This window comes from Melanerpes formicivorus, unplaced genomic scaffold, assembly GCF_026170545.1.
Source record: "Melanerpes formicivorus ecotype bairdi unplaced genomic scaffold, bMelFor1.0.p_v2 SCAF_5, whole genome shotgun sequence".
Classification (NCBI taxonomy): Eukaryota; Metazoa; Chordata; class Aves; order Piciformes; family Picidae; genus Melanerpes; species Melanerpes formicivorus.
Window position 1 is genome coordinate 6,442,233 of NW_027142357.1, and position 288,358 is coordinate 6,730,590.

General features: G+C 46.5%; 1 protein-coding gene across 1 annotated transcript; it reads right to left on the reverse strand.

Annotated features, from left to right (window-relative positions):
- Window positions 1-1,707: 1,707 nt before the first annotated feature.
- Window positions 1,708-163,851, reverse strand: TMEFF2 (transmembrane protein with EGF like and two follistatin like domains 2). The gene is made up of 11 exons (XM_068137974.1): window positions 163,487-163,851; window positions 161,973-162,082; window positions 155,790-155,919; window positions 150,676-150,702; window positions 67,147-67,243; window positions 44,921-45,069; window positions 42,519-42,578; window positions 12,140-12,263; window positions 10,838-10,996; window positions 3,625-3,711; window positions 1,708-3,141 (listed from the first exon to the last, which is right to left on the reverse strand). Exons 1-11 carry the CDS (start codon window positions 163,659-163,661, stop codon window positions 3,045-3,047), a joined length of 1,215 nt encoding a protein of 404 aa, XP_067994075.1. The 5' UTR covers window positions 163,662-163,851; the 3' UTR covers window positions 1,708-3,044.
- Window positions 163,852-288,358: the final 124,507 nt, after the last annotated feature.

The following is a 288,358-nucleotide window of genomic DNA, read 5'->3' on the forward strand; positions in this document are numbered from 1 at the left end:
TGCATGGTCAGAGCAAGGCAGGTAACTTTGGAAGGTGTGGAGACAGCACGCCCCAGCCGTTTTCTCTCCTGAGCTGTCCTTTGCCTTGTTTTAATTGGGCTGATTGCAGTAGTCACACAGCCCTGCCTGAGTGTTAACATTTGAGTTTGTAGCTAATGCAAGGAACTGAAGGAAACAATCCAGACCCGAGAGTCCCAGCAGGGGGAATGACATTTGAATTAGGCTCAAAGCTGCGTTTTTGATGCTTGTTAAGACTCCAACACCTCGCTCAGAGCGCCCAAAGCGTGGAGATGGGGGAGGGAGGCTGCAGGGTACAGCATTTGCCACCTCCAACTTAATCACTGAATGGTAAGGGTTGGAAGGGACTTTTAAGATTCACAGATTGCATTGAGTTGGAAGGGACCCTCAAAGGTCATCTTGTCCACCCCTCTGCAGTCAGCAGGGTCACCTCCACCTAGAGCAGGATGCACAGTGCCACAATGAGGCTCATCTTGAATGTCTTCAGGGATGTGGCCTCAACCATATCCCAGAGCAGCCTGTTCCAGTATCTCACCACTCATTGTGAAGAACTTCCTCCTAATGATCAACCTAAATCTACCCTGCTCTATTTTCAAACCATTGCCCATTGTCCTATCACCACAAGCTCTTCTAAACAGTCCCTCCCCAGCCTTCCTGCAGGTCCTCTTCAGATACTGAAATCAAATGCAGCTCTCAGGTCTCTCCAGAGCCTTCTCTTCTCCAGGCTGAATAGCCACAACTCTTTCAGCCTGTCTTCACAGCAGAGGTGCTCCAGCCCTCTGATCATCTTTGTGGGCCTCCTCTGGACCCACTCAAGCAGGTCCAGGGCTCTTTTGTGCTGAAGGCCCCAGAACTGGACACAGTAGTGCAGATGAGATCTCACCAGGGTAGAGTGGCAGAATCACCTCTCTCCATCTGCTGGCCACGCTTCTTTTGATGCTGCCCAGGATGCCACTGGCCTTCTGGGCTAAAAGTGCCAATTGTTGGTTCATGTCCAGCTCCTTATCTACCAGCACCCCCAAGATCATCTAGTCCAACCCTCCTGCGAGGGCAGGATCACCTAGATTAAGTAAATCACATTGGAATGTGTCTAGGCAGGTTTTGAATGCCTCCAGAGATGGAGACTTAAATCTTTAAACCTTGCACTGAAGTGCTCCTCAGAGGCGCTCACTGCTGTTGGTTCAGCTGACAGAGGGATGTGAAGAGGGCTGTTATGCCACAGAAGAATCGTTTTAATTAACAGAACTTGCAAGGTCTCCTTAGAAAGGTTCCAGTGCCACCAAACCTGTACAGCCCAACACCATGGTGCCTTTGCTCCCCTCCATGTTGCACCACCCCTGCTGAGCCTGTTCATGGGAGACAAAACCAGCAGGGACTGGGCCAGAGAGGAGCATTTTACAGTGGTTTTGAGTATGGAAATGTCCTGCTAGTCCAGTGCTCCAGATCATGTCTGCTCTGCTGCATGCTCCTACCCCACACTGGCAGTCTTCAGATCTAGTTGGAGAGCTGGGAGTGAGGGTGGAGGAGCAGGGAGCAGCCCTACAGCCCCTCTCTCCCTCCCTCTTGTCCCAGCCCCAGCTCTGGGAAGGAGAACTGGCAGCCCAGTGCTGCCATCTGCGCCGCTGCCTGCGCAAGCACCGCGCTCCCGCTCCCACCAATCAGCACAGACCAGGGGCCTGGAAGCATCTCTTGCCAATCACCTTTTTATTACCTTTAAAAAGCCAAGAAACCCCGAACAAGACAAAAACTGAGACCGTGTGAACATCATGCAATGGATTCACTTTAAAGCAGGCTGGGGCAGGGAGGGGGCAGGCCAGAAGCCATGTTAGAGTAGAAGTACTGCTTCATCCACATCTGAAGGCCAGATTGGGTGGACCGTCACCACTACGGGTGGTGGTGACTGCTGTGAGTGATCAGATCAATTCTGAAGCAGGAAATGGAAACGCACTCAGGAGACATCATCCTGCCTAACCCCAGCTCTGATTCTGACCCAAATGCAATTTCTTATGTGGTGATAATAGAACCCCAGACTGGCTTGGGTTGGAATGGACCTTTGAAGGTCATCCAGTCCAACCCCTCTGCAGTCACCAGGGACATCTGCAACTAGAGCAGGTTGCTGAGAGCCCCATCAAGCCTCACCTTGAGTGAGAAACGCTCCTAAACCGCTTGTCATGAGTACTTTCTGCCCAGGCAGTGTCTCTTTGGCAAGGAGCAGCACCATGAGCACTGTTCCAAGGGAGCTGTGTGTATGTTAGTTCAATGATGTTATTTAGCGTGACTGGGACTCTGGTCGTCAATTAGCGGAGTGGAGATTATGCAGCAGGAGTGAAGCTACCACCCTCTGCCCTTCAGTCTCACTTTGTCATCTTCAAAATTCAGAGCACTACCTGGAGCAGTATTAACTTTTTGAAAGAAGCGTCTATTACATTTGGAGAGGTTCAGCTACCATGAAAATAACTTTGCCTCTTGTCCATCATGTGGATGTGACAAAACACATGCCCTTATTTTCCTCAGGTATAGCCAACATTGGAGTTCATTACATTTAATAGAACTGGGTCACCCACAAAGTTATTCATCTGGGATTTTCTGAGTGGTTTTCACCTTCTCTCGGACCACACAAAAAAATAATCTCTATCAGCATGTTCATGAGGTACAAACGGTGCTGGCATTTCGGCTGTTATTATGTTATTAACTTTTTTAACCTAATAATTTTCAATCAGCAGTAAGAAGCAATTTTCTCTCACTCCAGTGACCAGAGTTGGAGACTCTGCTAAGTGTTCTTGTAGGGTTCACCTTGCCAGCCACCTGATTCCCTCCCAGACTGAAACGTTACCCCCGGATGCTCTGGCTGCAGTTACCGAGAATTTCCATTTCCCCTTCGGTTAGGGTTTTAATTTAGAAAGCAAAGGACTTCCTAAGCTATGGGGGGGAGGGGAGTAAAGAGAGATGGCACGGGAGGAGGCGGCTGATGGTATGTAGTTGACTCCGGATCTGAAATATTTTATCCCTTCTCAATGTAGGTTAAATTATTCTTCACCTTTCCCACATCCATAATTGTCGCTGATCTTGGACCAACTCAAAACCCTACTACTGAGCTCAGTAGACTCAAAATTGCCACTAGAACTGGAAAAAAAAGAAGAAAAAAAAGAAGGAAAAAAAAAAAGAAAAAGAAAAGAGTTGTTAGTGTCCATACACAACATCCCAGGACTATACACAGCAACATTTTTTTGTCTTTTTTTTTTCTTCTCATCACTGAGTATTTATTATCTATAACAAATACATGAAAAAGAAAAAAAAAAAACTATATAGTGTGATATAAATAGTTTATTTACATTACAGAAAAAAAACCATCAAGACAATGTATACTATTTCAAATATATCCATACATAATCAAATATAGCTGTAGTAGTAGTAGTAGTACATGTTCTCATTGGTGTAGATTACCACAAATGCAAGGCAACATGTGTAGGTCTTGTCTTAAATCTTTTGTTGTTTTTTTGTTTGTGTGTGTGTGTTTGTTTGTTTGTCTATGATACTGAACTGTGGAGTCCGAGCTCTCTGCGGTTAGTTTTGCCCTTGTGGAAACATGCGCTCGTTTAAATTAACCTTGTCGATGCTCTCGTCGTGTTGTCTGAACTGTAGTGCCCTGTGTTCTGCTTCTGTCTGTGGATTCTGTTGCTTCTGGGACATTTCCTGGAAAAGAGAGTGATGAGAGAGACAGGGCTTGTAACAGCGGGAGGTGGCACAGGCAGAAGGTGCGAGGGTGGTGCCCGCGGCGCTTTTCCTCTTCCCTTGTGAAATGGGCTTGCTGAGGGCAACAATGCCACGAGAAACCCCGCCCCACAAAACACTGTGAACAGGAGTATGGCATGTGAAATCATGGAATGGTAGGTGTTGGAGGGGACCTCTGGAGATCTTTGAGTCCATCATCCCTGATAAAAATAGTTTGTCTAGAGCAGGTTGCACAGGGACACACCCGGGTGGGTTTGGAATCTCACCAGAGAAGGAGGCTTTATAACCTCTCTGGGCAGCCTGCTCCAGAGCTCCAGCACTGTCAAGGTAAATAAGTTTTTCTTTAAGTTCAAGTGAAACCTTCTGGGTTCCATTTTGTGCCTGTTGCCCCTTGTCCAGTTTGTGCTTGTCAATGGGCAACACTTAAGAGTCTGGCCCCGTCCTCTTGCCCCCTCCCCCCCCCCCCCCAGCCTTTAGATGTTGCTGTGCATTGAGCAGATCCCCTCTGAGGCTGCTCTTCTCCAGGCTCAGCCTTGTTATAGAATGGTAGGTCTGGATGAACTGAAAGCTCTTTTCCAAACCCAGATGATTCTATGAAGCATTCTGCACTCTGCATGGGCAGTGAGACAAAAACAGACTGAAACAACCTCTTGGAGCAGCATGATAGAAAGCCCCATGGTACTGTAGACTGTACAGACATTGGGGGAAAAATCCCTTTTCCATTGGGATACTTTTTTCCCCCCCCTGCTATAGGAAGGCTTTCAGCAGCACCTTGTGAAAAACTGTGGGTCATGCACTGAGGGCAGGCCACCCTGTGAAATCAATTTTTCCTGCCTCCTTAAAAAAAAAATCCAAACAGGTTGTTTCCCTCCACCTCTGCTGAATGGAAGTGATGCTGTGTTTTTTTGGGATGCCAACTGAAAGGCCAAACAAGAGCAGAAGGAATTGGGCAGCATTTCAAAATGCTGGAATACAATTATGTAAGTGTCTAAGAAAATATGGGTCAGATTGTCCTGATTTGCCTCACTTTTAAGCCAAGAGGACCACCCCCTCATGAGAAGCTGTACGGCTGTGTGCTATATTTCACCTCCTTCCTTTCTTGGAAGCGGTGAAGCAGGCTCGTACCATTACTCCAGGAAAACCAAGCCTGTGTCTGTGGCGCTCTCTAAGGTCACAGCAGAGCTTTCACTATGAAACCAATGCAGGCTGGAGCTGGTTCACGATTGCATGACAAGCTCCTTATTCACTGTGTGCTCCTCAAAAGGCAGGCAAACCTTCAGAGTGAGTCAGGGAGATGCTGTTAGGAAACACAGGGTTGATTCACCCAGCCATGTGTCATCACAGAATGGCTGTGGTGGGAAGGGACCTCTAGAGATCACCCAGTCCAGCCCTCCTGTTAAAGCAGGGTCACCCACAGCAGCTTGCCTAAGATCACAACGTTCAGGAGGGTTTGGAATCTCTCCAGAGACAGAGGCTCCACAACCTCTCTGGGCAGCATACTCCACTGCTTCAGCACCCTCCCAGCAAAGTTGTTACTCCTTAAATTCGAGTGAAACCTCCTGGGTTCTGTTTTGTAGCTGTTGTCCCCTGTTGTGTCACTGAACACTGCTGAAAAGAGCTCAGCCCCATCATTATGACCCCCACCCTTCAGCTATTGATCAGCATTGATAAATCCCCTCTCAGGCACTCTCTTCTCCCGGCTAAACAGCCACAGGTCTCTCAGCCTCTCCTCCTCACAGAGATGCTCCAAGTCCCTCAGCACCTTTGTAGCCTCCATTGTGCACTCTCCAGTAGTTTCCTGTCTTGAACTAGTGAGTGAGCCTGGAACTGGACCCAGTACTCCATGAGGCTTCACTAGGGCAGAGTAGGGGTGGAGATGGACGCCAGATTGCCATTGGCCTTTCTGGCCACAAGAGCACATTGCTGACTCATGGGGAACGCGTGATGAGTCTCATGTTAATGTGCACACTGACAGCCTCTTGGCCCCAGCTCAGTGGCTTCTCTTGCCCATTAAGTAAGAGGTTGCACAGCAGGAGCTCACAGTGCTCCCCAGGAGTCACCAAGGATGCCTAGACATGCTGAGAGACAGCACTGCTAAATGCTGCCTGATTGGGATGGTGGAGAAACCAGGGCTTCCTCCTGAGCCCCAGGGCATGAGGGTTTGCACCTAGCCCTGAGAAGCAGGGGTGAAGAACCAGGCATAGGAAGCCACAGTGGGCACAACCAGCCTGATTTTGTAAGAACTGTGGAGGAAGCAGGTGGCTGGGGGATGACCAGGATGGTTGGCAATCCTAGGGAGTGCTGCCAGGCACTGCTGGAGAACAGTGGATACTAACTACTCCCACTGGAAGTGACAAGATGAGTGTCTCATGGGTGTTTTCCTAAACCCTACACTGACATAATCCACACAGTCACTTAGCCCAAGGTCAAGAGATATTGATTCAGAAGTAGAGACTACTCCAATTTAGATCATGAAAAGCATCTTTTAACCAAAAATTCCCACGTTTTAATTGCATGGAAGCCTGGGAAAGCTCCAGGGCCAAATCCTGACAGCAGGCTTGCTTAAATGCAATAGTACTATACAGGTAGGTTGTGTCTGAAGTCCACCTGAGTTTCTTAAGAGGGGTGTTGGCATTTAACTGGCTTTTTAGACTTAATCATCTGCTCAAACTAAGTGACAGCTTTTCCTTAGTCCTTAAGTCTTTAATCAGAAGCTCTTTGTAGTGCTCTGTGTGTGGGATGCATTCATTTCTGAACGCAGCAGTTCCATCAATGTAAGCTTGGTACTGGAGCACAGGCTGCCTGCCCTCCTTCCATTGAAGCCTCCTCAGAAGCCCGAGTTCCTCACACTGTGATTCATAGCAGGTAAAACACGTTCTGCATTCATTTTTAATCAAGTGATTTCTGCACATAAATAGTCTGCTGTGACTAGACGTTAGGAAAGTACTAAAAATGCAAAGCTGTAAAGAAAACTGCTGAGGATCATTATGACACAAACCCATACCTCTATTATCTACCTAAGCTGCAAGTCCTTAGGTGTAGGACCTGTGCTTCGCTGCTCCACCTCCTTCCCTCTGTACTTTTTGGCTTCTGGTCCCCAACTTCTCTACCCTAGCTACTAACTCCCATCGCTGGTGCGAGCCATGAGTAGCCAGGAGGTACAACCTCATCAAAGAATCATCAGTTTTGGTGGTTGAGTTTTCAGCTGAATACATGCCTTGAGTGGTTTGTTGTGTAGCTATAGAAATGCCAATGGTGGCACAAAAGCGTGGCCCAGCAACCAGGGGAAGGGGCAGGACAGCCTCAGTAAGCAGCACAGCTTGTTTATTCAAGTCAAAGTGTCTGTGAAGTGATGACCCTAAAAGTGCTCAGAGCCTTGTGGCAATGGAAGACACCCAATAGATTTGCATTGCTCTGCAGGCACCATTGTAAGAACACCAAAAGCAATCACAAGACCGTTAAGGTCCAGCTGTCAACACAATACCACCATGCTCACTAAACTGTGCTCCCAAGTGCCATGTCCACACATTTTCTGAACACCTCCAGGGATGGTGACTCCACTACCTCATTCCGTCCTAATGTCCAGTCTAAACCTCCCCAGTCACAGCTTGAGGCTGTTCCCTCTTGTTGTATCACTAATTACCTGGGAGAAGAGACCAGCACCAGCCTCTCCACAATCTCCTTTCAGGTAGTTGTAGACAACAATGAGGTCTCCCCTCAGCTTCTACTTTTTCAAACCAAACAGCCCCAGCTCCTTCAGTGTCTCTTCATAAGATTTATTCTCCATCACTCCCCTGGGCAGCCTGTTCCAATGTCTGACCACTCCTGAAGGAAAGAAGTTTTTCCTGATCTCCAACCTAAACCTCTCCTGGCACAATTTGAGGCCTTTTTCTGCTGTCCTATTGCTTGTTACCTGGGAGAAGAGACCAACACCCCGCCCCGCTCTAGCCTCCTTTCTGGGTCTTGTAGAGTGAGATCTTCCCTCAGACTCCTTTTCTCCAGACTAAACAACCCCAGTTCCCTCAGTTTCTCCTCATCAGACGCATGCTCTGGACCCCTTCACCAGCTGATATGCTAATGATAGCTAAAATATTTACTGTGGTAGTCTTCAGTTGCTCAAAGGCAGGGTTTGGGCACAGTGCACCAAACCCATTTAATAGATGTAAAGCTGCAATGAAATGAGCAGCAAAGAATTTGACTCTGAGTGAAGGAAGTTTTCTTCCTTTTTCTTAGGAAACTGGTAGGGTGGTTTTGGCACTTTGAAGGGTTCAGGGTGTGGAGTTCAAACGAGTGCAGGCAGGTTCTCCAAAGCAGCTGACTTCAAAACCTCAATTACTTATGCACACGCCGCCGCAACGCTCTCCTGTCATGTGGAGTTCTCTTAGGCCGCTTAAGAGCACACTTTGGCAAATGCACCTCGAATCATTATGCTGGGCTGGAGGATGCTTGGCAGTAATTACATGCATTACAGGAAAAAAAGTGAAAAGATCATAAATTAACTTTGGCTGCAGAGTGTGTGGGGGAAAGGTGCCATGTAGGTATGAAAGCAGGCTGACGGGTGACCCACGTTACAGCGCGGAGCACATGGGATTCAGGCTTCACTCTGCAGTCCAGGTGACAAAACCAGAGTCACTTGGCAAATAATACAGGGAATTTGCTTCCTCGTCAGGCACCACACCATCTACTCCTTCACACCACATACTGTGATACTACTGCCTCAGTCAGCGGGTATTATGGAGCTGATGGGCTTACCTTGGCCAAAAAAGCAGCTACCTTGTTTTATGTCTTTAGGCTACAGAAGGATTTACCTTTTTTTTTTTTTTTTTGTTTCTTTTGTCTTTTCCAGGAATAAATGTCACAGCTGTCTGCCAGCCAGGTACTGCCACAGAGGAGCTGAAAGATGGCAGGAGGTACAAACCACACAGAATCACAGCATCCCAACATGGTAGTGGTTGGAAAGGACCTCTGGAGATCATCCAGTCAAACCCCGCTGCTGAAGCAGGTCACCCACAGCAGGTTGCCCAGGATCACAATGTCCAGGTGGGTTTGGAATCTCTCCAGAGAAGGAGACTCCACAGCCTCTCTGGCAGCCTGCTCCAGGGCTCCAGCACCCTCACACCAAGGACATTTCTCTTCCTGTGCTCCAGTTTGTGCGTGTTGCCCCTTGTCCTGTCACTGGCCACCACCCAGAATATTCTGGCCCCATGCTCTTGTCCCCCTCTGCCCCCCTTTAGCTCTTGCTGAGTACTGATCAGATCCCCTCTTGGGCAGCTCTTCTCCAGGTTCAACAGCCTCAGGTCTTTCAGCCTTTCTTCCTCATAGAGATGCTCCAGGTCCTTCAGCATCTTTGTAGTCTCCATTGGACTACAGTCTCCAGTAGTTTCCTGTCTCTCTTGAACTGGGAAGCTTTACTGGACTCAGTACTCCAGATGTGGCCTCACCAGGGTAGAGTGGAGGGGGAGAAGAATCTCCTTCAACCTATTGGTTGCACTCTTTGACTGTACCCCAGGAGACCATTTGCCTTCTTGGCCACAAGGTAACACTGCTGGCTCATGGTGAACTTGCTGTCCGCCAGCACTCTGTGGTTCCTCCCCTCACTTGTACTGGTGCATGGTGGTGTTCCTCCCCAGGTCCAGGATTTTACACTTATCCTGGTTGAACTTCTCCTCTGCCCTACTCTCCAGCCTCTCCAGATCTCACTGAATGGCAGCAGTCTGACAGGCTTTCAGCCACTCTTCCCAATTTTTATCACCAGCTGGCTGAGAGGGCACTCCAGCCCTTCATCCAGGTCATTGATCAAGATGCTGGACAAGACTGGACCCACCACTATGGAACACCATGAACTACAGGCCTCCGCCTAGAGTCTGCCCCGCTGCTAGCACCAGTGTCGCGTCACATGAAATCCATGCAAGTGCAGATCGAATCCTAGGGCTTAGAATTGCAAAAAGAAATTTCTTTCTAAAAGAATGATTCGTCTGTGTGGCTAGCTTGATTAATCCAGCCTCATGATTGCTGAGAGCCTGGAGACATCTGAGACAGGCTGAGGGTGCTGGGGTTGTTCAGCATAAAGAAAATGCTCTATAGAGAACTTAGAGCAGCATTCCACTACCTGAATGTGGCCCACAAGAAAGCTAGGGGAGGGAGTGTTTAGAAGGGCTTGGAGTAATGGGACAAGTGCCAACAGTTTGAAACCAGAGCAGGGTAGATTTAGGTTGGACATTAGGAAGAAGTTCTTTACTATGAGGGTGGTAGAACACTGTAACAGGTTGCTCAGGGAGGTGGTGGAGGCCCCATCCCTGGAGGTCAGGGTGGATGGGGCTGTGAACAGCCTCATCTACTTGGGGATGTTCCTGTTTACTGCAGGGGGTTGCACTAGACAACATTTGGAGGTCACTTCCAACCCAAACCACTCTATGATCTGCAGTTCAGAACTTACCCCAAGCCCTTGCAGAGACAGTAATACAGTTCAGTGGGGAGGCAGAGCTTGGTATGTGGAGGGGATGGATTGCTTTTACCCCTCTCATCCTGGGCTACCCTGGGGTTTCCAGTCACATAACCCTTTCCTCCTCATCAGAGTGCAAAACAACATGGCTTGGTGTGCCACCATTTAGTGAAGAACCTGAAACATGTGTGGTACCTCTGAACACATACACAGCCTAATGAAATCATTTAATCAAGGGGATTGCAAACAGGCTTAAAAGTTTGCGTGCTTTGCCTGATTAGGTCTAAGGGAATGGGCCTCTGAGGAAACCAGATGGAGATATGATTAGTTTTATTAAGTGTTGATCCAGCTGCTGTATTTATATCCCCCCTTATTTATATGAACAATATTTGTCCAAGCATCTGAATGCAAAACAGGCACCTTCACTTGCTAGAGGCACTGTTGCTACCCAAGTTTGATTAAGATGGAGGTAAAAATTCTGTCATCACAATGAAGCAACACTGGCTGGCTGATCCAGCCAATATCTTCTGCTTGTTGGTGAACTAAACGACATTTGTTATTGGCTGTGTCACTGCAGGAATCTGAATAAGCAGGAAAAGCAGAAGCCTTTTCTTTGTTCTATTGCAAAATAGCAGAGGTGCTGACCTTGTAATGCAGAGGACTACGACGCAGATGATGGCAATCTGGATGGTTCCAATCACAGCTGCTATTAAGACATACTGAAATCGCACTGGGCCTGGAACCACGTACAGAACGCTGTAGTCCTTTTTTTCACAGTGTTGTCCAGTGTAGCCAGCATCACATCTGAAACAGAAGATTGTTTTTTTTTCCAGTTAGATCCTGCTCCTTTCAAAGAATGCCCCCAAACTGTATCTGCAGAAAAGCCCCAGTGGCCTAAGCATAAGCTGCTCTGTTTTAATGAAGGATGAGCCTCCCCAGAGAGGGCACCACTGCCTCCTTGACCTCTCAGAGGAAAGGTTGTAGGTTCTCAGCATTGCCATGGTCTGTGAGACTGAATTACACTGTGACAGTGCCAGGAGGTGCCCAGAGGACTGGGACTTATCTAGCACCAAATGGAACTACTTGCATGTTGTGATGAGAATCCATTTAGCTCCTTGCACAACGTATTTTAGACTTCTCCCTTCCTTTGGGGAGGTGGGGGAGGGTGAAAAGCCATCTTGTGGTGGCTCCTTATGCAGATTAGCCCTAAGGAGGTGATAAGCAATCATCCAAGCTCCATATAAAATGTGATTAGATGTTCCTGCAAGTGGATACATCATTTACATTTCGTCTGGTTGCTATAAAAAACCCTCTGTTGATGCTGCAGCCACCCACCCCGATACTGCCTGCTGCGCTGCTCACCGCTTCCTACCCACCCCACAGCCTGACATCTGCCCTCTGTGGTTTTGGGGGACAAACAGTGCTTTTCTAATTTTAGCCCAAGCAAGAAGATATGAAAATCCAGGCAAATGGTGACAGCAACCATAGATGGATTGCTTGGACCCCTCTCAGGAGTGTTAGTGATGTAGTAACCCTGATGGGTTAAGCCTGGAGCTTCCATCCTTTTCCTCTTCTGCATTCCCACAGCAGCCAGCAGCTTGAGCAAAGGACATTTTCCAGCTGAATGGAGAACCTAAACGCCAGCTGCTGCAAAGAGCAAAATGTGACCTAGCTGTTTGCAGGAGCTGGGAGAACCTGGCTTGAGGATCTGCCCTGGGCGGATGTCTTCTCCATGTATTTGCTCTCCCAGCCCTATGTGCCAGGACAATGGTGCTTCATGTGTAGTAGTCTTTCCTTTGCCACCAGGCAAAATGGTCTGATGAGTTTGCAGCACCAAGGGCCATGATTACCATTATTTTTAATAAGTTTTATCTAGATTCATTGCTTTAGAGGTCAGTATTTTCCTGTGTGCAGCCTTTCCTCATTGGTAGCAGAAGGTTTGGTTACCTGCAAGATGGTTCCAGCATGTTAGTGGAGTGCTCACACTTGCCGTGCATGCAGAAGCCATTGTAATGCTCTGGACAAGGGATGTAGATCCCTCTTGCACTTTCTTCCAGTTTATTTGCATTCTCTGTGAACACAGGTGAAGGGAACATTACCTTATCCTTCATTGTCAGGTTAACATCATGGCAAGAGCTCAAGGTATGAAAGAAAGGGAAATCATGAACAAGGTGTGGAAGGTGGGAAGCAAGAGCCAGGCTTTGCGCCTTGAAACAGGTAGGCTGATGTAGACACAAACCTTAGCAAGGCTTTCTGTCCTTCTTTTGCATATCTAATGCCTGCCAAGTTACAGCAGTCTCAATGTTTGAAAACTGGTTAGAGTGAAAATTGCCTGACCATTGCTGTTATTTTTATGACCTTTCTCCTCACACCCAAGCAGGGATGGGAGGAAGACTTTGGACACTTACAGCTAATACATCAGTACAGTACGTTTGGTCATTCAATACAACATATTCAGAAAGACCATTTCATGGCTGAAGAAGAGGAGCAGGAAGCCAGAGATGAAGTTTATTATCAGTGCTGCATGCCCATGACCCAGAGCCCCACGCCTTCTCCTCACCCCATAGCATGGGTGAGTACCTTTAAACTAATTTGACTTTTTTGTGCCTGCTTCTGCAGCTCTTAAATAGTCCCCAGGACTCCGAACCCTGGAAAAGATTTCCCTCCATGTAGCCAGGAAAGTGGAGGCTTCATGGTGGTTTCAAACAGGTTATGTGCTCAATATTTACATCATGGGCTGAAATACAGAGTATTGCATGTCACTGAGGGGTTCATTAAAAAGGGCAGTTTGGGCATATTCTGCCATTTAACCAATATTTCTGGTATCTCAAATGGTAAAAATTCTGTCTCTGTGATGGTATCATCTTGCCACAACTAATCAAAACCAGAAGGAAAAAAAACACAAGTCACCAAATCCTATCATGGTGAGGGTTGGAAGATACCTCTGCATATCAACCACCCCTGCTAAAATGGCCACCCAGAGAAGGTTGCCCAGGATTGTATCCAGGAAGGTTTTGAAAGTCCTCAGAGAAGGAGACTCCACAACCTTTCTAGGCAGCCTGCTTCAGCACTCCAGCATCCTCACACCAAAGAAGTGTTTTTCTCCCGTTCAGGTGGAACCTCCTGGGTTCCAGTTTGTACCCACGGCCTCTTGTCCTATCACTGGGCACCACTGAAAATAGTCCAGCACCATCCTCTTTACCCCCACCCTTTAGCTCTTGCTGAGCATTGATCAGATCCCCTCTCAGGCTGCTCTTCTCCAGGCTAAACAGTTCTCAGTCTTTCCTCCTCACAGAGATGTTCCAGGTCCTTCAGCACTTTTGTAGCCCTCTGTTAAGACTCTCTAGTAGATCCCTGTTCCTCTTGAACTGGGGAGCCCAAAACTGCATACAGTACTCCAGATGTGGCCTCACCAGGGCAGAGTAGAGGGGGAGGAGAAACTCCCTTGGCCTTCAGGACACACTCTTCTTAATGCACCCCAGAATACTGGTGACCTTTGTAGACACAAGATCACACTGCTGGCTTATGGTGAACTTGTTGCCCAGCACCACTCCCATGTTCTTTTCTCACCTCTAGTGGTGCGGGGGGGGGGAACCTCATGGTAGATGCCTGAGGAAATGTAGTTTACACAAAGAGAAGCTGAAGCATCTTCCAAAGGAAGTGCCCAAGTGTTATGAAACGATTGCAGCTTGTGTTCTGCCTCCAAGCCAGCCGTGCTGGCAACAGGCACCATCCCACCTTTGGGAAAACTGCTTGCAGCAGATCCAAGATCCAGATTTTCGTAATGAATTTTTTCCTGCTGCTGCTGTCCAAGGAGAGTTTTGAGAATCCCTAACAACTTGCACTAACCAAGTTGGTTATGTTGTTATCCTTAGGTTAAACCAAGCTCCCAGCAAACAGCAATGGCAGGGCACCCTCTAACATCCCTGCAGACAGCATGGACTTCTCTTTCATTCTCAAGACTTTCAGAACCCCTGCACTCTGGATCATTAATGCATGGTTTGAAATGCACACGTACTGAATACAACCCTGTCTCCTTCTCCTGCTTCCCTCCTTCTACTTGGACACCTGAGCCAGGCTGCTGTATTAATGACAAAGTACTGGAGGAAGGGGGATCCTGAGCCCTGTGACTATCCTGGTCTCAGGGCTCATCATGGTCTCTGGGATGGCATAGACAGGGCAGGCTGATAGGAGATACCTTAGTGTCACATTCTTTGGCAGCTCGCCCAGGAATTTCTGCTGCTGGAAGAGGTGTGAATACTAGCTCCGTTTGGTCTGATGCTAAACATTTCTGGCTGCCCAGCACTCTCCAGGTGGGACAGTGGCTACCATCATATGAAACACACACACACACAGGGTCACCATCCCACCAGCACTCTGAATGCTTTTTTCCCACCTGGAAATCTTCCCAGAACAGATTTGTGACATATGTTAGCTATCAATGGACCTTCCCAGTGCACACACATAGATCTTGATGTGCTTGGGACTTGCTGGAGTTCATACTCCATAGTGATCATTTATGCACCATGGCTTCTGGGTGTGGGACTTCTGCGACAGCGATGTGCTCTTGTGGTCAAGAGAACCTACGACATCCTGGGGTGCATCAAGAAGATAGTGTGCAGCAGGTCTAGGGAGGTTCTCCTCCCCCTCTACTCTGCCCTGGTGAGACCTCACCTGGAATACTGTGTCCAGTTTTGGGCTCCCCCGTTCAAGAGAAACAGAGATCTGCTGGAGAGAGTACAATGGAGAGCAATGAGGATGATTGTGGGACTTGAACATCTCTGCTGTGAAGAAAGACTGTGAGAGCTGGGGTTATTTAGCCTGGAGAAGAGAAGGAGAGGGGATCTTATTAATGTCTATAAATATCTGAGGGGTGGGTGGGTGTCAAGAAGAAGGAGCTAGGCTCTTGTAAGCGGTGCCCAGAGACAGGACAAGGAACAACAGATACAGGAGGTTCCACCTCAACATGAGGAGACACTTCTTTATGGTGAGGGTGATGGAGCACAGGAGCAGGCTGCCCAGAGAGGCTGTGGACCGCTTGTCCAAACCTTCTCTGGACACTTTCAAAACCCACCTGGATGCCTTCCTTTGTGACCTGCCCTAGGTCATCCTGCTCTGGCAGGGGGATTTGGTTTGATGATCTCTGGAGATCTCTTCCAGCATGTGATTCTGTGATGGTTCTGCCCAGACCACCGCTCTGCATGTGTGCCTGTGCATCTCTGATCCTTCCTTCTCATGCACTAATCTATCTCTGTGATGTCCATGCACCACCACCCCACAGTGTGAGAATCCTCCCCCCCTGAGAGGAGCCATCACTTGCTGCAAAAATGGTAGGAGGCCATTTGGTTTAGTTTATTTTTTAAAAAGCCACACTTCAAGATGGTGAGGGAAATTGTTACTTTCAGGATGGACTCATCTGCTAGGGGAACTAGGACTTCTCCTAGATGTGTAGGCTGTGTGTAGGCTGTAGGGCTGGTAAAAAGAGGAATGATTTTTCCTCCTCCTGCAATTTTGTGGGTAGAAACAGTGTTTTCTTTAGAAAGGTCTCTAGCAGACTTCCAAGTAAATCTAGGATCCTGCAGAACTTGTAATTACACCTCTAAGTGTAATGTTATGATGGAAAGCACTTCACTGAATCAAAAATGAGATGCCCCAAGCTTTGCTAGCACTTCATAGGTTAAACACTTCATATGGGAACACCTGGCATCTGGCTGGAGAGAAACCACAACAAATTGTCCACAGGCCCTCATTTTGACCGATGACTCCTCTAAAAGAGTAGGGATTGAACATAAAGATGAGAAGAAATGGTCTCAAATTGTGCCAAGGGAGGTTTGGGTTGGACATCAGGAAAAATGTCTTCACTAAAAGGGTCAGCACAGCCTGCCCAGGGAAGTGGTTGAATCATCATCCCTGGAGGGATTGAAAAGATGTGTAGATGTGGTGCTGAGGGACATGGTTTAGCAGTGGAGTTGGTTGTGCTGGCTTAATGGTTGGAGTTGGTGATCTTAGGGGTCTTTTCCAGCCTAAGCTATCCTATGATTCTGTGAAGGAAGTGTGTGTGGGGAAATACCCTCTGTATTTAGTTTGATATGTCATTTTGAGCACTGAAAAGACTGACCACAATGAAGGAACCATTTACTTCAGATGATGAAGTTCCCCTGCTCTTCTGGAATATTTTTAATTCAATCAAAATAATGCCTTCAAAACCTCATTACACAAAACATCTTTTGAGATATAAAAGCACCAAGACAGGCTTTAAAAGTCACCCCCATCATGGTGAATCTGAGCACTTTTCAGACACTGACGAGGTTTAGATTGGATTAGAAAGAATTTCTTCACTGAAAAGGTTCTCAAAGACTGGAACAGGTTCCCAGGGAGGTTGTTGAATCTCCATCCCTGGAGGTGTTTCAAAGAGGGAGACATGGTGCTGCGGGACATGGTTTAGCAGCAGCCTTGGCAGAGTTAGAGAATGGTTGGACTGGATGCTCTGAAAGGTCTTTCCCAACCAAAGTGATTCTCTTGATTCTGTAACTGCCATGAATGCACCACAGGGTTTACAACACTATGAAACAAGAACCATAAATCAGCTCTAAAAAGAGAGGGTATCAATAAAAAAGTATTTAAATTATGGATCAAATTAGAACTGTACAAAGTTCAAAAGAATAAAACTAAATGAAATAGATCAAGACTTGCCCCCTTATTACTATCTGAGATAATTTATACATTCAGTACTAGAGGCAATCCTCATGAGTCTCACCATAGCATCACTAAACTAAGGAGCTCCTCTACCACACCAACCTTATCCCTACAGAGTGCCAGGCTGCCCACTTGTTTGCAAGCACAGCAGATGCAGATCAGTATTCATGAAGCAGTGACAGGGACCAAAGTCAAGGTCAGTCAGGTTTCAGTAATGTCAACCTCATTTGTTCCTCTTTGACATCAGACCTACTGCAGTGTTATTGGCAACTCTGTGTGAAATTTTCACCTGGACCTTTTTGTCATGTCTAGAATGTGAGGCAGAAGCCTGAAGATAAGAACTGGGGTTGGACTTGATGATCTCCTGATGTCCCTTCCAATCCCTAACATCCTGTGATCCTGTGACTGCCTGGGTCAGCCTTTCCTATCTTTGGGCAAATGGAATTCCTGCCACGTTTCTCAGTCATACAGAAACACATCCTCACCCTCCAGACCTATTCTGTGGTTGTGTGATTCCAAAGCCAGAACAGAATGCCCAGCTGCAGGACCTGACTCTGCAAGTAATTCAAACAACACAGCCAGATTCTCCTGCAGACAGCCCTCTGTTGAAATCACCCCCAAAATAAAATGGCCGGCGTTAGCCGAGTTGGAAAGCAAATGAAGCTGCATTTACAAGCAAAACTACAAGCTAGAAATACAGGATGCCACAAATATCTGCAAAATAGGTAATATTTACTTATACTTACAATTTACAAACAACACAAACCCCCCTGGACAAAATGAGGGGGTTACCAACACCTTCCCTTCTTGACTCCCTCCCTCCCACCCTGCCTTGGGGAAGGGAAAAGAGAGATAAAAGCAGAGAGTAGCCTGTTAGTACTTATAGCCACAACAAGAACGCAGCCAAGGTCAGCAACAGCCACGCAATGCTACCACATAGTATCTGCTGCAGCCAAGAAGCCAGAAAGAGCATTAGTTTATACAACTAACTTTATGATATTATCAGACCAAAGGGATTATTTAGACCTTATCATTATTTTCCCTTTTACATCCAATGGTAATGTATTTACATTCTATCACTTTTCTACTCAATCTGTGAAAATTTTCCTAGGCACAGCCTAAAACTGCCACACCCTCACCAGTCCCCAGCTCCCAATTAGCCAAGTGACTGTGAGGAGTAGCACTGCTGCCAATCCAATAAATCCATTAGTGCCCTTGATGAGAATTATATGAAGTACTGCCTGGAGTGCCCAGAAAATTCTTTTCAGGCAGAAGATCCTGCAAGCCACTTACTTTGGAGAAACTAGATTTTAAAACCAGGCAAAAATAGGATTCTTATGTCCAAAAACTTAACAATCACTCCTGAAGGGCTGATAATTCTGCCAATCTTTAGAGCTGGCGATTTTAGGCAAGCAAAGTAGAGGACCACAGTCTGTAAACTGTCATTTTGGCATCAATGCGGTACAGAGTAGAATATTGGAGCCTATGGAGATACCAGCTGATGAGCTATGCCCATATGAGAAAACATTGGCTGTCAGTCAGTGTCAAACTTGGTACAGAGTCATCACTGGGCCAAGGGAGGTCCTGAAAATATACACACACATGGATATCATCAAATGAAGGATGAGATGGTGACACCTCTCTCATTGGAGACAGTGGTTAAGGAGAATTGACTTACACAATAATTTAATCTTTTAATACTGCTGAGGTCAGTCAAGTTTGCAGCTGAAAGCTCTCTCTGATATTGAGGTAGTGACTCCCTGCATATCACATTATCAGAAGATTTATGAAGGGGGAAAGGGATTTTTAGGTCAAATATATGTCCTTAACCTTCTCAATCCCTTCTGGAAGTGTGCCCCTCCTTACTCCTTTTAAGCTTCTTGGCAGCTCTCCCAAAGATGTGCTGCAGAGCATTGGGAACTCAGCATTTCTCTTCTGCTCTGCAGGATAGAGACTTGGTACACAGTTCCTGTTTGAAATCAAAATTTGAAATCAAAATAAAGGTCCAGAGACTACCAGCCTATGGAGCAGAAGCAGAGGAAGTCTTGTGGTTTGTGGTAGAGCCTGAGTGATTGACTACGAGTGGGAATCTGAATTCTGTGGATGAGTCTAGGAACAGTTTATGCTACTCATCTGCAGTGCTCAGAGAGTCTTTTGGGGTACAAGGCAGCTTCCTTAGCCCAGGAGTGTTTGGAGGAACAGTTCAAAGGTCCATCTGCAATCTCAGGAGGAATGGGGTGGTAATGGTGTTGCTCCCTCTGGAAGTGCAGAATTTAATAGGTGTTTTGGTACTTTTTTTCCTCCCTAATAGTATCTAACAGGAACTAAGGCCCCAGAGCAAGTCCTTAAGCAGGCTTCCTGCTTACTTGTAATGAAGTATCATGAAGATAGATCCCAGCTCTGACCCAGCTGAGAGAAAAGCGATTTCTCCCGAGTCTTTTTCTCAACAGCTGTGGATATCCTGTCCTTGACAAAGCTGCCAGCAACCATGTTGGTGCCCAGAGTTGATCTATCAGTGATCTTGACACTATGTTCCCTTCTCTTAAAACCTTACTCTTGATCTTACACATGGAGATTGTCTCCGTACAATGAAGAAAACGTGTGGAAGGAACTTGCCTGAAAATCAGTCATAGAATGGTTTGGGTTGGAAGAGACCTCCAGAGGTCACCCAATCCACCCCCCCTGCAGTCAGCAGGGACAACTTCAACTAGAGCAGGTTACTCAGAGCCTCAAACAAGATCACCTGAATGGATCCATGGATGAGACACATACCACCTCGCTGGGTAACCTGGGCCAGAGTCTCACCACTTCAGCGTAAAAAAAAAAAAATCTTCCTTGTATGTAGTCTAAAGCTCTCTCTTTCAGTTAAAAAAAAACATCACCCCTTGTCCTGTCACAACAGACCCTGCTAGGAAATATGTCCCTTTCTGAAAGGCCATCAGAAGGTCACCCTGGAGCTTTCTCTTGTCCAGGCCTGGCCTCACAGCAGAGGTGCTCCAGCCCTTGGATCATTTTTATGACCTCCTCTGGAACTGCTCCAACAGGTCCATGTCCTACTTGTGCTGAAAGCTCCAGAGCTTCACACAGCACTGCAGGTGGAGTCTCACTAGAGTAGAATAGAGCAGCAGAAATCCCTGTTTGGGTGGGTGTTGGATTCAGCAGGAAGTGCTTGCAGGCACTCAGGAGGGAGCTCCTCAGCCCACTCTCCCTGAGAGCTACTGGAAAGTGAGACACCAAATGTCAGCTGAAAATGTCTGGCACCACTATGCAGCAGCTCTACCCTAGATTCATCCTGCAGCCACTCCAAGCACAAGCTCTGATTTAGGCTTTCTGCATAAGGAACATGAAGAGAGGACATGAAGGACACTCACAGAGTCACAGAATAGTAGGAGTTGGAAGGGACCTCTGGAGATCATCTAAGTCCAAGCCCCCCACTAACACAAGTACACCTAGAGCAGCTTGCCCTGGACCACAATGTCCAGGTGGGTTTGGAATCTGTCCAGAGAATGAGACTCCACAGCTTCTCTGGGCAGCCTGCTTCACGGCACCATCACACCAAAGAAGTTGTCCCTCATCTTGAGATGGAACCGCCTGGGTTCCAGTTTGTGCCTGTTGCACCTTGTCCTGTCACTTGACACCACTGAACAGAATCTATCCCAAACCTCTTTCCTCCTGCCCTTATTCTCTTGCTGAGCATTGATCAGATTCCCTCTCAGGCTGCTCTTCTCCAGCATCTCTGTAGAGGGGGAGGAGAAACTCCCTTGACCTGCTGGTCACACTGTTCTTAATGCACCCCAGGAGACCATTGCCTTTTTTGGCCACACTGCGTTGGGTTAGGAACTGGCTGGAGGGCCGAGCCTAGAGAGTGGTGGTGAATGGTGCCACATCCAGCTGGCGGCAAGACACCAGTGGTGTCCCCCAGGGATCAGTGCTGGGCCCTGTGCTCTTCAACATCTTCATTGATGATCTGGATGAGGGCATTGAGTCAATCATCAGTAAATTTGCGGACGACACCAAGCTGGGGGCAGGAGTTGATCTGCTGGAGGGTGGAGAGGCTCTGCAGAGGGACCTTGGCAGGCTGGACAGATGGGCAGAGTCCAACAGCATGAGATTGAACACATCCAAGTGCCGGGTTCTGCACATTGGCCACAACAACCCCATGCAGAGCTACAGGCTGGGGTCAGAGTGACTGGATAGCAGCCACGTAGAGAGGGACCTGGGGGTGCTGGTTGATGGTAGGCTGAACATGAGCCTGCAGTGTGCCCAGGCAGCCAAGAAGGCCAATGGCATCCTGGCCTGCATCAGGAACAGTGTGGCCAGCAGGAGCAGGGAGGTCATTCTGCCCCTGTACACTGCACTGGTTAGGCCACACCTCGAGTACTGTGTCCAGTTCTGGGCCCCTCAGTTTAGGAAGGATGTTGACTTGCTGGCGCGTGTCCAGAGAAGGGCAACAAAGTTGGTGAAGGGATTGGCGCACAAGCCCTGTGAGGAGAGACTGAGGGAGCTGGGGTTGCTTAGCCTGGAGAAGAGGCTCAGAGGAGACCTTATTGCTCTCTACAACTACCTGAAGGGAGGTTGTAGACAGGCAGCTGTTGGTCTCTTCTCCTAGGCAGCCAGTACCAGAACAAGAGGACACAGTCTCAGGCTGCGCCAGGGGAGGTTCAGGTTGGATATTAGGAAGAAGTTCTATACAGAGAGAGTGACTGACCATTGGAATGGGCTGCCCAAGGAGGTGGTGGAGTCGCCGTCATTGAAGGTGTTCAGAAGGAGACTTGATGGGGTGCTTGGTGCCATGGGTTAGCTGTTTGGGTGGGTTGGATTGGTCAATGGGTTGGACGCGATGATCTTGAAGGTCTCTTCCAGCCTGGTTTATTCTATACTATTCTATCACACTGCTGACTCCTGGTGAACCTGTTGTCCACCAGCACTTCCAGGTCCTTCTCTATGAAGCTGTTTCCCAGCTGGTCAGCCTCTCAACATGTACAGGGGTTTGTTCCTCCCCAGATGCAGGACCCTACATTTGGCCTTGTTGTGCTTCATGAGGTTCCCTTTTGCCCAGCTCTCCAGCCTGACCAGGTCTGGCTGAATGGCAGCACAGCCCTGCCCATATTAGCTACTTTACCAAGAGGGAAAAAGAAAGAAATGGAAGTTTGTGAATGGAATTACATCCTCTTATTTTCTTAGGCACAGAATAGGCTTCCTCAATGCAGTATTTTATTAATTTTAACTGTCTCTATGCAACTGAGCTCTCTGGAATAAGATAATATCCACTTTCCTTTTTAGAAATAATCTAGTGGGTTTTATACTGGAGATGATGGCAAGATGTCCCAGCATCCTGGGAAAAAAAATACTACAGCAATGTGTCAGAATTACTCAGCCTGCTGCCACCATTAATAATAGAAACCAATGAATGAAGATGCTAATAACCTCCAGATGGTCAAATGGGAAACAAAATGCTTCCAGCGTGTCAGCAGACAGATCTGGGCTATGCTATATGTGTTAAAACTGGTGAGACACTGGAACAGGTTGCCCAGGGAGGTGGTGGATGTCCTCTCCCTTGAGGTGTTCAAGGCTAGGTTGGATGAGGCCTTGAACAAGCTGGGCTAGTGGAAGGTGTCCCTGGCCTTGGCAGGGGTGTTGGAACTAGATGCTTTAAGGTCTCTATGAATCTTCTGTGTTTGTGAAGACATCTTGAAATCTGGCAACTTGCTCATCACTTTCCTGCACATGCTAAGATCCTTTGTTTTCCCTATGCCAAACACAACCTTTCCTCCGTTCTTTCAGTGGTCATAGTCCAGCCATACTCAGTGGTGAGGAGTAGACACCTTACCCTAGAGACTGTATAGCAGCTGAGGCTCCTACACACAGATAGGTACTACCATGGAGATACTGCAATACAAGGTGCAATAGAAGCTGAAAATAGCTCAGGAATACAAACAGACACTAGCAGCCATTGCCTGCATGTCTGAAGAGCCAAGCTGAAAGACAAAACCAGGCCATGCGGGCAAATTTGTTGCTTCAAACCAGCATTTTCTCAGTGCTCAGGTGCTCACATTAGACACAACTCCTCCCTGGAGTGATCATTTCATTCAGGGAGCTGATGCAGGCTGTTGTCTCACCTTGTCTGACCTCCTCTGCTTCCTCACCGACACATTTCATCCACTTAGCCCTATGGAGGCTGTCGCCAACAGCAGTGGTCACTGCTGTGTCAAACATGCTGCATGAGCAACTCCACATTTGATCTGAGGTCATCAAGAGATGATGCACGGACCTCTTCCTTCAGCACCTTCATGGAGCAGCTGATCACTGCACAGGAAGGACACCTGCCTCCTTCCCATCCTTGTAGATTGGATATGAACATCCAGTCTCTCCATTAGCTGTCAGCAACACCTCCACACAAGGAGACACTTCTTTACAGTGAGGGTGACAGAGCCTGGGAACAGGCTGCCCAGAGACTTTGTGGAGTCTCCCTCTATGAAGACTTTCAAGACCTGCCTGGACGCATCCCTGCGTGACCTGCCCTGGGTGATCCTGCTTTGGCAGGGTATCTCCAGAGGTCCCTTCCAACCCCTACCATTCTGTGATTCTGTGAAGTTCTTTCAATACCTGGTGAATAAACTGTACAGACAGAGCTCTTTACGATCACCACTGAAGCCCTTGCATGACTGTGATCTAATGATGTGGGGCTGTGTTCTGGGTTTATCAAAGCCGCAGGCAAAGGAGCCCTCCCTTCCTTCATACCAGGATTGAATTAATCTGCCTTAACCCCATTCCCAGAACAGACTCAACCCCTCTTTATGCTAACCCAGCTACTCTTTGTTTTCAGCATGCTGCTGACATTCCCTTCACTCAGATTCCCCTGTCTCAGAGAGATGCCACCAGCCCTGTGGGACCAGCTTCCTACTCCTTCAGAAACCAGCCATTACAAACTCCCAGAATCACTAAGGTTGGAAATGTCCAACACTCAACACAACCCCACCATGCCCACCAAACCATGTCCCATGTCACGTGTCGGGTCGGATGGAGGAACCTGGAAACTACAGGCCGGTCAGCCTGACCTCAGTGCCAGGGAAAGTGATGGAACAGATTATCCTGGCGGCAATAACTGCGCACCTGAAGGATGGCCAAGGGCTCAGGTCCAGCCAACATGGATTTAGGAAGGGCAGATCCTGCCTCTCCAACCTGATCTCTTTCTATGATCAGGTGACCCGTCTGGTGGATGTGGGGAGGCCTGTGGATGTGGTCTACCTGGACTTCAGCAAGGCCTTTGACACCGTCCCCCACAGCAAACTGCTGGCTAAGCTGTCAGCCTGTGGATTGGACCTTTACACTCTGTGCTGGGTTAGGAACTGGCTGGAGGGCCGGGCCCAGAGAGTGGTGGTGAACGGTGCCACATCCAGCTGGTGGCCAGTCAGTAGTGGTGTCCCCCAGGGATCAGTGCTGGGCCCTGTCCTCTTCAACATATTCATCGATGATCTGGATGAAGGGGTAGAGTCAGTCATCAGCAAGTTTGCAGATGACACCAAGTTAGGGGCAGATGTTAGTCAGTTAGAGGGTAGAAAGGCTCTGCAGAGGGACCTCGACCGACTGGTCAGATGGGCAGAGTCCAATGGGATGGCATTCAACAAGTCCAAGTGCTGGGTGCTGCACTTTGGCTCCGGCAATCCCATGCAGAGCTACAGGCTGGGGTCGGAGTGGCTGGAGAGCTCCCAAACAGAGAGGGACCTGGGTGTGCTGATCGACAGCCACCTGAATATGAGCCAGCAGTGTGCCCAGGTGGCCAGGAGGGCCAATAGCATCCTGGCCTGCATTAGGAATAGTGTGGCCAGCAGGAGCAGGGAGGTCATAGTGCCCCTGTACTCTGCATTGGTTAGGCCACACCTTGAGTACTGTGTCCAGTTCTGGGCCCCTCAGTTTAAGAAGGACATCGAAACACTTGAGCGTGTCCAGAGAAGGGCAACAAGGCTGGTGAGAGGCCTTGAACACAAGCCCTATGAGGAGAGGCTGAGGGAGCTGGGATTGTTTAGCCTGGAGAAGAGGAGGCTCAAGGGTGACCTCATTGCCCTCTACAACTACCTGAAAGGTGGATGTAGCCAGGAAGGGGTTGGCCTCTTCTCCCAGGCAACCAGCACCAGAACAAGGGGACACAGTCTCAAGCTGCGCCAGGGGAGGTTTAGACTCGAGGTGAGGAGGAAGTTCTTCACCGAGCGAGTCGTTCGTCATTGGAATGTGCTGCCCAGGGAGGTGGTGGAGTCATTGACCCTGGAGGCATTCAAGGGGAGATTGGACGTGGCACTTGGTGCCATGGTCTAGTCATGGGGTCTGTGTTGATAGGTTGGACTCGATGATCCTCGAGGTCCTTTCCAACCTAAGTGATACTGTGTTGCATATCTGAACACCTCCAGGGATGATGACTCCCCTTTGAGTGTTCTCAAATCCAGCTCCTGAATCTGGTTTCTGTCTGCTGCTGAATGTACTCTGGGACTTCCCCAGTGCCTACCCACAGCATCAGTGGTGACAGTGACATCATTGCTGTCAGGGGTTTGGTTTTAGGCTGGTTTGTGTCTCTTTGTTTCATAGGATTGTTCTTCTTTCCATCCCATCTGATGTAGTCTCTTTCCCACCCCATCAGTCTCTCTCCCTTATTCCCTTTCCCTTACCTTTGGGAAGTCAGAGGGGTTCATATAGAGCCTCTGGCACTCATCTGGCAGCCAGCCCTGACCCTTGACAACCAGTATTCCCAGTTTAATATGCAGCTGCCCAGCAATGCTGCTCAGCTTCTTTAAGTAGTGATTAAGGGACAACATTCCCTGAGCCTGACCCAGTGTGGTGTCCTGCAGTTCCTGCTCTGTGTATTACTGTGCAATTCCTCTATCAAAGCAGCCTTGCTAGTGCAGCCCTGGGAGAGAGAGGCTCATTTCTATGTGGATGCAGCCAGATGACATTTCCAAATGCCATACATTTGCATATGAAGGTTCCACTTTTTTTTCCCCTGCTTCGAGTAAACAGAATCTGCTGCGATTCCAAAGCAGTGCTTTCCCTCAGTTGGTGCTTTCTGAGAACCATCCTCTTTAAGAAGCTTAAAATACCCTGAAACACCTCATTTTCCTAACATGGCAACCTCAGCTATCAACAGTGTCTATGCGCAGGGCTTTTAAATTGGAGCTGTGCCTTTGATATCAAACTGAGGGCAAGGAGCAGCACCGCAAGACCTTAAGATTGGATATGAAATGGCTAAAGATAATCTGCAACACAAATCAATATTTGCAAATAGGCCTCCAGACGTATGATGGAAGCTTGTGGTCATCCTATAAAAGGCTGCAGGTCACATTCATTATAGCTATGAAGATGGTATTGATTTTTGTCACTGATCTTTCACTAGAAAACAAGAGCAGGAGCTTGTTGCAGGAGCTGCTGGGGAGCTCTAAAAGTGCAAACCCAACACAAACCCACAACCTTCTGCAACGCCAGGAAAGCCAAATGGACATGATAGATTCAGCTCTTTCGTCAAAGGAAGAAAAGGCTGAAGCAGATGGTATGTGGGCAAAGTTTCAACCTGCATGCATTGCTTTCTAAAGCCCAACAGTGCCAGGAAAACAGACCAGTTCTGTGGCATGAGGCGGATGAACACGTTACCTGCACACTAAAGAGCCACGCAACGAGGAGCCTTGAGCTGTGTACCACAGAGGAGCTGGAAGAGCTTCCTGTTGGCAACATGTGTATGGAAAAATAAGAACCTCAGCACCTTTTCTGTACCTCCTAGCAAGAGTAGGGTGAGTGATCAATCACACAGAGATTGAACCCTGTCCTTGTACACATTTGGGCCAGGCTGACCAGCTAAGGGTATGTACTGAAGGAAGGGATCTTTTGGCATCACCTGGCAATGTGGGAGCACAGATGGCATGTAGAGTGGATGGTGGAGTCACCAGACATCATCTGTCTTCCCCTCCCATAGCTCAGCCCTGCTCCATGGCCAAGCAGATCTTCTCCACATCACCACTACCCTGTGAGTGGGTGAACGATGAGGTGAGCATGAGCTGCTCCCTTGAGCCCCTGCTCCATCTGCTGCCTGGGGACTGTGGCAGGTGCTTCCTGACTGTAACAACAGCCACAACAACCCCTGGGAGTCACCAGCACACTGTGGCCTTAGCTTATGGAGTTTCACCCATCTGCTACTGCATTTCCAAAGGACTCTATTCTTCTTCCCTGCCAAGTGGCAGATAGCATCAAATATGACAAATGGGATGAGGTGCCAGAAAGCTGATAAATACTTTTGATAGGGCCCTAAAAATAGTAAAGGATATTTGTACCCTTCTGACACTTCTTGAAGAGCAGATGGATATGCATGACCTAAGTTTTAGGATGGGTGTCAGGAATATTGATGTGTGGAGGGAGCAAAATCGTTTTGCTGGCACTGCCCCAGGGGACAGTCACATGAGTAACGATGTCTCCTGTCTTCCAGCCACAGCTGGGTGGGAAGAGGGCTTGGGGAGGGCTGAGCCTTCAATGCCCACACAGAACAAAAGGATTTGGCTTGCGAGAGCAGCTCTACCCACCTAGGATGTACCTCTTCCTCAATGAGGATGATGGAATAGGAGAAATAGGAGGAATCTCTGTGCCTGGTGGGACTCTGTGTGGCTGGCAGGAAACATGGCTCACACCAGGGCTGCAACTGCCATAAACACAATGGATAAAGTATGCATCCTTTTTGATGGAGGAAAATACCAGACTAAGAGCTATGAATAACCATTTGGGTGCAGATTTGTTCTATCAGACTGGTAAAACAGGGTGTTGTAGTGCCCTGAACTGTGGATTTGCAGTTGCTACCAGGCTAACTCATGGTCCATGCATGACTGAGCCCAGTGTGTCACAGGGAGCACATCTGAGCATTTAATTTACTATTTCCAACCTATCTCTGGGAATACCAATGTCAAATACAGGTTCTTCCTCTCCCATCCCACCTGCACACTTGAGTTCCTGTGCAGCCTGCTTTGCATGACCCTGCTTCAGCAGGGAGCTTGGACTAGATGCTCCTCAGATCAGATCCTCTCCCAGCCCCCACCGTTCTGTGATTCTGTACATTTCTAAGGTCTCCAATTCACATAGGCAGTCCTCGTGTCCTGCAGTTACTCCCTCTCTGGCACCAGTGCAGGTGTCTGTCAGGAATTTAAACTAGTGTATCTTCCAGTTTTTAATCAAACAGAATGGTAGGAGTTCCAAAGGTCCTCTGGGGATCGTCTAGTCTAACAACCCTGCTAAGGCAGTTTACCCAGGATCACAATGTCCAGGTGGGTTTGGAATCTCTCTAGAGAAGGAGACTCTACAACCTCTCTGGGCAGCCTGTTCCAGGGCTCCAGCACCCTCACAGCAAAGAATTTTCTCCTTAAGTTCAAGTGTACCCCCCTGTGTTCTCATGTGTATCTGTTGCCTCTTGTCCTATCACCTGGAACCACTGAAAGTGTCCAACCCTATCCTTATGACCTCCACCCTATAGATACTCATCAGCATTGATAATTTCTCCTCAGTCTGCTCTTTTCCAGGCTAAAGGATTCCACTGATGAAATTTCCTTTTAATTACTTTATCTATAGATTAACAAAGCCTGTCTCCATGTTTGCATGGAGAGGCAAGCGCTTATCACCTGTGTCTGCCTGATCATTTGGATGAGCACACACACACCTCATGCAACACGAAGCTGCACTTCCCATCAATCCTGGCTCTGTCTCTCCAGCTATGTGAGTGGCTTTAATTGGCAGAAAGATCAAGCATATGATCAATGAAACAAACCAGGAGCTTCACTTGGAGCAACTGCTGTGAAGAAAAGCATACCCTAATTGCCAATATGAACTCCAAGGCTGAATGGATTGCCTTCCGTGGAGATCAATGGATGGCAAGAAGCAGTAGCTGAAAAGCTCTCCAACTTGTCTTTAAGCCTTCCAGAATGACATTACGAGGATTTACTTTTGTGTTGCACACTACAAGCTCCAAAAGTAACAACTGAAAGCAAGGCTGAATGGCAGGATGGCCAGAGAAGTTTGATGGAAGGTATGGAGATGGAAAGGTCACCCAGGCACATGACAGAGTGGCAGACAAGTATGTCAGGGATGTAATTTTGGCCCCAAGTAATTTCTTCAGTCCTTTTCACAGAATGACAGAATCACAGAGTGATAGGCCTTGGAAGGGACCTCTGGAGATCATTGAGTCCAACCCCCCTGCCAGAGCAGATTCAAATAGAACAGGTTGCACAGGGCAGCACCCAGGTGGGTTTTGAATGACACCCAAGATTGAGAGACTCCACAACCTCTCTGGGCAGGCTGGTTCAGTGCTCCTTGTGTTTAGATGGAACTTCCTATGTTCCAATTTGTGCCCTTTTCCTCTTGCCCTGTCACTGGGCACCACTGACAAAAGACTGGCCCCATCCTCCTGACATCCACCCTTTAAGTATTTCATAAGCATTGAGAAGATACCTCCCTCAGTCTTCCCCTGGCTAAAAAGTTCCAAGTCCCTCATCCCTCAGCCTTTCTTCATAGGAGACAATTTCATTTTGACAACCTGACGGCTTTACAGCTCTAGTTTTGCACTGATTTGATATTCAGATCTGATTACTAAACCCAGCCCTTCTGTCCTTCCTTTTGTTTGGGGTGTGTGGGGTGTGTGTGTTGGTGCAGTGCTGCCAAGCTGGAATGTGACACCTGTGAGGCTCTTTCCTCCTTTTTCTTTCCATTTAGTCCAAGGTAGCATCTGTGCCTGTAAAAACATGCTGCCTGCGAGAATTCATCCAGGAAACTGGAGAGATTGCTGCAGGATTTGGGGGAAGTGTGTGGAAGAAAATAGGAGACTGAAACAAAAATACTTCTCTCCTCTACATGGTATTTCTGAGTGCTTCCTGAATCATGTGCCTGGCAAACCCCTTGTGGATATCTTGGTTATTTTAGTAGCCAGAACATGACCCTGTACGGCCTGTGACTACTCAAGAGATCTATCTGTTGTTGGCTAAAAGCATGGTTTCAGCTGTGCTTTTCACTGCCTTTTTTAGGGGCTATTCAGAAAAGTAAATACATTTTATTGGTGTGTTGGAAAACTGTGATCACTTCTCCATGCAGAGCAAAGCTGAGCGATGAATCCTGCCCTTTTTGCCTCTGTTTTTGCTCACCTGTCTCCCCTGAGTCCTGCACTGTAAAGCTGTGCTGCTTATGGCTCTGCACCATCTACGACTTTGCTTTCTGGATCTGCCCAGTTCTAATGTTAGAATCTTCCGTAGCTGCTCCAAGGATCATTTTTTAGCAGACTGTATATCAGAAATTCCTGCTTGATAACCAGAGTTCTTTGTTTCTTGTCCCATGCCTGAAGCTGGGACAATTTCCTTTACTATTCCAAATTTTAAGTGGAGAACATGGTGAAACAATACAAAATGCCACTGCATCTAGCCCTTGCTAGACTCTCTTCCTTAATTCACCAAAGACAGACTTTCTTTGCCATCTGTCATGAAACTGCAATGGCAGGACAAAGCCAGAACCTTTTCATGCTCTTGGGTTTGCAACAAAAGGGTCCAATCCTACCCTACAATTAACCTTTTGTCTAATGCTCCAATGCCAAAGGTCTATCAGCAGTAGCTTGTCTGTGAGACGTGGAGAGGAGACTATCCAGTGGTCCAGACCATGCTTTGTGCCTATCAGTAGCCTCAGGAGCTGAAAGAGAGCCCTCCAGAGCACATGTCCCTCTAAAGACATCATTACAGACCCAGAGAGTCACAGAATCACAGAATTATAGGGGATGGAAGGGACCTCTGGAGATCATCGAGTCCAAACCCCCTGCTAACACAGGGTCAGCCAGAGCAGGTTGCACAGGATGGTGTCCGGGTTGTTTCTGAACCACTTCAGAGATGGAGACTCCACCACCTCTTTGGGCAGCCCATTATGGAGCTATAACCTCTCCTTGTCTGATGACTTGAAGCCCCATCCATGGAAACGTTCTTGGTCAGATTAAGTGGGTCTCTAAGCAGCCTCATCTGGTTCAAGTCTCTGCTCACTGCAGGGAGTTTGGACCAGATGGCCTTTAAAGGTGCCTTCCAATCTAAAGATACTATAACTGCAAACCCTTCCAGTAGCACATTGTCCTTGAAGTGACTTCTTTGTGATACAGCTCCAACTCTGCCTGCTGAAATATGCTGAATGCAGATGGGCTCTGGTTGCTTGCCATGTCCATCTCCTATCAAACTCTTCTCATCAGAGCCCCTAGCTCCCCCTGCCTCTACTTGTTGATGTTCTTTGGTGTGATGGGGCAGAAAGAGAGTGCAGAGCTCGCTCTGCTATTTCTTTCCATCAAGAGCAGGATAGCTTCTCTACAACACAGAGGTCCTGAGATTCATCACTGGTCACTGAGCCCATTTTGAAGCACAGACAGAAAAGTCCATTAGGAACTTTTTTTTTTAATAGCTGAATACCTGCATTTACTGTTTTCCTACGCCCACACCCTTCATTATGGCCTCACAGAAGTGAGCTGTATGGATGGCATTTATGCAAGGAAAGGCTGTGGTATTTTATCTCAGCTCTCCCTCCTAGAGCTAATATTCAAAGTGGGAGAAGCTGAATGGAAATGGGAAATGGGAAATTTACTAAGAATAAAAATGGATGAAAAAGCTGTGGAGAGAAATCACCAAGCCATTACACTCAGTGGCTGTTCTCCCACTAGCTTCAGCGAGGGCCAGAATTTTACCTCCTGCCTCTTTAAATCTTAGTCACTCTTACAACCGTGTTTTAAACCAAACAGCTGACAGCCTTCTGCCCAGCCAAGGCCCTTTAAATCACTGAAATGCAGGATGGAAAAAAAAATCATCAGTGCCAGATGTGTCTAAAACCAGTCCTGGTTCTTGTTGAGGCAATCTGCAGAGGGAAATGTTTAGCACACATCATGCCTGCCCAAACACTAAGAGTTTATCAGGTTTGATATTATAGACTAATAACGAGCCCTTCCATGGCTACTTCATTTGTAGAGCAGAGAGACAGGCCAGACTTCTGCCACTTGAGTTTAGAACAGCCTGTTTGCTTTAATCCTCTCCCATCCTAGCTAGATTGAGGGACACTTCCATTATTAAATGAAATTGTAAATGAAATACCCTAGAGAGGGAGGTGTTTGTGATGGACAGCTGACACAGCTTTAAACCTCAGACACAATAAAAGAGGGAGATTAAAAACCACTGGGAGGGATTTGAAATCCCCCCCCTTTCTTTTTTTTTCTCTGCTGAAAAATATTTTGCCATTATGTAAGGCTGCCTAAAATGGGTAAGGCTGGGGATAGCAGCAGTGCATTTCAACTGGGGGCTGAGCACATTCGGAAACATGCTGCCACTGCTTCTGGAAGAGCACATTTGGTTTACAGCTGCTCTATTTCCAGGAAGGAAAGCACTAGCTTAGTGCTCGTGGGTATGTGGTAAAATGACAGCCCAAGTGTGTCAAAAGCCACCTTGCTAAGCAGGTAAAAGCTGCTTTTCAAACCTGAGAGATTAAAAGCGTTCCTTCATGCTGGGTGGTACAGATGTAAGCCTCAAATGGCATCTCCTCCAGCATTTCCTACTTCCTATAAACCATTTCCCTCTTTCCTAAGGAACAAACTCCTGCCACTAGTGGTTTAAGGGTCTCATACACTGGGTGTTAAGAAATACAAAAAGCACCAATGATCAGCACAAGATGAGGGTTTTCAGCAGCTGTATGCCATGAAAAGAAGTGGATTCATCAGCAAAACCAGACTGATGTTGCAAGATATTTGTCTGCCTTTACTCACATCTATTAAACCAGGCAAAAATTGCTGCATGTCTCCACACAGCCTAATTCTGAAGGTCCATCACAATAAAGACACCAGCTCCTTCTTTTCTTCCCCCAGCATATTTCTTTTCAGTTTGCCACAGGCACTGCCTGAGACTCCCTGAGTCTAGGTGAAAAATGTTTGTTCTCTTTGGGCTGAAGTTGCCATTTCAGGTGTCTAAATGATCAAATTATCTTGTGCTTGTACTCTAATTTGACATGAGGATGCTCCTTCTGGAACAGATGACGTTTCAGGAACTTCTAAGGAGCAACTTCCCTTAACATACAACTTATTTATCACAACTCTCATGCTTTCATCTCATGCTATTTTTGATATCTCACAGTTCAGAAAGAATACCAAAACATCCCAAGGAACAAAATTCTGAAGGAATTCAGTTTCATGAATATTTCAGGATTTTTTATTATTATTTTTTTAATACTTATTTCAGACTAGATCAAACACAAAGATTTAAATGTTGATGTTTTCTGAAAACAGATATTCTTGCATCTCATTAGAACTTTTAACTCTCCAGTCCTTAGGAAGGCTCTGCAATTCCTAACGGCAGATTTACAGGAAGTAACCCAAAGCTGCCTGGCACTGGTACTGTGGTACTCCTTAACATCCATTAGCTCATTCAAACTGGTGTCATGGATGGCAAGCAGCTGCTGTGCACCATGTTCAACAGCATCTATCAAGGATGAGCAGTTCTGGGGAATAGGACCTGGGGTCCTGATGGATAGAAAGATGACTATGAGCCAGCAGTGTGCCCTTGTGGCCAAGAAGGTCAATGGCATCCTGGGGTCAATTAGAAGGAGTGTGGTTAGTAGGTCCAGAGTGGTTTTCCTCCCCCTCTACTCTGCCCTGGTGAGGCCACACCTGGAATATTGTGTCCAGGTCTGGGCCCTTCAGTTCAATCAGGGAACTGCTTGAAAGAGTTCAGTGCAGAGCCACAAAGATGCTGAAGGCAGTGGGACATCTCCCTTGTGAGGAAAGGCTGTGGGAGCTGGGGCTCTTTAGCTTGGAGAAGAGGAGCCTGAGGAGTGACCTCATTCATGTTTGTAAAGATGTGAAGGGCAGTGTCAGGAGGACAGAGCCAGGCTCTGCTCAGGGATGTCCAATGACAGGACAAGGGGCAATGGGTGCAAGCTGGAGCAGAGGAGGTTCCAAGTGAACATGAGGAAAAACTTCTTCCCTGTGAGGGTAACAGAGCCCTGGAGCAGGCTGCACAGACAGGCTGTGGAGTCTCTTTTTCTGGAGACATGTAAAACTCACCTGGACATGTTCCTGTGTGGCCTGCCCTAGGTGATCCTGTTCTGGCAGGGCAGTTGGACTCCATGATCTCTGCAGGTCCCTTCCAACCCCTACCATCCTGTGGTTCTGTGATTCTGTGACTCTTGAGCTAATCAAGGGTGGAACTCAGAGCGAGTGAAATTTCTCCCCAAATCCAGACAACAGGATTAATTTCCCCAGCTTACTCCTTGGGGAAGACTTGGGGAAGAGAAAACTCAAGGTGGAAAGATAAACTTGCATTACAAAGTCCACCCTGACCCCAAATCTTAACAGAGCTTTACACTTCAGCTCATTGCCAGGATGCTTCAGGGATGCTGGCAACAGTAAACCAGCCTGCTCTGGTTTTGTGTTTTTTGAGGTTGTTGGTCCTTTTCTCATTTATCTACAACAGGTCACATTCTTATCATGGACAAACTGCATTTTTAGGCTGCTGAGCTTCTAGGCAAATCAAATAACTGAGTATTACTGGACTTGTTTATTACAGGAAGAAAGCACAAATGAATTCTGCAACTTGTGATGCACACTCACTAATGACTAAACAAGGAGCTAAGGTTTAAAGACAAAAATGGAAAAGCCTTTTTCTTTTTTTCTTTTGAGCTCCATCAGTTAGGTAAAGAGATGTCTGGCAGTTCACCTGAGACCTAATTTAAGTTTTAATGCTAACAGTTACAGACTCCATAAGCATAACACCTGGAAATCATAAGTAACAAGCAGGCACAATTTCTCTCATTATAAAACCACACACACAAAAGACCAGAAATCCTAAAAACCCCCAAAGCACCTTCTCCCAAGCTTAGCATACATGATTCAAAGTTAAAGGAGGACTCCCAGAAAAAGTGAGGTGTCCTCTTGGGACTGGCAGATGAAATGGCCAATATTTCCCTTTCCCCATTGCTTGTTCTTTGAAATCTCCCTAAGCCTTTCTTCATTTTGCTCCTCAGGAGAAGACTGTTAGGAGGAACTGCTGATAGATCACATGAATCTTAGAATCATAGAATCATTCAGGTTGGAAAAGGCCCTTGAGATCATCAGGTCCAACTGTTAACCCTACTTTACCAAGTTTACCACTAAACCACGTTGCTAAGCATCACATCCAAATGACCTTTGAACACCTCCAGGGATGATGACTCCACCACCTCCCTGGGCAGCTCGTTCCAATGCCTGACCACTCCTGAAGTGAATTATTTTTCCTAATCTCTAGCCTAAACCTCCCCTTGGTGCAGCTTGAGGCTGTTTTCTCCTGTTCTATCACTACTTCCCTGTGAAAAAGAGACCAGCACCTACCTCTATTGTCCTTTCAGGTAGTCGTAGAGGGTGATTAGGTCTCCCCTCAGCCTCCTCTTCCCCAAACTAAACATGGCTGCAGGTTCCTTCCAGGCACTGGACTTCTTTGTGAAGGCTATTATGTGACCTTTACAACAGCATGCCTGTCTCCTGCTCCACCAAAATGATGAAGGATTCAGTAAGATGGAGCCAAGATACATTGGGGGATGTTTTGTAGAAGAGAAACACAGAATGGTGGGAGTAGGATGGCACCTCTTGGGATCATCTAGTCCAACCTCCCCTGCTAAAGCAGGGTCACCTATAGCACGTTGCCCAGGATCACACTGTCCAGCTGTGTTTTGAAAGTCTGCAGAGAAGGAGGTTTTGGTAGCCTATTCTGCAGTGCCCACCACTGGTTTGAAATTAGAGGAAATTCAGATTGGATGTTAAGAGTAAGTTCTGCACCAGAAGGGTGGTGGAATACTGCAACAGATTGCTCAGGGAGGTAGTTGAGGCCCCAATCCCTGGAGAGGCTCAATATGGCTCTGAGCAAACTGATCTAGTGGAGGATGTCCCTGCTGATGGCAGAGGGGTTGGACTAGATGTCCTTTGGATGTCCAGCCCAAACCACTCTATGAAAAGCAGGAGTGCTTCCTAAAAAAAATGTATTTGTGACAGCCTCTGGCCTGGAGGAAGCCAGGCCCATCTGTATATGCAGGACTGCAACTTCCCAGTGGCTTTACAAAGCTGCAGATGAGAAATGGCTTCTCTGGAGCTGTGATGGTTGTGTGGTGCTCAGCTCTGTATCTCACTGGCTAATTACATTCAGAAGAAAGGAGTGGCTGGTTCACAAAGGCAGAGCAAAACTGCAGGGTAGTTTATATTCCATAGCTGACCTCTGGGGCTTTATTATCCTGCACCTGTTTAGGAAATGGCTAATGTAGTAGACACAAAATTTAACTCTAAAGGACAACATCAAGTGGTTTACATTCAAAACTTAATCTGCTTTGAAAATGTTATAATTGGGTAAAGGAATCATCACTAAGGTTGGAAATGACCTCTAAGATCAGCAAGTCCAGCCATCAACCCAACACCACTGTGCCTGCTGTATCATGCCCAAAGTGCCTCTCTGGCCAGCCTGTTCCAGTGCTTAACCACTCTTCAGTATCTTTCCCTAATACTCAACCTAAACCTCCCCTGGTGCAACTTCAGGCCATCTCCTTTCATCCAATCTAGCCCAAAGTTATTCTGTTTGACTCCTGAGAGGTTAACAAATAAAGAAGTCCCTCCCTATAGAAACCCAGTGCTGCTGTTCTGATTCCTGGCTGCTCTCTGGGCATGGTACAGACAATGAAGATGGCTGTGACTGAGTTTGGCAGGCTCTGTGTGGAGCCTCTGAAGAAATCCAGTGCTTCTCACGTGCTGGTGTGCTCCTGCCAGTTCTCCCCAGGACAGGCATGGCTTGTTCTCTGTTCAAAGGCATCAGGGGCTCATGATACAGTCATAGGTTTTTGTCAACTTCTAGGATAGTTTTCTCAGACACAAATATTACCACCTTTATTTTGGAGTTCAAGTGTCTTGGGACTTTTGAAGAGACTCTTTCAAGAGGAGAGGATGTTATCAATGCTGATCAATATCTAAAAAGCAGAGAGGCAAGAGAAGGGGCCAGGCTCTATGCAGTGGTGCCCAGTGATAGGCAATGGACATGAACTGGAGCACTGGAGTTCTGCATGAAGGTAAGGAAGCACTTCTTTGCTGTGCAGGTGCTGGAGGTCTGGAGCAGGCTGCCCAGAGCGGTTATGGAGTCTCCTTCCCTGGAGATACTCCAAACTCACCTGGAAATTGTGATCCTGGGCAACCTGCTGTGGGTGACCCTACTTTAGCATGGTTGGTGGACTAGATATCTCCAGAGATCCCTTCCAACCCCCACCACACTGGGATTCTGTGAACAGTCCAAGACTCTCCTTCATCCTTGGAGTGGGAACCTGTGATGGCTCTCAGGACCTTCATCCCACAGCCCTGGCCCAGCCAAGGGAAAAGGATGGATTTTGCCATTTTTGGTGAACCACTCAGTTTTCTTGGGCAACACAGCCATCTGCGTGATGCCCAAGCACCTCCTGTAATGCCCTGAAGGCTCTGATGACAGGAAGCAGCCTGATAGAGATCCAAGACTGTCACCTAGATTTGAAATTGCATGGGAAACCAGCAGGAAGAGCAAGGAACAGAGCATGAGCAGTTACACAGCATTTTGCACTTGGCATTTTCCAGGCACAGGAACAGCAACAGCAAGAGTGGTCCTGGACTAGCCAAGACTTCAGTTTACCACTATCAAGGAATCAGAGTCATAGAATGGCTTTGGTTAGAAGGGACCTCCAAAGATAACCTAGTCCAACCCCCCTACAGTCACCACATCCTCCACTAAATCAGGCTGCTCAGAGCCCTGTAGAGCCTGACCTTGAGTATCTCCAGGGATAGGGCCTCAATTATCTCCATGGGCAACCTGTTCCAGTGTACCACTACCCTCATGGCACAGAACTTGTTCCTAACATCTAATCTAAACATGCTTTTGTCTAATTTCAAACCATTGCCCCTCATCCTGTCCCTGCAGGCCTTTGTAAACAGTCCTTCTGCAGCCTTCTTGCAGCCCCCTTCAGGTACTGAAAGGCTGCAATTAGATCTCCCCAGCACCTTCTGTTCTGCAGGCTGAACAACCTCAGTTACCTCAGCCGGTCCTCATAGCACAGGTGCTCCAGGCTCCTCGATCATTTTTGTGTCCTTCTCTGAATCCAACAGTATGGCCCAAACTAACCATTTGCAGATGTATATTTTTCACCAAAGCAGATTATTTGGGCTGAAAATGCCTTTTTCCCCTTTCCATCAGCTTCATGGCACTGCTGGTGTTTGGCTGCTGAGGTTTGATCTAATCAATGCTCATATAGGGAGCTCTGTCTGATCTGAAAGATTGTATTATTGAATAGGTCTATCAGATTTGTCAGTGTCTTTGCTGACAATTTTCATGAATTTATAACACTGAAATATGGCTCATCCACACCGACTTACTCTTGATAGTGCTCCAAATGGCTTGAGAAAAAAAACCTCTGTAATTTGATAATGAGAAAGGAGAGAATCAGTTAGGGGGATAATTGCTAATATCCAGATCTTAAGAAGGGAATATAAATATTGGAGAATAAAAATAAACAGGCTAATGAATAAACAAGATGAAAACTCCTTGATTGCCTACACTCTGAGTGCTAAAATGGCATAGAAACAGCCAACTTCTTCACACATATGAGGGGGAAATTCAAGAAAGCATCAATCACAGGACTTTCAGCTCAGGCACTACATTCCAGACCACACAGGCCACTGAAAATGTTGAAAGATGCTTTTCCATGGAAACTGGGAGATAGTGTTTATTTCTATGGGATTTGATGGAAATCTATTGACGATGAAAGACTTATGAGAAAGACAGAGAGAGAAGAGAAGGCTGAGAGGGGACCTTATCAATGTCTATAAATAACTGAGGGGTGGGTGTCAAGAGGATGGCACTAGGCTCCTTTCAGTGATGCCCAGTGATAGGACTAAGGGCAAGGCAGATAAACTCAACCACAGGAATTTCCACCTCAATATGAAGAGAAACATTTTTACTGTGAGGGGGCTGGAGCCCTGGAGCAGGCTGCCCAGAGAGGTTGTGGAGTCTCCTTCTCTAAAGACCTGCAAAACCTGCCTGAATGTGTTCCTGTGTGGCCTGCCCTGGGTGATCCTGCTTTGCAGGGGGTTGGACTCCATGATCTCTGGAGGTCCCTTCCAACCCCTAGCATTCTATGATTCTATGACTAATTTCCTCACTAAACCATAATTTTACTTGACAAACTTGCCCAACACCAGTCATCCATTTGTTGAAAAGACAGAAAATTCTCCCAAGTCTAATAAATGCTTTGAGGTTTCAGAAAATCAAGAAGCCAGAACTGCACAGAGACACCAACAGCTGTTTGTAGAGATGTTGTGGTGACACATGCTGTACACATAGCCATGGCAAGAGTGGGCTGGTGAACCCAGGGAGCTGGACACCCTCAGAGAAGGATCACCAAAGGGTCATTCTCCCCATGTTTGCTTTGCTAACAAAGGGGACACCGTGTCCTGGGTGTCTCTGACATTAGTCTTAGTGTTTACAGTACCAGAGTAAATCTTTGCCTGTGTGTAAGAGCCCTTAAAAAGCCAAGGCAGTACAAACTTACTGCAAAGATTTATGCTTCAAAGGAACCAAGGCTCTTGGGTTTGCAAACAGAAAGATTTGTGTGCTATTTGCAAGTATCAGGGGGCTTGAGAGAACAAGAGGGAGCGAAACATGCCGATTGAACAGAGGGTTTGTGCAATTCAATCTGAAAAACATCTACTGGTTGTTGGGCCTTGTAGCTGCTCACAAAGCTGCTGCCTTCCTGGGCCCCCCAGGTTGAGCACATGGGGGTGTTTGAAGTAGAACCCCCACCCCTTGGCACTGCAAAGAGTGCTCGGCACTGCTGCATTAACAGAATTGACACCACCAGTTATGGCCACTGCTGGTTTCTCCCCTGGCAGAGTCAGTCTGCATGAACCAATGTCTAAAAGCATGCAGCAGGTGATTTTTGTTGCTGTGCAATGGTACAGAACAAAGGTGTTCTCTGGAAAGGCACAGGGATCTGAGAATATATGAAGGTGGGGAGTAAAGGAGCACATACCACATTCCTCTAATAGCTATCACCACGTTTCTGCACTTGAAAGAACACAAGGACAGCCTGGAGCTTCCTGCCTAACAAATACTGATGCCCAAATGCTCACCAAGTCTCAATTTTATACTGCTGGCTCCCTTTTCATCAGCTACTTCTGAAAGGCTGGAGCTGTTAGAGCTTTTTGAGACAGCAGACCCTTTCCCCTAAGGTGTCCTGGCAGGGTTATATCACAAACTTTTGGGGACACTGGAAGCACATGGCTGGCTCTGTGTGAACTTGCAGCTTTCACCCTAAGCGCTGTCATCACACATGAAAATGGAAAGTTTAAGCAAGAACAAAAAGGTTCACAAAAAGAAGGCATCAGCTGCTGCAAGTGACTGTGATTCAGGTTACATCATTAGATGGTACCTGATGAGGCTCACCCAAAGGATACAGTTGCTGCCCTCCAGAAGCTCACTGGGGTCTGAACCACAGCAGAGGCCTCAAGAAGCTGCTTGCTAAGGTGACGTGATGGTGCCTTTCTCCACCCAATAGATACCTGCTGGACCTTGCTGCTGATTCAGGATGTATCCATCCCTCCCACAGCTTTAGGGGAATGAGGTGCCCTGTCTCCTCCCACAGGTAACCCATCACCTCTCAACTGACCACCTATTCCTATACTCCTTCTGACCTCTAGGCACTTGAAAACCATCTCCACCACAGACCCACTCTGCTGCAGCTCTGCCCTCCTCCCCACCAGGCAACCCAGCTTCCTCTTCTGTTCCCTGCTTGACTCCCAACCCCTGAAAATGTTTTGCTGCAATCAATTTTCTTCTACCCACCATCTCTCCTCTCAAGCGTGGGCTGAAATATCATCTCTCTCCTATGCAAGAGCTGTTCTCTTCCCCCTGCCTACTTGAGCTGAAGGTGCCTTCTGTGTGCCTAGTGCTCCATGACCCATGACTTGCCTTTCTCTTGTCATCGCCGTAATCTTATCCTCCTCCCTAAACCTCCACCTGCCTTTCCTCTCTTCTTGTTATGATTCAATTGCTTCTCTTGTAAATGTGCTATCTCCCCCTCTAGGTGACATGGGTCACTGCCACCCTAAACCTAGACCATCAGACAGAATAGGACAGGCTGCACAACATTCAAGAGGGTTGCAGGCCAGCATCTTCACTTGGGGATACCAGTGCTCTCCTTGGTTCTGCAGCAAGGAAGATAAAGGATTTAACACAACAATAATATCTGCCCTTATTTCTAACTTAAATCATTTTGGTCCACTTGGCCATATCTCCTGCCTGTTACAAATATAACCCCAGCCCTTCCAAGACTCGTAAGAAAACTGACTGCTGCCTCCGAGAAAAAAGCTGGGTGGAATCAAAGGTTTAGAAGAAAGAAACTGAAGACTTTTCTCTCTTTGTATGACTCTCCCTTCAGCCATGGAAGGGCTGCTTGCTGGTAAGAACCACCTGGACCACGGCCGATCTTTGATCTTTGGGAAAGTAATGCCAGCACTGAGTTTCCATAGAAATTTCTGCCCTCTCTGTGCTGAGTTTCCATAGAAATTTCTGCCCTCTCTGCATCGTGCTGCAGCCATCCCCAACACCTAGCACTCCTCCGTCTCACCAAGACATCATTTATTCATAGCTCTGTTTTAATCATCCAGCACTATTTTTAAGTGGGAACAGAGCAATCATTTCCAGGGCTGGGTACCCTACTGACAAAGGCACATCATGCCCAAAGGGTCACCAGATGAGATGGCCAGCTGAAGGAACTACTGTTAAAGGACTTTCCTTGTAAGAAACGTTAAGACCTGTAAAACTATCAGCTGGATTTCACCTAAGCCATGAAGCACGCTCAGGTAAAGCCATCAGTCTGCACCTCCTCTCCCTTCCAAACCAAACCACAGACACATCACCAACTTCAGCAAGGAATGTAGCACCTGATCTATTTTCACAATACCTTTGCAAGGGCTTAAATTCTCAGTAGGAGCTGTGAACATTCTCCTGCACTTACACACATTCCATTCCTAAACCAATCCTCCCAAGCAAAAGGGGATAAAAAACACCTCCCGAGCCTCACTCATGTTTACATGGCCCCTCAAGGCCATATTCAGCCACTCTGTATTATTGTAGCTTCTAAATAAATTAAACCCATTTATCATTTAAAAAAATTATGTAAGAACCTTATTAACTTCATAGTTAAACACCAACAGGCAATATTATCTCTTATGGCAACATTTTCAAGATAGCACAGCTGGGTTTTCACTTTCTTTGTCCTGCATATTGTGACAAAACCTGGCATCATTCAGTCATTTTTCAATACTGCCTGCTACTTCTGGCCAACAGGGTTCAACACTGACTGCCACTGTCAGGGCAGGTGTTGTATGGCCAGGATACACTGACAAAAAAGGGGAAGAAACCCATCTATTAAGAAGTTTGTAGCAAAGGAAAGGGTAACACAAAGACAGAGTTTTCTTAAGGTAACTCAAGAATACCATGCTAGAAGATGAGGACACCTCACTCAGGAAAAGGAGGAGCAAAGAGAGCAGCAGCTCCTGCAAACTGTGATTCTGACACAAGAGGAACCATACCTGCATAATCTGTTCTTGCGTAATGCCCATCTTCAGATTTTGTAGTTGTTGTGGTATTATCTGTGTGGAAAGAAATGATGGTGAGTTGCATGGGGAACCTGTACTTGATCTTTGACAGACTGAGAGAGTTGGGGCTAGCCAGTCTGGAGAGGAGAAAGCTTTGAGGAGACCTTATTGTGGCCTTCCAGTATCTTAAGGGGGCCTACAGGAAAGCTGGTGAGGGACATTTTAGGGTGTCAGGTAGTGACAGGACTAAGGGGGAATGAGGCAAAATTAGAAGTGGGTAGATTCAGATTGGATGTCAGGAAGAAGTTCTTCATCATGAGGGTGCTGAGACATTGGAACAGGTTGCCTATGGAGGTGGTAGAAATCCCATCCCTGGAAGTTTTTAAGGCCAGGCTGGATGTGGCTCTGAACAACCTGATCTAGTTGAGGGTGTCCCTGCCCATGACAGAGGGGGTTGGAATAAGATGATCCTTGAGGTCCCTTCCAACCCTGACTATTCTATGGTTCTATGATCCAGACCATGCCCAGGCAGCCAGAGCTTTGCTGGCATGACCAGCATTGCTGCAGGCTGCAAGGCTCCCTGAAGCCTGCCAGGTGTAAACAGCAGGATCCAGCTTTTTTTCCCCTTTTCTTTGTTTTTTGGAATGAAACATGAAATATCTTCCATTAAGGAAACACTTTTTTTTCTTCCCCCCCCCCCAACAATATGTGCTAACAGATTGCAGTTGGGATAAATATATCAGTATGAAGCAGGAGTTGTCATTTCTGCTCTATTTGAAGTAATTGGGGAGGTTTAATATGTACTCTGAAATGAACTGCTGGGGGGGGGAACGGGGTGGGGGGGGGTGTTTGACTTTAAAGAGAGGGGACTAAACCAGAGAGTGTTGAATACATCTGTACAGGATGGCCTTGTAAGCAGAGGGGCTGAGGATTTATAGGCCAGAAGCTAGAGGGGAAAATGCTATTAAGGGCCTGAGTCTCAGCAGACACTTTATTTACAGGAGCTATTTAAAGGCAAATTGTCTTCATTTTTATTTTGGAAGAAAGTAGAGTTTTAAAAGTCAGCTCAAGGGTTATAGGTGATTAAGCATCATAGAATGGTTAGGGTTGGAAGGGACCTCTGGAGATCTTTCAGTCCAACCCCTCTCCAGAGAAGGACCATAGAATCTAGTGCAGATTGCACAGGAATGCATCCAGATGGGTCTTGAAAGTGGAAAGGAGACTCCACAACCTCTCTGGGGAGTCTGTTCCAGTGCTCTGTGACCCTTACAGTAAAGCTCTTCCTCATGTTGAGGTGGAACTTCTTGTGCTGTAGTTTACATCCATTAACCCCCTGCAGTGAACAGGGACATAGAATCATAGAATGGCTTGAGTTAGAAGGGACCTTAAAGTTCCAACTCCTCTGCCATGGGCAGGGACATCTTCTACCAGACCAGGTTGCTCAAAGCCTCATCCAGCCTGGTCTTAAACACTTCAGTGGATAAGATCTTCAACTAGAGCAGGCTGCTCAGAGCCCCAAACAAGCTCACCTGAAATGGTTTCAGGGATGGGGCATCTACAATCTCCCTGGGCAACATGGGCCAGTGTCTCACCACCCTCACTGTAAAAGGAATTCTTCCTTCTACTTAGCCTAAATCTCCCTCTTAGAGTTTCAATCAATCATCCCTTGTCCCACCACAACAGGCCCTACTCAAAACTCTGGCCTGAGTTTTCTTATCGACCCCTTTAAGCACTTAGAGGCCACAATAAGGTCTTCCTGGAGCCTCCTATTCTCCAGGATGAACAACCCCAACTCCCTCAGCCTGGCCTCAGAGCAGAGGTCTTTAGTAGGCCATGGGCTGGGCACAGAGAATATGGCACTCATGGAGTGGAGAAACACAGAGTCTGGAGCTGGGAGCTGCTCATGGCAAAATTTCAGTCACCTTTGGCATCTCATGGACCCAGAACAGGTCCAGGAGAAGCCAGAGAAGCCAGCTCCAGGACTGTATTTGGGAGCATGTTTTTGGCCAACATGTTTCAAGCTGCCACAGTTAAGGGAACAAAAAGCATCCATCCTGGGTGGCAAAATGTATCTGAGGGAGTCTTCTGCTGCCTGCTCTGAACCTGGAGGGCAGAGCTGTGGGTGAGATCCTCTGGACAAAACACAGATGCCTGATTTTGGAAGCAGTGCAGGGCTGATCAGTGCCATGCTGGTGTGGGCAGGGTTACACAGACTATTCCTCACACCTCTCCTGGCATCTACACCACAGCCTGTGCTCTATAGTAGCAACTGCAAGAGCCTAATGGAAGTGTGAAAAGTGCCAAGTAAGAAGCCAGCCCCAGATCTTTCTTTTTTTATTTCCCCCTGAACAAAAATTGAAAACACTCTTTGAAATGAGTTTTGCTATGAGAGTTACCTTGACATCGACCCAAAGACATGACTTCAATTTTCTCCTGTTTCTGGCATGATGCCTCTTTGATTTGACATGCATTATCATAAGATTTCCCATCGGAAGCACAGAGAGGATTGAAGTTGGTTTGAGAACAGTCAATGTTGCACACGCACCTGGAAAGATAAGGGAAAGAGGGAAAAAGAAGAGGCTAACATGAGGAACTGGTTTGGTGACATCATACGTTCATCTCACAAATAGAAGTGGTTCTGTTTTCCTGACTGCACAATGCAAATCAACAGAGTGGAAGTTCTGTCAAGAGGTCATTTGTACTTCTGGATGGAAATGAACTATGGGGAGAGAAAAGAGACACAGGGAAGAAAAACAAGCAAAATGAAAGATAAGTATTAAACATGGAAAACTCTGCCACACCATCACCACTTCTGACCTCTGGTGAGCCCAGGCAGCCACTGGCCTTCTGGGCTGCAAGTGCCCATTGCTGGCTCGTGTCCAGCTTCTCATCCACCAACACCCTCAAGTGTTCTCTGCAGGGCTACTCTCAGCCTCATCACCCCTAGCCTGGGCTGATACTGAGGACTGTTTCCTGTTCAACAAACAGACCCAAACTGTGACATCCCTGCTTGTACCCCAGCCCATACATTGGGAGGAGAATCCTGCAGAACATAGGAATCCTTTACCCCAAACAAAGCCTCACCCCAACACTTGTCATGCTTGGAAATCCGATCCTGTTCCCAGCTAGCTCCCAGTGCTGGTGCTTCCCTCTCACACCCAGCCTGCAACCTGGCCATGTCCAAGCTCTGCCTGGTCATCTTCTTGCTCTTTCACAAACTTGGAAGGGGCCTCATCTCCTTTGGCTGCTAGCTGTACTGGCCCTGGGGCTGCCCCTCAGCTTCCCCTTACCCACACAGTACTGGCAGCATGCATCCTGCAGCTTCTTGGTCTCTGAGGCATTTCAGTAGGCTTCTAATTTTAAGTGCTTTGATCATCTGACCATTTCATCATCCTGGCTACGACTTCTGATTATCATTATATCAATAAATCTATTTCCATGTTCCTAAGCATAGTGTTGAAGAAATCTTGGCAATATAAAGGCTGACCAAGCTTTCCTCAGGCTCCCAAAGCTGTGAGAAGGTCAATGAGGTCTCCTAGGAGGTCACAGGATGAAACTGTACCCAAGAGGATACATAAAATACACGTGTAAGGCTTAACTATGCCTTCTGCAGTCAGAAAAGCAGCTTTGAAAGCATCTGTGAGGAAGGAGCACTTCCAAGACATCAACTGATAGGCTGCAGCTCCCCTGAGAAAGGACAAACTCCTGAATGCTGACCCACAGGCCCATCTCAGCTTTCAAGTAATGGGCCCATGTGTTAATTGATTACAATTTGGGTTCTTACCGTAAACAATCATTAAGCAAGGCTCCCTTTCTAATGTCTGTTCTTCCAGGTCATTATGATCATCTCTGATGATTTCCACTTTTTTTATAAGCTTTATTTCATTCCCTTTAATTTCACACAATGAAAATCTTAGATGAGCTGAACATCCAGCAATCCACTCTATTATTTTGGTGGTCACAAAGGTTAAAAAAATCAAACAAACAAAAAAGACTGTCCTGGGTCCTTCTCAGGGCACCTTGGGCTGACTCCCCATGGTGCAGCCTGCAGCACTGCTTGGTGGTAGTGGCGGATTTAATCCCCCCCCCCCCCCCCCCCCCCCAAATCCACGAGGAATTAGTTCAGGACCTGCTGAGCTACTTGGATACTCACAAGTCCATGGGATCAGATAGGATCCATCCTAGGGTGCTGAGAGAGCTGGGTTGGATGGATGAATCTGCAAACTCCAGGCCTGTCAGCCTGACCTCAGTGCCAGGGAAAATTATGGAGCAGATCATCTTGGGGGCAATCACAACACATCTGAAGGATGGCCAAGGTATCAGGCCCAGCCAATATGTATTTAGGAAGGGCAGGTTCTGCCTGACCAACCTGATCTCCTTCTATGATCAGGTGACCGGTCTGGTGGTGGATGTGGGGAAGGTAGTGGATGTGGTCTACCTGGACTTCAGCAAGGCCTTTGACACTGTCCCCCACAGCAAACTGCTGGCCAAGCTGTCAGCCTGTGGCTTGGACAGCAGTACTCTCTGCTGGGTTAGGAACTGGCTGGAGGGCTGAGCCCAGAGAGTGGTGGTGAATGGTGCCACATCCAGCTGACAGCCAGTCACTAGTGGTGTCCCCCAGGGATCAGTGCTGGGCCCCATCCTGTTCAATATCTTTATTGATGATCTGGATGAGGGGACTGAGTCAGTCATCAGTAAATTTGCAGATGACACCAAGTTGGGAGCAGATGTTGATCTATTAGAGGGCAGAAGGGCTCTCCGGAGGGACCTTGACAGGCTGGACAGATGGGCAGAGTCCAACAATGATGACATTCAACAAGTCCAAGTCTGGAGTGGAGGAGGCTAGGGGAGACCTCACTGCTCCCTACAACTCCTTGAAAGGAGGTTGGAGGCAAGTGGGGGTCAGTCTCTTCTCCCTAGTAACAACTGATAAAGTGAGAACAAATGGCCTTAAGATGCACCAGGGAAGGTTTAAGTTGGATATTGGGAAAAATTTCTCTGCTTCAAGAGTGGTGATGCATTGGAATAGGCTGCCCAGGGGGATGGTGGAGTCACCATCCCTGGAGGTGTTCAACAAACATGCAGACATGGCACTTGTGGACATAGTTTAATGGCCATGGCGGTGTTAGGCTGATCGTTGGACTTGATGATCTTGGAGGTCTTTTCCAGCTGCACACAATTTTGTGATTCTACAGAATTAATGGGGTCAATAGGCAAGGCCTGGGCAAGCACACCAGTGAGTGCACAGGCTCCGAACTCCCCACTCCTCTACAAATCACACAGTTTTATTTTCTGGGCACAGGGAGTCCCTTTGCTTGCCACTGACAAGAGGATTCATGGCTATAAAAGACTGTCCCTGGAGGATGGAACTTTGTTTTAAGGAGGTGTCTCAGTAAACGAGAGAACAGTTCTTTGCCTGTGAAGTGTAAGGGAGTGTTCTATTTCCTTAGTTCATGAATAAAGTATAATCATCAGTGGCACAGCAATGATAAAAAGAACCCCACTCTGTGCTTCATCTTTACTCCTAAGACAACCACACAGCCTTTGTTTTCAACAACGAGTGACTGAAAAAGAATTAAGAATAAAATTGCTCTGCACGTGGTGTGAGGAAGGCTTCGTGCGTAGCTCTGATGGGGAGGGAGGAGGAACACCGGTTATACGAGAGTGGTTTTACTGGAAACAGAGGCAGGCACGTTTCTGTCAGAGAGAGATGGCAGTGGCAGCTCTTCCCTATCCAAAATCTTTTAATTAGCCCTCTGCAGTTTGGAAATCTGAGAGCATTGTTGGTACCACCTCTGTTTAGTAAAGATTCATGTGCAGGCTTTGCTGGCCATGGGTCATTTGGCTTTTGGAACCAGAGCGACAGAAAATTGCGTCTGAGAGATGCGCAAAAAAAGTACTTAATGAAATGAATAACGTCCTCAGCCAAGTGTCTGCTTGATTACAGGGTCAAAACAGCAGAGCAGCAATAAATCTGCCACAAAGAGAATTGTCAGTCGAGGGAAAAAAGGAAAGAAAAAGGTATAAAACGAAATAGACAAAGCAGTGAGAGCTGGAAATGTGAAAATGCAAATCTAGTGTTATTTTTACTAGTCAGAGCTGGGATATTGGAGCACATATGCTAATTTGGTCAAGTGTGAGATCCCACCACGTCTCAGCCAGCACTGTTTTACAGGGAAAGTGATGTTCCCCTCCACAATCATTTCCAATGTTGGATATTTTCTCCAGGCAAAAAACAACCAAAAAGGGGGGGATAGGGGGAGGGGGAAGGAAAAAACCGAACAACATTTTGCAGCATCAAAAAACTCAAAGCTTTGCCTTTGCTACAAACCGGTGTATAAATAAACCCAGGGTGGTTGTACATTTATGGTATTTCCACCAGAGACATGTCTTATCCTCTGCTCTGACTAGCAAACAGCGATCAGAAACTCAAATTTCAGGTTGGATGTTGGTATGGTCCTCTCCAAGCCCCTTGCCTCCTTGGTGTAGGACATCAAATGGGCATTTAAAGCAAACCTGGCAGCACAGGCCTGCATAACGAGCCTGGCAATCAGTCCCCAATGCCTGCTCCTTATTTGGATTCCTGCAAGGTTTTTCTTTCTGGTACACAGGGCATCTTTGTTGACATTACCAGTAGGCAAGTGGAAATGAAGCCTGGCTTAACATTACGCCTTCAACACTGGAACATGAATTGTACTGTGGTTCAGCTGCATGTCAGGAGCCGGTGGGAGCCTTCACTTAGCCGGGCAGCCCTGGGGATGCTTAATGCATCTCAACACAACACCATGCAGAGATACTTGAACTGCCTCTGAGCAGGGCCTGGCAAGGTTAACAAGGCTGAGCAGAGACAGCCCCTAGGAGCTCAGCTGGCCCCTTCAGACCCTCTGTGGGCTGCAGCATCACAGCTCCTTAAAGCACACAGTCTGTGATACCCCTTTTCTGGGGAGCAGTTACCTCTGCTACCCACCTAAGCACCACCTTGGTCTCAAAGCTGTCCACACATTCAGGCAGCTCAGCTGTATTTCTCCAGGGCGCTTGTATGTACATACTTCTGGTTTTGGGCATCAGTCTCAAAAGGACCACTTTGATCCTCAGCCCATTTACAACAACAGCATTAAGGTTCACTGAATGGCGAGGGTTAGAATGGACCTCTGAGGATCATCTAATCCATGCCTCCTGCTAAAGTGGGGTCACCTATAGCATGCTGCCCAGGATCACAATGTCCAGGTGGGTTTGGAAGTTTCTCCAGAGACTCCACAGCCTCTCTGGGCAGCCTACTCCAGGGCTCTGTCACCAGTCAGTTTTTCCCTATGTGTAAGTAGAACTTCCCACATTCTAGCTTGTGCCTGCTGCCCCTTGTCCTGTCACTGGGCACCACTGAAAAGAGCCTGGCTGCACCCTGTTGCTCCTCACCTTTATTGATAAGCATCAGTAAGATCCCTAAACAGACCTAGAAACCTGAAGCAGCAATGAGTGGGTACTGTTATACCCATTTTACAGAGAGGTAAATTTTAGTATAAATCCTGGCACTCTCAATTCAGAGTCAGCAGAGACTTCTGCTAGCATGGCCAAGCTCAGGTGCCCTACAGTTGCCTCTGCAGTGTATGGAGCACAGCCAATAATGCCTCTATCCAGGAGACAATGCTGCCTGCCATCATCTCCTGGTTCCGCCTGTAGCTGAACAGCAGGCACATCCCCATACCTATAGATAAAATACATTCCTAATGCCCACTGGCAGGCAAGATTCACACTTTCTATGAATCACACCCTCCATCCTGTCTGTGCTTGTCAGGAGACTGAAATCCTGTCGCTGCACTCCTAAGAACATCATAAGGAGGCTTAAAGAACAGAGGCACTGCGCATCTCCTTCACAACCAACTGTGCTAGGTGTAGGAGGGGGATGCCAAACTCCGGCTGCAGCGCAGAACAATAAACAATACATATTTTATCATGGCAGCACAAAAATAGCACACAGCAATTCTTCCCCAGGCCTACTAGTGCTTCTCTTCGGCTTTCAGATCACAAGTGCAGAAGCAGCAGGGCTCATTTTGAGTGCCTTCCACTTATTTATCTAATTTATTTTTCCCTTTTGTCCTTTACAGCCCAGCTTCTGCACTAAGGGCTTCCAGCATGGCTGCTTTTCACAGAGGGTTCTCTGGGATCTTTTACCTATTTCAACTGTTCAAATGTTTATCTTCAGCAGGAGCTAAAGAAGAAAAGCCTGATTCCCTCCGGGTGATGCAAGGTTTCTGCCTGGCACTTCAATGGCATCCCGTTATCCAAACAATTAGGACGCACAGCGGCCGTGCGTGGCATTATCAGGATGCTGTGCACAGATACTGATTACAATGGAGTGCAGAAGAAGCAGGATTTGAAGGACCCCAAAGCATCGTAACACAAGGAAGAGCTGAATAATCAGGTGATTATTCTGGCATCCTGGGGTGCAGCAAGAGGAGTGTGGTCAGTAGGTTAAGAGAGGTTCTTCTCCCTGTCTACTCTGCCCTGGTGAGGCCTCATCTGGAGTACTGCATCCAGTTTTGAGCTCCCTGGGTCAAGAGGGACAGGGAACTGCTGCAGAGGGTACAGCAAAGGGCTATGAAGATGATGAGGACATTAAAGCATCTTTCTTTTGAAGAAAGGCTGATGGATATGGGGCTTTTTAGCCTAGAGAAGGACACTCAGGTGCTGGAGCAGGTCCAAAGGGCAAGGAGGGTAGTGAAGGGCCTGAAGGACATGGCCTATGAGGAGCATCTGAAGGAGCTGGGGTTGTTCAGTCTGGGGAAGAGGAGGCTGAGAGGAGACCTCATTGCTCTCTACAACTACCTGAAGAGAGGTGGCAATAAGGAGGGGGCAGCCTCTTCTTGGTGACAATCAACAGGTCCAGAGGAAATGGCTAGAAGCTGCACCAGGGAAGCTGGATATTAGGAAATATATCTTCATTGAAAGGGTTCTCAAACAGTGGTCTGCCCAGAGCAGTGGTGGAGTCACTGATGCTGAAGATGTTCCAGCAGCATGCGGACCAGGCACTTAGGGACATGGTTTAGTGTTGACCCTTCAGTACTGCACCTCATGAAAACCGCTTCTAGCTTCAGTGTAAGATGCTGCAACTCAAGTCCTAATTCTCCTTTTTTTTTTTTCTCCTTAAATTTCTAAGTTTTCCACAAAGAACATCACAAACTTCAGCTTTGCTTCCTTCTTACAATTCAAAGCACCAATTAGATGATGACCTTTAGCTGGTTTCCCCATGCCTTTAGTGCCCTCAACAGTACATTGAATTGGCTGTTGTTAGGGCAAAATAAATGTCTCTCTCTCTCTCTTTTTTAGCAGTATTATTCCTATTTAAAAGCAATCACATCATGAAAAGCAGGTGTTGCCAGACTGGATGCCTTAAACTCAAACACTAAAATGAAAGCATTACAAGGCTGATGATTGGCTTTGCATCCCAGAATCATGGAATTGTTTTGGTTGGAAGAGATCTTTAAGATCATCACATCCAACCATTAACCAAGCACTGCCAGGTCACCACTAAACCACACCCCTGAGCACCATACCTACACAGCTTTTCACAGAATCACACAAAGTTAGCGGTTGGAAGGGACATCAAAAGCTCATCCAGTCCAAACCCACTCCCGGGGCAGGCCACACAGGAATGTGTCCAGATGAGTTTTACATCTCTCCAGAGAAGGAGGCTCCACAGCCTCTTGGGACAGCCTGCTCCAGGGCTCTGTTACCCTCAAAGGGAAGAAGTTTTTCCTTATGTTCACATGGAACCTCCTCTGCTCCAGCTTGCACCCATTGCCCCTTGTCCTGTCACCAGACACCACTGAGCAGAGCCTGGCTCTGTCCTCCCAACACTGCCCTTCACATCTTTATAAATATGAATGAAGTCACCCCTTGGGATCCTCTTCTCCAAGCTAAAGAGCCCCAGCTCCCTCAGTCTTTCCTCACAAGGGAGATATTCCACCCCCTTCAGCATCTTTGTGACTCTGTGCTGCACTCTCTAGAGCAGTTCCTTAAGGTCCTTCTTGAGCAGAGAGGTCCAGAACTGGACACAACATTCCAGGTGTGGTCTTACCAGGGCAGAGCAGAGGGAGACCAGAACATCTCTTGAAGTATTCACCACAGCCCTTCTAATCCACCCCAGAATGCCATCAGCCTTCTCGGTCACAAGGGCACATTGCTGGCTTATGGTCATCCGTCCACCAGCACTCCCAGTTGCTTTTCCCCAGAGATGCTCTCTCTTTTAAACCCCTCCAGGAATGGAGACTTCACCACTGCACTGGGCAGCCTGGTCCAGAGTTTGACAGCCCTTTCACAGAAGAAATTCTCCCTTATGTCCAACCTAAATCTCACCTATTACAACTTGAGACCATCTCCTCTCATCCTATTGCTTGTAATTTGGGAGAAGAGGAGATTCCTCCCGCCCCCTCTACACCCCCCCCCCCCCCACCCCCCCCCCCCTTGCCCCAACCTCCTTTCAGGCAGCTGTAGAGAGTGAGAAGCTTTCCCCTTGAAGAGTGATGGAAAAATCCTTGTGCTGGCTATGTGAGCAGAGCAGAAAACTCCCATTCTGTTCACACCCCCATTCCAGCATCTGCAGGTATCTAATGGGTGAAGTTTATTTAAAGCACATGGAATAAAGTGAATGCCTTTTCATGGCCTGCATACATGTGGTGTCCTTCACATCTCTATGGTCTGTGCTAAAACAAAGCTTGGCCGACTGGTCCCCTCCCTCTGTAAACATCTGAAGCTGTCCTTCACGAAGGTCTCATCTCTCTGTGCCTCAGACTGCTGATACTGTTTGCTCCTACCCTAAAGCCAGCAGAATAGTAAGACTTGTTCCACCCCAGCCTCCAGCAGCTAGTGAGAATATCACAACATCTGGTGGGAAGCAGGGGACACCATGCAGCTGCAGGTCCTGGAGTGGACCTTGTCAGGCAGGAAAGCTTGTTCTGCTCATGAAAAACTCAGGGAATTACTGGTACCACCTTTGCTAACAACACTAGAAGTTGCTTCTGGAAGCAGAATGTGGACTCTGATTTAACAGTAAAAGGGATGATGGCCTTCATGGAGGATGAGACCAGGGTGCTGTAAGCCCCATTCTGTGCAGCATGTGAGCCATCCACTGCCAGTGGGGAAGGCAGGGCTTGGGGTGACTTTTTTAAAACTAGTGAGAACAGAACCACAGGAAAATAATTGCTCCTTGTACAGACTCCTGCAATACTTGCAAAATGAGACCACCTCTCCCCATCGACTGCTCTGCCCCCTCAGGCATGTGTGCCTCCTACCTTGTGCCTCCCAGCTCCAAGGAGACCCTGCCTGAGGGCAGCACCATCTGAACTGGCTGTGTGCTCCAGGCTACCCTGCCTGGTGAGATGACTTAAATTGCAGAACAAAATCCAGTTTAGCTGTTTAATGGGATTCTAGGAGGGTACTTCCAGGCTTTCCCTTCAAGCTCTGTTTGCACCTCCTGCACAGAGAGAAATAAGGCAATAGGGATGGGCCTGGGACACGAGCAAATCACTGCACGTGCCAGGAGAGCAGCAGTAACCTTCTTTTCCCTCAGAGCATGCAGGTCTGTAGATGAAAGTTGCTGAGCAAAACTAGAGATCATCACTGCCTCTTCTCTCACTGCCTCACAATGACCGTGGTGCCTGGCTGCTTTTGAGAGCAAGCCCTGAGGGAAAGTACCACTGGCAGGGAAAGGAAGATGAAGGAATGAAACAAGTGTGCCATCTCAAGGACATGTCCTTGCCAGCAAACTAATGAGACGAGAGTAACCTTCTTCCAGTGCTGGAGCCCCCAACACAAGAAGCAACTGTAAGAGTGGGCTCAGAGGAGGGTCACTAAGAGCACCAGAAACCTGAACAATCTCTCCTGTGAAGATAGGCTGAGAGAATTTGGGCTTTTCAGCCTGGAGAAGAGAAGGCTCCAGGGAGACCTTATTGTGGCCTTTCAATGTTTGAAGGGGGCTAGAGGAGAGCTAGAGAGGGACTTCTCACAAAGACAGGCAGTGACCAGGTGAGGGGTAATGGTTTCAAACTGGAAGAAGATGGATTGAGATTAGACATTAGAAGAATTTCTTCCCCATGAGGCTGGTGAGGCACTGGATCAGGATGCCCAGAGAAGCTGTGGATGCTTCAAGACTGAGTGTTGAAAGCCAGGTTGGATGGGGCCTTGAGTAAGCTGGTCTGGTTGGGGGTGTCCATGCTCATGACAATGGGCTTGGAACTAGATGATCTTGAAGGTTCCTTCCAACCCAACCCATATTCTGATTCTATGATTCTTCAGGTCTGGGACACAGATCACTGGAATCCACCTGCAGCTCCTCAAAGGGGTGTGCCACAAGCATTGTGCCTTGGCCAGGACGGGTGTCCCTGAGGCATCTGAAGCATGGGAGAGCTTTGTTACAAAATGGATAGGCTGAGAGACAGCAATTAAACTGTATGTCTGGGCACATCTCACATGAGCTTTCAGCTGTGACTGGGACATGGGAACAGAGGAGGGCAGGAGATGGATGCCATGGGGAAGGGACACCTGCCACCCTGCAGGGATTGAGAGAGCTGAGGCCAGCCCTGAACGTCAGCTCCTATTGAGTTTCCCTTGGGCTCATATTTAATGCATGGGATGTATTTTTAATGGCTCAGATGTGTGAACAAATCATGGCCTCGATGTTCCAACATGGGTGTCTGAAGGAGCCTCCGACCTTCTGCAATGGATGCCGTTTCAATTTAATAGTGAACATAAAGTGGGGAGGAAGAGATGAAGCATTCTATTAAGACATTTGATAATAAATTGGAAAATGCTTTCCCAGCGCTTTACATAGCTACATCTCTCTGCAAATCTGCTTAAGCCAACACATGTAACTCTGAGCTACAAAGTTGTATCCCTGCTTTCCTGAACTTGCTTACATAAAACTCAATAACAACACAGCCTATTTATTGCTAAAATGCTGGTAGGAAATCGGAAAAGGTATAAATACAATTCATTGCTCGTGATCTCCTGCCCCCTGAAGGCACAGGAAGGCTCCAAATCTTGCTCACTTCACAGCATCATAAAACCTGAGCCATAAATGTCACCCCTTTCTGGATGGCGCATTAGGCCAATCGGCTTTTTATTGTGACTAAAAGGGCCATCAGGAAGGCACTGCTCGGTCTGCTAGAGGGGTTTGACTTTGGCTAGAAATGGGGGACTAGGGAGGGATGAAAGCTTATTTTAAATTACAAAGGGAGGGGGAAAAACTGATGCCAAAGCAGGCTGCTCTGGGAGGTCCCTGCACTCGCACTTTCAGGCTGCGGTGCCCTGATGCCAGCAGATGATCCGGTGTCAACGCACATTAACATCTGCTATGTGTTACCATTTGATCTCTTCTGTGCTCTTTTAACAGCCTGGTGACCCAGGTTTGCCCAGACACCCAACCCAACAACCAAGCAGTGGCTTCCCCACCACCTAGTGGCTTCACCGCAGAGCACCCAGGCACAGCTCTATCATGGCAGAGTCAAAAAAGAAACTTTAGGGTACATCCCACAGAACCAGGCACCATCGTCACAATAACCTTGTAGTACAGCAGGAGCACAAAAGGGACTGTCAAAACCATTCACAGAATCAGAGGATGATAGGGGTTGGAAGGGACCTCAGGAGATCATCAAATCCAACCTCCCTGCCAGAGCAGCTTCAACTGGAGCGGGTTGCACAGGACAGCATCCAGGTGGGCTTTGAATGATTCCAGATATGGAAACTCCACTACCTCTCTGGGCAGCCTGTTCCAGTGCTCCACCACCCTCAAAGAAATTCCTCCTCATGTATAGATGGAACTTCTACGGTCAAGTTTGTGTCTGTTATCTCTTGCCCTGTCACTGGGCACCACTGACAAAAGACTGGCCCCATCCTCCTGACACCCACCCTGTTGAAGTATTGGTAAGCATTGAGAAGATCCCTCCTCAGTCTGCCCTTCATATGCAAGTAAAGGTCTGTGATCAGAAGGCTGCTGTGGTTTCCTACCTAGAACTGCAAACCACAGTCAGCACCCTGGTGGAGAAGTGAAAAAACCCACTCTAGATTTATTTTCTTCCCTCTTAAAGTGGGCACCTAAACTGGCTGCTCTTTGCCATGCTGTTGTCTTTCTGTGTTGTACATGGACCTTTCCTAGCAACAAAAGTGGGATGCCATTGCCACCCATATGGACCCTTGTGACATGCACAGTCCTGCTGTAACACAGTCCATGGGCACCACTCCTTGACACCAGATAGAGAAATGCTTAAGTCATTTGCTCCATGATGGATGTGCCATTTCAGCCTCCAAGCAAGGCAGAGGAAAAGCAAATTAAGAGGACCCTTCTGCAACCTTCAGGTAGCATTCTCAAACCCTCCCCTGAGCCCCTGCACATGGGCAGCTGCTGTGGCTCCTCCTCACTCTCTAGCAAACAGCCAAAACAGACTAGTTGAAAACCAGCTTTTGAGTTCTCTCCCTGCTTCCAGAGTCTTCTGTCCTTTACTACTCCATCCCTCCAGCCTTCTCTGCAGTGACCACCCATCTCTCTCTGACTCTCACCCACATCACACATGCTGAATGCAGGGGGAGGTCTCTTGGCCATGGAAAGGTGGCTATTTTGAGCCACATGTGTGAAATTATTGCAGGTTGTTGGGGTTTTATTGTTTTGTTTTGTGGGTGGTTTGTTTGTTTGGGTTTTTTTGTGTGTGTTTGTTTTATTTTTTCCCCTTCAACTTTAATGCTGACAGACTTATAACTGTGAAGACAAATGACAACTCTACATGTCTCTCAAGCCTCCCCCCCCTTCCACTTTGGAAGGATTTGTGTCTTGCTCCTACAGAAGCACGGCACCATGATAAGACAAGAAAAACTCCCCAAACCTCAGGAGTTATTTTTGGCTATTCACAAATCAATACTTTCTCTGAAGACACTGAAGCAGCCATTAAGCCAAGTTCTGCTTTTGTCATCATGATTGCCAAGTCACTCCCTTGCACTCTGTGCATTTACACCCTTCTGCCAGCGAAAGACTCCACTGGCTACTGAGATGCTACTCCATGGTTCTGATACTGGGGGAGAACTTTTCTTTCACTGAAGTCAATGGAATAATTTTCATTGAGTTCCATAAGTTCAGCAGCTGTAACTGAAAATAAAGTCTGGATCAGTATCTGAAAAGAGGAGTGCATGGGAAAAGCTCTGTGTGTAGGACATTGCCCCCTGGACATACAGCCAACTTTGCTGTAATTGCAAAAGACAGTACATGTCCTTTTTGTTTTAAACAATTACAAACCCAAACATTAGGGATTCTAGTTGTGGGCTAAGAGATGGCTATGTCATACAGGGTCCCTAGAAGACCTGTTTGGTGAGTAGTACAGATGGAACCCGGTGTGGGTTTGCATTTATCTGAGAACATTTAGAGCTGTGAGATAGAGACTACATAACAGACTTCCTCGATGTACAGAGAAAATAGAGCCAATTTCTTTGTGTAGGCTGAATTATTTACCAGAGTGTTCCAAAGTGTACTGGTAATAAAATAGTATGAAGCATAAGTAACTCCAGACAACCTTGGCTTATGTTAAAAGCAGAGAGTTGGGTTTTTTTTAAGAATGTTATTAAGAAAATAAATCCTCAGGATCTGGAAAGGCAGAACATTGTCAAATGAACAGAAGCCTCTGAAGGATTGTGTTGACTCAGTGGATAGAAAGGTCAAACTTTCCAAATCATCACCCTAAGGGAGCTGGGAAATCAGTCTCACTTCAAAGTTCAATAGGCTAGTTTGGCACAAGATGAAGGATGCAAAGACGGTTAAGGCGATTCTGGGAAGCTCACTTGACTGGGAAAAAATGGCTGCTTTTAACTAGAATGTATGTAGAGTAAATCCATTTTACCTGATGGCCAATAAAGCCATCCCTTTTCTAAGCATTAAGTTTCTAGCCAAGGTAGTATCTTCAGTTTAGAAAGACAATGTGCTCATCCCTGCCTCCTACCCCTTAAATAGACTGCTCAGAGAGAAAAATCCTCTGAAAAAAAAATCCCACTTCTTGCTCATCCTGTAGACTCATTGCTAAAAAAGAGGAAGACTGTGTGTTTTGGGCTTGATTTAATACAGAATCACAGAACATAAGGGGTTGGAAGGGACCCCCCCAAGATCATCCAGTCCAACTCCCCTGCAAGAACAGCATCACCTAGAGCAGGTCACACAGGAGCACGTCCAGATGGGTTTTCAATGTTTCCAGAGAAGGAGACTCCACAATCTCTCTGGGCAGCCTGTTCCAGGGCTCTGTCAAATCACAGTGAAAAAAGTTTTTCTTTATGTTCACGTGGAGCGTCCTCTGCTCCAGCTTGTACCCATTGCCCTTTGTCCTATCATTGGACATCACTGAGCAGAGCCTGGCTCTGTCCTCCTGACACTGCCCTTCACGTCTTTATAAATGCGAACGAGGTCACCCCTCAGGCTCCTCTTCTCCAATCTAATGAGCCCCAGATCCTCAGCCTTTCCTCACAAGGGAGATGTTCCACTGCCTTCAGCATCTTTGTGGCTCTGCCCTGGACTCTTTCAAGCAGTTCCTTGCCTTTTAAGGTCTTTTAGAAACCAGTGGGGATCCTTCTCTAGCTATGGTTAGGCACAAAGTAACTTTTTCACCTGGGCTAGTTCAAGTTGTAACTACCTACTGAAAGGGTCACACAGAAGCTTCAATAGCTTGCCAGTGAGAAACTCAGCTGGACCTGTGGTGTTCATGCAGCACTCACCTGAGGACCTTATTTTCTGATTCTTGCATGGTGTCTGGACACTGCCAATAAACCTGAAGCTTTCACCTGAGCTAGAGGGGCTGCAATGTCCTTGTTTGTGCTGCACACATCAATTCAAGCTTCCATTCTGTCTTTTGCTGGGTCTCCCACTTTGGTGCCAGTTTACGTGACATTTCTTTCCATGGCCCATGTGAAAGACCATAGCTGGGTTCCCTATTCAGCTCTCATACCTCAAGCAGCTGATCTGGCTGACCAGACTCCTACTGAAGCCCTTTCTGGACCTTTTTAGAGCTAAAATACAATGTACAGACAGCTAGGTGTCATCTTGCTTTTTCCAGTGGTCTTTATGGTTTGTGTTTTATTGCAAATCCTTCATTGACCAATTTCCAGTTGTTTAAGCTACATTTTTTACAGCACTGCTGACTCTTAGTCCACTGCACAGCACCTCTACAGTTATCTCAACACAGCATTTCAACACTTAGGCTGGAAGTCAGATGCTTTCATAGAATCACAGAATTCTTTCAATTGGAAAATACCTTCAAGATCAAGTCCAACTGTCACCCCTGCCCACCCCTCCACCCTCCCCCCCCCCCCCTTTCCCATGCCCATTAAACCATGTCCCCAGGTGCCATGTCCACATGTTTCTTGAACACCTCCAGGGATGGTGACTCCACCAACTCCCTGGGCAGCCTGCTCCAATCCCTGACCACTCTTGCAGCGAAGAATTTTTCCTAATGCCCAACCCTAAAGCTCTCCTGGCACAATTTCAGGCCATTTGCTCTCCTATCACTTTCCTTTTATTTCAAAATCTTTTAACTGCAGAACATGCACCAAATGAAACATGAAGAGTTAAAGCCAGAATTGGGCTAGTTTCTGGGCAGGCACTGGAAGCAGCTTTGTTTCTAGGCTGGAGCTAAGGTAAGTGACACAGGTGTAAGCTCTCCTGCTGTGCAGTGCAGAGACTGCTTGCTGCAGAGCCTTTACTTTCCTCTTTCCTGGACTGTTATTAGATGTGACCACTAATCTCCATGTGAAGATTTATGCAGCAGCAGCAGCTTCACTTTGTGCCTTAGGTACACTCTCAAGTTTAGTAGAAATTTAAGTCTGCAGGATTGTGAGGGGTTTTTTAATGATTTGATTCAATGTCTGTGTTTATTTGCAGCACAAGTGTGATGAGTATGTTTAAGTGTTAGATGTAGCCATGAACAAAAATGTACTTGTTCTAAAAGAGGAAGGCAAGCAGCAGTGAACAGCAACGTGTCCACTACATGCTGCATAGGATGGTGCAGGTGTTGAAGGAGCTTGCTCTTTCTGCATCTGGAACAAGCAGGTCACACACAGTTATTATGCACACTGCTGAACACGGAGCAGCCAATATCCCTGTAATGCACGGGGGCTTTCCAGCCACCTTTTAGTACTCATAGTAGTAGAGCATCTTGTTTGCAGATGCTTGAGAGCAGCTGATGGAAGGCAGGGAAAGGACCCAAAACTGACTGACCTAATTGCTGTGTGGATTGAGAAGCTGGTGAAATCATTAGTTACTTTTATATGTTTTCTTTCTATGCTATAATAAAGATAAATATTGATTGCTGGAGCAATATTGATTGGAGGAGGTCACTGCAGATGGCAGCTGCATGATTTGCACACATCTCTCCGTGTACAGGGCTGCCGATTTGCATGAGAATGCAGCTGCTCCATCCTCATGCCTTGCAGACCAGAGGAGCATTTACCCAAAATATCTCCAGCAGTGATTAGCAGTAAAACATGAAACAAAAGGACTAAAATACCTTCTCTTCTTAATACGTTCTGTGTATCTCTGTCTGCTGTGGGTTAAGTGGAGTTTATTGTCCCAGCCCTACAAAGAGAAGCGCAGGGCAAAAGGGACGTGGTGTAATTATGGTGGAAAGTCACCACCTTTACCCTGCTCCATGCCTGAGACCAGTGCTCCTTCTTTCACCCACTGACCTAGACTCTCAACATTCAGGCTTGAATGTCTTCCTCTAAGCTTTGGGTGGTTAGGGACACAGTGTCCTTGAAGAGTGAGGGACCAAGCTGTAGGAAGCAGCAGGGGTATTTATGCTCCTTTTATCATTGGTGCAAACCCCTAAGTGGTCCATTCAAGCTCAGGCATCTCCTGCTAGGAATGCTACTGCCTCTTTTCTCCACCTGCAACCTCCAAGAGGGAAGGAGGGGAAAGCAGAGGAGCCACCTTGCAGAGATGGCCTCCTCTCTTCCTTGGACATGGAAAGTACTCTCTTCTGAACACATCTCTGCAGATCTGTCTTGCAGCTAGCAAACTGCATCTCATTGTGGGCAATGCTGTACTTGGAGACTGCTGATATTGAAAGGCAAGGGAAAAGCAGGCATATTTAACCTCAGCTCATCACTGTGGTTTTAATTAACTCCACATGTCACAGCTTGGCAGACTTTATCTTGTTTTAAGAAAATACCTCTGTCTTCCCTTCTTGAAGAGTTTTCCAACAGGAAATTCAACAGAAAGGTTTTTCCTATTTATCTCCTTCCACTGTGGACCTCTATTTGCAGAAGAGGAGGCTGAGGAGACACCTTCTTGCCCTCTACAACTCCCTGAAAGGAGGTTGGAGTGAAGTGGGGGTCAGTCTCTTCTCCCTAGTATCAGGTGATACGAGAGGAAATGACTTGAAATTGTGTCAGGGGAGGTTTAGGTTGGACACTGGGAACGATTTCTTTCCTAAAGAGTGATCAGGCATTGGAAAAGGCTGCCCAGGGAGGTGGTGGAGTCTCTGTCCCTGGAGGTGTTCACAAAACATGTAGACATGGCAGTTTGAGACATGGTTTAATGGCACTGGTTGGACTTGAGATCTCAGAGGTCTTTTGTAACCAAAACAATTCTATGATTCTATGATTCTATACTGGCTGATCCCATGCAGAGTATTCTTATTTCCTCAGTGGTCCTTGAGGAGGAAGGTTAATACTGGAATGCAGGTTTCTGCCATGGTTATGCATGGACACTGAGCCACTTCAGCAGAGGAGCAGGCACTCCATTTGGTGAGCACTCTTTATACACAGTGCTTCATAGATGCTTTGTGGAAGATCTTAGGAATACTCCACGGTTCAGAGCGTTACGCTTCATTCTGCATTTCCTTTGAAGTGTATCTCTTGGGGTGTGACATGGAATAGCCCTGCCTTACAAAATCAATTATTCCTTAGCCAGCTCAGAAATAAAACCCAAAGTAAGCAACACCAAATGTCTGATTTACCAACAGATTGCAATCCAGCGCAAAAGAGCACAGCCACTGCCCTGCTTTAAATATTCATGAAGCCTGTTGGTGCAAAATGCATTAAAGGTGGGAATAATGCCACTAATACTTGATCCTCTTAGTGACAAGAGGCTTTCACATATTAAGGTAGCAAGATGTTAAAGACTTTCACTGAACACTCTTTGTTTTTCACCTACAGAAAGAGATTCACTAATGGAATGCCAGACTGCATTCACTGCCATGATATTAAGGCTGCAGAACAGGATAATTATACATGTGTGCTTCACCACACTGCAGAAAACCTGTCATTACTCTGGGTTCTTTGCTGCCTTCTCTTCCTGCCTTCCAGAAAATGTTCACACACACATCTCTTACCCCTCCAAGTGGCCTTCTATGTGACAAACCCTCTCAGAAGCTGATGAGCCTAGCCATTCACAGAATGGTTTTATGCAAACAAGATTTAAAAATACTGGTGGTGTGGTACAACACAGTTTAGCTGAGTGACAACTAGCACTGAATAACCAAGGAAAAAAACAACAAACAACCAAAACCAAGAGAAAGTTAAACCAGAGACAAGGGACCGCAAAATAACAGACTGTGGCAGTGCAGAACAACGTTAACTGTCACTTGAAATCACTGGCAGCCCAGCCACATCTGCCATCACACCTGTGCTCTCTTCTCTGATCCACTCTGGCACCCCAGAAAGATCAGGCAAACAGCCAGCCTCCTTCTATCTCCAGCTCTCTGTGGGCTGGCTTTGCTACCAGCTTGCATCCCTCCTACCTGGAATGAGTCAGGTGCTGACCCTGCACCCTCAAACTGCTTCTGATTGATGGGAGAGGCTGGCAGTGCTGGACTCACCACCCTGTGACAACAGGTCCCAGGGCTGCTGGGACCCACTGACCCTATTTGGGTTTTATAGCCCTCATCAGTCAAGTGAGGCAGATAAAGGAGCCCTCCTTTTATCTGGAATGTATTCCATGTAAAACCAGCAACCAAATAATAAACTGAGGTAGATCACAAAGCCCTCCTTATATCTGGAATGTGATCCATGTACAACCAGCAATCAAACAATACACTGAGGTAGATAAAAGGGCCCTCTTTACATCTGGAATGTAATCCATGTAAAACAAGCAACCAAATAATAAACTGACATTGCTTTTGCCACTTCATTTAAGGACATTTCCTGCACACCAGATCCTGGCAGGGGGAGTGGGGGAATATGTCTGGCTGGTGCCAAACTTGGAGATTCAATTAATGTACATTTGAAAGAGGGTAGGTCCCCCCTACACAATCTGCTTTTATTCCAGCAATAAGAACAACAAAGCGCTGACACCCAGAAGGCTCATTTTTCAGAAAGATGTTTATCCAAGACTAATCAGGGGGCAGGGACAGCAAAACAAGGCTCTATTCCGGCACATGAAGTTGTTTACTTCAAAGCAGACCTTTAACAGGCTTTCCATGGTCTTTGTGCTTCTGGTTGGAAATCTGCTTTCCTGCCTTTTAGCAGCTTGTCTGCTAGCATCTTCCCAATAAACGCCCTTCCCTGTTTCCCTCCCTGAGAAGCATCTTCCCCTGCAGCAAGACCGCCTGTCAATAAAGCTTGAAGACTTCAGACCCTGCAGTCATGAGGCTGCTACCTAAGAGCCAAGTTGTTTCAAAGGGGAGGGAGGAGAGAGTGAAAGGCTGCAGTGGGAGCATTGCTGGGCTAAGTGGGAGCAGGCAATTTTACCAGGCTGTTTCTGGGGGAAAAAAAACCACAACACCCAAGCAAACAGTGCTGCTCAGTGCTTATGATTAATAATGTTATCTTGCAGCTAATTTTATTCCTTGCCCCTCTCTTCTCCTGCTTTCCAATTTGGAAGTGCACTTAATTATAAAAACATGAGCACTAGACTGTGAATTTTGATATATTAATTTTACCAGGGGTTTGCTTCTACACTGCACCAGCAAAACTCTCAAGGACAACCGGTCAGGGAGACAGTGGAAATCCTGACACCTGGGGTAATTTTCCTCAGCAAAGTCCAAATGAAGCAACTTCTTCCACACAAATCTGGATACATTACTGCAAGCCTATGCCCATGATGCATCTTGCTCCTGTTTTCAACACCTCCATTTCTCGTGATGACTGGAGCCAGAGCAAGGCCTCTGTGGTTGGTCTAGATCATGTTTTTCAAAGATGAGGACCACAGGCCTGGCAACACAAAACCAAACTGACCACAAATGGATAACCATGACCATATTCCTAAGCTTCTTCACTGAAGAGCAGAGAAGTTCATCATTTCATGCCTGACCAACAGTGCATGGATGCCTAGCTTTCCTCTCCCAAGTAACTAGTGATAGAAGAAAAAGGAACGGCCTCAAGCTGCAGCAGAGCAGATTTAGGCGGGACATTAGGAAAAACATTTTCACTGACAGGATTGTCAGGTACTGGAACAGGCTGCCCAGGGCAGTGGTACAGACACTGTGCCTGGAGGTGTTTAATAGCCATGTAGATTTGGTGCTTGGGGATATGGCTTAGTGGTGGGCTTGGTAGAGTAGGGTTAATGGTTGAATTTGATGATCCTGAAGGTCTTTTCCAACCTAAATGATTCTATGATGAGGTCAGCTGCCCAACACTGGTACAAATTATCATGTTGACCACTCATTCATTTACTGCAAGAGTGGTCAGGAACAGCCTGTCTAGGGAAGTGGCAGAGTCACTGTCCCTGGAGATGTTCAAGAAATGTGTGGACATGGTACTTGGGGACATGGTGTAGTGGCCACGGTGGTGCTGGGTTGATGGCTGGACTTGATGATCTCAGAGGCCTTTTCCCACCTTGAATCTATGATTCATTGCCTCCCTCTGTTCCATTCCACCTGTCCAATGCCCCTCAAGACTTGGGGCAATACTGCTTCATTGACACTTCACTGCTGAGTCTTTATATCCACACTTTAGCCACCACCAGCCCTCATCTTCAGAAGACACCAGACACCAGCTCTGTCATTTGCATAATTACTTTGTTGTCTTTCTACACTTGTATTAATTAGACAGAAAGATGAGGCTTGGCATTCACAGCGCTGTGAGTAGTGGCTTTTTTATCTATCAGCTGTTCCAAAATCACAATTAAGTGATTAGTTCTATGCTTACTCAAGATACATTTGCACAGTTTTGAGGCAAAATGAAAAATAACTTAAAAAATATATAATTCTGAGTAGATGGAATCATAGAATCATTTCAGCTGGAAAAGACCAAGAATGACTTCCCTTAGGCTTATGTGGTTAACACTCAAAACAATTAAAAAAGAAGCCCAACCTAAAAAACCTGAATATTTTTGTAACCCCCTTTAAAGAATAAAAATCAAAGACAACTTCCATTGAGAAAATGTTTCAAATTCTCATTATTTCAAACATTCTGAGGGTTGGATCTTCAACTCCAGCAGCTAGGAATAAACAAGGCGGCTTCCCAGCGTTTCTAATGCCACACACAAATTGATGGGATGAGAATATTAATGAGGTTTTTTAAAACAACAAAAGCTTTAGGCCAGGTCTTTTCCCCAAGTTCTATTTTTACCCAACTATAAAGCTGCAAACCCCCAAACGCAATAACAGAAGTTGTAACAGCAATGAAGCAGGTAACTCTGCTTCCAGACTTTGCCTAAACCATACCTGTTCCAAAGTCACAGATTCACAGACAAATGGAATTGTTTGGGTTCGAAGGGACCTTAAAGATCATCTAGTTCCAACCCCATCATGGGCTGGGACACCTTCCACTAGATCAGCTTGTTCAAGGCCTCATCCAGCCTGGCCTTGAACACCTCAAGGGAGGGGGGCATCCACAGCCTTCCTGGGCAACCTGTTCCAGTGTCTCACCACTCTCACTATCAAGAGTTTCTTCCTAATCTCCAGTCTAAATCTACCCTCTTCCAGCTCAAAGTTACTGCCCCTCATCCTATTACTACAAGCCTATGTAAAAAGTCCCTTCCTGGCTTTCTTGTAGCATCCTTCAGGTACTGGAAGGCTGCTTTGTGTTCCCTGAACCTTCTTTTCTCCAGGCTGAACAGCCTCAACTCTATCAGCCTGTTCCCAGACAGAAGGTTCTTCAGCCCTCTGACCATCCTGACCCTCTCTTGACCCACTCCAGCAGCAGCATGTCCCTCTTATGCTGGGGGCACCAAAACTGGATGCAGTACTCCAGGTGGGGGTCTCAGCAGAGCAGAGCAGAAGGGCAGAATCCCCTCCCTGTCCTGCTGTTCACACTGCTTCAGACGCAGCCCAGCACACAGCTGCTTTGTGGGCTGTCAGTGACCATTGATGGCTCATGGTGAGTTTTGCATCAACTGACACCCCCAAGTACTCCTCCAGACTGCTATCAAGCCACTCCCTGCCCAGCCTGGATTTGTGCTTGGGATTGCCCTGACCCAGGTGCAGGACCTTGCACTTGGCCTTGAGGTTGGCATGGGCCCACCTCTCAAGCCTGTCCAAGTCCCTCATAAGCCAAACTGGTTCATACTTTTTTTTTTTTTCAGAGCAACAATCACCTCAATCACTCTGCAATGAACCCCTGGGCACAGAAAATGGATTAACTCATCTTTGTGATGCTTTCTAAAGCACAGGACCTTTAAATAATACAACATTCACTGACAGAGGAGAGCAAATTACCGTACCAAACATCCTCTGCGTCTTCGTCACACTCCGCCCCAAACTGGCAAATGTCACAGGTCGATGTCTCTTTTTGACTGGTTTCACCTGAGCCTTCATTGACTGTTTGATGGAAAGGAGAAGAATACACATTAGTATGGACAGGCAAGCACTTTTCTCTCCAGAAAAATCCATTCATTGTCTCAGCTTCATGCGCCACTCACAGAGGCATTGCTTGACCAACTGACAGCATCCTGCATGAGGCCAATAGGGAGATTTCTGTGTTGGTCTGTGGTAAATTCCCTGCCTTATAGAATTAAAAGAGAAAATGGGTAAAGACCTTTGGTCTTCCTTGTCCACTTTAACAATGACCCCTTCAAGCTGCAGCCTGGGAACACTGTGTTATCACCAAGCCTCACTGCTTTGTTCACTTGGAAAACAAGCACAAAATCGAAGTGGAGGGGGTTGGAAGGGACCTCAGGAGATCATCCAGGCTAGCCCTTCTGCTAAAGCAGGTTCACCTAGATCAGGCTGCACAGGATCCTTCCAGAGAAGGAGATTCCACAGCCTCTCTGGACAGCCTGCTTCAGGGCTCCACCACCCTCACACCAAAGAATTTTCTCTTTAGATTCAAGTGAAACCTCCTTGGTTCCAGTTTGTGTCCACTGTCTGTTGCCCTGTCACTGACCACCATTGAAAACAGCCCAGCACCATCCTCATGACCTCCACCCTTTAGATGTCGATCAGCATGGTAAGATCCACTCTCAAGTCCTCCCCAGGCTAAGCAGATCCAAGTCTCAGCCTCCCTTCCTCACAGAGATGCTCCAGGCTCCTCAGTATCTTCAGGGCTTTCTGTTGGACTGTCTTCAGTAGTTCCCTATCTCTCTAGAACTGGGGAGTCCAGAACTGAATGCACTACTCCAGATGTGCCCAGACTAGGGCAGAGTAGAGGGGGCAAAGAACCTCCCTCACCTTGCTAGTTAGACTCTTCTTAATGCAGCCCTTAATGGCAGAATGTTAACAGCATCACATGCTGCCTTGTGTCCTTCACCAGTGAAGGCCTTTGGATGGATCTTTGGGTGGGGTGTTTTCCTGGAAAATGTTTGGAATTAGCTGCCTTGAGGTGCAATCTTGCCTGTTCCAACGGCAAAACATTCTTCTCTTCAGAGGTACAGCCATAAGCCCCAAGGACTAGTTATCTCCAGCAGGAAGGATTTAGTGTTGTCCAGAGGAGGGGACAATCTCCAGCATAGGTTACATTTGAAATCCAGGAACCTCAACACCAGTGCTTGCAGCTGTGTGAGGTTTGCACCTGGCTTTCAAGTAAAAAACATGAAGGGACTGAGGGAAAAGTAAAAATACATGTGGAAGAGGACTGGGAGAAAAAAATTACTTTTGAGCAGGGCCTGTTGTAACAGGACAAGGGGTGAGAATTTGAAACTGAAAGAGGGAGATTTAGTCTAGACAGAAGGAAGAAATTTTTACAGTGAGGGTGGTGACACCCTGGCCCAGGTTGCCCAGAAAGGTGGTAGAAGCCCTATCCCTGGAGACATTCCAGGTCAGGTTGTTTGTGGCTCTGAGCCACCTGCTCTAGTTGCAGATGTCCCTGTTGACTGGGGGGGGGGGGGGTTGGACTGGATGATCTTTGAAGGTCCCTTCCAAACTAAACCATTCTATGATCTATGGGCAGAAGCCTTCTCAGGCCAGCCAGGCACTCCTCACCTCTCAGGAATATGACAATTGCTCTAGTTCAGAAGGGTGAGAAGCTCCTTTGTGGAAAAGAGCTGTAATTTATTTGTTATTCTGCAAATCACTTCCCTTACATTTCCTGTTAATTAAAAACATATGCCTTTTTTTTTCCCCTCCATGTAATGTTTCTATTTATAACTGCCCACTTAAGTGTGCTCTGACCAAGGACTTCATATGGCTCCACATCATAAGCTGAGTAAAACAGCTTCTTCAGTCATTAAAGGAAGGCATTTGAAAGCTTGAGCATGCTAAAGAGAAGCAACTGAGCATCCAGGCTCAGCCACAAAGCAGTTCCTTATTCCTACTGGAAAATAATAGTTAATGCCTTCATCTTTCCCTGAAGAAGCTCTGCTCCAGCATTGCTCCAGCATTCAGCGTGCGTGCTGTCATTAAATGTCCAAGCATGCAGCAGCCTGGATTCACAAAGACAGCTGTTTACTCCCCTCTCTCTCTCTCTTTCTGTTGTCAGTAACCAGAGATAATATTATTCTTCACACATCCTTAAGGTGCCTTTTCTCTCCCTCCACAAACAAACACACTGGGCCCTGCACCCAGGCCCCAGACTGACACACACAGGGGCTTGTTTTCCCCATGCTGTGCTCTGATAAATCTGGACATTGAGATTCGGTCAGGCTGGAGAGCTGGGCAAAGGGAAACCTCATTAAGTTCAAGAAGGACAGGTCCTACATCTAGGGAGGAGTAACAGCAGACACCAGTACAGAGTAGGGGTCACCCTGCTGGAAAGCAGGCCCTTGGAGAAAGACCTTGGAGACCTAGTGGACAGCAAGTTCTCCATGGGACAGCAATGTGCCCCTGTGGTCAAGAGGGCAAATGGTATCTTGGGGTGTATTAGTAAAAGTGTGTCCAGCAGGGCTAGGGAGCTTCTCCTCCCCCTCTACTCTGCCCTGGTGAGACCACACCTGGAATACTGTGTCTAGTTTTGGGCTCCCCAGTTCAAGAGAGACAGGGATATGCTGGAGAGAGTCCAAAGGAGAGCTATGAGGATGATTAGGGGACTTGAACATCTCTGCTATGAAGAGAGACTTCAAAACTGGCCTGGATGCATTCCTGTGCAGCCTGCCCTAGGTGACCCTGATTTGGCAGTGGGGGGAAGGACTCAATGGTCTCTGGAGGTTCCTTTCAGCCCCTAACATTCTGTGATTCTGTGATCTTAGGAAGAGTTATTATCCTAATATTTCCTGCTGTTTTTCAGCTCAAGGACTAGTAGATGCTCATTGTCTAAGGGGACTCTCTTTTCTCTTTTTTCCCCTGTTGCTGCACTTGCTGATTTGCAGTTACATTCGTGTCTCAACCGAAAAAAAATGGTTATCAAGAATAACCTAGTTTATAGAGTTCTCTTTCAATTATACAGAGAGGGTGTTTCTCTTTTTCTCGTGCACATTACATAGTTCTGATGGTAGCAATGGCATTTAGGTTTAATACCAAGACCCGGTAGGAATGAAGCAGGGCTCCGGGGATGCTAACGGCTGAAGCCCACTCCTTGCTCACACAACTGGGAAACGTTAAGGTGCAAGTTCCTGTTCATATTAGCACAATTAGCAACTTCCAGAGGTCAAGGAAATGCGCTAGAATAGGTCAGAAGGTCACACAGATTATCCGAAAGTCACCTCAGAGACTCTCTCTATCTCCTAAGCAATGTAAATTGTTTAGCTGGGAAGGCACTGCACACAATTTACAGAGTCAAGGGACTGTGGAAACCACAACAGCTCCTGTTTTAACCATTTGGTCCTTTCCCAGTGTTCTCACTACATTCAGATCAGATGGTCAAGATTTCAGGAATATCTCAAGCCCCATAAGAAAGAAACCATTGTGGAGACATTGTACTTTACTTCCATAGCTGAAGAACCAGACTAAAAGTGTCATCAGTAGATAGGTTTGACTCCATGCTTATGTCCTGTAATATCAGGAGAAAAATAAAAGGCCCAAACTGTCCCCCTGACACAGATATCTCTCTCTTTACAATTCAGTGTCTTGGAGTCCAGAGCCTTCTGTAGGTGCTACAACCCCAACAATTCAAGCTATGGATTTATCCACACAGGTTCTCAGACTTGTACTCTATTAGGAGTTGATAGCTGGCAGGTTAGCTGGCATAACAAACGCAAACCGACGTCTCTGGATGTTGACCTACCACCACCACGCCCACTAAGCCATGTCCCAACGTGCCATGTTCACGTGGCTCTTCAACACATCCAGGGATGGTGACTCCACCGCCTCCCTGGGCAGCCTCTTCTTTTATCTGACCACTCTTGCAGCAAAGAAAGTTTTCCTAGTGTTCAACCTAAACCTGGTGCTGCTTGAGGCCATTTCCTCTCATTCTGTCACCTGACATTAGGGAGAAAAGACTGACACCTACTTCACTCCAACCTCCTTCCAGAGAGAGAAATGTAGAAAGCAATGAGGTCTCCCCTCAACCTGCTTTTCTGCAGGCTTAACAACCCCAGCTCCCTCAGCTGCTCCTCACCAGACACAGGTCTCCAGACCCTTCACCAGCTTTGTTGCCCTTCTCTGGACATGCTCCAGCCTCTCAATGTTACAGGTTAAGGAGATGAGCTCAGCATGATGCAAACACCTAACAGGGTTTTGGGGGAGAAAGCCAGCTTGGACTTCAGATAAAAGGAGCTCTTATCTTCATGCCAAAGACCATGCAGATATAGCCTGGCATTGCTTTGATGCCAGTCAGACACAACTTATGCTTGTTCCCAGCTCTTATATTTATACTCTGACTTGCAGGTTGTATTTTTCCCCTTAAAATCACAGCTGGGGGATTATCTGAAGGTGTAAAGATCTCAGTTTCTATGTATATTTGTTCTGATAGGGATGTCTAAGCTTTAAGGCTGTGCAGAACAAGCTTGTGAATAAAATAAATACCAGAAGGTATCAAATTGGATATTGTTGTTTTTAACTGATCATCTCGGAAGGGCTAACACATGGATTGTCATCCCTGGGGAATAATGAGCTTATGTCAAACAGGGAAAAAACCCAAACTTCTGAAATAGCTTACTCCTGTGCAGGGCTGAACTCACCCCCACCTGGTGATGAAGGCTCCAATTCTGCCCTGGATACAGTTTATTTTGTGCAAGAAAACTGCCTGAGAAGAGTGCTGCCACTCTCTGTACTTCCATCTTTATTTGTCCTTTCCTCTACAACCCAACACTAGCAAGTCTGCTGCTAAACCATGCTCCTCAGCACCATGTCTGCAGGTGTTTAAAATACCAACAGGGATGATGATTCAACCACTTTCCTGAGCAGCCAGTTCCAGGGCTTGACAGCCCTTTTTCCAACAACTGGAGCATCTCTCCAAGAGAGGCTGAGAGACCTGGGGCTGTTTAACCTGGAGAAGAGCAGCTTGAGAGGGAATCTGATCAGCACTGATCAGTATCCAAAGAGTAGAGAACACGAGGATGGGGCTGGGCTCTTTTCAGTTTTGCCCAGTGACAGAACAAGGGGTAAGAAGTATAAACTAGAACAGAGGAGGTTTCACTTGAGCTTAAGGAGAAACTTCTTTGGTGTGAAGGTGCCTGAACCCTGGAGCAGGCTGCCCAGAGAAGTTGTGGAGTCTCCTTCCCTGGAGAGATCCCAAATCTCTCTGTGTATGTTCCTGTGCAATCTGATCTAGGTGTATCTGCTTTAGCACTGGGGGTAGAGTAGATGATCTCCCAAAGTTCCTTCCAACCCCTACTATGCTGGGATTCTGTGATTCTGTAACTGGACTTGTGCAGGTGCACCCAGCTCTGAAGTTAGTACATGACCTCCTTGGGGACTTGCCTGTGTTTGTACAGGAGGGACCGGATTCAATCCTTACTCAAAGTTTATTTAATCCGAATAACCAGCATGTGCTTGTTTCTGTCTTGTGCACATCCCTGCTGTTCCCACAGTGTCTTTGATAAAAAATTAAATGCCATTAGTTGAGGACAGTTTCTCCCAGAAAATATCTCTGAAGGCATTTCCAGAGGAATGGTTCATTGAATAAAACCCTATTGTATGCTTCCTGAATGCTGACACCAAACAGCTGTGATCATTGCACATGTCTATGGTCCCCCTCCAAAATCTAATGTTTTCCTGGGGCCTGTGGGATGCCAACACCACAGACTGATGGAGGTGTACAATGACCAGCATCAACAGCCTTTGCAAGCTTGAGGAAGGGGAGGATCACTTAATTTTGCCAAGAGCTTACCCTCATAAACAGCTTTGAGTAAAAAAAGCCCAGTCGCACATGGGGACTATTCATCTCTGCCTTGCATTAATTTAATTTTAAACAGAAATCACTTCCTTGCAGGAGGATTTTCAAGGAATAGACACAGCCTGTTGTACAAACATGTCTGACATGCTGCCAAAGCTTTTGTGGCAGCAGCCCTTGCTCTCCTGTAGCTCAATACACCCAACAGGCACAAACAAAACAACCAAGTGGATGTGCCCACAGCTGGATGGATGCAATGTGATGGGTCACCAACCAAGGGTGGTATTAAAGGGGTTGCAAGGAGATGACTGTAGTCTTAATTGAAAGGACCAAAAAATTTTTCAGGTTCAAGGAGAAATAGAAATAGATGCTGTGCCATTCCTCTCTCAGGCTGGTTTGCCTGGCCACATGGATTACTAAACTCTGGTACTGTTATCAAGGAAAATGGGAAGCTGCAGGGCAGGGAAGAACCTGAGATGGAGCGCTGTGTCCAGCTCTGGAGTGCTCAACACAGGAAGAACATGGACCTGCTGGGTCCAGAGGAAGGCCATGAAGATGATCAGAGGTCTGGAGCATCTTCCCTTTGGGGACAGGCTGAGATTTGAGAAGAGAAGGCTCCAGGGAGAACTTAGAGCAGCCTTCCAGTACATGAAAGAGGCTACAAGAAAGCTGGGGAGGGACTTTTTACAATGGCTCGTAGTGGCAGGATGAGGAGCAATGGTTTGAAACTGGAACAGGGCAGATTTTGGCTTCGGATTTAGGAGGAAGTTCTTTACTGTGAGGGTGTTAAGACACTGGAGCAGGGTGTCCTGAAATGTGGCTGAGTACCCATCCCTGAAGATATTTGTGGTCAGGCTTTTTAGGGCCCTGAGCAACCTATCTAGTTGGAGGTGTACCTGCTCAGTGCAGGAAGCTGGGCAAGATGACCTTTGAGGATCCCTTCCAACCCAATGGTTTCTATGACAACATTTTTCTTATTGCCATAAAAATGGCCATCAAAAGGGAGAAGAATCAAGCATGAACTGCCTGACAGCCCTACGTACCATATGTGAGGGGATTACGCCAGGCTTGAAACCCCCTTCCTCCCTTCTGCAGTCTCTCCCTGCAGACCACCAAAGACCTCCAGCCTCTTCAGGCTCTGCTAAAAAGCAGGGACTGGTTCAAATCCTTCCTCTTCCTCTTGTACACCTGGGCAGAAGCTGCATCCCACACTGCCTGAGACAGGAGCTGCCAGGTATGTTATGCTTGAAGCACCAAAGACACGATGCCAGAGCAACCTGAAGGACAGGCCACATGGACTCCACACATGCCGTAGCCTTGCGCTTACAGCAAGCTCTATCAAGCAAATATTGCATCAGACACAGGTTCAGTTAGAGGAATATGAGTCAGCAGCGGTCTCCTCTGCAGGTGAAGGTGCTGCAGTTAGTTATAAACCACAGAAATTGCCTGTCTGTGCTTTCCCTGACCTCTGTCAAGAATTACCATCCCACCTGAGGTTCTAGGCAGAGAGAAACCTGGATCACTAAATTCAGATAAACGCAGTGAAAAAAGGTAAGGAAGGATCCAACCTGTGATTTCTCAAAGCCTAAAGTAAGGGTCTCAGATGGGTGATGTGACTTCCCAGGGCTTTCCACACTGAAAAGGTGCTTTATCCAGCTTCCTACCTGGTGGGAAGATTAACAGAAGAGCTGATGTGAACCCTTACAGCTCCTCGTCTTTCAAGAAGTGGAATGAAAGGGACAGAGATAAAACCTAAAAAAGCTGTCTGGCTTTTACTTGGTGACTACTTCACTTTTAAGGTCTTTTTCACTTAGCTATTGATTTAAGTCTGTGTATCCTTTTGAATATTAGTATGGCTAGCAAGATAGCAACATCATACATAAAAATGTTCTTTATTCCAGAACGGATGAAACTCCCAGTGGTAAAAGAAGATTTAGGTATCTCTGAAGATTTCTTATCGCCATGCAACATAACTCTCTAATGGTTCAGTGCCTTGGAGGGTCATCTGAGATCACTTAGCACATAAATCAAATAGATGGCAGGCTATAAGAGAGGAAGCCTATAGCAATTTCATGTCTTTGCTCGCAGACATCAAATTTATCTTTTAGGCAGACTATAGAGGAGATAATATGCCACTCCATTTAAGCCACTGAAGAAACCCAAAAATCTGGGTATTAACCAATTTTAGGAAGCTGCTCTTAGTCTTGCCTGATCCTGGGAAATGACTGGGTTTAAATCCTAAAACGGGGACTGCAGACACCAGACCTGGTTCTGATTTACACCAAGGCTTCTGTAAATCACTCCAGCAATGGAAGGGAGTGGGAGCCAGTGGAAGTCCAATTTCCTTTATGTCCCATTTACATATCAGGTGGTGTAAAGTAGCTCTACTGTAAGAATGACTCGACGCTACCTTTCAGTGAATATAACCAGAGGAGAAGTCTTCTTCTCCCACTCTGCTTTTCATCCATGTTGCATTCCTTCTGTTTATTTCTGCAGTGCAAATGCAGGTTACTCACAATTAAGTGCTCTGGCAGGGAGGTTGGACTGGATGATCTTTTGAGGTGCCTTCAAACCCCCAATGTTCTGTGATTCTAAGTGAGAGATGGAACTGCCCTGGAGCTCAGAAGCTGAGAAGATACGTGCCAAGCTCATGCTCATTCTCAGAATAAGGCAGCTCCGTCAGGTGCCACAATGGGTAGTCAAAGCCCATGATCATCCAGGCTGCACTCTCATGGTTGGGTGCTCTGCATCTAACCCTCCGCCACCTCAGTGGTCAGCCTGTATGCAAAGGGTGATCCCCAAGCCCCCTTCCTGGCTCTTGCCCCAGAAGAATTTAGTATCTCCCCAGTAGCATTTCCTGATCTGCAATTGTCATCACTGAGCGGATCCTTTAAACTTGCACAACCAGGGCTCATCCCTGCCTTTGCTCCTTTCTCTGTAATTAAGGATATCCATCCAAAAATAAAAAAGTAGTCTTCTGAGGAGCAGCTGAGGGACCTGGGGTTGTTCAGCCTGGAGAACAAGACGCTGAGGGGAGATCTCATTGCTCTCTACAACTCCCTGAAAGGAGGCTGGAGCCAGGTGCTCGTTGGTCTCTTCTCTCAGCTAACAAGTGATAGGTTAAGAGGAAATAACCTCAATTTGCACCAGAGGAGGTTGAGGTTGGACACAAGGAACAATTTCTTCCCTGAAAGGGTTGTCAAGCTGTGGAACAGGCTGCCCAGGGCAGTGGTGGAGTCCCCATCCCTGGACGGTTTTAAAAGTTGTGTAGATGTGGTGCTGTGGTTTAGTGGTGACCTGGCAGTGCTGGGTTAATGGTTAGACTTGATAATCTTAAAGGTCTCTTCCAACCAATATGATTATCTGACTATGATTCTATTCTCCAACACCAAAACACACTGCATCATTTAATTGCAAGAAAATGGTTAGCAATAAGATGACCTTTAGGGACAAATGGGAAACAAGTCAGTTGAAACATGTTTTTCCTTTTCATTCCCATCATTAGTGGGCAGGCTGAGGCCTTGCTTGAGTAGCACCATTATTGGCTTCTTGTTCTCCTTGGTTTATGGTTTGTGCAGTGGAATTGTCATGTCCATGACAAATACTGGCAGCACTGCTGACAGCCTAAGCAAAGGGCAAGGGAGTTCATGAGCAGCACAGCCACTCCTGGAAGGGTAGCAAAGATTTAGGAGAAGAAGCCTTCATGGGCCAGCTCTGTGGATAAACTGGGGATCTGCTTTTGTGCTGTCACCTAAAATTTAGGTGACTGTGCAGGGCAAAACCTCCCAGACTTTCACTAACAGGACAAACAAGTTTGTGACACTTGAAACTCAGCCTTTATAGGAGCAGAGGAGAAACGTGGATCTGAATCCATTCACACTGGGATGATGTTGCCCTTCTGAGTATGATTGTACGGATGTGTTTATGGTATAGGAGGAACCATATGGCAGGAAAGGTTTAAACATTTAATCTCACTTAGCTTCAATGCACTGCATACACAGAGAATTGGAAGCCCAGCAGGAAAATGCCAGATTTCATTCTCACTTAGTCATGATTAACCTTTATGAGATTGCTCAGAGTTTTGTCACCTGCAAAGTCATTCAGGACAGGCAGGCTGTGCAAGTCCTGGCTCTCTGCTTTGGTCAAGGTGATGCAGCTGCTGAGGTCCAGCTCTCTGAGGGCTGCGCTGCCCTTGAAAGGCAGTGAGTGCATCCTGCTCCGTATCTTCCCCTGAGTATGGAAATGGATTGACCTGCAGGACAGCAACTCCACAAAGACCTTGAAGTTCTGGTGGACAAGCTCACCATGAGTCAGCAATGTATCCTTATGGCCAAGAAGGCCAATGGTATTCTGGAGTGCATTCAGAAGAGTGTGGCCAGCACGTTGAGGGAGGTTCTCCTCTCCCTCTGTTGTGCCCTGATGAGACCACATTTGGAGTACTCTCTCTAGTAGTGGGCTCCCCAGTTCAACAGGGACAGAGAACTACTGGAGAGACTCCAACAGAAGGCCACAAAAATGCTGAGGGGACTGAAGCATCTATCTGACAAGGACAGGCTGAAAGACCTGGGCCTATTTAACCTGGAGAAGGCTGAGGGGATCTTCTCAAAGCTGATCCATAGATAAATGGCAGGGATAAAAGGATGGGACCTAAGTGGTGCCCAGTGGCAGGACCAGGAGCAACGGGTGCAGACTATAACATATGAGGTTTCACCTGAACATAAGGAAAAACTTTGCTGTGAGAGTGCTGGAGCCCTGTAGCAGGCTGCACAGAGAGGTTGTGGAATTTCCTTCTCTGGAAACTTTCACAACCCACATGGATGTGTTCCTGTGTGTCCTGCTGTAGGCATGCCTGTTTTAGCAGGGGGGTTGGACTAGGTGATCTCCAGGGATCCTGTCCAACCCCCACCATTCTTTGATTCAGTGAAAGTGTGTAGTCTTTGAATCATTTTGGTTGGAAGAGACCTTTAAGGGATTATAGGGAGTGAAGGACCTGAAGGGACTCTCCTCCTGCAACTGCACTTTGCGTTGCTCAGATGGGTCCAGCTTGGAGCAGCCTGAACACCAGCAGACAAATGCAAAACAAATAACTGATAGGTCTCACACTTTCCAAATATGCTCTTTCTCATTAATATTTATTCCCACACACAAGCACTTTAGCTATATCCACTGATTGCATTACCATTGCAGAAGTGTAATTAACAAATTAAAAGGGAGGACTGTGATTCAGTTTAATTTGGGGAAAATCTTTAAAACTTCAAATAAATAAATAAATAAATAGTCTGAAGTTTGAGGATCATTCTCCTCTGATATTCATTTTAACAGCTTGGAGATGCTCTAAAAGAAATGCTTTCATCAAAATGAACCTGTCCTGAGAGTGCTGCAGTAGGGGCATAACCAGGCACTGAAATAAATAAAAAGCAAACAAATGGAAGCAATCCAAACAGATGCTAAAGCAGACAGAATCATAGAGTGGTTTGGGTTGGACCTCCAAAGTTCATCTAGTCCAACCTCCCTGAAGTCAGCAGGGACATTCTCCACTAGAACAGGTTGCTGACAGTCTTGTTGAACCTGACCTTGAATATCTCCAGGGATGGGGTCTGAACTACCTCCCTGGGCAACCTTTTGCAGTGTTCTACCACCCTCATGGTGCAGGACTTATTCCTAACATGCAATCTAAATCTCTTCTTCTCTAATTTCAAATCATTGCCACTCATTCTACCACTGCAGGCACAAACAGTCCATCTGCAGCCTTCTTGTAGCCCCCCTTCAGACACCAGAGAACACATGAAGGTGCCTCAGCATGTAAAGAGGAAGGGGAGCAATGCCAGTTGGAAGCTGCTCAGGTTGATTTGAGCCTGTTAGCTTACAAGATCATAGGAAATCCCCCCAGAACACACATGCCATCAAGCCAGGTGAGAGCCAATGCAACAAACATTTGTTGAAGGGAACAAGGTAGAAAATCTCTCCTGCTTGCTGCCATTCCAGATGCTTGTGTGATAAACCAAAGCATCTCCACTAAGTGAATCAACCTTTGCAAGAGCAGCCAAAGTTTGAGTGCTTTTCTCTCCCAAACCCAGCTGAGCATACCTGAAAGAACAGCTGCAAAATGCAACCTGCTTCCCCTCCCATCCCCTCCAAAAAAACACCTTCCAGGTGATCCAACATTCTGAGAAACCATAATCATTAAGGATTGATCACACTAATACAATTTTCTGGATGGCTTATTAACCTACTAAGACATGTTTTTCTCTACTTCCCTTCATTAGCGACAGCAATAATTAGGTAAGGACAGAGTAGCAGAATTGATCATATGCTAGTGCCGAAGGGGACAGAGAATGGATCATGGACATTTAGCACAATGTTCTCCAGACCTGAGATGCATTCATTATATTTGGTAACACAGCTATTTTCTGTTTCTGATAGAAGGAATCCATTAATGTAGCTATTGTACAATAGAAGGTTATTTTTCTTCAATTCCAGCACAGATTTTTTTTTCTCTGAGAAGTTCATCATACAAAACGAGACAAGCAAACACCTCTGTCTCAAGTACCTACTGATACCACAACGCCTTCCTGATTTCAGTCTTGACCACAGGTCTGCTCATGAAAGCAGTGCTTTGAAAGCAGAGTGGCCACAAAGCTCTGGCTGGGAAGTGGAGAAGGCAGTTACACTGGGACACCTTCCTCAATACTCTGGGTCAGCTTCACACAGCCTTCCTGCTGATGGCCACCCAGGTCGCCAGAACAAAGCATCTGCAGCTTCCAAATACTTACAGAGGTAAGTGAATAGCAGCTGCACTCCAAAAAAGTCAGAGAAACACAGAATCACAGAATTGTTTCAGTTGGAAAAGCCCTCTGAGATCATCAAGTCCACTCATCAACCTATCACCACCATGCCCATCAAATATGTCCCGAAATATGTCCACACATTTTTGTAACCCTTCCAGTGACAGTGACTCCACCACCTCCACAGGCAGCCTGCTCCAATGCCTGCCTGCCGTTAAGACCACGTTAAGGTCCCTCTTGTCTGTCTGTAACATCAATAGCAAAAGCACTGTCAGCAAGCAGGCTGGGGGATGAAGGAGCAGCCATACAAAGCCTTGGTGCTTGCATGCTACCCCTCACCTTCCCGTCCAGACACCCAAGTGCCATGGCCCTCCTCTCTCTGTTGGACACTGTCCAGTAGTTGCCTGTCTCTTTTGAACTGGGAAGCCCAGCACTGGCCTCAGTCCTCCAGATGTGGCCTTACCAGCACAGAGTAGGAGGAGAACCTCCCTTGACCTGCTGGCCACACTCTTCTGAATGCACTTCAGGATCCCACTGGCCCTGTTGGCCACAAGGGAACATTGCTGGCTTACGATGAACCTATTGTCCACCAGCACTCCCAGGTCCTTCCCCATGGAGCTGCTTTCCAGCAGGACACCGCCTCACCTTCCCTGGTGAATTACTTTTCCCACAGCACCCTGCAGGTGTGAGAGCCACAAAGCTCACCAGACGATTAATTCTTTCCTGGCTTTCCCTGCGCTCTCACCCAATGGGAGCAGCAGGCAGCTCTCTGTAGATAAAAAGCATTACAGGGAGCTGACATTACAAACTTGGCACTCCAGTGGCACACTGCACAAACAAGGGATGGGAAGATCTGCCAAAGCCAGAGCCAGAGATAATGCGAAAAGCATAAACCCAACATATTGACCTTATTTAAGCCTACAGAGCAGAACACTGGGCTATTCCAGGCAGAACTGCTGAGAACACTCAGCATTCCACATGCACACACACGTTTGCTTTAAATCCATAACTCACTTGCCTCTTGCAATCCCCCCTCTTCAGATGCAAGATCCAAAATAATGATTATATCAGTCATTGCTTAATACATTCAACTGTGGCCCTGATTTTCATGCATGAATGGTCATTTACATATCATTACCCATCATGCCATCCACTCAGGATTCTTCTTGCTAAATAGAGTCATACATTTTGAGTTGTCATCTGAAACCAAAAATGCTTCAAAAGGGGAGGTTTCGTTTCTTGTTATCTCTGCTCTTAGTGGCTAATAGATCAGAATATGAAAATGAAGACTTCCCAGTCTGTGTGACAACTGACACTGTGAGAAGATCTTTAAGAGGAGATGCCATCCAGAGGGACCCAGACAGGCTGCAAAGGTGGGCAGAGGAAAATCTCAAGAGGTTCAATAAGGCAAAGGGAAAGGTCCTGCACCTAGGTCAGGGAAATCCCTGATGTCAATCCAGGCTGGGGAATGATGAGATTGAGAGCAGCCCTGCAGAATAGGATTTGGGGGTGCTGGTGAATGAGAAGCTGGACATGAGCCAGCAAAGGGCACTTGTAGCCCAGAAGGCAAATGGCAGCCTGGGTTGCATCAAAGCAACATGGCCAGCAGATGGCAAGAGGTGATTCTGCCCCTCTGCTCTGGTGAGACCTCACCTGGAGTACTGCGCCCAGCTCTGGAGCCCTCAACACAAGAGACATGGACCTGATAGAGTGGGTCCAGAGGAGGGCCACAAAAATGATCACAGGGCTGGAACGCCTCTTCTTCAATGACAGGCTGCAGGAGCTGAGGTTATTCAGCCTGAACAAGAGAAGACTCCTGGGAGATCTAATAGCAGCCTTCCAGTACCTGAAGGGGCCTACAAGAAGGCTGCAGAAGGACTGTTTACAAAGGCCTGCAGTGATAGGATGAGGGGAAATGGTTTGACATCAGAGAAGAGCAGATTTAGATTGGATGATAGGAAGAAATATTGCACCATGAGGGTGGTGGAACACCGCAACAGGTTGCCCAGAGAGGTAGTTCAGGCCCCATGCTGGGAGACAGCCAAGGTCGGGCTTGACAAGGCTCTCAGCAGCCTGATGTAGTGGAGGATGTCCTTGCTGACTGCAGGGGGGTTAGAATAGATGAGATCTGGAGGTTCCTTTCAACCCAAACCATTCAATGATTCTAAAGAGGCAATCAGCAGAGGATTTTTCCCAGTTTTGGTAATGCAGATAAACAGAAGAAGCTGAAGTAAAGCAAGGAGAAGCAGAACCAACAAGGACTTATTTTAGGATGACAGAAGAACGTGCTGTAGCATGTGGTGAAACAACTTCTATTTTCCTAATGGAAGTCCTTGTTGTGGGGACAAAGATAGTGCCACCTTAGGAAGACCACCATGGACACGAGATGCAGTTAGAAGATTTCCATGAATTAATTTTCAATTAATATCACCCATGGCCACAATAAAGGAAAGAATTTTTTGTTCCCTTTCTCTAGCTACTCTTAAAAGTAATTTTCTGCTATGTTTAATTAGGAAATTTCTCTGCAGAAGGGATTGTGATAGAAGATTAATTCTCCATTTCCTCACCCACTGTGTCAGTAGACTCAAGTGGACACTCTAAGCCCCAGTTAAATATGCTGAGGATGATCAAGCACGGAGCTCCTCTCGAGAGGTCACATCTGCAGCCTGTACAGCTCATTTCAAAACAATAGAAACAAGTTAGCAAACAGCATCTCTCCATGGTGCAGCACTGCAGAAGAACCATTACAAGTGCTTCATGGGTTGAGGGTTCACCATGCTGGCTGAGAGGCTTTGCTATCACAGCTAATGATACTGAAAGCTGCCAAGGGAGAAACAGCATTTCCACAGCTGCTGAGGTTCTGGGACTTTTACTCCTCCTCACCATATGATTCTATCTCCTCACCAATAATGACTCTAGTATTCACATTCCTACAGTTATACATCACAGAATCATAGAATGGCATGGTGCTGTCCACGTGAGTTTTACATCTCTCCAGAGGAGGAGACTCCACAGCCTCTCTAGGCAGCCTGTTCCAGGGCTCTGGCACCTTCACAGTGAAAGTTTTCCCTTATGTTCATGTGGAGCATAAAGGAAAACGCTGGACATCACTGAGCAGGACCTGGATCCATCCTCTTGACTCTGCCCTTCACATCTTTATAAACATGAATGACTTCACCCCTCAGGCTCCTCTTCTCCAAGCTAAAGAGGCCCAGCTGCCTCAGCCTTTCATTACAAGGGAAATGTTCCACTGCCTTCAGCATCTTTGTGGCTCTATGCTGGACTCTTCCAAGCAGTTCTCTGAGGTTCTTCTTGAAGTGAGTGGCCCAGAACTGGATACAATATTCCAGATGTGGCCTTGCCAGGGCAGAGTAGAGCAAGAGGAGAACCTCTCTTGAAGTATTCGCTACACCCCCTCAGATGCACCTCAGGATGCCATTGGCCTTCTTGGCCACAAGGGCACATTGCTGGCTCATGGTCATCCTGTTGTCCATGGTGGGGGTTGGAAGGCACCTCTGGAGATCATGCAGTTCAAACCCCTTTTAAAGCAGGGCCACCCACAGCACATTGCCCAGGAATGCATCCAGGTGGGTTTGGAATCTCTCCACAGAAGAAGACTCCACAACCACTCTATGCAGCCTGTCCAGGGCTGTAGCACTGTGAAAAGAAAGAAATTTCTCCTTCTGTTTAAGTGAAACCTCCTGCAATCTAGTTTGTACCCACTGCCCTTTTTCCAATCACCAGCCACACCAAGAGCCCAGCCTTATCTTTTTTGTCAAGTATGAAACAGCAATTAAACAAGAAATGGTAAACTGTGCACAGGTGGGTTACATAGCAAAGGGGGTTTTGTTGTTTGGTTGGGTCTGGGGTGGGGTTTTTTTTAAAGTAAATAGACAAAGGACACAAATTGTCTTTGTTTTTAATTAGGAATGGAGGCAATGAGCTGTTTACACTCAGGGCATAAAATCCTCTGAATAGTGCATTGCTGCCAGTGTTGAGCAAATATTGGGTTAATGCTTTCGAAACCTGAAATCCAAGCAAGGCCAAGAGCAATTATTCAGGGGAATCTGAGGCTTACAAGATAGTGGAACACATGAGATGGTACCCTTTGACAGAGAGGGTAAGCAATTTTCCCCAACAGTTTTATTAATGGAGTGGCTGAACATCAAAATGGAAAAAGGAACAATGTAGAGGAGGAAAGGCAGACATGCAGCCTAGGAGAGACTGAGAGCCATGCTAATTGATTAGCTAGGACCAGATTGGTTTAATACAATAGAAGTTGTCAGTACAGACCTCCTGGGGACAGGAAAGGTCACAACAGGACAACTGGCAGGAAAAACGTGGAACACCAAAGAAACGTAATTTACAGTTCCATTGTGGGCTTAAAACCACAAATTGACATTGGAGTGCTGCACCCAGTTCTGATGCCCACAGCGTAAGAGGTATGAGGAGCTGCTGGAATGGGTCAAGAGGAGTGCCATAAACATGGTCAGAGGGCTGGAGCACCTCCCAAACAGGGACAGGCTTAGAGAGTTAGGGCTGTTTAGCCTAGAGAAAAGAAGGCTCTGGGGACACCTTAGAGAAGCCTTCCAGTACCTAAAGCTGGGGAAAGACTTTTTACAAGGGCTTGTAATGATAGGATAGAGGACAATGGCTTTGAGCTGGAAGAGGGGAGATTAGGAAGAATTTCTTGACAGTGAAGGCGGTGAGACACTGGAACAGGTTACCCAGGGATGCTGTGGTTCAGGGCCAGGTTGGATGAGGCCTTTAGCAACCTCGTCTGGTGGAAGGTGTCTCTGCACATGGTGGGGAGATTGGAACCAGATGACCTTCAAGATCCCTTCCAACACAAACCATTCTATGACGAATTTTGGCTAGTCTGCAGCCTGTTTATTCCCCTCTGGTTTTGACACGTTTATAAGACCATCTTATCCCACTCTTGATGCTTCTCTGGTTTCTTGTAAGGAAATGCTCCAGCAGAGCATTTAAGAGCAGGCAGCCACCTGGGTGGAGTTGAAGGGAGGGCTGCAAGGCTGACAGGAATCAGAAAACACAATCCTTTCCATGGCCAGCTCTGGAAAATTTCCAGAAATGGAAAATTTCCATTTTGGAAAAGAGAAGCCTAAAAAGAGACCAGGTCTGCTATCAAGAGGAATGGTAAAAAGACTGCTATAAAAAGAAGGATAATCAATTGTTCTCCACATCCACTTTTCCTGAGACAAGAATGAATGGATATAATTTACAGCAAAGGAGATTTAAGGCAGATAGAAGGAATTTTTTTAATTTCCACCACCCCATCCCCCCCAGCTTCTAAGAATTACCCTGTACTGAACAGGTTGTACCTGAACGAAGCTCAGAAGTGGCTTCTGAGGCTGGTCCATGCAGACCTCAGCAAGGGATGGTCTAACTATAGCTGTTCCCATCAGACTTGAGAAGGATGGACGAGATGATCAGTTGAAGCTGCTTCCAGAACTGTCTGTGACTGCATCATGCCTTTTCTCTAGGCTAAGCAGGGCCTGGGTTCCATGCTGTGCACAGCTCAGGTTTTACTTGTGCGTTACAGGTTGAGGACTAAGAGATAAAAAGTCCTCCAGGGGCTAGACAGTGCAGGGGGAGGCAGAGGATATCATCATTTTTGTTATTCCATCCCATAATCCTGCAACTCTACATAAGCAGACTTCACAGCCTGCTCTCGCTCTTTCTCCCTCTTCCCCCGGCACGGGCAGCTGCTGTGAGCTCCGTGGGGGAGTGCAGCTCTCCTGCAGCCTCTGTGGCAAGCTGAATTCTTGCTGCGTCACTGGGCCTGCTGAGGCCTACTCAGGGACACTGAGGCCGGGGAGCCCTGTCGGGGGGAAGGGGCAGTTTGGCCTACTCGAGGCCTACTGAGGCTGGGGGGGGGGGGGGAAGATTTTGTCCTAGTGAGGCTTTGTAGGCCCAGGTGGAGAACTGTGATGAGGCTGATTCTGGTTTGTGTGTATCACAGAATTTCAGGGGTTGGAAGATATCGAAAGATATCCAGTCCACCCCCTGCCAGAGCAGGATCACCTACACCACATACCAGAGCACACAGGAACACAGCCAGGCTTTGAATCTCTCCAGAGAGGAAGACTCCACAAGCCCACTGGGCAGCCTGTTCCAGTGTTCATAGAATCAAAAAGGTTGGAAAAGACCTCAAAGATCATCAAGTCCAGTCTGCCACCCAAGACCTCATGACTACCAAACCATGGCACCAAGTGCCACGTCCAGACCCCTCATGAACACCTCCAGGGACAGTGACTCCACCACCTCCCTGGGCAGCACATTCCAATGGCAAATAACTCTTTCTGGTAAAAACTTTCCTCTCACCTCAAGCCTTAACCTCCCCTGGTGCAGCCTGAGACTGTGTTCCCTTGTTCTGGTGCTGGTTGCCTGGGAGAAGAGACCAACCTCCACCTGGCTACAACCTCCTTTCAGTTAGTTGCAGAGAGCAATAAGGTCTCCCCTGAGCCTCCTCTTCTCCAGGCTAAGCAACCTCAGCTCCCTCAGCCTCTCCTCATAGGGCTTGTGCTCGAGGCCTCTCACCAGCCTTGCTGCCCTTCTCTGGACATGTTCCAGCAACTCAACATCTTTCCTAAACTGAGGGGCCCAGAACTGGACACAGGACTCAAGGTGTGGCCTAACCAGTGCTGAGTACAGGGGCACAATGACTCAGTATCATAGTATCATAGTATCTTCTCTGCTCCTGCTGTCCACACTATTTCTGATGCAGGCCAGGATGCCATTGGACTTCTTGGCCACCTGGGCACACTGCAGGCTCATGTTCAGCCTACTATCAACCAGTACCCCCAGGTCCCTTTCTGCCTGGCTGCTCTCCAGCCACTCTGACCCCAGCCTGTAGCACTGCATGGGATTGCCATGGCCAAAGTGCAGCACCCAGCACTGGACTTGGTGCATGTCATCATGTTGGACTCTGCCCATGTGTCCAGCCTGTCAAGGTCCCTCTGCAGAGCCCTCCTACCCTCTAACAGATCAACACCTGCTCCCAGCTTGGTGTCATCTGCAAATTTACTAATGGTGGACTGTCACCTTCACAGTGAAAAAATTCTTCCTCATATGTACATGAAACTTCCTATGCCTCAACTTCCACCCACTGCCCCTTGTCCTGTCATTGGGCACCACCAAGAAGAGCCTGGCTCCATCCTCTCCAGACACACGGTTTATGTATTTATAAACATTGATGAGGTTACCTCTCAGTCTCCTCCAAGCTGAGAAGCCCCAGCTCCCTTGGTCTCTCCTTGTACAGATGATGTTCCACTCCATCATCCTCATGGCTTTGCACTGGACTCTTTCAAGTAGCTCACTGTCTTTCTTGAAACGAGGGGCCCAGAACTGGACACAATATTCCAGATGCAGCCTCACCAGTGCAGAGCAGAGAGGGAGGAGAACCTCTCTTGACCTACTGGTCACCGCCCTTCTAATCCACCCCAGAATGGCATTGGCCTTCCTGGCCCCAAGAGCACATTGCTGGCTCATGGTCATCCTTCCATCCACCAGGGCCCCCAGGTCCCTTTCGCCTTCACTGCTCTCCTTCCCTTTGACCAGTTCACATATATTACCTTTATGCCTTTAAATCTTTTATACTTTTGGTTACTTTTGTAAATAGCATTTTCCATCTACCCTCCAATTCTGTGTGAGTGTTTTTATTTACTTCTTTGGGGTAAAATACTTTCTGTCCTTTCACCCTGGGCAGCTGGTGCCTCAAACCAGGACACTTGTGCCAGTTCCCAGCCAAACCACAGGACATTTTTGGTAGCAAAAGAAAAACATCATTGTGACAGCTGGGTGGCAGAAGGCTGCCCACATAATGGGACACCATATATTTTTGCATAAACTCTAGAAGTTCCTGATTCCTGCCAGTTCAGAGGGTCTGAATTTCACCTAGGACCTTGTGGAGAAGACTTCAGCTCTTTTTCTGATCCCAAAGAGGTATGGGAGCTAACCACATCTTCCTCCTCCCTCATTGGTTTGGAAATATCTGTTCCAGTTGACTAAATGTTTGTTCCATGACAATAAAAGACCTTGTAGAGAAAAGGTGCAGAACTCTTTCAAGGGACAAAAAGACAAAAACCAGGGAGGTTGTGAATGTCTCCTTCCAAGGCCAGGTTGGATGAGGTCTTGAGCTGCTGAGTCTAGTTGAGAGGCATCCCTGCCCATGGCAGAGGGGTTAGTCTCTTCCAACCTGAGCCATTCCATGATTCTGTGAAACCAGTGTGGAAGCCAACCTGTGATGGAAATGATGTCACTGTCACCACTGATGCTGGGGACAGAGACGGGGGAAGTCCCAGACTGGACTCAGCAGCAGATGGAAACCAGATTCAGGAGCTGGATTTGAGAACTGGATTCAGGAACTCATGGATTGGGATCAAGGGCACAATGGACAGAGTCCTCCTTAGACATTGTCCATTGAAGAAGAGGCTGGACACTGCTGATCCCTCAGCTTGATGCTGAAGATGACATCCAGGGGAGGCAGCCTCTTGTTGCTTAGTTCAGGGTTACCTGTTCTGTCTGCTCCTCCCCTGCAGGTGCCACCTTTGACTTACTACAACCCAAGGTGGGCAAAAGATGTGTCAGTGCCCTTAGTCTGCAGCACAGCCCTTGGAAGTGACTCTCTCCATAACGTTCTCTTTGCTAGCAGCAGGCTCTGCAAACCTGCCCTGAACTGCAAAGTGCCTCAGTGAGCAGTGCCTGAGCTGAGAAGTTGCAGCACTGAGCAGAATCTGTTCTGGTCTAGCCCAAAGCAGGATAGTTTCAGGGCTATCACTCAGTTACACAGGTAAAACCTGGGGTAGTGAGGTCCATTGTTGTTCAGGGTGGAGGTCCTATCCAGTAGCCTGCTACCATCAACCCTAACCAATGCTACTCATCATGGCCTTTGTGGTGGCTGCACCTGCACATGCAAAGGGCAGGTGACAGAGGAAATGAAGCTCCATATGCCAACTCCAAAACTGCAGACAGCAAAGCTGAGCATCTTGGGGAGCCCTGCTTCCAATCAGAGTAGACTGCAACTGCCCAAATGTGTGTCAGGAGCCTCCAAGGCCCATGCAGCAACTGAGAGCCAAGTGGTGCAGAGGGCTTGCAGCCACCTTTATTCTGCATCCCCCAGAGCTGTGCTTTGATGCTCTATCTGCCGGAGGCACAGCACAAACCCCATCTCCTCTGTCCTATTTCCAAGGAGCGAGCAGAGCCCTTTTTACTGCATAGCCAGTCTTTAGAGGTTTATGGAATCTCAGCATGGTCAGGTTAGAAGGGACCTCTGGAGATCATCTAGTCCAAACCCCACTAAAGGAGGTACACCTAGATCACGTTGAACTGGAATGTGTCCAGGTAGGGTTTGAAAGTCTCCAGAGAAGCAGACTCTGCAAGCTCTCTGGGCAGCCTGCTTGAAGGCTCCAGTACCCTCACACCGAAGAATTTTCTCCTTAAGTTCAAATGAAACCTTCTGTGTTCTCATTTGTGCCCACTGCCGCTTCTCCTACCACAAGGCACCACTGAAAAGAGTCTGGCTCCATCCTCCTGTCCCACACCCTTTAGCTCTTGCTGAGCATTGATCAGATCCCCTCTCAGGCTGCTCTTCTCCAGATAAACAGCCCCAGGTTTCTCAGTCTTTCCTCCTCATAGAGATACTCCAGGCCTCTCAACATCTTTGTAGGCTCTGGTAGACACTCTCTGGTAGTTCCCTCTCTCTCTTGAACTGGGGAGCTCAGAAGCAGTCTCTCAGCCTCTGGTGTTTGTAGCTAGCACCCACACTATGGAGGTGCACACAGAGTGTGCGTTTCCCCCCTCCTTTTTCCTTTGTGAGCAGTGGGGTATGGGGCAGAAGCACAGCTTCTTTGCATGGTGATCACACAGCCTTTCAGAAAGGAAACACAAAATGATGAATCAGAAGGGCCAAACATGTCCCTCTGTCATAGCCAACAAGCATGCATATGCCATGTCAATGTCTGGTCACTCTTGTAATTAGCTGTTAAAGCTGAATGGGCAATTTTCAGGCCAAAGTACATAAAATGCATGAACATATGAACGATGCACACAGCAATTAAGTATAACAGATGCACAGCTCCTGATCACCTTCAGGTTTTTCTCTCTACTTAGTGTTTGGGGTTCTCAACCTCTTTATCTGTACCAGTGCAAGAGGGCACAACTGGAGGCAGAAAATGGTGAGCTGAGTAACTCGCAGCAAGGCACGTTCTTTGTAAAATGAAACTTTCTCTTTCCCAAAACCCTGAGGTAATGGGTCCAGTTCTGGGCTCCCCAGTTCAAGAGGGATAGGGAGATATTGGAAAGAGTCTAACAGAGGGCCACAAAGATGCTGAGGGAACTTGGAGCATCTCTGTGAGGAGGAAAGGCTGAGACACCTGGGACTGTGGAGTCTGGAGAAGAGCAGCCTGATGAGATCTGATCAATGCTCAACAAGAGCTAAAGGGTAGGTAGCAAGAGGATGGGGCCAGACTCTTTTCAGTGGTGCCAAGGAACAAACTGGAATCCAGAAGGTTTCACTTGAACTTAAGGAAAAACATTTTTAGTGTGAGAGTGCTGGAGCCCTGGAGCAGGCTGCTCAGGTTGTGTAGCCTCTTCTTTGGAGGAATTCCAATCCCAACCAGATATTTAGATGCTGGGCAACCTGCTGTGGGTGACTCTGTTTTGGCAAGGGAGTTGGACTGGATGATCTTCAGAGGCCCCTTCCAACCCCCATCATGCTGAGATTCTGTGATGGAAAAAAAATCTGCAGTGAATTCTGACGGGGAAAAAAAAAAAACCAGAAAGAAAGGGCATAATAACAAATGTGTCTCACATGACAGCAGGGAGAAATGAAGAGTCTGACTGAGGTCCTGTTCTAATCAACAAGACTCTCTTCATTAACTTTGAGAACAATCCCATTAAACTCTTTAGGTTTGGTTGAGTAGATACAGCACAGAGTTAAGAAGCAAGAAAGCCTAATCCCTGAAGTGGCAGGTAAGAAAGCTGACCTCCCCCTGGGGCAGTAGATCTGTCTGTATGAATATAGATAGATGGGCTGGAGAGTATTGCAGCAGAGAGCAAACCCCTTGCATCTTCCTCTGCCAACAAACATGCCAAATCAAAGCATACAGAGATGTGATGCTGGAGAACATGGTTCAGCATTAGACTTGGTAGAGAATGGTTGGACTTGATGATCTTCAACATAATTTCCAGCCACAATGATTCTAAGATTCTCTGAGATGGTCAGACCCTCTAAGCATAACCAAGCCATGCAACACCAGGTCCATAGGCACAGAAAAGAAGGACACATTAAGTATTTCCAACAGAATCCCAGAATCATAGAATGGTAAGGGGTTGGAAAGTATCTCTAGAGATCATCCAGTCCACCCACACTGCTAAAGCAGGGTCACCCACAGCAGGTAGCCAAGGGTCACAACATCCAGGTGGGTTTGGAATCTCTCCAGAGAAGGAGAGGTGCTGGAGCAGGTCCAGAGAAGGGTGTGGAGAGGAGGTTTTCTGAGGAGTGGCTGAGGAAATTGGGGTTATCTAGCCTGGAGAAGAGAAGGCTGAGGGAAGACCTCATTGCTTTCTGCAGTTCCTTGAAAGGAGGTAGAAGCCAGGTGGGAGTTGGTATCTCCTCCCTAGTAACAACTGATAAGATGAGAGGAAATGGCCTCAAGTTGTGCCAGGTTTAGGTTGGGTATTAGGAAAAAACACCTTCACTAGAACAGTGGTCAGGCATTGGAACAGGCTGCCGAGGGAGGTGATGAAGTCCCTATCCCTGCAGGTGTTCAAGAAACGTATGGACATAGCACTTCGGGACATGGTTTTTAATGGTCATGGTAGCACTGGGTTGATAGCTGGACTTGATCTCAGAGGGCTTTTCCAACCTTAATGATTCTATGAAGACTTCTTAGTAAATGTAATTAGCATGTGGTAGACGTGGGGATGTCTCTGCAAAAGCCTCCCTGAACTGGAAGAAGTATCAGCATCACCTAAATGCTTTCAGGTTCCTGACTTTCACACTGAGTTGCTCCAAACCATCCGTGTGGTGTCTGCTGTAATCACAAGCACTAAAAGGAACACCTGGACCATTACCTCAGATTGCACAGTAGTATTTCCACATCTCAGTGGCAGTGCAGGGTGCTTAGCTGGTGTCCATGCTTCAGCCATGGGGAGAACAGACAAGACTCAGTAGAGGGTAAAACCACCCATTATAAAGCTCTCTGCCAGCTGCCATTGGCTACCAGTGGTCTGGGGCTGTCCCAGTTTAGGATGGCACCTCTGCTTATAACACCCTTGACAGCAACTCATGGTTTCAAACCCAACCACGTGTGTCTCCAAGAGGTGTTTACCCTGCGTGGGACATCGGCACTCCCAGAGTGTGTGCAGCTGAGCTTAAGAGACCATTTCCCACTGAGAGAGGTACTGGAGGAACTGCCTGTCTGACCACAGCCCCAGGAATACCCATGGGGCTGCTGCCACACTCAGGCAGCAGTTGTAGCTGTTGTGTAGAAAGGTGGTGTTGGGTTATTTCACCTCCAGAGGGTTGTCCTCCTCATTGAAGGATTTTCTGCCTTTCATGAGCTTTTGTGCTTCATTTAAGCCCTAAATAAAGCACAAATAACCCACGAGAGCAAATGTTACTCTGTACCTGTCAGAATAATTTCCTACCTGAATTAACTTGTGAACACACTTAAAAAAACCCAGATACATCTTCTCTGAAGCCTGGTCCTGTGCCTGCTTTATTTTCCAAACTTTATTTGGTGCCACTTTCCCATGTTGGGTGCAAGAGGAATCACGTTACTGGACTGACAGGGTAAAGAGCAAACACAGGCTTGGCCTTTGTGTGTCATCTGTGATCTTAAAACAGGCATAGAATCACAGAAGTGATTTGGTTGAAAAAGGCCTTTAAGATCATCCAGTCCACCCACTGTCTCACTCTACCAAGGCTGGTGCTGCTCCATGTCTCTCAGCACCACTTCTCTGCAGGACTCTTCACTTAACTGTAGTCAGATGGGCTCTGTGCCTGCCTAACTTCTTGGCACCTGCATATTCTGCACAGAGACTTGCAATGAATTCTCCCACTGGGAGCTGGGAATCCTCTCACCATTTGGCAGCATGAAGGGCTACAAAAGCCCATTCCCTCCACCCACCCCCCCCCCCCCAACCCTTGCCTGGCTGAGTGGCAGGAGGAACTACTGGGATACCCTACTGCAAACTTCAGGATGACAAACCTAAAAGAACAAAGATGAAAGAAAAAAGAAGAAGGATGAAGGGGGGGGGGGGGGGGGGGGGGGGGGGCTGAAGAAAAACAGGTAGAGAAAACAAGATTTAGAAAATAGAAAAGAAGGAAGAAAAAGAAAAAAAAGAAGAGAGAGGAGAAAAAAGTACAAGAAGATGAAGAAGAAGAAAAAAGAAAGAAGATGAAGGGAAAATGAAAGAAGAAAAATGAAGAGGAAAGATAAAGGAAAAATAAGGCAAAAAAGATGGGGGGGAAAGAATAAACTTGGAAGACTGTTGGTTAAACAGCACTGTTGAGAGGCAGACAGTGAAAGTGCCAGTGGGATGCGAGTCTGAACAGACAGGGCTGGTTCAGGCTTTGCTCCTATTTACTCTTGCAAGTTTCATTCCAGTCTGAACACCCCTGGGGGCATGCTCAAGGAGGACAGCACAGAGATCAGGAGCCAGGCCACCAAATCCCGGCCACCCAGACCAGACCTGGTGGCTCATTTCTAAGCTAACCATGGCTGTGTGAAGCTTGCAGATGGCCTTGATTTGTGGTAGAGCAGAACTCTTGTGCTGCCTTCCAACACACCAACAGCACACCACAGATGGCTGCAGAAGTGAGGACAGGGCTGATAGGCAGCAGGAGGCCATCTGAGAGGATCCCAGCTGCACCACACAACCAGCATCTGCCAGATGCTCTGCCTAGCTCCGTATTATCCCTTCATTAATGAAAACAGGAAGCGCCTCTTCCAGCCCAGCTATCGCAGAGAGCTTAATCAAAGAGCTAATGAAGCAAGCGAGGAAACAGCCACAGGTTGCTGTTATGGCCAAGAAAGATCTTTAGAGGAACAGAAATCTCCAGCACCCTGACAGTTGGTGGTTGAGCTGGCTGAGAAATGGGTGACCAGATCCTGACAACATAATGGGCCACATCCAGGAACTAAGCCCACAAAGGAGTTCTAAGTCCCCATCAGTGTATCCAAAACCCCTGAGCAGAGCACAAAGCTCTGTATTTATTACTCTTCAATTAGCTACAGACAATTTCCATCACTTTCCACCTTCTTGCCTGGATCTGGGTTCACTTTCTTCACTGTTACCCATCTCAGGGTCCACATTGACGGAGGCACAACACGTGTCCCTCCAGGACTGGAGTCTGCATGTAGACAGGATGGTTCTTCAGAAGACTTCCTCACAACCTGCAAATTCCCAAGATGGTATTCCACAGAATGGTGGGGAGTGGAAGGGACCTCTGGAGTTCAACCCCCTTGCTAAAGCAGGGTCACCCAGGGCAGCTTGCCCAGGATCACTATGTCCAGGCAGATTTAGAATCCCTCCAGAGGAGACTCCACAACCTCTCTGGGCAGCCTGCTCCAGGGCTCCAGCACCCTCACACTAAAGAAGGTTATCCTTAAGTTCAAGGGAAACCTCCTGTGTTCTAAGTTTGTACCCTCTGCCCCTTGTCCTATCACTGGACACCACTGAAAAGAGCCCAGCCCCATCCTCATGTCCTCCACTCTTTAGCTATTGATCAGCACTGAGAAGATCCCCTCTAAATCTTCTTCAGACTCAACAGACTCTGATCTCTCACTTTCCTCATCACAGAGATCACAGTATCACAGTATAACTAAGGTTGGAAAGGATGTCAAGGATCATCGAGTCCAACCTATCAACACAGACCCCATGACTAGACCATGGCACCAAGTGCCACGTCCAATCCGCTCTTGAACACCTCCAGGGATGGTGACTCCACCACCTCCCTGGGCACCCCATTCCAATGACGAATGACTCGCTCGGTGAAGAACTTCCTCCTCACCTCGAGTCTAAACCTCCCCTGGCGCAGCTTGAGGCTGTGTCCCCTTGTTCTGGTGCTGGTTGCCTGGGAGAAGAGACCAACCCCTTCCTGGCTACAACCACCTTTCAGGTAGTTGTAGAGGGCAATGAGGTCACCCCTGAGCCTCCTCTTCTCCAGGCTAAACAATCCCAGCTCCCTCAGCCTCTCCTCATAGGGCTGTGCTCAAGGCCTCTCACCAGCCTTGTTGCCCTTCTCTGGACACGTTCAAGTGTCTCGATGTCCTTCTTAAACTGAGATGCTGCAGGGCCCTCAGCATCTTCGTAGCCTCTGCTGGACTTTCTCCAGTAGTTCCCTGTCCTTCTCCAATCAGGGAGCCTAGAACAGGACATGGCATTCCAGATGTGCCCTCACCAGAGCAGAGAGGGTAGTGAACCTCCCTCGACCGGCTGGTCACATTTGTCTTAATGCACCCCAGGATCCCATTGACCTTCTTGGTCACAAGGGCACATTTCTACCATCATCCCTAGGTCCTTCTCCACAGAGCTGCTTTCCAGAGTCTCAGCCTAAATTCTGTACTCCTATTTCAAAACTGGGATTATTTTATGGGGAGCATCTCCCCAGCCATCTGAGCAGCTTCCTGGTCTTATGCTGTGCCCATTTCATAAACGCAGCTGTTTTGCCATCCAAGTATCTCTGCTGCAGTGGAATTCACACACTTTGCCTGCCCTGAACAGCAGAAGACTTTTCAGAGGATACGATATAATTGCTCACTGCATCAAGTATGACTGATCCCTCTGCATTTCCTGGTAATTACCCCTGAGGAGCAGCATGCATTAGACACTCTCTGCTGTTGGAAGCAGTGTTGAGGGTCTTGTGGTCAAGTTTACTAAAACCCCTGTGCAGTAGGTGATGTCTAAGGCATATATGAATGTCCTACTGAAATGGATTGCAGTTTCTTGGATTCTGCATATGATCAGTGACAATGACCAGAAAGCCATTCCACAACACTATCTTTTTTCCTTCTTTTTGTTCCCTTACAAATTTCATTCTTGCACTTTCCAAAGTGTATTTACAAACAAAAGTCCATATGTAGATGTGATCCTGGACCATAACCTTTCCAGACCATCTCTTTGCCCTCTGGAAGCAGACATTTTTCAGTGGTTCCTTTTGATTTACAATGAAAATAGAGTGCCAGGTCTGTAGTACCAGAAAGCTCCGTCTCAGCTCTGGGTCATGTGTGCCTGTGGGGCAGGTACCCAGTTTCCTCCTGTTTTGTAGCACATCATCCCTACCTATTGATCATCACTGCATGGTCCAGAACAGGTTAGTCTAGCCTCATACTCAAAATACAGGATCTGATGCTAAAATAGATCACTGATGGACCCATTAGCACTGGTACTATTCACAGAATCCCAGAATGATTTAGGTTGGAAGGGACATTTAAGGCTCATCCATTCTAAACCCCCTGCAGTCAGCAGGGACATATGCAACTAGTGGAGTTTGCTCAGAGCCTTGTCCAACCTGAGCTGGAATGGGCTAGCTACCACCTCTCTGGGCAGACTGGGCCAGTGCCTCACCACCCTCAGTGTAAAAAATGTCTTCTTTATTCCTAGTTTACATCACCCTCTTTTAGTTACAATCCATCACCCTTGTCCTGTCACAGCAGCCCCCCTGCTAAAAAGTCTGTCCCTAGCTTTCTGATCAGCCCCTTCAAGTACCAAAAGGCCACGAGAAGGTCTCAACAGAGTCTTCTCTCCAGGCTGAACAACCCCATCTCTCCCAGCCTATCCTCACAGCAGAGGGCTTCCAGCCTTCAGATCATTTTTATGGCCTCAACAATACTTTTGCTTTGAATCCCATTATTTTGGATCCTCCCACAACAGTGGCAAGCTTAAGCATCTGAGTAAATGCCACCTCAACTCATCCCTACTCTTTGCCCACTGCCAAGGTAAAGCAGTGCACCTGCTTTATGCTCGCTCCTCTCCTATTTGGTTCCCAAACCCTTCTGAGCCAACAAGGACATTAAGCAGTACCAAAAAATGTTCTAATTGGCTGTAAAAATCCTTGCCAGGCCATAAACACATGTCTGTGGGAGCTGCTCTGCTCTCCTGCATCCAGTATCCAAATGGACGGGTCTACAAAGTCCAACCAGCTGAGCTCTAAATCACATCAAAGGGATCATTAACAAAGAGGGGAAATTATACAGGTCCTTCTAGGAGATGATTGGGCTCCTGTAGCTTTTCCACATTCTTCCTCTCACTACTCCAACTTGAGATGGCGGAGACTGAAAAAAAGTTCAGTGGTTTATTCCCAGACATTCTTTGGTCACACTGCATTGGTTTTTATTGATCTTCTGCAACTGGCCTGATGCCAGCAGACACTGCCCAGCACCTCCAGAATGTTTCAGGTCACTGCTCACCAGCGTATGCTGTGCCCAAAGGCACACCTTCCTGACACTCCCCCTTTCTCAGCTGCTCTGGCCGAGAAGCCACCAGCCTCCTCACGGCTCACGCTCTCCAGCAAGCCCACAAACCAGCTCTGCAATCCTGAGCAGGCTTCATGACATCATGGCTTTTTCCTTCCTGGCTTCCAAACCTGCCTGGATGCGCTCCTCTATGACCCGATCTGGGCATACCTGCCTTAGCAGGCAGGTTGGACATGATAACCTCCAGACTCCACCCCAACCCTATCATACGATTCCACCGATTCTAACCATCACTACTGCCTCTTACTTCTAAGCTGGATGGGAAGGGATGAGGCTCAATGACCACCAACTGCTCAAAATATGGTGTTTGTTGCACATCTTCCTTCTCAGACTTTGTGAGTAAACTTGGAGCAGGCAGGGATTTTGTACCCTGCCTGCAAAGAACTGAGTGGTGCAGATGATGCATTTTCCTTCACCCATCCCACATGCCTTAAGCGGGGTTGGGATTTTAGGGCCTGAAGTTACTTTTCCTAGGACAAGGCAGCCATTTGTAAGCTGCAAAGATGACTCCTCCACTGCCAGGTGGAGTCTGCTAGAAAAGAGCAAAAGAGAAATAAAGATGTCACCTGTTGATATGCAGCAACAGATCCCACCCTCATCACAAAATAACTAGGTGTCAGGGATCCACTGAAACTCATCTACTGAAGGTACACTGGAGGTGTCTCTTCAGCCTCAGGACATTTATACTGGCAGGGTGAACATGGTCATGTCTGTGGCCTGGTGGACAACAAATTAGACATAAGCCAGCAGTGTGATCTTGTGGCCAGCAGGGCAAGGGAGGTTTTTTCCCCCCCTTTACTCTGCCCAAGTGAGGGCACATCTGGAGTGTTCTGTTCAGTTCTGGGCTCCCCCGTTCAAGACAGACAGGGATCTATTGGAGAGAGTCCAAGAGAAGCTACAAAGATGCTGAGGGGCCTGAACCATCTCTGTGAGGAGGAAAGACTGAGAGACCTGGGGCTCTTCAGCCTGGAGAAGAGCAGCCTGAGAGATTTTCTCAATGCTCAGGAAGTGCTAAAGGGGACAAGAGGATGGGGCTGGGCTCTTTTCAGTGGTGTCCAGTGACAGGACAAAGGGCAATGGACACAAACCGGAACCCAGGAGGTTCCACTCAAATATAAGGAACAATTTATTTTCTGTCCACACGACAGAATCCTTACATAGGGACTGGCCACAGCCACTCTCAGCACAGTCTCTGGGAGTAAGACTCTGAATACAATTTTGCCAGAGTACAGGCTCTCACTGCTGGTCAGCACTCCTCTTGAGGATTAGCATCCCAGTGTGGAGCAGAGGGCTTTGTTTTTGCAGTGATGAACCAGGGTAGCCGTTTCATAGACAGGTAAGAAGAAATCACTATAGCAACACCATATGACTTCATCAGAGGCGGAACAATTCTTTTCAGGAGCACAATGCATTCTGTATGGCCTAATGCAAACTTATCTCCAGGGCCACACTTGGAGAATACCTGAAGAAAATAGGTGGCTGTGCAGATAAGTAGAAAATTGCTTATACTGCCAGAGCACAGCATAAGAGGAAAAAGAACACCAGAGCCTCCAACAGCATGTTTTGGAGGAACCATGCTAGCTACAGCAAGGTTTGTGCCTTGCCCATCTCAGTAAGGCCATATAGCTCCAACTGAGAAAACCACCAACTTACCAAGTTCACCTCTACAGTTCATGTTTCTAAGAATTTTGTATTTCTAAGACAACCCAAATGTGCCACCAGCAACTTAATAAATGTATAGCAAACACACTCAGGCCTGCTGCAGCAGGGCTCTCTGGGTAGGAGTTCTGCATGCTCTGAATATAAGTGGCCAGTAAGAGGGCCAGGATGAGGAGTTAATTATGGCATTTAAAAGCCACCCCAACCACCTCTGCTATGATTCATCTCACAGACCAGCATTTCATGGAGCTGGGCACTTAGTTGAGGAAACAAGCCTTATGGGCTCGGTTTGAACCACTTGAAAGGGTAGGGAAGGAAAATCATCATGTTAAGGAAAGGGTTTTGGCTGTGAATAAAACCTGTCTGCCTCTGTGTATCTTTGAGTATGAGCTGAGATCAGATTTGCAGTCATGCTGCCAGGAGACTGAAGGGATAGGCTGCTCTATAAACTGCTGATGTTTTCCCCTCTCCCTGCCGGATTCAGTCTCACCAGAAAGTAGCATGATGGATGGGAGGTCTCCCTGCTCCCAAAAATCCTTGCAATGGAGGCTGCGGACAGCTTTCAGCTCTGCCCATCCCGTCTGTCGGGGCAAAGCACTCCAAAATACCTTCTGTGTCAGGAGTCCCTGATTAGCACCATATTCACCACAAAGCCATTGCTGTCCTTGCTCCTTGAGCATAACTGTTACACTGGGTGGTCCTCTAAAGACATTTAAAGCCTGAGTCTCACAGAATCCCACAGAATCCTGGCATGGTGGTGCCTAGAAGGACCTCTGGAGTTCATTCAGGCCAATCCCCTGCTAATGCAGGTATGTCTAGAGCAGGTTGCTCAGGATCACAATGCCCAGGAGGGCTTGGAAGCTCCACAACCTCTCTGGGCAGCCTGATCCAGGGCTCCTCAGATGACACAACACTGCCTGCTGAGTAACAATGCTCTACAAGACAGAAGATATGCCTGGAACATGCCTGCATCCTTTCCTCAGGCAGCAGATTTGCTGTGCTCCATGTAAACCCAACAGATGACACGTGGCGTGGATACATCAAACACCAATCAGGTTATGTGTCTGTGAGGAGATACCACAGGCTGACAGTAGAGAAAGGTAGGAAAACTTTTCCAGCTTGCACATAAGAAAGTCTGAAAACTTGCAGACTTGTTGGATGAAAGCTGTTTTTCTGCATCATCCCTCTGAAGGTACTGGCAGAATAAAAACACTGTTGGAGCACTCAAACTTTATACCCTCAAACTGCCTGAAGCCCAGGGGAAGCATCTCTCTGCCTTTGGTCAGCTTTGGATCAAGCCATAGATGCCAGCACAAACCATCCCACTGTTTGTGCTGATGCAGTCTGCCCACATTCCACAAGACAAAAAAAAAAAAAAAAACAACCCTCACAGAGAAATACAGAGACATATGAAGAGAAAATAATCCTGAATGCACACCCGGGCAAAGCACAGAGCTTTGTTTTTATTACCCCTCTCCCTAGGCAGATCTTTTCTTTCCTCTTTCACACTCACCCTTGAGTTCTCGGTTTGTTTTCTGGGGACGTGGGCAGGTTCTGACTCTAGATATCACTGGGAGAACAATAAACAGGTGATTTTCTCCCTCAGGTGCCTGAAACTTGCCTTAATGTTTCATTACAAGCACATACAGCTGGCTCGCATCGCTTGTGACTTAAAAAGAACTGCAGGTTGAAGCATCTCACAGCAGAATATTACTGTGGATTTGGCACTAATTCCACCTTCATTCCTCTCCTAATTCCTGTATCATATAGCCTTATCTACACAGATAAAGCTCCTTGAAGTGCACTTGCTTTGATGCATGGATGGACAACTTCTGTCCGAAAAAGAAGGGTAAGGTTTGCTGAGGAAACAATCACTGCTATATTTAGACCATGCCCTACACCAAACTGCCCTGACAGCTTTCAATGTGAGCAAGCAAAGGCTCCCCTTGGCTGGCTGCAGAAGTTACATATAAGATAAGCCAGCAGTCTACCAGGGTGATGAATTTCAGAGTACTGTTTCAGTTGGAAAAGCCCTCTAACATCATTGAGCCCAACCATCAACCCACCACCATGTCCATCAAACCCCGTCCCCAGGTGCCACCTTCACACGTTTCTTGAACATCTCCAGGGATGGTGACTCCACCACCTCCCTGGACAGCCTGTTCCAATGGCTGATCACTCTTGCAGCAAAGAAGTTTTTCCTAAATGTCCAACCTAAGCCTCCCCTGGTGCAACTTGAGGCCATTTCCTCTCATTTTAACACTTGTTACTAGGGAACAGAGACCAATCCTTACTTCACTGCAACCTCCTTGTAGGGAGCTGGAGAGAGCAATAAGGTTTACCCTCAGCCTCTTACTGTATTTTGAGCACAACCATGGTCTCCTAAAGCTAAAACCATCATCACCAGCACAACATTTGCTCACCACATAGCTAAAAGACACAGAGATGTTGTGATGAGGGACATGGTTTAGCATCCAACTTGGCAGTATTGGGTTAGTGGCTGGACTTGATGGACTTACACATCTTTACCAGCCTAAAAGATTCTGTGATTCTGTAATTCCCTGGCTGCCTCAGAGTATCAGTGGTCCTGAAGGGCATGTTATTGATCTGTGGATAGATGATGATAGCTGCTTGGCTTTGGGAGATGCATCCTTGCAGAAAGTGGCTGTTTAATACAGGCTTTGCCCAGGTTCTCAGGATCTCTTCAGCCAAATCACACTGGTGTCACGCACAGATCTTTTGATTTCACACCCTGTGTGCTTTTACAGCTGGCAACAAAGAAAATTTACATTTCTGGGCAGATAGCATCTTCCACCCCAGAGGATTTCCAAGCACTGTACAAACTATCATTCAAAACAAAGAATGCTGAATGAAGACATTTCTGGGTTGAAATATTGAAAATATTGAACGGAATTACTCAGCAGCTCAAGGTAAAAGGTGAAGAATGCCCCATCCAGCTGAATGTCTACAATGCAATTTTAGGTAGGCAGGATGCAATTACAAAAGCTGGAGTCTGGCCAAGCCACCAAGGTTAACTACTCTACTTTTTCAAAAAGTATCCTGGGATTTTCCTAATGACCACAACTTAATGATGTTGTATCTGAAAGTCAGCACCTCTCCCCTTACAGTGGCCTTTACAATCACTTCATAGCAATGGCCTGACACTAGACCCACTGAGACCATCCCAAATCACCTTTCCCACCACCTCAGAAATTTGTTTCCATTAGAAAAATGAGTTTGGAAGGGAAATATGCACTGAGGTTCAGTTCTCTAGGACCAGAAGAAACATTACACATGATCACATCACTGAGATTCATAGATTCATAGAATGGGTTGGATTAGAAGGGACCTGAAAGATCATCTAGTTCCAAGCCCCTGCCATGGGCAGGGACACCTCACACTAGACCAGCTTGTGCAAGGCCTCATCCAACCTGGCTTTCAACACCTCCAGGGAGGGGGCATCCACCACCTCCCTGGCAACTTGTTCCAGTGTCTCACCACCCTCACTGTGAAGATATTCTTTCTAAGCTCTAGTCTAAATCTGCCCTCTTCAAGTTTCAATCTATTCCCCATCATCCTATCACTACAATCCCTTGTAAAAAGTCCCTTCCCAGCTTTCTTGTAGCCCCTTCAGGTGTCCCCTGAACTGGATCCACAGGAGGCCACCAAGATGATCAGAGGACTGGAGCACCTCCTCTGGGGACAGGCTGAGAGAGTTGGGGCTGTTCAGCCCAGAGAAAAGGTTTGGAGGACACCTTAGAGCAGCCTTGCAGTACCAGGGCTCCGACCCTCACATACCAGACAGGAACAGTTTACCACTTGCACAGTTCATTGTCTCATGACCTTTTATTGGGTGTTGATCTGATTAGCTAAATGAGATACTGTGACTGACCTTTCAGAAAGTTTTGGGTTGTGCCTTTCTTGTGCAGGATATTCAATAAAGAAATCAGAACAACCTGCAGCAGCCTAGCCTCAAAAAAGTAAATGGAGGCAAAATAAATCCAGCTTGGAGTAGTTGGGGCAGCTTCTCTGGTAGAATAAATCCTCTGTCAGCTATGAAAATCTCAAATACCATCCATAAGCCAAGCACCAAGCCTAGAGGATCTCTCTTGTGTTCATTCATTCAATTCCAAGCAAACAGCTTCACTGTTCCCTTTAACATTTACCACATGATACTGTCATTTGCCAACAGTTACTTTTTTTGTGTGTGTGTGCCAACATTAAACTTGCAGCCCTAATGAGAACTTAATTGGCCTGAGATTCATATTGAGCTTGCCAGAAATTACAGGTTTTGACAGATTTTAAGGAGAGTGGTAGCTGGGTCTTGGAGCTCTCACTTGATTAATTATTTACAGGTAAAATGGTAAATCTGATCTTTGCTCCTACACTGGTTGGAAGTGAGCAGACATTTGTGAGCATCTGTCAAGGATTTTTCAGCTGGGAATTCATTTCCTGTAGATGAAAAAGCTATCTTCTAGTCCTAATGCTCGGATCTGGATTTGATTAAAAGGATTCATGCAGATTTTTTTCCCTGTGATATTGCATAATACGACAGTGCCCTGTCTGCTTTGAGAGACCTCTTCGGAGATCACTTCTTGACCCTCCTCCCAGTCCCCCACCTCAAAATCACCACTGTGGGCACAGGGCTGCTTTTGCTCACTCTCTTGCTTACATCATCTCGTGCAAAGGTGTTTCAGCATGCAGACAAGACAGCCAAGCTGTATTCAGAGGTCTCTTCTGTCACCTGGAAAATCTAAAACTTGATGTTCATGTTAATAAGAAATGGTTAAGAATTATAAATTCTTGCAGAAAGTAAAGGGATGTGCCAATTCACTCAGTTTGGAACAAATCTTTGATGCCTGAAATATTTTTCTGCTAGAGGGACCAAAGAGAAACAAAAAGAGGTGGAAGAGGTGGTGTTGGGATTGGGTTTTCTCCCATCAAGGAGCATTTTGCAGCGGTGCATTTGGAGAAGGGAAAAAAAAAATCCAAATTCCCCCACAAGGTTTGTGCAGCACCTGGCACTTGGACTTGTTGAATGCCATCATATTGGACTCTGCCCATCTGTCCAGCCTGTCAAGGTCCCTCTGCAGAGCCCTTCAACCCTCTAGCCAATCAACACCTGCTCCCAACTTGGTGTCATCTGCAAATCTACTGATGATGGACTCAATCCCCTCATCTAGATCACCAGTAAAGATACTGAATAGGATGGGGCACACCACTAGTGACTGGCTGCCAGCTGGATGTGGCACCATTCACCACCACTCTCTGGGCTTGGCCCTCCAGCCAGCTCCTAACGTGCATTAAAAATACTCTATGCTACCCATTTCTGTAGAGTGATGACGCCAGCAGGACTAGCAGCTGTGTATCTCTACAATCAACATGGAGCAGAAGAGGTTCCACATGAACCTAAGGAAAAGCTTTTTCACTGTGAAAATGCCCGAGCCCTGGGGCAGGCTGGACAGAGAGGTTGTGGAGTCTCCTCCTCTGGAGACATTAAAAACCTGCCTGGATGCCTTCCTGTGTGACCTGCTAGAACATGGGTTGGACTGGATGATCTTTTGAGGTCCCATTCATTCCCTAACATTCTGTGATTCTTTTCCAGTCAGAAGAGGCATAACCCATAAATAATCAAACAGTCATCTAGAACAGCCTTCTGGATCAGCGGACAAGCATGGATCTTTTCCAGGCGCTCCTACAGAGCATACCTTCCGTTAACTCTGAACTGGGATTTATGTAGTAAGGCAAGCTCCCATCCACAGAGGTATCAGACACCGTGGGTTTAATGTGAGTTTAACAGTCTGCTGCATTATTTGATTTTCAAAGGCAGCCAGCACCAGCCCATCATTAGACATCAAGGCAATAATGTGGCCCCAGGGAATGCTTCCCCTGAGGCCCTAGTAATCACTATTGGCCCTTAAATTTCATGCCAAAGTGCTTACTTAGTTCCTTCAACTTTTTGCTCCTTTTCTCTTTTTCTTTAACAGCTTAAAGAAAAGGACAGAGGGTAACTTCACACACAAATGTACAAGACATTTGGTGTTCATCTGGTGTGAAGAAGGTAATTTAAAAGCTCTTTTATTTAGCAAATCTAAATATTAAGAAACTTCGGCCTCCGCTTATTGGGATTCAGAAGCAGATCTGGAAACCAGTAATAGTTCAGCTCACAAACCATAAAGAGATGTAAGCCCCACTAATTTCATGCTCCTTTAATCTGCTTTCATCAACTATGTGGATTTTGTAAAAGCACTCAAAAATTAAATGTTACCATTTAGTAAAACCATTGACTGATTTCTAAAGGGTTAGCTTGCAGCACTGCTGAAAACATTAGTGACATGGCAAGCAACCCAGTGCTGTGAGCTTCCCAGCACTACATGGATTTCTCCTCCAGCACCATAAATATTTCTGCAGGAAAGTTATTCCATTCTCTTAATAAAAAGGGAGAGGGGAAAAAAAAGAAAAAAAAAAAAAACCCAGCTCGGCCTGATGTTGATCTGCTCCTGATGAGGTTATAAATAAACTGCTACTCGTCGTCTCCAAGACGAGCCAGTTTGGATGTGCTCAAATGCCATATTCATTAACAGAGATTGTATTTACACAAATGGGGGGGCGGGGGGGGGGGGGAAGATGATGGTGAACAGGGCCATTGATTTCCCTGCCACACACGAGGCACAGCAATTGAATGCTGCTAAGCAGCAATGCCAGCAGCAGCCCTTTTACCAGTTTCCTAATAAATTTTTCTCAACGTGTATTTTCTTCGTTTCTCTGATCATTGCTATCAGGAATAATTGCATTAGGGGTGGCGTTTCGTCAAATTAACTTACAGCTGCAATAACCCCTCATGAAGATTTTTAGGATAACAGTTACAGGGAATACCAAGAGAGATGAGTTCTGAGGAAAAAAACAACAAAAACAAACAACAGCACAAATGGAAACCCATCACGTACAGCAGATCCTGGCAGCGTGCAGGACAGTTACAGAGAGCACTAACGGAGAACAAGCCTGATGCCATCCAGCTCATCAACTAACATCAGTTTCTTGGCTAGAAAACCAACATCACCTCCATCATTCTGCCCCAACTCAACAAAATGCTGAAAAGGCTTCTACAAGCCACAGCCACCATGCATGACAAAGCACAGGGCGCTGCTCATGTTATCAATCAGAAGGTATCACAGAATGGTGCTGCTTGGAGGCCCCTCTGGGGAGCATCTAAACCAACCCCCCATCAAAGCAGGTTCACCTAGGGCGTGTCACACAGGAATTAATCCATATGGGTTTTGGAAGACTCCAGAAAAGGAGACTCCACAACCTCTCTGGGCAGTCTGCCCCAGGGCTCTATCACCCTTACAGCCAAGATGATTTTAGTCATGTTGAGGCCTAACTTCCTGTGTTCCAGTTTTCACTGCCCATCCTCCTATCACTGGGCACCAGTGAAAAGACACTGGCCCCTTCTTCTTGACACCCACCCTTAAGGTATTTGTAAACCTTGATTAGATCCGTTCTCTGCCTTCTTTGTGACAAAATTAAGACAGCCTGATGTGCAATGCTATGTCCGATCTGTATTCCTTCCCTCACTGGAAATGAGTGATGCAGGAGAACAACTCGGCACCAAAGAGGTGGCAAGTTTGCTTTTCACAAACAAACATACATGTTGTCTGGGAACAGAAACTGCCCGTGAAGTCAACAGGAAAGTTCATTTTCAGCATCAAGAAACTTCTAGTGATAACTGAGCCTCTGGACTTTATACAGTCACGTTTAGATGGTGGCAGCCATGACCACAACTCCCCTAGTCATAAAAGGACAGAATCATTAACGTTGGAAAAGACATCTAAAATCATCAAGTCTAGCATCTAAGATCACCAAGCCAACCCAACACTGCCATGTCCCACTAAACCATGTCCTGAAGTACCATGTCTACACATTTTTTGAACACCTCCAGGTGTTCAAAACCACCTCACATTCCCTTTTGAACCCCTCCAGGTGCTTAATATTCATCCCAAGGACTGCTGCTAAAACTAGTGGTGGTTTTATTTTGATTGCTTCAGTATTCAAAGAAGACAGGCTGCAGTGATGTTATCTCAGCTCCAGCCTGGCTGAAACTCACTGGAAAGAAAAACAACCCATTTCATAGATGCTTCAAGAACCAAGGAGGAAAAACCTTTTATGAACAGCAAGGGAGGTGAGCAGAAGCACTCCATGCATTTGTTCACAGTACAAAACATCCAAGTCAGATCTGAGGAGCTACTACACGACGCCTGGGTAGGAACTACGCGTGGCCAACCTTTTCCATACTGTCTAGAGATGCCTTGTTCATAACCTCAGGCTACTATCAGCACTGTGATGCCTGCAACAAAGCACTATGTGCGTATCAGTACTTGATGAACTGAATGAGTAAGTGTGAAATCCCAAAGCAAGATGTTCCTTGTGATCTCTGTTAAAAGTCTGCAACCCTTTAAAATAAGAACCTTAACATCATAATCTCAGTGGCATCTAAAGCATCCTGAGAAATGAGTTAATTTTCCATACCCTGTGTTCTGCCAAGCAAAGCTATTTTTCCAAATGCTTATGTAACTGTTCAACGAGAGAGGCCAGACTGGAGCTAACCCCCTGCGTGCTCGGTGCTCAGCTCAGCCTGATGAGATGCCTGCTACTAATTGGAGCAAGTTCTTCTTCAGGTCCTACCCTCCTTTAAGCTCTTCATCTTTGTACTCTCTCACTCAGTGGCTGTGAGCAATAAGCAGCCCCTCTGCAACTCGGGCAGCACTGGAACAAACTGCCTGGGAGCCTACTGTTTGCTTCCCAAAGTGCATTCACCTCAAAGGCCTTTATCAAGGGTCAACATCAAAGAATGAGAACAGGACATCTCTGCTCAGGGTTTGATCTGCAATTAAAAAGATTTTGCTTGAGCTGGACAATTGGGCTGAACATCTGAAGCTCCTTTCCAACAGCTAGTTCTCCTTCACTTTCAGTACAGGCTTCACTTAGGCCTTCTTGTGTTTCTACTCTTTGTAGTTAGGGAAGCCCAGAATCCCAGCATGGGAGGGCTGGAACAGACTTCTGGAGATTCTCTCCTCCATGCCCCCTTCTAAAGCACGTATGCCTAGATCAGGCTGCACAGGAATGCATCCAGGTGGATTTTGAAAGTCTCCAGAGAAGGAGACTCCACAACCTCTCTGGGTAGCCTGTTTAAGGGCTGCAGCATCCTCATAGCAAAGAAGTTTCTCCTTAAATTCAAGTGAAACCTCCTCTGCTTTAGTTTGCACCCACTGTCCTTTGTCCTATCACTGGACACCACTGAAAACAGTCTTGGCCCCATCTTCTTGCCCCCCACCCTCTACCTATTGATCAGCATTGAGAAGATTTCCTCTCAGGCTGCTCTTCTCCAGGCTCAACAGCCCCAGGTCTCTCAGCCTTTCCTTCTCACAGAGAAGCTCCAGTCCCTTCAGAATCTTTGTAACCCTATGTTGGACTCTCTCCCATAGTTCCCTGTCCCTCTTGAACTGGGGAGCCCAGAATTGGACAGGATAGTCCAGGGTTGGCCTCACCAGGGAGAGAAGAACCTCCCTTGACCTGCTGGCACACACTCATCTTAATGCACCCCAGAATACCATAGGACACATGCTGGATGGTGAACTTACTGTCCACCACCACACCTAGGTCCTTCTTCACAGAGCTGCTTTCCAGCAGGTCACCCCTCACCTACACTGGTGCAGGGGGTTGCTCTGTCCCAGATCCAGGATCCTTCACTTGCCCTTGCTGAACTTCCTGAGGCTTTCCCACGTTATTGCTAGCAAAAAGCCACTTTGCTCTTTGTGCAGAGAAGGTGCACATTCTTCTGTGCTGCAAATATGCTTTTGCCAAGTATTTCAGAGTTGTGTGATTAATTATTTTGATTTCCCTTAATTTATTTTGCTTATTCAACTTCCAGGTATTTTGCTCGACAAATAATACAAATTTTGGTTCTTCTTAAAAGAAATATAATTTCTACAAGGAGAAAAAGGTCTTTCCTATCAGTCTTCAGGTTTATCACTTGGCCTAAATATTACCCCTCAATCAGAATTACTGTGTTGAACACTTGTAAAATGCCATATTTAATATATGAACCACATTATTTTCTGTCCAGCTTTGGTTATGATTAGTTGCATGAGAAAGGGAACTACCACGTTCACAAGCCAGTTGTGGTCAATCTGATTGATGGGCTGATATTTCACTACTAACTAAGGCTGGAATGTGCCCTTCACAGGCATACAAGGGGCACTGGTGCTGTGGGAAGACTTTGCTGTGCTCTGAGGACAGGCCATGGCCCAGTTGTTCTACCTACTGCACTTATATCCAGTTTCCCTGGGCACTGTTGATGTAAACTGACTTTAAACCATATCAACACATATTTCCCTGCCCATCATATCCCATTGTTAAGCCCAGATGCATCACAAAGTCCTTGAACATCACTTCCATGTGGACCTCCTGATAACAGCACTAACAAGGTCAAAACCTTCCCCACATTATCATATGTGAGATCAATGTAGGACAAACTATTCCTTCTGCCCACCTGGCCTATACCTTTCTGGGCACACGTAGGTCGAGCATGGCGGAGAGGGCCTGGGCCTTGGTGCCATCCCCCATAGAGCTGCCAGCAGTGATGGAGCACTAGGTGCTCACCAAGACCTCTCTCCCTCAGGCACCCTAGCTTTGGTTATCTCTAAGCTCCATACACACCAACATGTGGAGAAGTGAACAATGCAGAGGAAGAGCCTAACTGGAGCGCTCTAATGTCCTCTGGCGCAGCTTGTACCACTTGGTGCTGTATGCCGGGGTGACCATAGAGGCTGAGCTACCCCTGCAAGGGGCAAGGGGACAATGCATCTAACTTCCTTTATGCTGCCATGAGTGAAGGAGGTGAGCATCCTAACAGCTGATCTCCTTCGCATGAACATTTTACTGAAATGTTCCTACAAAGCCTGAGAGAGAGAAAGTTTTTCAGCCTGGAGAAGGCTCCAGAGAGACCTTATAGTAGCCTTCCAGTACCTGAAGGGGACCTACAAGAAAGCTGGGGAGGGACTGTTTGCAAGGGCTTGTAGTGGTAGGATGAGGGACAATGATTTTAGATTAGAGTAGAATAGATTTAGACTAGACATTAGGAACAGGTTGCTGAGGGAGGTGGTGAAAGCCCCATCCCTGTAAGTTTTTAAGGCCAGGCTGGACGTGGCTGTGAGCAACCTGATCTAGTGTGAGGTGTGCCTGCCCATGGCAGAGGGGTTGGAATTGGGTGATCTTTGAGGTCACTTCCAATCCTGCCAATTCTGTGATTCTTTACTATAAGGGTGGTGGAACAGGTTGCCCAGAGAGGTGGTGAAAGCCCCATCCTTGAAGACATTCAAGGTCAGGTTTGATGTGCAACCTGATCCAGCTGGGGATGTCCCTGCTGCCTGCAGTAGGGTTGAACTAGATGACCTTTAAAGGTCCCTTCCAACCCAGTGGATTCTATGGTTACGAAGGGAGAAACAGATAAGGAGCTGTGATTCTACATGCTTCTTGGTTAACGCCACACCATCCCTTCAAAGGTCAGTCACAATTCTTATGTGAAAATGTACACACCCCCTACTCTGTTTATGGTGATGATGAACCCATAATACTTCTTCCTATCTAATTTTTATATCAAGGAAACAGTATTAATAAACACAAAGACTTTCCAGAAAATGCTTAGAAGCCAAATTCCAGGAAGAACCTCCTGTTGAGTTCCATTTTCTCTTTCCTTGCATAAATCCTTTTCCCTCCATTAGCTCATCTAGTCAGGGTCAGATTTATGAGGGATGAAACTGGATATCAGAAAGCTCCTTCTATGATTCCAGGAAAGCCGTTCTACTTTCCTAGATCTCAGCTGCTTTTGGAAAAATGAAAATTACTGTACTCTTCTCACAGAGGAACTTGACTTCATCACAAGAAGAGGTACACTCTGATTGCTTAACACCACAATATTCTTCTCTAAGCCGTAAGAATGCTGGCATTTTCCTGGTGGTTTCACTCTTCCCCTCTCAGAACTGTTGGAGCTAAACCCCAATGCTTCATACCATGCACTGAAATACCAAGGAAAAGAGGATGATAGAAACATGAAGTATGAAACAGCATCTAAAAATGATGATTTTATCTTTCAAAAGACAAATGGCTAATCTCTGGCTCTAATGAAATATGAGATGATAAAGGTCATGCTGAGTGAAGGACTAAGCTGGTGGAGCAGTCCATAAGTTTCCAAACTGGTACTGCTGCTGTTGTCCAGCTAGGAGAAAATAACCCTCTTCATAAGTATTTCAGGAGGTTGTTACACTAAAGAGACCCATTCACTGCTTGAAGCAAGGACAGCTCTAAACTCATCCATGCATGTACAGGCTGAAGAGTGGCTCTGCGGTATTTTCATTGCCACTAAAACATTCCGTTTATGCCTTCAAAATATGCTTTCAGGCTGAGACTGGGAAAAGCTCTTTCACCCCTGCACATCTTTGTGAGGATTGCTGATGTGATATGTTAGAAGCTGCCAGGTGACTGTGAAAGGACTTCTGGTCCACAGTCCCTTGACATAGCTACTGACATGAAAAGAGCTGTGCAGAGTAACACATTTGGGGAGTTTAGGATCTGATGCAAATCTGATACAAAATGATCAGCAAATAAGAGTACCTCAACAAAGCACTACCCTATGCCATGGGTTAGCTGTTTGGGTGGGTTGGATTGGTTGATGGGTTGGATGCGATGATCTTGAAGGTCTCTTCCAACCTGGTTTGGTTTATTCTAAATATTCTAATTCTTGACTTATGCCCTTCAACCTCAATAGTTTTAGCATCTCACCATCACTTCCACTGAGTTGCCAATTGGTATTTGGCACTCGGTGCAGAGCTCTGCAAAGACTAGATCTCTTTGTTTCAGCAGCTGACATTTTCTGGGTGTTTCCTTTGCTCAGGTGAGATGGGTCTTGTCTTACAAAACCCAGCCCATGGTGCTTTCCTTTACAATAAGAGCAACAAAGATCTGTCACAACAGAAACTGGTACAGAATTGCTGGGCTCTAACTGCTGCTCCTTTCTACCTAGTCTCCACTGAACTGACTTTTAAGATATTTGATGAAAGTTAATGTCGTAACACCAAATAAGCAGACAGACTGAGACACAACCAACCTTCTTCCTTTGAAAGGTTCCTTCCTTCCTCTGTATCTCTGACTGAAAAATGCTGCAAGGTGTAGCTAAAAGTGTCCTGCTCTCTGGTTTTCTTTCAGAAGCTACTTTAAGCTTATTCTGGGTTTCATTTGCATCTCTGCTGATAGGTAAAGATCACTTTGCAACACACTAATCAGGACCAGCAGACTGCACAAAGTGAGAGAAATAAATACATTTCTTGGGGAAAGCTGTGAAATGAAACACTGACTCTTGTTTCCCTTGCCACCCAAGAGAGCTCATTCTTGCACAAAGAATTTAAGGGAGACTGGTTAATTGCAAAAAGGGCCTAGAATGGACATGGTCATTGTAATTTCATTCTAAATAAATACAGTATCATATAACTTGCATCTAAGGGAGACACACACAAAAAAATCCCTCTCAACTATAAGGAAAATAAACAGTGTTAATAGTGGAAGCAAAGGGAGGGAGTCTAGAAGAGCTTTTAGGTCACTGGCTCCATTCATAGGAGGGAGAAAGCAAGCAGGGTAAGGTACAATCTAACCTAATTATGGCTTTGTAAAAATTATTTTCAAGCCATTAACTGAGATTTGGCCTACTTAGATTGCAAACTTCCAGTGGCAAAATCTTATTCTTCTCTGTACTTGTCTGGATTGCAAAATGCAGTCCCTGTCCCTGACCAGAGTTCCTGGGCCCCAGTATATTAACCCATCATGACATGAAGGTGAACCAGCGTTGGCCAGCTATGTCCCAACAGCTATATCAACTGCCAGAGGACCTCAGAACCTCTCACTTGGTGTTAACAGCTGGCAAGGCAGGATACAGCTTGAGATTTATGAGGTATACTGGGAAGAATTAAGTTGTTCAGTTTAATAATTGGTCTTTCCATGAAAGGAGATCAGCATGAGTCAGGAGCCAGGCCAGGAAAAAACGTTCCTGAGAGTTTCTAGGGTATCCACATGGTCCTACCCAAAATCAGTCATCCAGAATCTGGGTCAATATTAAGACAGAAAATTGGAAAAGTTACAAAGTTGAGGAGGGAAAGACCTCTTGGGGGACAAGCCCAACTATCCTTCAGGCTGAAATGAGCACATTGGTTTTGATTTTTCTGTTTCTTCCAGGTCAGCAGCCTGTGTAACGTGCCATACGCTGAGAACTGCTCATTGTCAGGGCCCTGTGGAGACAGCTGTGATACCTGGATGGCTTTGTGCAGGCCTTGGTGGCTGGGACCAAGAAAATACACATGGGATTTCATGGAGTGGGTGGGGAAGGGACTAATGAGGAGTCTTCACGGAATGTCAGAATCATAGAACAGTAGGAGTTGGGAGGGACTCCAGAGATCATCTAGCCCAACCCTCCTGCAGGTATGTTTAGATCAGGTCATGCAGAAACACATCCAGACAGGTTTTGAAAGTTTCCTGAGGAGATTCCACAACCTCTCTGGGCAGCCTGCTCCATCACTCTCGCATCAAAGAAGTTTTTCCTTAAGTTCAAGGGAAACCTCCTGCATTCCAGTTTGTGTCCACTGCCCCTTGTCCTGTCACTGGGCACCACTGAATAGTCCAGCCCCATCCTCTTGCCCCCCACCCTTCAACTCTTGCTGAGCATTGAGACGATCCCCTCATGCGCTGCTCTTCTCCAGGCCTGATAGTTCCAGGTCTCTCTGCCCCCTGATCATCTTCACGGCCTCCTCTAGACCCTCTCCATCAGGCCCATGACAGGTAAAAGTGCAATCACCAGATGTCAGGAGAACAAGTGCTTGGCTCTGCTGGCATTCAGCCCCACACTTAGGTTTGAAAAACACATGCAGAAGACCTGGGCAGGAGCATTATTTTTTAATTACGAGGGGAAGGGAAAAAAAATCTTTAGAAAGCATCTTAAACTGACAAGGTGAGGTGCGTAGAATGACCTAAGACAGACAGGCAGGGATTGAATGCCATTGAGGTAATTCCAGAAGTAATTAGATCTTTGGACAACAAAGTGATGAAACAGGACAAATGACCTTTTCTCATTCCCACACTGCCAGCTTATTCTTCTGATTTGTTTCTCTCTCCAGGAACAGTATTTTTTCTAAATACTAGCGGGGGGGGGGAAAAAAATGTGGCCAGAGCTGTGTGAGCTGGGATGCAGAATATCTGGATTCAGTGCCCAGCTCTGCTGCAGATTTCCAATATGACCTTGGGCACATCCATTAATCTCTTGCATCTTGACTCTTTAGCAGTAAAACGGAAGGAGAGCTACTGCTTTTTCCTTGCCTGCTTGCTTGTCTTTTCTGAGAGCCCATAAGCAGTTTTGAAGCAGAGTTTCCTAGCATAACCACGTCTATAAATTTAGCAGAGGCCAGATAAGTCAAATGCTGTGCTGAAAGTCAAGCTTGCAGAGGCCAAAGGCAGCATTTGGAAGCTCTCTATGAAATCACAGAATGGTAAGAGTTGGAAGGGACCGCTGGAGATCGTGCAGTCCAAACTCCCTGCTAAAGCAGTGTCACAGCAGCTTGCCCAGGAACACAATGTCCAGGTTGGATCTGGAACCTCTACAGAGAAGGAGACTTCACAACCTCTCTGGGCAGTATGCTCCAGGGCTCCAGCACCCTCAAACTAAAGTGTTTTTTCTCATTAAGCTTCCCCCAGTTCCTGTACTGTCTGTACCCAGGTCTTTGCTCCAGTCCGGGACAAAGTCCACTCCTTGGCACATCTCTTGCCACCCACCTGCCTGCCCAACCCAGTAGCGATGTGTTTGCAAGGTCATTCCCATGATCTCAAAACCTCACTTGAAATCCAGGATTTGTCAACTTTTTAGAGCAGAGGAGCTTTTATATAAGGCACAGTGTCAGATGATCACATCTTGGGCTTCCAAAGTTATTGAGAAAATTTACCATCCTTGGCATCTAATCACCACTTTGCAGCATCTGTGCAAGAGCAAATATCTGAACATGCACCCAAACACCGACAGCCACACTCTGTCTGTACATTGATGCAGAGACACCCCAGCGTGCGTACACACACGTGTCCCTGCACACCCACATAAGACCACATCTCAGCAGACAAAGGGATGGCAGAGTTGGTTTGCCAACAGAACAAACATCCAGCTGGGCAGGTTCTTCATGTGAGACCTCTGTGAATTCACCATAATTGCATTTCTGAGGATGGATTCTGCAAACGTGCCAGATAATGCCAGAAGCACTGCTCCGGAGTTGACTGCATGCTTACTGCCACCAGTGTCCTTGCTATGACAGCTTTGATACAAACAGCGTATATGAGATCATTAGTACAGTGGCAACACTCGCTCCCTGCCATGCTTTTGAAGCTCAGGCTGATGAATGGGAGCTTGCTCCTCCTGCGTTCAGCTCAGCCAATATATCAGACAGCTACACCCAGGGAATGGCATCTCAATTGCCTACGACCACGCTTCTGGGGTGCTCCCTATCAGCAGAAACAAACAAACAGAAACACACCAGAAGCCTACAATCCATCAAGGAAATCCTTTTCTAGAAGCATACAGAAGGTCATTGATTGACTAATAAAGCAGCCAATTATCCAGGGTTCATTAAGTAGCACAAGCACTCAAACCTCCCCCCCCGCACGGGTGAGATGTGCTGTGTGGACAGGAGAGTGTCTGCATGTCTCCCTCTGTCCCTTTTCAAAAGCAGAACCTTATTTAACTGAGGGAAAGGTGCAAGCAGCAATACCCAGAGAGGCTGTGGAGTACCCCTCTCTGGAGGCATTCTGAACCCACCTGGAAGTGGTTCCTGTGCAACCTGCTCTGGGTGACCCTTCGTCAGAAGAGGGGTGGACTAGATGATCTTCAGAGGTCCCTTCCAAACCCACCACGCTGGGATTCTGTGAATCAGAGATTTCTGGGCATGAACCAGAAGTGTGGGTGGGTTATTTTCGCTGTTGTTTGTCTTAAATTTTAAACACTTGTGGAATATTTCAGAAGGCAGAATGTGCAGCCTAGGAGAGGTGACAGTAATTACAATCAGGAGTTGTCCATGTTGCAGCCTTATGCTCTGCATCACCCTTCTGTTAATCAAGTCACTGTATTGATCACATCTCCTTGGATCCTTTCCCTTCTACCCTGGGGCCCATGTGGTGCTCTCTATAGCTTAAGCTTTCACAGTTCCATTACAAGAAGACACTCAGCTTGATTTGGAAAAGAGCAGGGCAGCCCCACGCCACAAACACCTTTCCATCACAGACTGCACTGGGTTGGAAGGGACCTTTAAATATCACCGAAGGTCAACATACATCTAAAGGCCAATCCCCCTGCAGTAAGCAGGAGCATCTTGAAGTAGATCAGGTTGCTGAGAGCACCATCAAGCCAGACCCTGAATGTCTCCAGGGATGGGGCCTCCACCCCCTCCCTGGCCAACCTGTTCCAGTGTTCCACCACCCTCATAGTAAACAACTTCTTCCTAATGTCCAATCTAAATCTAGCCTGCTCTAGTTTAAAACCAAGGCCCTTTGTCCTAGTGCTACAAGCCCTTGTAAACAGTCTCTCCCCATGTTTCTTGTAGGCCACCTTCAGGTACTGGAAGGTTGCTCTAAGGTCTCCCTGCAGCCTTCTTTTCTCCAGGCTGAAGAGCCCAAACTCTCTCAGCTCTTGTTCAGTTAAACTTGCCTTCCAGAGATGACTTGGCATTCACTGTAAGAGAAGCACAGTAACTTTTTGATTTTTCTCTTTACATCATGACTCCATCAACTTTTGGATCAGACTTTAGAAGAATCCTAATCCCCTACAAGCCTCAGGAGACTCAAGTGGCTTCACTCAGATGAACTACCCTAGCTAGAGCTCCCACTGATGGAAAGGCTGTGCTAGACATTATGCTGTATTTGAAAACATTAAGGAGCTTTGGAGGGGAGAGCTGCTGTGAATCCAAACCACAGAAACTAGCTTTACACCATCTTCTGACCATGAAAGCACTTGGAAATCTGAATTTTCACTCTTTTTTTGGAAAAGCAAAAGAGAAGGTCCACTTAAATACACATGTATCAGCTTTGTTTGTCCTCATTTTTGTTCAAGATCAAATTCTGGTATAATTCTGGCAAATTCTAGCTCTTCTTTGTTCACTTTGCAATTACACATCACGCTCACATTGCCTCTGCATTGACCCTGCTGATCCTCTTTGTCCTTTTGTCCTGACTTGGTCTTGTGCAATCTCTGCTCTGAATACCACCGAGGTGATCAGTTACAACTAAGAATCAGCGACTGGGTTCAAAAGATTGATTCCAACTTCCATTAAAAAGACAGAGAAGTTATTACAACCACAACTGAGACTCACTCCTGCTTTTACCAAACAAACCCAAAAACCCAAACCACCCAATTCTTCTCTACTACGCCAATACAACTGGAAAGATTCTGCTGGAAAATTCTAAAGATAGTGCTGTGTACTTAAATTTCAAGGCACACTAAGTTTAGAACAAGATAATGTGGCATTTTAATTATGGTTTTTCTATTTATACATTTCCTATGTGGCACAAGACCCCTTTAATGAATCCATGTTTTAGAGTAGCTTCAACACCCAGCCTTACCACAAGTTTTTGAATGTGCCAGTAGCTTATCAGCTAAAATATGTTAATTTCTCTAATGGGGTAATGAAGTCTAAATGCTTTCAGGAAGACATTGCTATGATAATGGGTCTACTTAAAACACAGCATTAGGAGAACCTTGATTACAGGTTGCTCAGTAGTTTCTGCCTTCCTTAGGAACCAGGGTTTGTTCCATACCCAATTTGCTGCAAGAGCTGCTGGGAAGGAAGCTCATTTCCATTGACTTAGTCAGTCCTTTGATAACACGACCAAAATAGTTAGCTGCTTGAAAAGCAATCTGCTGATACAGTGGCATGACCCAAATGTAGAGACTGAGTTAGAGCTGCAAAGGCCAGCAGATCAAGAGGGGTGATTCTGACACTTTGCTCTGGTAGGACCTCACCTGGAGTACTGCATCCTGCTCTGGAGCCCTCAACACATCAAGGACATGGACCTGATGGGGCAGGTCCAGAGGAGGGCCACAAAAATGATCAGGCAGCTAGAAAACTTCTCCTGTGAAGACAGGCTGAGGGAGCTGGGGTTGTTCAGCCTGGAGAAGGCTTCAGGGAGACCTTCCAGTACCTGAAGGTGGGCTACAAAAAGGCTACAGAGGGACTGTTTACAAAGGCCTGCCATGATAGGACAAGGGGCAATGGTTTGAAATCAGAGGAGATTTAGATTGGATGTTACGAACAAGTTCTGCACCAGAAGGGTGGTGAACCACTGGAACAAGCTGTCCAAGGAGGTAGTCGAGGCCCTATTCCTCCTGGAGATACTGAAGGTCAAGCTGGACAAGGCTCTGAGCAGCCTGATCTAGTGGAGGATGTTCCTGTTGACTGCAGGGGGGTTGGACTAGATGACCTTTGGAGATTACTTCCAACCCAAACTATTCTATGATTCTATGAAGGGAGTCCAAGCCATGTGCAGGGAAGAACATGGATGGTAAGGTGGTGGCACTTATGCAAGAAGCAGATGGACAGTCAAAATGAAGTGACAGGTTTGATGAGAGGGGGAACAAGAGAGGAAAGTTATGTAAAGCAATGAAGACAGCACGCCTGCTAAGGAACTGCCTGGCTAATGTCTGTGCACATCTCTGGAACAAGACTCTCTGTTGCTCTTTGTGCAACACTTGGTAACTGGGAGACCATCAGAGCCTTGAGACACTTGCATCTTTTAATGTGGGAGCTCCTCCTGGCTTTCTGAACCTGCTGACTTCCCAGGATGTAAACCTTATTATCAGAAGTTTTTTCCACTTTACACACACAGAGCTGTGGTGGGTTACACCCATCCTGAGAGTGGGGAGGGGTTGTGAGAGTCCTGCTCTCCCCCAGGGTTTAAGGAAACCTGATACAGGTGGACTTGGTTCCTTCCTTCCCCTCCCCCGGGAAACTGAGTCTGTTCCACTCCCCCTTCCTGTCTAGCAAACTTGTAAAGGTGAGAGTATGGCAACCATTTTCCCTCTCTTTTGCTCCTGCCTCGCCTGGGTAAGAGGACCAAGAGTCGCTTCTGGCCTCCTGGTTCCCTGCCAACTGGTCAGGCCTGGTCTTTCTCCCTGCCGCATCCACATTTCTCCAAAGGACTGTTGGTTTTGTATAGCTCCCTACCCATCCTTGCTCCTCACCCTTGTGAACCCTTCCTGTTATTGTCATATATATATATGCATATATTGTTTAAACAAAAAATTTTACCTCTCCACTTCCAAAGTGACTCCAAATTATTTCTCAGCTGATTTACCTCCTCCTCTTTTTCCTTACCCTCCCTTTCTTTCCCTTTTTTCCTTCCCTTATCTTTCCCTACTCTTTCCCCTTCTGTTTAATTTCTATTGGGAAAGAGGAAAGGGGAGTGGGGAAGGAGTTCTCAGTCTTGCCCCCCATCTGAGTTCTTAAATTCCAGTTAAGGCTCAAACCACAACAACAGCTTAGTCCTGCACCCACCTCTGCTTCAGGGCTATGTGGTGCAAATTATGTGTTTTACAGAACCACAGAATAGTGGGGGTTGGAAAGGACCTCTGGAGATCATTCAATCCAATCCCTCTGCTAAAACAGGATCACCCACAGCAGCTTGCCCAGGATCACAATGTCCAGGTGGGTTTAGGATCTCTCCAGGGAAGGAGACTCTACAACTTCTCTGGGCAGCCTGCTCCAGGGCCCCAGCACCCTCACAGGAAAGTCCTTCCCCTTGTTCATATGGAACATCCTGGGTTCTACTTTGTTCTTATTGCCCCTTGTCTTATTACTGGGCACCACCTGAAAGAGTCTGTCCCCATTCTCTTGACCCTCATCTTCAGTTATTGCTCATCATTGAGAAGATCTTCTCTCACTGTGCTCTTCTCCAGGCTAAACAGCCCAGGTCTCTCAGCTTCTCCTTCCCAGAAACATGCTCCACACTGAGGTCCCCACAGCATCTCTGTAGCTCTTCATTGGACTCTCTCCAGTAGTTCCCTGTCCCTCTTCAACTGGAGAGCCCAGCAGTGGACGCAATACTCCAGATGTGGCCTCATTAGAGCAGAGTAGAGATCTGCTGGTCACATTCTTCTTCATGCACCTCATTGGCCTCCTTGACCATGAGAGCACACTGCTGGCTCATGGGGAACTTCTTGTCCACCAGCACTCCTAGGTCCTTCTCACAGAGCTGCTTTCCAGCATGACAACCTCTCACCTGTACTGGTACACAGGGTTATTCCTCCCCAGGTACAGGACCCTACACTTGCCCTTGCTGGACTCCATGAAATTCCTCTCTGCACAGCCACCTTCTGGCATTAGTATCAGGCCTTTTCCCCTGAGTGTTCACCACCACAGCCACAACAGAGCCAGTGACCACAGCATCACACCTTGGTTTTGCTGGGCTGTGAGCTGTCCAGCCTGATCACAGACACAGGTTCTTCATTTCTCCATGTATGCTATCACCTGCCACATCAGGCCACAACAGGATCAGCAAAGTCAGCAATGACTCAGCTTGTTGCTGAAGGGGAGAAAGGGATACAGTGGGGAGAGTAGCTTCCTGCCAAGCAGTACCTCATGTACAACTAGCCAGCTTGCACTGAGAATAGATAAAAACCTACTGAAAAAAAGACACAACAGAATCATAGAATCACTTAATATTAGGGGTTGGAAAGGATCTCTAGAGATCATCCAGTCCAACCCTCTTGCCAGAGCAGGATCACCTAGGGCAGGTCACACAGGAACACATCCAGGTGGGTTTTGAAAGTCTCCAGAAAAGGAGACTCCACAACCTCCCTGGGCAACCTGCTTCAATGCTCCAGCACCCTCACCATAAAGAAGTGTCTCCTCCTGTGTTCTAGCTCATACCAGTTGTTCCTTATCCTATCAGTGGGCACCACTGCAGAAAATAAAGAAGAAAAGTACTTCTCTGCTTCCCAATGCATCACGCCAAGTTCTAACAGCAGACATCACATCTGATTTCCATTATCAGAAAATCAAGAAAGACTGACCCTGTCCTCGAGAAAAAGAAGAAGAGCTGATGCTTGTCTGGCCCTGTTCCCCTCCTTCTGGAAACAAATAGCCCTGGAAATCCAGCAGTATGGAGCCCAGCACGATCCAAGTGAACTAAATACTCCAGCTTGCCATTTGCATTTTCTCCTTTATCAAACCAAAGAGTAATCCACACATTAGATCCAGTACTTCTGTAATTAATCTGCAGTCATTACAAATCACCTTTAATTGGATTAGTTACAATGACAATAATTCCCTGAAATGATATGTTCCATTTGTGGGGCTGGGGCTTTTTTGGTTGGTTTGATTTGTTTGAACTATAGGAACACTTCAGAAGTAAATATTAACACACACACCACACCACCCCCATTGACTCTTACTTCCACTGAGCTCTGGTATCACCTCTTTTTGTCCCCAGTGATGCTGCCTTGTACTTGGACTTGGCAGACCCCAATTAGCCAAAACTGTGATTGATTGCTTCTCCTCTGCTACCTGACCTGGCCCATGCTGCGGCACACGGTGGCAGCTGGCAGGGACCCGCAGGAGTCTGATGGCCATCATGATTCTCCTTTCCTCAAGTGTCAGCCTGTCCCTGGCATTCATCACATCATTCTAATGAAGGAGGGCTAAAGCCATGCTTATGTTTTAGAAACAGGCAGGTTTTCCTTGGCATGGCATGACAAGATTTTAGGGAGCCGATTCCTCTGAAACCTCAAGCTTTTCTGGCAACAGTCTCCAGTGAATCACCCACTTCCCATGCTCTGCAATTCATCTCTGTATTAGCAACACATCCCTGATCCTGGTCTGCAGTGTAAATACTACCATGATTTCGGCCATGAGTTCAGTTCCAACTCACACTGCTCTTCAGAGGGATTGATTCATGGCCAAGGGTGCTGCAGACCACGCACCTCTCGGGTCAGGCTCTTCACAGAATCGCTTTGGTTGGAAAAGACCCTTAAGATCACTGAGTCCACCCAACGTTTACATGTGCCAGCACAGCTTCAGAGACTCCAGCCAACTCTGGGTGAAAACGTGCAGCACGCTGTGTACAACAGGAACATTGGTGGAACACTGTTACAGGTTTCCCAGGGAAGTTCTTGAGGCCCCTTCCCTGGAGATATTCAAGGTGAGGCTCAATGACCTGTGGGCAACCTGATCTAGTTGGGGATGTCCCTGCTGACTGCAGGGGAAGTCAGACTAGATGACTTTTGGAGGTCTCTTCCAGCCTGGACCATTCTATGATTCCCACACGTTGTAAACCATTTTACAGCTGCAGAAGGCATCTAGGTTTCCCTGCTAATATTCTGAGACGAAATCAAATGTCACATAAGGAAGAAGTCAAACAAAAAGAGGGCAGTGACCTATGGGCGTAGCTGACCCTAGAGGAATGGAATGAATTTGCTGGAAATACAGAGTTCTCATTCAAGACCTTTCATTCCTAAGATAAAATTACATGGCAGGTTGGCAGGAGCTTTGGCAGCGCTCTAACACCAGTCACAATCTCCCATCTAATACATACCGTAAAAGCAGCACGCTTGATTCACACCAACCTGTCACAGAAACGCAGCTGGTTACATTTCCTACCACCGCTATGAACGTGCTTCCTGCCTTCCTGCTCGCTCCGGCTCACAGAACTGCAGCAAGATTTAATCAAGCTGAGCAACCTGAAAATTCACTTATTAAACAGGTGGAGTCAAATCAGCTACGAAGAAATACAAAGAGCAAAAAAGTTCTCCAGGAAAAAAAGAGGGGGTTAAAAAACAACAATGCATAACTGATGCACATTTTAATGCAACTTGGCTTTGTCTCAGGCTCCAGTGCCTCTATTAAATTAACCCCTTAAACAAAGCACATCTCAAGGGCTTCCAACACCATCTCATCTTCCACTGCCATTGGTAATACACACACCTCTGTCCTGATCAACCACCTGCTCTCCATCTTCCACAACAGTTCAGGGCTGGAGGAGGCAACACTCACTCCCATTTAAAAGCAAATTCTTCCTTAAGAAAGACAGAAGCAAGACTGAGAACCATGTTGCCTGTAGACCACTCTTTAACCATGCAGTATAGCATCAGATACAAACTCATCCATCCTCTGCAGCTCTGCTGCCATTCACCTGGAGAACAAGGTAGCTTTTAGCAAGAGGGGTGTTTTACACTGCAGATTAGGAAGAAATTCTTCACAGCGAGGGTGGTGAGACACTGGAACAGATTGCCCAGGGAAGTCATGGATGCCCCCTCCCTGGAGGTGTTGAAAGGCAGGTTGGATGAGGCCTTGAGCAAGCTGGTCTAGTGGAAGGTGTCCCTGCCCATGGCTAGAAGTAGATGATCTTCAAGGTTCCTTCCAACCCAAACCATTCTAGGATTCTATGGGCAGCTTCCCTTCCTCAGCCTCTTGCCCAAGGAGCTTTTGGGCTGTGCTGAGCCACGCAGTCAGCGAAGGACAAAGCTATGGCCAGTCAGCTGTTGTCTGTGAGCAGTGTAAGAGAGCACACAGCAAGGGGCCAGGGAAACAGCAAAGCCAGCAAAATGCAGGGCAGGACCTCAGCAACCCTCAGTGAGCAGAGACCAGATTGCTGTGCTTGACAAAAGATTCAGATCAATATGTAAAGGAGAAAGGGGAGAGAAAGAGTAATTAGAAAGCAACTTACTTTCCTCAGCTCCTCTCCAGGCTCCATGGTCAATCAGGGCACAAATGGTGCAGAGCTCTTACATTTGGTGTCTTTGTTCAAGAGCTGGTACAGCCCAATTCGTGTTGCTTACGGTGTGCACACCGGTGGAAACCGCAGCCTCTGGCTCGGTGCTCAGACATTAGGCAGACATTAAGAACGCTAATATCGCAGTTGTAATTACAAGGGATTTTTTTCTTTCCTTCTAATTTTGGAAGGATTAATTCTTTGAAATAATTACACAGAGGGTAACTAACTTCTGGGAAATGTTTGAGTCACCAAGAATCACATCTGCACCCCAGCAGAAAGGCTTGTGGGAATCTTCAGCAATTTTTATCCCTGCTAATTATAAGAGCTGGGGAAAGCAAAAAGTTGGCTTGTGCCTTTTAAGAGAAACACACAGGGTGTGTTTGGAAGATGCTATGGGGATTTCCTCTCATGGAAATAGTATAGATACTACCAAAAGTTTCTGACTTAATACCTGCTGAACATTTTCCATTTCAAAATTACAGAATCCCACCACAGTGGGGTTTGGAAGGGACCTCTGGAAATCATCTAGTCCATGCCCCTGCTAATGCAGGGTCACCCACAGCAGCTTGCCCCAGATCACAATATCCAGGGGGGTTTTGGAATCTCTGCAGAGGAGATGACTCCACAACCTCTCGGGGCAGCCTGCTCCAGGGCTCCAGGACCCTCACATGAAAGTCTCTCCTGCTGTTCAGATGGAACCTCCTGAGTTCCAGTTTGTGCCTTTTGCCCCTTGTCCCGCTAGTAGGCACCACTGAAAAGAATCTGGCCCTATCCTCTTGGCCTCCACCCTTTAGCTCTTGCTGAGCATTGACCAGATCCCCTCACAGGCTGCTCTTCTCCAGGCTAAACAGCCCCAGGCCTCTCAGCCTTTCCTCCTCAGAGATGCTCCAGGTCCTTCATCATCTTTGTAGCCCTTCATTGGACTTTCTGAAGTAGTTCCCTGTCTCTCTTCATTTGGGGAGCCCAGAACTGGACCCAGTACAGGAGATGCAGGTCACGAGGACAGAGCAAAGTGGGAGGAGAACCAACCTTGACTTTCTGGGCAGTCTTAGGGCATCCCAAGAAACCAGTGGCTTTCCTGGATACAAAGGCACATTTCTTGCTCGTGGTGAATTTGTTGTGCACCAGCATAATTAGAAGAGCATTTTATGTTTGTCCAGCACATTCATGCTTAAAGAATACGCAGCCAAACTACAACCAACAGTATCTCTCAAATCTCATGAGCTTCCCACACAGAACCCCTGCCTAGAGCTGAGGATGAAATGCAGGAGGACATGCAATGCACGCTACGCAGATAACTTTACTTTGTAGCACACTCACTGCCTAATAGGACACTAAAGGACTCCCAAAAGAACTGAAGAAGAAAATTACACACAACTGCAACTGCCATTTAAATGTCAGGCTTGCAGAATTCCAGCTCTTGAAGCTGCTTATTTCAGGGCAACCAAGGACCCATGAAGAAGCAAACAAATGGAAAAACAAATGGAACTTTGTGGGATTAAAACACAGGATTTTACAACCTGGAGGTCTAACACTTTAACAAGTTCAGCAGCAGCCAAAATAGGTTCAAGGGGAGCTGTTGCACTTTTTCCTCCACCTTCCTTGCCTAGTGGTGGTGTAGATATATTTCAGCAGCCCATAGTCTCTTGGCAGTGTTTGTGCTGCCTGCAGGTCTGCACTCCTCTATTCACTCACATTATTTAAATAATAATACATCTGTATCATCCTCCTTTCTCCTGTAACTGTTCTACTTGAAGAACCAATTAATTCCACTTGTTACTTCCTGCTGTATTATTTCTTCTCTACAAGGTGGAATTCCTTTAGGATCCCTGTCTGCCCTTGACTACTGATGACTTCCTTGGCTTTTTCAACCACCAGAGCCTCTTCCCATGGACTTTAGAGCATTATTGGTAATGTCAATTTTAATAATGCAGTTTTTCAGAGCCTGTGTCCACTGTAGAACTTTTTTAAAAAGAGAGACAAAGAACAATCCTGCTTTGTATGGCTTTAAAGAGAAATTAATATATATTTTTTAATAGAACCACTGTGGTGTTCTATAATGTACGTCCACATATTATGTACTACACAGACAGACACTGACACACAGCTCTCAGAATCATAGAATGGTTTGGGTTGCAAGGGATCTCCAAAGGTCATCTAGTCCAATCCCCCTGCAGTCAGCAGGGACATCCTTAACTAGATCAGGTTGCCCAGAGCCCTGTCGAGCCTCACCTTGAATATCTCCAGGGCTGGGGCCTCACCTACCCCCTGGGGCAACCTGTTCCAGTGTTCCACCACTTTCCTGGTGCAGAGCTTGTTCCTAACATCCAGTCTAAATCTACTCTTCTCCTTCTGTTACGGGTCTAAGCATCAGCCATAAAATGCCCCAGTCTATATCCTTACAATTCAAAAGCTTCCTAAAAAGAACCATGCAGGAAAAGGATCGACCATTGAAATGCCTTTAAACAGAAGCAGCAGCAAAGAAGCTTCTCTTCTCTGACTGCAGAACCCATAGAAAAAGGCACAAGCCATATCTGATGAGGCTACCGCATCCTTTTCATTCAAGACATTATGGATGAAAAACATTTAACAGCTTTTCAGGGATTCAGTTGCTGTGTAAGCACTTCACCAAGCAGTCTGGGAGCACTTGAATAAACACTTACAGGCATCCAAATCACAAACAGAGGCGCTTCCCAAGGCATCAGGCTGCAGGGATCCCAGTTTGCACTGCTTTCTGCATTGTTAGATGATTAGAGAAGGCATGAAACGCCTGCACAACCCTGTGGCTGGGTAGATGAAGTCAGTCAGATAGAGCTCAGTCAGGAAGAGCTACACAACTGGATACACATATTGACAGTTTGCATTGGGATGGAAGGGACCCTCAAAAGTCATCTTGTCCAAACCCCACTGCACTCAGCAGGGACACCTCCAACTAGACCAAGCTGCCCCGGGCCACTTTGAGTTTGATCTTGAATGTCTTCAGGGACACGGCCTCAATCATATCCCAGGGCAAGCTGTTGAAGTATTCCACCACTCTCATTGTGAACAACTTCCTCCTGATGTCCAACCTAAATCTACCCTGCTCCAGTTTCAAACCATTGCTCCTTGTCCTACCACCACAATCCCTTCTAAACAGTCCCTCTCCAGCCTTCCTGCAGGCACCCTTCAGATACTGAAAAGCAGTTCTAAGGTCTCATCAGAGCCTTTTCTCCAGGCTAAAGAACCCCAACTCCCTCAGCCTGTACCCATAGCAGAAGTACTCCAGCCCCCTGATCATCTTCGTGGCCCTCCTCTGAACCTGCTCCATCAGGTCTGTGTCTTTCCTTTGTTGGAGCTGAAATAAGCAGACAGAGGGAAGGGTTCTCCACACCACAGAATGATAGGGGTTGGAAGTGATCTCAGGAAATCAGTCCAACTATCCTAGTAAAGCAGGTTCAACTAGGGCAGATTGCACACAAGGGCATTCAGGTGGGTTTTGAATGACTCAAGAGATAGAACTCCACAACTTAGAGGACACAGTCTCAAGCTGCGCCAGGGGAAGTTTAGGCTCGAGGTGAGGAGAAAGTTCTTCACTGAGAGAGTCGTTTGCCATTGGAATGTGCTGCCCAGGGAGGTGGTGGAGTCACCATCCCCCGAGGTGTTCAAGAGGGGACTGGACATGGCATTTGGTGCCATGGTTTAGTCATGAGGTCTGTGGTGACAGGTTGGACTTGATTTTTGAGGTTTCTTCCAACCTTGGTGATTCTGTGAACTTCTCTGGGCAGCCTGTACCAGTGCTTTACTACCCTCAAAGTAAAGGAGTTCCTCCTCAAATTTAGATGGTACTTCCTATGTTCAAGTATGTGCCCATTACCCCTTGGTCTGCCACTGGACACAACTGAAAAAAAGCTTGGCCTCAGTCCTTAAGGGTCTTGTGTTCAAATTCTGAATCCCAGGAAAAGAGGATAGCCAGGGAAAAGGGGTTTCATTCCAGCAAAGTGATCACTATTGAGCTTCTCATCACATTCACCAGACCCCAGAATTTAGGCTTGTTCACATACAAACATCATTTTTTGAGGCCAGTCACATCCACACTTACACTCCCATCTTGATGCACAGGCCAAATATCCATTGGGAGTTTCTACCAAGCAATTTCCCACTAGGACAGCTCAAGGATGAAGCTTCCTTCACCTTCCATGGAAGCAGGCGCTTCTGGTTTTCACCAGCAACACCATTTGGAAATATCCTGACCTGGGCCTGACTCCTGATGAATATGCACATGGGAGGATAAAATCTGTGGGCATGCATTTACGGCCAGTAATGCACACAAAATATGCATTAGGCTCCCTTGTAATGCTCATACCTACAAAAGGTTAAAGAGCCCTAGGTGACAGAGAGCTATTCAAATGGACCTTTTGATAATGGCAAACAATAATGCATTCTGGTTACCTTCTGACACTGCTTCCTTCCAGTCAGCATTAAGGAGAGTTACGACCTGGGTTTCGCGCAGCTCGGTTCAATTTCATGCAGGCTCATTGTCTTTCTAATTATCAACATGAAAATTTGAGCTGCATCCAGATTAAGGCACTGCCCTGACTTCTAAACACCAGAGCCAACGCCTGGGGGGCTGTGCTGATTTCTCAAGCAGTAAGCAGTTTGCTGGTGTCTCGCATCTCCAAAGCGCAAATAAGCAGATGCTGCATTAAAGCTTGTTGTACAAAACTGCTTCAGTTGTGATATACATTTTTAATATAATACACTGAGCGTGGTACACTGCAAACTGCCAGGGCCAGGAAACTCATACAAATTCATTAGCAAGACCAGCTCCTCAATTAAGTGGAGCTGAAGACCAGAGCTAGTTGAAAAGAATTGTCCAGAAGCAGCTGAAATGAATGAAAAGCTTGATGGTGTTTGCCACATGTGAGCAGGGCTTGGTGTGCCATTTCAGCTCTCTGAACGTCACTGGGGATTGCTTCCCATCAAGGCCGAGCTCCACTGACCTTTCTCTCAATTTTTTCCACAGATACTGTGGTTGAAAAGCTCTTATTTTTCACAGTATCATTATTCTGAGAGCAAAAGCAGAGGTGAAGGTTTTCCTACCCAGAATGGGTTCTACACAGTAGCCAAAAGTGTTTCAGAGCACCCACTGACAGCCTTTCATTCATTGGTAGGTTTGAAGGATGTGAAATGTGTCTGTATCTGGCACAATGTCCAAATGGAAACCAGTCACAAGTAGTGTCCCTCTGGGGTCAGTGCTGGGATCAGTAGTGTTTAACATCTTTGGACAGTGGGACTGAAAGACCCTCAGCAAGTTTGTGGATGACACCAAGCTGTGTAGTCCAGCTGACATGCTGGAAGGGAAGGGATCCATCCAGTGGAACTCAGAAAGGCTAAAGAGGTGTGCCCAAGACAACCTCATGAAGTTCAACAAGGCCAAGTGCAAGTTCCTGCACCTGGGTCAGGGCAACGCCAAGCACAAATCCAGGCTTGTTGAGGAGTGGCTTGAGAGCAGCCTTGAGGAGAAGGACTTGGGGGTGTCAGCTGACGAAAAACTCAACATGAGCCGGCAATGGCCACGGACAGCCCAGAGGGCAGCTGTGTGCATCAATGGATTGAAACTTGAGGAGGGCACATTTAGACAGGAGGAAGAAATTCTTGACAGTGAGGGTAGTGAGACAGTGGAACAGGTTTCCCAGGGAGGCTGTGGATGCCCCCCTCACTGGAGGTATTCAAGGCCACGCTGGATGAGACCTTGAGCAAGCTGGTCTAGCGGAAGGTGTCCCTGCCCATGACAGAGTGTTGGAACTAGATGATCTTCAAGGTCCTTTCCAACCCAAACCATTTTGTGAATCTAGGATATTATCCCTTTTGATTTTAAAAGACAAGCCAAAGGAGAAAGCAACATTTCCACTCTCTTTGGCTTATTTGCATTTCTTACCTACACTCTTCTCCCTTAGCTGACATTGTCAGCTGGAGGATGACAATTGAAGAGCACCTCCAGAGTACTCCACAGCTAATCCCCCACACTACCTGTAAACCATGTAGTGAATTGGTGATTACAACAGGAGCTCCTTAAAAGCACAAATTTTGCCATTCCTTCAAACAGAGGGGAATCATTGCTGAACACTTTGAGGAAACTCAAGCTGGCAGAGGATTATTGTTCTGAACATCTTTGTTTAAAGACAATGCAATGTAAAATACACCAAAATTAATCCAACCAGCAGCTAAGGTTTACACAAAGCATCTGCTGGCTGCCTCTAGTAAAACATTACATTTGTCTTGATGGTGTTTATGGCATGGCTGGCTGCTACTGCTAAGGGCCTTGTGCAATAGCTTACCTTAAAGGACGAGAAATTCTGTAACACAACCTTCTTCACTACCTTTTGAGAGCTCCTGTCTCTTATGAAGCCCTCTGGCACTAAATCTTTCCAGACAATAACAACGCAACCACAGCAAGGGGTGAGTTAATGGAAGAAATTTCCTCCCTCACTGCTACTTTCTATCGCCCTGCTTCCCTTTGTTCTTTCACTGACTCTCTTGGATGTATCCAGCACGTAGCACCAAAGCCTGATCAGCAGCTCAGGGTGCTTTGTGATGCACGCTCTCTCTCTTCTTTAGGGATATACGTGATCATGAGCACTCTATTGTCTCTTACTTATTGGGAGCATGCTTACTTTTGTCACCATAAGACGATGAGCAGACCTGCAGAAAAGGACTTGAGGGTGCTGGTGGACGAGACGCTGGACAAGAGACAGCAATGGGCACTTGCAGCACAAAAATCCAATGGTGTCCTGGGCTACATCAAAAGAAGCTTGGCCAGCAGATGGAGAGAGGTGATTCTGCCACTCTACTCTGCTTGGTGAAATCTCTCCTGGATGAGTGTGCAGCTCTGGAGCCCTCAACACATCAAGGACATGGACCTGATGGGGCAGGTCCAGAGGAAGGCCATCAAGATGATCGGGGGGGGCTGCAGCACCTCTGCTACACGGACAGTCTGAGGGAGCTGGGGTTGTTCAGCCTGGAGAAGAGAAGGCTCTGGGGGAGACCTAATAGTAGCCTTCCAGTACCTGAAGGGGACTTACAAGAAGTCTGCAGAGAGACTGTTTACAAAGGCCTGCAGTGACAGGACAGGGGGCAATGGTTTGAAATCAGAGGAGATTTAGATTGGATGTTATGAACAAGTTCTGCACCAGGAGGGTGGTGGACTACTGGAACAAGTTGCCCAGGGAGGCAGTTGAGGCCTCATGCCTGGAGATACTCAAAATCAGGCTGGACAGGGCTCTGAGCAACCTGATCTAGTGGAGGATGTTCGGGCTGACTGCATGGGAATTGGCCCATATGACCTATGGATATCCCTTCCAATCCAAACCACTCTATGATGCCACCTTCATCACCATTTCTCCCCTGCTCAAGGCATGTAACAAATGAAGGTTGCTACAATGCTCAGCATGTTTATCAGCTCAGCTGAGATATCAAGCCAAACCAGTCTAACTCTTTAAGAATGACACTGAAACTGACACTAAGTCCTAAAATAACACAAAGAATTTTCCTTGCCTGCCCAACTCCAAGATACTGCCATTTGACAAGTGACATGGCTAAATGTCTTCTCTGTGCCATTAATTTAAGACTGGAATTTGCAGGGATTTATACAGTGACAATTCCATCACACATGCTAGCACCTACATCTCGACAAGTAGCTGGGCACTAATTTAACCTGACCTTAGTAACAACTTGTGCAAGTCAAGAGCTTCCTGTGCTGTTCACTTGTCAGACTACAGCCTGCTCCCTCTACAACCCTTCAAATTAGCAACATTTCATCAGTTACTTCTACAGTGTCATCAAACACAGAAACAGCAGAAATTACTTTCTGAGGTCCTAATCATAGAATTGTTTTGGATGGAAAAGAGCTCTAAGATGCTCCATCCTTTAAGGTGTTCAAGCTCAGGCTGGATGAGGCCTTAAGCAACCTGGTCAGGTGGAAGGTGCCCTGCCCCCCGTGGCAGGGGGGTTGGAATGGAACGATCTTTAAGGTCCCTTCCAAGCCAAACCATTCTATGAGTCTGTGATTCTGACCCTTTTGGTCATAGGATGAGGGATAGGACACCAAGGAGGGGGACCATGGTCCCAATGAAGCTCCTCACACAAATGGGGCAGGAGAACCTGCCCATAATCTAGTGTCCCATTCTCCAGGGCCAGCACTACAGTGCACACAGAGCCAGGCGACAGCACCGTATAGACACCATGGTAAAACTCAAATCCCAATAAAGCCTGGGGACTATTACACAAAGGCAGGGGAATGCTTTGCACACTGCTGGCAAAAGCCTTCAGAGAGCCAAGGAGGAAATTAAAGACTAAGAGAAACTTTAAAAAATATTTGAGAAAACCTGTGCCAAAATCTCCTTAGCCTTGCATCCATGACTAAGCACAAGAGCTAAACTGCTGCTGCTGTGCAGAGGGTGCTGCTTGCTGGTCACGCTCAAAGAGCACTGATGCAGCAATAAGCAGAGCTTAATTGCTGAGAATCTTACACCTTAATAGCAGAATTTTGGGGCATAAATGTGGAAACCCGTAGGCTTTGGAGCAGTGAAAGAGAGGTGGGTCCCTAAGGTGGCAGAACAAAGCCTGTAGAAGAGTGTTGTGTTTTCTGCCTATGAAAGGGACTTGCCAGACCTGTCAGCTGAAGTATAGAATTAGAAATCTGACTTTGCAGCAGTCAGCTTTTAGGTTTCAACCTGTTGAAATCACTTGTCTCCAGGAAGGAATATCCAGCATGCAGGAACCAACAGCAAAGCACGTAAAGATGCCTGGGTACAGGTGCAGCCACCCAACACCATGTCATAGCACCAGTCAGGGTTGGAAGGGACCACAAGGATCAGCTAGTTCCAACCCCCCTGCCATGGGCAGGGACACCCCACACTAGATCAGGCTGGCCAGAGCCTCGTCAAGCCTGCTCTTAAACACCTCCAGGGACAGGGCCTCAACCACCTCCCTGGACAACCCCTTCCAGGGCTTCACCACTCTCATGGGGAAGAACTTCCTCCTCACATCCAGCCTGCATCTCCCCACCTCTAGCTTCATTCCATTCCCCCTAGTCCTGTCACTACCTGAGATCCTGATATGTCCCTCCCCAGCCTTCTTGTAGGCCCCCTTCAGATACTGGAAGGCCACAATGAGGTCACCTCAGAGCCTTCTCTTCTGCAGACTGAACAGCCCCAACTCCTTCAGTCTGTCCTCATAGGAGAGGTGCTCCAGCCCTCTGATCATCCTCGTGGCCCTTCTCTGGACACGTTCCAGCACCTCCACATCCCTCTTGTAATAGGGGCTCCAGAACTGGAGACAGTACTCCAGGTGGGGTCTCACCAGGGCTGAGTAGAGGGGGAGGATCACCTCCCTCGACCTTTTAGCCACACTTCTCCTGATGCAGCCCAGGATCTGATTGGCTTTGCGGGCTGCAAGTGCACATTGAGAACTCATGTTGAGCTTTTTGTCCACCAGCACCCCCAAGTCTCTCTCCTCAGGGCTGCTTTCCAGCCAGTTACTGCCCAGCCTGGATTTGTGCCTGGGATTGCCTCGACCCAGATGCAGGACCCTGCACTTGCTCTTGTTGAACCTCATGAGGTTGGACCTTGACAGGCTGGAGAGGTGGGCACAAGCCCTCTGGATGGCATCCCCTCCCTCCAGCGTGTCTGCTGCACCACACAGCTTGGTGTCATCAGCAAATTTGCTGAGGGTGCACTCAATGCCACTGTCCAAGTCACCCACAAAGATGTTGAACAAGACAGGTCCCAGGACTGATCCCTGAGGGACTCCGCTTGTCACTGGCCTCCACTGGGGCATGGAGCCATTGACAGCCACTCTTTGGGTGCGGCCATCAAGCCAGTTCCTTATCCATCTAGTGGTCCACCCATCAAACCCATGTGTCACCGGTTTGGAGACCAGGATGTGGTGCGGGACAGTGTCGAAGGCTTTGCTCAGGTCCAGGTAAACGACATCAGTTGCTCGCCCCTCATCTATTAATTTTGTCACCTGCTCATAGAAGGCAACCAGGTTGGTCAGGCAGGATTTGCCCTTGGCAAAGCCATGCTGACTGTTCCAAATCACCTCTTCTCTATTCTTCTGAGCCAATAGTGACTCCAGGAGGATCTGCTCCATGATCTTTCCAGGCACAGAGGTGAGACTGACTTGCCTGGAGTTCCCTGGTTCCTCCTTCTTACCCTTTTTGCAGATGGGGGTAATGTTTCCCCTTTTCCAGTCTGTGGGGACTTCCCCAGATTGCCATGACTTTTGAAATATAATAGAGAGGGGTTTAGCAACCTCATCTGCCAGTTCTCTCAGTACCCATGGGTGTAACCCGTCGGGTCCCATGGACTTGAACACTTTCAGGTTCTTCAGGTGATCACGAACCTGATCTTCACTTACAATGGGCAGTTCTTCCTCCCCGTCCCTGGCATTGTCTTCCATAACATCAGGAGTGTGGCTGGAGGCCCTTGTAGTGAAGACTGAGGTAAAGAAGTTATTAAGTACCTCAGCCTTTTCCTCATCACTTGTGACCATGTCACCAGTTTCCTTTCTGAGGGGGCCCACACCTTCCCTAGGCTTCTTCTTCCCATTAATATACCTGTAGAAGTTCTTAGTGTTCCCTTTAATCTCCCTGGCTAGATTCAACTCAAACTCTGCTTTGGCTTTCCTAACCAGGACTCTCGCTGCTCGGGCAGCTTCCTTATATTCCCCCTGTTCTACCTGTCCTTCTCTCCACTGCCTGTAGAGTTTCTTTTTAAGTAATAGTGTGTCCAGTAGCTCCTTGCTCATCCTTGCTCCTGTTCAAGGACAGGGAACTGCTGGAGATGGTACACCAAAAGGCTACAAAGATGATTAGGGGTCTGAAGCATTTCTCTTTTGAAGAAGGGCTGAAGGCCTTGGGGCTTTTTAGCTTACAGAAGATGGGGGGATCTTCTCAATGCTTATAAATACTTAAAGGTGTGTGGCAGGAGAATGGGGCCAGTCCTTTTTCAGTGGCACCCCATGACAGGACAAGATGTAACAGACACAAACTTGAACATAGGAAGTTCCATCTAAGCATAAGGAAGAACTTCATGTTGAGGGTGGTGGAGCACTCGTTGTGGTGTCTCCTCTGGAGAGATTCCAGACTCACCTGGAAATCATGATCCTGGGCAACCTTCTCTGGATGACCCTGCTGTGGCAGGAGGGTTGGACTGGATGATCCCTAGAAGTCCCTTCCAACACCTATTATTTTGTGATCTTATGAGACTTGATGATATTTGATTCAAGTTATTGCAGCTTGATTTCCCTGAGTTCACCTACAGCAGTGTGCCAAGCCACTTGCTGAAGAGATTCCACAGGAGCCTGTTCTATCAGATCCTCACCTCCGAATGCAGTACAAGTGACACAGTTTAATTTTAGCCAATCTGAACAGCTAATTAGATGTAAACAGACTGAAAATTGTATGGGCAGGGCAGGACACCTCATTTTTCAAAAGGCCACTAATCCAAACAAACCTGAGCACATCCATTGACTTCAACATTTGTCTAAATGAATTACAGCACAGCCTTGCCTTACTCTGGCCGTGTGATTCATAGAGCTGGCTCCCCCCTCGTTTGATGAACACCTTAGGCACCACACAAAAGAATTAAGTTCTTTGTTTATCAAGGCTCTATTACCACAAAGATGAAGATGCCTCTGGCTGAATCTAGTGGATGACATGTATGAGCAAAAGTCATTGCAGCCTACTCCGATACCTACTCTCTTGCCTCCCAAACCCATGACAGGGTACACTAATATATCAAGGCCTTGACATCACAGAATCACAGAATGTTAGGGGTTGGAAGGAACCTTGAAAGATCATCCAGTCCAACCCCCCTGCCAAAGCAGGACCATCCAGAGCAGGTCACACAGGAACACATCCACGTGGGTTTTGAATGCCTCCACAGAAGGAGACTCCACAGCCTCTCTGGGCAGCCTGTTCCAGTGCTCTGTCACCCTCACCATAAAAAAGTGTCTCCTCATGTTGAGGTGGAATCTCCTGTGTTCCAGCTTGTAACTGTTGTTCCTTGTCCTATCACTGAGCAACACTGAAAAGAGGATGGCATCTTCATCCTGACACCCACCCCTCAGATATTTGTAAACACTGGTCTTTGTATTTGCAGATAAAAATCAAATTACATTTAATAGTGACAGGTTCCAACTTCAGAGATCTTTGGGTGTGATCCTCCTCTCTGCTCTCACCCCCCTTACAGCAGGAGAAATAGGGAGGGAAAGGATGCTGGACAGATTCTCCAGAGGTATTTAATGATCCTCCTCCTCTTCAGGCTCCACCCAAATACCAACTGGGAGCAGACCAGTCATCGCACTGGGAATGAGAGCAGCACTAAGAGAGAAGCCCGAAGAGAAGGGGTCTGTCATCACTCATGTGAGAACGGCTGAAGTTACCCAGTGCCAGACAACCTAAACTCATCTTAGGACAAAATGCAACATTGTGTGGCCTGTTTTTAACTACAGAGCAATTAGCAGAGCAGTAGAGAGCTTTTCTACATGCTCCTAAAGGCCACAAAGAGATGGGAGAGGGCAGAGAAAACACACTTGTGTGCATTCTGAAATGAACAAACACCTCCACAGCATCAATCCCTGTCCCAGACAGCTTAACACAGAAATCTGGCTGCACTCTGGCTGAACCAGCACTGTTTCACAGAATCAGACTACAATTGGAGAACTGTTAACAGTTGAAAAACACTTCTAAGATCAAGCCCAACCATCCGCACAACCTCTGCAAGGCCACTAAACCATGTCCCAAAGTGCCATGTCTACGCATTTCTTGACCACCACCAAGGCTGTGACTCCACCACCTCCATGTGCAGCCTGTTCAAATGCCTGACAACTCTTGCAGGAAAACACATCCAACCCAAACCTCCCCTGGTGAAGCGTGAGGCTCTTTCCTCTTGTCCTATCTCATGTTACTTGGGAGAATAGACAAACCTCCACCTCACAGAATCATAGAATGATTCATAGAATGATTTCCTTTCAGGAAGTTCTAGAGAGTTGAAGTTGTGCAAACTAACTGATGGTACATAGCATTAAGGATCCACTGAGCCTCTGTTGTGACTTCCCATGTCACAGAGGCCCTGGACTTCCAAGTTCATCCTTACTTGAACAGAGCAATCTAGATACTCAAGTGTCAAAACCTCAAGTGATGCAGAATCCTACATAACTTTTAATCACTTCCTTCTCACTGTTGGAGAGCAGCACAGGGGAAAGGGACCTGGGAGTCCTGGTGGATAGAAAGACGACCACGAGCCAGCAATGTGCCCTTGTGGCCAAGAAGGCAAATGGCATTCTGGGGAGGATTAGAAAGGGTGTGGTTATTAGGTCAGAGAGGTTCTCCTTCCCCTCTACTCTGCCCTGGTGAGGCCACATCTGGAATACTGTGTCCAGGTCTGGGCCCTTCAGTTCAAAAACATCAGAGAACTGCTTGATGGAGTCCAGCACAAAGTCAGAAAGATGCTGAAGGCAGTGGAACATCTCCCTTGGGAGGAAAGGCTGAGGGAGCTAGGGCTCTTTAGCTTGGAAAAGAGGAGCCTGAGGGGTGACCTCATTCATCTTTATAAAGATGTGAAGGGCAGTGTCAGAAGGACAGAGCCAGGCTCTGCTCAGTGATGTCCAATGACAGGACAAGGGGCAATGGGCACAAGCTGGAGCAGAGGAGTTTCCATGTGAACATGAGGAAAAACTTTATCACTGTGAGGGTGGCAGAGCCCTGGAGCAGGCTGCTCAGAGGGGCTGTGGAGTCTCCTCCTCTGGAGACATTCAAAACCCACCTGGTTGTCTTGCTGTGTGACCTGCTCTAGGTGATCCTACTCTGGCAGGGATGTTGGACTGGAAAATCCTTCAAGATCCTTACTGAATTCTAACATTGTGATTCTCCATGCCACTGCCTTCATTTACAAACTTGCATCTGGATTTAGTCTGAGCTTGTCCAGTTTTAATTGCCAGGCTGATATCTCATTAGATCTTTGTCTGTCAGCGTAAAGATCCCTGCTGCTGGTACTTACTGACCATGACCTACTCACCTCTCTCCTTTCCCCCGACAAAACCAATGGCATCAAAGCTCTCTCCTTTCCCTTGACAAAGCTAAGGGCTCAGAAGCTTTCACAGCAAAACTTGCTTGCCAGCCACCACCCTTGGCAGTGCAAAACCCTCTGCCCTGTTTCTCAGCACCTTTGGAGCTGCAATCATCTTGTCTTGAGAAACTGGAGGTCATTTGATACCTTAACCCTTTTCAAGTGTTTGCCTCTTGAATGTACCAGGGTAAGAGTGGACTGCTGGTTTGTTGTGTTGGCAAAAGACATTCACAATAAGCCCACTACCAGCTTGCTTTGTAGCGCCGCTGTTTCCAGAGGCATTTCTCCACCCTGCTCCTCTGGTTTCCCATCTTTTTTCAGTGGTTGTGGCTTTATGTTTGGCCATATCAGAAGACCTGATCTTTCACCAGTGTACCTAGTAAATCAGATTGGGCTGTGCCCGTCAACTCTGCTTCTTGCTCCCCCAGTTACCTCTGCTAAGAACTTGATCAATTAGGAAAATATGTGGCCACTTAGGTCGTGGGTAAAACAAAGAGCATAGGGCTGATTCCTGTGCTGCCCATCTAACAATGATAAATCCACTTACAATTACATTGTAAAAGGCAGTTTTTACTCCACTAATTGTGTACCACATTAATTTTGCATGATTCTTGCTTCTTAATCATTGTGCCATGCAGTGGCATGCCAAATACTTCACTGACGTCCATGTACATGACATCAATATCATTGTCTTTATCAAGTGAACTTGCAGCTTCATAAATAACATCTCAATTAGTTGACAAACTCTATTACATCAGCCCATATTGCTCAGCTCTACTTCTCATTTGCTTCTTTATTAAGCAGGTTCAGATCTGCATGTCCTGTTGTACCTCAGTCAATGTCAGACTGACAGGAATTAGAACTATCTGGATTTCTTTTCCTCCTGCTCCCTACTCTTTTTAATGCCCACAGCCCAACATTTCCTCAGACCTAAGACTCTCCTGAGTACTGAAAGCCAACATCTCATTATTAATTATTATTACTATTATTAGGCTGGAGCACCTCTCCTGTAAGGGCAGGCTGAAGGAGCTGGGGTTGTTCAGCCTGGAGAATAGACGACTTAGATGGGACCCAATAGCAGCCTTCTAGTATCTGAAGGGGGTCCTACAGGAAGGCTGCAGAGGGACTGTTCACAAAGGCCTGCAGTAACAGGACATGAGACAATGGTTTGAAATTAGAGAAGAACAGATTTAGACTGGATGTTAAGAACAAGTTCTGCACCATGAGGGTGGTGGAAAACTGCCACAGGTTGCCCAGGGAGATAGCTGAGGCGTCATGCCTGGAGATATTGAAGGTCAGGCTGGACAAGGCTCTGAGCAACATGACCTAGTGGAGGATGTCCCTGATGACTGCAGGAGGGTTGGACTAGATGACCTTTGGAGGTCCCTTCCAACCCAAACCAGTAGGTGACTGAAGTCTCTTAGCTAGCTCTGTTTACCTCTGCCTGCAAGATATCTGGGGCTGTCCTGCTTCAGTAGCTGTTTTACAAATGGGTCTAAATAGGCACCACTATTATCCACCTCCCATGCACCGAGAACAAGAACAAGAAGTTCAAGGCATTAAAAAAAAATAACCATGTGAAATAGCATGGAAGAGTTTTCATAGAATCACAGAATGTCAGCGGTTTAAAGGGACCTTGAAAGATTTGAGTCCGAGCCCATTGCCAGAGCAGGGTCACCTAGGTCATGCAAGAATGAACTGAGGACAGTTTAAAAGGTCTCCAGAGGAGACTCCACAATCTCTCTGGGCAGTCTGTTCCACTGCTCTGTCACCCTCACAGTGAAAGAGTTTTTCCTTATGTTCATGTAGAACCTCTCCTGATCCATGGGGGTCATTGTTTCCCAGATGCAAGACTCTACACTTGTATTTCATTAGGTTTCTGCCCACCCAACTCTCCAGCCCAGACTACTTCTTCCTTGAATCATGACATTTTCAAAATGCAATTTGGACTTCTCCCTATTGTTGAGCATCTCAGGCTTCTAGTCAAATATTCTCCTGAGCAACAAGGACTAAAAACATTCTGTGTGTTTGTTTTAAATGAAAAAAACAAGTGTCTCCTGAAAGACCACTCAGTAACCTGGGCTGAAAGACCTGTAGCAACATCTGAAGAACTGCTAGAGCTACACCATAAAATTTCAGCTTGTCTGCATTTGATTAGGAATTGGTTTGAATTCCTGGGCTTGCATCACACTCATTAAACTTGTCCCGGATGTGCACTTACATAGCAGGTGGCAACATCCGGCTTGCTAAGTGTCTGAGAATCTGTCATGCCCTTCCTGAAGATAAACCCCCACTGACTTCAGACACAGGAGGCAACATTTCTGGCTTGATTTCCCAATCTCTGAAATAAAGCCTCTTAGACAAAAGGCAATTTAAACACCCAGTGCAGAACAGATTCTATTTGCCGGGTGCAGCTGAGGTCTGAAATGTAAGAGTTAAAGGAATGGGGAGTACACGAACCCTGAAAGAGACTTGGCAGTTCTCATCCCATTTGCTCCTTCTAAGATCTCATGAGAGCATCTAGCAAAATCCTGTGTCACGCCACAACCCCTTCTAAGCAAGCGCAGTGTGACTCAGCCTCTTCAGTCACTCAAGCACAGATGACAGAACCAAGCCATGTATGAAGGATCTGAAGCCGCTCTGGCCAATCCAAGGCTGCCTCAGGGCCCACTTGTGAAAGACAACCACATTTGGAAGAAAACTTTCACGCCAGTGGCATTGAAGCACATGACAAAAGTGAAGCATGAGTTTGGACACATGTTCTTACCCCAACAAGTAAAGTGTTTGCAGTACCTGTGACAGAGCTGTTTGATTGCCAGCGGGCTGAAGATGAGCCACTGTGTGCCCTGGTGGCCAAGAAGGCCACCAGCAGCCTGGCCTGCATCAGCAGGTGTGAGGAGCAGGACCAGGTCAGTGATTGTCCCCCTGTACTTGGCACTGTGAGAGCACACCTTTGGTTCAGTTTTGGACTCCCCATTCCAAGAAGGACATTAAGGTGCTGAAGCATGTCCAGAGAAGGGCAATAAAGCTGTGAAGAGTCTGGAGAGCAGATCTGGTGAGGAGCAGCTGTGGGAACTGGGGATTAGTCTGGAGAAGAGGAGGCTGAGGGGAGACCTTCTGGCTCTCTATGATTGCCTGAAAGAAGGTTGGAGCCAGGTGGGCAGTTGGTCTCTTCTCCCTAGTAGTAAGTAACAGGATGAGAGGAAATGACCTCAAGTTGCAACAGGGGAGGTTTAGGTTGGACACTGGAAGAAAATTCTTCACTGAAAGGGTTCTCAACCACTGGAATAGGCTGCCCAGGGAGGTGGCTGAATCCCCATCCCTGGAGGTGTTTCAAAGATACAGCGATGTGGTACTGAAGGCCATGGTTTAGCACCAGCCTTGGCAAAGTGAGATAATAGCTGGGTCAAATTAACCTAATAGCTGTTTCCAACAAAAAAAAAAAAACCCAACAACAACTATCATTTCTCAATTCCATGAAAGCTTGAGAAGCATTTTCCTTCCCTATGGAAGAGCTTCCTGCATAGGAAAGCAAAATGTCAGGCTAGATTCACCTCTCACTGCCACCAGGGCTAATCTCCAGTGACTCTACATTTACAGAATCACAGAATTAACCAGTTTGGAAAAGACCTTTGAGATCATCAAGTCCAACCCATCACCCAACACCATCTAATCAACTAAGCCATGGCACTAAGTGCCTCATCCAGTCTTTTTTTTTTTTTTTTTTAAACACTTCCAGGGATGGTGACTCCACCACCTCCCTGGGCAGCCCATTCCAATGGCCAATCACTCTTCCTGTGAAGAACTTCTTCCTAACATCCAACCTAAACCTCCCCTGGTGCAGCCTGAGACTGTGTCCTCTCGTTCAGTCACTGGTTGCCTGTGAGAACAGACCGGCCCCCACCTGATACAACCTCCTTTCAGGTAGTTGTGGAGAGTAGTAAGGTCTCCCCTGGGCCTCCTCTTCTCCAGGCTAAACCACCCCAGCTCCCTCAGCCTCTCCTCACAGGGCTTGTGTGCAATGAAATTCTCACCACAAAAATGAGTTCAGGGTTACAGAGATGTAGCAGAAAAACCTAGTCTGCTCCATCTCTCTCTTGCTGCCTTTACCATCTCAAACCAAGAAATGGGTGTTTGTGATCAGATGCCCCTGTTGTCATCTGCTGCAGTATCACAGGATTTGATGACTTGGCTATTTGTGGATTGACAGATTGCACATTAGACAGCACAGTTGGGATGCTTTGGCTCCATTTTGATGTGGACAGGCAATTTGGACTTTTTAAGTAAAACCAGAGCACCCTCACTATTTTTGGCTGTGGGTGAGCATGCCCCAGTCACAGCCTCCTTGCATAGCTCTGAACTACGTCAGAGGAGTGCTAAAACCCTTAAAGAACTGTGTAATTTGGGAAAGAAGCTAGGAGTGGACATTATTCCTACTTCTTACCTACAAAACTGTGGATCTTTATAGCATCTTGTATTCATTTCCTTCAGTTTTGCACAAAGGGGTGAAAATGGGCTGCAAATCCTTCACTATGGGTCTGCTCTTTGCCATGTTTCTCAGTGTTGATAGTCAGGCTTCACAAGACCTGTGCATTCACATCAACAACACAGCAAGGACTTTGGCCCATTAATATCAAAGCAAGCACAGGGATAAAACATTGATTTTCATTAGAGTTTTGCATCCTAACTCCAGAAGCAGCAAGCAAAAGATAGGCAGAAGTCAGGCAATAAAATCCAAAACCAGTATCTCCCAGACTGGTACTTTATCTATAACCCTGGAAAGCTACAGGCTGATGGGAGCCGTGGGGATTTGCTGGAACATCTCAGTCAGGCAAGGTCAATTAGCTCAGCACTTAGCTCAAATGAGAGCCTGAGAAGAATCCCAAAGCTGGTGTTCCTGTCATTCCCATACTTCCCTAGGATTTCAAAAAACACTGATGCATCCCAGCCAGCACAAAATGCTGGGGCCTCAAAGTTCACCACTTGCAAATGCCCAAGAGCTCCTTTAGCCAACAAAGACACTGGAACTTCATCTTCTCCTTGTTTTTAAAGGCCACAAAGAGACATTAGCTGCCTTTTGCTGACCTACCTCTTCTACAGGTCAGATGTGCCCCAGCCCTGAACTAGAAGTCATCTAATCATGTTAGGAGAGTGAAGAGCCTGAGCTAATAAACCCAGCCTTCCAAAGAGCTTATTGGTTTGGGCTCAGTGCCATGATGAGGTTAACAAGGTAAAAACTTGTTTAACAAAGGAGACCTATATTTGACCATCTGCAGGCAGGTCAATCACTTCAGATTTAAACATTCCCTCCAGATGTATTTACCCAGCCAGTGTACACTGCTTAGGGTTGATTCTGTACCTTCTGATGCTGCTTTAAATTCTGTCTCCCAAATCAAATGAGAGCAGGAGAAGCTTTCCTGTTGCCTTATTGTAATTGATGGTGGCACACGGGGTTAGCAGATACTCAAAATCCACCCTGTATTCAGCCTGTCTCACCCAGGAAAGGCACAGAATCTGTAGCTTAAAATCTTTCTCTCTTTAAATTCTTTCTCTTAGGGGTTAAATCAGAACACTCCCAGTATTTCCTTCCATATTGAGGGTATCAGCGTGTGCACTGCATTCTATACTCTGCTTCACTCCAACCAACACACACTCCAGATTTTACAGTGCATTTTGGCTCAAATGTTATTGCCAGGACAATGTTTACAGCAATCTCTTTTGTGTGCTGCATAGCTCTCCCATCAAATCAACCATGGAATAAAAGGAGAAGGGGAAAATGGGTGGAAAAGCAGCAAGACAGTCAGAGCAAAGCAGCAGGGAGACAAGCACAAATGCAATGGGGTCAAAGTAGCCATTTGCCTGTTGATTCAAGAGAAAACAAACAAAAAACAACAGAAAACAGATATAAGTGCTGCATTACAGTTTGCATTAAGAAAAAGAAAAGCAGGCTTCCAAGTGCTGTTTTTTCCCTCCTTGCTTCCTCTGGGTTAGTGTTTCAAGATGACTGCTGCTCCATACAGCTTCATAATATGCATGTGTTTACTCGCACGTCTCTAAGCCAACAGGAGAGGCAGACCTGAATCCCAAATTTATCATTAAATCTACATGTTAGTACCTACAAAGAGGCACACAACATCAGTTTTCCTGAGTAAGATTGGAGGAGGAGAGAGATGGACAGCAGGGAAGAAGAGGAAGGCTGGTAATGTTGTTCATTTCCAGGTTTGTCTAAGAAATTAGGAGTAACTAACTCTAGGGACCGTATGAGCTGCAGTGCTTTCTGGATTACAACTGTGTCTGCTGACCAACAGCATGGTTCAAAAGACACAGCACTGGTTTGGCTCTGAAGCACCAGGTGTTATTCTCAATGCTACTGCTGAAGCACAGAATGGTAGGGGTTGGAAGGTATCTTGGGTCACAGCAGGTTCACCTAGAGCAGATTGCCAGGTTTTGAATGACTCCAGAAATGGAGACTCCACTCTGGGCACCCTGTTAGAGTGCTCTACCACGCTCTAAGTAAAGAAGTTCATCCTCATGCTTAGGTATCACAGTATCACAGCATCACTTAGGTTGGAAAGGACCTCGGGGATCATCGAGTCCAACCTATCAACACAGACCCCATGACTAGACCATGGCACCAAGTGCCACGTCCAATCTCCCCTTGAATGCCTCCAGGGTCGATGACTCAACCACCTCCCTGGGCAACCCGTTCCAATGCCGAATGACTCGCTCGGTGAAGAACTTCCTCCTCACCTCGAGTCTGAACCTCCCCTGGCGCAGCTTGAGACTGTGTCCCCTCGTTCTGGTGCTGGTTGCCTGGGAGAAGAGGCCAACCCCTTCCTGGCTACAACCACCCTTCAGGTAGTTGTAGAGGGCAATGAGGTCACCCCTGAGCCTCCTCTTCTCCAGGCTAAACAATCCCAGCTCCCTCAGCCTCTCCTCATAGGGCTTGTGCTCAAGGCCTCTCCCCAGTCTTGTTGCCCTTCTCTGGACACGCTCAAGTGTTTCGATGTCCTTCTTAAACTGAGGGGCCCAGAACTGGACACAGTACTCAAGGTGCGCCCTAACCAATGCAGAGTACAGGGGCACTATGACCTCCCTGCTCCTGCTGGCCACACTATTCCTAATGCAGGCCAGGATGCTATTGGCCCTCCTGGCCACATGGGCACACTGCTGGCTCATATTCAGGTGGCTGTCGATCAGCACACCCAGGTCCCTCTCTGTTTGGGAGCTCTCCAGCCACTCCGACCCCAGCCCCATAGGTGGAACTTCCTATGTTTAAGTTTCTTGCTATCTCTTGTCTTGTAACTGGGCACCACTGACAAAAGATTGGCCCCATCCTCCTGACACACACCCTTTCAGCGTTGGGAAGATCCCACCTCAAGCTTTTCCTCTCTAGCCTAAACAGCACCAAGTACCTCAGTCCATCTTTGGAAGAGAGCTATTGTAGCCCCCTAACCATCTTGGCAACTCTTTGCTGTACTCCCTCAAGCAGTTCCCTGTCCCTCTTGAAGATGGGAGCCCAGAAGTGTGGTATGACTTCCAGCCTTTGCTCAACTTGGCTATGCAGACCCTGCTTCATAGGTTTTTCTCATCTTCCTCACTGTGAAGTGCCTCACGGTATCAGGGTGTACCACACCAGTGTCCTAGTCTTATAATTAATGCCTCTAGATGCTACTGTAAAATAAATGGTGATGATGAAATTGATGGAGAGTGACTTGTTTTGTCATTCTGCTTTGGCCTGGACCATAAGGAGCTAATGTTAAAATCAAACTAGGAAAATATTTAGACTAGATCTAAGAAGTCTGTTACAGTGAGGGTGGCAAGACCAGGGTTACCCAGGGGTAGGAAATGCCCCATCCCTGGAACCATTCCAGATTTTGTTGTTCTGGGCTCTGAGTTGAAGATGTCCCTGATGACTGCAGGGTGACTAAATGACCTTTAAAAGTCCTCTCCAACCTAAAGCACTCTGTGATTCTATGCTTCTGTGTACCCACAGGCTCCACACAATTCCCTATGAAGTCAGTGGGGGTTGAATGGAAATGGAACGTGGTTCTGGAACTAGTTTAACACTGGTGCTTGTGTACTGCTATGCTGGGGACCACAGAACCACCTAGCGCCAGTCCCCCACAGCAAATCTGTTGGACAATAAAATACAAACCAATCCACAGAGCTAAGCATGCAGAAAAACGCAGGGAGGGGACCAAAGTGATCACTGGAAAGAAGAAAACAAAAGGAAGATGTTCTGAGCACATTAGGAGCTATAATGAAATGCTGCATCTTGAGTTTGTCACTGTTTGAAGGGAGCTAGGAAACGAGCAAGAAATTATAAAGCTGCTCAAGACCAAAACATGAATCACTGGGTTCTAAAAAAACCCAGTTGTCTAGAGAGCAGTTAGATGAAAATGAATGGAATCTCTGTAAATTACTCTCTGTATAAACTCTTTCACATTCATTTTTTTCCCTGCCATTGATTAGTATCTTTCTGGGATATGGGTTTTTAAATAACTCCTCATCCTACTCCCAGCTTCTGCAATCAAAACAAAGCAACAGCTCTTGATTCCATAGCTTCGGTCTTCATCTACAGGGAAAAACGTGTTCTGCAGAAGAAACCTGAACACCTACTGTTCTTACCCATTTAATGGGCATTCCCATAAGCACATCCTAAAGGCTCAGTAGTCAAATGAGATGAAGATCCCCCGACCAGTTCACAAGTAAGAGGACTTTTGTATGCTATTGCTGCACAAAGAAGAAATCACTTCTGAAAAGCTCTCCAGATCATTAAAGTGCTAAGAACTGAGACATCTCTGCTCCAGCATCCTTGATGAGAAAGCAGAAAACCCCGATTCCTAAATAATGAATTGAGAAGAGTTCTCTGCAAACCCAGATAGGAACACACAAAAGGAAGATGTGGCAGGCAGAGACATGGCCTCTGGCTATCATATTCCTGTTTTGTCCAACTGCCTGAGAAAACAAGACCTGAGTGACCACATGGTGTGTTTGTATACATCTGTCCTTTCCAGCAATTTCTGAACCCTTAACCAGTTACCATTTCAAGTGAAAGAAGCTCCATGGAGGGAGAAGCAGTAGGCAGAATCATAGAATCACAGAATTGTTTAGGCTAGAAAAGACCTCCAAGATCATTAAGTTCAACCATTCCCTAACTCTACAAAGTCTGATGCTCAACCATGTCCCTCAGCACCACATCTCTGCCTCTTTGAAACACATCCAGGAAGGAAGACTCCACCACTTTCCTGGAGAGTGTATTCCAGGGCTTGACAACCATTCCAGGGAAAAAGTTTCTTCTAATGTCTAACCTAAACCTACCCTAGTGCAACTTGAGGCCATTTCTTCCTGTCCCATCATTTGTCAGGATGGAGAAGAGACCAAACCCCACCTCCTCTCAGCAGTAAGGCCTCCTTTTCTCCAGACTAAACAACCCCAGGTCCCTCAGCTGCTCCTCACCAGACCTGTTCTCCAGACCCTTCACCAGCTTCACTGCCCTTCTCTGGACCTGCTCCAACACCTCCATGTCCTTGGAGTGAGGGTCCCAAAACTGAACCCAGTACTCAAGATGTGGCCTCACCAGTGCCGAGTACAGGGTAATCCCTTCCCTGGTCCTGCTGGCTCCACTAATGATGATCCAGGCCAAGATGCTGTTGCCCTTCTTGGCCACCTGAGCACACGGCTGGCTCATCTTCAGCTGTTGATCAGCAACCTAGGTCCTTTTCCACCAGGCAATTTTCAGCCACTCTTCCCCAAGCCTAGAGCATTCATGGGGGTCATGGTAACCAAAGTGCAGGACCCAGCACTTGGCCCTATTACACCTCAATTGATCTTGGCTCATCAGTCCAGCCTGTCCAGGTCCTTCTGTAGAGCCTTCCTACCCTCAAGTTGTGCAATCGTCAAACTGCCTGAGGGTACCTTCAGTCCCCTTGTCCAGATCCTTGTTACAGATAGATGCTACAGAGAGTAAACAGCAGTGCTGAAGCATTTTGCTAGTCTGTGTCCTGTTGGCACTCCAACAGCAACAACAAATGGGATAAATCACCAAGACAATGGCTGTTCCCAAGGACTTCCCAGAGCCTGAGGTATCCCAGGCACCTCACCACAGACATTCCCAGCACCTCTGACACCTACAGCATCCAGCACAGCCCCATTCTGCCAGTCTAGGCAGAGGTGTGGCCATCTGGGAGGGTCCCTATGGCTGCAGTTTTGCATTGGTCAGCAAAGGTTTCTTGAGGAAACCTTTTCTGGGAGGAAAATGTTCACAAACCCAAAAAACACCCAGGATTGCCCAAGACCTCGGGCTCCTCGTAGAAAAATATCCCACTCAGGATTGTTGGAGTGGGTTTTACAAGACTTGCTCTGCTGGCATCCAAAATTTATTACAGCTTTTACAACAAGCCCGTGTCTAGTAAAGAGTGATGTAGTGACAGCATTTACTTGGCTAGATTTAGCTTCTTAGGGCACATAAATACACTCCTGTACTTTAAGAACAGCCAGAGATGCCTACTAAATCTTGAATAATACAAGGCAGCTTTGTAGACCTTTAAACATATTCACCAACTTGGTTCTGTGTCCTTCACAAATCTGCTTCCTCCCTATCTGCCCACTCAGTCCCCAAAGTCCTGTCCTGCTTGTCTTTTGTTTGGAAAACAGCCTTTTAAATTCCTTTGCTGTTTTGACTATGGGAATATAGAATTTATTCCTGCTAGAAGGTGGCCAAGTTTGTTTACTCGCCTCCCCAGGTCTAAAACAAACTGGAAATCTTATCTGCTTTCCTTGGTACACACATGATGAATTCTGTGCAACTTCATCTGAAATCTGATCTATGGACCACATGCATGAAAACTCAACCATAAATAGAAATTAAACTGCAGATTTGTTAATACTAAGGGAATTTCTTCTGCATAATGGTTTAAAAGACAATTTTAAAAGGCACTAGAGTAAAACAGGAATAGCTAGACAAATCCTTTGAAAGCAAACAGCAATATTTAGATTGTGGGGTTTGGGAAGCCACATTTAAAGCCTGGTGAAGTGTCCTGATTTCCAGAAAGCAGTCTGAGTCCAGCATCATAGAATCATTTAGGATGGAAAAGACCTTAAAGATCATCAAATCCAAAGGTTAACCTAGCGCTGCCAAGGCTGGTGCTAAACCATGTCCCCAGGCACCACATCTACGAAACTTAAATCCCTCCAGGGATGATTATTCAACCATCTCCCTGGACAGCCTGTGCCAGGGCTTGACCACACTTCCAGTGAAGAATTTTTTCCTAATGACCAAACTGAACTTCCCCTGGCAAAACTTCAGGTCACTTCCTCTCATCCTGTCACTTGTTACTTGCCAGGAGAGACCAATCCCCACGTGGCTCCAACCTTCTTTCAGGAAGTTGTAGAAAGCAATAAGGTCTCCCCTCAGACTCCTCTTCTCTAGACTAAACAACATCAGTTCCCTCAGCTATTCATCTCAAGACGTGTTCCCAGAACCTTCACCAGACTTGTTGCCCTTCTCTGGGCATCATCTAGCAGCACCCTGATGCCTTGTAGCAAAGAGCCCAAAACTGAACCCAGTATTCACACTGCAGAACATTAGGTCCCTTCCAAGTGCCTCATGCTCTTGCTGACCACTCCATAGGTAGAAACAATACTTTACCTACACCTTGCACTCTCTAATATACTGGTTACCAAAGCTACAGAAGGACTAGGTGAACCTCTTCCAAACAACTGGACTAAATCTAGCCAGGACCAGCCATAAAAACTGGGTAAGAGCCCAGACCTGCTATGTGTGTCTTATAGAGGATGGCGGCTCAGATCTCACTGGCTGCCTCAGCAAGTGGAACCCTGCAACATCCCAGCTCAGTGCTGATCTTGCTCTTCCCCTGCCATGGGGCTCTGAGAGCTTACTCAGAGGGCCTGGGTAGAAGTGAGAGTAACTCTTAAGAGCAAGCTTCCACAGCCACCCAAACTAGCCCTGGCCATCCCAGCCACCACAGAAGCCTGATCCACAAGCCCCACCATGCAAGCAGCTCCCAAAGTCACATTCCTTGGGCGCTGCTCAGACTCAACACTTGTACTTCCAAGACAGATCAGTCACAAACCCTAGGACCAGTGTCAAAGCAGCAAGCCTATAAATTACTGCAGTAAAAACCAGAAAAAACCTCAGCTCCCAAAACAAAATGCACATTTGCCTACATTCTGCAGCATTCCCTGTATGCAGCAGAGGGTTTGGATTATTTCCACCTTCGCTTTTGCTGCTGCTGTCCTTATAAAACATACATTGTTCTTTCCCCCTGACATTTCTTCCTCTCTTTGACAGGATGCTCTCTGTTACCACAAAATATTTGGCTAGAATCCTCCAGTGAGGAAGAGCCAAGGGTTTGGTTGGCGTTTCAAAACCAAAAAAAATGAAATATTACCCTAAACATAAAACAAGAGAGTGCAACTGCAACAGTAGATGGAGATAGAGCTCTTAGCACAACCTACAAATGACTCCAAGTCGTATTAGAAGCAACACAGCAATGTGAATTTCCCTAGAAAACCTTGTGGCATTATTAGAGTCCAGCTTGGTTAAAATGCAGAATCTCACTTTTTTTATAAGGAAGCAGCTAAACAACATGACAACACCTAGCATAATGACTCAGCTGCAGGCAGCCTGACACTGTAAAGACAACGTGTGCACGCACAAGCATAGAGATTAGAAGATGGCTCTTACCTCCATCCCCAGATCCTGAGCCAGCATCTGAGAAGAGAACAGAAGGAAATTGATATTCATGTGCTCCAGCAAGCCCTGTAAGCATGCAAAGCAAGACTGTTCACTGAGCGCATCACAGCCTACCTCACGTTTGATGTCATCCCTGGGTAAATTACAGAGATCTGATCGGAAGGGAGTTCACTCAAGCCATCCTTCACACATCTCAACTCTTTTTTTCTTTTGAGTCTCTATATCAGACTATAGTAACATAAGCCCTGGAGGGCTGCAATGTCCTCATAAGCCTCTGCCTCACTTTGTTGTACCCAGACTGATAAATCTTTGTTTCAAACACTTGTGCAGAGTTATTTCTTTTGGCCAGTACTAACAACAAATAGATTTTCTTTTAACCCATCTGTTTGAGGACAGGAAATTCATATCATTACCTGTACAAAATAACAACATCCCAACAAAAAGCATCATAGAATGGGAGGGGAGGGGGGATCAGAAGGGACCTCAGGAGAGCCTCTAGTCCAATGCTCCTGCTAAAGCAGGTACAGCTAGACCAGGTGGCAGAGGAACACATCCAGGGGTTTTCTGAAAGTCTCCAGGGAAGGAGATTCATGACTAGTTGGAATAAATCATCAAAATTACCATTATTCAGTCTTCAGATAAATTATTAAAATACCATTTTTCTCAAGGGTGCTGCTGACTGTTTTATCTTTGTTTTCCCTTGCTCAATGTTTTGTTGGCTGGAATGAGGAGAGTCACAAATTTAGAAAAGTGCAACACCATTAAACTGCCAAGCCTGAAGTTTCATTCCTGAGAGAGTTTCTTTTGCGGAGAAGAGAGGGAGACTGTCAGCCTGTAATCCTCTACCTTAATGGAGGAGTTATCACAGAATCATTTTGTTTGGAAAAGACCTTTAAGATCAAGTCCAACCATTCTCTAGCTCTACCAAGGCCTGTGGTAAACCCCCACCTCACTCCAAGCTCCTTCCAGAGAGTTGTAGAGAGCCAGAAGGACTCCAGTAAGCCTCCTTTTCTCTGGGCTGAACCACCACAGTTCCCTCAGATGTTCCTCAAAGACTTGTGATTTAGACCCCTCACCAGCTTTGTTGTCCTTGGATATTTCAGCATCAAGATGAACAAAAAATTTTGGAAAGATTGCTTTGGGATTTGATCACCCTGTGATATAATTTACCGACAGCAAAGTCTCTGGTGGATCTGACCTGGCTTGGATGTGCCATCATTACTCAAAGGTAATGAAATGAAATCCTTTAAATAAAGAAACCTGCCACAGGAGTGACTTAAATGGCAGATTTCACAGCAAGACTGCATAGAGCTAGAGAACAGAAAATGGTGTTTTCCCTGTGACCATCTCCTGCATTTTCTTTATCTGATTGTCTGTCCTGGTGCTCTTTCCCAAATGAGCTACTGAGGAAAGTGGAAAGCAAGGTGTCTTCATGGGTTTAAGAAGCTCTGTTTTCCAGGTGTGCCAGCTGTTCCCCAGTGCAGACATACCTGCTATCATCAGCCTCCTGCAATGAGCTTCCATATTCTCTGGCTCTTTGGAGAAAAAGGACCTCATGTCTTTCCCCCGTTCCTCTCATAGATGCCCAGACCTCTGTTGGTCATGACCAGGAGGCCTTCTTGGTGCCAAAGCTCCCAGTCCTACACATTCACTCTCTGCCCTCACAGGGAAAACCTTAGGCATGTGGCTGCTCCCTCTCCACTGGGTTTCCTCATTAGGATAATTAAAAAGAAGCAAAATGAAGACTTCAGGGAAGCCTTTGGTTTGTTTTCCTTCTCTGAATGTGAAATCCACAACGTGTTCAGAGAGAACACTTCTGTCACGGCCACTGCCATAGGCAAGCAAATATGAGAGAAGATGGACCAATGCACTAAATTTATCCCTTTCATCAAAAAGTTAGAGCCATGAAAGACCAGTTGCTGGTGCTAGGAGAGTTTACTGAATTGAACAAACCTTACACCACAAGAGGTTTGTCAGCCTGAGCTCCGCTTAATACCAGTTCAGAGACAAAAAACCCTGCTGTAGCATATATTTGGTGGTGGGGTTTTTTTCCTCTCCTCTTGAAAACTGTCAGATAACAGCTTCAGAGAAGAACAACATTTCCAAGGACAGAAGTTTATTTTCTCTCAAGTGTGTGAAACACCAAATTACAGCACTGCAGAAAGTTTGCCTAATGCACTTTTTATTGACTCCTCTGTCCTCAGCCCAAGGAAAAAAAAAAATCTGCTTGAAGTTTAAAGAACTCTCTCAAGAATAAAGACTCACATCTCCTGCTCTTTTTTGAGTTAACTTCACTGCCCACCTGTACCAGATATTGAGCACAAAAGCAAAGCACCGAGAAGAAAACAAAACCATCAAAACCACAAACATTAAGAAGAGTGTGTCTAGCAGATGGAGGGAGGTTCTCCTCCCCCTCTGCCATGGCAAGGCCCCACCTGGAATATTGCATCGAGTTCTGGGCACCCCAGTTCAGGAGGGTCAGGGATCTACTTAAGAGAATCTGACTGAGGGCCACAAGGATGATTAAGGGACTGAAGTACTGCCTTATGAGGAAAGGCCGAGAGCCCTGGGGCTTTTCACTCTGGAGTTGAGATCTAATGAACGTAAAATCCGAGGGCTGGGTGTCAGGAAGGGAGAGCCTCTGCTCAGTTGCACACTGTGATAGGACAAGGGGTAACGGATATAAACTACAGCACAGGCAGTTCCACCACAACATGAGGAAGAACTTCTTTACTGTAAGAGTCACAGAACACTGGAACAGGCTCCCCAGGAAAGTTGTGGAGTCTCCTTCTCTGGAGACTTTCAAGACCTGTCTGGATGTGTTCCTGTGAGACCTGCACTAGATTCTATGGTCCTGCTGTGGCAGGGGGATGTTACAGGGTGCTCCGGGCCCCCCTTCCCCCATCTCCATCAGCAGGAGGTTTGATGGGGGAAAACAAAAGTGCGACATTGCCTTCCCTTCCCCCTGGGGGAGAGGTAAAAGGCTCCATTCTTCCCTCAGGGAGCTGAGGCCCCTCACAGGTATTCACCCCTGGGGGGAAGCCCGCGCTGGGATTTGGAGCTGTGACTGGCTGGGCCCTTGGCGCCAAGCATCCATTGGCACTGACACATTGCCTAGGAGAGTCTTAAACAGAGTGACCAGAAAGCAGTCTGCGCTCTCCTGTCGGCTCTCATTTTTGGCGCTCGTTTTGGACTCGCTCTGTTCCCGCTCTGGAGTCGTGGCGAAATTGGAGAGATCACCACTGGGACCTGGCTTCTCGACAGACCCTCCTGGCCTGGGGTCCTGCCTGCCCTGGGGTCCTGCTCCCTGCCTGCCGTAAAGCTGCGGCTGTTGGCTGGGACAGGCCGGCAGTGTGGCTTCTCTTGCACCGCTCAGACAGTGCTGCTGCACAAGTCTTGCCTCATGGCAGCTGCATCTAAGGACACTTTGACTATGGCAGCTCCCTTTTCCTTTGGATTTGTGCCACATTATCCACAACTTAGATTATAAACTTGCAGCTCTGGAGCCTGCCACCGAAGCGAGACCATGTCCAAATTCCTGCTCCTTTCCTGTGTTGGCTTTCCCTAAGGGCCTGGCTGGCCTCTGTTGTATAAGTGAGGTAAAGCTATTTTGTGGCTTAGCCTTTTCCATTTTCTGAATTCTCTACATTGTACTAAAGTTGCCCATAAGCATCCTGGTAGAATTCACGACCAAAGAGAACCTGTAAATAAAATCTGACTAGTTTGTACATAAATTCTGGGATGGGGTTTTTGGGAAAAATAAAGATAACTATCCAATTCCCCCCTTGTTAATTTAATCCCAATCAGGGGGTTGGACTCAATCTCCAGAGGTCCCTTACAAACCTAACTCCTGAATGTAAGCAACTCAGTTTTCCTGGTTTTGCTCACTTTCCCAGCTGTTTGAGAAAAGCAGATACACACAGCTCACAATGCTCAGAGTTAAACAAAGATGTCTCAAATGCCACTCATTTTCACATATGCTCTTTAATAAATTCTTTCTACAAAAAACCCTCCTCCACAGCCTTGTTCCTTCAGTGTTTTGGGGGTGTTTTTTTGGGCTGCATCCTCAGCTGGTATAAATTGGCAGGGTTCAACTAGTAGACTGTGGAATCATATCAGCTGGGATCATTCCTACATGTGTAAGGGGAAAAAAACTAAGAAACTGGACTGCAGGCAGTAATGCTGCAGTTCTATCTCTCCAGATTATGAAGAGGTTTGTGGTAATCCAGATGCCCATTTATCAGACATCTGCTCATTTAATCTGCTTCAAGTTACTTGGCAGAGCAGCTCAGAAGCGCGCGCAGCACAGAGGATGATCAGGAGCACAAGATTCAGGTTAGAAAAAGAAAACAACTTCTGTGCTGCACTGCACAACATTCATGTTAGAGAAAGCAAGCCATTTCCATACTGCATTCTTCAAAACAACACCAAGGATGTTCTGCATCTCAGACTGTGAGCCTACCACAGAATGCTTTGGTTTGGAAGGGACCCTCAACCTCTAGTGTACTGTGATAATGTCATCTAGTTCCAACCTACCTGCCATGGGCAAGGGCACCTCCTACTACATCAGGCTGCTCAAGGCCCCATGCAACCTGGCTTTGATGGCTTCCAGGCTTGGAGCCTCCACAATTTCCCTGGGCAACCTGTTCCAGTGCCTCACCATTCTTGAAGTCTAACCTCAATCCAGCTTCTTTCAGATTCAAGCCATTACCTCTCATCCTCTCACTCCATGCCCTTGCAAGAAGTTCCTCAGCAGCTCTCCTGTAGCCCCCTTAAATACTGGAAGGCTGCTCTAAGGTCTCCCCACAGCCGCCTTCTCCAGGCTGAACAGCCCCAGCTCTCTCAGCCTGTCTTCCCAGCAGAGGTGCTCCAGCGCTCAGGTTATCTTGGTAGTTTCCATCCAGACCTGTTCTAACAGTTCCATCTAAATTCCCATACTAGGTTACTTGAAGGAAGGATGGCAGCAACAGCTCATGAATAAGACTGCCAAGAATTAACTCATCATGAATTCAAAGCAACGATTCACATGGCTTTTGCTATCCACAGGTTATTTTACCCAAGGGCACGGGAAGGGCTGCAGGCAGCATGGGGTGGGTTGTACGTACCAGTGGCACACGATCCTTCCGACACGAGGAGGATCTCGCTCTGCTGTTTGCAGGCAGCCTGTTTCAAGTAGCATTCGTTCTGGTAAGTGTCACCATTGGAGCCACACACGGGCACGTAGTCATTGTTACACTGGTTAGAATGGACAGAGAGCAGCAGCATGAGTCACACAAGTTGGGTGGCACAGTGTTCATTTGGGTGCCCCCCCACCCCCACCCCACTCCCTCCTAACATTAAAACTTTGGGCAAACAACAGAGAGGGGAGACATTGATCCTCCCCATCAGCTTTACAGCTAGAAGGGGAGAGGGGAAGGGTGGATTTTTAAGACAACAATAGGCAGAGGAACATAAACCAGACTGGACAGAAAAATAGAATGGGCAATGTGTTCAGGGAAAGCCCCCAAAGAGAATTATCCCTGGCAGGAGGCACAGGAGGCACTCCCAGGGCAGGAAGACAGGCAAGGCAAAAAGGCTCCTCCAGGCAGCTGCAACAAGCAGCTCATGTGCTTCCACTGGACGGCTGCTGCCAAACTGCAAGGAACAGGCTGATCCTTCCCCTCCTGCACACACAACCCTTGCTGCTCCAGCCACAGCCGTCTGCACACACAGAAGTGCCCACCCGTGTCTGTCTGTAACTGTCTAGTCAAGTGCTTAGCAATAACTAGAACGAGACTGGATGGAGTGAGATATTTTCCAAGAGATCTGTGATCAAAATCCATCTCTCTTTCTTGCAGGGATACTGCTGTTCCTACAAGATGTGGCCAGCATACTCCACCAAGGTCCAAGCTCTCCCCACGGTGGTGAACAGGCAGGAGCAGCAGCAGCACAGCAAAGCCAAGGAAGTTCCTCACATCGCCTCACACCTCAAACTTCTGCAAACTACCTGCTCTGCTTCCTCTGGATGCCAGCTTTGCCCTCTCTTACTCATTTTAATAAAACTAATTCCATTTCATAGTGAAAATTGGGCAACCTACCAGGTGCAGTTATCATAAGATAATCAAGATCTGAAGCTCAGAAATACTTGGATGTACCCTGCACATGACAATTATACCAAGGATATGATTATCTCCTGATTACTGTACTCCTGGTAGAGTCTCATTGTTTAATTATAACAAATGTAATGATCACAATTGTTATTTACTAATGCTCAACTCTGCTTAAATCCAAGGAAAAAAAACCATGAAAAAGAAATCCTAGGTCCTATTTAGGTACATTGTGTTACAAAGTGTCCAAAGTGTGCTCATCGGGCAGCGTCAAATACAGACCTGGAATTCCAGGGAAACAAACATCAAATAAGCTTCAAAAGTGAATGACCGCAGAAGGGATTAACAAACAATTACAGAGATGGGTGTTAATTGCAAGCCTCCACACAGAGAAGCTGCCAAGAAATTATTCATAGCTGGTCAGAGTGACATTTTGATTGGGCCAAATCAAATGACATTTTCCTGATGCATTGTATTTTCTTCAGTCTTCCCAAAGATGCTGCCCACCCTCAGTGCTCTCTTCCTGTGGAAGAAAGAAAACCAGCAGCTTCCACAGTAGCAATTCCCCCCTTTCACTCCTAATCAAGGACTCCTCCACACACAGACTTCAAGCAGCCGATTAAAATAAGTGTTTCTACACTGTTTGCACCAGGATGTTCCAAACGTGAGCAACGTTTCAAGCAGAAAATGCCAACCTCAAGCAGGAATTCCAGATCAGCCTCCACCAGTTGCTGTGGAGCATTTGACCAGTGCAATTAACATCATCACACAGGCTTTTTAAGCATGGTTTGATCCATCATGCTTTTGCTTTAGACATACTACCTGCTAATCACTCATGGGACTTTTGCCAGCACAGTCTGCGCAGAATTTGGCCCAAAGTAGCTCAGTAGGCTCCATTACACACAGCAGCGGAACCCATTCCCACAAAACACAGTGGCAAACTGCTGGTTTCACCCAGAGTAAGGGACAACTTTTACACTGACTCAGCCACAAATCCAAACGGCCAGACAACCCTATGTTGACAGCACACAGCACCAAGAGGAGAAATCCTGATCTTCAGAAATGGGTGACAAGCTAGGCTGGAACTTCTTCCAAAGCCTGGCCATTTTATGGCTCATTTAAGACAGCAGGGCTCCAGGAAGGATTAATTCTCCTGGTGTAAGTTTTCTCATCTCTCTCATGGCTCCCATCACACTCAAGCTTGGTTTTGGTCAGCAGAAGTTGAGGGTACTCCATGAGCACAGGTGATTCAGTCTTTTCTTTCTCAAACTGCACTGGTCAGAGATGCATTTCTTCACATGTTGCCCACTCTTCCCCACCATCACCTTTGGACAACTCATATTCAGATTGAAAAGGCAGAAGCCACAAGCAACAACAGAAGTGAGATTTTCCAGATAGATCTGGACTTAGCTTTAAGCTTGGATGGCTCTGAAAGCCACCAGGGAACTGTAGTGGAAGTTACTCAGGAAGGAAAGCAAGTCAGCCAATGAGGTGGTTGTGATACTAGTCATTAGTTACCAGGTTACTCCTACCCTGCCAGAGCTAGACTCTTATTCTTGACCATGCTGAATCCAGGACTCAGTGTGCTTCATTGTCATAAAATACCTCTTGCTAGCACTAGAAAAGATTAGACACTGACTGTCAGTTTCCTCAACCTAGCAATACTCTCTTGGTTTTAGCTTAGTGCTTGATAACCAGGCCCTAGATATGGGAATGATTCTCCATCCCTCAAATAAGGATAGATGAAAAACTTGGGGAACACACCAGAACTCCCACTAAACCCAGCAGCATAGTCTGCTGTCCACTCAGCAGCTAGCCCCCTGTCCCCTTGCACATGTATAAAACACAGCTATCGAGCAGGTGAATGGATGCATCCTGTTCAGCCACCTGTCAGACAAAGGTGGCTTTCCTCAGCTCTAGCAGCCATCAGTACCCACTAACACGGGGGACAAAGTAGTTTTGCAAGCACTGAGGACAGTGCTGCAAATTGAAAACCTACAATTTGCTTCCTTGTGGATCTCCCCCTCCTGGTAGCACTGAGCCGTTAGACCTCCTCCTACCCTCATGGATTAACCACTCCCCAAATGCCACCTATGTCTTTAGCACTAAAATGTATTCTGGAAACATAACCCAAAGCTGCAAGTTGGCCAGGTGACATTCCAGCTCCACAAACACTGAAGTATGGCAGGGATTCAACAGGCATGAAAACAACTTTTTCCTCACAAAACCCCCACAGCAAGTGTCCCTACTTTGGGTGACTTAAGAGATAAGTCATGAAACACTGATGGGAATACCCTGGTTATTTTTGCTATGTTCATGAAATCTAGAAGGGAGAAGAATCCAAGCTGCCAGACCTATGGCATTTGACAGACTGGTGCAGGGATCCCAGCAAGCTGTGTCTCCAACCACAAGCCTGCTGGCACAGCCCCTCTCCTTCTGATGGACCTGTTGAGTCTGCTCTGTGCAGGGAGTGAAAGTGGTGGTTTCCCACATACTCAGGCCCATTGCTGGAGCCAGCACTGACCCAGCACCTTCTCTCTCTGCCAGCACTAAGGTCTGGGCTATCCCCAAGGAGGAGCTGGGTCTGCATTTGCTGATCAAAGCAAGATGTGGTGCTCTCCAATGCAGTACACATCTCATCATGAGGACTTGGTGAATGTGCTATCATTTTGCAGCAGAGTACAACAAGAGAGCTGACCACTATGAATCCCTTTCTTGGCACATGCCTGCTGGCTTTCCAGGGATGGAAGCCTAACTCAGGTGTTCCAGAGCAGTATGAGCATATTCACCCTCCCACATGCACATAAATTAATTCTAACTCCACTTGGACAGGCAGGACACATCTGTGATCTCAGTTTGAAAAAAACCCAAAAAAACAAAACCCAAAACCAAACCCACAACAAAAAAAACAGCCCAAGATTGCAACCTCCCTGCTTGCCACTTCTGCCTCCCCCAGCCCCTCATGAGACAGATTGGCCAGCCCAGGACTTCTCAGCAGTATGGAGGTAAAATTAGCTTTCCATCCTTGTCTGTTCTCTCTTGCTGCAGTTAAAGCCCCTGGCAAATTCTGGCAAAAACATAAAAAGTAATTATAGTGATGAGGAGTCTGCTATTGATTTGTTCACTATCACCCCAGAGAGCTGTCACCAAAACGAGGGGACCTGAATTCTGATGGAGGATCCCCTTACTCGTGACATAAATTACCTGGCCAGCTCTGCCTTACTCAGCCAGCCTCACACGCTGCACATGGAATTAATTTTCTACTCTGGTGGCATCTTATTCTGGCTTGTCACATTGTCCACTGATGTTACACAAGAAGCTAACATCCCCCCAAGCTCTGCCTGTATCAAAGCAGGGATGTTTGACTGCAGAAGCCCCCGGCACTGCACCATCCTTCGCAGCGCTGGCACAGGATCAGCCACAGGTAACATGCCCTCCAAGGTCACAGTCAGCCCTGCAGGTCCAAGACAAAGAACTCCTGAGTGCTTACAGGGCCTAATCCAAAGGCCACAGAAAGGAGAGATGGCTGCTGATGTCAACCTATTTACCAGTGGTCAGGTCCACGACCACCCAACTCGTTCTTTTGATCTCATTACATATTCACACACCTTGAGTTCCCTGCAATCTGTTTCAGCTGCCCCGTATAGAAGTGCCCAGCTCAGTATGTGCATATAAAGGTGCTCATCCCTCAAATAGGACACAACACAGCCCAGAGAGGCTTACTTAGCTTCATTTACTCTAAACCACCATGGACCAGCATCCTGTCTTGGGAACACAGCGCTCCCAGTGCCTTCTCCCACGCCGACGGCAGCGTTTGAGCTTGCTCCTAGGCTGCGAGTCCACTGCTCGATGCCAAGTGGCAACACCACACTGGGGCCAAAGACTAGAGCCAAGTACTCCCTCTGGTTGCTGTTAGCTCCCAAAACTCCTGACATGACGTCTGCCCTGGCTTACCATCAGGCAGTGGGACAAGTCACAGTCATTCCACCACATCACAGATTTTTCTTAGAAAGAGAAAACAGCCCAAGCCTTCAATCACTGCATGTGCTGAGACGAGGCAAACGCTCAAACCAGCCTTCTCACAGTGAATTTTTGATTGCATTCACACTGGAAATGGAATAAAACCCCCTCACAGCTGATGTGAATTCTCTCCCAAAGTGGGAAAACACGAGCACTTCAGCAAACAACCCTCTTGTTCTTATGACAGAAAATTCTGTCTTTGTTTTAAACAAAGGAATTTCTCACTTAGGGTTTTACTCCAAAGACACGTTTGGCTCTAGAAACACAAACAATACTTGTCACACTTCAAAGTGAATAGTCTATCAAAGCTCAATAATAAATTAATCATTACTGGAGGAGCATGATCTTGAACCATGCACTATTTGGCCTGCTCTGCTGCAAGCACTCAAAGCAAGCGACACAAGTTCCACAACTTCATGGATCCACATTAAAATGCAAGAAATCACAGGGGACACAGATGTTCATACAACGTCGTACATGCTTCCAACTCCTTTAATTTGCTCAGGTTTGATTCAGCTCTTTATGTAAAGCACGGCTGGTTGGTAAGCTGGCTAAAACATATTAAACAGAAACCCTCCTAATGAAACCACCTGACTTGGTTTAGATATCAGAGCGAGAGAGAAGAAACTGAAGGAAAAAACCCTTACCACTCACTAACAGCCTCCCTAACGCTACCCAAAACCTAAAGGAAGTTCATGATTTGGGAATAGAGCGATTGCTGCTTAATCTGATCAGCTGGGCAGATAAACAGGCAGCAGCATTGTCACTACGCAGCCCTTCCTGAAAATATTGCATAAGCACATTACAGATCCATTTCTTTAACTAGATCAGAACTCCGAATACAATAAGCCATGATCTGTATCAGAAATGAATTTAGAAAGGACTTTAAATCCTCAGTAAAAGGGCAGGGAGGGGGAAAAAAAAGAAAAATCAGCAAGGCATAGCCTGAAACTGCAGAGCCGGAGGGGCATTTAAAGCCACAGCATCTGCATTTTCCCAGAGAAACTTATGTCTTTCTGACACCAGTTGGTTCTCCTGCCAGCTTTTTGACATGTTGCCAGGTTTCCCCTCTAACTTCCCTGCACGTAGGGAAATAAATTGCCAGGTGATAGGTAATAAAAGGGAGATTCTCAATTTGTAGTCTTGATAGTGAATTAGAGAAGGAAATATCAATCTTCTTACCTTGAACTGACAGACACAAGTCACACTGTCTCCAATTCTTAAACACTCCCCATCGAATTTACAGGTATTGGTGTCGCAGAGAAAGAGATCATTTTCTCTGTCATCGTAACCTCAAATGTAAAGAGGGGGGGAAAAAATAAAAAAAGAGGGGAAAAAAGGAAAAAAAGAGATGTCAGCTTTGGTCTGGCAAGAGGAACAATACAGGATGATTGCATTTTAATGCACACTACACAATAACCTTGTTGATGAAATGGTAAGAGTCCAGATTTTCTTCTGCCCTTCTCTGTCCTCAGTTTCCCACTTTTTCCAGTTGTTTTCCCCTCAGTTTTCCTCTGAGTCCTCATTCCCTGCTACCTCATGCACTTTATTTCTATTTTGCAGGCTGTTTCCACAAAAGTCATCTGGTAATTACACCATTTCATGGCTCTGGTTTGGAAAGATCATTGCCTTATTCCCCCCTTCTGATGGCAAATCTGCTGGACAAAAGTCCAATCTGGAATTTCTCCAGCCCATGATGCAACAAAGCCCCCAATAATAAAGACAAACAAGCTGTGTGTTTTCTGTGATGGTCTGCCTGATCCCAATGAAGATTGATCACCTCTAAGTTAACAGGAGGAGTGCCAGCTTCCCCACAAGCCGCTGAGCAAATCGAGTTCTTCGCCTTCATTTTCTCCAGGAATAAAAAGCCAACAACCCAACAAATCTGCCTGAAGATTCTGTTCACGAATCCAAGCATGAATTTCAGATTTCGCTAGGGCTGGCTCCTCATTCCAGCCGCGTGCAGAAAGGTATTCAACAACCACAAAAAAAGCTCTATCAGACTCCAAACCCATTAAGGTCTAAATCCATCAATTTTTTTAAGGACATCTGAGCGCTCCTAACCGTATCACTACACGTTTAACAGCAAGAGCTAACAGTGGAAATTGCCCCGGTCCCTGCCCCATCTAACACATACAGAACATAAAGAACGCTTTTTCCCCGTGGCAGGCTTATTACAGCCTACTTGCAGAATCACTTTGCCTATCGGAGGAGGGTGGGCAGCTGACCTACATAGGAAACTCATCCTAAAGGTCAGCCCGACTTCAAGGAACAGGCACCGGCTTCCTAGTGTCCATACCCCTATTTCCTCCTAATTTCGTACCCCCGCAGGATGCACACACACGGCTCCATCTCTCCGCTCCCCCACGCCGAGCTGCCCCATTTAAGTGCGGCGTTGAGCTCCGGCGGGGCCGGGGAGCTGTGCCGCGGAGAGCCGGAGAACCCACTGTGCCGCGGGGAGCCGCCCGCAGTCACCGCGCTGCGCACCGGCGGAGGGCGCGGCTGCCGCGCCCGGACCCGCGGAGCTGGGGGCAACGGGAGCGCTCGGGGGCAGAGCGCTCCCCGACACCCGAGACTTTTTGCTTTCTCTATTCTCGTGTATCCAGCGGGACGCAACATCACCCTCCGAAGTTGCCTTCCCCCGGGCAACTTCGTGCAGCCGGCGGGGTCGGACGCGGGGTGCTCCCGGTGCTTACCGGAGCAGTTCCAGCCGGTGGGCGTCTGGCAGTCGCTTAAGGAGGTAGGGAAGGCCGCCAGCTTGTCGGGGCGGGCGAGGACGAGCAGCACGGCGGGCAGTAGCAGCCAGCAGCAGCAGTCGCAGAGCGTCCAGCCGCCGCACTGCCGGGGCGGGGAGGGCTCCCAGGGCACCATGACTTCCTAACTCAACTCTCCGGTGTGCCCCCCGGGCGGCGCGGTGGGCGGCAGCAAGGACGGGGAGCGGGACCGCTGGGCATCCCGGGGGCCCCGACCGGCAGCGGGTCAGCGAGCGGCTGCCGAGCTCGGGTGCGATGCTGGGGCAAACGGCGGAGCCCGGCGGGGAGGAGCGGGGGTGCGGGCGGCGGCGGGGCGGGGAGCGGCTGCCATAAGGGCCGGGCGACGGAGAGCAGGGGGGAGGAGGAGGGCGCGGAGGGGCCGCCGCCGCGCAGCCGCCGCCGCCTGCCCCGCTCTGCCGCCCGCATCCCTCTGCGTGGGGGAAGCAGCAGGTCCCGGCCCGCCGCCTCACGTGACGGCGCCGCGCCGCCCCCATTGGCCGAGAGCGCTGCGGGGCCCGGCGGGCGGGGCTGCCGGTGTTGCTGCCCGCCGCCGCCGTCGCCGCTGCGAGCTGTGGATTCGAGTCGCGGCAGTGCCCGGGGGAAGAAGCTGGGGTTGGGGGGCCACACCGGGGCTGTGGCACTGATGCGTGGTTCGCTCCCCTCCCGTCCCGGATCCCCCAAGATCCTCGGCGACCACCACAGCGTCCCCCGCAACGTGCAGCTAGCTGCGGCGATTGCGGATGTTCCCCCGACGGGGCGGGGGTCGGGCAGCGTCGGTCCCCTCCCTGAGTGCTCGTACATGTATGCGGCGCGACTCCGGTCGCAAGTGGCAGGTTCAGCACATCCGTGACCCCCGGTGGCGCACACACGGCCGGTCGCTGCTGTAGTTGCTGGCCGCCCACCCGGGTTGCTGGTATTGAATCAGGCGCGGATGCGACGTTAGGAAAATACCAGACCCATCAAGGCTGCTGGGGGTCTGTAGCGGGCACACGGCGGGCGGGGAGCTGAGGGGCAGAAACGAGCACGGAGGGGAAAGCAAGGGAGAAAAGAGAGGGAGGGGTGATCCTGCTTGCTGGGTTGCAGTACCATCCCCGCGACGGAGCCGGAGGAAAGATGCACCATCACGGCGGCACGGAGGGCTGCTCTGCCCGTCAGAGAGCACGGAAACCCTGCAGCAGCCTCCCGCAGCCTCCAGCAGCCTCCAGCCGGTGCTTTTGCCACGGGGCTGCGGTAGCCGCCTCCCCTCACGCTGCGCCCTTCGCCGCGCAACCTCCTCCCGCCTCCTCTCCGGGACTTCCCCATCCTCTCGGGCCGGCGGGAGCACAGCAGCAGTGTGTCCCGTTCCCCCCCGCCGCCCCGGTCGGTGCTTTCCTCTTTGAGGTCGGTGCTCGGAGCCGGTCTCTCCCACTCTAGCCCCGCCGCAGGGTTGGGGGCGGCTCGGCATCTCCCCCTCCTCTGCGCATCTTCGGGCCCGCGGCCGCTGTCCGCCCGGGCGTAGCGAAACCCACAGACACCTGCCAGGTAAACGGGACCCCCCCGCCCAGCACATAACATGCGGCTGCCGCGGCAAGGACGCGTTAGCCCGGAAAACACCAAAAATAGGATCAATTGGTCCCGACAGCAGCGGGGATGCGATTTCTAGACACGGACGCGCAACCTTCGCGGAGGCGGGTGCCACTCGCGGAGCCGCCGGGCCCAGCGGGCGGGTTCCCCCTGCACTTTCCTTCCCCTGCTCACCCCCCCGAGTCGCTGCCGGGCGCAACCTGGGACTCCCGAGGGCAGCAGGAACGCCCCTGATGGAAGCAGGGCCCTCCGTGGGACCCCCCGTGAGGGGCATCAGGGACAAGCCCCAAGGGTTTCACCGCGGGCCTGGAGTCCCGCAAACAAGCGTGAGGAAGGCCGGCTGGAAGTCTGTCTTTCCAAAGTGCCTGACTTCCTTTTTGACCCCCTAAAATACACTTGTGATGCAATCGTGGTTTGAGAGGTCCGCACAAATCCACACAGCAGTTTAGTTTCTGTTCACATGGGGGCCTGGTATGTGGGAGCCAAGGAATATTTTATACACATATAATTCCTCTCCATAAGCTCTAAGACAGGTTTTCTTCTGCCCCATACATCTACATCTGCTGCCCACCTTATTGACCTCATCTTCCCACCTCCAGGCCAGCAGCCTCTGCTACAATTAAAAGGGTATCAATTTGCACATTCCAGTGAGGCTCTGATGAAGATTCCACACCAATCCCTGTGCCTACTGTTCTCTATTGACTGATCAAGCCCTAAGCAGCGCCTAGCAGAAAGGAAATAGTAATTTTTTACTGCCTGCTAGTGGCTGCACTCAATCTTATCCTCAGTATTCCATGGGCTTGGCAGAGCAGCTGCCAGCTGAGCACCTGGTGCCAGATTTTTTATTTTTTTTCTTTAGCTCTTTTTATTTCCCTTTTTCATGGCATTCAGTTATTTCATATTCGATTTCCGCTCTGGCTTCTTCCTTTCTGTTTTAAATATCTTTCTTCTTTCTCATATTCATTACTAGTGCTTGCTGAAACTTGGCCCTCTGCTTGGCTGATCACTGAGGTGCTTAAAAATCAAAGATGTGTTGGCCAGGCAGGTACCACCAGCAGCCTCACCAGGAGAACGTCCTGCTCTCCCTTTCTTCTCCCTCCCTCCTGGTTTCTTCTTTCCCACTTCCCTGGTTTCTCTGTGTCATCTCACTGCTCTATTTTCCTCCCTTTCCAATTAATTATGGCCCATGGTTTCCATTCTCATTCACTTTTCCTTCTTTTTCTCCACCTCCTCCCTACTTCTACCCCAACCCTCTTTCATTTCTACATAGCTACAACTCACAAAGGCATGACTGGTCTCCTCCTTTAGAGACTAGTTTGACCACAGAATCCCAGCATGACAGGGGGTGGAAGGGACCTCTGGAGGTCATGTAGTCCAACCCCCCCTGCTAGAGCAGGTTGCCCAGGATCACATCCAAGTGGACTTTGAATCTCTCCAGAGAAAGAGATGCCACAGCCTCTCAGGGCATCCTGCTCCAGGGTCTATGATGAAACTGTTAGGCCAGGTTTTCCCAGTCCTACAGCCAGGCCCTCTCTGATCCATCTCTGTCACTATAACTCATGCCCACGATGATGCCATCATTAAACACAGCAGCAGCAGCCGCCTATGGCCCATGTTCTCCCCAGAGTGCCATATAACACGGCAGCAACTGAGTCTCAGGCACATGGCTCTGACTTACATTCACTCTGGTTTATTTTCAGACACTCAGATAAGAGTCACAGCCTGGGGACATAAAGGAGTGCCTCTGGTTTTAGCCTTGTTTTCTGATTTTGGAATATGGATGTTCTACCAGAAGTCCTGTAATCGTCATGATGTGATGCTTGAACTATGAACCTGAGACCGTTTTTTTCACAGAATCACAGAATCCCAGTGTGGTGGGAACGGAGCGACCTCTGGGGATCACCTAGTCCAGTCCCCTTGCTTAAGCAGGGTCATCCAGAGCAGGCTGCCCAGAAATGCAATTTCCAGGTGGATCTGGAATCTCTCCAGAGAAGGAGACTCTACAACCTCTCTAGGCAGCCAGCTCCAGGGCTTCAGCATCCTTGCAGCAAAGAAGTTTTTCTTTATGTTTATGTGCAACCTCCTGGGGTGCACTTTGTCCTCGTTGCCCCTTTTCCTGTCACTGGGCATCACAGAAGAGAATCCATCCCCATCTTCTTGACCTCCACCCTTTAACTATTGATCAGATCCCATCTCAGGCTGCTCATCTCCAGAATAAACAGGCACTTATCTCCCAGCCTCTCCTCATAAGACAGTTAATTCAGTCCCCTCAGCATCTTCATGTCCCTCCACTGAACGCTTTCAGTCTTTCTTGTATTGGACCAAATATTCCAGATGTGGCTAGAGCAGAAGCAGAGGACAAGCTCCCTCAACCTGCTGGTCACACTCTTCATTTTCCTGCAGTTCCCAGCTCCAAAGCATACATTTTGCCCTGTTACTCCAGTTGACATCTGCATTCTTGTGTTCCCTGATGTTCCCATCCCAACTCACCCTTACACAAAAACACTACTTGTAAACCATGTGAAGGGTTTGCTACCTGGCAGCCAGCATTATGCTACTGTGATGTACGAATTGCCACCAGCATCTTCTCAGTGAGATACTGAGGTCACAACATGTGTACCCTCACTCCCCATTCTCCACATCCAAAACAAGTACCAAAGACCAACAGCCACTGGTATGGTTCCTTGTGGTTACATGCTTGGCTCTAGTGCCAGATATGCAGCAAAAGTGATCTGAATCCTTCTTGGAGGGACCCTTCTAGTACCTGATGAGGGGAGATTACATTTTGAGTACTAAACCCATTACTTGGGGAGCTTTTCCAAGGGCTGTGCAGTTTTGAGCTGCGTGCACTACAAGAAACAAGCAGCTGAGGGGCCTCAAGGGCAGCTGATATCGAGACTGTATTTATCCAATACACCTGGTCAGTGAATGGCACATGTGGATCAGCTCCCGGATGAAGAGCAACTGGTTGAGCCTTAAGATCTTCAGGTGCTCTGAAGACTTCAAAGGGAAGGCAGGGTCTGCCCTGACTGTGCACCACACTTCTTTAGTGAGGACTGGGCAGCAGGAGCCAGCAGCTGAGGCCTGGGGCCAGACTGCAGCTGGTATTGGTACTGTGTAACCACTTCTATGAGTAGTGCCTTCTGTTGTTGTGCTTGACTAGGAGCTGGTGTACCAGCCATGAGTTATGCAACCTCGCTTATTCACACTTGTATTATAGCTTGGCTGTGCTGCCAAGCCTGAAGCCTGCAGTTCCCATGAAGTTTCCCAAAACTTAGGAGAAGCCAAATGCTACAGACAAGTGTGACAAAACCTTTTCAGCAATGCAAGCTATGGGTATGCAACACCCATTCTCTTTCTGCTTGGGCTACCCAAAGAGTATAAAGCTGGGTTTGTGGATCCTGATCTTTAAATCACTTCATCACCAGTGTCTGATGTCTCTAAAGGTCCTCAGGAGGTGACCTTGGTCAAGAATACCACTGAAAAAAGGCTTCTTACAGCCCAACTAATATTTATCAACATTTTCCTCCAGTCAGCACTAAAAGTACGGGATAAAGGTCCCTAGCTTCAAAGAACAAATCCCAGCAGACGTACAAGGAACATCTGTATTAACCTCTATGCTGCTGACCCCATGTTGTGGCATGTTCATGAAACACACATGTATAGAACTAAAACTAAATCCACTCTGCACAGTTCTTGAGAGAACAAGAGCTATACCACATGTGTGATCAAGATATCACCACCACTGCTAGTTCCTAGGGAATAAAAATCCATTTAATCTACAAAAGACTTGACCAAATACAGTCCTGGCAGTACTAAAAAAAATGGAGTGAAGCAGTGACCAATTTTCAATGTCATTTCCTCATTACAGAAAGAGCAAATCTGATTCCAAAGCTCTCACTTGACTTGGAAGCCCAGTTGTCAGTTAGGAGACCCAATCCCAAAGGAAAGGCTATTGCCTCTTCCAGAAGATGACCAGCAAATGACACACAACCTTTGTGGACTTGCTGTATATCAAGTTGGAGTTTCTCCTCACCATGGAAGAAAAATTATTCCAAGTCTGTGTCATTTTCAGGCCTGGTTTTCCCCAAAGTTGGCAGACTTAGCCTAACCACACACTCCTGTGAGAAATCTCTGAATCTCAAGCAGATCGGATGATCATCTATTTTTCATTCATGCAGGAGAAGCACATGTGCCTTTGCTTGAAGGCAAGGGCAACAGTGTACTCTTTGCCTACATGTATCTGTACAGATTTTATATACATATCTTGATGGTAAGTGTACCTACCACTCTGGGATAGCACATGGGTATCATCCCTCTGGAGCTGGTGAGGCACTGGAACAGGTTGCTCAAAGGAGTTGTGGAAGCTGTGAACCTGTAAGTGTTCAAAGCTAGGCTGGATGAGGTTTTAAGCAACCTGGTCTAGTAGCAGGTGTCCCTGCCCCATGGCAGGGGGGTGGGACTTCCAACCAAAACCATTCTATGGTTCTGTGATAATTTAATTCTCTGAGGGATCCCTTATGTCTATGTTACAGGGTGCTCCAAACCCCTCTTCCCCCATCTCCATCAGCGGTAAGTTTGACGGGGGAAGACAAAGGTGCAACATTGCCTTCCCTTCCCCCTGCGGGAGAGGTAAAAGGCTCCATTCTTCCCTCAGGGAGCTGAGGCCCCTCACAGGTATTCACCCCTGGGGGGAAGCCCGCGCAGGGATTTGGAGCTGTGACTGGCTGGGCCCTTGGCGCCAAGCATCCATTGGCACTGACACATTGCCTAGGAGAGTCTTAAACAGAGTGACCAGAAAGCAGTCTGCGCTCTCCTTTTGGCTCTCATTTTTGGCGCTCATTTTGGACTCGCTCTGTTCCCGCTCTGGAGTCGTGGCGAAATTGGAGAGATCACCACTGGGACCTGGCTTCTCGACAGACCCTCCTGCCCTGGGGTCCTGTCTGCCCTGGGGTCCTGCTCCCTGCCTGCCGTAAAGCTGCGGCTGTTGGCTGGGACAGGCCGGCAGTGTGGCTTCTCTTGCACCGCTCAGACAGTGCTGCTGCACAAGTCTTGCCTCATGGCAGCTGTGTCTAAGGACACTTTGATTTTGGCAGCTCCCTCTTCCTTTGGATTTGTGCCACGTTATCCACAACTTAGATTATAAACTTGCAGTTTTGGAGCCTGCCACAGAAGAGAGACCTGGGGACCGTCTCCAAATGCCTGCTCCTTTCTCCTGAGTACAACCGGCATGCTCTATGGCTTTCCCTAAGGGCCTGGCTGGCCTCTGTTTAGTAAGTGAGGTAAAGCTATTTTGTGGCTTAGCCATTTCCATTTTCTGATTTCTCTACATTGTACTAAAGCTGCCCATAAACATCCTAGTAGATTTTGTGACTGAATAGAACCTGTGAATAAAATCTGACTAGTTTGTACATAAATTTGGGGCAGGGTTTTCAGGAAAATAAAGATAACTGTACTTCTATAATTCCCACCTTGTTAACTTAATCCCAATCAAAACAGTCTATAAACAAGTAGATTACATTCATCTACATACTGTCAGACTTTGTTTCCCCTAACTTGTGAGGGAAATAGGGCTCCTGTTCTTCACTTGAACTTGTGAGGAACCCAAGTACAATTCATGGCCAGCTATGAGAAAAGTGTGTGTTGTAGTCTTCATTGCATATAACAGCTTCAGAGCAAGCCTCCTCACGTATAAAGAAGAAAGGTCTCAGCTTTTCCTTCAAGACAACTTGCCCTCCAGCAATGTGTCTCACACTTGGGGTTTCAACTGAAACATCCCACTGCTTTGGTGACCCGCTGTGCCAAAAAAGCTGCCTCGTGTTAGGCTTTACTTGCAATTGAATGTGCCAGCACACACCAAGAAACAGAACAAAACATTGCAGTGTGTACTGGAATGCTGCTTTGTGTTGCTCCACACATGAAATTGGTGTCAGGGAAAATTGCACAAAGGGCATGGCAAATGTGAACAAATACTCTGATCCTTTTCTCTTCAGTTTTAACGAGACAGATTGAAGTGCATGGATCCTAAAGATTGATGCATCCCTTTACAGTCCAGCCTGGAGTTTTGCCATTCCATGCAGCTCGTAGGAGGGAGTGTATTATTTATATAAAGCCATGGTTATTCAGCAGTGTTTGTTCCTGAAGAGCAACAAAATGTCTTCAAGGGAGAAGAAGAAATTCATACCTCTGTTTTACTACCAGGGTCAGCCAATCTAAGTGTGATTTCATGACTGATTTACAAAGAGCTTTTACAAGCACCTTCATAGCACTGGGCATTTTGCTTCCAGCAGCAGCAATCACCTCCATCTCCCAGGACAGACAGCTCTACAATGGATTAAACTGCTTGACAGCTTTTTAAAGAATGAGACACAGAAAGAGGTGGTGGTGGTAGGGACCTTCACTGTCAGGGAGATACGTGAACCTTATTTTTACATCTCCCTTCCCAGCCCATCCAGAGATGCTGAACTGTGGCCTACAAAGAGGAAACCCATGACAACCCTTCACTGATATAATTTCTGTGTGACATTAGTTTCTTGGCCATATGAACTACTTCCTCTGTCTGATGATGCAGTATAACACCTGCTCTTAGATCCAGTTATTTTCCTTCTCTATCTTTGGGCTCTTTTTGCCCAGGGTTGTTTTTAAGACAAAAAGCATCAACGTGTTATAATGTCAAAGAGTATGTGTAGCCTTAGCATACCATTGGTCTTTCTAGCTTTCCAGCTACTCTTTCAGCCTTCCAGTATTTGAAGGGGACCTACAGGTTGGACTCGATGATCTTTGAGGTCTCTTCCAACCTTGTTGATACTGTGATACTGTCATACAGGAGAGCTGAAGAGTGACTTTTGACAAAGGCATGGAGTGACAGGACAGAGGTAATGGCTTCAAACTGGAAGAATCTGGATTGAAATTAGGCATTAGAAATTAGGCATCCGTCACCGTGAGGGTGGTGAGGCACTTGAACAGGTTGCCCAGAGAAGCTGTGTAGGCTCCAAGCCTGGAAGTTTTGAAAGCCAGGCTGGATGGGGCCTTGAGTAACCTGGTTTGGTAGGAAGTGTCCCTGCTATGGCAGGAGGGTTGTAACTAGAAAAATCTTTAAGGTCCATTTAAACTCAAACCATTATATGATTCTAGCTACTCTTTCTAGATATTGGAATTGTGCTTGTTGCTTTGCTTTCTTTCCTAGCAGGCAGTAAAACTGCTTCAATGAAAAAAACTAACAGAACATCATTTTCAAATGGCATTTCTCAGTCAACACTGAAGTTCACCTTTGATAAGGATGAATGTAGCAGAAGTTACATTCACTTAGAGTTTAGACCCCAGTTGACCACATAGTAATCTTCTACCTAGATATGATTCCTACAAATCACTTCACCAAAGGGAATGAATAGTTCTACTGAAAAAATCATGCAATACTTCAACAGAAATACCTCATATGGGTCCTCTGACATTTACCTTGGAGTAGGAGATGACAGCAAGGTTACAGTGGTGTTTTCCTTATCCTCGGGCAGGCAGCTGGAGGCTAGGAGTGCTCAGGGACAAGAGCCTGTGTCTCTGTGCTTAATAGCTACCGATAGGTTTTCTTTCCATGAATTTCCCATGAACCACACAAACATATGGCAGCCAGGAAGAACTGTGGCCATGAGCTTCATATACTGTGTGATAAGATAGCTTGCTTAAACTTGGCACCTACTAACACCATTTGATACTCCTACTTCATGCATTATAAAATGATAAACAATCATTTTGCATTCAGCACCTTGTGCCAGCCCATATCTATGAGCCCTGCTCCCTATCTCCTGATAGATTGCTAAATCATTCCAGCAGATAACACCCTGTCCATGCTGTCCTCCTGCAGCCAGACCTTGCATCAATGTCCCTGCTTAAGAAAAGCACTGCTGGGCAATCTCTGACCATTGTGTGCACTGCCAGTATGAGCATCCCTGCCACAGTAACTGAGAATGTGGTGTGGGTGCCAGAGTGCGCACCCAAAGACAGTTATCTGTCACGCATGAGGTTTTGGGGAACAAAGGACACTTGTATGCCCTAGCAGAATATCAAGATGCACGTGAATGTGAACTTCAGTTCAGCTACTCTGCCATGGTAACATGCCAAAACGACTATGCCAGAGTGGTGGTACAGTCTGCTTGTACGAAGTAGTCAAAGGCTGATGGGCAACCTTCATCTGTTCTGTTTTAGGTCAGAGAACAAAGGGTGCTAGGAAGGTTTTTGATTGTTCTTGGGAATGGGGAATCAGTGAAATGTCAGAATAAGAGAAGAAGTGCTGAAGTGCTGAGGCTTCTGAGGGACTTGCCTAAGAGAGATTCTCACAAGAATCAGAAGCTGATAGCCTTAGAATTTTTTTCCATGCGTACAAATTCACAATTTAAGTGTTATTGAATCAGATTCCATATCTGAGAAAGCCCAGAAAGCTCTAGTTCTGAAAAACAGATCATTTGGCATTTTCTCTCTCAGGACCTGAAAGGGATGTTTTGTCAGTACTGGCACTGGATGCAACAACCAAGAGCTGGCACAGAGATGATGTTCTAACAACAACTAGTGTTGCTTCCCATTTCATAGAAAGCACCAATATTTAGCTATGGTATTTTATCAAACCACGCCAATCTCCTCTCTGATTTATAAGCTATTATGCATATACTTTCAGTGAAACAAAACAACAGTCCAGAGAAGCGCTGTTGACACCTGAAAACATTTCCACTCCTTATCATGTAATTAATTTGTTATTCAAAATGACATTGCTTCTGTGCAATAGAAATATTTTTATGATCAATCAGGCAAAAGTAACTGCCACTTAGAAGTTATTTGAAGGCACACCAACTCAAAGCAGTAACAAATGGAAATGAAAATGCTTCACTAGCTAAAACACTGATGTTAAATGATACTTATAAATGGTAACAGGAAAAAAAAACCCACACTAAAAAACACAACAAAATCCACTTGTGAAGTCCATCAAGCAAAGCTCTGTAATAATAGGGAGACTGTTACTGCCTTAAATGGAGAGTTTGATAGCTTCCATTTGAACAAAGAGGAATGAAGGCTAAGTGCAGTCCTAAATGCCACTCTTACCTACTATGACAGTGGTGGCACAGAGTCATTTTTTATAGGTCTGTGACATGCACTTGTATTATCCACAAAGTTACTCATCCCTCTCAACTGTTTTTCCCCTCTGCTGAGGCTCCGTGTCTTTGCTGACCCCACTCCCCTGCCCTATGAGGTTTTGATGCACAGCACATACCCTGATATACAGGAGTCCTATGCTTCATGGAAAATTGGGACCTCCTGGCACAACAAGCCTATGAAGACAGGCTGAGGAAGCTGGGTTGTTCAGCCTGGAGAAGAGAAGGCTCTGGGGAGACCCTAATAAGCAGCATTCCAGCACCTGAAGGGGGCCTACAAGAAGGCTGCAGAGGGACTGTTCCCAAAGGCCTGCAGTGACAGGACAAGGAACAGTGGTTTGAAATTAGAGGAGAAGAGATTTAGATTGGATGTTAGGAACAAGTTCTGCACCATGAGGGTGGTGGAACACTGGAACAGGTTGCCCAGAGAGGAAGGTGAGGCCCCATCCCTGGAGTTGTTCAAGGTGAGGCTTGACAGGCCTCTTGGCAACCTGATCTAGCAGAGGATGTCCCTGCTGACTGCACAGGGGGTTGGACTAGATGACTTTTAGAGGTCCCTTCCGACGCAAACCATTCTATGATAAGCCAGCTTGGTCATATTCATCCCCCTCCTGTCACGGCCCTCATGGAGGGACTTAATCCCAGCTGGATGGGTTGGGAACAAGCAACATATGGTTTTCTATGGCAGTGGCACACTGTGCCCTAAATACAGCCTCACAACTTGTTTTTACTTTGCTTGGAGTACAGCTTCACAACAAAGCAGCTGCTACTACTACTATTAACTGGTGTGCAGGAGAAACTCATGGCAGTTAGGAAAGGTTCTCTACAGCCCCATGTCCTGCATTAGCCACCATCTCTATACGTCTGTGGACAAGGCATGGAGGTCTCTTACGTTGTAAGTCTCCAAGAGATCCCCCTGCAGGTGATTTATGAGCTCAGGCTGCTTAAATAGTTCCTGTTTCTATCAGAGTAGGAAGATGTAAAATCTGCTCGGTGTCAGCTCTGTCAGGGAGAAGGGTGCATGGATGCATACAAGTGAATAACATCCTGGTTGGAATCTGTTATAGACCACCCAACCAGGATGAAGAGGTAGATGAAGTATTCTATAAGCAGCTGGAGGCTGTCTCAAGATCATCAGACCTTGTTGTTGTGGGTGACTTTAACCTGCCAGACATCTGCTGGAAACTTAACTCAGCAGAGAGGAGGCAATCCAGAAGGTTCTTAGAGTGTATGGAGGACAGCTTCTTGATGCAGCTGTTAAGTGAGCCTACCAGAGATCAGGCTCTGCTTGACCTGCTGTTCTCAAATAGAGAAGAGCTGGTGGGAGATGTGATGGTAGGAGGCTGTCTAGGGTGCAGTGACCATGAGATAGTGGAGTTTTCAATATGCAGGGAAATAAGGAGGAGCAATAACAGAACCCTTACTTTGGACCTCCGGAGGGCATACTTCAGATTATTTAAGCGACTAATTCAGAGAGTACCCTAGGTAACAGCCCTTAAGAACAAAGGGGTCCAGGATGGTTGGACCTACTTCAAACAGGAGTTCTTGAAGGCACAGGAACTGGCTGTGCCCACATGCCAAAAGATGAGCCAGCAGGGAAGGCGACTGGCCTGGATGGGCAAGCAGTTCTTGAAGGAATTAAGGGGGAAAAAGAAGATGTATCACCTTTGGAAAGGGGGGGGAGGCAACTTGTGATATGTTTAAGGATGTTGTTAGATCATGTAGGAGAAAAATTAGAGAGGCAAAAGCCCAGATAGAACTCAAGATGCCCAGTTCTGTGAAAGACAATAAAAAGCATTTTTATAAATATATTGATGCTACAAAGAGAGGCAGGAAGAACCTGGAGGTTCTGGAGGGGAACCTGGAAGGGAACATTGTAACTAAAGATGAGGAAAAGCCTGAGGTACTCAGTACCTTCTTTGCCTCCATTTTCAACAGTAAAGCAGGAGGACTTCAGGATAACTGGCCTCCTGAAATAGTAGATGGGGTCAAGGAGCAGTGTAGTGCCCCTGAAATCCATGAAGAAGTAGTTAGGGACTTGCCGAGCCACTTGGATCCCCACAAGTCCATGGGACCAGATGGAATCCATCCTAGGGTGCTGAGAGAGCTGGCAGATGAGCTGGCCAAGCCGCTCTCCATCTTTTACCACCAGTCCTGGCTCACCAGAGAGGTCCCAGATGACTGGAAACTGGCCACTGTGACGCCCATCCACAAGAAGAGCTGGATGGAGAAACCTGCAAACTCCAGGCCTGCCAGTCTGACCTCAGTGCCAGGAAAGATTATGGAGCAGATCATCCTGGGGGCAGTCACAGTGCACCTGCAGGAGAACCATGGTATCAGGCCCAGCCAACATGGATTTAGGAAGGGCAGATCCTGCCTGACCAACCTGATCTCCTTCTATGATCAGGTGACCCGCCTGGTGGATGTGGTCTACCTGGACTTCAGCAAGGCCTTTGACACCGTCCTCCATAGTAAACTCCTGGCCAAGCTGTCAGCCCATGGCTTGGACAGCAGCACTCTGTGCTAGGTTAGGAACTGGCTGGAGGGCCGAGCCCAGAGAGTGGTGGTGAATGGTGCCACATCCAGCTGGCGGCCAGTCACTAGTGGTGTCCCCCAGGGATCAGTGCTGGGCCCCATCCTGTTCAGTATCTTTACTGATGACCTAGATGACACCAAGCTGAGGGCAGGAGTTGATCTGTTAGAGAGAAGAAGGGCTCTGCAGAGGGAGCTTGACAGGCTGGACAGATGGGCAGAGTCCAACACGATGTCATGTAACAAGTCTAAGTGCTGGGTGCTGCACTTTGGCCACAACAACCCCATGCAGTGCTACAGGCTGGGGTCAGAGTGGCTGGAGAGCGGCCAGGCAGAAAGGGACCTGGGGGTGCTGGTTGATAGTAGGCTGAACATGAGCCTGCAGTGTGCCCAGGTGGCCAAGAAGGCAAATGGCATCCTGGCCTGCATCAGGAAGAGTGTGGCCAGCAGGAGCAGGGAGGTCATTGTGCCCCTGTACTCAGCACTGGTTAAGCCACACCTTGAGTCCTGTGTCCAGTTCTGGGCCCCGCAGTTTAGGAAAGATGTTGAGTTGCTGGAACATGTCCAGAGAAGGGCAGCAAGGCTGGGGAGAGGCCTCAAGCACAAGCCCTACAAGGAGAGGCTGAGGGAGCTGGGATTGTTTAGCCTGGAAAAGAGGAGGCTCAGGGGAGATGTTATTGCTGTCTACAATTACTTGAAGGGAGGGTGTAGACAGGAGGGGGTTGGTCTCTTCTCCCAGGCAACCAGCACCAGAACAAGAGGACACAGTCTCAAGCTGCACCAGGGGAGGCTTAGACTCGAGGTGAGGAGAAAGTCCTTCACAGAAAGAGTTATTTGCCATTGGAATGTGCTGCCCAGGGAGGTGGTGAAGTCACAGTCCCTAGAGGTGTTCCAGAAAGGATTGGACATGGCACTTGAAGCCATGGTTTAGTTAGTCATGAGGTGTAGGGTGATAGGTTGGACTCTGAGGTCTTTTCCAACCTTATTGATTCTATGATTCTATGATAAGGTGCCAGTAGATGGCTCTCAAGATATGAGGCCTATGGCTTGCATAGGACTGAGAGAACTTGGTTATTGAGGAACAGCTGCTTTTGCGTTTTGCTGGGAAGGGAGCAACCACTCAAACCATATTTTGGGAAGGTACAAGAATAGGAATTATGTGAAACTGGGGCATCTTCTCCCCAGATCTGCCCCCAAACACCAAAGTTCTTTCCTTAGGTATTTTTGATAATTGAAGGCAAAAATGCAACCCCCTTTCAGTAAAGCATCTTGGCATTCCCCTTTAATTCTTTATGTGAGATTTTAAGGGCTTTCTAAGCAGACTGGAAGGAAAAACCTGAGAGAACACTCCTGCAGCCGCCCCTGTTTCTATGCAAGAGGTGCTGCTGAGGGAGAGGGAGAAGGGGAGGGGAAGGGGAGGTTATGAGAGGTTTGGAGAGGAGGGGTTCGGAGAGGAGAGGTTCAGAGAGGTTCGGTTCGGTTCAGTTCAGAGAGCAGAAGAGAGGTTTGGAGAGGAGAGTTTCGGAGAGGAGAATTTCAGAGAGGAGAGGTTTGGAGTGGTTCGGAGAGGTTTGGTTCGGTTTGGAGAGGATTTATACAACATAACTTTATTCAGACAGCTGGCCATGTAGTGTATCAATGAGAAATTCTGTTTGAACAAACTTATTCAAATTTTAATCAAATCTATTTCTGTCTATGCTTTAAATGCAGTTATCCCACATAGCATGTCCTGAGACCCACATCACCCAACTGTGATATATTTTCTTGGTCAGCCACCCCAGCCTGTATTTATTATACTCTTGTTTCGTGATTTCATGGCAGGGACAACTGAAGTGACTGCTGACTAAATAATTAGCCAAGGGAACACTTTCTCTGTATGTTTCTGCACTCATTAGGCCAGCAAGATGTAACTTACTTTCATAATCTCTTTCCCTATAGGTACCTTGCACTTTCCAGGAGCAAAGCAGGGAGAAAATGTAATTGCTAAAAGCTGACACTGTCATTATTAGACTAAGGTACCTTTTCCTCTCTGTCTTGCCTGGTAAGGGCAGCTATATAGAGGTGAAGGTATAGAGCTGCTGCTTCCCATTATAATAGAAATGTAAAGTTGCAGCATTTTATCCCCACCAAACACTAGTGGGAATACAGAGAACATCACAATATTATATAATAATATACTATTACATAATAAAATTAATGTCATAGTGTGCCAAAACCACAAGCATAGCCACAAGCAAAATAAGGGTGAAGGCACACACACTGTGCAATGAGTGACCTGCCTTCCTTCTGTGTTGTCCAGAAGGAAAGTACTTCCTCACTTCTGTTCCTCCTCCCAAGTCTCTGTGTATGTCTATCTGTCCTCCTGCTCCTTCCTACCCCACTCCTGGCCCAGGCTATAGAGGGGATGTCAGGAAAGCAGTTGAGTTAGTTTTGTCAGGTAAATTATGTGTCCTGCCTGTCTTGCGTGAAGGTACCTCATGTATTGCAGTCTGGTTTAAAAGAAGGGTGATCTCCAGCTGAGAAGTTGGTCTGGGTTGAGCTAGGATCAAATTGCTGTTTTTTTGGCTCTGCACTTCTACTTTTTGCAGAAGGTGAGTGTCACTCAACTCGTAATACTCTTCAAAAACTTGCTGAAGCCCTGCTCCAGCTTAAAGACAGAACTGTTGAACTTTGAGTGCATCAGTGTAAACAACATCCCTGAACTGCAGCCTTCAACATATTAACAGGGGTACCATAGACTTTGGGAATCATGTAAAGAGCTTCCATTCCTCACAAGCTCATAATTTCTGTTTTTTTCACAGACTCACAGAATGTTAGGGGTTGGAAGGGACTTTGAAAGATCATCCAGTCCATCTCCCCTGCCAGAGCAGGATCACCTGGCTTAGGTCACACAGCAGTGCACTGAGGTGGGTTTGGAATGTCTCCAGAGAGGGAGATTCCATAACCTCTCTGAGCAGCCTGTTCCAGGGCACTGTCACCCTCACAGTGAAAACATTTTTCCTTGTGTTCATGTAGAATCTCCTCTGATCCAGCTTGAACCTGTTGCCCCTTGTCCTATCATCACCGAGTAGAGTTTGGCTCCATCCTCCCAACACTTGCTTTTCACATCTTTATAAACATGTAGGAAGTCACCCCTCAGGCTCCTCTCCTCCAAGCTAAAGAGACTCAGCTCCCTCAGCTTTCCTCAGAAGGGAGATGCTCCACTCCCTTAATCATCCTTGTGATTCTGTGCTGGACTCTTTCAAGCAGTTCCTAGACTTCCACCCACATAAGGAGATGTGGACTGGTATTAGCACTGGTAAAAGGCTGAATGACACCCTGATCCCACTGAAATCGATGTGAGTTAGTTGTTCTTGTAGTTAGCCAAGACTTCTTGCCATCAGCTTTCATGGTTAATGGAGTCACTCCTTGATTTACATACTATTATCTCCCCATGCACTTTGAAGAATCTCGTGCTCATTTCTTTTTATTACAGCACTAGAAGCTATTAAAGAAAAGCTCACCTTGAAGAGTAGAAGACAAGGTAGCTCTTCTGCAGATACAGGGTACCTAATGAATTCACGGCTTCCCTTCCGGAAATGTTCCGATAGTGGGAATTTTTGAACAGCAAATTTGATAAAAAAAGGGAATGCTGAGTTCCACTTACTACACTTTTCATTTTATGGATCCATGCCCTGATTCAATCTCCCATTCTGAACATCTGGTGTGCCTTAAAAAGAAGATTCTTCCACGTGGAGCCTGGTTCCTGATTTCCTCAGCTATTATTTATTGCATCGTTTGGGCTTTAGAAGGGATTGCTGAACCAGTGTGGATAATCTAAAAAATAAACTTAATCTAAAACTAATGCAAACTGTACAGCATGGGAGATTTAGAAAAGCCTACTTAGCAGTCAAGTAAAACCCTTTCATTTATCTTGGTACTTCCCCAATGCAGCTCTGAACAGATATGGGACCAGGAGGAAAATAAAAGTACTTTATGAGTGACCAAAGGGCAGTGTTCCCACACACAAAACTACTTGAAAAAGATTGTCTGAGAAGAGTTTAGGGATCACAGTGGCTTGAACTCCCTGATATTATTCAGCCTGCCGACCCTCATGAAGTTGGAGCTCCAAAGGTTCCTTCCAGCTCCCACCCTTCTGTAATTCTGGGATTCTGTCTCCCCCTCACCTTATTTATCAATTGTGCATCTTGGCAAGGAGGAGATTAGGAAGATTACAGACTTTACTTTGTAGTTACTTATTGCTCAACAGTGGACAAAATAGTAACTGGTGTCTGATATTGAGAGAGTCTTCCCAGGTAATACACTCAGAAAGTCATCACAGGAGCTCTTGAAATGATGCCAATCATTGTCCCATCAATTTGAGCAGCCCTAACCAGCTGAAGTTGCTCGGCTCATTGAATGATAATGAGATCATTTCTCTACTGCCAAGTCACTCAAATCAGGACTTCCACTGGTGCTAGAACACTGCAAGCTATTAATAAAATCACTCTTGGCTCATGTCTAAATGGAGGAGTAACTTTAAGAAAACTAATGTGGCGTGGGAAATTATTTACAGAATCACAGAATCCCAGTGTGGTGAGGGTTGGAAGGGACCTGTTGAGATGATCTAGTCCAACGCCCCTGCTGAAGCAGTTACCCACAGCAGGTTGCCCAAGGATCACAATGTCTAGGTGGATTTGGAATCTCTCCACAGAAGGAGACTCCACAGCCTCTCTGGGCAGTCTGCTCTAGGGCTACAGCACCCTCAAAGGGAAGTTTTTCTTTATGTTTCGGTGGAACCTCCTTGGTTCCATTTTGTGCCCTTTGCCCCTTGTCTTATCAGAGGACACCACTGAAATAAGCCCAGCCCCCTTGCTGAGCATGGAGAAGATCTCCTCTCAGGCTGCTCTTCTCCTGGCAAAATGCCCCCAGGTGTCTCAGACTTTCCTCCTCACAGAGACACTACAGGCCCCTCAGCACCTTTGTAGCCTCTTGGACACCCTCCAGTAGCTCCCCATCTCTCTTGATCACATAGAATCATAGATATTAAAGGTCTTTTCCAAACCAAGCAAAACAATTCTTATGTTCTCTCCACTGTTTGGCTATTCTCAAACAATTTCCTTTTAAAAACATCAATCTGAAATACCAGATGCTTAAGTAAGGTGACTTCTGGCTAGATGAGATGAAAGAATTATCCATTTCATATGCAGTAGGCAGGCCAGGACAAAGGCAGAAGCGATGTGGCTCCCCACAGATCCCTTTATATCTAGTCATAGATCATCTCACTGCTGTGCTGAGGATAATGAGAAGTAGCAAAGGCACTCCCATATTGCTAGATCACCTGTCTTCTGCTCAAAACACATAGTTAAGGATGTCACTCTCTACAATGTTTCATATATAAGCAGATCAACAGGTTACACAGCTTGTAAATAGCTAAGTGGGCTTTAAAAGAGCAGAATGCTCCTGGTGTCATACCTAGGTAAGGCTGTTTATTCCACTGCCAAAGTCATGAAGCCCAAACCATCAAAAAACATTCTGGGTAGCAAAACAAGGTCTATCTGCCAACTGTAGATGGACCACCAAATTACTACTCATCTGCTCACCAAGTTTGGTTCCAATTACACCTCTGAATTGCTCATTCTTTGAGGACATCTGGTGCAAGCAGCTTTCTGAAAGGTAGCCACATCTCTCACAAAGTTATGCAGATACAACAACTGCTGGATGGATGGATGGATGGATGGATGGATGGATGGATGGATGGATGGATGGATGGATGGTCACCCAGCAACCAGAAGTGTTTTTCTGCTGCTCCCCCACATCAGAACATAACCCTACCTTGCATCTTTTGCACAATCAGAGTATGACTTTTTGTTATTGTTGGGTTTTGTGGTGGTTGGGTTGTTGGGGTTTTTTTGTTCGTGCTGGATCAATTTTCTTACACTAAACCTCTTCCTCCAAATTACATATGCTGTGTTGCTAAGTTCTGGCTTTGTAGCTAGAAGGCACTTCAAAAAAAAACCTGGCTATGGCTGCACTGAGTGCTAGGCGACTACTTTAGTAGCAGCTGTTTTCTCTGAGTCAGCTGGAAGACAGCTGTTGGTTAGCTACCTTCTCCCTGGTCAGAGGGTGCTCACTGGAGGCAGCTTTTGGCTTTGTGATACAGGTTCATTTGCAAGAGTGCTGGACAGACACTTCTTTTCCCACAAGCTGGAAAGCCACCTCTGCAAGGAGCTGTCATACAAGTTGGAAGGTGCTGCTGCTTTTGAGAGTCTGATTAATCAATATAATATGATTTTAGTCCAGAACTGTATGGGTCCAACCTAAACCTCACAGTTATCAACAAGACTGTCTCTACACACTTCACTGCACTTTGAGTTAGATTGTGCTAAATACAGCAGCTCTGGCTTCCCAGTAGATGAGTGTTGGAAACAAAATTCATCTGTGTGCAGTGAGATCAGAAAAAAATCTATACCCAACTCAAGCAGCACATAAACTTCATCTGAGTTAGCTATGGGGTTTGATTCATCCGTCATTGAGAGTGGCCTGCTATCAGCACAACTCCCTACATCTAAGTCAAATGATTCTGGATTGACTGTTAGGAATGGGGACAAAACAAAAGCCAGCATCTTCAAACAGCATAACCTGAGCTGTTGGGATGGATTCCTTACAAACACAGAAAACACATTATTAATGGTTTCTAACAAGGGATATTTTAAGAGAAAAATAAGGATGGTATTTACCTTTCCTGACACACTGTGAAGTAGAAGGGGTGACTTTGGTCTTGATTCTATAACAGCAGGGGGAAAAAAAAATCCATCAATATTTTTTAAACTCATATTTTACCTGATTTGTTTCCTGTGACAGATGAAGAGGTATCTTTGCTCACATTAGCTGAAGGCCTGTTTAATAAATCTGCATGAACTGGCATGATATAAACTGACACTGCATTCATCTGTCTGCATTTTATACCATGGGAAAAAGGCAAGGAATGTACTTAACACGGAAAACCAAGCACCCATCTACAATGGTGGGATTTGGCCCAGCCTTTACTGTGATCACAGAACCCCAGCATGGTGGTGATGGAAAGGGACCTCTGGAGATCACCTAGTCCAACATAAGCAGGGTCACCCAGAGCAGGCTGCCCAGGATCACAGTCCAGGGAGGTTTGGAATCTCTCCAGAGAAGGAGAGATTCCACAACCTCTCTGGGCAGCCTGCTCCATCCCTCTTCTTCTGAAGCATTGCTGTAGTGCATTTAATGAAGGACTCCATCCTAAACTTCTTATATTAACCTTAGGAGGATCTTAAAAATGTCAATTCCTTCATGTACTTACTGGAGCCTGACATACACATAGGATTTAGAATGCTATGTGTATGTAAATAAACTACATGGACATTCCTTTGTAACATAATCACAGGACCACAGCATCTTGGGGGTTGGAAGGGACCTCTGGAGATCATCCAGTCCAACAGCCCTGCTAACGCAGGGTCACCCACAGCAGGCTGCCCAGGATCACAATGTCCAGGTGGGTTTGGAATCTCACCAGAAGCTCTCTGGGTAGCAAATGAGAAATGGGCTGGTGACCTGCTGTCCTTGAAGCCTCCCTGACTGCCCAGCTGTCTTCTGCTGCGGCACTTTTAAGCTCTGCTCCTGCAAAGGAGGTAAGGTGAGGGGAAGATGGAAAGGCTGAGCTTTTTTGTTTGCTGGGGTTTTTGTTTGGTTTGGTTCTTTTACAAGAGGAAAATATTTTTTTTTCCAGCAACAGAAAGCCACGTGTTACAGACCGGTGCATGCTCAGCTCCTGCCTGCTTTCAGTTTGGTTTCTGCTCTCTGCCACTGGGTTTCCTTCCCCACGTCATTATCAAGGATCAACTCTCTTAAAGAGGAATTTATTTTAGGAGAATGCCAGAAGCCAGAGTCCTTGCAAGGAGCACAACTCTTTTTGAACAAATTGCAACTGTGACCACAATCTGCAGTGACACAAACACCAAACTACTAACGCTCCTCTAAAGGCTACAGAACTTGTCTTGTCTGTGACAAACCTCAGCCTGCTGTTTCATGTTCTAATAGAAATTAAAGAGCTAATTACACACAGTTTAGACTATACATAAGGGACACGGTCCCAGCTTCCAGCTGAGCTGGGAAGATTTTAATTGTTTAGTTAGAAGAGCAATCTATCCAGAGACATGCAAAACTAGCTTCTGATTCTGGGTTTAAAAGTCATTAGAGCAAGTTATGATCTTGCAACTATTAGTTTCCTAATTTAGATCGAGGAACAACAACTGTAAGGACAAAGCAGTGACTGTGCAGATTAGGTCATTAGACCCACAGACAGCAGAACTAATGTCCATTAACCTAAGTGGTGGCATTAACACCCTTCTTCCTGGCCTCCCTGTGATCCTCAGTTCTGGAAGAACACCTAGCTCAGTGGAGTCAGCTAATTCCAGGAAAAATATCCAGCAGGAAATCATCAAACAAACTGGTTTAGCTATGGAGTTATCCACTATAATCTGGTGTCCACCAGTGACCAGTGCAAGGGCAGCGGGAACTGGTCCTCACCTTTGCACCCAGCCTGCCTAGGACACTAAAGATGCCAAAGCCACTTTGTTGAGAAATGGCTCCAATGGGCCAGAAGGAAGAAAAGCACCAGTTTTCTTGCCAGCATCCATGTCCTCTGATTAATCACCTCTCCTCTCCTGCTTGGTCAAGCCACCCAAAAACTTGCCAGACAACTTCCAGCAGAGACAGGCTGCTGGGTTGCCACCTCCAGCTAGGGCTCATCACGTGGATCCCAGGCACCAGACCATTAATATGCCTCACACCAGGAAGGAAAAAGGAGCAGAGAAAATTCAAAGGCTTTTTATTTTTATCCCAATGAAAAAGAAGTGTTCATGTTCCAGCAGTGACTGTGAACACATGGATTTCATGGAACTTTTGATATTGGTTACTTCTTAGCCAGTCTCTTTTTCTCAAAAGCACACCCCTCCACTCCTCCCCCTGTTCTGCATCTGCCACCATCAGCTGTGTGCAGTCTGCAGCTCGCAAGGGATGTTATTTAAAACCTGCTAATGTGTAGGATTGAAACAGCATCTCTGTGCTGACAGATTCTCTGCTACTGCGCAGAAGGGGGACGCAACAAAACCCAACAATAAATTAGAAACTTGCAACAATGGTGAGATTTAACAAGAGAGCATTCACATGGAGCTGCCGAGGGCAAAACAAACCAACCAGGATGGATTGCCATCTGTTTTGGGCAGTCTCGCTTGGCAAGGGTTTAAGATCAGAAGGGACTGGTGTATCTTTGCTGTCTAGGTCACCACACCATGCTGCTAAGAACAGTCTCCTTCAACTTTGCCTCGTGCCAAAGCACCACAAAGCAAAATACATTTTTCATAAGCTTTGACACATTATCTGCCATATTAATCTCCTGGTTTGCTGTAGATTTATCTGTTCTATTTTAATTGTGGCCATGATTCAGTCATCAGATCCATTTTTTTGGTGGTATCAAGTGAAACTGCACCACAGTTATTCAGTAATATGCTCATTTTATTAAAAAGATAAGCAAATATAAAATGACAGCTATTAATAAACACAGGACTGACTTACTACATTGTCCCACCATGTGAGTACTCAGCATTTAAAAGAAACTAATCCTGTCAGTCACTGAATTAGTGCTAGGCTCCATTTTCTAGGGACTACACAAATCCATTATAAAAAAGAAATGCACAGCCTCTGCTTTCAGGCAGAATGTTGGGTAGCTCTTTCAACACCAATCACTAGTTAGACTGGCTGCTATGCTGGTGGAAAGTGCTCAGTATTATAGACCCAAGAACTGCATAAACCATATACACCAGAACAAACCAGAATAACACTAGTTGCTCCACTCAACCCTACCACAGTAGTGGGTGAGTAAGGCTGGAGGGGGACTGTTTCCAAAGGCCTGCAGTGATAGGACAAGGGACAGTGGTTGGAAATAAGAGAAGAGTAGATTTAGATTGGATGTTAGGAACAAATTTTGCACCAGGAGGGGTGGTGGAACACTGCAACAGGTTGCCCAGGAGATAATTGAGGCCCCATCCCTGGAGATACTCAAGGTCAGGCTGGACAAGGCTCTGAGCAACCTGATCTAATGGAGGATGTCCCTGCAGGGGGGTTGGACTAGGTGATCTTTGGAGGTTCCTTCCAACCTGGTTTATTCTATGTAATTCTATAAATTGTCACTGAGCTTCACATCTAGGCTGAAGATCTTGGTGGTGCGAAGGGAGCTGTGGAGCTCTAGAGCACTGTGCTTTCGCTAGCCTGCAAGGAACTGCTGGAGCACATGAAGGTAAAATGTTCAGTGTGTGACCTGGGCACAGGCTGTAGTTCAGCTATGAGTGGATGAGTCTGTGGACTAGAGGTCTGCATAGCAAATCCACATTTTTCTTATTTTTTTTTTTTTCCCCTGAGCTGAGGTGCACAGAACACACTTTGCCTGAAGAATTCAATTTCTCACCCATCACAGAGACACTCAAGGCTTTAGGATCATGTTGCATGACTGCTGAAGAAACACAGGTTAGGATCTATACAGACAGCACCATCAGTGAGCTCTCTTTGGAGAGAAACTGCTGCTTCATGCGTACTCAGAGTCCCCTGAGAGAGAGATGTCAGGGGCCATCAAAAAAAGAACCCTGTCTTGACTCTTTCCAATGCTTGCCCAGCACAAGTGTCACGGCTCGTCACATTTCTGCTTCTCCCTTAGCAGAGAGGTTGTTATTCTAGGGAAAGAAAGCTTTTGCTTCTTGCTGGAGACAGAAAATTTTGTGCCAGGGCAGTTATCTTCTCTCAGCCCTTGTTACCACAGAGTTAACACACTGCTACAGGAAGGAGGTTTTTTTTATTTGGACTATTTCATTTTTTCTCTCTCCTGAGCTTTGGCACAGGTAAGTGAACATGTGCTGTCCCTTCGCTTATGGCAAGAAGGTCCTGCCCCTTGCTCCTGGCCAGGCCACCGTTCCCTGTAGGGAACAGTCTCCTGGCCTTGGCACGAGCACCTCTCCTTCAGCTCCTCAAGCACATCCAAAGTACCTGATGTCTAGGAAAGGCCTGGGCTTGGCAAAGCTCTGCTACTTTGCAGTAGCCTGAAGCAAGGAGTCTGTCTATAGCAGTGAGGTGTGTTGCTTACACTGCTCACTGCTCTGAGGCAGGAGAGCACAGCTCCTTCACCTACAAGGGTCATCAGAATCACAGAATAGTGGGGGTTAGAAGCAACCTCTGGAAATCATCTGGTCCACCCTCTCCTGCTAAAGCAGGGTCACCCACAGCATGTTGTCCAGGATTACAATGTCATAGAATCATAGAATGTTAGGAATTGGAAGTGACTTCCAGAGATCATTTGGTCCACCTGCCCTTGCCAAAGCAGGATCAAGTAGGATAGGCCACACAGGAACATGTCCAGGTGGGCTTTCAGAGCCTCCAGAAGAGAAGACTCCACAACCTCTGTTCCAGTGCTCCATCACCCTCACAGAAAAGAAGTTTCTCCTCGTGTTGAGGTGGAACCTCCTATGTGCTAGCTTATATCCATTATCCCTTGTCCTATTACTGGATGCCACTGAAAAGAGACTGGCACCTTCCTCTTGACACCCACTTCCTTGACTGCCTTCTAGATATTGAGCAGCCTTGAGAAGGTCTCCTCTCAGGCTGCACTTCAGACTAAACAGCCCCAAGTCTCTCAGCCTTTCCTCCTCACAGAGATGCTCCAGGCTCCTCAGCATCTTTGTAGCCTCTGCTGGACTCTCTCCAGTAGTTCCCTGTCTCATCATCATCACTAAGGGACAAAGCATGAGCCTTGCCATACAGATGCACTCATCAGACCTGAATGCTTCTGATGGACTCATTCTGCTGAAGCCTCAGTTAGATGCCCGTTTTCTACAGGACATCTGTGTGGTACCTCAGATCTCACAGGGATCAAGGTGAGAGGTGACTGCACAGGAAAGTGAATCCACACCTAACTGCAGGGTGTTTGGCAGCAAGGTCTTGATTTTGTTCTTTGTAGCTGTAGAGAACAGCCCCTGCACTCAACTTTACTAACCTCCAGCTGTAAACCACTCTGTGTCACACCGCCTAAACTCACCAGACAGATCAAACCCCAAGTTGCTAATAAGCAAAGAACTGACCCCTTGCTGCCTTTTGAGCCTGTGGATAACATTTCAGTTATTTTGCAAACTTCTCTTTGTATTCAAAACCACAGCTTTTAGTAGAACTTTTCAGAGTTTCTCTCTCTTTTTTTTTTCTTTTTTTCCCCCTTTCTTGAGCTCTGTCTAGAAAAAAAGCCCATCCAAGTATTGAAAGTGTCTGAAGAAACTGAGAACTCAGAGCCAGCAGTACTAGCATTTTAAATGAGAAAGAGAATTCCTCCAACATGAGGGATAGTCAAAGAAAAGAAGTGTTGAGGATCGTGCCCAAGGCAGACAAGGGCACTGCTGGAAAGTGAGATGAAGAAGGAATTTGGCAGAATTCACTTCACAGGCTGCCTCAGCTGAAGCAGGTAAAACTTGCCCTTTTCTTAGTGACCCGGCTTTTTTATGGTTTCACAACTTCTGTTCTCAGCCCCCTGCCCATCTTTAAAGAAACAAGAGGCAGGTACGTTGTAAGATGAAGAACAGGAAAAGAAACCAACACAACAATCCCCAAACAAATCCCCAGTCCTTATCATTCTCTGATCTTTTCCCCAATGCAATGAAAGAGGCTGTGAAATAGCTGCTCTTCAGCTGTCTGAGCAGAAAGCTTTGCCTGATGCAGCCTGTGCTGTGCCTGCTCTGGTGAGGGGCTTTGGACTAGATGATCTCCAGAGGTCCCCTCCAAGCCCTATCATTCTGTGATCCCTTACAGGAGGAACCAACCCATCACTGCAGTGACCCAGTCCCTTCTCAGAGTGGTAGAGTGGGCATGGGGGAAGGCTGGCAAGGGAGCCAGGGAGCAGGGAGCACAGAGTGGGGAAAAGGAAGCAGGAAAACTACCAAGACAGACAGAGTGGGGGAGGCTGGATGAGAACCCAGTCACAGCCAAAAGGAAAGGCTAAAGCAGAGCACTATATTTAACGGAACTGCTCAACTGAGTGTTGCTGGAGTGCTGATGTTTTGGAGGATCAGAGTTTTGGAGTAATTCAGTGCTTCTTCCCCACTCTGTTCCTGACCTTCACTGCTCACATCACATTTAAATGTAGGTAGCAACTTCTCTAGATTGCATCTGGCACCTGCTGTTTCTTTGAGCAGTCGTATATACCTAACAAGCCTTTCCAAGCCTTAGGTATTGCTTAATTTAACACCCTTGTCCTGCAGGAATTGCACACCATGGAACACATTTTGGCTTCAATAAGAACTGGAGATCGCTGACAATTTAGTGGAATCTAAAATCATTTTAGACATTGCTTGGAGAACTAGGTAGGATGGAGAAAGACCACAGAATGGCAGAGTGGTTTGGGTTAGAAAGCACCTCAAAGATCAGCTAGTTCTAACCCCCTGCCATGGGCAAGGACACCTCCTACTAGACCAGGTTAGTCAATGCTCCAAGATCTTGCAGAAAATCAGGAAAGAGTAGTTCAGTGGAATTCCACTACTTTTGCTCAGTATTTTCTGATTATGATCCTTTCCAGACACTGTAAAACAGGTTAAATAATAAATAACACAGAATGTTACACCATGAATACCTTCTGGTGTTGTTCAGGCTGGAGAAGAGAAGGCTCTGGGGAGATCTTCAGCACTTAAAGGGGCTGATAAGAAAGCTGGGGACAGATGTTTGATCAGGGTGGGTTGTGACAAGACAGGGGAGATAGAGACTACATACAAGGGAGCAATTTTCTACACTGAGTGGTGAGACACTGGCCCAGGTTGTCCAAAGAGGTGGTAGAAGCCCCATCCCTAAAGACATTTCAAGTCAGGTTGGACAGGGATCCAAGCAACCTGCTCTAGTTGAAGATGTCCCTGATTACTGTGGGGAGGTTGGACTAGATGACTTTTAGAGGCCCCCTCTAACCTAAAGCATTCTGTGGCTCTATGAATATTAAAAATTCTGACAAAATTACACAAGATTCTATCAAAAGCCATTGAAATAAACCAGCATGGTAGAAGCCACAACAGTTTAAAGAAATGTTGGACACTGGATACTGCATTCACAGGCACAGTATCCTTGAATTCTCCACGGGACAGCAATGTGCCCTTGTGGCCAAGAGGGCCAACAGCATCCTGTGGAGTATCAAAAGAATTGTATCCAGCAGGTCTAAGGAGGGCCTCCTTCCCCTCTACTCTGCCCTGGTGAGACCACACCTGGAATACTGTGTCCAGTTTTTGGCTGCCCAAGAGAGACAGGGATTTGTTGGAAAGAGTCCAAAGGAGAGCTATGAGGATGACTGGGGGACTTGAACATCTCTGCTATGAAGAAAGACTGAGAGACCTGGGGCTGTTTAGCCTGGACAAGAGAAGGCTGATAAGGGACCCTTGTCCATGTCTATAAAGATCTGAAGGGTGGGTATCAAGATGAAGTTGCAAGGCTCTTCTAAAGAAGATGCTTCTTTATGGTGAGGGTGCTGGAGCCCTGCAGCAGACTGCCCAGAGAGGTTGTGGAGTCTACTTCTCTGGAGACTTTCAAAACCTACCTGGATGCCTTCCTGTGTGACGGGCCCTAGGTGGTCCTGCTTTGGCAAGGGGGGGTTGGACTCAACAGTCTCTGGAGGTCCCTTCTAACACCTAGCATTCCTTGATTCTGTGCTTTGAGAGGCAGGTCAGGGTTAAACTTGAAGAATTTGAAGTAATTTATTTGTAATGTCTTTATCCAATTCACAGAGGCTAAAACACTGTCCAGCCTGGGAGCAAAACCATGGCACAGATGAATTGCTTCATTCTGTTCCTATAGAAGGAGGGAATTGGATGTTGTTTAACAAGGAAGAGATATTTTAAGATGTTTTGAGATTGAGTGGATTATTTCAGAGACCTTTCTGGTTTGCAGTAGAACTGAACCACCACAGAGGATGCAATGAAGACAGAATGACTTGCTTCTTCCCCGGGAAATTACTGTGTGTTACAGAACCATGTTCCTGTAGACATATGGTGTAAACCAAAGTCCACTGAAGCTGGTGGGTTCAAAAGCAGATTTATAATGACTTGTCTACACATCACAACATTGGTGAATGTAGATCACCATATTCTACTTGCCTTGGTGGAGCTAGACCAGGTGCATCAGCTTGGAATACAACCTTACTCATGTCAGGCAATGAGGCAACATACTTAGAGCACAGACCAACTCCATGGCAGATGAGTAAACAGGGGTTTCTGAGAGATGGCACAATGGTGTTTGATAACTATATTCTCCAGGGCTTCATTTTGCTTAATGATCTCCTGTGATAGAGGTGATAAGAGAGACTTTCCCTTGCCTACATATCAACGGAAATACCAGAGCTAATAGCAGCAGTCTCTAACAAATTTCATCTTGAACTTCAGAGCACAGCTAGCTCTCATCTCCTCCCATCCTTGCTGGGACACAGGGCCAAGCTGAGGAGTGTGAACTCCCACTCTTACTGATTGGACAAGGAAGGTGCCACGACACAAGTGCTTCTTCCATTATGTCAGCTTTTATCAATGTTTTCAGAATTCTCTTGCAGTAACAAAGATCTAGACCTGAACCCCTGTGGTAGGCACAACCCTACTGCCAAGCTGTGAGAGGCAGCACTGGCACTGCATGTGTTGTGGGGGTGTGCACGAGAGGCAGAGAGGATGAGCACAGTTTGATTCACACTGCTTGGTTCCATCCTGAAACACAAAGAGATGTGTCCATGGTGACTTCAGCTGTCACTTATCAGAAGCCAGACGCATTTCTTTGAAGGACAGACACAATTACTTGATGCTTTATGATCTGCATACAGTCATGGGCTAAGACTAGTAAGAACTTGTCTGACCTTCTCCCCTCCAAAAATTCCCTTCAGCTCTTCCCTCATCCTTTTCTTGAAGGGACTGAAGCATTTTACCAACTCACCTCTTAGCCTGTTCTTCCCAAAACAGGGAAGACAGCCACCTTTGACCCTCATGCAAGGATAACATGAAGGAGAGCCCTGGAGAGCTATCACAAACAGTCAAGCTCAGCAAAACCTAGTGTGGAACACAGACAGAAAAGCTCAAGCCAGCGCATCCCTAGTAGTCCTCTTAAGCAGACATGTCCAGCAGTTCTCTCCCCTTGTTCCACAACCCTAAGAGATGGCTTCTAAAGCTGGAGATGTCAATGGAAGCATGGGAGCACTGCAAGCTCCCCCCAGAAGAGCTCAGCCCTGCTGGAAGAGGCAGCAGCTTTCAGCCAGAGTGGTATTGGCAGAGTGCTGGTGGTGCAGACAGGAAGGCAATGAGTCACCACCTTCTTCCCCACTAACGGCCGTGTGCTGAGAAACCTAGGAGAATCACACGGAGCTTTGATAGTTACAGCCAGAACTACAAAACAACCTCCCAGTGGGATCTCCTGCTTGCTTGCCAAGTCTCTGGATGAGCTCTCCATCATGACATAATGTCAGGAGCTTATCTGTTCTACCACCACCACATACTGCACCTGATGGGCATCTGAAGAGAAGATGCTTGCAAGAGCTGATCCTGGGCAGCCACAAAGACCACAAGAAGTAACAGAGATGGGGAATTTCCTGACACCTCCCACCACAGGATCAAGCAGGGTGCCTGGATCCCTTAATGCAGAAGACTGCAGTCCCTAAAATGTGAGCCCACAGAAAGATAATGAAGCTGTAGATGACCCGCACTTGTCTCTTCACCTCAAGTTGCACAAGAAGAGGTTTAGGATGGAGATTAGAAGAAACTTCTTCACTGAAAGGGTTGTCAAGCCCTGGAACAGGCTCCCTGGGGAGATGGTTGAATCCCCATTCCTGGATGTGTTTCAAAGAGCAGAGATGTGGTGGTGAGGGACAGGATTTAGCACCAGAGTTGGTAAAGTTAGAGAATGGTTGGACTGGATGATCTTAAAGGACTTTTCCAACCAAAACAATTCTATGATTCTAAGAGAAGTCAGAAATTGCAGACTTCCAGCCATGTGGAGGCTGTAGGCTGTGTGCTCTACATACAGAAGGAAGAAGACTGAAATTCAGTATAATTTTTCTACTGCCTTTTTTAGGAGATCTGCAAAGGTGCTAGAAAAACTGCTCCCCTCATTCCAACTACATAAGGCCAGTGGCATGTTACATTTTCTTCCAGTAATTTCTAATAGGCTATACACTTGGTTTCCTGTAAATGATAAATACACACAGACAAGTCCCCACAAACCAGCAGGAGCAGGAATCATCTCGAGGTTTACATGTGTACATCACTTTCAAAGATCTCCTGCAGAACGCACACATATGGGCTGGGAGCAATTAATTAGGAAACAACACAGCCCCTCCATGGGCTGGTATTGGGGTAGGGCCTGAAAGAGTCAAGAAAAGGGAACTTTGACATCTTGTAAACACAGAATCACAGAATGGTTTGGTTTGGAAGAGACCTCCAAAGGTCATCTAGTCCAATAGCCTTGTAGTCAGCAGAGACATCCTCCACTAGGTCAGGCTGCTCAGAGCCTTGTCCAGCCTGACCTTGAATAGCACCAGGGATTGGGCCTCAGTTGCCTCCCTGGCAAACCTGTTGCAGTGTTCTGCCACCCTCATGGTGCAGAACCTAGCTTAGAGCTTACTCAGGAATCTCATCGCTACTAAACCCTCTGCAAGACAAGAAGCTCTTATTCACTGTCACTCCAAGCTGGGTCTGGCTCCACACATCTTTGCACAGGATCCAATGTCTCCTTACTGCTACTGTAATATCAATAGCATTAAAAAAAAAGGGAATTAAGTCACTCTGCTTACAGAGGTTCTCAATTAAGACATCTCAGTTTCCCAGTCCTGGAGTTGATTTAAGGTTTCATTTTGTTGGCTCCAGAAGATAATAAAACAGTGCAAACACTGTGCCATAGCCTTGTCTGAAGTTGCTCTGAAAGGAAAACTAAGATGTATGCAGCTCTACAACTTGTCCCTCTGTTACTTAGGAAGTGTAGTAAAAGTGAAAGGAAAACCAAGATGCACGCAGCTCTACAACTTGTCTCTCCGTTCCTTACAAAGTGTAATAAACTAATAACTAAAAACCTGGAACCCTTCTAGTGCCATGTGTGGTTTTTCAGACATCTTCACTTTAGATAATTATTTAATCCAGCCTGTAGGGAAGAAGCCCTACGGAAGCTGACATGTTTCTGCACTAGGAAAGAAGGGATCACATTTACCTCTGAGGCAAGCACATCCAGCTCCCATAGACTGCAGACTGCCACTCATCATTGTTTTGTCTCATGTATGTTTATGCTCTGGTTTGAGCTCAAATTGATTCTGTTCTGTTGCTGTGACTTCTCAGCTCAGGTTCTGCTCACTGAGGCACTTTCTGGATTTCAGGGCAGGTTTGCACAGCCAGGGGATGCTACTAAGCAGGGAGAAACTGACGGAGAGAGTCAATGGGGAGAGTCAAGGGTTGGGCTGCAGACCAAGGGCACTGCCACATCTCGTGCCCCACATTAGCACACAGTCAGAGGTAACACCTGAAAGGAGAAGCAGACAGGACAGGTGACCCTAAACTGACCAACAAGCAATTCCATCCCACAGCTATCATCTTCAGGAGCAAGCTAAGGGATAATCAGGATCCAGCCTCTTCTTCAATGGCTGGTGTCTGAGCAGGACTCTGTTCTGCCTCTGATGCCAGTTCATGAGCTCCTGAATCCAGTTCCAGAACCCAGCTCCTGAATATGGTTGCTATCTGCTAATGAGTCCAGCCTGGGACCTCCTCAGTGCCTGTTGACAGCATCAGTGGTGTCAGTGACATCATCGCCATCAGGGGTTGGGTTCCACATCGGTTTGTATCTTTTTGTATTTCATTGGATTGTTCTTCTTCCCAGTCCAAATGGTTTAGTTTCTTTCATACCCTGTCAGTCTCTCTCCCTTATTCCATTTCTCTTCCCTTTGGGAAGGCAGAGGGGCTCATAGAGAGCCTCTGACACTCATCTGGTGGCCAGCCCAGCCCTGACCTGTGACAGTTTTGTTGTGATGGACTCTAGAAATAAGATACCCCCACAGAACATGTTCCTGATCTAGTGCTTACTCTGGTGATTGTCCATTGTCTTCATTCACAGAGAAGATCTTCTATTGTGCTTTTTCAAGGATAATAGCTGAGTTTCAAATTCAAGCTTTTATTTTTGTGTAGAAAGAATTAACGTATTTCAAATAAAATGTTTTGGGTTTTTTTCAGCAGAGTCCTGGCACATGTTTCCAGGGTCAACTTCCAGTAATAGCCTGTACAAGAAGTCCTCAATTGTGACATTCATTCTTTGCTGCAGCAAACAATGAGGCTGTAATGATGCTAATAATTGTGTTTATTTTTGCTTCTAGACAAATGTCACCCATTCTCCAGCCAGTCCCCTCGTGCAGCGGGCCTGAGCCTTCACAAGGATCAGCCAGAGCAGTCCACCTGGCCCAAACTCACAACAATCTGCTGAAATTTGGCAGTTTGGTTTTTTTTTCCCCCCTTCTGTTTTTCTCTCTGCTGAATAGATCTCTTGGAAAAACTGTTACCTTTAATTTATGGTAAAATATTTCAGCTAAAGAGAAGCTGAAATATGTGTGCTAATGATGCCTTTAAAATCCTCCTGCTGCAGAGGATCACCTTGTGTCTGTTACAGAAGTCCTTTACCTGCTTAGTGGAGAGTCACTTTCAACAAGTAAACACACCTTTGATTGCCAGCTCCTTCTCCTCCTCCAGCTGCCCTGCTGCTCCAGTTTAAGGCAGTGCCTGATTCAGTTCCTGCTACTGAATGCAGATTATTTTATTTTGTTTTTAACTCCTGGGTGTTTAGAAGATTGATCAGTTTGCATCACATCACTTAATTTCTCAGGTTCACTCAGAAAATAGAATAGAATAGAATAGACCAGGTTGGAAGAGACCTTCAAGATCATCGCGTCCAACCTATCATCCAACACCACCTAATCAACTAACCCATGTAACCAAGCACCCTGTCAAGTCTCCTCCTGAACACCTCCAGTGACGGCGACTCCACCACCTCCCCGGGCAGTCCATTCCAATGGGCAATCACTCTCTCTGTGTAAAACTTCCTCCTGACCTCCAGCCTGAACTTCCCCTGGTGCAGCCTGAGACTGTGTCCTCTTGTTCTGGTGCTGGCTGCCTGGGAGAAGAGACCAACCTCTGCCTGTTTACAACCCCCCTTCAGGTAGTTGTAGAGAGCAATAAGGTCACCCCTGAGTCTCCTCCTCTCCAGGCTAAGCAGCCCCAGCTCTCTCAGTCTCTCCTCATAGGGCTTGTTGTTGGATAGTGTGAGGGTGGTGGAACATTGGAACTTCACCTGGAGTACTGTGTCCAGCTCTGGAGCCCTCAACATGGGAAGGACATGGGCCTGATGCAGAGGTTGGGGGGGGGGGGGGGGCACAAAACTGATCAGGGTGCTGGAAGACCTCTGCTACAAGGACAGGCTGGGGAGCTGGGGTTGTTCAGCCTCAAGAAAAGAAGGCTCCAGGGAAAGCTTAGAGCAGCCTTTCACTACCTGAAGGGGACCTATAAGAACACTGCAGAGGGACTGTTTCCCTGAATCTTGTTCCCATCTACTGCTGAGTCCAGCCTGGGACATCCACAGTGCCTGCCTACAGCACCAGTGGTGAGGGTGGTGTCCCTGCCATCAGGTCTTCAGTGATCCATATTGATTTTTATCTGTTTGTACTGACTTAATTTTATTCATATTTTATTGAGGCTGGTTTAGTTGCTCTGACTAGTTACTCCACCCCAGTAGTCTCTCTCCCTTCTTCGCTTTCTCCTCCCTTTGGTAAGACAGAGGGTTTCACACATACTGTTGGTCACTTGTCTAGTGGCCAGCCCAGCCCTTGCCAGCCAGACACCAGGAAATACCTAGTAGCGAGATAAGTGATGTTTTGTTCATGTTCAAGTGATGTTTTGGGGTGTGGGTGGTGTTGTGTTTGCTTTTAAATATTATTTTTTTCTAAGCTTCCTGCAAATGATTTTAACATCTATTTTAGTCACATGGCATTCCTTCTCAAGTAGTGCACTGGGCTGATACAGCAATGACATGACAACACCAGTCCTCACTTTGCTGTAATTAATCAAACCCAATTTCTGTTCCCACTGTGAATAAAACCTCTCACCCTCAAAACACACAGCCAAAAGCCTGCCTTTGGCTTGTTTGTTTTTTGTTATGTCTTATTAAAGGTGGATTCTTTCACCAGCTGTTTTTAAGTCAACTTTCCATCTACCACCTCCACCGCTTGCCAGACAAATTACCTGGACAAAATGCAATGCAAATATTCAGTGAGTTTGTTTTTCCAGCATGTCTGAAGACTGTATTGCTTTCAGTTCTGCTTTACAGGACAGGCAATCTCTATTATCCTTTAAAGAACAAAAAGATTTTCTCCTCTAAATCTGTGTGAAGAAAACATGTCTAACATGCTGTAAAACACCAAAACCACACAATTTGTTGTAAAATAGTATTAAAAAAAAAAAGGCATGAAAGGTCATCTGCATCTACACTCTAAAGAGGTTGTTTAAGTTTCTGCTGGAACAGAACTGCTCACTGGGAATGGAAACAAGCAGAAGTACAAGAGGAGGAGGGAGGCAGGGAAGTGTGTGTGAGAAAGGAGGGACTGATGGAAATCTTTTGTCTGTTATAGATTTCTTCCAGTTCATTCTAAATTCCTAAAATTTGAAGTATTTTAATATCTTCTTTAATTATAGTTCAATATCTTTCAATCTATACTTGAAGGTGTATTCTGAATGCTGAGGTATTAGAAACTGAAGGGCTAGCAGCTGCCTCCTGCAACTGAATGCCTTGGAGGTGCATTACTTGAATATGAGTTATTTGAAATCAATATTTACATATTACTTTATTGCAAAAGAGTAAAAATTTGTGTTGCAGATCAGCAATCCAGCAGAGAAATTCTTTAGGCCTGTTGCATCCCCAGTAGTGTGGGCAGCAGGTGGAGGGTGGAGATTCTGCCCTTCTGCTCTGGCGAGACCTCACCAGGAGTGCTGTATCTGGCTCTGGAGCCCTCAGCACAGGAACATCATGAAGCTGAGAGAGGGAGTCCAGAGGAGACCATAAAAATTATCAAAGGGCTGGAGCACCTCTGCTTTGAAAAGAGACTGAGTGAGTTTGGGTTGTTCAGCCTAAACAAAAGAAAGATTCTCAGGGAACCTTAGAGCTGCCTTCCAATACCTGCAGGGATCCTACAGGGAAGCTGGAGAAGGACTTTTCATAAGAGCATCTAAAGACAGGACAAGGGGGAATGGCTTTAAGCTGAGGGAGAGTAGGTTGAGACTGGATCTTAGGAAGAAGTTCTTCAGTACAAGGGTAGTGAGACTCAGGAATAGGTTGCCCAGAATGCTTGTGGATGCCCCCTCCCTGAAATGTTAAAGGCTAGGTTGGATGAGGCCTTAGGCAACCAAGTGTAGTTGAGAGGCATCCCTGGCCATGACAGGGGGCATTGAAGTAGGTGATTTCTGAGGTCCCTTCCAATCAAAGCCATTCTATGATTTAAAAAAAAATGCAAGTAGAATTTTACTGCACTGAGGATGGTGAGATCCTGACTCGGGTTCCCTAAATTGGTGGTAGAAGCTCCATCCCTGGAACCATGCCAGGCCAGCTTACTTGGGGCTCTGAAGCAATCTGCTCTAGTTGCAGATGTGCTGCTGACTGGGGAGGGGTTGGACTAGATGAGCTTTTAACATCTGTTTCAACCCAAACCATTCCATGATTTTATGATTTGTAACAGTCCCTATTCTCTGTTTACTTTGAAGAAAATGAAGAGATTCTCTTCCTTACCTGATTTCTTGCTTTCCCCTCCTGCTTTCATTAACAGACTTTAACAGTTGTTGTTCATCACTGTACCAAAGATGGTAGCATCCAGTAATTTCCCTGTCAACTTCTTCTCAATGCACAAGCAATTTTTCATGTGAAAGAGGAACTTACTGGAGCAGTGGTCTATTGTTACGGCATATGGACCTATTAGCGCAGTGAATTTATCATTACTCATGACATAAAAGATGCATTATCATCCATTAAGTTCAGGTAGAAGCAAACCATTGGATAACTACCACTGGATCGCTCTCACACCACAATATCCTTTCCAGTAATGCGTGTGTGGTCTTTGAAGAGAGCTTCCCTTCTAAGTGGTACCTTGCAATTAAGTGCATGGCTTGGAAACAGAAGCCAGCTGTAAGACACCAGCCTCTGGCCCAGCCCAGTTAAAAGTCCATAAATTATTACTGGGTTTACATGGACAGGAAACTTGGGCTTGCATTTAGCTTCTGTTCCACCCCTATGCCCCTCAGGAGGACAAATTCTACCACAGCAGACCTTAGTTTTGAAACATGCGGGCCTTGAAGTATGCGGCTCTTGCCTTTGGCAGTTAGACATCACTCATGCTGCTTTCCAAGCAAGCTCACCAAGTATTTTGTCACCAGAAAACTAATAAACCCAGAGCATCTGTGTCCCATTACTGTTAAGTGGAAGCATGGTCTGAATGATCAGGGGATGAGGTGGATGTGATCTGATTAAAGAATCAAAGAGTTGGGATCAATGGGAGAGAGTCTAGTTGGAGGCTTGTATCTAGTGGGGTCTGTCAGGGGTCAGTACTGGGACCAGTGAAGTTCATTACATTCATCAAAGACCTGGCTAAGGGCACAGAGCACACTGTCAGCAAATTTGCTGGGAGGAGTGGCTGACACCTCTCAGGCTATGCTGCCATCAGTGAGACCTGGATGGGCTGGAGAGCTTGGCAGGGAGAAATGGAATGAAATCCAAGTATAAAGTCTTGCATCTGGGAAAGAACCATGGACCGATACAGGTTGGGGACTGATCTGCTGGACAGCAGCCTAGGGGATAGGGGAAAGCCTGCAATGTGCCTTTGTGGCCAAAAAAGCCAATGTCATCCTGAGGATTAGAAGGGGTGGGGTTAATAGGTCTAGAGATGTTCTCCTCCCTTTCTACTTTGCCCTAGTGAGGCCACATCTGGAATATTCTGTCCAAGTCTGGGCCCCTCAGTTCAAGAAAGACCTCAGGGAACTGCTTGAGAGAGTCCAGCACAGAGCCACAAAAATGCTGAAGGGAATGGAACATCTCCTTTGTGAGGAAAGGCTGAGGGAGCTGGGGCTCTTTAGCTCGGAGAAGAGGAGATTGAGGGAGGACCTCATTCATAGTTATAAAGATGTGTAGGACAGTGTTGGGAGGACAGAGCCAGGCTCTGCTCAGTGATGTCCAGTGGTAGGACAAGGGGCAAGGGGTGCAAACTGGAGCCAAGGTTCCATGTGAACATAAGGAAAAACTTTGTCACTGTGAGGGTGGCAGAGCCCTGGAACAGGCTGCCCAGAGAGGTTGTGGAGTCTCCTTCTCTGGAGACTTTCAAAACCTGCCTGGATGTGCTCCTGTGTGACCTGCCCTAGGTAATCCTGCTCTGACAGGGGGGTTGGACAGGATGATCTTTTGAGGTCCTTTACTGTGAATCCTGTGTGAATAAACACCCAAATCTTACTCTACTTTTGATCATCTGCATATCCCTTTCCTCAATCATTACAAACAGAAACAGTTAGATTGCACCCTGGTAATGATGGTAAAGGCCTAGGAAGTAGCATAGCCAGCAAGAGGCAGCCTTCTTTACAGAGTTGTTAGACCAAAAGGCAAAAACTACCTCTGTCACCTCAATGCTGACTGCTGGAGAAAAGCCATACTTTGACTTAGGAAGGTCAGAAAACAAAGAGGCTGAAGGGAACCAACATTATTTGAAGTGTTCAAATCAACAAAAAGATGGTGCTTGGTGGAATTTTCCATTTGGACAATCCTTGGATAAAGCATCCAATGAGATTAACAATTAAGAATCTTTTGACAGTCCCTTGGCCAGTGCACAAGAGACACACAGCTCAGGCCCTACTTCATGTGATATAGCTGGCCATCCTCTGCTCTAAGAAATGACAATGTTTGTCCTAGCGGTGACATGCTCTCAGCCAGCCTGAATGGAGGAGTACCATAACGGTGCAAGAAGGTGTGCCATGTGTGCTCAGAATACATAGAGAAGGCCCCATGGGGCCATCACTGAACCGAAAAACCACACAACAGCCCTCTCACAGGGTCTGCACTGCTGGCAGCTGCTGCAGACCAGCGTTTCCTTTGGTCTCTGCAAAGGGCTGGGAAGATGGATCTCCTAAGGACTCTCAGCATCCCAGGATAGCACTGCATCTGATGGCGAACTGCTTGTGAATGTGAAGAGCTCCCACCACGAAGCAAGCTCACCAGGTATGGCTAGAGGAATGAGAAGTGTTCTGCAATTGTCAGAAACTGGTTAAGGGAGGAGAAAATTCTCTGAAATTTCAAAGACCTCAACTCCAGTGTGCTAGCAGAAACAATCTTTTTATCTGTCAAATGCTTCTGGAGTCAAATTAAGCAAAGCAGATAGCATGGCCCTGAGTAACCTTTGCAGAAGATAATTCTTGTACACCGTGAGTGCAGAAAGCCACAGAAGATATTGAAGATATTATTTTGTCCATTTGTGGGCACAGCTATCACTGCAAGCTGGGTGGGGACCAGTGGGCTGAATTATCAGTGGATGAAGCCTGCTATTAGCCAAGGAGTAACACAGTTCCATGCCCCTCAGACCTTAAGGAAAGCTTAGCTTTCACTGTGATATATGAATACATTGGCAACACAGGCACTTTGAATCTGGACTTTCAAAGTGTACCTGGTGTTCCAACAATGTTTCATTTTACCACAGTGCCAGGCCCTGTGAGGAATATTTAAAACTAAACATAATTATTTGGATGCACTGAGCCTATCCCAAACTCTAGATGCCTGTACATGATTTATGTTTCAAGGATAGTACTTACAGGCTCTAATAGGTCTTGATGTACCCTCAAGATCCAAAGGGCTGTCCCTCCAGACAACCCTTCCAAAGCATCCACATCCCAAACAGCATCTCTGCTGGGGAGGCACAAGTCTGAAGCCTGATGCACCCAAGTTCACCTGAGTGACAGTGAGCATTTCAGAATAAAGAGAATTTGAACACTAGGATGCCTTGAAATTAGTCTGAAACAAATAGAACATAAAAACAATAATACAAAAAACCTTCCAACACCCCAACAAAATATAATGCCTGGATCCCTCTCATCACAGTAACTACAAGATTGCATTTCCTGCCTCTAGGAGTACAAGTCATGGCAGCTACACTGTTTTACTACCAGGGAGCTTGCAGGGAAATGTTCCTAAAGCCAGCCCCTAATGCTGGCTAACTTTTAATAAGCAAAACAGAAACCCCTCCAAACTTCTCCTGAGCCCCTGGACAGCCATACCATGCTCTTCCTTTCACCTGCTTGTGTACCTCGCTGGGAGCAGTCTGCATTCCTTGCCCATCTCACAGCTATGGGAGGAGTATCTTGCAGACAAGTCACTTCAGCCCAGAGGTCAACTCACTTCTTGCCAGTGCGGTGTATTAAGGTACTCAGAGGCACAAGGAGACACACTTTGATTTTCATCTCCACACCTTGGGACTAAAATCTGCAGCCCAGCTAGGTATCTGCCTGGAATTTCTGGGACAGCCTGCTCTAAATTATTGAAAATACATCTGTGTAAAATTACTCCATTCCATCTTTCAACTACATCTTCAGGAGAACAGTGTTGGCTTTCAACAGGGCATGTGTGAGGCAGCTTGGCACAGAGACAGGAAGGTCAACAAGAAGGTTGCCAGAAATCCTAGCAGAGGACACGATGTAATGATCTTTTAGGCCAGAGGGCTTCATTAGTTTTTGTAATGTCTGTATTTTACTTCTACTGCTCTGAAGTGTCTTAGATTGTAGTCTCTGTTATTTCCCCCTTGACTAGATCTTGCTGGGACACATGTATCTTAGTAAGGTACATTGGAATGAAACCTTATTTTAAATAAAGTACTTGAAATTCACCATCATATGTTCTCAGCAGGCTTGGAGATGACAACAAGCTGAGGGGTACAATTGATACATCAGAGGGATGTCATCCAGAGGGACCCAGACAAACTGTAGTAATTGGTTTCTGTGAATCTCATGAGGTTCAATCAGGCCAAGTACAAGATCCTACACCTGAGTTAGAGCAATTCTCAGTGTCAATACAGGCTGGGGAACTGCAAGCAGCCCTGCAGAGGAGGACTTAGGAGTGCTGATGGATGAAAAGCTGGACATGAGCTAACAGGGTGTGCTTGCAGTCAACAAGCCAACCATATCCTCATCTGAATCCAAGGGAAGTTGGGCAGCAGGTCAAGGCAGGGGGTTCTGACCCCCCACTCCACTCTGGTGAGACCCCACCTGCAGTGCTGTGTGCACCCCTGGCACACTCAGCACAAGAAAGACATGGGCCTGTTGGAGAGAGTCCAGTGAAGGCCACAAAAATTATCTGAGGGCTTGGGCACCGCTCCTAAAAAAAAACAGGCTGAGAGAGTGGAGGTCTTTCAGCCTGGAGAAGAGAAGGCTCCAGGGAGACCTCATTGTGACCTTTCACTAGTTAAAGGGGACCTGCAGGAAAGACTGGGACAGATTTCTATCAGGGCATGTTGTGTCAAGACAAGGGATGATGGTTTTAAACTAAGAAGGAAATTTAGACTAGATGGAAGGAAGAAATTTTTTTATGCTGAGAGTGTCCCAGGCTGCCCAGAGAGGTGGTATAAAGCCCTTCACTGGAAAGACCCCAGGCCAGGTTGGTGAGGCTCTGAGCAATCTGATCTAGTTGAAGATGTCTCTGCTGACTAGAGGGGGGGCTGCTCTAGATGAGTTTTCAAGGCCAGTTCCACCCTACAGCATTCCATGAATCTATGATTCTCCAAATAAGAAACCAGCATGAGTACTCTGCACCTTGCATGGGAAGGGGCCAGAAGGGTACAACCCATTTAATTGTGTACAGCGCTGAAAAAACCCAGTAAACCTGTTAACATTAAAGATTTATGATTGTGTCCATCCCAGGGAGTTCTAGCAGGGAACGTCTTCCTTTGTTTGACCAAGAAGAATCAACTATTGTAACAAGAGCTGACCCTGCAATCACTGCTCAAGGCAGTTAAACAGAAGATGTTATCGCTGGAAACAAAGAGCTGCCCCTTTATTTTTCTGGAGGGTAGCAGCAGCTTGTTTCCATGGCAATATTGCATTTTCCTGTTTTGAGGCTACAGAAGAAAGGGGCAAGCAACCTCTAAACTTCACCTATGATGCTTCTGGGACAAAATAGAAGGCAAAAAGACTGGTCTTGTTGAGGGTACACTTGCAGTTTGAGGAGATAAATGTTTTGGGTGTCATGTGTGTGGTCACACTGTTGTGTCACCTCAGTCTTAAAGCATATGCTGGCATCTTGGCATTGATTAGGTAGACATTTCAGTGCTGCTCACACAGGATCATGGAGTTGTTTAGGCTGGAAAAGACCTTTATGATCATCCAGTCCAACTGGTAATCCAACACTATGAAGTCCTCTGCAAAACCATGTCCCTCAGAAACACATCTACACATTTTTTAAATCCCTCCAGGGATGGGGATTCAACCACCTCCCTGGGAAGTCTGTTACAGCGTTTGAGAACCCTTGCAGTAAGGAAAGTTTTCCTAATGTCCAACCTCAACCTAAACCTACTCTGATGCAGCTTCAGGTGGTCTTTCCTCTTGTCCTATCATCTGCTATTTGGGACAACAGACCAACCCCCACCTGGCTCCAAACTTCTTTCAGGAAGTTGTAAAGCAAGGTGGTCTCCCCTCAGCCTCCTCTTCTCCAGCCTCAACAACCTCAAGTCCCTCAGCCACTCCTATTAGGGCTTGTTCTCCAGACCCTTCACCAGCTTCATTGCCCTTCTCTGGACACACTCCAGCACTTCAAGGTCCTTCTTGGAATTAGGGACTCAAAAGCAGGAACTCAAAGTGTGGCCTCATCAGTGCTGAGTACAGAGGGACAATCATTGCCCTAATCCTGCTGGCCACACTCTTGCTGATCCAGGCCATGACGCTATTGGCCTTCGTGGCCTCCTGAGCATGCTCTTTTTGTGATCCACAATGTTAAGTGGGCATGGGTGAGGAAATGAACATTTAAAAATATGATTGTGAATTTATTAGCAGAGGTTTGCACATCCATTTAAATAGGGGTATTTAAGAGCTTCCCTCTGGGAGAAAGGAAAACATTCCCTAGAGTGGGGCTGCAGTTTAAAATCTAGAAAGCAGCAAGTGGGCATGCAGATATCGAGCATGAACAGGAGAAGTCCTCATCAGCTTCACAGTCATTTAAGCAGCAGGTGAAGCATCTTCCTTTAGGATGCCTCATTTACCCAATTACATGAAAGACCAAGATAAAAATGAGGGAAGCACCATCAAGCATGGTGAGATAGAATCTTTCTAACCACACGGTTCCTGTAAGTCAGTGCAAGGGACTTTATCAAAATGATCTTCGTCAACACGACAGTTCAGTTGTCTGCTAAACACAAACAAAAAACAGAAGAAAACAGAAGGGTGGGCTGAACAGAATATTCACTCATTGTTCATTGTATGGCAAATGTGGAGGAACACTTTAATGCTGTCTCATGAGCAATATGAGTGTTGTTCCTAACAAGAAGGCCTACTTTGTCTGAAATGGGGAAAAAACAGAGTGCTTTCAGAGTTTGGTGTTTCAGCATGTGGAACTGATGGGAAGAAAAGGGCAGGAAAAAGAGAAGCAAAAATTACATAAGAAGTTTCTCACACTTTGATCTAGGAATGGTCTTTTCCCACAGAGCCTTAAATGCTTTCTAAAGTTTTCTTTTTAAAATAAATGGCTAGTCTAAGTCTCTCTTATTTTAAGCCATCACCCCTTGTCTTGCCCCATCTACCTTATCAGCTCCTTCAAGCACTGAAAGGCCACAAGAAGGTCTCTCTGGAGCCTTCTCTTCTCCAGGCTGAACAACCCCAGCTCTCTCAGTGTGGCCTCACAGCAGAGGCACTGCAGCCCTTGGATCATTTTTCTGGCCAGATCCTCTGGATCTGCTCCAAAAGGTCCTTTTCTTTCTTCTGCTAAGGGCTCTAGAGCTGGACATGATACTCCAGGTAAGGTCTCATCAGAGGCAGAATCTCCTCCCTTGACCTGCTGCCCCATGCTGCTTTGGATGCAGCTCAGGACACAATTGGAGCACATTGTTGGCTCACGTCCAGTTTTTTACCCAACAGAAAATCCTCAGGCAGCTTTTCGCTTTGGTTCTTCTCTTTATCAAGAAATCCCCAAACTTCATGCCATGAAAAATTAAGACTTTTATCTTTTTTCAAGAAAGCTGGTCCAAGGCAAATAGGATGGCTGGAAACCTTGGCCACAAAAACCTCTTGCACAGTGAATTACCCATCTGCAGGCTTGGAACAGAAACAATACAGACCTCCTATTTGGACTGGTGTTACCATTTAATGCTCTTTCCAACAAACCATTCATAAAATTCATGGCTACAGCTGATCCCAGTTACTCTGTTTCTTTTTGCACATGTGTCTTGGAAAGCCTGGTCCACATCTTTCCAAACCTCACAGCAGAGTAATGTTTGACCTATTGTTGAGCTGAAGGTCCACCGCTCCTATCTGCGGCTATCACACAGCAGTGGTCAAATACTCAGTTATATGATTGCTGACACTGATGCTAATGAGTTCCCATTTCTCTTAATCTCCAAACCACGTGTCCTCACTCAGCAGACAGCTCTGAATTGCTTTCAACCCTCTGCAGGAAGTGGGAGCCACGCCACTGATTTCAGTGAGAACAGAGATGGACCTGAATGCAGAACTGGATGAATCTAAGCTATCACACTTCTGTGGACTCTTAATTCCTAATTCGTTACTTGCCCCCTTCTCCACCTACCATTCCCCTCATCCTTCTTCCTAGAGGCATGATGGCTGAGCTTTTGACAAAAGAATCAAACATTGGCAAGGTTGGTCTCATTGCGATTTCAAGAGTCACAGAACCATTTTGCTTGGAAAATCCCTCTAAGACCATGGAGTCCAACCATTATTTAACTGTACCAAGTCTGGTGTTAAACCACAGCCCTCAGCACCACATCTCTGTGATGAGATCAAGAGATTCTTTTTTCAGGGACAATGCCCAGCTGATGGACAATCACCATCAAATAAACAGAAGCTGATGCTTCTCTGTAGTGCAGGGTAGGACAGTGAAAATGCAGGAGTATGTCTGAATGACTCCAGGAAAGGACAACCCAGGTTTCAACTCCATTCCTAGATGCATCTTGGCACATCTATAATATAAGAAAATACCCTTATGGTTGCACAGGGCACCAAAGCAGTTCATAGCCAACTGCAGTCTAATGACTCTACACAGAGAGTATTTTAGTACAAGACAACATTATGCTTCTGTGTCTGCATCTACTGAATTTAGCTGCTCTCAGGGCTGTCACCAACAGATCTTCAGTGAAGGGAACTTGAAGACCAGAAGTCACATTTGGTAACCCACAGCACTCATACAAGGTAGCAGCAGGACTGTCAATAAAGGGTATCCCCCTGCACTAGGTACAGCTTATTTAAAAACATCATGCCTTGAGCACCAATTAATCTGAAGCAAATGAAGGTGCCGCTAAAATCCTGTTGACAGAAACTTCAATTCCTCAGCTTTCCTTGGAGCTTAAAAATAAATGGGTTGGATGATGGACATGGAAGGATAAAAAGGAACTGAGAAGAATGTGTTGCTAGCATTGTTGAAGCACTTTTGAAAAGACAGTTTTGCCACATGGCTGTAGAGAGACGGAGATAAAGGATGTTCTCATAAATAAAGCGCTGGAGGCTATTCCATTGTCCTCCTACACGCTACACCTGCTTTTCATCACATATACCATCAGATAGTTCTCATGGCTGAGCTTGTTTTCCATTTCCATATGTCTTCAGAATACTTCTCAACTGCTTAAAAAGCAAACAAGAGCCATAACAAAGCCATCAAGAGGTTTGCTACTTGCCATGCTTTATACAGCACACAAAAAGCCTCAGACCCTTTCTCCCTCGCGCAGAGCACAGCAGATTAATTTAGTTTGCCTCTGTATCTGCAGAAGAGTATTTCCATGATGAAAATTCAGATGGCAGGGAGAATTCAGTACTGTATTAGGGAATGAGACATCTGTTATGGTAGTCCCTGGCAAGGAGTGATGTTCTCTAATTGAAATGCTCAATCTCTAGTGGGTATCTACTCAATAAACAGCCGCATTGTTGGTGAAATTGTTGCAGACAGAAGATTCTTAGCTAGCTAAGCCAGCAACAACCCTTGCTTCTCTGCACAGGAAAAAAATTCTGTCCCACATACAGAAAGTTCATAGGTTGAGAGCAATGAGGGAGACAAGCAAAGACAACAATATTTATCCAGAGAATGGATAAACCTCATTCCCCTCCTGAAAACTCCTTTCAGGAAGTGTTCTATCCCGGTGTGGATATTGGCTAGATCAAAAGCCTGTTCTAACATCTGGTGTGCAGTTCTGCACAGCTACTTAAGCTTTATAAAGCTGTCAATGCTTTGTTTGCCACGATCAAGACTTTTGGTTGCACAGCTCTAATCCCCAGCAGTAATATTTTTTAATGTCTTCAAGTCTGACAAAGACCTTTTCCTCTAAAGCACCAGTCACACAGATTTTCTGTTTGATATGTTAGCAATGGGAAGGTTTCATCTTATTCAGGTAGCTACCTAGGCTACTGCTGGCTCTGTTGAAGTATCTAAACAAATTGCATTTTCTTCTTTCCTCCATTACATTTTGTTATTAAAAAAAAAGAAAAGTGATACCTGTCCTTTTCTTCCTTTTACAGTAAATGCAGTGTCATGCTAAATAAAATCTTACTTGAGAATGACCTGAAGTCATCCAGTTGTCATGGAAAACTAAAATCTCAGCAGCAAACACACATACAAACTCCCATACATTAGAAGTGAAGCAAGCTGTGCTGTACATAGCAACAAAAAATGGTAGGAGTACAGGAATGGCAAAAAGGATCCATGCAATTTCACCCCAAATCCTCAATTTCAGGGCTCTCACTCCAAGAGACATTGAGGTAGTGGAGTGGGTCCAGAGAAGAGCAATAAAGCTGGTGAAGGGTTTAGAGCACAAGACTTGTGAGCAACGGCTAAGGGAACTGGGGTTGCTTAGCCTAGGAAAAAAGATTGAGGGGAGACCTTTTTGATCTCTGCAACTGCCTGAAAGGAGGCTGGAGTATGGTGGGGGTTGGTCCCTTCTTCCAAGTATCAAGTGACAAGGTGAGAGGAAACAACCTTGAGCTCTGCCAGAGGGGGTTTAGGTTGGACATTAGGCACACTTTCTTCCCCAGAAGGGTTGCAAAGCCCTGGAAGAGGCTGTCCAGGGAACTGGTTGAATCCCCATCCCTGGAAGGATTTAAAAGTGGTGTAGATGTGGTGCTAAGAGACACAGTTTAGCAGTAGAGTCGGTAATCGTTGGACTTGATCTCAAAAGGTGTTTTCCAGCCCAGATGATTCTATGATTCCATGCAACAGCCAAGAAATAAAAAAATCTGTACACCAAAGTTTGCACTTGCACACTCTACATGGGAAAGAACACGTGTTGGGGTGCACCTGTGCAGAGATCTGATTCACAAGCAGCTGGAGCTGATTCTAAGAGTAAAGTTGCAGATTTCAGCTTGCACTTCAGCACAGATCACATCACTATTTCCACTGGTGGAAAACTTTCTGTGGTCATTTTCTAGAGCTTTAATTAAATAGAACCAATGTTACCTGACTTCAGGTGCTTCACCCTAGTTAAAATTCACCTGTGAAAGGAGGCAACAGCAGCGGAACTTCAAAAAGGGAGATGAAACAAAAAGAAAAAGTCACTTGAATGCTCAAATTCGGGTTTATCACTCTATTTAAAGAGCCTGACAGCAGAATCAGATCAAACTTTGTCATCACTGACACTTCAATATCCCTTTATGTATCTGTAATCTCTTTCTCAATTGTGTTTGCCTCACACAGACAAGATGGGAAACTTGCTGCTGCATCCTGAGTGTTTAAAAATCTGCTTCCCTTACACATGAAGAACTGATCCAGATCTCATGTCACAGAACTTGTTACTCTGGTACAAAGCTTGTTTCTCAGTGATTTAACGCTCTTAATATCATCTTCTGCTCAGTTTAATGATCTTTTTGTTTACTTAATTATTTAGTTTTACTACTTAATTTGCACTTAATCACACATCACTTGATGATTATCAATATTATGCCAGCCAGAAGGCTTTGCGTTTCTGTGGCACTAGCTCCAGAAGGTTCTGAAAATCAAATGGAACGCTCTGTGTAACCCAGCTTTTGCTGAGGAAGCAAAACTTTTTCCACCCTTTTGTGGCTACAAAAAGGGTGGAAAGGAAATGAAAAAGAAGGAAATCTGAGTTTCTTGGTGTGAGCACTGCAATCATGACAGAATTCTTCCCACTTCAGTTACATTGTCTTTGTCCTGCAGCGTCTATGAATGCATTTAATTTACTATCACATTCTTGTGGTGTTTAAAAGCTTCTAGCTTACAATGGAAGAAAAAGGCAAAGAAATATCTTTAGCTGAAGATGTTCCACAAGCAGCTTCAGTAGCAGTTCAAATCACTTTCAAGATGTTAAATTTTAATAGCCAGACACATCCTTCTGATTTAACTTGAAGGAAGATACAGGAGGTGACAGCAATGCCTCCAACACACTGGCTGCACAAAAGACACTGCTAAGCAGTTGCCCATTGCTTAGGAAGCTGTGACAAGGAGAGTGCCCCTCTACAACTCAAACCAGCCCCAAGTGCTGCGTCTGAAACTCCTGCTTTGCAAAACCCTTTTATAACCCAGGGCAGGGATTCAAATTCAGGGAGAAGCAGCATGATGATACTGCTTAATACACTTTAAAAAACTGTATTGTAGAGCATGAATAAGGGCATCAAACAGGGAACACAAAGAACTGTAGCTTCCCTGAACATATTAGACCTTGACTTTGTCATCTATAAGTTCTTCACATATCCACAGATTACATCAGGCTGGAAGAGACCCTCAAAAGCCATCTTGTCCACCCCCACCTGCAGTTGGCAGGGACACCTCCAACTACAGCAGGCTGCCCAGGGCCACAGCAAGTCTGATCTTGAATGTCTCCAGGGATGGGGCCTCAACCACCTCCCTGGGCAGCCTGTTCCAGTGTTTTACCACTCTCATTGTAAAGAGCTTCCTCTTGATGTCCAACCTAAATCTACCCTGTTCCAGCTGCAAACCATTGCCCCTCATCGTATCCCTAGAAGCCTTCAAACATCACCTTTTGAGTAGCAGACAACATGACAGCATACTGTGCATGGGGATTCTCGAAGTTGTAAGATGCCACGATTTGCAGACAGAGATAAGGAATGTCAGTTACCCAGGCAGTCACAAAGACAGAGAACCGTAAACTTCAGAATTCAGACCAACTATTTCCCAGCTTTTAGAAACTCTTCACCTAAGGTTCAGTTTGGTCTGGTTATTTTGTAGTTAATGGTCCTGATGTTGACTGTTTACCAATAGGAACTCCCTGAAAGGAGGTTGGAGCCAGGTGGGGGTTGGTCTCTTCTCCCAAGTGACACATGATAGGATGAGAAGAAATGGCCTCAAATTGTGCCAGGAAAAGTTTAAGTTGGATATTAAGAAAAATGTCTTCCCCAAAAGTGTTTTCAAGCCCTGGCACAGGCTGCTCAGGGAGGTGTCAAGAGTCAGCACACCAGAGGGATATTAAAGCCATGTAGATGTGGTGCTGAGAGACATGATTTAGCAGAGGACTTGTAGTGTTGGATTAATGGTTAGTCTCAATGATTTTAAGGGTCTTTTACAGCCTAAACAATTTTATGACTCAAAGACTTCTTTTAGCTATATGGTATCCACAAAGCACTATAACTTAAGGCTTATGAGACTACATACTTCTGCCTCTCTTGTTCACATTTAAGTAAAATAAACCCTGCTAGGAACATATAAATTGCTCTCATCCAGCCTAGGCTTAAGGGCTCTCCATCTTTTTATGCTTGCTTCTTACTTCAACCCAAACTTATCACAGCAATTCTCCTTGCACATCGGTCTCCACTCCATAGTTATGATAGGTTGCTGTGCCTGGTACATCTGTCTCCACTCCATAGCTATGATATGTTGCTGTGCCTGGCACCAAGGGCTCTCCCACCACTTTCCCTTTTTCCCCAGTTATCTTCTATAGCTTTACTGGATTTGATTTCTGAGAAAACCAGGGCTTTAAGTAACATTCTAAAGACATGCCCTTGGTCTTGTAGCAGTCCCACTGACCAGCTCAATAAAAACGTATAGCTGGGTGTAGAACAGTAATTTTAATGTATAGACACACATAGGAGAGATCAAGCATAAGTAGGTGGTTAAAATAAGATGGTGTGCTTGGAGATGAGAACTGCAGGATCTGGACAACATGAATATAAAATGTAAGCATAGGGATAATAGAAAAAAATACCAAGACCTACAGAGACGTCTCTGTAAATGTCAGTGCAGAATTTGACCTTTTGGTATCTATCATATATTCACCTGTCTCTGTTTGGGACTGGCATCTCCAATGTAACTTTGCATTGCCTTGCAAATCCTGCAGTGTCTGTTCAGAAGATTCAGAGGAAAGATCTGAGAAACAAAGCAGACAACTTCAGAGACCATAGGGACAAAAGTCTCTAAGTGTCCCAGAACCTAAAGATATCTATCCTTATGGATCCAAAATATTAGGTAAGCACGACCTGCTTAGGAATCTCATGCTATGACCATGGAGGTCCACGTTCATTGGATGTGAGTGGAAGAGTGCACTTACTCACCCACACCAACTGCAAACTTTCATCTTCTTCATCTGACATTGCTTGGGGTACACAAAGGCTACTATTACAGAATCCTAGCATGTTGGGGAATTGGAAGGCACCTCTGGAGATCATCCAGTCCAACCCTGCTGCTTAAAGCAGAGGCACCCACAGCAGGTTGCCCAGGATCACAACGTCCAGATGGTGGGTGTGGAATCTCTCCACAAAAGGAGACTCCACAGCCTCTTTGGGCAGCCTGCTCAAACCAGCACCCTCAAAGGGAAGCTTTTTCTTCATGTTTTGGTGGAACCTCCTTGGTTCCATTTTGTCATCTTGTCCTTTGCCCTGGCACTGGAGTTTCATGTGTGCATACAGGATTGCATAACAAAGCACTGATGAGTGGATGTTTCACAACGGGATTTTAGTTACTCAGTTTTTAATATAACTTTTCCTCTATAATAAAGAGCAACACAGCCTAGGACCTTCTGACTCTGGTGATGAGACCAGCACACATGAAGCCACTGCCGATTATTCCAGCTGCTGGCAGATTCTGTCTGAACAGGAGAGCAACATTTCCAGAAAAACACATATCCATTTCTCTCAGAGGTGTAAACACATTCTCTTTCTTTACTGCTCAGAGGAGTAGAGAAATGTATAAAAGAGATAGAAGCCACTAAAGATATGATCAACTGGAGATAATCTCGCCTCTGATGTGCAAGTGGCTTAATCAGTGCTCTGAGTGCTTTGTTATTGATGCTGAAAGAAGAGCTGCTCATGGAAACCAAGCATGCACTGCAGCGGGTCACTCAGCTGAGACCTCCGTGCACGTGCCTTCCTGAATCCCTCTGCAGAAAGCCAAGAGCACTCTTGGATTTTAGCCCCTGCTTATGTGTTCTGCTAAATCAGGATCTTAAGGCACCAGCTGGAGCTTGATTCCAATTTAGAAGGCGTTCAATTTGGTACTTTGCTTACTCTGGGGGCTTACTTGCACTGTGGAATAAAACCCAAGCATGGAGGCAGTGTATGTGTCAGGCAGAAGGAGTAAGTCTCACCTGATCTAACAGGGTAGTTTCCCCAGCACTTGACAATGCGTAGATTGCTTTAGCATAAACCCCTTTTTGACAATACATTAATAACTTCAACCGATAATTTCATAGTTTCACAGAATGGTTTGGAAGGAACCTGAAAGATCATGTAGTTCCAACCCCCTATTGTTGGCAGGACACCTCCCACTAGATGAGGTTGCTCAAAGCTTCATCCAACCTGGCCTTGAACATCTCCAGGGAGGGGGCATCCATGACCCCAGGCAATCTGTTCTTGTGTCTCACCACCCTCACTGGAAAGAATTTGCTCCTAATCTCCAGTCTAAATCTGCCCTCCTCTAGCTCAAATCCATTCCCTCTCATCACTACAAGGCTCTTGTAAGAAGTCCCTCCCCAGCTTTCCTGTTAGCTTCTTTCAGGTACTAGAAGGCTGCTCCGAGGCCTCCCTGGAGTGTTCTCTTCTCCAGGCTGAACAGCCCCAACTCTCTCAGCCTGTCCCCATAAGGGAGGTGCTCTAGTCCTTGGTAAATTATATGGGATTGGATACTCACAACAAGAAATATCCATTTGTAGTATCACTAGAGCACATGGCTGCTGTAGATGTGTGTTCATGTCACAGCAGAACTGGTAATTCATTCCAGCTTAAATACTTGGAAGGGAAATTTTTATTTTGTTGGTTTGTTTTGGGGTGGGTTTTTGTTGTTGCTGGTTTTGCTTGGAGTATTCTGCTGTTATTTTGTTCATTTGTTTTCTATTTCTTTCACTATTAAGTATTCCTTCTATGAGTACTTCATGTAGAAAGTGGAAAGTTTTTCTCTTTTCACACAACTTGCCCTTTAAATTTTTTATAGCATCACAGAATGTTAGGGGTTGGAAGGAACCTCTGGAGATTGAGTTCCAAGCCCCCTGCTAAAATGGGATCACCTCAGGTGCATACAGGAACATGTCCAGGTGGGGTTTCAGTCTCCAGCAAAGGAGACTCCAACAAGCTCTCTGGGCAACTTTTTCTAGTAAGGTTATGGAGTCTTCTCCAGAACTCCCATTTGTATGTTTCATTTAGTTAAAAAGAAACAAGGAAGAGACACCAAAGGGAAGTTACTGACTGTAAATTGTAGCACCCCAACAGTAGAAACAGTGCAGTATTGAAAACACCAGTAACATCTGAACTTCCTTTTTAGTTTAACAAATCCCAGACTTCTCATTTGGAAAGTAGTTATGAGAAAAACAGCTTAAAACTCCCAAAGAACAACAGACAGAACAACTGCAGAGAGGGAGCAGCTGTGGACAGAGAGCATCCTCTGGCTTTTTGAGCCTGCCCAACCTCTGCAGCCCTTACTCCTTTCTATTTCCACTATCTTCCCTGATATGTTTCATGGCATTGCTCACATTCCCCTTCCACTGCAGCCTATGTTCTACCTGTGCATCCCTTTCTCAGCAGGTGATTCCCACAAGCTGTGGCTCAAGCCTCAGGGCTGCCTGGTAGTGTTACTTCCTTCTCCCTCAAGATCACTATCATTGATTTCTATACTACTGAAATGCTGTAAAAACAACACATTTCGTTCATCATGGATTTTCAACATTTGAGCTAGCTGAGGAACGGGGGGAGGGAGCTGATCAGACACATCAGCTCATTTATTAGCCGTTAATACTCGCAAGCAGCTCCTGTCACTGGTGTCTTAAGAGAAGCATATTTTTGCTGATAACTTCTCCTTTCAGACTGCTAGCTGCGAGGCAACTACATCAGCACCGGTTAGCTCCGTCCTGTGCCGAGATCTTAAGAAGAGGAAAGAGGACTGCCGGAGACAGGGAGACCGAGAGCAAGAGAGAGAGGGGGAGAAGCAACCCGACCGACGGCTTTCACGAGGTTGCCCGAGAGGGAGACGTGGGTGGGGGCGTTCCCGGAGAAGCCGCGGGACATTTAAACCCTGGCGACACCGGCAGAGGCTCTCAGACTGCGAGCTGCGAGAAGACTAGGGGCGGTGTGGACCCCCTCAGAAAGGAAGCAGGTGGGCTGGTGACAAGTGACATGGAGAAGGCTGAGGTTCTCAAGGACTTCTTTACCTCAGACTTCGCTAGCAAGGGCTCCAGCCATACTCCCAGAATAATGAAAGATAATGGCAGGGACTGGAAGAAGGAATTGCCCATTCTGAGTGCAGATCAGATTCATGACCATCTGAAGAACCTGAAAGTGTTCAAGTCCATGTGACTCGATGGGATACACCCATGGGTGCTGAGGGAACTGGTGGATGAGGTTGCTGGGCCACTCCCCATCATATTCCAAAAGTCAGGGCAGTCCAGGGAAGTCCCCACTGACTGGAAAAGGGGAAACATAACTTCTGTTTTCAAGAAGGGAAAGAGGGATAACCCAGGGAACTACAGGCCAGTCAGTCTCACCTCTGTGCCTGGTAAGATCATGAAGCAGATCCTCCTGGAGGCACTGCTGAGGCAGAAGAATAACAAAGAGGTGACTGGGCACAATCAGCATGGCTTCACCAAGGGCAAATCCTGCCTGACAAAGCTGGTGGCCTTCTATAACAAGGTTGCAATATTAATAGATGAAGGTCAAGCAACTGATGTAATTTACCTGGACCTCAGCAAAGCCTTTGACACTGTCCCACACCACATCCTGGTTGACAAGCTGGTACAGAATGGGTTTGATGGATGGACCATTCAGTGGATAAAGAACTGGCTTGATGGCCACACCCAAAGAGTGGCTGTCAATGGGTCCATGTCCAAGTGGAGTCCCTCAGGGATCAGTACTGGGACCAGGCTTGTTTAACATCTTTGTCGGTGACACGGACAGTGGTGCTGAGTGCACCCTCAGCAAGTTTGCTGATGACACCAAGCTGTGTAGTGCAGCAGACACGCTGGAGGGAAGGGATCCATCCAGAGGGACCTTGACAGGCTGGAGAGATGGGCCCATGACAACCTCCTGAGGTTCAACAAGACCAAGTGCAAGGTCCTGCATCTGGGTCAGGGCAATCCCAGGCACTGATATAGACTGGGCAGTGACTGGCTTGAGAGCAGCCCTAAAGAAAAGGACCTGGGGGTGCTGGTAGATAAGCTCAACCTGAGCCAGCAGTGTGCACTTGCAGCTCAGAAAGCCAATCACATCCTGGTCTGCATCAAGAGAAGCATAGCCAGCAGGTCAAGGGAGGTGATTCTCCCCCTCTACTCTGCTCTGGTGAGACCCCACCTGGAGTACTGTGTCCAGTTCTGGAGCCCCTATTACAGGAAGGATCTGGATGTGCTGGAGAGTGTCCAGAGAAGGGCCAGGAGGATGATCAGAGGGCTGGAGCACCTCTCCTATGAGGACAGACTGAGGGAGTTAGGACTATTCCATCCGGAAAAGAGAAGGCTCCGAGGAGACCTAACTGTGGCCTTCCAGTATCTTGAGGGGGCCTACAAGAAAGCTGGGGAGGGACTTTTTAGGATGTCAGGTAGGACTAGGGGGAATGAATAAAAAAATAGAAATTGGTAGATTCAGATTGGATGTTAGGAAGAAGTTCTTCACAATGAGAAGGTGGTGAGGCACTGGGACAGGTTGCCCGGGGGGGTGGTGGAGGCCCCATCCCTGGATGTTTTTAAGGTCAGGCTGGATGTGGCTTTGGGCAACCTGATCTAGTGTGAGGTATCGCTGCCCATGGCAGGTGGGGTTGGAACTAGATGATCCTTGAGGTCTTTTCCAACCCTAATGACTCTATGATTTCCTGCAATAACCTAGTTGCAATCTATAAATTACCTGATGGCAGATACTCTTGGCATGTGCTGCTCAATACACACCCAGAAAGAGAATTTTCTTTCTGAGCTAACTGTGGATAAATTTCTGCTGTCTGCAGCTACCTGTGTACCCTTTAACAACCACTCCCTACTGAGAGCTTCTAGGCCTGGCTATTTGGAGAGAGCTATTTATGACACACAGACAACAGTTCTCCACCTCTCAAAGACCCCACATGTGCTTGGTTTGTACCACGTGGAGACAAGCAAACCACTCAGAGAAAATTGAGTTCATTCAAACACATTTAGGTTATTTCCCTACTTGCAGTAACATGACAGACGTGCTCCACCTTGGAAATTACTCCTATTTAGGAAAGATATTTCTTCCACTTTCGACAGGGATGCTCCTGATGAGTACCTGTTCCTTCTGCATCTTAGTTTGGATTAAAACCCATTAGTGGTCTCCTCATGTAGTACTTTATGTAGGTGAGAGGTTGACCTGCTGGAAATCAGCTCCATGGAGAAGGACCTGGAAGTTCCTGGGAATAAGCTCACCATGAGCCAGCACTGGGTCTTGAGGCCAATAACTCTGATGGGATTCTGAGGTGCCTTAAAGAAGAGTGTGACCAGCATCTGGAATTCTCAGTCTAGTTCTGGGCTCCTCAGTTCAAGAGGGACAAGGAACCACTGGAGGGAGTCCAAGAGAAGCTACAAAGATGCTGACTGGACTGGAGCATCTCTGTGAGAAGGTAAAGCTGAGAGACCTGGGGCGGTTGAGCCTGGAGAAGATTGAGACAGGATGTTCTCAACACTAAAGGGGAGGGGGCAAGAGGATGCAGCCAAACTCTTATTAGTGATGCTCTGTGATAGGACAAATGGCAAAGGACACAAATTGGAACACAAAGTTCCACCTCAATATGAGGAAAAACTTCTTTGCTGTGAAGGTGTGAGAGCACTGGAGGCAGCTGCTCAGAAAGGTTGTGCAATCTCCTTCTCTGGAGGACATTATGATCCTAAGCAAGCTGCTGTGGGTGACACTGCTTTAGTAGGGGAGGGTTGGACTGGATGATCCCCAGAGACCCCTTCCAACCCACAATAAACAAAATTACAAGTACTGTGGGCCAGATCCTTCTCTGCTGTAGCTGCATTCAGTAAGTGACCTGCTATTCTCCTGTGTGGCATCTGTCATAGCTTATCTGAGTAAGTAAGGGTGTTTGATTAAATTTCTCCATTTCTCCAAACTGCTGCTTCAAAAGAACTAACTATTTGAGCTTTCCTCTTCACTCAGAGCTCATCTCTTCTGTTCCTACATGGACAGGCCATCTTTGTCTATAAATTTCCTGAAGATGTGCTTCTACATCTTCCCATATGACAGAGAAGTGGGTTTATAAACAAGGCTTTTCTGAGATTACAAATGAAAACACAGCAGAAGCCACAACAAACAATTTGGGGAAATTTATATCTGTGGTCTAGGGGAAGCATGAGTGGCTCAGGCAAAGAGAAGTGGAAGACAATTGTTGCTCAGCAGCAATAAGCCTCCTACTTTTAAAACTAAATTAGATTAGCTACTGTCACTAATCCAGTTCACCCAAGCCAACAGGCATAGCTCTTTGGAACTGACTGCACTCTCAGTAAGTTCACAGATGATCCCGAACTTGGAGGGAGTGTTGATCTGCCAGAGGGTAGGAAGGGTCTGCAAATGGATGTGGACAGGCAGGACCAATGGGCTGAGGCCAGCTGTATGAGGTTCAACAAGGCCAAGTGTGATGACCTGCACTGGGGTCACAACCACCTCATGAATGCTCCAGGCTTGGGGCAGAGTGGCTGGAAACCTTCCTGGCAGAAAAGGACACGGGGTGCTTGTTGACAGCCAACTGAAGGTGAACCAGCAGTGTGCCCAGGTGGCCAAGAAGGTCACCAAAATTGTGGTCTGGATCAGCAATAGTGTGGCCAGTGGAACCAGGGCAGTGATTGTGCCCCTGTACTCTGCAGTGGTGAAGCCACATCTTGAGTACAGAATATAGAATTAACCAGGTTGGAAAAGACCTTTGAGATCACTGAGTCCAACCTATCACCCAACACCATCTAATCAACTCAACATCTTTCCTAAACTGAAGGGCCCAGAACTGGACACAGGACTCAAGGTGTGGCCTAACCAGTGCTGAGTACAGGGGCACAATGACTTCCCTGCTCCTGCTGGCCACACTATTCCTGATACAGGCCAGGATGCCATTGGCCTTCTTGGCCACCTGGGCACACCACAGGCTCATGTACAACCTACTATCAACCAGCACCCCCAGGTCCCTTTCTGCTTGGCTGCTCTCCAGCCACTCTGGCCACAACCACCCCATGCAGAGCTACAAGCTGGGGCCAAAGTGCAGCACCCAGCACTTAGATGTGTTAAATCTCATGCTGTTGGATTCTGCCCATCTGTCCAGCTCAGCAAGGTCCCTCTGCAGAGCTCTCCTACCTTCTAACAGATCAACATCTGCCCCCAGCTTGGTGTCATCTGCCAATTTACTGATTAGGGACTCAATGCCCTCATCCAGACCATCAATACAGATATCAAACAGGATGGGGCCCAGCACTGATCCCTGGGGGACACCACTAATGACTGGCTGCCAGCTGGATGTGGCACCATTCATCACCATTCTCTGGGCATGGCACTCCAGCTAGCTCCTAAACCAGCACAGAGCACTGCTGTCCAAGCCACAGGCTGACAGCTTGGCCAGGGGTTTGCTGTGGGAGACTGTGTCAAAGGCCTTGCTGAAGTCCAGGTAGACCACATAGAAGGAGATCAGGTTGGTCAGGCAGGACCTGCCCTTCCTAAATCCATGTTGGCTGGGCCTGATCCCTTGGCCATCCTGTAAGTGCTGTGTGATTGCACTCAAGATGACCTGTTCCACTATCTTGCCTGGCACTGAGGTCAGGCTGACAGGTCTGGAATTCCCTGGCTCCTCTTTCTGACCCTTCTTGTGGATGGGCATCACGTTAGCCAGCTTCCAGTCATCTGAGACCTCTCCAGTGAGCCAGGACTGGTGGTAAAAGATGGAGAGCGGCTTGGCCAGCTCATCTGCCAGCTCTCTCAGCACCCTAGGATGGATCCCATCCGGTCCCATCTGGGACTTGTGGAGATCCAAGTGGCTGAGCAGGTCTCAGAACTACTTCCTCCTGGATTACAGGAGAACTATACTGCTCCCTGCTTCCATCTGCCAGCTCAGAAGGCCAGCTGTCTGGAAGACAACCTATCTTGCTATTAAAAATGGAGGCAGAGAAGGTGTTAAGTACCTCTGCCTTCTCTACATCTTTAGTTACAATATTCCTCTCCATGTCCACCAAGGAGTGGAGGCTGTTCTTGCCTCTCCTCTTGCCATTAACTTATTTATAAAAGCATTTTTGTTGTCCTTCACAGCAGAGGCCAGCCTAAGCTCTAAATGGCCTTTTGCCTCTCTAATATTTTTCCTACATGACCTAGCAACATCCTTAAACATTTCATGGGTTACCTCTCCTTCCTTCCAAAGCTGATGCACCCTCTTTTCTCCCCTTAATTCATTCAGAAGTTCACTGCCCATCCAGACTGGCCGTCTGCCCCAGCGGCTCATCTTCCGGCACACTGGCACAGCCTGTCCCTGCGCCTTCAAGAGTCTTCCTTGAAGCAGGCCCAGCTCTCCTGGACCCCTTTGTTTTTAGGGCTGTTTCCCAAAGTATCTTCTGAATTAGTTCCTTAACTAACCTGAAGTCTGCCCTCCGGAGGTCCAGAGTGGAGGTTTTGTTGCTGCCCCTCTTAGCTTGACTGCATATTGAGAACTCAGTTGTTTCATGGTCACTGGACCCCAGACAGCCTCCAACCACCACATCTCCCACCAGCCCTTCTCTGTTTGTAAAAAGAAGGTCAAGCAAATTCTTACCCCTGGTAGGCTCACACAGCAGCTGTGATAAGAAGCTATCCTCCATACACTCTAAGAACCTTCTAACTGCTTCCTTTCTGCTGTGTTAAGTTCCCAGCAAGTATCAGGCAGGTTAAAGTCTCCCATAAGAACAAGGTCTGGTGATCTTGAGACAGCCTCTAGCTGCCTATAAAATAATTCATCAACCTCTTCATCCTGGTTGGGTGGCATCTCGAGCCTCCCTGATGTACAGGGCCACCCCTTCTCCCTTGCCTGTCTCTCCTGAAGAGCCTGTAGCCATCAATTACAGTGCTCCAGTCACGTGAGTCATCCCACCATGTTTCTGTGATGGCAACATCATCACTTTCCTGCTGTAACAAGGCTTCCAGATCTTCTTGTTTGTTACCCATGCTGGGTGCAATAGGGTACATGCACTTCAGCTGGGCTGCTGGTTTCACCCCTGACTCCAGCTTACCACCTTCAGACTCCTGTCTGGGGGGACCGGTTTCAGCCCCTTCCCCATTCAGATTTAGTTTAATGCCCTATCAATGAGTCCTGCCAACTCCCTTCCTAGAACCCTTTTCCCTCTGTGGGAGAGGCTGTTCTCATGTGCTAGGATCTTTCTCCCACTCTGGGACAGATATGCTCCATCTGTTGCTAGTGGACCTGGTGCCATAGAAAGTTCCCCAAGATCAAAAAACCCAAAATTCTGTTGGTGGCACCAGCCTCTGAGCCACTTGTTAATCACACCTGCTTGCCTATCCCTTTCAATATTCCTTCCTGCAGCTAAGGGTATTGATGAAAAAATTACCTGTGCCCCTGACCCCTCAACCAGTTTTCCCAGAGCCTTGAAGTCCTTTTTGATTGCCTTTGGACCTCTGGTTTCAACCTCATTGCTCCCCACCTGCATAACTATCAAGGGACAGTGATCAGAGGACTGTACCAGACTCGGCAGCCTTCTGGTAACATCTTTGACCCAGGCTCCAGGGAGGCAGCAGACTTCCCTGTGGGAAGGATCCAGCTGACATGTGGGGCCCTCTGTTCCCCTCAGGAGGGAATCACCCATAACAATTACCCTCCTCTGTTTTTCTAAGGGAACAAGTCCTGAAGCAGAGGGTGGGCTGTTTGCCTTTAGGCAACACCTCAGATGGTGTGTCTTCTGTCTTCTCATTCACCTCCCCCTCAACTTCTAGTGCCCCATGCTTGTTTTGCAAGGGCAGCTGGGAAGGTGAGGGGAGCTGTGAGAGTTTTACTTTGCCTCTCCTAACAGGGACCTGTATCCATTCCCTGCTGCATCATGTGTCACCTCCCTCTGCTTGGGGAGTCTGCAGAGCCTGGCTCCTCAAATCCTACTCCCTTTCACATTCCCTTACACTCCTAAGTCCAGCAACTTCTTCCTTCAGTTCAGGCACTGGGTTAAGCAGATAATCCATCTGCTCACACCTGATGCAGGTGTTATCTCCACTACCCTCCATTTCAGGTGCCAGGATCCAGCAATCTCTGCAGCCAGTTGCCTGGATGCCTGCCTGCTTAAGTTCGACCTCAGTCTGGGTTGACACAGATCTTTCAAAAATAGATTTGCAGTGAGTTACCACCATCCCTATCCCTGGCCACATGACCTAACTGGATTCAGTTTTGGGTCACTCAATCCAAGAAGGACATTGAGGTACTGGAGCAGGTCCAGAGAAGGGCAACAAAGCTGGTGAAGGGTCTGGAGAACAGGTCTGGTGAAGAGCAGCTGAGGGACCTGGGGTTGTTTAGTCTGGAGGCAGCTGAGGGGAGACCTCATTGCTCTCTGCAGCTCCTTGAAAAGAGATTGGAGTGAAGTGGGAGTTGGATAGAATGAGAGGAAATGGCCTCAAATTGCACCAGGGAAAGTTTAGGTAGGAAGTCAGAACAATTTTCTCTCCTGCAAGAGTGGTGAGGCACTGGAACAGGCTGCACAGGGAGGTGGTAGAGTCATTATCTCTGGAGGTGTTAAAAGAATGTGTGGACACAGCACTTGGGGGCACGGTTCAACACTGACGGTGTGGCTAGGTTTATGGCTGGACTTGATCTTGGAGGTCTTTTTCAACCAAAACAGTTCCACAATAACACTTAAGCTCTAGTCTGTGCCACTGATTTCCTGCTGCTAATTTGTCAAGAAAGAGCAAATTCTCACTTCCTGCTATCCAGCTAGAGGACCCCCTTCCTCCCCCAGACTCAGAGAGATCCTCCCTGCCAGAGCAAGCATCTCAGAATGTTTTGCACAGATCATTGCACCTGCTTTCCTGACTCCCTCTAATTTCTCCCCTCTCCCCTCTGCAAAGCATCTGCATCCAAGATAGCACAGGACCTAACAGAAGCCCCATTCTTCCCTTTCTGGCAAGGAACTGGAGTTAGGTGCTTCAATAACACATCATGCATCAGGAGCAGGGGAAAAGGATGAAAGCAGCCAGCCAATTCTGTCCATATCTGCCATTTGGGTGCCTGCCTGACACTGATTTCAACCTACAGCAAACCCAATTTATCACTAACAATTGCTTACCTATGTGCATGTCAGGATCTTACAAACAGAGCAGACAAATCATAATGTGCAATGCTCCTAGCAATTTGTATTCCCTAAATACACTCAAAACTTGCTTGATTAGTGCTCTGCTTCATACACCAGGACTGATTGGTTCAGGGAGAGTCTTTCCTTCTGGATATGATTAGCAGGAGTGCATAAATGTACTTTAATGCAGCAAGCACTCCAGGGGGTGGACAGAAACAACACCTACTGTATTGTTCCACCCAGTATGTTTCTGTCTGAACATTTCTTCCACAAGTGCCTCTCAGGTACCTAAATTCTCCTGTTGCCATTTGTAGTTACCTTAGATTGAGATGTCTACTTTGTTAAATAAATTGCTTTACTGGCAAAAAAAAAGATAACATACGCCCTTCTTTGTTAGCAGTTAGTACTTTGTACCACACAGCACTCGACTTCTCACTCAGTGGGAAAAGGAGGGTTTGAACTCCTTGCTGTGAGGGGTTTTCTTGCTTTGTTTTAAACACACCAAGGACATTCTCTGTCCAGGAACACTGCTGCACTGTAAGCAACGTGGAGGGTTCTGACATCCACCTTCTTACTATGGATACTGGCATTTTAGGGCTTTCCACTGGCCTCTCTGCATCAGTGAGCAGTGTTTGTACAAAGAAACTGACACACCAGGGAAGAGATGGTTTATACTCATGTCCTAAAGATACATCTAAGGGGTGTGGTCAGTAGGTCAGAAAGGTTCTCCTCCCCCTCTGCTCTCCCCTCGTGAGGGCACATCTAGAATATTGTGCCCAGTTCTGGTCCCCTCAGCTAAAGAAGGGCCTTATGAAACTGCTTGGAAGTCCTACACAGAGCCACAAAAATGCTGAAGGGAGTGGAACATCTTCCTTGTGAGGAAAAGCTGAGGGAACTGGGTCTCTAACTTGGAGAAGAGAAGCCTGAGGGGTGACCTCATTTGTGTTTATAAAGATGTGAAGGGCAGCATCAGGAGGATAGAGCCAGATTCTGTTCAGTGATGTCCAATGATAGGACAAGGGGCAATAGGTGTGAGCTGGAGCAGAGGAGGTTCCACATGGACATAAGGAAAAACCTTGTCACTGTGAGGGTGCCAGAGCCCTGGAGCAGGCTGCTCAGAGAGGTTGTGGAGTCTCCTCCACTGGAGACATTCAAAAGCTGTCTGGATGCATTCCTTCATGACCTACCCCAGGTGATCCTGCTTTGGCAGAAGGATTGGACTTGATCTTTCAAGGTCAATTCCAACCCCTAATATTCTGTGATTTGTGGTAGCCTTTGCTATATGTTTAATTACTCAACATGACAAATATTTCTTGTATAATATAGGAAATAACTCATATGTCCAATACAGTGGTGAAGTCCTTAAGTGCAAGGTGATGGAAAGGAAGTTCACCTCTTTTATCCATGGTACCTCCAGGCCCCTCCAAATTAATCTAGAGGGCACCTGCCACTGCTCTGCAGAAGAGGGACACTCCTCAGTAGGACACACAACACCCTATTAACAAATTCTTGTTCTTAATCCACAGAGAGCAGATCTCTTCATAGCATCATGGAATCATTTAGTCCAGAAAATACCTTTAAGATAATAGAGCTCAGTCATTAACCCATCACTGCTGGGTCACCACTAAACCATGTCCTTCAGCACCACATCTACCTGTCTTATAAATCCCTCTAGGGATGGGGATTCCACTACTTTCCTGGGCAGCCTGTCCCAGGGCTTGACAACCCTGAGGAAATTTCCTAATATCCAAACTAAACCTCCCCTGGCACCATTTGAGGCGATTTCCCCTTCTCCTGTCGCTTGCTACTTGGGAGAAGAGACCAAACACCACCTGACTCCAACCTCCTTTTGGGGAGTGGTAGAGAGCAGGAAGTACAGATAAAAAGGCTCTCGGCCATGCTAGCTGTGATGGGGTGGAAGGGTAAGGCCAAGAAGCCTCCTCCCTTCCCCTTTGTAAGGTAAAAGGGAAAAAAAAACTCACAAGCTGAATTAGCAAGGCAGTGGAGCTATATTTACAAAGCAGTGTAGGATTTGCAGGGGAATATTTACAAATTTACAATATCTACAATATATACAAAGATATACAACAGAGTAACACAGAAATGAGAGTAACCCCCCTCGGCAGAGGGGGTTCCCCACCCCCGCTCTCCCCCCTTTCCCCAGAGTAGGTCAGAAAAAGGGAGAAAGAAGAAAGAAAGAAGTTAAAAGCAGTTTTGTGTTAATTGGAAAGGAGTCAATACAGGCCTTCTATCTTATCGGTTTCAAGGCCGAAGTCTTGGCAGAAAGCCCAGCAGAGAAAGAGCTGCTACCCAAAGAAGAGGCGGAAGCAAGACTGAAGATAGAAGTACCAGAGTGCCCAGTTCACTCCCAGTTCAGAAGGCGCTTCCTCCCACTTCACCAATGAAATAGTTTAGATTATTCTTTCCGTTTACCAACTTCCGTCCACCATATTCCCTTTCTTAAGGGGGCAACGTCAACCGGCCACACTAGCATTACATTCAGTGACTGATGGTTAGCATTGTGATCATCTCCAATGGACCTTTCTGTGCAAAAGTACAGGGGTTGAACAACCTTCTGCTCAAAAAAACAAACAAGACTAAAAACCAAATACAACTCCCAAGAAATCGAGATGTACTTCACAGCCGCTGCATACACAAACCACCTCCCTTACCTCTGGAGCAACACTCTTCCCATCCTTAAACTTAGATGCCAAACAACTTGCATTGCTCCTTACTTGGCTGTAGTCAAACACTAACTTCTCAGATACATCCTCCTCGTCTCTTACCATCAGGTCTCACTGCTGGTACTAAGTGGACAACGCCTGGGTTTCATGAGATTTGGAGCACTGCTAATTCCCCTTCTGCTGGGTATCTGACCATGTCAATCTGCAAGCTTCCTGTCACTTAGCTGAGTAATTTCACCAAAGTAAATGCCAAGATCAAATCACAAGAAGGATTACCAAGCCTGCTTCATGCTCTTTATATATCACTGTGCTAAAGCAATACAAAGGGAGGATGACCACAACAGCTGGCAAGAAGTGCTGGTCTAGAGACCTCGCCTGCAGTATTGCATCCAGCTCTGGTGCCCCCAGCATGAGGGACATAGAACTGCTGGAGTAGGTCCAGAGGAGGCCACAAAGATGATCAAACAGCTGGGGAACCTCCCCTACAGGGACCAGGCTGAGAGAGGTGGGGGTCTTCAGCCTGGAGAAGAGAAGACTCCAGGGATACCTTAGAGCAGTCTTCCAGTACCTGAAGGGGGCTACAAGAAAGCTGGGAAGGAACTTTTTACAAGGGCTTGCAGTGATAGGGTGAGAGAAAAAGGGTTGAAGCTTGAGGAGGGTGGATATACAGATGGGAAATCAGGAAGAAATTCTTTCCAGTGAGGGTGGTGAGACACTGAAACAGGCTGCCCAGGAAGGTGGATGCCCCCTCTCCCTGCAGATGTTCAAGGCCAGGTCGGATGAAGCCTTGAGCAAGCTCTAGTGGAAGATATCCCTGCTCATGGCAGGGGGGTTGGAACTAGATATCTTTCAAGGTTCCTTCCAACCCAAACCATTCTATGAAAACATGCCTGGAGCCTGCCCTGTGTGATTCTGCTTTAGCAAGGGGAGTTGGACATGATCTCCAGAGGTCCCTTTCAACCCCTACCATTGTGTGCTTCTTTGAAGGACACAGTAGAATGGAATTAACAGAGTGCAGCTGGTGCTCTGAAGGTCGATGCTCCAGAGGTTGTGACATGTGTCAGGTGAGCCCACACCTCAGTGTGCAAAGAGCAAGCTAGAAAAATAAATACTCAGCACTTTAAGCAGATAAAACCATCTCACCTCCTGCCTTCCCAACTGGGCAGTTGGAGACTATGAAGTCACACATCTTTTGCGATGGGATGCTATGCTGCAGTCTCTACAATTTAGCCTTCATTTCCTTTCTGAGAGTTATGGGTCAACAGCTTGAGACAAGTGTAAACCACTTCCTTGTGCTTATGGTAATTGCCAACTCCCACTTCATCATACAGTGCCTTTTAGCTGAAGTATCCCCAAGCATTTAACAAATTCAGCAACATGTCTATGCTGGACGTGATCCAAAGCACATTGGGGGTCAACCAAGTTAATATACAATGGATTATATGCATGTAAACACTGGGTAAATTGCTTGCAACTGCATAATTACAGCTGAGGGCATCCAAACAGTCTTAACTCTGCCCTATAGCAATGGAAACAAATAAAAAAAGAACAATTCGATGAGTTTCCCAAAAAAAACAAGCTGTGGTTTTTTGCAGCTAATCCAATCTAAGACTGCATTTAAAACACTTAAAACATCATCATGATTAATGTGGACTGGTGGCAGAAGAGTGGGTTTGGGTTATGTACATGTCCTTGTTGAGCACTCCCCTTGCTGAGGTTTTTTTGAGGGGTGGAGGAAATTTTGATTCTGTACCACGGCGATAGAGGTGGCCGGAGCCCTCCTGTATGCTTGGGCGGTGGCGGGCCCAGCCATGCGCTCGGAGCGGTGCCAGTGGCCCCCGGCCATCCACTCGGGCTGCGGCAGTGCCGGCCCTAGTCTCTTCCCCGACCTTTTCGGACGAGTTCCGAAAATGGCGCCGAGCACCTGGCTCCACCTCCCTTCTTCTCAGTAGGTTGTGGTGCAGCCCTCTTCCGGGGGAGGGTTATGTTGTTGGATGCTGTCACGTCTGGGTACGCGAACGCCTAGTGGGAAGGCAGTGTACCGTGACATGCATCTGTAGAGCCTCGGGCCGCGGCTGGAAGCGGTCAGCACTGGGCTTGGGATAGGTCCGTGCAGCGTTATGAAAGGCTCAGCGTGCTGTTTTCCTGGAGGGGTGAAGAAGCAGTTAGAGCCTGATTGTTCTGACTGGCTTGCCCCAGGGGTAGAAATATGCCGCTGAGTAAATAGAGATGGGAATAAAGGTTTGGTTGAGAAGTTGTGAGGTTCTTTCCAGGTGACCAGGATGTCCAACGGATCCATGAAGAGCTTGCACCGCAGATGAGTGAAATCTGCATCGCTGGGAGGTTCCATTAGATGAGGGAAGAAGAACTGGAATGGACTGACACTAGAGCCTGAATGAGAGACTGTTTGGGTGGACGCCCAGATGAAGATATGGACTTCGCTGAACATGTAATCGGAAGACTTTTGATTTAATGATGTGTTTGGGTGCAAAGACTAGGGAAGGTGTGGGCCCCCTCAGAAAGGAAAATGGTGACATGGTCACATGTGATGAGGAAAAGGCTGAGGTACTTAATAACTTCTTTACCTCAGTCTTCACTGCAAGGGCCTCTAGCCACACTCCTGATGTTATGGAAATCAAAGCCAGGGACGGGGAGGAAGAACTGCCCATTGTAAGTGCAGTTCAGGTTCGTGATCATCTGAAGAACCTGAAAGTGTTCAAGTCCATGGGAGCCGACGGGTTACACCCACGGGTACTGAGAGAACTGGCAGATGAGGTTGCTAAACCCCTCTCTATTATATTTCAAAAGTCATGGCAATCTGGTGAAGTCCCCACAGACTGGAAAAGGGGAAACATTGCCCCCATCTTCAAAAAGGGCAAGAAGGAGGAACCAGGGAACTACAGGCCAGTCAGTCTCACCTCTGTGCCTGGAAAGATCATGGAACAGATCCTCCTGGAGTCACTACTCGCTCAAAAGAATAGTGAAGAGGTGATTGGGAACAGTCAGCATGGCTTTGCCAAGAGCAAATCCTGCCTGACCAACCTGGTGGCCTTCTATGAGCAAGTGACAAAATTAATAGATGAGGGGCGAGCAACTGATGTCGTTTACCTGGACCTGAGCAAAGCCTTCGACACTGTCCCGCACCACATCCTGGTCTCCAAACTGGTGACACATGGGTTTGATGGGTGGACCACTAGATGGATAAGGAACTGGCTTGATGGCTGCACCCAAAGAGTGGCTGTCAATGGCTCCATGTCCCAGTGGAGGCCAGTGACAAGTGGAGTCCCTCAGGGATCAGTCCTGGGACCTGTCTTATTCAACATCTTTGTGGGCGACATGGACAGTGGCATTGAGTGCACCCTCAGCAAGATTGCTGATGACACCAAGCTGTGTGGTGCAGCAGACACGCTGGAGGGAAGGGAGGCTATCCAGAGGGACCTTGACAGGCTGGAGAGGTGGGCACAGGCCAACCTCATGAAGTTCAATAGGAGCAAGTGCAGGGTCCTGCATCTGGGTCGAGGCAATCCCAGGCACAAATCCAGGCTGGGCAGTGACTGGCTGGAAAGTAGCCCTGAAGAGAGAGACTTGGGGGTGCTGGTGGACAAAAAGCTCAACATGAGCTCTCAATGTGCACTTGCAGCCCGCAAAGCCAATCAGATCCTGGGCTGCATCAGGAGAAGTGTGGCCAGCAGGTCGAGGGAGGTGATCCTTCCCCTCTACTCAGCCCTGGTGAGACCCCACCTGGAGTACTGTGTCCAGTTCTGGAGCCCCTATTACAAGAGGGATGTGGAGGTGCTGGAAGGTGTCCAGAGAAGGGCCACAAGGATGATCAGAGGGCTGGAGCACCTCTCCTATGAGGACAGACTGAAGGAGTTGGGGCTGTACAGTCTGCAGAAGAGAAGGCTCCGAGGTGACCTAATTGTCGCCTTCCAGTATCTGAAGGGGGCCTACAGGAAGGCTGGGGAAGGACTTCTCAGGATCTCAGGTAGTGATAGGACTAGGGGGAATGGAATGAAGCTGGAGGTGGGGAGATTCAGGCTGGATGTGAGGAGGAGGTTCTTCCCCATGAGAGTGGTGAAACCCTGGAATGGGTTGTCCAGGGAGGTGGTTGAGGCCCTGTCCCTGGGGGTGTTTAAGAGCAGGCTGGATGAGGCTCTGTCCAGCCTGATCTAGTGTGGGGTGTCCCTGCCCATGGCAGGGGGGTTGGAACTAGATGATCCTTGTGGTCCCCTTCCAACCCTGAATGAAACTATGAAAGACTATGGTATGAAATAAGGGGTGGTGTGTTGCAGTTTGAGCTGGGTGCCCCCCTGCAATGTTTACTTCCTGTGTCCAGAAGTCCAGCCCAGAGGGGTGGAAACAGGAAATTATGTAGTATTTCCTACCACAATCCTTTGCACCACTATAAGATCCAGTGCAGAGTCTAGCATGCCCTCTTTTCTTCCTCCTCCGTCAGCCTGGGGGAGATGTCTCCTGGCTTTGGGCCTGGCTAGGCCCAAGGCCATGGGGGGATGGGCAGTCTCAGATCTGGCCAGCTGAGACTAGCCTAGCAGTGGGAGGGGGAAGAAGGAGCCCTGGGGGTCTCAGGTGTACCCTCAGGTGGGGATGGGATCTCTCTGGGTCTGTTTTGGGATCTTTCTTTGTCACTGTGCTTTTGGTTCTCTGTAAATGTTCACTGCTTTCTATTTAAACTTTCCATCACTTTTGCAATCCGTTTTGTCTGAGTGTTTACAGTTGCCAGGGGTGGGGAAGGGGGCTGCCTCAACCCAGCACAAACTATCAGTTGGAATTTCCCAGACTGAATGCAAGTTTGTCTGGCCAACTTTGGAAGAGATGATTAGGGTAGAGAAGATGACAAACACTGCCTCTGTTTTAACACTGCATGTATCCAACTACTGATCAAAAGCAGCTGAGGCATCAGCATGGCACTCTGACATCCAACAATGCAGATAGCCCCAGGAAGTCCTTAAATTGGAGGTGTAACAAGAAAAGGTCATCCTCTGCTTCCTATCTTTTTAATGCTCTTTCTGTAAGTATCCTTGAGTGGCTACTGCCAGAAGTGAGACTCAAGTTGTCCGGACACCTGACTCACAGTGCAACAACTGTGATTTTAATCACACTTTTCAGAACACAGGATTTGAGGTTTACACCAAGACTTTTGAAGCGTTCAACCTAACAGATCTATAGACCCATTTCAAGTGTCATCTGTGACTTCCCTATATCCTAACAAAGGTGGGCACTGAAGAACTAATGTCAAAATACTGAATTTGTACTCTAGCGGCCAGCAGGTCAAAGGAAGTGATTCGCCTGCTCTCTGTTCCACTTCCATGAGACCCCCACCTGAAGTATTGTGTCCGGCTCTGGAGCCCTCAGCACAAGGAAGACATAGAACTGTCAAAGTGAGTTCAGAGGAGGCCACAAAAGTGATCAGAGGGCTAGAACAACTTTGTTATGAAGACAGGCTGAAAGAGTTGGGGCTGTTCAGCCTGGAGAAGAAAAGGCTTCAGGGAGACCTCAAAGCAGCCTTCCAATATACGAAGGGGACCTACAGGAGAGCTGGAAAGAGACTTTCTGCAATAGCATGGAATGACAGCATGAGAGGCAATGGCTTCAGAACTTGAAGAAACCAGATTTAGATGAAACGTTAAGAAGAAAAATCTTCCCTATGAGGCAGGTGAGGCATTGGAATAGGTTGCCCAATGAAGTTGTGGAGGCTCCAAGCCTGGAAGTGTTGAAAGCCAGGTTGGATGGGGCCTGGAAAAAGCTGGTCTAGCAGGAGAAGTCCCTGCCCACAGTAAAGGTTAGAACTAGATGGTGTTCACGGTCCCTTCTGATCCAAACCAAACCAACATAAAGCAATTGCAATTTTGTCATCAAGACAGCTTGGAGTCCACCATCACAAACACTTAGATGTGGTTTGGAGTTTGATTCCCTTTCTCTTAGGAACACTGTTGAGCTTTTACACAGTAAGTGATTTAACAAGAATTTTCCTGTGAGGTTCTGTTCTCAGCTCTAGAAGGAAGAAGAGATTGAGAAGAACTGAAAGAAGAGCTGAGGGATAAATGAAGTTTAATTAAGCAAACAAAGCAGTCACTTAAGTCTGCTTTGGGAGACAAAGCAACTGCACATCAGAACACAGCAGGCATTACAATCAGTGTAGGTATCATCCCCCCAGTCAGTGTCTGCTACAAAAAGTGCTTCTGCTAGAACATCATGATTCCCATCTCTGTTCCCAGTAATTCAGAGTGTGCCTCAATTCACATGGGAGAGATTACAGCAGCACAGCAGTGCTTGTGAGGTACGGTGGGTTGGCAGCCTCGGACACCAACGCAGTGGACTATTCAGCAGAGACTCCCAGAGCAGGTATAAAACAACACAAGCAGATGTCATTTCCTCTCCTGGAAAGCGCTCAGCTCTGGAAAAGCTTTTCTTCTGCCTTAGATCAGGCTCCCTAGGGACAGCACAGCTTTTCTGCCACAGAAGCACTAACTGATTCTGTCTAGCCTAGCGTGCTTTTTGTGATAACCACACTTGGAGCGTCTCATCACTGCACAGCAGCAACCTTCAGCCATTCAAATGTCAAGGGCTAAGGCTGGACTGGCCACCAGAGAAGTGATCAATGCTCTCTTTGAGCCCCTCTGCCTTTCCAAAGGGAAAAGAAAGAAGAAGGGAGAGATACCAAAGGAATGGGAAAAACTTTTTGAAACCACTAGGATGGAAAGAACAATAATTCCATGAAATAGAGACAGAGACACAAACCAATGTGGAACCCAACCCCCAGTGGCAAGGATACCACCACCATCACTGAAGCAGGCCCCAGGGAAGTCCCAGTCTGGATTCAGCAGCAGATTGGAAGCAGATTCAGGAGGTTTATTCTGAAACTGAATTAAGGAAATCGTGGACTGGGATCAGAGGCAGAATGGATAGAGTTCTCCAACAGTGGCCACTGAAGAACAGACTGGACCCTGATGATCCCTCAGCTTGCCCCTGAAGATAATGTCCAGGGAATGGAATCCCTTGTTGGGCAGTTCAGGGTCACCTGCCCCCTCTGCTCCTCCCTGTAGGTGCCACCTCTGATTTACTGCATGCCAGTGTGGGCACAAGCTGTGGCAGCACCCTTGGTCTGCAGCCCAGCCCTTGGCAGTGACTCTCCCCATCGTGTTTTCCCTCCTCGGGCTGCACAAATCTGCCCTGAACTGCAGAAAGTGCTCCAGTGAGCAGAGCCTGAGCTAAGAAGTCACAGCACTGAGCAGAATCCGTTCTGGTGTCGCCTAAACCAGGACACGAAGATACAGAACACTGCATTATCACAGAACAATATAGTATTGTATCTGTCTGAAAGATGTCACAGCTTTGAATGGAAACTGTTTTCAAAACAAAGCTCTTGGTCAACTTTATACGAAGCCTGGCTCAGGTTTGCAGCAGCCTCCTGCATGTCTGTGCTGGGTTACACCCATCCTTCAGGAGAGCTGTGAAAGCCCTGCTTCCCCCAGGGGACAAAAGAAACCCGATCCAGGTGAACAGAGAGGGACTTGGTTTCCCCCTCCTGAGAGGGGTCCCCTGAGTCAGAGGTGGTCTATTCCACTCCCCCTTCCTGGCCAGCAAGCCTATAAAAAGGAGGGCACTGCTGCCATTTGCTATCTTTCTTCTGCCTCGCCAGCTTGAGAACAGCAACAGCTGCAGCCAGTCTCCTGATTCCTCCACGTGGTCAGGCCTGGCCTCTCCCTACTGCATCCACACTTCTTTAAAGGACTGGAATTCACATACATCCAGGGAAATAAAAGGCCATCCAGGCTTGGTTTTATATATTTTGTTATTTATCTTATTCTTACCCTTGCAACCCCTCCCTGTTACTGCTATATATAGTTAAAAGAATTCTACTTCCAAACCAACTCCAGATTATTTTTGATAGAGTTACCTCCTCTTTTACCCTAACACCCCCCTCCTTTTTTTCCCCTCCTTTTCCCTCCTTTTTTCTTATGAGGGAAAGGGGGGTGTTTCTGTGTGTGTGTCAGGGGAGGAATTCTCAGTCTGCTACCATCTGAGCTCAAACACCAGTTAAGGCTCAAACCACTACAATGGCTTTAACCCAGATGCTGTCCCAGCACTTCTTACATTTATGAACTAATAAGCTGGGTCAGCTTAATAAAGACTACTAAAAAAACCAAACCAACACAAAAATCCACAACACAACACCCCCTTAACTTCAAACATGACAGAGATTCAGAAAAGCTGCATAAAGTTGAGAAAAGAAATCCCTTGCCCATGAAGACATGTAAGCAGAGAAATAGAGACCCCAGACAGTCTCCACACTTGAAAGCTTTCAAGGTCTGCCTGATTAATGCCCTGAGCAGCCTCACCTCACAACTAACACTGCTTGGAGGAGGTTGGAGCAGAGGTCCCTTTGAACCTGAATTATCCCATAATCCTCTGAAAGTAATTGTCTGGCATAAACACAAGACAAAATTACTTCAAAGCTACTACTGGAATATATCAAAGTATTTGATAAATACATCTGAGCTGGAATACATCTCCCTGTACTGTTCAAGCACAGAAAGCCAAAGAACTGACTGGTAAGAGCCCCAACAAGGATACAAGCTGACATTTTGGTAAGGTGTTACCGTAAGTTAGATGCTCACAGCATAAAGAAAAACCTCTGCAATGGACATAAATGAACTACATAATTGTCTTAACACTTTTCTAAACTTTGAGACTTAAGAATTTTACAGCTAGTACCAGATAGCTGTCATTAGCAAATCAGACTTCAGGCAAGTCCTGAAGGGATCAGGTTGGAGGTAGCACAGGAATGAAGCACATACAGCTAGAAAAAAAAACCCCAAACTTGTGAAAGTGCAGAGGGCACAAAGATGAAAAAAGGTGAGCAAGTACACTGGGGACAGTTCAGTGACCTGGTAAACTAGCAGCAATCCAAGGGTGCATGTTTAATACAGCCACATAAAGCATAAAATGAGTTAAAGAGTGATTAAGGATCTGAGTTAAGTTTTTCAAGGGGAGCTAATACAAAAGTTAGCAAAGCTCAGGTCATTCTGAGATGCATACTAAAGGGAAATACTGCTAAATACTGCATTCCAATTCAGGAACCTCTATCTTAGGAATATGGAAATAACAAAGTTATAAAAGTCAATGGCAAGAAAACAAACCAACCAGCCAACCACACCAAGCAAATTAAAAAAAAATGGGGGAAGCAGAAACAACAACAAAAACCCAAACCAAATACCCAACCACCACATCAAACCAAAACCCCAAAGAGATAACTGTGATGTTTTCCTTGCATTGGCCAGTCTATTTAACTAATCCAATATCAATTTCAGAAGCAGCCTTCTATCGTTTTTCTGTTTGCTGTTTCCAAAAGCCACAACTAAACCACTCACAGCACATTAGCCAGGGCCTTCCAGTTACGTGGACAAAAAACTAACAGAAGCCAACGACTGGCTAGAGAGCAGCTTCAGTTGCTGGGAATCACATTCCAACCAAAAGGCTCCAAGTGCCTTAGAGCACTCCAAAAGCAGATCCAGTGGCCAGCTGGCTGTCATTTTCTATTTATGCTCAGTTAAAAATAAGGTTCTCCAATGCAGCTGGTTCGATTCTGTATGCAGACACCAAAGGTGTGTTTTGGACTCACTGCAGTTCTGCACCTTGTGCTGCAAGAACCAGCAGCTCTTACATTTAATGTCACTAGTCTTCAGCTGGCTGTCAAGTGCTGCTCTGCCTTCCTCCTGGGAGCCTCTACTGTACTCTATTTATGACTAAACACTTAAACCCCAGAAATCGGAAGCTATAACCTCAGTTTGACATTGTCACTCTTCACTTCAATGGGGCTGTGCATGCAGCACATAGGAGCTAAGTGTTAGGGGCAAGCATCTAATTCCCTGTGCCAAAGGCAGACAAATCTGGATCACCCTGAATGCCTGGCATTGTGAGCTCTCACAGATCTGAAAGAGAATCATTAACATTGGCCTGTTAGATCTTTTTAAATGGTGCTAGTCATGAAGGAGGGAGGAAAAAAAAAGAAGCTTAAAAGAAAATAAAAAGTGATTAGAAGCATTAAATCTGGTCATTTGGCTTCAATCCCATCATGAGTCAGTCTAGTAGGAAACACAGACACTTGATCTTTCCTCCGCCTTTTCCCAGTGAAGTGGTGTGATACTCTGCGTGACCCTTCCTCATGCACAAGTCATTCACAAACCCAGGCCGGGTGCAGAGTGGGTTGACAGTAGCCTGAAGAAAAAAAACTCAGGGGTATTGATTGAGGAGAAACTAACCATGAGGCAGCACTGCCCTCATGCAGCCCAGAAGACAGCCATGTGCTGGGCTGCTTCAAGAGGAGTGTGGCCAGCAGGGCAAGAGAGGGGATTCTGCTCCTTTACTCTGCTCTGGTGAGACCCTACACCAAATACTGCATCCAGGTCCAGTGTCCCCATCATAAGGGGAACATAGAACTGTTGGAATGAGTCTAGAGGAGGGCCACAAGGATGATCCAAGGGCTAAAGGAGGTGGGGTTGTTCAGTCTGGAGAAGAGAAGACTCTGGGAGGACCTTAGAGCTGCCTTCCAATACCTGAAGGGAGTCTACAGGAAGGCTGCAAAAGGACTTTTCATAAGGGTGTCTAGAGACAGGAAAAAGAGGAATGGTTTTAAACTGAGGGAGAGAGGTTTAGAGTGGATCTTAGGCAGAAGTTCTTCAGTATGAGGGTGGCAAGACTCTGGAATAGGTTGCCTGGAGTGGTTGTGGATGCCCCCTCCTTGAAAGTGTTCAAGGCCAGGCTGGATGAGGCCTTGAGCTACCAAGTCTAGCTAAGAGGAGTCCTTGCCTATGGCAGGGGGTTGAAGTAGATGATTGCCAAGATCACTTCCAAATAACCATTCTAGGAGACCATGCAGGTCTGCTTTTTTACCCTCTTTCTATCATTATCTTCATTTTAAATCATCCTATAATACCTATCCAAACTATCTCTATTTACCAAAGGACAAGTCCCCTGTGTGAGCACTTTGAGGAGATGATTTTACACCTAGCTTCTCTGCTGCACTGTAGCTTAACACAGCTAAGGAACAAGCTTCCAAATGTTAATTAGTTAAAGCAACTAGGTGTAAAACAGCTTTGGAAAGTGACTGAGCTTCAAACTATTTCCTCTGTGACAGAAGCAACTTGGTGGGGGGGTTTTTGTTTGGTTGGGAGGTGGTTTTTTTCCTGAATGTTTGCTTCTTTGGGGGGCTTTTGTGGATGTTTCAAGATGGAGCTGTCCATTATAAGTAATCTCATCAAAAACACTTGAAAACAACCTGTCTTTTCTGTTTGAAGTGACAGAAAGATTAGTAATACAGACTGTAGAAATATTTCAGAGGGAACAATTTATCTTCCACTTTAGCCAAGATTACAGCAGAAAATACTTATCCAGTAGAGTCTACTTATTAAATTAAAAAACAAAACCAACCAACCCCCACATCACTTTTGGGGCAAAACTCTGTTGTGCCTCCTTCCCTCTTCAATGGCACTTATAGACAAGAACAACACCTCACCAAGAGCAATTCTCAACTGCAAAAGGCTGAACAAGCTGTCCTACATGGTGCACTTCTCATACATAGCAAATGAAAGCTCAGTATGATGGGAGCACAGCATGGTGGGGGTTGGAAGGGACCTCTAAAGATCATCCAGTCCACCCCCCCACTAAAGCAGGATCACCCACAGCAGGTTGCCCAAAGATCACAACATCCAGGTGGTTTTGGACCAGATGGTGTTTCCAGGCCCCTTCCAACCCCTAACATTTTGGACTCTCCAGAGAAGGAGACTCAACAACTGCTCTAGGCAGCCTGTTCCAGGGCTTCAGCACCCCCACAGGACATTTTCTCCTTACATTTATGTGGAACCTCCTGTCTTCCAGTTTGTGTCCATTGCCCCTTGTCCTATCACTGGGCACAACTGAAAGGAGTCTGGCCCCATCCTCTTGTCCCATACCCTTTAGGTATCACTAAGATCCCCTCTCAGGCTACTCTTCTGCATGCTAAACAGACACCAAGTCCCTCAGCCTCTCCTTGTTAGAGCATCTGCTCCAGTCCCCTCATCACCTTTGTAGCTCCCTATTGGGTCCTCTTCAGTAGTTCCCCCTCTCTGTAACCAGGGAGCCCAGAACTGGACACAATACTCCACATATGTCCTCCCTAAGGTAGGGTCAAGGAGGAGGAGAACCTCCCTCAACTGCTGGTCACAGTTTTCTTCATGTGCCTTGAGAACCCATTGGTCTTCTTGGCCACAAGAATACATTTCTGACTCATGGTGAAATTGTTCCAGTCCTTCTCTTTCTTAGGTCCTTATGAATAAGAGAATGTCACAGGAGAAAGCCTATCCTAGACACCAGCTGATAGCTGCTGCTAAGGATTAAAATTGTACTGGTATTTGAGACAAGTGGTACCAGGATATCTTGCGGGCAGTGGCATGACCTGGCCTTGCCCATCCTTACATGCCAGGGGAGGAAGATTCCTCTTGCCATCTCCCAGGTCTAAGACAGGCTGAACAGTTCACAGGTGGTTTTATTCACATTACAGGCTTGCAAATGGTGCTGCTAATTGAATTACAAATTAGGTCATTATCAGATAAAGTAATTCTTTAAATTAAGTGGAGATTAATTAGAATAGCTGGGCAGAGTAACTGAAGCAAAATGGTCCCACCCACCCCATCAACATCTAAACCTGTCAAATTATTTTATTCTGACAGAAATTGATTTGGGATTACCAGGTGCATCTATCAAGCTAGCACCAGAGCCTTCAAAACCTCAATGATTCTCCTAAATGATAACTTAGATATCTGTGCTTGAGAATATCCTTACAAATATAGAGAGATTTAGCTGGTGGTGTTGAAAGGATGGACTCAATCCTGCGTTTAAGGGGGCTACAGGACAGCTGGAGAGGGACTTTGGACAAAAGCATGGATTAACAGCATGAGGGCAAATGGCTTCAAACTGGAAGTGGATTTAGATGAGACATTAGGAAGAAATTCTTCCCTTTGAGGGTGGTGAGGCACTGGAACAGGTTGCTCAGAGAAGTTAAGGAGGCTCCATGCCTGGAGATGTCGAAAGCCAGGTTGGATGGGACCTTTAGCAGCCTGGTCTAGTGGGAGGTATCCCTGCCCATGGCAGGGTGGGCAGGAAGAGATGATCTTCAAGATCAGTCTGTGATGGTATGATTCAAGTGCTTATGAAGGGCACATTTATTTAATCGGATTAGAAATGCCAATAGAAAATAGCCCCTTTGAAACTTTATTAATTATAAATTCTTATGAGCATCAGAGTAATAGTCCCTAAGAGCTAATAATTACACTAAGGCATTCTCAGGTTATACAAATAGATTCAGAGTCAGGAGTGACACCAGAGCCATCAAGGTTCTCCCTCTCATCCTAACAGTGTATAACATTGTAGAATAGAACACAGCAGCAAAATTGCTAAAAACCACCCCAAAAAATCAATAGGTTTTTGGGAAAGAAGTTTCAAAAGCAGCAATGTTTAAACATCTGTTCCTAAAACAGGACAGAATGGTCAGGGATTATAAATCACCATTAGCAACTGTAGCATTAAGGACAAAGGCAATTTAGAAATAATCCATCAACTAATCAAGAATTTTCTTCCTCCTCCTATGTTATAAACAATGCCACAGGAAATCACCCCAAGCCTTACAAACAGCATGGCCACAGCTGAAAAAATAACGTGTCAGTCTTCTTATCTGAGTCACAGTAAAGTATATCCTGATAAACTGCATTTTAATTGGAGGCTACAAGAGGGAAATTAATTTCACTAATAACCTTCTGTGGCAAGAAGAGAGGCAGCTATTTGGTGTCTGCATGGTCTTGGAAACAACTCTAGCAATCCCACAGAAAACAGATTCAGGATGTCTGCTCTTTAATCCCAGAAAGTGGGTGGACTAAGAAGCATTTTTCAAGTATGTAAAGTATCAATTAACACCTCACAATATCACTTGAGCCATAGCCCAAAGGGCTGAGAAAGACAAGAGGGTTATGACAGGAAGAAATTCTTCATTATGAGGGTAGCAAGACTCTGGAATGGACTGTCCAGAAAAGTTGTGTATGTCCCCTCCCTGGAGATGATCAAGGCCAGGTTGGGTGGGGCCTCAAGTAACCTGGTCTAGTTGAAAGGTGTCCCTGCCCATGGCAGGGAGGTTGGATTAGATGATCTCTAAGGTCTCTTCCAGACTAAGGTGTTCTATGATTCTATGACAGGCAACCACCCCTCAAAGTAGGAAGGGCTCCATTTTCTGGTCCCGTGCCTGGAGATATTCAAGGTCATGCTCAAGAAGGCTTTGAGCAACCTGATCTCATGGAGGATGTCCCTGCTAACCTGTGGATTAGGTGACTTTTGGAAGTCCCTTCCAACCCAGCCCATTCTGTGACTTACCTAGAAGTACAACAATGAGCTCAGACAGACTTATCAGAAGTACCAAACAGAAGTAAAACACAACACAAAATACCCCAAAACTAAACCTCACCACCATCCCAACCGTGAAAGGCATATTTCTAGAAGCATGTAGTTTGTATCACTTTTGGCAAGCTATACCAACCTAGCCTAACTGCTGAGCAAAGGCTTTAGACATTGAGCACATTTTGTTTTCACAGAATCACAGAAACATTCAGGTTGGAAAAACCCCTCAGGATTCACCATGTCCTACTCTGCAAAGTTCACCCCTAAACCATATCCCAAAGCACCACATCCAAACGACCTTTAAACACACCCAGGGTTGGTGACTCAACCCCCTCCCTGGGCAGGGCATTCCAATGCCTGACCACTCTGAAATTTTTTTTCATAATGTCCAATCTAAACCTACCCAGTCATAGCTTTAGGTCATTCCCTCTTGTTCTATCACCAAATAACTGTGAGAAGAGACCAGCACTAGCCTCTCCTCAGTGTCCTTTCAGGTAGTTGTACAGGGCAATGAGGTCCCCCCTCAGCCTCCTCTTTTCCAAACTAAACAGCCCCAGCTCCTTTAGTCACTCCTTGTAAGACTTATTTTCCAGGCCTTTCCCCATCTTCATTGCTCTCCTCTGCACTCACTCCAGCACTTCCATATTTCTCCTGTATTGAGGTGCCCAAAACTCAACACAATACTTGGTGTGGCCTCACCAGAACCAAGTAAAAGGGAACAATCACCTCTCTACTCCTACTGGACACAGCATTTTTGATACAAGCCAGGATGCCATTGCCTTTCCTAGCCACGTGGGCACACTGCTTGCTCATATTCAGTTGCCTGTTTATTAGAACCTCCAGGTCCCTTTCTACCAGACAGCTCTCCAGCCACACTTCTCCACATGACCGGTGTCATAGTTTTGTTGAGCTATGAAGGTCAGGCTCCTAAGCTCATGTTCTCAACAGACATGAAGTTCTAGACATAGTGTCCATTGCATCGCAGATCTAGAGCTTCCCATGGGAATAGCTGAGTACCTAGGAAGGCTATTCTAAGAAACTACAGGGGAAGGATTATAGTTTAGGATTTTTATGTCCTCCAGCATCTTGTGCCAGGTTACACAACATTCAAGGAACAACATTAATCAAGAGGACACATACAGAAGCTGAAAACCATTTCAGCCACACCTTTGGATGTGTAGTAAAATTTCTGCCCCAAAAGGGTTGTCAAATCCTGGAAAAACTGCTGCCCAGGAAGTGGTTAAAACACCATCCATGGAAGGATTTAAAGGACATGCAGGTGTGATGCTAAAGGATGTGGTTTAGCTGTGGACTCCACAGTGTTGAGTGTTTCAAATGAAACAACCACCAGAACCAACCAGAAGAGCAAATTTGACTGAAGAACCGTGGTGACAAATGAAGAAAAGCCTATTTCTTCCTTTTTTCCCCCCTCTCAGTGCCAATGGTATGAAAGCCTCATAACTACCATGTCTATGTGGACAAGGCCACATCTTGGCAAGTCCTTTATAGCCTCATTAATATGGTACTGTAGACATCTCAGAAGGCAGGGCATTTAGAATCACACAGTTGTTTCAGTTGGTAAAGGCCTTTAAGATAGAGTCCAACTAATTCTACCAAGGCTGGTGCTACATCACTCAGCACCATCTCTGTCTCTTTTAAACACCTTCATGGTTGGTGATTCAACTGCCTTCATTTAGAGACTGTCCCAGGGTTTAAGAATCCTCTGAGTAAAGAAATGTCTTCTAATACCCAACATAAACTGCCCCTGGTGCAACGTGAGACATTTGATGGTAGGGAGAAGAAACCAACCTCCTTTCAGGGAGTGTTAGTGAGTGAGAAGATTGCCCCAGTTTCCTTTTCTCCAGACCAAAAAATCCCAGGTCCCTCATCTGTTACTCATCAGATCTGTTCTCCAGACCCTTCACCAGCTTCTTTGCCATGACGCTGACAAAAACAAGCCTGCTTGTCCCATCCACACCTAAAGCATGCATGTTACAATGAAGAATAGCAGAGTGAGACAGCTAGAGCACTCGTGTCTGGAAAGTACGAAGAAGAGTTAAAAATTCTAACCTGAAAGCAATTAAAATTCCCCATGAACCCAGCAGTGGTACCATATTAGAAAGCAGACCATTTCCACAGCCACTGAAAGAGGTGCCATAAATTAACCAAATGACATAGAAAAAAGCTTAAACTTAGAATCTGCTAATCCCTTTAGATTCAGCCTCTAACAATTCTGCAAGAAGAGCTGCAGCTCCTCTTGACAGAGCCAGTAAATCATCCCCTCAAGCAGCAGATCTTCCTGCAAATAGGTATGTAAGGAACTAAATCTGTCCCAGTCGGTTCAAAGCAGTGTTTTAGAGCAGCTTATGATTACATTTTAGACGAACTTTTTCCTCATTTAAAAATTCCATCAGTTCTAAAGTTAAAGCCAGAGATAAATTGGGCACTCAGAGATATTAGAGGCTCTTTCAATAGATGCTCTGGACATTGTACTACCTTTCATGTTATTCTAGTGGCTAGTTAAGCCCATTGTTTGAAGTCCAAAAGCTTTTGGAAATTGACATCCAGGGCTCAGCTTAAATCTTTAAATACTTCTCAAAAGGAAGATTCATTCTTAGAGCCAAACAGCCTTAGCAGCCAGCCTTTTCAACAGGACCTATATGCAAAGATGGATCTCAAATAAATGACTCTCTGGCAGTCCCAGTCAAAGCCATTTTCAGAACAAAAATTCTTCATACATCTCTCTGTTGTACTCACAGAAAATAGCAGCTTCTAATTTGTCCTTCATACCTTCATATAGCCGCAAAAAAAGTAAAGGTCTGAAATTCCCTATCTATGGGTTGAGGAGGGATAAAGCAAGGAAATGGAGATGTAAAATACTGAACTCATTTATCTGGACAGTAGATGAGGCAGCAGGGATACATGTATTGATTTGCTGCTCTGCTAATTAACATATTGCTTTCAGCCTTGGAGCTTTCATCAAAAGATTGAGCTGTTTAAGACGGTCTTGGAAAGCCACTTCTGGGAGATGGCACCTTTAAATAGAGCAGAACTCCTCTCATTTCTGGCTTAACTGGTAATGAACAAGCCAGTTCAGAGCCACATGCTCTAACATGCAGAGCTGTGCAAGATGGAAAAGGCAAAGCAAACAAACATGCTAGGTGCTTTCTTCAAAGTGCCAAATGTGTTGGAATAGAATCGAGGGATCCTTTCAGTTAGAAAAATCCAAACTACCATCTGGTACTAGACCATGTCCCTCTGCACCACAGCTCAGGTTTACAGATTGCATTGGGGTAGAAGAGACCCTCAAAGGTCATTTTGTTCAACACCCCTGCAGTCACAGGGGCACCTCCAAATACAGCAGGCTGCCCAGGGCCATATTGAGTGTGATCTTGAATGTCTCCAGAGAAGGGCCTCAACCACATCCCTGGGCAGCCTGTATTTTACCACTCTCATTGTGAAGAGCTTCCTCCTGATGCCCAACCTAATTCTACCCTGCTCCAGCTTCAAACCGTGGCCCCTTGTCCTATCGCTACAAGTGCTTCTAAACAGTCCCTCCCCAGCCTTCCTGTAGGTCCCCTTCAGATATTGAAACACAGGTCTAAGATCTCCTCAGGCCCTGGTCTTCTCCAGGCTGAACAGCCCCAATTCTTTCAGCCCATCTTCATAAGAGAGGTTATCCAGCCCTCTGATCATCTCTGTGGCCTCCTCTGAACCCACTCCAGCGGGTCTGCATCTTTGAAACACCTCCAGGAATGGTGATTCAACCTCCCGGGGAAGTCTGTTTGAGGATCTTTTCAGGGAAAAAGTTTCTTCTCATGTCCAACCTAAAGCTCCCCTGGTGCAAATTGAGGCCATTTCCTCTTGTCCTATCACTTGCTGCTAGATAGAAGAGACCAACATCTACCTTGTTCCAGCCTCCTTTCAGGAAATTGTAGAGAAAAAGGTCAGATGCTCTCAGCCTTCTTTTCCCCAGGCTAAACAATCCCAGCTACTGCTACCCACCAGAGTTCAAATGACCTGTATCAGCTTTTTTATCTTGCTGCCTTTTAATCATATCCTCAATACACAAACAGCAAAACACAACCTTTCCCTACGTGCTGAGAAGCCCATTTGCAATGAATTACTTCTCAGTGGTGTTATGCTGGGCTTCCTTCTTACAGTTTTATAGTTGCAAAGAATAGAATACACCCTCTTTAATTAACGAAAGCAAGCAATGCCTTTTGGCCAAAAGCAGCAAGACACTGATGTGACAGGATGGGCTATAAATGTGTTTAAAGCAGCTGCAAACTCAGGTAAAGAAAACAAAAGACAATGTTCTAAGAAGGAAATGAAGCAAAAACCAGGGGCTTAAGGATGAAACAAAAGAGTTTTTGTCGTAGGTTGGGATTCTACAGTAACCTCAAACACAATCACCACATGGGAACACACAGTTTCATAGTTTCATTCAGGGTTGGAAGGGACCACAAGGATCAGCTAGTTCCAACCCCCCTGCCATGGGCAGGGACACCCTACACTAGATCAGGCTGGCCAGAGCCTCATCCAGCCTGCTCTTAAACACCCCCAGGGACGGGGCCTCGACCACCTCCCTGGACAACACATTCCAGGGTCTCACCACTCTCATGGTGAAGAACCTCCTCCTCACATCTAGCCTGAATCTCCCCACCTCCAGCTTCATTCCATTCCCCCTAGTCCTATCACTACCTGAGATCCTGAGAAGTCCTTCCCCAGCCTTCCTGTAGGCCCCCTTCAGATACTGGAAGGCCACAATTAGGTCACCTTGGAGCCTTCTCTTCTGCAGACTGAACAGCCCCAACTCCTTCAGTCTGTCCTCATAGGAGAGGTGCTCCAGCCCTCTGATCATCCTCCTGGCCCTTCTCTGGACACGTTCCAGCACCTCCACATCCCTCTTGTAATAGGGGCTCCAGAACTGGACACAGTACTCCAGGTGGGGTCTCACCAGGGCTGAGTAGAGGGGGAGGATCACCTCCCTCGACCTGCTGGCCACACTTCTCCTGATGCAGCCCAGGATCTGATTGGCTTTGCGGGCTGCAAGTGCACACTGAGAGCTCATGTTGAGCTTTTTGTCCACCAGCACCCCCAAGTCTCTCTCCTCAGGGCTACTTTCCATCCAGTCACTGCCCAGCCTGTATTTGTGCCTGGGATTGCCTCGACCCAGATGCAGGACCCTGCATTTGGTCTTACTCAATTTCATGAGGTTGGCTTGTGCCCACCTCTCCAGCCTGTCCAGGTCCCTCTGGATGGCCTCCCTTCCCTCCAGCGTGTCTGCTGCACCACACAGCTTGGTGTCATCAGCAAACTTGCTGAGGGTGCACTCAATGCCACTGTCCATGTCCCCCACAAAGATGTTGAACAAGACAGGTCCCAGGACTGATCCCTGAGGGACTCCGCTTGTCACTGGCCTCCACTGGGACATGGAGCCATTGACAGCCACTCTTTGGGTGCGGCCATCAAGCCAGTTCCTTATCCATCTAGTGGTCCACCCATCAAACCCATGTGTCACCAGCTTGGAGACCAGGATGTGGTGCAGGACAGCGTCAAAGGCTTTGCTCAGGTCCAGGTATCACATCACCACATCACCAAAGCATCAGTAATTTTGTTTTCCATTTCAATGTACCTACACCACAATTAACAAAAAGTCTTGCAAGTTTTATCTAGAAAGAACTCAGGTAATCCCCTTGGCCCTTCTCCTGAGAGATTTTGTAGTATTTTCACAGAAGTCAAGGGAGAATGGAGATGCAACCAGTTTTATAACCACCAAGATTTCTTAAAAGGTTAAGGCGGGTGTTAGTAGGTTGAGAGAGGTTCTCCTCCCCCTCTACTCTGCTGTGGTGAGGCCACATCTGGAATGCTGCGTCGAGTTCCAGGCCCCTCAGTTCAAGAAGGGCCTCAGCAAACTGCTTGAAACAGTCCAGTACAGAGCCACAAGGATGACTATGTAGTGGAGCATCTCCCTTGTGAGGAAAGGCTGAGGGAGCTGGGGCTCTTCTTGAGCTTGGAGAAGAAGAGCCTGAGGGGTAGCCTCATTTATGCTTATAAAGATGTGAAGGGCAGCATCAGGACAGAACCAGACTCTGCTCACCAGTGTCCAATGATAGGACAAGGAGCAACGGGTGCAAGCTGGAGTAGAGGAGGTTCCACATGAATGTAAGGAAGAACTTCAGTGTGAGGGTGCTGGAGACCTGGAGCAGGCTACCCAGAGAGGTTGTGGAGTCTCCTTCTCTTGAGACATTCCAAACCCACCTGGGTATGTTCTTGTGTGACCTACTCTAGGTGATCTTGCTCTGCCACGGGGGTTAGACTGGATGATCTTTCAAGGTCCCTTCCAACCCCTAACATTCTCTGATTCTGTGATGATAGCATCTGATGCTTTGAAGATAGCATCTGTCAAAATGACACCAAAAGCTCCTGGCACTGTAGCATTACAGAGGCTGATTCTGCCTCTGAATACACTGGGTTAGGAAGAGATGTCTGCTGATGAAGTGGCAGCTCTGGAGGAACATGTCTGAAGATCTTCATGACCTCTGAGAAGTGATGTCTCGGATAGCTCAGGGGAAAACAAATAAATCAACCAAACCAAACAAAAACCACAAAACAAACCAACCAACCCATAACAAAACAAACCCAAACCCCACTCTGCTCAGTCTACCAAAACTTTAGTAAACATGGGTTTGACTTCATCCTCTGGGACAGGCTCACACTGACCCAACTCCACTTTGGATCATCTTTAATCCACAAAGTAAGCATTTGTGTCTAGAAGGCCATTCACCAAAACCTTTGTAGATGTTTGGATGGCCAATATATCTCCAGGGAGTGAATCTTCTGGCTCAGGTGCCTCAATGACCTGTATCTCTACATCCACCCAACACTGCAAAAGCATGTGGTGACAGTACAGGGACTAATATATTCAAACAAAAGAAAAGATGGATTTAGATGAGACATTAGGAAGAAATCCTTCCCCATGAGGGTGGTGAGACATTGGAACAGGTTGCCCAGAGAAGCTCTGGAAGCTCCAAACCTGGCAGCGTTGAAAGCCAGGCTGGATGTTGCATTAAGCAGGCTGGTCTGACAAGACATGTCCACGCCCATGGCAGGGGATTGAGAGTAGGTGGTCTTTAAGGACCTTCTCAAACCAGACTGTTCTATGACTCTATCATACCATCTCACACCATAACCCAGAAGAAACTTTAGGCAAGGGATTTCTTTCCCTTGCAGGAAAACTGACTATTCACCAGGCCTAGCTACACAACACTCAAAGAGAAGCTCACAGAATATCCCTGGTCTGTGAAGCAGCATGACACTGCTATGTTAAGAGCTTCCTTTTGTTTGGGAATCAGGGAACAACTCCATGCTATAGCCTCTCAGCGGCTGGGAAACATTTTATACTAAACTTTGCCTCTAGAAGCTGCTAAGAACACAACCAGGATATTTAAGAGGATTTCCTGGGTAAATCCATAGTTGCTTTGCAGGGTATCACAGTACATTAGAGGTTGAAGGGACCTCCAGAGATCATGGAGTCCAACCCTCCCTGCCAAAGCAGGATCACCCAGGGTAGTCTGCACAGGAATGCATCCAGGCAGTTTTTTAATGTGTCCAGGGAAGCAGACTCCACAACCTCTCTGGGCAACCTGTTCCAGGGTCACCCTCATGGTAAAGAAGTTTCTGCTCTTGATGAAGTGAAACCTCCTATGTTCAAGTTTGTATCCATTATTCCTTGTCTTACTACTGTGCACCCACCCCTCAGATATTGATAGACATTACTCAGATCCCCTCTCAGTCTTCTCCAGACTAAACAGCTCCAAGGCTCTCAGTCTCCAACAGCGATCCATGAGGATGATTAAGGCTTTCCCCATCATATCCCTGTCTCTTGAACTGGGGAGCCCAAAACTGGACACAGTATTCCAGGTGTGGTCTCACCTGGGCAGAGTAGAGGGGGAGAAGAACCCCCCTAGACCTGCTGAACATACTTTTCTTGAGGCACCCCAGGATACCATTGGCTCTCTTGGTCACAAGGGCACATGAATGTGTTAATAGGTCAACTCCTTGTTTGTCCATACTGCAGACCTGTTCTTCAAGTGCAAACATGCTGGTGACCTTAAGAAAACAGAAGTGACTTCCCTCCAGTCCCCTTTATAAGCCCTGTAAGTTTCACAGAGCCAATGTGACAGCATGCAAGTCAGATTCGAGTTCCCTCTTATCACAAGGGGAAGTGGCTGCTAAGCTGTGTTTTGTCACACCTGCAGAACCCCACTGAAAAGGCAGGTGGAAAGAGAAGCTGTAATTTGCCCTGCTGTTGCTGATGCATGGGAAGGCAAAAAACCCAGCTTGAGCCAGAGCCCCAACTGAATGCACAAAGCTGCCAGGCAGAAAAAACACAAACCTGAAAAACACCTTTTTACTACCAGTCTGAGTAGATTTAATCTGAAAATCACTAAGGCACAGTAAATATGGAACCCCACAAAGACTTACTTTTTTTTTTTACAGTTTATTTTCAGAGGAGAGATGCAATTTCTATAATGAGTGTGCATTAGACCCTCCAGAAAAGTTAATTAAGAAAATTAGTTTGTTTATTTGGGGTTTTAAAGCTTTTTTTCCCCCTACTTTTAAGTATTCTGCTGCTAAAAAAAATACAGTACATATGGTAAACATGGCTTGGCAGGAAATGATTTTTGTGAGGCTTTATTGGTACAGACAACAGCTCTGCTCCACTACAGCTTCAATTCAGATGCTGTGCAGGGAAATAAAATACGAAGGAAAGCAAAAGTAGCAAGTGAAACATTGCAAGATGATAAAAACAGGACACAGGTGTGCAAAAATGACACAAAACCCCTAGGAAAAGGGAAGGTATTTACTATTCCAATGGAGAACTAAAGTGTACTCTTTCTCCTATCTCAGTGATGCAAGTTCCAGCAGAGTACCACACAACTTCTTCTATCAGTGAGGCCACACCTCGAGTGCTGTACTCGGTTTTGGGCACTTCAAAAGACATCAAGGGGCTGGAGCAGGTGCAAAGAGCAGCAAGTAGGCTGGTGAAGGGCCTAGAGAACAAGTTTAATGAGTGTCTGAGGAAACTGGGGTTGTTTAGTTTGAGAAAGAGGAGGCTGAGGGGAGACCTTGTTGCCCACTACACCTACCTGAAAGGACAGTAAGAGAGGTGAGTGCTGGTCTTTTCTCACAGATAAAACAAACAGCCTCAAGCTACACCTGGGGAGGTTTTGGCTGGACATGAGGAAAAATTTCTTCACTGGAAGAGTGGTCAAGCATTAGAACAGGCTGCCCAGAGAGGCAGAGGAGTCACCATCTCTGTATGTGTTTAAAGATCATTTAGAAGTGGAACTTGGGAATATGGTTTAATGGTGAACTTGGCAGAGTACTACTAAGGGTTGGACCAAGATGTCAAGGGTCTTTTCCAACCTGAGTGATTCTATGAGAAGTAATCAGGAGAACAAGAGTCTGAAGACCAGAAGGTTCCCTTTTTCAGTCACACAGACTAAGAGGGGGCTTTTGAAGCCACATTCCAACATCCCTGCATTGGTAGTTTCTAAATTTCCTCTAACTTATTCAAGAAAGAAAGAGCAACAGCACCCTGAAGGAGGAAGCAGTAAGTAAGGGCATCAGAGAGATGACAAAGGAAAATACTCCAGAAGATTCAGAGAACAACATACATGTATTGTGTGGCAGCCACAGCCTGTGTGGAAGGGAAGCTGCAGATTGAAAGAGACTGTTAGTCACAAGCAAAGAAACATGAAAGGAGGAAGAAATCAAAGAAAAAGGTCTGCTTGTATCATTAACTGAAGAAAAAAATACAGAGCAAACCTCTAAAAATAAAAAATCCTAACCTTTGCAGTAGCTCATAGTTATAAAAAAGAAAGTGTAAGTTTTACCAAAGCAAACAGAAAGCAAGCTAGTGGGGTACTGCAGACTTGATGCTTGAGGAAATGTTAAGTTCATACCAAGGAAGAAACCTCAATACTTGCACTGAGCAGCCTACACCTGCTTGCTAGCCTCAGAGGAGCAGGAAAAGATTATCTTGTGAGTATTCAGCTTTGGTCTTGCCAAGCCAAATCAAAGAATCATTTTGCTTAGAAAATACTCTTAAGGTCATTGAGTCCAACCATTGTCTAACTGCCAAGTCTGGTGCTAAACAATGGCCCTCAGCGCCACATCTCTGCTTCACCTCCAGGAATGGGGATTCAACCACCTCCCTAGATAGCCTGTTTCAGTCTTTGAGAACCCTTTCAGTGAAGAAGTTTCTTCTACTGTGCAACCTAAACCTCCCCTGGTGCAACTTGAGGCTATTTCCTTTTAATCTGTCACTTGTTACCTAGAAGAGACAGACTTCTTCACTCCCAACCTCCTTTCAGGGAGTTGCAAAGAACAAGGTCTCCCCTCAACCTCCTCCTCTCCAGACTGAACAGCCCCAGTTGCCTCAGCTGCTCCTCATAAGACTTGTTCTCAAGACCCTTCACCAGCTTCATTGCCCTTCTCTGGGTGCCCAGGAAGAAGAAAGCAAGCCATGATCCATCCATGATGTTGCTGGCCACCAGCAGGAGCACATAACATGCTGGTTGCTGGCTGAAAAATCCCCTCAGGCCTGGACAATGAGGGCTTGTATTCTGCAGCACAAGTAATGGGACTCTTGAAAATCCAACAGCTTTAATGTTTGACAGCCTCTATAGCAACGCCTTGTTCCCAAGAGCTGAAGCTTACTCAAAAGCTGAAGATTCTTTTGGGTATGGTAACCATGAGGTGTACTCATCAGGGTGGAGTGCAGGGCGTGTTTGAATAAAAATTCTGTTCCAAAACTAATTTTATTTTTTTTTATAATCACAGACCACAAGAGGAAACAAGACAAGTCAACAGCCTGTAAACATCCCAGCCTAAGAGTATGGAAAGACATTAATCCTTATAGCACACAGACAATATGGCATCCTCACCGGTAGCTTGTGAGGCTCACTGATTAACACACATGACTAAACACCCAAAGCTACGTGCTGTGCTCAGGTGCTCACATCAGAGAAGGCCTTCAAGAGCAGATCCAAGCACAGCACTGACAAGGCTCAGAGCAATCCCCTTCAGAGATCATTTTTTACACCAGAAACACCATATTCACCAAAAACTATTGTACACGCAGCACACAGGCACCTGCTTGTTTCTCTTCCCTTTGTCTAAATCATGAGTCCATTGAGGTTGGAAGAGACCTTTCAGATCATCAAGGCCAACTGTTCACCCAGAGCTCACAATCCCACCACTGCTGTCACTAAACCATGTCCCTCAGCACCACATCTACATGTCTTTTGAATACTTTGAGAGATGGTGACTACCACCTCCCTAGGCAGCTTGCTTCAGTGCCCTTTCTGAGGAAAACTTTTTCCTTATATCCAACCTGAACCTCCCTTGGCACAACTTCAGGATGCTTCCACTTGTCCTATCACTTGTTGTATGTGAGAAAAGACCAATCCCTACCTGCTTAAAACATCCTTTGGGGTAATTGTAGAGTGTGATAAAGTCTCCCCTCAGCCTCCTTTTCTGGAGGCTGAACAAACCCAGTTCCCTCAGCTGCTCCTCACAGGACTTGTGTTCAAAGCCCTTCACCAGCCTGGTTGCTGTTCTTTGCTGTTCCAGTACCTCAATATCCACCCACAATGAGCATCCCAAACCTGAACATGCAATACTACAAACAGACAAGTCTGAGCAAGAAAAGCAGAATACCAGCTAAAACCAATAGTGAAGAAACACACTGGAAATATTCAGGTGTCCCATATCAAAAAGAAAAAAGTTTCTTACCTGTTTGCAGGCAGAGAAGGAGCAGCTCTTCCTCAGTATCTTTTCCTCACAGAGTGGAGAAACCAATCCCAGGAGTCTCTTCCCAAAAGCTCTCTGCTCTGCTACTAAGGCTCAACTAGCCCACCTGTGCCTAATTTATAGCCTTGATCATGGCACAGAGTCAGTAGAGAGGGTGGAGGCAGCACAGGTGGTAGCATTAAAAAGAAACTTTGAATGCAAAAACGTCAGTGCTCATTTTAGGGTGGAAGGGGAAAAGAATTCCTTCTTAATTTAGCTGGTTTCCTTCCCCTCACTCTTGTGCCTATCTTTACAGTACCCCCCTTCCAACTTCTTCATCTCTCAGGCTGCTTTTCTTTGTGCAAGGAGGAGCAGACTGTACAGGTGACCCTAAACTGTCCAACAAGGGATTTCATCGTATGGATGTCATCTTCTGGGTCAACCTGAGGGATCACTAGACTGAAGTTTCTTTTTCAATGGCCCGTGTCTAAGCAGAACTCTGTCCATTCTGCTTCTGATCCCAATCCATGAGTTTCTGAATCTACTTCCAGAATCCATCTCCTGAATCTAGTTCCCATCTGCTGCTGAGTCTGTTCTAGGACTTCCTCAATGCCTGCCCACAGCATCAGTGGTGATGGTGGCATCATTTCCATCAGGGGCTGGGTTCCATATTGGTTTGTGTCTCTTTGTCCCTATTTCATTTGATCTTCTTTTCATCACAGCTGGTTTAGTTAGTTTCCCACCCCATCAGTCTCTCTCCCTTATTCCTTTTCTCTTCCCTTTGGGAAGGTAGAGGGGTTCATAGAGAGCCTCTGGCAGTCATGTAGTGGTCAGCCCAGCCCTGACCCTTGACACCCTGCAAGCAATTTATTTCTTATGTGAATGTTCACAGAAAATCACAAGTAATGGGAATGTGAATTAAGAAAATTCCTGTTTGGATATTTCCAGCTGCTGCTGCTTTGCAATTTAAGCTGATTCCTCTGCAGAGAGGCAGCCTGCAGTGGATGGGTCACTGAATTATTATTTTGAACACTGACGTGACAGAAAAATCTTGGGCTAATTTTCCAACAGCCAAGCTCAGCCCACAGTCTGGGTGCACATGAAACCTTCCCAGCAGAATCCCCCTCTCTCACAAATGCCTCATTTCAATAGTGGGTGTAATTGTTCTCATGTCTTCTCACTTATCTCCCCTCTTGTTACCTAGGCTGTGATTATACTGGAGAGTGTCTTGTCTATTAAGCGCACGCTACATAGCAGAAAGACCTTCAGCATCCAGAACTGGCCCTCCAGCACAATTTAGCTTCCACTTTCACCAGTGGGAGTGTCCCAGTCTTGGAAGCAGGGATCTGTGGTGTGGATAGGAGAACAAAGCTGCTTTTTAGTCACTGCTAGCACACAAACAGGGAGCGCAATGTTCTTCCTCAGTCTCTTCTTTGGTACCCTAAAGATGAAGCGTCTTTACTCAGTCTGCAAGAAACTCACCATGTGCTGCACCAGAGGAAAAAAAATTAAAAAAAGGCAGGAATAATTAAAGAAGACATCTGCTGTCCAAACTTCTGACAGAAGCATCTTTGATAAATAATTCGTCTTCAAAATCTTGAGAGGTATGAATGAGATGGCAAATGAGGTGCTCCTCTTCAGCATGCACGCCTTCCTGGGTGACCTCCCACGGCAGAAGCAGCTTACAATTCCTGGAGGGGGTATAAAGAGAGAAGAGTTTGAACAAATTTGTCAATGAAGCTGTCAAGCACAGGCACGTGCTATAATCAGGTGCTTGCATACTGCACAGCAAACATGTGATCCCTGAAGTATCAGACTGCTTCCCACCATGAATCCAGGGAACAAAAGGGAAAAAACCAGCCTGAACTCTTCTACCACAACCAAACCTCCAATATTCACAGATCCACAGATCACAGATTGCATTGGTTTGGAAGGGACCCTCAAAGATCATTTTGTCCAATCCCGCTGCAGTCAGCGTGGACACCTCCTTAGCCTGAGGTTGCTCTATTGCTGGCAGTAGAACATTGAGCATCTCCTTTCCCCTTGGGTAGAAGCTGCAAACCCCAAAAGGTCCTTAGACTTTCCCTGACAGTCAAAAGAAAGAGCTTGAAGATGTGCAGCTTCTGAACAACTGTTATCTTACTGGTGCACAAGCAGCTGAATACAGGGTAAAAATGATCATTCACCATCACTTCCAAATTTTTTTCCAGGCCTGATTTCATGCCAATTCAAAATTAAAATCCCCATATTGCACTATTCTTGACCAAAATAATCAGAATGAAAAAATATGACCCTCCGTCCTGTCATGCTTCAGAGAAACTGAAGCACTTCTATCCTACTGTTTTTCTACAGTGTGTAGGTAGGGATTGTGGTTGTCCCTGATTGACTGAAAACTGAAACAAGGGTGGGTTTAATGAACTTTAAGTTACTGAACTTAATTTTAACACACTGAAACTGTGTATGCTGCTATCAGGTTCCTTTTTGTTATTGGCAATGCTTACTTTTTCATCTTAAATCCAATCCAAAATGTCAGTGAAGCTCAATGCCTTGGCATGACTGTGTGCTTCTCTGATTTTGCTGGAAGGCTGTTTTCCATGAAAACTCATGGTAGTTGTCTTTTTCTGGATGCTCACCACTTCAGCTGTTTCCTGTGTTTGCAGTGTTGTTCCTGCAGGACTGTGGGGTCCAACAGCCATGCAGTTACAAACTATGTGACATTAACCCATTGAGAGCTCAGGGAGCATCCTGTCTGTTTTCTGTCCAAAGTTAATTTTTAGATCATGTGGCTCTTAAAAGAAGGTCATATCCAGTGAAGTTTCAGCACCAAGCCATTCTCCTTCGCTGGTTTTGGATGCTTTGATTTATAATATTTTGTTATAGGAGATGTGTTTGTTAAGAGTCAGAAGGAGGTCAGGGAGCTGAGTCTTCCAGCAATGCAATTACAGACTAACAGGATCCCAGGGTTGGAAGGAACATCTGGAGATCATCTAGTCCAACCCCACTGTTAAAGCAGGGTCACCCACGGCAGCTTGCCCAGGATGATCACAATGTGGGTTTGGAATCTCTGTAGAGAAGGAGACTCCACAACCTCTCCACAACAAGGGAAGCTTGTTACGGTGCTTGGGCACCCTCACAGCAAAGAAGTTTCTTCTTGTGTTTAGATGGAACTTCCTGTGTTCTAGTTTGTGCCTTTTGGCCCTAATCCAGTCACTGGGCACCACCAAAAAGAGTGTGGCCCCATCCTATGCCCCCTACCCTTTAGATATTGACAAGGCAACCTGTAGATGTGCTGCTGAAAGACATGGGGCAGCAGTGGATTTGGTAGTGTTAGGTTAATGGTTGGACTTGATGATCTTGGAAGTCTTTTCCAACCTCTATGATTCTAAGACATTTTGAGTGTGGAACACAGCAAGCTAATCTTGCTCATACTTAGAGACCCTGAAAAATATTCTCTCCAGTTTTGTTTTTTTCCATTTGTGTGTTATATGGGTTAATTACATTAAACTTTGGATATTTTCCCATCTACTTGCCAACCACCATTTACTTAACATAAATATTGATTTTTTTTGTCTTGGTTAATCAGAGATCATCTGACAGACTCCTACAATGTAGAGCCAGCTCTGCCAAAAGAAAACTCCACACAGATCCTGTGAGACTGTCATTAGTTTACTGAGGAGGAAATATTTTTGTATCTGATTTTACTTTTCTTACACTTCTGACAGAAGAAAAGTCACAAGGTGAAACATGCTTACCGTAACCCACTCTACAGTAGCAGAAGCAAGGGTGCCTAAGATTACTCGCAACCAGATGTAATTTGGACTCATTGTGGATGACCAAACTGACATAAAAGACAGGAGAAAGGAAAAAAAAAAAACCAACCCAGCCTGCTCAGGTCTATCAGTATGGTGGGGGCTGGAACCTGTGTGATGCAGTTGACACTCTGGAGGGAAGGAATCCATCCAGAGGGACTAGCACAGGCTGGAGAGGCAGGCCCAAGACAACCTCATGAAGTTCAACAAGACCAAGTGGAAGGTCCTGTATCTGGGCCAGGGCAATCCCAAGAACAAATCCAGGCTGGACAAGGAGTGGCTTGAGAGCAGCCTTGAGGACTTGGGGATGTCACAGTATCATAGTATCATAGTATCAGTCAGGGTTGGAAGGGACCACAAGTCAGCTGATGAAAAACTCAACATGAGCCAGCAATGGTCACTGGCAGCCCAGAAGGCATCTCTGTGCTGGGCTGCATCCAAAGCAGTGAGAGCGGCAGGTCAGGGAGGGAATTCTGCCCCTCTGCTCTGCTTGAGACCCCACCTAGAGCACTGCACCCAGTTCTGGTTCCCAGAACACAGGAGAGGCATGGAACTGGATCCAGAGGTGGGCTGGACTGGGCCCAGAGGAGGGCCACAAAGATGATCAGAGGGCTTTAGAACCTCCCAAACAGGAACAGGCTGAGAGAGTTGGGGCTGTTCAGCCCGGAGAAGTGAAGGGTCCAGCCTTCCAGTACCTGAAGGAGGCCTACAAGAAGGCCGAGAAGGGACTTTCTACAAGGGCCTGTAGCGATAGGGCAAAAGGGAATGGATTGAAGCTTGAGGAGGGCAGATTTAGACTGAAGATTAGAAAGACATTCTTTCCAGTGAGGGTGGTGAGACACTGGAACAGGTTGCCCAAAAAGGTTGTGGATGCCCCCTCCCTGGAGGTGTTCAAGGCCAGGCTGGATGACGCCTTGAGCAACTTGGCCTAGTGAGAAGTGTCCCTGCCCATGGCAGGGGGTTTGGAGCTAGATGATCTTTATGGTCCCTCTCAAACCAAACCATTCTATGAATCTGTGAATCCTAACCACAGCATTCCGTTGATCCAGTTTCCTTTCCCATTTAAAACTCTTCCCATGGTTCTCCCTTCTGCTGTTTGCAGTGTTTCCCATGCTCACCACACCAGGCTCCTCACTTCTCTGCTCACATCCCCTTTAATGAGGCTTTAGGAACAGTTACATTTTTTATGCCATCTGCAGCAAGCAAGTTTCTATTCATTACCAACTCCCAGTTAAGACCAATAGCCTCCATACTAACACACAGGGTTTTTGAGTTCACTTTTTCATCTTTCTCCTTACCCTGAAGCACTCCACAATGGAACCTAACTTCTGCAAACAGCCAGGTATTTCTGTGCGAGTGCATCATGAAATAAATTGTGTTGCATTGTGGAGGAGACACAGTGTGACATTCTCTGAAGGAGGCAATTATTTGCTCGAGAACATCCACCACATTCAGCTCTTCAGCTCAAGGGGCATTCTTGTAAGGGCAGGAGGGTCTCTCTCTTGGTTAAATAATTGCATTTTAATTTAGAAAAGCCTCTTTCACTAAACCAGAAAACTGTCTAAAACTGCACAAAAGCAGGATCGCTGTGGTCATGTGAGAAACTTTCCTCCTTTTATTTATTTGTAGAAAATGCATTTCCTGCTTCTTTTCAGAATTGTTATTTCTGGGTGTGAATGTCCACATAAATTAGACATCTTCTCATCCTAGTCACAGATGCAGCATAGTGTGGGGAGAGCACAAACTGAAGCTGTTTTTGTGGAAGAGCTGCTGGTTTGTCCTGGTTTTGTCCTGGTTTGAGCTGGAACAGAACAGATTCTGCTCAATGCTGTGACTTCTCAGCTCAGTCTCAGCTCAGTGAGGCACTTTCTGCAGTTCAGGGAAGGTTTGCACAGCCAGGGGCTGCTGCTAGCAGGGAGGAGCTGATGGGGACAGTTCCCGCCAAGGGCTGGGCTGCAGAAAGGGTCTGGCTGAGACTTGCTCCTGTGCATACCAAGGGCAGTGCCACAGCTTGTGCTCCACAGGAGTGCAGTAAGTCGGAGGTGGCACCTGTGGGAAGGAGCAGACAGGACAAGAATGGGAAAATAATTCCTTCTTAATTTAGCTGGTTTCCTTCCCCTCACTCTTGTGCCTCTCTTTACAGTACCCCACTTCCAACTTCTTCACAACTCAGCCAGCTTTTCTTTGTACAGAGAGAGGTGACCTTAAACTTGTCAACAAGGGATTTCATCCCATGGATGTCGTCTTCAGACTCAAGCTTAGGGATCACCAGGGTACAGGCTCTTCTTCAATAGCCAGTGCCTGAGGAGGACTCTGTCCATTCTGTCTTTGATCCTGATCCATGAGTTCCTGAATCCAGATCCCGAATCCAGTTCCCATCTGTTGTGGAGTCCAGACTGGGACTTCCTCAGCGCCTGCCCACAGCATCAGTGGTGATGGTGAAGTGCTTCCCATCAGGGGTTAGGTTCCATGCTGGTTTGTATCTATTTAATTTTATTGTTATTGTTCTCGCTAAAGCTGTTTTAGTTTCCCAAACCATCAGTCTCTCTCCCTTATTCCCTTTCCTTTTCCCTGTGGGAAGGGACTGGAGTTAACACAGAGCATCTGTCTCTCATCTGGTGGCCAGCCCAGCCCTAAGTCTTGACAGCTGCCACAGTAACATTTCAGCAGGATCAGTTCCATGATCCAGATCACAAAGAGCATAGCCCAAACACCAGTGCTAGCACAAAAACATGAAGCATCTTAACCCATCACCTACACTGCACTCTGCTCTGCCAGCCTATTTCAAAACCACAGCTGCCTTGTCATGGCTGAAGGAGCAGGACAAGGGGAGGACAAGCTGATCAGGCTGGAACAAGTGGAATGACATAGGCAAGAGGAATCTCCAGCTAGCACTGCCACCAAAAAACGTACCTCGACCTTTGGTGTTACTGCTCTCCAAAGTGCAATCAGAGCAGAAAGAACAAATTGAGAAGAGCTTCTGAAAGCTTGCCTGTTTTCCTACTACATCGGTTGTCTAAAAAAAAGTTATTACCTCCCCCTAAAGCCTTGTCTAACAAATAACACGTTCCATCTGCCAAGGTTTCTTGTTCCCCCCTCTTTTTATAAACGCCTCAATCATCCAGAGAGAAAGGAACGGCAACTGTATCTATTTTATTTCCCTAAGTGTAATCTCTCTCCACTGCAGATGTGACAATTTACTGCCAAAGTGAGTTCATCACACAATTAGCAGTGTGAAAGGAAAGCCTATTGTGTGCCATAATGGGTTTTTTTCGCCATTAGCAGTTAATAATTACTGACACCCGGGGGGGTGAGCTTGCCCTGACCAAGCCCTGGCTCTGCATCCCCATCTCTCTGTTCTGCAGCCACCAGGGACTGGGGTAGTGATGAATCCTGATAAAGCCACTGCTTTAGTTCTGCCAGACCCAGAGAGACCCTCAGCACAAGAGGGACACAGACCTACTGGAGCAGATCCAGACAAGACCACAAAAATGATCCGAGGGCTGGAGTACTTCTCCTGCGAGGAAAGGTTGAGAGAGTTGGGGTTGTTCAGCCTGGTGAAGAGAAGGCTCTGTGGAGACCTTTTAGTGGCCTTTCAAAACTTAAAGGGGCCGATAAGAAAGGTGGGGACAATCTTGTTAGCAGAGCACGGTAAGGGGTGGCAGTTTTAAACTAAAAGAGGGAGATTTAGACTAGATACAAGGACGAAATTTTTTATCATGAGCATGGTGAGACACTTCCCTCAGGTTTCCTGGAGTGGTGGTAGAAGCCCAGGTCAGGTTGGTTGGGGCTCTGAGCAACCTGCTCTATTTGAAGATGTCCCTTCTCAGTGTGGGGAATTTGGACTAGATGACCTTTAAAGGTTCATTCCAACTCAAAGCATGTTTTTGTCAGGTGGCATGCATGGCTGTGTCTGGATTGGAGCCTGGTGTCACTTGACTCACCTGATACAGATGGATTACTTTTCTATTGGTGAAATTTTGGACATGCTTAATGGTTCTTTAATGGCTGTCCTCTAAGCTTTTATTGCATTTTCTAATAGCATTTCATAAACAGTAGCAGCACAATACCAAGCTCAACATTTTATACCAAACCTCATAAAGCAATAGGAAAATTGGCAAAACTGGACCTTTAAACTATACAACAAATCACATTCTGGTAACTGACCCTGGCTTCGTTTCTTGGTGCTATCAGCACTTCCTGTGACAGGTATGCTGGGTCCCCAGTAAGCAGCTGCCTATAGTGCCATTGCTAACTTTTATCTCTTTAAAAATTGCCTATTTTGAGGCTGTTTATTTATTTTATTGTTTGGAACAGGGATAAGGGTTGGTATTTCACTGAGAAATTATTGGGATTCTTGTTTTCCAGTAAAACTACAACAAAGAGCTAAAGTACACTCCCAAGAGAGGCAATGCATCAGAAATGTATGAAAAGCTGACTAAGAGTGTAAAGTTAATGAGCATGTATGGAAACCTGTTAAAACACAATGTACATGCTTCTCATTTGGGAGCGAGGAAACCTTCAAACTACATTAACCTAAGAGTACTTTACCCCAAACAAGGGCATGCATGCTGCAGTTTAAAGGCTTTCATTTATGCCCATTATCTTGACTTGAGCTGTTTGCACTCATCTGCTGCTCTCTAGGCAAGCCCTGAAGATGCTGTCCCTCTGCTGCTCTGTACCAACTTCCAGCCAAAGCAATGAACTTGCGTTTCCCACCAAAGGGCCACGACCATCCATCCCTAAGCCCTCACCGCCAATTCACTCTGCTCCTTGATCACTGCATGCAACAGGAGATAGGGCTGTCATTTCTCATCAAGTTCCTACTCTGGCTTCTCCTGTAGCATGGGCTCTCTCTTTCCATTCACTGTGCTGTCACACAGGTCTCAATTCAGATGTGTAAAGTGGGTGTACAAATAACACATCCTATCTTCCTGGGGTATGAACAGAAAAGCAAAGGAGGCTGAGGGAACATCTTCTCATTGTCTACGACTACCTGAAAGGAGGATGCAGAGAGGTGGGAGTTGGTCTCCTCTTCCTAGTCACAAGTGCAAGGACAAGAGGAAACAGCTTCAAGTTGCACCAAGAGAGGTTTAGGTTGGACACTGTAGGAACCTTCTTCCCAGAAAGGGTTCTAAATCACTGGAATAGGCTCTCCATGGAGGTAGTTGAATCCCCATTCCTGGAGGTGTTTCAAAGACACAAAGATGTGGTGCTGAAGGGCATGGTCTAGCACCAGACTTGGTAGTTAGATAATGATTGGATTTGGTTATCTTAAAAGTCTTTTCCAGATGAAACAATTCTATGATTCAATGCTCAGGGGGATGGGGTCAACTGCCCTGGTTGATATTCCATCACAGCTGATAAGAACTCTGTATTACTCAGTGTAGAAACAAGTAAAACTTATTTGGGCATATCCATACCATTATATGGATATAATAGGAAACTGTTTCTGTAGTTAGAGCAAGAAATGGAAACTAGCTTTTAATGCTTGAAAACACATGGACAGTGTAAACCAGATGCTGGATTAAAATCAATCTGAATTCACAACCAACAGCTTTTCTCAACCATGCATATGGCAAATCTCCAGGCAGCTTTTACCATAGTCAGATGCATAATTTCTCAGACTAAGTTTGCTACATCATAGATGAACTTCTTTGTGGCTCCTCCTGCTGCCCTCCCACACCTCTTTGCTCTTTGCTCCTCAAATCCTTGCTGGACTCTCAGTTGACACGACTACTTGTTACCTTCCCTTGGAAGTGTTGTTGCAGGCTTCAGTCCTGTCCCTTATCACTTTCACCCTCCATGAACCAGCACAACAAGAAAACCATCTAATATGTTTATCTAGCAGTTATACCCTCACTGGGACCTTGCTGAGACCTTACCCAATGGGGAGAGGCAGCACATGGTTCAAATATGCATGCATGCATGCTTATGGACATCCGAGGCCTAAATACTGCCTGCCAGCAAGCCCTCCCTTTGAGCACATTTCACAAGGTGCTGAGAGAGACTGCAGAGAAAATTCCTGAGAGTTGCTGCACTTGCCTGGGTGATATCACAGCTGACATTGTTTTCCTGTGATCCAGGTAACTCTTGTGCTGAAGGGAGGTGATAAAAGAGTTCTGCCCATCCTTGTCTTCCACTTCCTGATCCTCTTTTGTGTGTTCAGAAACTAGACTGCAGTTGGTGAGAAGGGAACAGTTAATCCCCTCACTTTGCAGTGGTTCAGATGAAATCCGCTCTTTTGCCTCCTATCACTCCCCAGGAGAAGATGCACCCACAACATAGCTGTCTTCACCAGCTGTCTCTCTCGTCCCTCTGCTTTGCCTGCCAAGCCTTTAACACACTCTGCTCACAGCAAAGGCTGGAAGACACTGAGCAGGACTGAGGAATAACATTTCCTCAAGAGGATTCATTCATTGTAGGCTTGTTAGGATTTGAAACTGGCACCAGTTATTCCTCAAAAGATAGATGGTAGAGCTGCAGAAAATAGGATGAAAAGAAATTTGAGAGGTCATCTAATCTACTCCATCTCAAAAGGGCCATCTGTGTCACATTTGTCTGACCCATTCTCAAAAGCCTTCAAAGACAAAGTGCCCGTGATCTATCTCTCTGGGAGATTTGAGAGTGACAGCCCTGGGGATGTGGAAGCAGGCATCTCTAGCTCTTTCCATCAGGCAGCCAGCTAGAGGAGCAGTTGCAGCACACAGCTCCCACTCGTGTTTCTACATACTGGGAAGCACTATCTTATGGTATGGGAAAGTTGGCTGCTACATTTCTCAACACCAGGTTGCATGAAGTGGTTACAGCAAAAACTCCCCCTTCAGAGCAAATCCTCTCTCACACACAAGCCTTCAAAATTATTTTTTTTTTCTGGCTCAGAAGAGAGTTTCTGCTGAGCCTGGAGCATATTGCATCATGTGGGAGGATTTCACCCCACTCTAAGCTTTCTCATAATTTCTGTGTCAATTGCAATACATCAAATTAGGGATTCCTAGCAAAGCTGGAAGAAAGAAAAAAAACACTAGCTTGTACTTTCCAGAGCAGGGAGTTACTGGCCAACAGTAATGCAGACCACACCGCAAATACCAGGTTCTGTTTTGGGCCCCTCACTACAAGAAAGACATTGAGGACCTGAAGCATGTCCAAAGATGAGCAATGAAACTGGTGAAGGGTCTGGAGAACAGGTCTGGTGAGGAGCAGCTGAGGGAGCTGGGCTGTTTAGTCTGTTGTAAAGGAGGTTGAGGGGAGACCTCATTGCTCTCTACAATTCCCTGAAAGGAGGTTGGAGTGAGGTGGGGGTTGGTCTCTTCTCCCAAGCAACAAGTGACAGAATGAGAGGAAATGGCCTCAAGTTGTGCCACGGGAGGTTTATATTGGATATTAGGAATAATTTCTTCACTAACAGAGTGGCTAAGCCCTGGAACAGGCTGCCCAGGGCAGTAGTGGAGTCACCATCCCTGTAAGTGTTCAAGAAATGTGTAGGTATGGTGTTCAGTGACATGGTTTATTGGTGACTTGGAAGTGTTAGGTTAATAGTTGGACTCCAAGATCTTGGAGATCTTTTCCAACATTAATGACTCCATGATTGCATTATCACCTTTTAAAACATTTATTTTGTAGGTTCTTTCTTCCTCACACCAAACCACCACTGCCTGCACAAGGAGCCTCCTCTATTTCTTCCAGTCTTTACACACTGTGTTATTATCTGCACATCTCAACCAATTGGACAGTTAAAAACAAGGCTGCAGCCACTTTCAGCTGATTTTTTTTCCAGGGAAGCAAATAGCTGTTTAATACTTTCAGTCTTCTCACTTTGTAATGCATCAGCTGATGATCAAGCTGCATTTTGCTAACCCCAGCTCTGAGCTTAATTGTCTCTTAGAAGCAAATTCTTCTGCAACACTTCTGTCCCCTTCTGTCATTCCAGCTTTCTCATCAAACTGAATTAGCTCAGGCATGGTTATTTGTTTCCTCTTAAATGATACAGATTAAAAAAGAAATCACAAATGATACTGATGGAAAAAGAAATCACAGTCTGATCCAACACCACTTGGCAAGGGCAGACAAAGAATCATAGAATCAACAAGGTGGGAAAAGACCTCAGAGATCATCAAGTCCAACCTGTCACCCAACACCTCATGACTAACTAAACCATGGCTTCAAGTGCCAGATCCAGTCCTCTCTTGAGCACCTCCAGGGACAGTGACTCCACCACCTCCCTGGGCAGCTCATTCCAATGGCCAATTACTCTTTCTATGAAGAACTTTCTCCTCACCTCCAGCCTAAACCTCTCAGTTCTCCAGCTCTGTGCTGTCCCTAAGCCCTGACTCACACCACCCTTCTGGTCACATAACTAGCACAAAATTAGTTCAAGACGTGCACCAACATGGGGGGCCCAGAGCAACCAACAGGCCCACTGCTGACCAGAGAGCCCTGTTAAGCCTTGCTCAGGCCCAGGTTCTAAAGCCAGCAGATCTGTCTGTGCAGGTGAAACTCACTATAGAGTAACTATGTTCTTTTGAACATGGACTTTTCCAGAAGGGAGAAACAGAAGCATTTTTCTCCTCCACTGCTCTGCCTCAGTTTATTTTACACACAGAAAAGGCTGCTCAGTACCCTTCCTGCACAGCCTCTTCACTTCTGAAGACACAGAATGACTCTCCTTCTAGACTCCCCGCTATTAATTGCTTATAATATATCTATCTTAGGGAAACACAGTATCTCGGCAAACCTTTCATATCACTTAGAGCAGTGCGTGCTCCAGAAAGTTTGGACGAGCTGCTCCCTCATGGTTGAAATAAGCTTACTTCATCCTTTTCAGTCCTGTGCTGCCTTGGGACTTGAAGATGCAGAAGATGTGTATTTTAAAGTTACATAAGATTAATTTTTTATGCCATTGAAGCGGATTGCCTTTGTAATTAAATGTATTTTCAGCTGGCTTTTAGGTTTTTTTTCTCCCCTTTGTTAATCCAGGCTGCTTCTTAGCTTACATTTGCATTTGGAAGCTGCAGCACAAAAGAGCACTCTAAGATGGTAGGTCAGAGCTACGCTACCATTTCTTTTCCAGGAAAACAGAATTCTTCTAATTCATTGCTAACAATGTAAAATGTTTGATAACCGAAAGAACTTGAGAGAGGGAGAATTCCCTCTCTCCAGAATTTTTACCTGGTGATGGAAAGAGGATTCATTAAGGTGGAAAGAATATCCATACGTAAGGAATAGATATGTCTCTCTCTTCTGAGTGTGAGTGTGGAGTATCAGATGCACTCAGCAATAGTAAAAGAAAATGAGGCGGCTACATTATGCATGAACCTGGTGTCGTTTGCTCCCTCAGACTTTGTCAGCTTACTTGTGCTTTTTCATTCTTCTTACAGCAGAGATCAGAGAGCAAAAGATTCCCTTGGCAGGGGAGCTAAATTGGATAATAATATATCAAGGGTAATAGAAAGGGGGAAGGGAAGAGGGAGGGCTTCACTCAGCAGCCTTTGGAGACCATTAGTGGGAGGTTAACACTGAAATAGCAGCGAGTCTACATCTCTGCAAATTCCAGTTTGGTTTCCCAATTTTATTTTTTAAGCAAATTAATGGAGCAGAGAACACAGGAAAATCTCTCTCTGGGGTCAATGGACTGCTTCCCCTGCCAGGCTGGAATTATTCCCAAGAAAATGTTTACTACTATCATATTTTGTTGCCATAGAACAGGAAATATTTATTTTTAAATAGCTAAGTTCCTATGCTGAATAGATGAAATAGAGTTTTTTATATTAAAGTCAGGAATTCCTGAGTCATTCCTTCCCTACATCAGAAGGAGGATGCTAGGTCCTTAGACTGCTTGACCAGATCCTTTGCTTCTCAGCTCAGCTTTTCCACTCTTTTCCAACTTAGTCAGAGCAGCACTTAAATAAATGTTTAAGTGCTTTCTTGAATCAGAACCAAAATTGTCACTCTCTAGGTAATAAATATTTGTCTAATTTAAATGCCTTGTTCCCCCTTCCTCAAGTCTTCCAGGTGGTTTTTTTTATTTTATTATTTTAGTGGTTTTTGGTTCTTCCCCCACCTCTTTTTTTTTTTTTTTTTTTTCTCCTCCACTTTTGTTGTTTCTTACATTTCCCCCCTTTTCTTTTTCTTTTCTTCCAGTTGCTCCTCCCTGAGACATATAAAATTTTGTATTAAGAGTGTTGTGGTGAATGTGTTCCCAGAACCAAATCAATTGTGGTTGCCACCTGTCATATCCACTCACCTTATTAAAAAAGTTGGAAATGTTTAATTCTGCACTTTTGCCTGCTTTACAAGAACACTAATGCCTGAAGCTGGATCATGTCTCTCAACAGACACTACTCCTGCCAGAGCAGTCCATGATGACTCTCCTTTCTGCTCTGTCAAACCATGAGGAAAAAGAGGAGCACAGGACTGTCAGAAACATCAGCCAGGTGCTCTCACAAGTGGTGAAGAAAACTTTAGAGCCTTTGATGTGATAATAAGTGGAATGATAAAGAGGATTGCCTCTTGCTTACAGAAAACAGTGCGGCAAAACACACCCCGATTCTCCCTCCCATCACATACATTAACCAAGGCTGGATTTATTCACAGAACAAACTGAAACTCATTCAATTTTTACTCTGTAGCTTACATGAAGGGTAAACTAGAATCTTTGTCACCTCTTACTCCATGTCTCTAATCCATCAGTGGATTCTGGTATCCACAATTTGAAGTATCTATTTTGGATATGAGTTAGGATCATGTAGATAACAACATGGGTGCAAGCTGGAGCAGAGGAGGTTCCACATGAACATGAGGAAAAACTTGTTCACTGTGAGGGTGACAGAGCCCTGGAACAGGCTGCTCAGAGAGGTTGTGGACTCTCCTTCTCTGAGGACATTCCAAACCCACCCAGATGCATTCCTGTGTGACCTATCCTCACTGATCCTGCTCTGGCAGGGGGGTTGGACTGGATGATCTTCCAAGATCCCTCCCAGCCTCTAACATTCTGTGATTATGTTGCGTGCTCTTTTATTTTTGTAAGATCTGAAGAAGCTTTTTACCTGGGCAAGGGCTACCACAACCAGGGTCCCAAAATTCTGTTTTCTAATGATGTTCTGCTATTTGGTTTGCAAGGCACAAGATCATTGCAGATTTAGCTTAAAAGGAGTGTGAGAAGGTGGAGCAGGCCTTCAGTCCTATGACTCACCACCTTATGATTATTTAAAAGTTCTTGACTTACTCTATGTATTGATATGCAATGCTAAAGTCCTGAAAAATTAAAATTTTAGAAGGAGGATGATTTCACATTATATTATTGCTTAATGAAATGACAGAATCTTCAGATTCAATTAAAGAGCTCCTTACTTTTAGTCAAAAATCAGGCCAGTAAGAGAAACAGCATGACTTTGAAAGATCACTTATTGATGTATTTCATCCTCTAAAACTACACAAATTAAATGAATGAGAATCTCTTTTCTGCTCCAGGGTTATGTGGAGATATGGAGAAATGAAACAAGGACAACTTTTACAAGCCTTTTTCTTGAGCATTTAGAGTTCTGCAATTCTGACTTCCAACCTCCAGACAATTTTACCCAAGCAGGTTCCTTGTCAGGAGCCAGAATCTCAGAAATGTCCACCATTCTGAAGATACAGTTTAGGAAAAGGACTTGGGAGTTCTGGTGGATGAGAAGCTGGACATGAACCAACAATGTGCACTTGCAGCTCAGAAGGCCAATGGCATCCTGGGTTGCATCAAAACCAGCATGTCTACCAGGTTGAGAGAGGTGATTCTACCCCTCTGCTCTGCCCTGGTGAGACATCACCTGGACTACCGTGTCCAGCTTGGGCCCTCAACACAGGAAGGACATGGACCTGATGCAGCAGGTCCAGAGGAGGGTTGCAAAAATGTTGAGGGGGCTGGAGCACCTCTGCTAAGAGGACAGGCTGAAGGAGCTGGGGTTGTTCAGCCTGGAGAAGAAAAGGCTCCAAGGAGACCTAATAGTGGCCTTCCAGTAACCAAAGGGGGCCTACAAGAAGGCTGCAGAGGGACTGTTGCCAAATGACTTCAGTGACAGGATGAGGGGCAATGGTTTGAAATCAGAGGAGATTTAGATTGGATATTAAGAATAAGATCTTAATGAGGATTGTGGAACACTGCAACAGGTTGCCTGGGGAGGTAGCTGAGACCCCATCCCCAGAGATACCCAAGGTCAGGCTGGACAAGGCTCTGAGCAACCTGATCTAGTGTAGGATGTCCCTGCTGACTGCAGGGGCATTGGAATAAATGACCTCTGGAGGTCCCTTCCAACTCAACCCATTATATGATTCTATAAGATAAAGCACTAGATATTCAAAAGGAGGAAGTCAGCAGCATGCTTAAGAGTTTGGAAAATCTGTCTCAAGGAGCACACATAACAGACTAATGTTGCTTCCTTCCTTTGCAGCTTGCAGCCAGGCTTCACGTATGTCATTTTCTGCTATGTTTTTCTGACTGCAGCATTACAAAGAACAGTCAAATCACAGTGCATGTGTATCTTCAATGACGTGGATTATTCACCAGCCTCCAACACAGAGCTTCTACAAACAGTATATGGAAATTATTAAGGATTATATGCAAAGATCCTCATTATTAACAATGCCTGCTGAGGCCCTAAGACAAAACCTCAGCTGCAATCATTCAGAAACCAGGTTAGGGAAAACGTTTCACCATCTCATTACCTACAAGCTTCTGTTAGCAGAAGCTTGGTATTAAACAAAAGCATCCAACCTTGCTGAGAGAAGAGATGAAGCTTCTGCATTGACTTCCCAACTGCTGCTCCAGGTGCTGAGCAGAAGGCTTACAGCAACAAACCCAAAGCGATCCATTCAAGAGCAAACACAAGTCAAATTACAGTGCACACAAAAATAACCCCAACTATCACTTCAGAAATAATGCCTTGGAGATGAGAAGAGGACATTTCAAATCAATTTGGCCTGCACGAATACATGTTTTTTTACATAGTAATAGGGTGTCTAGACTCTCATTTCAGCTGTGGAAGTTCTGGAGTACAGCGAATTCATAAATCCATTATGTGCATGCAAACTGTGTTTGAAGTTTCATGAGGGAAAAAGAGGTAAATAAGCAAATTGCCTGCTTTCTTGCTTAAAAAAACCCCAACAAACAAACAAAAAACCAAACTATGTATTTGCTATCAGGGGACAGCTTACCATCATACCCCAGGTATTAAGGTGGTGTACTCCCTATAATATATTTAACGTCCCCTTCAGATAAAAACCTTCTGATGTGGTGTTTTTAGGAAGGAACTCAACACTTTCAGTCTTGGCTGTGTTACCTGAAGAAGCAGGAGGTATTTTCTCCTAAGCTGTATAAATCAATCACAGAATGGAAGAGCTTGGAAGGGACCTCTAGAGATCTAGTCCAGTCCCCTGTTAAAGCAGGTTGCACAGGAACAAGTCCAAACGGGTTTGGAATCTTTCCAGAGAAGGATACTCCACAAACTTGCTGGGCAGCTGGCTCCAGCACCCTCAAAGCAAAGAAGTTTTTCCTTAAGCTCAAGTGAAACCTCCTATGTTCAAGTTTGTACCCATTGTCCCTTGTCCTATCACTGGCTACCACTGAAAGATCAGCCCCATCCTCCTAACCTCCACACTTTAGATATGATCAGCATTGATAAAATCACCTCTCTAGGCTAAACAGCCCCAGGTCTCTCACAGAGATGCTCCAGTCCCTTCAGTAACTTTGTAGCCTCTGCTGGACTCTCTCCAGTAGTTCTATATCCCCCTTGAACTGGGGAGCCCAGAACTGGACAGAATACTCCAGATGTGTGTTACATAATGAACACACATGATCTACCACTAAGCAGACTTGGGCACCTTCTGCCATTGCCACCTTGCAGGGCAGAGCAGTGTCCTCCGCAGCCCTGATAGGCACAGCTGGTAGATGTGAAAGCCCACCCAGCAACTTGGGGGCTCCAGGGTGTCATCTTTCTGTCATGAGCTGTTTTATAAGTGGAATGGGTTGTGGTTTTTTTGAGGAGATGGTGTCCTCCTGATGGACACCACAGCTTCAAGGCTGAGGCAGAAACCCCATCAGAAGCAGTGCTGACACTTCCACCTCAACAGTCCAAAAAGAGCTCTCCAGACCTTGAGCTGCATGGACCTCCAGCACCTGGAAGTCACCTCAGTGCCTGAAGACTCTGGTAGGTATTACAGCAACTACAACTGCTCAAACAAGCAACCATATTATGAGAGGAGCTCCACAGGCAGTGCTGCACTGGGATCGTGAGGGGGAGATACACAACGTGGTGTTTGGTGCTGTCCCAGCCCTGCCTTAAGGTTGCACAGGGGGAACATAAGCCTCAATTCAGTCTGAACACAAGTAGGCGGGAGATGAAGAAGCCTGGATGCTTGTCTCTGTCTGGGACAGAAGGAAGCACCTTCCCCTAAAGTGCCCTTCCATAATGGATGGTGTGCTATGAGGCTGGGGAATGAAAAGTCAGTAATGGCCAGGATCCAGGAGAAGCCTACCATGCAAAGTTGATCCAGCTGTCCACTTGCATTAGAACCAGTGCCAGCAGAAAAGCACAGAATGTATCAGTGCCTACCAAGAGGCACCAAAGCACACATTTACCATCCAGACAATGTCTCGAGAGAAGTTTGTTTCCTACCAGGAGCTCATGTTTGTGATGGCACTGAGAGGATGCTAAGCCTGGTGAACCCTGCAGAGTATCATCTACGCAGGATCTAGTGATACTGCAACAAGGTGACTCAGACCCACCAAAAGAGGCTATGTGTTCCTTGCAACAATGCTAAAAGGATTAGGAACATGGGTGGTGGGCTTTTCTATCCTCCAAGTCAAGCTGAGTAGTGCAGCTGAGTAGCTTCTCTGGAGAGAAGAGATACCATCCAGAGAGACATGGACAGGCTAGAGAGGTGGGCACATGTGACCCTCACGGAGTTCAGCAAGGCCAAATGCGAAGTCCTGCACTGAGGGCAAACTCCAGTATGAGCACAGACTGGGGGATGAAGGAATCATAGAAACGTTCAGGTTGGAAAAGACCCTCAGGATCACCAACTCCAACTGATAAGCCTACTCTACAAAGTTCACCCCTAATCTGTATCCCCAGGCACCACATCCAAATTGGGAGCTTTGGTTCACATTATAAAAAATGCAAACTTCTTTCAGTAGGGATTGCCCCCAAAATGGCTTGCATGTAAGTGAAAAAACAGGCAGCATGACAGATTTGCTATGTCTAAGATAGTGGCTCAGAGTATGATCTGTTCATGGTGGTAAGAACTACAAATCTTCAGTGTGCCTGACTGGGAAGCTTTGTTGAAGCAGTGATGCACCATTTCTAATTACAATGATGATACAAAATAGTATAATAAATCCTGTTACACATACACACAAAAAAGTCAGGGTGTTCTGTTTTTAAAATCCAATTTAGTCTAGAGAAAGAGAAAAGTGATCTTTTGTCTTTTAACAACTCAAGGATAATAAACTGGATTTTAATTATGAAAGAAGTATGATGAAATTAAAGCTAAAGGAAGAACAATGCCTTAAAAAAAGAAAAGCTAGCTGAAGTATATTTATGAAAAAAATACCAAATTGAATTAAGGAGCCCTCAATTATTATATAAGAAAGATAATTACAGAAGAATGTTCAGCTGGAGAAGTGCTTTACAAGTCAGCTGGGATATATTCCTCAGGTTTTAGCTGATTCCATGGAAAGCACCCACAGCTGCCTCTGTGTACACAGTAGCGATCTATACCTTAGCTCTAGCATGGGCAGCTCCTACCAAACACCTCCTGCCTTGTCCCTGTCACAGCTCATGGTACTCAGCCTTGGGTACAGGAGGTAAAGCCAACTAGGAGGAGCAGGTCAGTGTTTTCAACAGGAGGTATGACAAGTGGGATGAGTAGCACAGGAGGAAGTTCAGCAGGTTGGAGGAGTCAGACATGGTGTGACATTTTGGCAAAGAGCTCAGCAAAAGGAGATGGAAGGGAGGAAAGCCAATAGGAGTAGTCACCGTGCCTGACCAGAAGCACAGGCTGATAAGGAATGTGGCAGCCAGAAAGAAAATGAGAAACAGATGAAGAAGAAAAAAAAAACCACCAAGGAGTAGAAACATTCCTGGCTCATAAGAAGGAAGATTCTTTGCTGATATGAACTTCCTTTACTCTGTCATCTCTTCTGCTATCACAAAAGCTGTGGATCAAAGGTATTCTCCATCTGGCCATCGGATCTCCTTTTTCTCAGTTTCACCACTTTCATCAGCCACAAAAGCAAGTTTTCTGATCTTAATTCACAAATACTTTAACAAGCCAGGCATAAGGAAACAAAGAAGGCAAGGAGGACATTGTTTTGGGCTTATGAGGCTGAGTGTGCGCATTCTACTTACTCATCCTTTCCCAGTAGTACACTCCTCTCCATCTGATAAACTTTGGGGAGGAGATGAGGATATTGGAGAAATAAATTTCTCCAGTGAGAAGCTGAGCACACCGTCTTCAGCAGGCACAAACTGTAGGTATTCAGACTGAGCCTAAGTATTTGCCTCTCCATCACGGCATCTTCTGCGCCTTTACAAAGTCAGGGGACCAGCTCCTGTTTCATTAAACAGTGTGTCCTTCCCCTTCTCACAATGCTCTCTCCAGACAATATTGATTCAGACAACACACAATTAGTGCTGACTCAGATTAAATACGGTCTTGGCTTTTTTTGTCTCTTGACACAAGGGCAAACTGAAGACCCTTGTGGTTTGTACTGTAGCAGTGCAAAAACTGAGAAAAAATAACTTCAAGTATTTACAGAAGATTTTCAGTTCTACATGAATCAAACAGGAAGCTCACCTATCTGAGTATCTGAGTATCTGAGCATCTGAGTTATTCTCAGAACTATGCATTAGCTCAGAAGAACGAAATTAGGTTGCTTTAGAGAAGGGTCTTTGGAGGAAGGACCATTTTTTCCCTAAGGGCTTCAGAACTGCTTAATCAAACAATCAAATGGAAATAAAAGACATATTTCAATGCTACACTCAGCAATTAAAAACACAGTTGCATTTTCTTATGTTTTGATTCCTTTAGGGGAAAAAAACCCAAACAATACCACCCTCAAAACCCCCAGAGCTAGAAGTGCCCTTTGTCCTACTTGCATGCATGGAGGCTCCATACCTATGGATTTGCTGACTTTAATATTTTACCATGAATGCCTATTGATGAGTAAAAGGCATTTTCCCAAGGCTCCAGTCCCATGATCTGCTTTTCTATTCCCACATTCTATGTGCCCTTTATCTCTCTTCCTACTGAAATGTAAAGACCTCCTGAGAACAGGGCTCCCCTGAAAACAGCAGTCACTGTCACTTGTAACCTTCCTGCATGGATGCTTTCTTCCATCAAGCACAAACACTAGCCAAAAAAAATAAATTCTCCCTAAAAGCCAAGACCAGCCACAAAAAATGACACCTTCTAGCAGGAATGACACGTACTCAGCACAGCATCCTGGCCTGCCAAGCTTATGCTACTAGGAGCTCAGCTAGCAGCTTTGCCTGCAGTACCAGCACAGGCATTTCTGCAGGCAGTGTTTCATTGTTCTCCTAGCTGAACCATGCACATGGTTTTCAGCTTTTTACTCTCTCCATCACAAGTCAGCCTGGTTTAACTGGGGCAGTTCTGATTCTTTGTCAGTGGTTTGTCATCACATTGTCTTCAGGCAACTCAAGAAACATTAATGAAATAGAGAAATATGACAATAATAAGCATGCTACTCAGAAAGAAGGGAATAAATACATTTGTGCTGGTGGCAATTTAGACATCAGTCATCATCTTACCTACCAGTGCACCCAAACTGTGGCCTCCTGGTATTAAAAGAGTGGGAGATTCATACAGTTATAGAATCATGGAATGCTTTAAGTTGGAAGTGATGTCTAAAGGTCATCTAGTCCAACCCCCTCCATAGTGAGCCATGGGACAGCTTTAGGTGAGGATGGTCAGAGCCCTGTGCAATCTGATCTTGAATGTTTCCAGGGATAGGGCTTCTAACATCTACCTGGGCAACCTGTTCCATTGTTTCACCATGAAGAAGAGGTTTGATCCTGGTGATCCCTCAGTCTGATCCTGAAGATGACATCCACGGGATGGAACCCCTTGTTGAGCAGTTTAGGGTCACCTGTGCTGTATGTTCCTTCCTGCAGGTGCCACCTCTTACTGCATGCCAACGTAGGTGCAAGATGTGGCAGTGTCCTCGTTCTACAGCCTAGCCCTTGGCAGTAACTCTCCCAGCTTCTCCCTGCTAGTAACAGCCCCTGGCTGTGCAAACCTGCCCTGAACTGCAGAAAGTGTCTCACTGAGCACAGCCTGAGCTGGGAAGTCACAGCACTGAGTCCTGGTCCAGCTCAGACCAAGACAGAGGCCAAAGGGAACCAATATGGCCAAACGAACCAGTCATAGCTCTGCCATAACACAGGTAGCTGAAATTTGCCCAGCAATCCCTCCACCAGGAATGAAAGGAATCCATCAGAATTTATTTCAGCACAGCTTGAAAAATGACTTCACAGAAATGAAAGCATCCTGACCCAAGTGATCAATCCAAATCCGACTCAGATGTCAACTGCTTTAACACAGACCAATCTTTTTTTCTGAATGCCAGTACAGAGCTTTGGAATAGGGCAACATTTGCTAATACAAGGAGCAGGCATGATGACCAAAGGCAAAGAGAGCTGCTGGATCATTGGATTGCTCTAACGTATTGATACAACATGCCAATAGGTTATTTTGCACTTTTGCTAATGAAAATGTTTAGTGCACAGGCAATGCAGAAAAATTTTAAACTAGACAGTAAACTGAGATGTGGAAAGGAAAGAAAACAAGAGCATGTGCTATAAATTGGCTGCATCTTCACTGATGTTGTTCACAGCAGTGAAGTTCCAGTATCTGAACACAGCAACCCTCCCTTTTCAGTAATTCAGATCTCACAGCCTGTTTTCTCTAAATGTATTTTATTCCAAGGCATCCATAACAAACAAATACTATAGAGAAAATTAAGATGGCAAGACCACAAAATAGAATTTAATCCACTGAAGTCAAAGTTCTGCAACAGGAGCAGGAGGCTGCTTTAAAGTCAGCCTCAAATACATCTCCTTCTCATCTATCAGTCCTTCTTTTCTCTCCCACCCCTCTGCCTCCCTCCCCCTCCAAACTGGCAAATCCTATGCACAAGCATTTCAGAGCTTGTTTTCCCTTCTCATTTTTATGATAGAATCCTAGAATGATTTAGGTTGGGAGGGACCTTAACGATCATCCAATTCCAACTCCCCTGCCATGGGCAGGGACACTTCCTACTAGAGCAGGCTGCTTATGGCTCCATCCAACCCTAATGGCTTTCACCTCGCTCCATCCTCTTTAAGCTTATCCTTCATCTCTGCTCCACCTTTGTTGACAGAAATTCATACAGCTTCACTGAAATCAGAGAACCATAATCAGTTTAATCATCTGTGAACTTAGGTATTCTACCTGCTCCTTCTGTCTTCTGTTGATTTATAGTTTTTCAATGCATGGATCTACCTTGCCTTCTCTCATCCTGTTTCTGAAGGAGCTTCCCAGCATTTCTGCTTCATTGATAGTTTTTCATCTACCTCAAACCCTCTTATCCTAAGTCACAGAATCATAGAATCTTTTCAGTTGAAAAAGACCTCTAAGATCATGCAGCCCAACCATCAACCCAACACAACCACAGCCATTAAATCATGCCCCCAAGTGCCATGTCCACATCTTTCTTGAACACCTTAATTCTGTCCAACCCTCTATTCTGCTAATACTCCATCAAAATTGTTCTGAATTATGTGATCATCTGCTCTAATTCTTTATTTCAGTGAATTTATATCATTGCATAAATGCCTTGTAGGATTTATCTACATCAAAGTAACCTTTTAACCAAAGTAAAGTCCTCTACTGATTTTTTTCCTTTTAGATCATAAGAAAAAAAAAAATAGATATTGCAGGAAAAAAGCAACCTTTCTCCATTCTTGATGTGGGTGGTAGAAGTGAAGGAAAATGAGAGCTTCACCAATCTGGAATGAATCCTGAATGAACACACATGCTACCAGCAGTTATTTTTACCTAGCCCATCATTTTATGGCTAGGAGAGGCTAACAAAATCTGTTGAGAATTTTGGGGCTGGGAGGTAGTGGCTGAATGTTGTCATGGTTCAACACACTGCATCCTTCATGACTGACCTCATAACACAGATTAGGGAATGACCTGCTGGTCCGCAGAGGACCTTGGGGTCCTGGTTGATAATAAATTCTCCGTGGGACAGCAATGTGTCCTGGTGGCCAAGAAGTACACTTGGGTGCATTAAGAAGAGTGTGTCCAACAAGTTGAGGAAGGTTCTCCTCCCCCTCCACTCAGCCCTAGTTAGACCACATCTGGAATATTGTGCACAGTTCTGAGCTCCCCACTTCAAGATGGACAGGGATCTGCTGGAGAGTCCAGTGGACAGCTATGAGGAGGGTTAGTTGACTCAAGAATCTCTTACAAGGAAAGACTGAGAGACCTGGGGCTGTTCAGTCTGGAGAAGGCTGAGAGGGGATCTTATCAGTGTCAATAAATATCTGAAGGTTGACTGTCAGGAGAATAGAGCCAGGCTCTTTTCAGTGACAGGACGAGGGGCAATGGACTTAAACTCAATCACAGGAAATTCTGTCTCAACAGGAGGAGAAACATCCTCACTCTAAGGGTACTAGAGACCTGGAGCAGGCTGCCCAGAGAGGTTGTGGAGTCTCCTTCTCTAGAGATCTTTGAAACCTGCTTGGATGCATTCCTGTGTGACCTGCCCTAGGTGGTACTGCTTTGCAGTGGGGTTGGACTCAATGATCTCTGGAGGTCCCTTCCAACCCCTAGCATTCTATGATTCTATTACCTAAACTACAGGAAACAGAACCTTTTCCAAGCTCAGAGCTTAAGTTAGCACAACTACTTTACACAGAGACACTGTTTTAAGGATGGGGCTTGTTCACCTCAGTATTTTAAGGCATGGTGAGTTGTCCATTGTAGGGAAGGGTCTCTGTAACAATTAAATAACCTCTGGAGGTTATTTCACTACCCTGTGCTCTTTGGCTGATGCTGAATGTTTGCAGACTGTGGATTTTAAATCTAACCTACCAGAAAAACTAACAGAGGTCAACATTGTTCTTCATACAAGTGACCAGCAGCTAGCAGAAAAAGGCAAGTGAGGCAGGGATAAGGATGAAAAGTAGTTCTCTTTCTCATCTCCTCTCTATCTGCCTGGAGGGAACAAAGACACCTACTTCTGCAGCTCCAACACTGAAATCCTTTTTGCTTTCATGTGGTTACTGCAAATGTTCTCTGGAGTATTAAATGAGAGGAAGGCATTATAGTTTTTAACTTTGATGCCCCATTAAGATGAATATGCACCTAATGAACTGAGAAATTACCATTGCTGCTGCTTTTTACTTTCTGTGTGTGTGTGCTGCTGTACAAGACTGGCTAAGCAGAACAGGGGCACGCTCTTTGTCTTCTTAACCCAACAGCAGGACAAGTTAGGAGATCATATTCAAACACATGTTTAATGCAGCAACAATAAAGGCAGTGATAGCTCCTGCTATGAAAGGACTGAAAGGCCATTTCTTCCCTTTCATTTTTTGTCTTTTAAGATTGCAGTAACTCTCCCTTGAAGTTTAGATGGCATTTGGCATAAAACTTAATGGATATTATTTGTAAGCCAGCTGTCCCCATCAAAATTGTCAGCATTTAAATGTCTTAAGACAAACAGGCACAAAAATAGCCATCACCACTGAATCAGATTGTGAGGAAAAACAAAACAAAACATCACAACAAACCAAACCAACAAAAAGAAGTTGTACTTTAAAAGTAACATATGGTTTGGGTTGGAAGGGACCTCAGATATCCATTTCCAACCCCCTGACATGGGCAGGGACACCTTCCACTAGACCAGCTTGCTCAAGGCTGCATCCAGCTTGGCTGTGAACATCTCCAGGGTTCAAGGGTTAACTCCAGGGTTAAACTGGCTAGAGGGCTGAGCCCAGAGAGTGGTGGTGAATGGTGCCACATCCAGCTGGCGGCCAGTCACCAGTGGCGTCCCCCAGGGATCAGTGCTGGGCCCCATCCTTTTTAACATCTTCATTGATGATCTGAATGAGGGGATTGAGTCAATCATCAGCAAATTTGCAGATGACACCAAGTTAGGGGCAGATGTTAGTCAGTTAGAGGGTAGAAGGGCTCTGTAGAAGGACCTCAACCAACTAGACAGATGGGCGGAGTCCAATGGGATGGCATTTAACAAGTCCAAGTGCCGGGTGCTGCACTTTGGCCACAGCAACCCCATGCAGAGCTATAGGCTGGGGTTGGAGTGGCTGGAGAGCTCCCAAACAGAGAGGGACCTGGGGGTGCTGATCGACAGCCGCCTAAACATGAGCCAGCAGTGTGCCCAGGTGGCCAAGAAGGCCAATGGCATCCTGGCCTGCATTAGGAATAGTGTGGCCAGCAGGAGCAGGGAAGTCATTGTGCCCCTGTACTCTGCTTTGGTTAGGCCGCACCTTGAGTCCTGTGTCCAGTTCTGGGCCCCTCAGTTTAAGAAGGACATTGAGACACTTGAGCGTGTCCAGAGAAGGGCAACAAGGCTGGTGAGAGGCCTTGAGCACAATTCGTATGAGGAGAGGCTGAGGGAGCTGGGATTGTTTAGACTGAAGAGGAGGCTCAGGGGTGACCTCATCGCCTTCTACAACTACCTGAAAGGTGGTTGTAGCCAGGAAGGGGTTGGTCTCTTCTCCCATGTAACCAGCACCAGAACAAGGGGACACAGTCTCAAGCTGCACCAGGGGAGGTTTAGGCTCGAGGTGAGGAGGAAGTTCTTCACCGAGCGAGTCATTCATCAGTAGAATGGGCTGCCCCGGGAGGTGGTGGAGTCACCGTCCCTGGAGGTGTTCAAGAGGGGATTGGACGTGGCACTTGGTGCCATGGTCTAGTCATGGGGTCTGTGTTGATAGGTTGGACTTGATGATCCTCGAGGTCTCTTCCAACCTTGGCGATACTGTGATACTGTAAAGTGTCCACAGCTTCTCTGGGCAATATGTTCCAGTGCCTCACTATCCTCAAGGGGAAGTTCTATCTAATACCTGTGTACTGGAGCCCTCAACGCAGGAGTGACACGGATGTGATGGAGCAGGTTCAGAGGAGGGCCATGAAAATGATCAAAGGGCTGGAGCATTTCTACTGTAAGGACAGGCTGAGGGAGCTGGGGCTGTTCAGCCTGAAGAAAAAGTGACTTTGGGGAGACCTAATAGCAGCCTTTGAGTATCTGAAGGGGGCCTACAAGAAGGGTGCAGAGGAACTGTTTCTAAAAGCCTGCATTGATAGGACAAGGGGCAATGGTTTGAAATGAGAGAAGAGGGGATTTAGGTTAGATGTTAGAAATAAGTTCTGCACCATGAGGGTGGTAGAACACTGCAACAAGTTTCCCAGGGAGGTAGTCAAGGCCCCATCCCTGGAGATATTCAAGGTCAGGATTGACAAGGCTCCAACAACCTGATCTAGTGGAGGATGTCCCTGTTGGCTGCAGGGGGGTTTGGACTAGATGACCTTTGGAGGTCCCTTCTAACCCAAACCATTCTATGACTGTGATTTACTGAACTCTATCAAAGCCCCTTAATGTCTTAAGTGTCTTAATCCTGCTAGGACTTGGAATATGTCCTTGTTTTTCAACTCACTCCCCAGGAATGAAGCTGTACCTAGTGACAAACCTAAGAAGCTAATGCAAATCATATCACAGCTTCTTGAGTGCTTTTTGCTATCTGCCAACTGGAGTATAGCAGGTCTTATTCACACTGTGGTATCTGAGCGTGGAGATGAAGCTCCACTTTCCCCCAAGGGAAATCTTGTAACAAAGCAGCTGACAGAGCAACACAGCATTTTGAAAGTACCAAACATAAACTCTAATAAATAGGATGCAAATAAAGAGCACAAGAATTTAGGCCTTTTTTATTATGCCTAAACCAAAATTTGTTTTACCTTAGTGGAAAGGTATTACCGAAATATTGAAGGGCACACCACCATGCCAATACCTTGCTATGTTCATGTCCTGGAAGGTTTTACTCCCCTGTTAGTCCCACAGATGTTTTTATCACATAAATCTACTCAGGTGGTGAAACGTTTGTGGGCCCAAGCCCAGTAACAGCTTTGATGTTCTTGCAGAGTTGCAATGCAGCCGTTTACAAGATATTGAGTAGCTTCTTCTCTACAAATACCTGAAAGGAGGTTGGAGTGAAGCAGGAGTAATCTCTTCACCCAAGAAACAAGTGACAGGATAAGAGGCAACAGTCTCAGTTCTGTCAGTGCAGGTTTAGGTTGGATATCAGGGGAAATTTCTCCAGTGAAGAGGTTGTCAAACCCTAGAACAGGCTGCCCAGGTGTGTGTCAGAGTCACCATCCCTGGAGGAATTTAAAAGCCATGTAGACATGGTGCTGGGGGGGATGGTTTAGCAGTGAATTTGGTAGTGTTGGGCTAATGGTGGGACCGGATGATCTTAAAGTTCTTTTCCAGCCTAAACACTTCTGTGATTCTTTGGTAGCTACAGCAGGTCAGAAGCACTCTTGAACAAACCTATGTGATGGTTACCACTGTGTCCTTGTGTTATGGTGTGCTCCAAACCACCTTCCCCCATCTCCATCAGCAGGGATTTGAATAGGGAAAGACAAAGTCTTCCAAGGTGTGAAATTGCCTGGTAATTAGCACCCATTCTTCCCACCAGGGTGGAGGTTCCTTCCCCTTTGCACCCATTATACATTGGCCTTGGACACATCGTCTAGAAATGCCTTAAATAGAGTGACCAGAAAGTATCAGGGCTCTGCATATCATCTTGCTCCTGCTCCTGCCCCTGCCCTCGCTCTCGTGCTCTCACTCTTACCTTCATCTTGCTCGCTCCATTCAGACCTGGCTTCTGCCAGGCCCTGCCTGCCGTGGAGCAACCCTGCCTGCCGTGAAACCTGCAGCTTTCTTGCAGTGCTGCTGCTCACGAGTTTTGCCTCATAGCAGCCGTGTCTACAGACACTTTGATTCTGGCGGGTCCTCTTCCTTTGGATCGTGCTGCATTATCCACACACTGGATTATAAAACCTGCAGTTCCTGGGGCCTGCCACTGAGGAAAGACCTGGGGCTGTCGCCAAATTCCTGCTTCATTCTCCTGAGTACAACCTGGTGTTCTCACTGGCTTTCTCTAAAGTTCCTGGCTTGCCTCTGATTATAAGTGGGGTGAAGCTATTTTGTGGCTTAGCCTTTTCCATTTTCTGAATTCTCTAAATTGTACTAAAGTTGCCCAGAAGCATCCTGGTAGAATTTGTGACTGAAGAGAACCTGTCAATAATGTAATGAGTTTTAGAACTGACTTGGGGGCGGGGTTTTGGGGAAATCCCCCAGGGATCAGTGCTGGGCCCTGTCCTCTTCAACATATTCGTTGATGATCTGGATGAAGGGGTAGAGTCAGTCATCAGCAAGTTTGCAGATGACACAAAGTTAGGGGCAGATGTTAGTCAATTAGAGGGTAGAAAGGCTCTGCAGAGGGACCTCGACCGACTGGAAAGATGGGCAGAGTCCAATGGGATGGCTTTCAACAAGTCCAAGTGCCGAGTGCTGCACTTTGGCTACGGCAATCCCATGCAGAGCTATAGGCTGGGGTCGGAGTGGCTGGAGAGCTCCCAAACAGAGAGGGACCTGGGTGTGCTGATCGACAGCCACCTGAATATGAGCCAGCAGTGTGCTCAGGTGGCCAGGAGGGCCAATAGCATTCTGGCCTGCATTAGGAATAGTGTGGCCAGCAGGAGCAGGGAGGTCATAGTGCCCCTGTACTCTGCTCTGGTTAGGCCGCACCTTGAGTACTGTGTCCAGTTCTGGGCTCCTCAGTTTAAGAAGGACATTGAGACACTTGAGCGTGTCCAGAGAAGGGCAACAAGGCTGGTGAGAGGCCTTGAACACAAGCCCTATGAGGAGAGGCTGAGGGAGCTGGGATTGTTTAGCCTGGAGAAGAGGAGGCTCAGGGATGACCTTATTGCCCTCTACAACTACGTGAAGGGTGGTTGTAGCCAGGAGGGAGTTGGCCTCTTCTCCCAGGCAACCAGCACCAGAACAAGGGGACACAGTCTCAAGCTGCGCCAGGGGAGGTTCAGACTCGAGGTGAGGAGGAAGTTCTTCACCGAGCGAGTCATTCGGCATTGGAATGGGTTGCCCAGGGAGGTGGTTGAGTCATCGACCCTGGAGGCGTTCAAGGGGAGATTGGACGTGGCACTTGGTGCCATGGTCTAGTCATGGGGTCTGCGGTGTCAGGTTGGACTCGATGATCCTCGAGGTCCTTTCCAACCTGAGTGATACTGTGATACTGTGATACTGTGATAACTCTATTTTACCTAATTCCCGCCTCGTTAATTCAGCCCTATCAAATCCCCTTGCAAACAGAACACCTCAACAGATGTTGCCTCTGCTCCTGCAAGCATTCATTTCCAACGTGTATAAAAGGCAAGGCGATTTTTTACCCTGTGTTTCAGTCAAGAAGATGTAGCTTTCCTTGTGAACCATACTGAGCCTATGGCAGAGATGACATAAGAAAAAGTCTCCTAAACTTCCCCTTTAAAAAATTGTAACAATCCCAGAAGATTTCTTTTTGGGAAAAGAACAGGAAGAATGATTCATCCCTGGGTTTTTTGATGCCTTTTTTTCCTAAGAGATGCACTCCAACATTTTGCAAGAGCATTTTCCCTTTGATAAAAGTATTACTGCACAATATAATCCAGAGAATATCTTCAGCTAGCTCTAGGCTGCTGAAGGTTCTTCACCTTCATTTACAGTAGCCCTACACTGAATTCAGGCCAGCTTCCTCATGGGACTCTAGACACAGGACCACCCCACTGTATTGACAGTCCCAGCACATCCTCTTGATGTGGTTGCTTCATGAGGGAGTTTGAAGAAGGTTTTATCCTGGGTGTGCAATAGTACAGGAAAACACTGTTTCTGTTAACTATCAATTGCTGATTTGTGTGGTCACCTTGCCCAGGCTAGGGTCTGCTCACAGCCTTGCTCTCTCTGTGATCTGCAGCTGTATGTGGAGCACATGGAAGAGAAAATCTGTGGGGAGAGCTGCAAATGGTGGCAGAAGTGGAGGAAGCTCCTTGCCTGGAAATACAGCACCCTGAGCTCTCTTTTCTACGCAGTAGAGGAGTGAAAGCAAGCTCAGCTTGTTCAGGGCTTCTGAATTCCTCCTCACACTAACTCCCGCAGCTACAGAGGCAATCAAAAGAAATCCCACAGGGTAATCTGAGCAGAGGAAAATATTTTTTAGAGAGAAAATGTCAACAGAAGGAAGGGGATAGGAGGAAGTGGCATCTACAGGGTTGTATCTAAACTGTGATTTCACTTTGAATAGAAGACCTGGCAAAAATCTTACTTTCACACAAGTAACTTGCATCCTGCATGCACTCAGTCACATCACCTGGCTGCACAGGGAAAATTAAGCATGGTTATTGCTTAATTATCATGAGTTCTGGTGCAGGCAGAGATCAGCGAGAATCCCACCTGAAGCATCAAAAATGCCAATTAAGGATTAAAGGGTCATGAATTATTTTGAAGAGAAAAAAAAAACAATAAAAAGGAAGCAGGTGAATTTTTCATAGGTAAAATATTGATTAGTAGTTTTTAAAGTTTTCTTGCCTCTCATCCTTTTTCTGGTTCATGGCAAAGCAGAAAGGACGAGAAAATGATGGAAAAGGGAAAGGATTCTAAGTTTGAGATTTTTCAGTATTTAAAAGCAGGAAGTTTCAAGTGAAAAAAGAGGGATAATTTTCACAGAAGACCATCTTTCATCTAAGTTCACATTGTTGTAATTGTATAACATTACAGCAAAGATAAATTTAAGTTGCAGTGTGTGCAGCTGCTGAGAAATATGCCACAATTGTGGCTGTAATCTGTTCCATGGAGCTATTACTGTTTCACTACAGCAAAACAGAGAAAACCCCCCTTTATCCCAATTTACTGGACTGATGTGGAGAAGGAGAGCAGGAAAGGGGGTACTTCATTCAGAAAACAAGCAGAATACCTGTGAAAGCCTCAAGATAAGCAGAGAACTTATAGAGCCTGTGTCAAGCATTTCCAAACCCTTTCTTCTGACTTGCAGTGTGCTTCAGAAATCAGCTTAAGATTTGTTAACGCAATTCAGGAATGTGAAAGAAGAAACAAGAGGCTTTGAAGAAAATGGAATTGTTGTACCTTGTCAGTGCTATGAGCTTACCAAGGCTGGCTTGTTACCAGGGATTTCAGAAAACCTGCTTTGTAGCAGTCAGCATGGGGAAATTCAGCAGAGGCAATTTAATAACCAAATCCATGGTTCTTTCACTATCTTGCTCCGATGCAGTGAGTCAGAAGGCGTTATTGCCTGACACCGCTTTGGAAGGGACATTAGATCCAAAATGCTGCTGCATGGATCCCTGTTAATGTGCAGTGACTCTGTTAAGTACCTTTGTGAGAGATGCCTTCAGTGGCTGCTAGCACCCTTCCCTCCTCAGCGGCTTGACACAAATCATCTTCTGCAGCACAGCACAAGGCTGGAAGCTGAAAAAAAACCCAAAACAACACATCAGTAATTTCTTTCCGTCAGTGATTTGACACCCAGCTGATGGAAAGAGCCAAGCATGTAACCTCAACACTGTAAGTCCTGCTAAAAATCTCTCAAAACACCCATGGGGTTATGGATTCCTGCTAATAGCAGTGATAGGATGGATGATAAAATTATGGCAGTGTAGAAATGCTCTCTCAATTAATTTCCCATCATGTTAAGGCCATTATCATTAGATGTCATCTAGTGAAACAGAAAAGAAAAACATGGACCCAGGAGTCCTCCATACCTTGGAAGGTTTCACCACTTAGCACATGTGATAATTGCAAGGTAGAGGGAGGCCAGCCTCTTGAAATAGTTTACCTTCAAATAGAGCTTTAAGGGCATTGATCTGAGGCACCGATAGGCAGATTAGCTTCAAAAATGTAAGCATAGATGGAAGGAAAAAAGAAACAAGTATGCAGCCCAGAAGGAGAGCAGGCAGAAGTTCATCTCTCCTGCCAAACCAACCCAAAAATGGGTTTATTTCAGCTTTCTATATGTCATCAAGGACTTTTTTTTATTTTAAACCATCTTTCAACACAAAGCTCACACATGGCTGTTTTACAGGGGTTTATGTTGTAATACTTTATATAATGCAACTGTTTCTCCAAAGAAGCTGCTTCTAACTACAGCACGAAGCTGAGATGTCGGCAGTGGTGAGTGCACATGGTGGACAGGCAGTGCTATGTGGACAGGTGAGCTGTGCACAGAAGAGGAGATCACAGGTGAATGGACGTTTCCTTCTGTGTGTCAATCTGCAGACATGATTTCCCCTGCTATAATTAAGGTATAAGAAATATGATTAAGAGTTAAAACTCAGCCTAAGTATGTGCCAGGAAGAAGTGAGCACAAGAATGTTGACTGCAAGAAAGGCAGCAAGGAAGCAGTGGGCTGAAGCCAGCTGGAAGGGTTAAAGACTTTCTTAAACATCCTCTACAAGATTTTATTCTCTTTAGGTTAGCAAATTGCAAATCGTTATACTTACATTTGAACTTCATTTACTATTGTGGGTTTTTTCCCTCTCAAACATTACAAGAAACAGCTCTCAAGAAGTCTTCAGGTGAAGAAAAGCATTGTTCTGTTTGTCACTATGTCAAAGAAGTATCAATACAGGACAAAACACCCCATTTTCTGCAAACACCTACATCCCAGTGTGCCTGGGCAGCAGTTGTTGCTGTTATTGACAGCTCAACAGCACAGGAGATGATTTATAGAATCATTTAGACTGGAAAATACCTTTAAGATCATCAAGTCAAACCATTAACACAACACTACCAAGTCCCCACTAAACCACATTCCTCAGCACCATGCCTACATAGCTTTTAAATGCCTCCAGGGACAATGATTCAACCATTTCCCTATTTGCTGATTTGTTTTTATATGTCCATTTCCAGTTGCCACAATGAAGCAACTGGCAAAGGACCTTGACTGACACCCTGGGACTCAGGCTTCTGTCACGCAGAATGATCATGTCCTGCCTCTACCACTGCAGTTGCCTTGTTCCTGTCTTCACCTGCCTGAAGGGATTACACAATGGTGGCAAAACAGATCTCAACCTTATGTCTCTGGGCAGCTGCTTTGTTTCAGCTGCCAGCATCTGTAGTACTACTGCATTAAGGAATATCTGTCCTAATTTAAATGGGCCTTTTTACACAGCAGAATGGAGAAATGCAGACACTCTGTCTACATCAGGCCCATCTTCAGCTTTGAGGAGAGTGTTAAGTCTTTTAAGCATGTCTGGATGTCAGCCATGTAAAATTAAGCTACCATCTAGGGCATGTTAATAGTTTTATATTTAAAAATGTTAAAAAGAAAAAGGCACTTTCTTCCTCAGAGGAAAGCTACAAGAGCAATGGCATACAGTTACAATAAACACAGCCAGGAATCATGTGCTGTAGGGATGAGGAACCCCACACCTCCACCATCCCTAGTCCTTTCTAAACTTCATGTCATGCATGAAGAAGACCCAGGGAAGATGTCCCAGTGATAGTGGATGAAACTATCCCAATGAAACTGGTGTTTCATCCCAGCTTTTTGAAGGTTAGATGACTGAAAGTGCCTACAGCTGCCTCTGTATCTGCTTCACCTCGCTTGCTAGCTGAACTCTAACTTCATTGTAATCCTGATATAAAATTACCATACTACTGAACCCCCTCAGATGACTTGTATGGCCCTTTTGTTTTGTGAGGCAACTTCAACCACCTACAACAACCTCCCTTTTGAGTT

Excerpts from the sequence above, each read along its gene's own strand:
- TMEFF2 (XM_068137974.1), bottom strand. The coding sequence starts at position 163,661 with ATGGTGCCCTGGGAGCCCTCCCCGCCCCGGCAGTGCGGCGGCTGGACG. Across the intron at positions 67,244-150,675 it reads CTCAGGATCTGGGGATGGAG|TCAATGAAGGCTCAGGTGAA; the intron begins GTAAGAGCCATC and ends TCCATCAAACAG. Across the intron at positions 12,264-42,518 it reads CGCAAGAACAGATTATGCAG|AGAATGCAAATAAACTGGAA; the intron begins GTATGGTTCCTC and ends CTGTGTTCACAG.